This window comes from Chiroxiphia lanceolata, chromosome 5, assembly GCF_009829145.1.
Source record: "Chiroxiphia lanceolata isolate bChiLan1 chromosome 5, bChiLan1.pri, whole genome shotgun sequence".
In the NCBI taxonomy this organism is placed as follows: Eukaryota; Metazoa; Chordata; class Aves; order Passeriformes; family Pipridae; genus Chiroxiphia; species Chiroxiphia lanceolata.
In genome coordinates this window covers 65,643,577-65,931,934 of record NC_045641.1, presented here as the reverse complement: position 1 = coordinate 65,931,934, position 288,358 = coordinate 65,643,577, and the positions used below count along the sequence as shown (strand labels likewise).

The following is a 288,358-nucleotide window of genomic DNA, read 5'->3' as shown; positions in this document are numbered from 1 at the left end:
GCATGATCTTATGCAAGGCTGTGGAGTAAACCAGAATACTCAGTATTAAGTGTTTTAATTCAGAGTAGGTTGCTCTGGAACAGTTTCATCTCAGGTTAGGAACAAATCAGAAAACATTCTTAAATATTTAATCCATAATCACTCAATCCCATGTGTGGTCTTGTGCCATTTGCCACGGACGGGCTTCCTGAAGGAAATTTATCCACTGGGATGTGTGTTTGCTCTGATTAGTCAGTACAGAGAGAGGGCAGTGTCCTCCCTGGGACATTAGCTGGTTCCTCTGCAGACAACATCCCTACTGCTGCTGTTTTCTTGGCTCAAGTTGTCATATGAGACTGTCAGCCAAGAGAATAGGTCACCCTTCCCCAAGGCAGAGAGGTTGGCATGAACACTAACAGTGAGGTATCATGGTTATCTCTGTATGTGGCAAAAACTAGATGACAACCCAATAAAAGCAAGATGCAAGCAAGAAGTAATACTCTTTGCCATATGATCAGTATATTGAAGCTAATATTTTTTAAGAATGAGTTCCTAGAACTCCATCACTCTTCACTCGTTATGTACATTAAAAGCTGGCATGTATTTTAACTTTATTTTGATTAAGGACTTAATATGTATTTGGCAAAACTGTCTTTGATCTGCTCATTGACTGCATAGATTTTACAAGGAGCTTCTGGATCTACTACATTTACTAACATCTCCTTCGATAATGCAAACATCCAGCTTTTTGCAGTCATATTGGTGAATTAAATGCTAATAAGATTGATATTGGCAAAGATATCAAAAGAAAATACATGTGGAGCTCAGAAGTGATCACATATGTTTAAAATAAGACATTTTTAATGGGATATTTGGACAAATGGGAAACTGTGATTAATCTATTTACATTTAAGAAGTTTTCCAGTTTACAAGAGATTTTTAAATACCCATGCTATATCAAACCAAAAAAAATGCCACTTCAAAGACTTTGATTTTCTTTCTGTAACTAAATTGGCTACAATTAATTTCTATAAGCTTCTGCAGATAAATACTCAGATTTCTGTCAGAATAAGCCTTCACTTGGTCTGAGATGCTGCAGATTTTCAAGGTTTATAAAAACAACTGGTAAGCAAACCATTCCAACCTTCCATTCCTTTACAGTAATTTTCCTTGCAACTTCAAGGTTTTTCATCAAGTAACAGAGGCAGTGTCTAAACTGGGGGACTACAAAGATGCCTCCTGAACAGAAAATGCAACAACTGCTTATTGTTAGAAACATTGCTAGTGAAAAGGGGAAGGAACCTGCTGTTAGAAGCCAAAAGTCACAAACAATTCATACTGGTCCATAAAAGCAAAGCAGGGAGTGACCTTAAGAACGTAGTGGCAGCAGGAAAGGCTCATGGGACAGTGATGTTTGCCTCAGAGACTGAGGCAAACCATTTGAAAGGGGCAAGATGTGAAGAATCTGGCTTCTGCTTAACTTTAATAAATAGGAAGCTCTTGAGTCACAGTGGAGGAGGCTGAGAGTAGTCTGGTGGTATAAACTGTATATTTCCATCTTCTCTGAACATCTGCAAGCAGCTGGTCAGAGAGCACAGGCCCTGCTGAGAGCTGCCGTGGCTCTCCTTGCCATCCCAGCTACCTGTCGGATGGATTTTGCAGACTGAGTTGATAGAGGACTCAGATTTGGAGGGTGAGAGGTTAATAGATGCACGTGAGAATGGATTTTTTTTTAACTGAGAAAAGTGTAGTGTCGGTTTCCAAATATTGTGACTTTCCTGTATAGTCATTACAGACCCCCCTGACTTACACAAGGTTTCTGACAGATGAAACAGCAGCAGCATTGTTAGTTCAGGGCTTGCTGTGCTATGTGAACTGCATCACAGAATCACTTGTTAAGGTTGTGAAGGAGCTGATGTTATGTCAACTAGTATTATGGAGCAATCTAATACTAATTAAAAGTGTTTGTTGTTTTACAGTATTACATTTTAATTGGAATGCATAGAGCTCTCTCTTGACTACCAAAAAATTAAATAGTGATAGAATCACATTTTAGTTCCAGATAAAAACTGCCATCTCACTGTATTTTCAGTATTTTCAGCTTTGAAAATGCTATAAATTGATACAAACACCCCCATAATGGAATTTAAAGACAATAGTCTTGATGCTAAGTGAATTCCTCTCTTGTGTTCTTTGCATTTTAAGCTTGCTTTTGTAACCTATCCTGTTCAATTATTTCTGAGTTCTTAATCAAGGCTACCTAACTCCTGTGATGTATTGAATCAACCAGGAAATTGTCCATTGTTTAACAATTAACCAAGTTCATTTCTGCTTCTAGCAATAAACATTTAAGACCTTTGAACTGATATTTGCCTCTCAGCTTTTAACAATGTACATCTGTATAACAAATAAGTTAGCTACCAGAAAATTCACATTTCTTGCAGACACCTAGAAGAAAAGTAAAGAAATCACTTTATTTCAAAGGTGTTTAAAAAGAAAAAAAGGCAATGTGTTTCTTAGCCTTGAGGACTTCACTCTAAATCTGAGTGAAATCTAACTCTAAATCTAAAAATGAAATAATGTTTTATTCAAAATGGAAGATTTATCAACAAACACATGGAAATGCACTGAAAGCTTCCAACTGTGGCAACTTGGCAAAGCAACACATTTTGGCATTTTATTCTCTCTGTACATATGTTTCACTCACTTAAATGTCATTGAGAATTAGGATGCACACTTATCAAGGGAGTCTACCACTCTAGGACCAGATTTGTCTTCCTTTATCTAGCAAGTGGTCTCATTGAAGTTAGTGGGTGTAATCCTGATTCTGAAATAGTTAAGAGGAGTCAGCAAGTGCATATTTTCAATAGGGACTCTGGGCTTGCATCACACTGTTTCCTGGAGGAAAGAAAATGTTGAAGTACAGTAATCTGATATTGTGGATCCATCTTGATTTCTTGAGCTTATTTACCTAAATTCCTTTGGAGTTTCACTTGGACAGTCCTGTATTTCTCTTTGCTGTTCCCTTAGCCCAAATAGTTTATGCCATCCCCTCTGAGAACCCATTGATTGCTTGGTCTTATTTTCAACTATAAGAGTGAAAAAATGAGAGCCACAGGCTTCCTTCTTTTTTTTCTTTCTTTTTTTTTTTTTTTTTTTATTTCTTGGAAGGTTTGTAGCATTTTAATTAACCCCAAACCAGAAACCTTGCAATCTGTAACTGATGTGCATGTGTTCTGCTGCTAAAAAACAAAAATAATTTGTCATCAGCAAGATATACTAAAATAATTGTGGCATTTATCTCCTTAAAAATAATTTTATCAAGGCTTTTCATAAATACAGATACTTCAGCTCCCCATATTTGAACAGGTGAGTTTGTATTAAGCCAGAGAGTATAAAATAGGTTCTCAACTTGATGCCTGCTCTGTTAGCACCTGCTACCCAGCAGCATACAGACTGTCAGCAGCCACTAAAGGCTGATCTGCTACTTTGTTCTGCACCAGCAGACCAGTCCTTTAAGCCATATGAAATAGTGATGCAGAGGGAGAGACTCACATTTAGGAACTGCTTAAATAAAAAACAAGGTCTTTTCTGGCTTTCACTCAGTGGTGAAACAAGAATATGTCTGCATATGACTCATATAGATATTGGCACTTATTCCTCATTGCTGACAATAAATGGGAATGTAGCACACTGTTTAAACTCTCTTAGGAAAATTTAATAACCCAGCCAAAGTGCATCACTTTAGATTTGTCAGTCTCCTTCGCATCTTTATAACAAAAAGTCCTTGTAAATCTGTCTTAGTACTTTTTAAATGTGGCAGATAACACAATTGTATAAAACTGAGTTAACAAGAAATTTTACAGGCATCCTTTTTAATGCAATGAAATATCCCAACTTTTTCAGTATGACCCATCCATTCATTTTAATACAGCAATTTAATAAGTTATTCATTTTTTCCCTCTCTCTTGCAAGCAGGTAAATGGAAATGATAAGTCACTATTTGCCATTTGGATTATCAAGAAACAAGAAATTAACAATTACTAATGGCATGAGGCTGTGTTGGGGGTGTTTAGGTTAGGATATAAGGAAAAGGTTCTCCACCCAGAGGGTGGCTGGGCACTGGAATGGGCTCCTCAGGGAAGTGGTCAGAGCACAAAGCCTGACAGAGTTCAAGAAGATTTTGGACAGTGCCCTCAGGCACATGGTGTAACCCCTAGGGATGGTCATGTGTAGGGGTGGGAGCTGGACTTTGATGATCCCTGTGGGTCCCTTCTAACTCAGGATATTCTATGGTTCTCTGATTCTATGATAAAATATGATACTCCAGTCAGTGGACTTGTACAGACTATTTCAATTTTACCTGTGAATTTTATCTGTGGCCAAGGAAAAGTTTTTCCAGTGATACAATGGTGTGGTGTGGTGATCACTGGTGTGGTGATCTCTAATCAGGGGAAACAACTCACATCTAAACTAGTTATACTGAACTGCTGTACAGGCTTACCCTTATTCACACAGCATAAGGTTTTCAGGCAAAGAGTAAGCTTCATTGCTTCCATATTTTGGATTCCTCACCTTACAAATGTAAAGCTGACCTAATTGCCTTTTTTATTTATGTTACTTCAAGTGTAGGTAGACATGGGAAATAGAGATGTTAAGAATCCATAGATTATGATATTTCGATATCCATGTTGTATGAAGGGTATCCTGAATACTGTGGTCACAGCTCTGTTCTTTAACCCCAGAGTGAAGAGGTCCTGTAAGAATCAAGAGAAGGGACTCCACAGAGTAATACAATACCCATGGGAGCACAGCAATTCACAAAAATGTGTCCAAAACTATTCCCACAGGGTGATAAATTGGCACGTGTTGACTTCTAGAATGATAATGTTGATGAAAGTTTTTCTGAATTGACAGAAATCACTCTGACTTTAAGCTCCTTCTCCTTCAGTTGATACTGTAAGGTAGTATGTGACCTTTTAGGATATTTATGATGTGAACTGAACTGCCTTTAAAATCATAATCCTTCAACTGTCAGCACATCCTCGCAAAGTTCAATATATTCATAAATAATGGAAGTTAATATTCCACTACAATACTTATGTAAATTATAAAGGCAGATATATATATGGGCTGGAAATAAAAACACAATACTTTTTTCCAATAGCATTACTTCAGGTTCAGATGAGAAAATATTCCAAGAGTCACATTCAGGGTAAAATTTGTACTCCTGATGTTAGTAGCTTATCTTTTTCTTTCAAGAGAGTTCATTCTTGCGTTTTCCAGTGTGCTGATTTAGTCCTCTTGGCACTTAGCCAAATTCAAAAGTAAAGTAAAGCCTTGATGCTTCAGTAACATTTCCAGCCTCCTCTTTATCTCCATTGTATTGCAAATATTTATCCTTTGCTCTCATGCAGCCTCCTACTCGGAACAGTCTGCCAATCTTTTTAAAAGCTTAGGTCAGGAGATTCTTCTCAGCACAGCAAAGCTTTCTTGGAAACATAGGAAAGGTCATACAACAATAAGGGTAGCATCAACATTTTGGCATCAGGCCTTCATACCTAAATGGCTATGACTTCTATGAGCATAATCATTGGTTCAGTAATAAATGCTTATGGTGAGGGCTGTAATTTAACTTTCCAAAACCAGTGGTGATTTTTCTAGGGAGCTGGTGTAGGATGCAAAAGATATTGTTTCCATGTATTAGTGAGCATGTATTAACATGCTGGTTTTATCCTTTCTTTACAGAGTTGGGAACTGAGGTCCAGTAAGATTAAGAATCCCTATGAAATAAAGGATTTTGTTATCCAGAAGTAAAGGTCTGCAACTCCCAAGCACCTACCCCTCCCTAGGCTGTGCTTGGCACATACTAGTTGCCAGTATGCTGCATAGAGAATATGAGGTATTTTGCAATAACATTTAGAACTGCTACTATGCAAAAATTAGCAGTATGTCAAAAACCAGCACACTCAACAAGCCACAAGTTAGTTCCAAGCAGCAGGAAAACAGTACAGCAACCTTGCCCCTTGGAGGTGCTGGGAAATAGATTTTCTTTCCTTTCAAGAACTACTTTTTTTCTTTTTTATTTGTTCCTTCTGAAGCATTGCCTGAAGAGAAGGGGGTAGTTTCGGTCCACTTTTCTGATCCTCCTGTGGATTTTCAAGGGAGGCTTCACCTCACAGCTGCTAATCCACAGTCTTCCTGTAGTTCATGAAGAAAGAGAGAAGAGAGGGAGACAGTTATCTCTGCCAACATATTGTATGACAGAAGACCAAGACAGACAGAAAACACTGTTATCAGAGGTGTCTGCTACAGCTGGTGCAGCACAGAATATGAACCAGAGCTGGGAGGTGTTTGCTGCCCCTGAGAAAAGCCCACACATGGACAAGCTGTACTCACTCACCCCTTGCCTTGCCAACATCACTTACTCCTCCATCCCTTTACACATGAGTGAGCAGCACTGGGATTTATCTGCCCCTGGTACTTGGAAGGTTCTTGGAAGTCAGCAGAGGTTTGATTAGGAAATACCTGTATGTCAAGACGGCTCCAGACTCCTCTTGTCACAACACAATCCTTCTGCACTGCCAAAAATCCTACTCTAATGCTGAAAATTGTAAGCCAGTAAGACACACTGGCAGCCTGAATCGTCTCTAAACTCTCAAATACGTGGTGAGATATTCAGTCATTTGTAACTGCCTCAGTATCTTCTGTTGTTATGAAAAGAAACTGGAAATTCAAGTGAAGGGAAGAAAGGTCCAAATGAAAATAAATTACTTAACTAGATGTTAGAATAAGTGGAGCAAATTACTTAGCTTTCATGGCCTGTTGATCAGAGAACAACGGTGTTCAAAGTCTTTCACCAATGGTTATAGGTAGCCATGGTTTGGGGATGGACTGGTAAACTCTTTAGGTGTCCAAAATCTTAAGGAATCCTCTTTCAAAGACTATCCAGACATGTGGGGGTTTTAGCTTTTCATCCTAAAACACTCACCATTGATAGTTTTATGTAAGCTCAGAGTAGTCTGAGCATCACCCAAAAAAACCTTATAGACGAAAATGACTTCATTGCTCAGTTACATTCCCAGGCAGTGCCTATAACAGACATTTGAAAAAACAACAGCTATTTCCTATGCTAGACTCAACCAAGTACAATTTAAAAATTTATTTAAGCTTTAAATGTTCAGTTTTAGACACAGTAAAAATCTGTTCTCCTTTTGACCATTCGCACTGTTCAGACAGGGGCAAGATTTCCTGCTTGAAGATTTTCCAGGAATTGCCATTCCTTCTTACCCTTCAGATATCAACTAGTGCCTGTTTACTGTGTGTTAAACAAATTTTCTGCTCTCTGAATTTAGTCAGCAACCTAGAACATGCTCTATGAGGAAACCTATTTAAAAATCAAATTTTTAATTTTTGTAAAAAAACCCCAAGACTGGCAGAAAAAAAAAAAGAAAACTGGATACACGTGGGTATTTACCTTCGAAAGTGAATGATAAACCTGGTTAGCCCTACAATATTTTACAATACAGCAATAAAACTCTCAGGTTTGTGCTTTTCTGCAGGGGATATCAATCTCATAGCTCACATTTGAGAAGACTAACTATTCAAAGAGGTATATAAAAAACCCCTGTAACATTAACTATGTGTTCCTTATGTGTTCCATAAGGAACACAAGCAAAAAATGTGAGAAATACAAAATATTATGAGCCTTTATTCCAAGTAGAACATTAGGCTTTACTTTCTTTTTACAAAACGTTTTGCTTCTTCCTTTACCCATCTGTCAGTGCTTCAAGTTTGCTAAGGGCATCAAAACAGAAAACTTCTTTGGTGTAAATAAAATTTTAAAAAGCTCTTGGCCTTCCATTAATGCACAATTATTGTGTCTATTTCTTATAACCACATTTTCTAAGCACTGTGCCAAACAGAGCTTTCTGTTTTTCCATCTTTGCTGTCTTCTAGCAGTTCAGACAGGAGCATATATTTTCACTCCAATTCTTTGGGTGTTTCTGACACATTTTGTGCTCACTCCCTCTGAAAGTATAGCCTTATGGATACATCTGCATTGCTGAAGTTAATGCTCCAGAAAGGCTGTCTAAGCCAAAATTGGTACCTGGCCACAGGAGATGAGATCTAAAGCACTCCCAGGGCCAGCTCTGGAGAGGATTTCCTATAATTATTAGAGAAAACCTTGACATATAGAGGACTTTTCAACAATATCCAAAAAATAAAGCAGTTGCATGCAGTGTAAAAGGGTTTGGGATCTCAAGCTGTCCCATCCACCCTCTGAACTCTGGTTTTCTTTGTAAAAGAGCCCTAATGGCACCTGCCACAAAGACAGATCAGATTCCTGAGCCCTGGGAAAGGCAAATCTCAAGGCAAGCCTCCCACAAGCACTGGGACTGGATTAGTACAGACACAGGCAGTGTCACAAGTTCAAACCATTGCACAGTTTAGCCTGGAAGTGCATGCCACAATTTTTCTATACACTCTGTATAATACTGGCAGCCTCCATTGAGTCTTGTGAGAGTTAATGATTGTAACGGTCCTTGGAGCTTTAGAAACTTAAAAAGCTTTTTTGTGGAGAGGGGATGGGAGGGGATGGAGGGGAGTGAATTTGCTTTTCTCTTTGCAGAAGGGAAAACTTAAAATCTTCGCTCAGTTTTTGAAGGGTGTCTGGATGGATGCATCTCTTGAGGCAGATGTACTGGAACTAATATGTAATGACTGACTGACATTCAACCCGTGACTCTTCAGTGTTAGTTTAGCCTAGATTGCCTAAACCCTTGATTTCGCCTAACTCTGGGCATAACTCCATTAATTCTGTAAACTCTTGTTTTACTTTTAACAGTTTTCGGTGATTTTTTTATGTGTTCTTACAGTGTGGCTGCAGAGGGTTGTATTTGAAAGTTCATTGTACAATAAAAAGCCAGCATCATCTTGCTCTTAATTCCATTGCCTTCTGGATGCTTTTTTCTTTTCAGCTTCAGTGATGATTAGAATCATAGATGTTTTTATTTGATTCACCAAACTCTTTGCAACAAAAGCCTAAAGTGAAGCAGAGATATTGTGAAAAGATCTTTAGTTTTAACAACTTAAAATGTGTGAGCTTCTGTGGGTTAAATTGATATCTTACACATGTTGTACTCATCTTTCAAATCCAAACAGCATAAACACTTTGTTAGTTTCTTAGGTTTTGGTGAAAGTATCTTTAAGTATACACAACAGACAAAGAACAACCAAATATACAAACCAAAATAAAAATTATTAACAGTACATGGAAAGTTTTCTCAATTTCTTGAACAATTGTTTTCCAGAGCCTGTTTTTGCTCGCAGCTAAAGCAAGGCAGAGTGACTCCTACCACTTGCTGCTATGCTTTAACACAAGAAGGAGAGCCAGCCCATTTCTTTTGTTCTTTATTACATTCATTCTGCATCATTTTCAGATGCAGCTGAACTGTCATAGAAATCTGGTGCAAACAGCAGAATTTACTGTCCTGAGGTGGGCATTGAAAGTTATACACAGAGCCTGCCCTGCACGGCCCTAATCACTCCACACTAACTGACTTGTCTTTTATATTCTTCTATGCACTGATCTGAGGGGAGAAGTTTAATATGGTCACTGTCCAAAATGCTTAGAGCTCCAGAGTACACATCTGTTCATGGATAGCAATTAGAGAGGCTTAGGTGCACACCTTTTCATCTTTCCTGTTTGTAATCCTACATGGCATATCGAAACCTCCTTTGCAAAGTGAAAAATCAAGTTCAAAAGTCGCTTTGATGTGAAGACAAAAGGCCTGATTCTTCTTTTGGACTAGTTTAAAGTGAGTCTGTTGAAGACTGCATTGGAATTCCAAAAAATAATCTCAGTCTTAATGTATCACCTTTTTTCTATTATTTTGCTTTGCTTAGTGTCACAATTTCAAACATGTTCCCAGGCAAACAGTAAAAACAATCAGAGAAACAACTGCCACAGTGTTTCCCTCAAAAAATTACTTCAGTCTAGAAATAACTTTATTAGTTTGCACTAATTTCCTTCAATTATTTAGCCATAAACCCACATATTTAAATATAATTATCTGCTGAAAACCTCACAGTGAAATCAACATTAGTCACTAAGAGCTGCTTTTTTTTCCTAACGAATAAGTTACAGAAATTGTTATTTTAAGTGAAGGCAAAGATGACTAAATTAATTTTAATCATTTCATAATAGGGAGAAATTCTTCATCCTGCAGAAGCTTATGTAAAACAGAAACTGTTTAATTTCTCTGCAAATTGACAGAGCATCTGGTAATATCTAGAAAACCAGAGTTAGATCACACAAGACAGGAGTGCAAAATGGGCAAAGTGGGGTCACACCAGTGCTGTGGCTTTGATGTGCTTGTTGCTTCCCAGTACTCAGTAACCCCTGAAAGGAGCAGAGACTGTGGCCACTCAGCCACCACTTCACAGCCACAGTTCCCTGCTCAGGAGCCTTCAATGACTTTCAAAGGAGCACAAGGCCTGACCTAACACCTTTCCTTCAAAAAGCAAGACTTTTCTGTGCTTTACACTACTCTTACACTGTGGTTTCCCCGCTCAACACAACACTTGCCTGAAAGACCTGATCTGACAAGTATCTCCCCCAGTCCAGAAGAAAAAGTGGTTTTGCAATTGGTAATAAAGTCAAGGAAAGAAAAGCAGGAAGAAATTCTAAAAAATATATATATATATATAAAAGAAAAAGAAGGAGAACCTTTCATTAGGGTGTAGGAATTGCATATGCAAAGTAAATTCTTCGGCACCATCTGTGGACACTGGCTTGCTAATAATTTGTAAATGAAAGGAGATAGTTCTGCACAAAGAGGGGAGAATACAGACTGGGGGCTGAGGGGTGTGTGGGAGTTGTTGGTTGGTGTGAAACCAATTCTTTTGGACCTTCCATAACACATTTAACTTAGAAAGACAGAGACCATTCTCTATCTTTCTCTGTCACACTCCCACAGAGTTTATGTGGAAGTCTCATAAAGCTGAGAACTTGCTCTATAAAATAAGGGGATTTTCCAACTGTGCTCCTTTAAGCAAAACCAAAAGAACAACAAAATTTACTTATTAGAAAAACAAGCTACAGGTATATGTGAAAGCAAACAAGCTGACACAAAACTTGAACACTGTCTTTCTTCTGTGAAAGGCCAAAAGAGAGAACTGACCAAGTTCTCCTTTCCAAACAGGGAAAGAAAACTTTTTTTTTTTGTAAAATCAACAGCAAACCAGGACAGGCTGTGAAAAAAAAATCTAGAGAGACTCTCCAGTTTCAGTAACTCAGTGGCATCCAGACTATGAAATGAATAGCTGTAACTGTTAAAGCTGCTGTGTAACACATCTTCAAACAAAGGGATGTTTTGGAGCAGCTGAAAATGCTAATTGCTTTTTAGTTTAATCAAAACAAAAAATAAAGAAGAACAAGATTTCTACCTGAAGTCACAGTGTGTATTTCCCAACTTGTTAAGAAACAGAAGCAAATCTGATCTAAAAAAAGCACTGTTTTCTGCATACTCACACACTCTTACACCCAAAGAAAATACAGCAAATAAACGGAAAAAATCATGACAGCTACAAGCATCTCAGATTTAAACATCAGTGTGCCACTGGCAGTGCCTGGATTGTACAATAGGCTTATCTTGTTCAGCATTTCTAATTTTGAAATTGGGATCTAGCATTTTAATACCCACTTACATCAGAATGTTTGAGCCACATATTTAAAAGAGACACTACAAACAATGTTTGAAAACTGGAACACAGATCTTTAGCAGACCACAGCCTAATCTAATGCATTTCCTTTCTCAGTATCGTTATCAACACGGGCCTCCAAAATGTCTGTGCAAAGTAAAAACTCCTGCATGACTGCTATGTGGAAAGGACATTTTGGCTCTGAAATGTAAATAAACATTTTTATGGGTAACAGTGATGTTTCATCTCAACTCTGGTACATGTTGAGCAGCGACCTGTGTAATTAAGGCTAAATTGAGATCACATGACCGGTACCTTTTCACTTTTTCTTTTGCTGAGCTATACAAGAGCTTTATAAATATTCAGTCTTGATAAAATACCTGAATGAAAGAATCACTGAGACCATGCTACCTCTAGATAACAAAAAGTCTCGTTATGACATGCCTGAACGTTTTGTTTCGCTGACAATTTAGAGAATCTGTTGCAAAATCCTGAAAGAACAAGAGCAAATTGTATGAGTACTTAAAATGGTATTCATTGAATTTTCTATGTGTCTTAGAAAACCACTTATTGTTGCTGCCAAGCTGAGCAGGAGAAGTGCACAGTGCCAGCGGCCTAAGTAGCAAAATGTGTTTTTCTTCACACAAGAGAAGACTTGATTATTTTAAAATTCTGTACTTCTTAGAAGATAAGTGCCTGAATTACAGTCCAGTGGTGCTCTAGGAGTGTTCACAAACACTGAATGAGGTTTAACCTTCATTGACTAGCAATAGAGTTGCATCAATAAGCAGCTGAGGTTGCCAAGACTGGTTAGGCTCGTTGTGTTGACACAGCTATTGCTTTCTGCTACAGGAAAGGTCACTGTTTCAGGCAGCTGAAACCACGATTTAGCTTCCAGTGCTATCAGCCTGAAAGGGCACCTGTTTTCTGATCACAAAAAAAATGACAGTCTCTTTAACTTGAAAAGAAAAAGAGTTTTGAACTGTTTTGTAGTGTAGGGAGCTTTCCCCATGGACAGGTGTTTAAAAAGACATAAGAGTCATCCAGTACCTCACGTGGATACATCAGTAAGTATTATTACTTCCATCTTGCATTTGAGGCTTTGAGAGGAAAAGAAAGACTTGGTTGTGATTCACAAGCTGGAGTATTCATTGTGATTAAATATTTTTAATAATGAATCATCAGAATTCTGCCTACTCCTAATATTACTGTTACATTAGATGAAGTGCCTTGACACTCCCATAATTTGACCACTGTATAGGACTTAATTAGACAAGGCCCTACACTGAAAGATCTATAATTTTGTGTTGAATCAAATTACTTGCATCTGCAAAACTAGAGTACAGGTAGATTTCAGTATGACTAGCGAATCGATCACATTTTTTTTTTCTGGATTCTAAGTACAGCAGGTGGTTCCAAAACTTCCTCTAAACTCTACTAAACTTGCTCACCAAGTCATTTTTTATTTGCTCTCTGTAATGGTTAAGATATCTGTAATACAGTCAGCCCTCAAGTTTGTAGCTTTGTAAACAGCAGACACAAAAAAATGACAAGGAACACCATGTGGCCAACTGCTTGATTCTAGGATGAGTGAGTGGAAAGCAGAAGAGGGAAAATGTATTTAAACTTAATTAAAAGTCATTTGCACTTGTAAGTCAAGAATTTGAAAGTCAATTCATCCATCATCCACCTGCAAATCTTGGGGATTTTTTTTTTTCTGAACCAGTAGATAGCATTTTACTTTCAGAATAGTACCAGCTGAAAAATAGAGACATTAAAGAGTAACCTGACAGAAATGAGTCAGTAGTTACTCAATTACATTTGACCACTGGTGGCAATGTGACAGAAGTGAAAAAAAAAAGACTTAGAGAAGCAGAAGACAGTCTTTCAAATCATGTGAAAATGTTAAAGGCTCTAAATTACACAGGGCTTTGCACCCCTAAAGCTCATACTAGGCTTCTGTCTGTTTTCTTTGTAAAAAAATTTGCAGCAGAGCCTCAACCTCAGCCTTTGCAGTGATCCTGTGTCACCAGTGCCTGGGCTGCTACTCTGAACATACCAATCATCAGGACAAAAGACCCTACCCAGGTGCAGAGAGGAGGCAGTCATGGGTTCAGCAAGCTCAAAAGAAAGGAGATGAAGTTTTTCAACTTGCACTCTCTCAGACTCATTTAGTAACAACTGGCATCTGCCCAAATGATTATGTGAGTGATTATGTACCGTTCAGTACCCAAAGGGCTCGTAAGCCTTCCGAAGGGAACTGTCAGGAGTACCCACTTCCATCTGAAATTCAAACTTTGAAGATAATCCAGTACATCAGGAAGAAAGATTGCACAGTCTCTGGGTTAGCAGAGATCCTTAACCTCCAATTTTTAAAGGCTGTAGAGCCTCTTAAGTGTTCTAGCTAACAGGCAGAGTGCAACTAGAAAGATACCCGATTAAGTGAACCTAGGACTGCACCTATGTTTGCTCTGCTTGTTTACCTGCTTTTAGTAGTCTGGCTGATATCCTGGCATCAAATCTTGCTCAATAAATGCAAATGTGTGTGTTTGCATGGTTGTGAGGGAGGAGTTATTCTAACCTGCTACCTTTGCCTAGTGTTTGGAGTGCAAAGTGCAGTGAGGTGAAATAGGCAAACGCAGGTTAATCCACCTCCATGAAGGAAGCAAATCCAAGTAAAGCCAAATGTGCAGAGGCTTTTGAAGGTTCTGTGTTTACAGAAATATCACAGACATAAGCTAGTAGTATCTCTGCCAAGATGCTTAGGGCCAATGTGAGGGTTGGCACACACAAATGTTGGGTGTTAGGGATATGTCCTCTGTGGCAAACATGATCTGGAGCAACAAGCAGAGAAGTTATTTACTCCTCATGCTTTGAGCACGTCCAAACAAAACTCCCAGTTTGTTGAATGGAGTGCAGAAAGAGAAACCAAAATGCAGTTTGATGCTTATCCAGCGAAACACTTATTATATTTCCTCATACAAACATCGCTCCTAGAAATCCAGCCAGTATAGGGCACAGCAACACTTGTGTCCTGGCCTCCAGTTCTCTGGCCAACATAAAGCAGAAAGTTTTGGTAGTCTTCCAGAATATGAAACGCAATGCAGTGAGATCAGCTGTGTGTGCTGACAGGCAAAAAACTGAGTAGAAACTCCCATAACCCCATGGAGCAGCAACAGCTTCCCGGAGCTGTTCGCTGAGGGTCGGCATGACCGGTCTGAGTATCAAACATGAACAACTGGGTGAAACCTCTGGTCTTCCTGGAGAGCAGGAGCACTCCACATGTGCACTAACCCTAATTAAAAGACTTAGAGGTGCCACATGCCAGTGACAAAGCTGGTGATAGGCACATGTGGTTTTATATAATCAGACCGACGCGCTCTGTTTCGCGCACAATAACCCTCTGTACAGTGGGCTATGAGGAAAGGGGTATGGGAAGACAAGATGAAAAGAAAACAAGGAGGCCCAGTAAAGGGGCACAGTTTTCTTTATTTTGTTACTCAGTGGTATTTTAGTTTTCAGCATTAGGTATGGCTGGTCGAGTCACACGAGGAGCCGTCAGGGCAACACAACAAACCATCAGCTCACCTGCAGCCTTGACAGCTCGGGATTTTGCACTTGTGGCAAATGCTAACAAGGGATAATGAAAAAACATTATCCATCGGGAACCAATGACTGTAGAAGGTGTTCGATACACCCATGTGTAAATGGGTGTTTAAAACAGTTTTAAGCAGACAATTAAGAGTTGAAGGGAAAGGTAGAAATTCCCCAAATGGCCACACTTGGAATTGCAGTTTCGGTGGGAATACTACGCGGTTGCAAACTGCAAGAGCAAAAATTCCTTTGTCTTATTAGCATAACGTTTTCCAGATTATTTTGGTGTTTGTTTTCCTGCTCAGTGTGGAATAAGAGTCTTAAATTATGATAGTAAACCTTTTAAATGTCCTTGAAAGCACAGGGATTCAACAGCACACAAAGGGCAAAATGCATCTGCCAAACTTTCTATTTTTACCTCTTTTAAGCTATTTTAATACCACTTCACTTGGGAGAGAAAAGAGTCCCTTTTACTGTCACTAATACACTATTCTGCTCTTTTGATTCTTATGTTTTGCTTCCTAATTACCTAAATGTCATGCATGCCTAATAAATTGGATAAAGGGTATTGATTACGCCTCTAGTTTTTGTAGTTAAACCATAGAGACAATTAATCTGCATTGTATATTTAGGAAGATAATCAGTTATTAAAATTGAAAGAAGGAAGGCAAAATTAAACTGGAGAGTATTTCAGCAGATGAATCCCTATCTAGTATATTATTCACAAGAATTTCACGCAGTTGTGTTTTGAAATAGTAAGAGCTGGAAATTATTGGGAGACCTTGAGGAGATGCTGGGTTTATGTTCTACCTATTCTTGCAAATCCAGCTTGGTTTATCAAGCTTTGTAGGGTTTTGACAGCTATTAAAAAAAATCAAGACAACAAAGCAAAAAAAAATTAAAAAACACACACACTCAAATAAACGCGAAACCCAAACAAACCCCAAAACAGCGAAAAAGTGCGACATTTGGAGCAGTTGATATGAATGCATACACACTTAAATTTTCTCAAATGCAATCTGAGATAGGACAAGAGAAGGAGAAAATATAGAAAGTCATAATGTTTTATTACTGCCTTTGCTCTCTAAAATACCACATGATCGTGGCAGCAAGGAGATGGGGTTAGTCGACTTGAGCTGGGGGCTGCTGATGTTTGGGCTGCCCCGGTCAGTGCTTGGAGCCTGAGCACTACGGCCAAGATCCCAGTCGGGCCCCTCCTCCTCAACCCTGAGGGAAAGGTGCTGGTGGGGTTGTGAGGTCAGGGCTTGAAACACTTCAGGATGTGGGGTCATGCAGAGGTTTCCCCGCTGGCAGGTAGGCTGGAAGCTCTGGGCAGCCCCAGCGTGGCCAGGACGGAAGCAAGAGGAAGGGAATCTGCCCGGGGTGCTCCTGCAAGGACAGAGTGCCCCAACTGAGCTAAGTATGTGAACTCTGCCTTAAACGAGGCTAATGCTTTCCTGTCAGAGGGAGGGAGAGTGAAGATAAACATATTAAAGATGTTCACTTTACTGCAGTGCTGGCGGCTATATAAGCCAACGTTGGCTGCATAGATTAAATGCCAAAAAGCCCTTCAGCAGTGATTAGTCTGTGGCTGCACCGACTGCTGCTTCAGCTGTGATCACAATCACCTCCCTCCGACCGCGCACCACCCCTCGTCTGCTCTTCAGTTGTTTCTCATATTCTGCTTAGCTATTGCTTTGGAGGAGTTTTACAATGAGCCCTTCCATGTGGTTGTACAGAGCATACACAATTGGGCCCCGTCCCCGGCTGAGACCTCCAGGCACTAGAAGAGTCTAAATGCCAGTAGTAATTGCACACTCCTTGAGGATTCAAGTCTCTCACTGGAGAAAATATGATGGCAAGAAAAGAATGACGAAGAATTGGGCTTGTTTTCTGCCTTTCTTTTCAACGTTTCTTTAATAGCAGCATTTGCTTCTTTTCCAAGGGAATGTGACTGTTAGTGCACCGCTGCATTTCTGTTTTTCTTTTCATTCTCATGTTTTCCGATTCCCTAAAATAATCTGAAGGAACCTGTAAATCTCTAGTCTTGATAAGAAAAATGTTATGATTTAAAGTATAATTTAAAATATATATTTTCAGAGGCAAGTAGCATTCTTAATTTTCAGCCTGAATCAGTTCCTAGGACATACAACAAAATATTTGCAGTGTTCTCGTCTTTAGTATATAACAATGATTCTGAGAGAAATCATCCTTCTGGTCTTAATGTTTTCTAAAATGCTATGGGGTACTAGAAAAGGATTTTCTTCTCCAGACTCTTTTAAAAACTCTAATATTTTTTCTTCAGTTAAGGGACTATGTCTAGAATCCTTTTAAATATTAGCAAATTCTACAAGCCAGAAGGATTGCATTTTCTAATGAAAGCAATGAAAACAGCAGTAAAGGTCATTTTTTTCTTCAGGTTTTATTTAAGCAAATAGATAAAAGAGAAAGGTGATTCTGAAACTGTGAAGTTTTGTTCAAACTTACCTTTCAGTTTCCTGACTCAAGCATAAACACACAGCCAGTTCTGCTCCCGTTACTATGAAATGCTGTGTAAGGGATTCCACTTCCCTCAGGAGGAACTGAATCCAGACTCAGGGTGAACAGAGCAGCACCAGTTCTACAGACTAAGACCACTGAACAGCACACACTGGAGGGGACTTCTGGATGTCCTCTGCTCCCACCTTCCACTCAATGCAGGGTCATCCCAGTAAGTCAAGTAGCAGGCAAATTTTGAAGGCCTCGAAGGATGGAGACTCCACAGCTTCACTGGGCCCCTACTTCACTCCTTCATCACCCTTCTGGAACACTCTCTGTACACCAGACAGTCTAAAATACTGATTATTTGTTTGAGTAGCATATATTTTATCAGCTGGGTAGTACATACGTGTAAAAATCAGTATAACCAACAATTTAAGCAGATGAAAAAAAGGTTTGTAGAAGGTAACATGGCCCCTTTTGTCATATCAGTAGTGGTTTTTTTCTTCTATAAAATTCTATTCTACATTAGGACTATTTTAAATGGAAATAAATGAAAAAAGGGAAGAAGGGAAGGGAAGGGGAAGGGGAAGAGGAAGGGGAAGGGGAAGGGGAAGGGGAAGGGGAAGGGGAAGGGGAAGGGGAAGGGGAAGGGGAAGGGGAAGGGGAAGGGGAAGGGGAAGGGGAAGAAGAAGGGGAAGGGGAAGGGGGAAAATCCCATCCATGTTCATGCAAGAACTACTCTATCATTTATTTCTGGGATTAGTCTTTTTCTAACTTACCCAAAATAACTTGGTTTTAATCACTGTTGCAATCACATTTCCATTGTAAATATGAATGGGAGTGCTGAAGGGTAAGAGTCAGTAAGGCCTGAAGGGTTGTGCCTTGGGCTTAGGCATCAGAACAGCTGTATCCTGTTCCTGCCTCTCCTGCCTACTCTGCTTGTGAAGTACACCCAAGCTGTTTCATCTCCTCATGCTTTTCACCATTTCTTTTTTCTAGGGCCTGAGTCTGCAAAAAACAGAGAAGACTTGCAAGATTGGCAACTTCATTGAAAACTCTCTTGAGGGGATATTGTCTCTCTCCACAGTTCCCCACGCCTCCGACTCTGCCATGAATGTCACTGAACTTCTCAAGGCTATCCCCTAAAACTAATAATTAAGGATAAATTTGAAAGGTTCAAAACTCATATTTCAAAAAATCAGTTTCATCTCATTAATGATCCCTGCACCCCTCCTACTTCAATTAGGATTTTTGTCTCATATGTTAAAGTTCATTAACTATCATACTCCGGGATCTTGGCAGGCAGTTTAAAAATAATCATGTAGCTATTGGAGCTTTGGTTTCAGAGGATTAGACTGTGAGGTTATTGCAGAACCATCATGCTTGTGTTGCCTGACAATAACAACAAAAAAAGATAAACATTTAAACCAGGTTTTTTTTCTTCCTTCTTTTTGTTTAAATGTATTTTCATTGTCACTTTGCTGTGAAGCCAGGCAGCCAAAAATTGCCAATTACAAAATCCAGATGTCATGGAAGCTTAAGTAGCCATATTAGTTGCTTTGTGATATATACACGTACATTAAAATCAAGACACTGAAAAGTGTTACTCTGTTGTTCACCTAACTGATGTGCTACAGATATTTAGGAAAAAAAAATCATGCTTTCTACACAAGTAGGCATAATGTAAAAAGGTGGAGGACAAGAAAACATAGCAAAAACAACAGAAGATGAATTTTCCTCTTTTGAGAATAAACAATTACAGAAAATTTCAGGGCGCTCTTAAAAACCACAGCTGACATTCTTATAGCAGTGTTATGTAGTGGATTACAATTCCCATCACCAGTCTGGCTAGATTTTGACATTATTAATTTCTATCTATAGATTGCAGATAATACATTATAAAAAGAAAATCTAACAAAGGAGGTCATGATATTTGGGATTATGAAGAGAAGGAGAAAAGCATAGGTAAAGGTAGTGGGTGAAAGCAAAAGCGAACTGCTAAACTGCATTTTTTTTTGTTGCTGGGGTTTTTGTGTTTGGTTGGAGCTTTTTTGTTTAAAAATGGAATACAGACATTTTGCCCGAGTTCAGTACACAGAGATCCCCACGAGAACCACTGTTGCTCTTCTGCCAGAATATCAGATATCTCTGTGCAGCTCTTCTTCCTCCTCCCCATCAGCCTCTGTGATCTATGATTCATCCTCCAGGGAGAAAAAGTGGAAAGGGTAGAACAAGGCTTGGTAGCTAGGATGGACTACACCAGAAAAGAGATGCCATGTCAGCAATATATCCAGGAAAAACACCCTTAGCTAACTCATGTAGCTCTAAAGAAAGTGTATTGCCAGAAGGTGGGAAAATACAGTGGGTGTTCTGCCTTCCAGCAGGTCTCCAGAATACTGAGCAGGCAGAGAAGGAGGCCCTGGCTTTTCAGAGCAAGGGACACAGCTCTGGCCTTGGCCTCTCTGTGCAGGGACTTAAGGGCATCTCTAAGGATTTTCGTTCCCATGTTTCTTATCAAAAAAAGTCACAATCCGGCCATTAAATCAAAATTTAAATCACACATTTCCTCCCATGAGGACTTCTAAGCCGCCTTTATTCCTTTATGACCAAACAGCAGTGTGATGAATGGAGATATTGTGGCATGGGAATAGAGCCTGGTATCTGTCTGATGTTAGGCAGATATGAGAATCTAATGTTCTTTTGGAAGGACCACCCTTATTTATCCCACAGGATTAACGGAGTCATCTGTGGGGGAAGTGGCTGCCCCACTTACTTGACTGAGGTTTTGGAATTCAAAACTTCGCAAACAAAAAAGATACTATAAACCTGGATGAATTCAATTATTATGAACTTAGGAAGACTCCATTTTGAAGAGCATGTCATAGGATGTCATAGGAATATATTTAATCCACCACATCCTCATCCGGAGTAGGTCTTTAGTTAATAAGAGTATGCTGAGTGTCTGGCTCATGATACTACATTATATTACATTTTTCATTCCAAAGAATTGCAAATTACTTTACAAATTATATAGACAGCCTGCCTAACCACTTTAAAGCAATTGCTGACAGGGGCAAGATCAACCAATGTAAAGTACTGGTAGGGTAAATGTAGCTTGTAGAAAACTGAAGCTGTGTCAGGAGTGACCAAGGTTCAGTTTGATAACCTATGTAACACTAACAGGTTGCAGCCTAAAAAGTGACTATCGCTGCATGGTGTGATTCAGTAAACAGTGTGGAGATGACCAGAGATAATAATGATTGGAATTTTAAAGTTCCTTCTGTATATAGCCAAAAAGCATACATCTTTAAATTACCACAAGGTTTTCAAGATCTCATGTGAAAAAAAAACATGAAAAGTAAATTGTATGAGATTCACCATCGATATTCCAGAATAGTGAAAGGCTCGGTGGATCTCACAAGATTGAAGGCATTTGGGTATTTTAAACACGATGCTTAAAAGACTAAACTATTCCCTCTGGCAATGAGTTAATGTTTCAATTCCAATTCACTTTAAAAATGTCTTACTGGCATGATAAGCTAAAGGCATGTTGCCAGAGCCTAAAGAAGGTATTCCAAGTGTTTGTCAGGAGTGGATAATGCATTAGACTGCTGGTTTTTCATGTTTCAACATCACAAGGAAGCACTCTGTTCCAAACCTACTCCTACAGCCACTGGAGACCAGGGAAACAGTTCCCCAGCTCTTGGTGTGTGACCAGGCTGGATGCTGTAAGATGACTGTGAGGCGACTCTATGGTGAGATACAGGACCCCTGAGGCTGAGAAAACTGGGAGGGCAAAGCTGAGGAGTCCAGTAAACAGGACATCAATTCTAGAGCTGAAGGAGTAACTGCCTTGGATGAAATCAGCTACTAGTTTTCTGAAGGGGAGGAAACAACACAGGGACTGAAATACTGTTTTAATAGTGGAGATTTCTTTGAAATCCATCTGTTGCTGCTCAGGGGGAAAATCAGAATGCTGCAGTCTCTGACAAAAAAATCAAGTTGTTTCCTGAGAGAGGGAGGAAAAGTGGGGCTGGATTTCAAAGTTTTTTCCTGCTGTTTCCTCCTGTGAAGTGGTTCCTGCGTCTCGCCTACTCCTGCTGGCCAAAGGGGCTTGTTTCTCCAGGTGGCCAGTGCAGAACTGAGACCTGGTTATTGCTCTCCAAAGCCTGCAGCAACTACCACATTTCAGGAAAATACCAATTACAACTCCCTAGTTAAAATTAGAGATATGCTAATTCGTCCTTTAAAAATTAGCAACTTCATGCAAATTAGAAACAGATGTCTGTGTCTTCAGTCAATGCTAGTTAGTTTATGCACTTATTCTTCACACAACCTGTTTTACCATCTCCCCAGAGCCACAACCTCCTAAAACACAGCTCCACCACTGATCACAGGGCATGCAGCACTAGTGCCTTAACACCCACCTCCTCTATGCTAGGCAGCTCTCTACCTTGGCAGTGATCATTTCTGTCATTTTATTATTGTTTTCTTTAGTGGGCCACCAACCTCCGATGATTTGAAATTCCGGGCCTGAAGCCAATCCTCTGGGCTTTTTGCAATTTGCTTGTCACCGGTGTAAACCTTAAGCCACTATTGTGGACAGGTGACAAATTCTCCCTCCTCATGGTTGTAACCAGCTCTCAGTGTATGTGTTGTTAGTACAGTGTGTGCATGTAAATCAAACTTCTAGCAGCGAGGATAAACACTGACGCTGCTTGAAAATGCTTGATGGTGTGGGGTTGTGGGGTCAATGATGCAGACAGAACAAACTTTTTCTGAGTGACTTTATTACTGAAAATCCACAACCCGTGCATTTTTGTTTCAAAATGCTACATTGGTTTTAGGTAACAAATTTTAAATGGCTTTACAAAGATCCTTGCTTAACAGTATCTGCAGTGATACTTCATTACTGCCCATAATACTCCAGTGAATCACAGTACCTGCAGAAAAAATGACAACAAGTTTCCTTTGTAGAATATCTACTGCAGAGGAAAAAGTAAACTTGGTGGAAATATAAATAATAGATTCTAATAGTCACAGCTGTTCATAAATAAGGAGACATATACAAACACAGTCTAGTGAAACAGGCACATTTCTCTCCAAGGCTGACTTGCTGCATGATTTTGTAGGAAGCACTTTGTCACTTCTTGGCTCAGTCTCCAAATATGAAATATAAACTGATATGATTCTTACCACTCAGTGTAAATAAAATGCTTTGAGAACACAAATACAAATCAGTATATAAATGCTAATATATTATTTTTGATCTACATCCACATTCCGCACAGAGAGAGAAGATGGATTTTTGCTTTTTGCACATCTGTGCTACTAGTGGAAGTTTTGCAAGCCAGATTAGGTCCTTGGGGACATAAGTGCATTCCTACTTCTCTTACTGTGTTTGTACAGTTGCAAAGTGGCTTAAACTACTCAACAATTCAGCTCATGGGTGTACAAAAAATAACAGCCGTCAACCTGTTAGCTGCACGGGTTCTTCAGTGCAAAGCAAAGGAAAAATTGCACCCAAAATATGAGAAATCAGGAGATAAATGATTCATAAAACACAGAAAGAGTTTACAGCCTTATTGGGGTGGGAAGAGGCCAGTTCTGCCTGGAGAAACTGTTGGTTTATGCCAGCAGAAAATTTCTGCTAATTCTGCTTGTTAAGAAATTGTTCTCAAAATAGTAAGAGGCTTCACTTAATTAAATGTTAGCAGATCCCTGCATAATTTAAATTTCATTTTGGTCAAAAGTCATCTGAGAACCCCTGAACACTGTGTCAGGGCTGTATGCTAAATTCTGCCTTCGTTTGTATGGTTGCAGTTCCACTGAGGTCTACAGAATACTGTGTGATGATTAGGGTTGTTAAATCCATTTAACATAGAAGACGAAATATTGGGAAGCCGAATAACTTGCCCAAGGTCAGTGACACAAGGAGGAGCTGAATTACCAGAAAATGATGAGTTCTGTTTGCTTGCTGAATTCACTAGACTCATTGAAAACTTAATTTCTGCTCTGCTGACTCATGTGTAGCCACATGGGTGTGGCTGCAGGATAGGTCATAAAAGGCTTTCTAGGGACGCTGCTGAATCACGTCTTCTTGTCTGGGCCTATTCTGTGTGCACATTCAAAAAAGGATTGCCAGGACTGGCCAAGGCGATAGCAGCTGTTCAAACTGAAATACGACCCTGTTCCTGCTGCCATCAAGCACTACGGTTTTCCTATTAGTTAATAAACAGACACTCTCCTCTGAGTTTAACCACAAAAACGTCTTTCACTTAAGGACTTTCTTTTCAATAAAGATAGAAAAACAAAGTTAGAGGTGCGTATTTGCACACGCTCTGTTAAAACAAATAATTTGAAAGTTTTAATGTGCTCTCTGATTTTGAAGTGTACAACTTTTAAAATATTTTTAGAGTCTGTATGACTCAGGAGAATAGTAACAGTGTCTATGCACTTCCTTTTTTTTTTTTTCCCCCTCCTATTCCCATCCAGTCTGGGGTCATTCTCCTGCCAAGAGTTAGACAGCAAAGGACTTGGCATCAGCTCTCACTAAGACTTTTACAGGCTAATGCCCAATGCCTAGTCCTATCAAAGCTAACAGGAATGCTCATGTTGTAAAAACTCAAGCATATGCTAAACATCTAAGAGATCTGAGACCACATCAGCACTGGTTACTACTGACTAAATACAGGAAAAACATAAGTGTTAGAAGTAATCTGGAAATATAAAATTTGCAAGAAAAATCAGGCTATATTTTTGTAGTCTGTAACCCTTTGTAAATAACTGATCCATCTATATATGTATATAAATGAGTGAAATATATTGTTGACAAGTAAATGACCTATTCACAGCCATGATAGTAAGAGATGTGTAACTGGCTACGTGGTTTTCTATCCACACATTAACAGTTCTCGAGTTTTTTATCGTGGCACTGACATAAAATGTTTGAATTAAGAACAGCTTTAAGATCTAATCTTTTTTTCATTAAAGAGAACTCGGTGGCAAACATCTTAGAAGGCTTATGGTAATTTCTTCTTTGAAATTTCTGTTCAATCCTTTTGGATAGAGATTTTCTACAAAAGGTTTAGAATATGTGGTAGACAATGGCTTGATGACACTGTGCCTCTTTTTTTTTTTACAGGGTAGTTTTGATCATGTTAGAATGAATCTGTGCCCTTTGGGGAATTTCTGTAATTTTTAGTTTTGGATTTATACCATAGAAGCATCGTGCAGGTAAAAGGATTGAAGTCCATCAGGGGGTCAAGTATAAGCCGATGAGGTCAATACTGCAGCCTATGTAAGAACATGAAAGCATTTTGTTTGATATGACTGCTCTAAAGTGCAAAATATCTGTGGAAAGGCCTGGCTGGGGCCCCAGCTCTAGTCTTGACTAAGAAGGGGTTGCCACTCCTCCTCTTAGGCCTGCAGAAAACATCTGCTTAGCCTGCCCAGGAAGAAAGAAGTGTGGGACTGCTTTCAGGATCTAAGAGCAGCAGCCTTTCCCACATGAATCTCACCTCACTTGAGAGCAAAATGGCATTTGCTACATACTTGAAAATGGTGCTGGTAAAGGTCATTCTTTGCAAAAGTGCTTTCTTTTCAAAGATGACCTATACATGAAAAAAAACCCCAAAACAATTAATGAAATGGTGAGCATCACAGCAAAACCAAAATATGAACATATACCCAAACACAGGGTTGGCAGCTGTAAGTTCTTTAATTTCTGTGGTTCCTTAACATTTTGGAGCAAAGGCTGCCATGAGAATAGAAGACCCCTTCAATAAATGTCAGAGTAAACACTGCTTGTAACCCCCAAAGAAAAATCTTTCGACACTAATACGCTTTCAAAATTCAACACTACCAGATAAATAAAAAACTCTATAAGAACTTTCTATTTTTATATTTCATGAATCAGAAAGGTCACAAGCCCAATTTAAAAAAACATGCCTTGCAGGCACGAAGGGTAAAATGCTGAACATGAGATGTAGTTTATTAGAAAATATTGCACATTACTTGTCGTAGGAATGTATTCCTAACATAATAAAGCAAATCCAGGAGAGATTTCCCACCTGATTTTACCCTGTCTTACTGCACCCTTAGATGCTCATTCTTCCATTTCTTACTCGGCAATTTTGAAAGCATCTCTCTGTCACTTCCATGCTATTCTCCTGATCTTCCATGCTGAGCTGATCCATTTACTGAACTTGAAGAAGCAGAACTGCCTCCCCTAAGTTACTGAGTACATGTACCAGTGCCAGCAGGAGACAGGCAGAGAAGAACAGTAGGGTTTGAAAGAGGAGGGGAAGGAGGTCTGAAAGTAGTAAAGGACTGAAAGGAAGAATATTTGACAAGATTTGACATCTAGTAAATTTAAAAGAAAGTTAACAAAGAGAGAGTTATAGGGGGAAAAAGCATCTGTGGGTAGAGAAGGTCATTGGGTAGACATTAAGTTTTGAACATGTTAGGGCCAAGTAGAAAAACGAACTGGAGACAACAGACAAGAGTGGAAATCCGAGGAGAAGTACAAAGGATGGAGTTAAAGTATTAATAGTTGTGCATTAAAGGTCAAATCCTACAAAGTGTAGTTAGAGTTTGTTTCTTTCATTTATAATTGCTTAACATTGATGTAACTCTACTGACTTAACTATAGCAACCTTCATCATCTGACTTTGGCTGTTTTTTTTTAATAAAGCCAGCAATTCCTATTTCAAACCATCAGATCTACTGGTACTCTGAACTAGATTTTAGCCATAAGCAGGAAGTCAGGAAGTGCGAGAGAGCATTTCTTTAACAAAAAAAAAAAAAGGTATTTAGGGCAAAAGATATAGGACATCTGTTAATCTTGATTGCTCTGACTAAAGACAGAAACAGAGGGAGGGTTGAATCCCTCCATGTATTCCTATCCTATTAGTTTCATACAGTTTTCTCAACAGTAGTGAGACAGGGATAGCTGAGCATATCCATTCTTATCCATATGTGGGCAGGGCATGTAAACCCTAACTCCCCCCTTACATATAATGGCTGACTTTCAGTGAAACTTGAGAAAAATTTCAGCAGTTCTACTGGATCAAGGAGGTGATCTGACTCCAATTATTACAAAGGCAAGAGATTGTAGCCTATTGAATATAAAAAAGTGGAAAATTACCAGCCTAATAAGTAACCAAGCAACAGAGGCAAGCCATTATTGCTATGAAAACTTTAGCTTTAACATTCACTGGTTTTTACTCTAAGTTTCCAGAGTTAAGGTGACATTATCCCCAGGCTTTTGACAAGAAAGGTCCTGCTTCACTATCATCTTTTGTGATTTTCACGCCAGTCAGCAGCTTTCTCACCAGGACTCCACCAGACCCCCTTAGTCTTTCCTTTCTTAGCAGCCTAACAAGAGCTGAGCTCATTTAACATCTGTCACAGCCACCATGCTTACACACCCAAGTTAGCTTCTTTGCAGAGCAAATTATTCCGTGCAGACAGAACCAGCAGATGCCGCGTCCGGCACCCCACCTAATCTGTGAGAAGTGTCTCCAGCATCTCAGCTTGGTACTGCATGGTGTGCTGGAGATGTATTATTGCCTGCTTAGCAGCTTATGCTACTCGCATTATCTTAAAATGGGGTTATTTTGCTTCCTTACGGGAGTGCTGTAGGGATAAAGTCACACATAGCCCCGCAGCACCCGGCACGGGGAAAGAAGCCACGCAAACATCGTGTCCCTGTGTGGGTGGTGCAGCTGAGCCGGCCTCTCCGGGCACTTCCCTCTGGCCTCCCCGTACCCTGCCTGACTTGCTCCCTTCCTTCCCAGCGTGAGTCAAGCAGCGGATCAAACATGGGGGAACTAGAGAAAGAATGATTACTCCCTGTCCCCAGCCAGATTAGTGGCCATCCAACCATGTAGTTTTAGAGGAATATGCTAAGCGAGGAAAGGCAGAAATTACAAGGTGGTGAGAGGGCAAGAGTGGAGAGTGGCTTAATTAAATTAACTGAGGGAATATTTACACTTCCCGTTTCTGAGATTTGCAATTCTGTAGAATAGTCTCCCAGAGGAAGTAATGAAAACCTCATCACTGAGCCATTTTAAATGAGCTGGAATAGCTCTACACTGAGCAACACTGTGGGGGCTGTGGACTGGCTGAGGGTTTCTCTTTCTCTTTATAACTAATCAAGCACGCTCCCCTTATATCTCCATGGCATGAACTGTGGGATAATCCATATCAACTCCTAAATGTATTTGACTTTTAAAACCTGCATAGATACTTATCCAAATAAATTAATACGATTACCAACAGGATTAATGTACTGTTGTTTGTCATTCTTCTGTTTCCTGCATTCATACAATATAAATGTTAATTTAAAACTTTTGGCTCGCTTCTGAATGCATTTTGTGATGTGGATTCCCCATGCACACACATATCTGTGGAAAGCTTTCCCTATAACTTTGCATAGTACTAAATACTTCTTCTCTTGTCTAATCCTGGGAAACTTTAGGTAAAACAAGACCTTTATGGGTCACAATCCTTTGCATTCTCCTATTGTGCATCTTAATATAGACATTTCTAGGTTAAAAACTGAATATTTCAGAGGATTTGAGCTGGTATTGCACAGCCTTAGGGACAGAGCCCATCTTGGATATACCCCAAAGGGATCCTCTGCAGAAGTGATGAGAGCAGCTGCATCAGAGGTCACTATTTCATTTAATAATTACCTACATTGCCTCTAATACCTGGGGCTGCAGTTGTGGAGTACCTTTTTCAGGTGTTTGTTCTCCCATCTAGGTAGCAGTTAAGTAACAAGGTCTAAATATATAGGCTTTGCACAGTACATAAGCTTACTCACCTCAGAGTAGCTAATTCTGATGCTACTGTGCAGAATTAATTCCTTTATCTTACTATGATAATTTTCCCTTATTCATAAACATCTTAATTCTTTACCAGAAAAAGGATTAAAACTGAAATGAGAAAGAAGGGTGTAAATGAAAGAAGGCAGTGGTTAGAGGACCCATTGAAGTTTTTCCAGCTATTTCTATTAGAGACAATATTATGCTTCACTTTCTATTGGAAAATTATGTTTAAAGTTTCCATGAAAAACATCTGCTGCATTCCACCCCAGCACTGGCAGTTGTTCAGTGATAGATTAAATCACTCATTCCATATATGCTAGTAAATTTAGTCTCCCTTCTGCTGAAGTTGTTATTGACCATGGCTTATTGAAGGACTCATTTTGTAAAAGTCAATTTCTAACTTTTTCCAATTTGGCCACTCTTTGCAAGTAAATAGTTTTTTCTTTCTCTGTCATTTGCACCTTGAAAACAAAGGTTGCTTTCCAGACACACAGTGTTTTGGAAAATCAGGCCACCAGACTTTCCCAAACATAACAGAACATCTATTTTAATCCTGGCTTGTGATGATGATGCAGACAGTATTGTTCAGAACTTTTTGGTTTGTCACAAAGGTCTTATTATAACATGGGCAAAGGTAATCAGGATCCCAGCTGATTACATTTTACATTTTCTATCTTGAACTACAAGAACAGCTCACTGAATCACAGTTGCAATACAACAGGCACCAGCCATTCCCCGAGCAATGGGGCACATTTGTGCAGCTCACAAGGCAAAACTCTTTTACATATTTGAATGCTTTGGAACAAAGTGATTGAGCTATCTTAAAATTAAATATTCATTTTGCAATCCGGGTTTCATTATTGCCCTTTTGCAATGAGATAAACTGAGCTTTAAAGATCCCTAGCAAAGATGACATTGCTGAATGTCACTAGAAGCAGAAATGAAACCCCTCTGAGATCTGTGGCTTCCTTCTTCTAGACACCAGCAAGGGAATTTCAATGGGAATTCAAGAAGTTAAGGACCTAGGTCTTAGTGACATGGTCTAGACTGCAGGGCAGTTTTACTTCATGGCATGTTTTACACTCCTGGTCTGACAGTTACACTGAACTTTTCCAGAGCACTGCAGCTGCCTCCTGCCCCATCCATCCAGGTCTTACAGGTGCACACTCAGGTCTCATTTTGAGGAGGAATTTGGACATGACTGGATATGCATCTGGACTTGAGATCTGGGGAATATTTGTGGAGCTGCAGAATTTAAAGGGACTGTTGAAAAGGCAGTTAGCACAAAATCACAGGATGGGTCAGGTTGGGAGGGACCACAGTGGGTGGTCCAACTTCCTGCTCATTCAGTGTCATCCCAGAGCACATGGCACAGAATTGCATCCAGAAGGTTCTGGAATATCTCCACTGAGGGAGACTCCACACCCTCTCCGGTCAATCTGTTCCAGTGCTCGATCACTGCACAGGAAAGAAGTTCTTCCTCATGTTCAGGTGGAACTTCCTGGGCATCAGTTTCTGCCCTTTGCCTCTAGTCCTATTTCTGGGCATCCCTGAACAGAGTTTGGTCCCTTGACCCCTCCCTGTAGACTCTGACAAACACTGATGAGGTCTCTCTCAGTCGTCTTTTTTCAAGGACGAGCAGACCCAGCTCCCTCAACCTTTCCTCGTCAGAGAGATGCTCCAGTCCCTTAACCATCTTTGTCACCCTCTGGTGGACCTGCTCCAGGATCTCCAGGTCTCTCTTGTGCTGAGGAGACCAGAACTGGACACAGCATTCCACACAGGGCCTTGTTGGGTTTTGTGATTTTTGAATTCTCCTTCCATATTTCTGTATTCTGAATTATGGCTTAGTCAGAGTCAGTGTTTCTAAAATATTGACACCATTTTTGATAATTTTCTTCTATTCACCTCAACACTCAGCTTTAAACTGAGCCCTAGTAGAGTCCAACATTTAAAAGCACATTAAGTTCTTAAACCAAAAATTAATTGGTCCATTTTGTGTTTGACCACGTCAGGATTCTGAATTTACTACAATGTTGATTTTCATGTTGACACATTTTGAACTTCTGAGACATGAAGTAGTGTTTGAAAACACTTACATGCCAACTTGACTCTTGTACAATAACTGCCATTGTTTCACAAAGACCTCTCTTTACTTTAGAGTACGAAGAATCATCTGCAAAACATTACATGGATCATAACACATAAATTATTAGCATCTCTAGGCAAATTTTGCACCTGTCAATTTTTACACCACAGAAATTGCCCCTTAGATGTAGTTTACAGTCCTCCTGCTGGTACTTAAAGATTATTATGTTTGAGAAACAGAATGATTATTTCCCTCTTATGATAATTCTTTATGTTTTATAGATTTTTATACAGAATATATATACTAATGTGTAGAGTTGCAATTCTTTTGTTGTATCCAGTTCGAGCAGAGGACTGTGAAATAAAATGTCTATTTGCAACCTTTATTACAATAAAATCTTGTCTAAACTTCAAGAAATAGGCTGTCGCTGCTTATTATGATTAAAAAACAAAGTGTGAGTGAGGCCAAACAGTGTCTCTCTAAAACTACTAGGAAACTTCCAAAAAAGTGATCAGCAAATGTGTCTTAGGAATAATGTCATGTATGAAGAGAAAGTAATGAGACCTGGACATGCTATGGATTGAAAAGGAACTGATTGGAAAGTTCAATCCTTATGCCTTTCTTTTGCTTCTAATGCAAACAGTAGCTGAGCAAAGTAAAAAAAAAAACAAAACAAAGTTTGATTAGAACAAAACTTCTGCAGCACACAGATCAAGGCTTTCAGTCACCAAAAATGAAAGTAATGAAAATCAGGATGTGAACACTCACTGTGTCAGGCTTTGGGGAAATAATAGCTGTGTTTCAAATTAGAAGGCTTCACAGACCCTGTTAGAGAGTGCACAGAAACAGCCCACATAGCTCTGCCCTCGTGGTAGAGAATCCAAAACACATTGCCACCAGCAGTGCTGCATGCAGGCTTCACAAATATTTGATTATACCTCCTCTAAGAGCCTAAAAAATCTAAATGATTATTTGGGAAGATGAGTAATAGCTTGGCATGAATATTTCAAACAAGCTCTCCTAGGTATTTGTATAAAGCCACTCAAATGAAGCTGCTCATTTGTGTGTGTCTGTACATCTGGATCAGTGCATTTTCATCCCTTTTATTTGTTTCATAAGATTTGTTTCATATGTGCTGGACAAACACAAATTAGAATGACTTACTACCTGAGAATAAGCAATTAATTTACAGTATAGAGCATTAACATCCACTAAAACATTATACTTTGAGAGCAATTTGTTCATCTTCAGATTTTTTTAATTAGCTGTGCCTTTATCAAGCTCAACCCATCACCCTGGTTACTCTACCATTTGCTTAACTTTAGGCTCACATTTCCCATTAAGCATATGGCAGACAGTTTGAGGCCTTAGAACATCCCAGTCTTGGATATATCATTCTCTTCACCACATGAGAGCAGAGGTAGCTGAAAGATCACAAAAACAGCTCCAGCGGAAAAAGCCTTTAAATTTTATAAACCAAGGCCCTGAACCAGAAGTCATTACTATAACAATGCAAAGTGGAGGTAAAATATCACCTCTTCAGTGTCACAATATTTTACAACCATTTCATGCTTATGCAAAGGATTGCATATATGACAGGCAATAATGAATTAATGGATCAGCCACGTAGTCACATCAAGAGTAAAAATACAGATTTATTTAGGGCTCACTGGAGTTATAGAGCAAAATTTTAAACTACAGAGAGATTCTTTTTCCCGGAAAAGTTCTTCCTCACATTCATATCACTTTTAGGGCTCTCATCGAATTCTAATATGCCTTCAGATGGATGTGAAAAATGTTGTAATAGACAAAATTTGTAGTGCTACAGGATGTATTAGTTGCCAGCGGGATGGGAGGGTGAGACCCCAGTGAGTTGACAATCTTTCAAATAAAAGGTTAAATTTCCGCTCATTAAACTGTAGGAAAGGTAGGGTTTTGATGAGAATCTTTCCTGGATGACTGCTAATCTTTTCATTCTGCACACAGATATTCTGTTGCCTATTGTCATGGTAACAGGAAGAACTACTCTGCTCTGCTTCTGCCTTTTCTTATGCTGTTGACACCCATGCACTTTTCCCCAGGTATAATCCTGTCATTCTTCCAGTCTTATCCTGAAAGTTTTCCGTTGACCCCTACCTTTCACACTTGATAATCCACCCCTTCCCCAGAAAGGGACTTTTCTTTGTTCTCAGGGACAGGACACAGTTCTGTGAGCTATTTTTTATTGTCCTGTGCCATGGAAGGCACAGGCACCAGCTCATGTTCATGCTCCTCCTCACTGTCTGTACAGGTGTAATTGGATCCCACTGCTGGGCTCCCGAAACTCAGGTCGACATTGGAGGATGTATAATGTGTTTCAGTCATATGCATAATGACCAACACATTATTATAATGAATACTTTTAGTAGCTCTGCAGCAAGAAAGATTCAAAATTAGCATACACATTTCAAGCATGTTAAAGGTCATCCAGTCTTTTCCTTTTCTGCAAACTCTTCCCACCTGGCCAGCAAAGCACAGGGAGGGACCCAAGCACATGTCCCATGAACCAGCCTGATTGCACCTGCCTGCTGCAGCTCCCTCCCTTGTTACTTACTCTGTCTCAGCATCTTAAAGACCCTTCTTTTATTCAGACAGAAGCACAATTTGCTACTGCCTCGATGTGTAATTCTGCTAACTAGACAGACCTCTCAGAGTGAAATATTTATCCTGCTCATAATACAAACACACCAGGCGAGTGACAGCCTTTCCCAAACTATTACAAATCACCCAGGATCACCCCCACGCTTGTCACACACACTGTTCTCAAAATGGAACCACTCGCTGGCAGATTGTTCAGTCAGTTCAGCGAAGGGAGAGCGGGTGATACGAAGCCCGAGGGCTATTCTAACCTACACCAACTGGCAGTGATCCCAGAGGGAATACACCGGCTGGGGGGAGCCATATGTGCTCCAGGGACCAGCCTCAGACCTCCTCCTTTGGGAACCAAGAGGGAAAATGGTGCAGGACACAGGAATGCTGTGACTGATGAAATCAGTTGCCAGCTTGCCAGAGCCAGGTACTTTTTTAGCTCCTTTGGATAACTTACACAGCATAAAGTCTGGAATAGTCAAGGGTGTCATAGGATAGTGTGGGTTGGAAGGGACATTAAAAGGTCACCTAATCCAACCCCCTTGCAGTGAGCAGGTACATCTTCTACTAGGTCAGGTTGCTCAGAGCCCTGTCCCACCTGACCTTGAATGTTTCCAGAGATGGGGTATCTAACCATCTCCTGTGGCAAAAAGATTTCGATATAATATCGACTAAAAACCTTTGCATTCAGTTCTAGACCTTTTATTAAGACCTTGCCTTGTAATTTTTTTTTCACTGGTCTGGCAGTGTAAAAAGAATGTGAATTTCTGATGTAAAAAGCACAGCAGAAAAAGAAGCAACAACCACAAAAATGGGTGTTTCAGACTCTCCTTGCTTTTCATCAAGAAACAAAACTGGATGAGAGGGGTACTATTTATTTTCCTTTTCTGGTAATCTTTGTAGAGAAAAGGCTAGCACAGCCAAGAAGCATCTCTTGAATCATTCATTTAGCATTATTAGAAAATTTTGCTAACCTTGTATTTTACCTAGGGCTAATCTGAGTAAAACTTAGGTTAAAACCTGGATGGAGACCTCAGGCTTTGGCCCAGTGTGTTCTTTGGAAGCAAATGTAATGAATGAATGTATGAATGCATACTCAGTGCTACAGGCAATATTTATCATAGGTAATAGTAATGTTGTGTCCTTACTCCCAAAGCATTTAGTATTTGCAATAGTCCTATAGTATTGTTATTAGTTATTATTGTGTTTACAGATACAAGTTGAGATAAGACACAGCTAAACCTTTTCAAAGACACGAAACACAATCTGAATCTGTGGATTCTCGAGAAAAGTGTGAGCTCAGAAGTGACCTGGTTTTCACCTCTGCATGATCTAGGCAGTTGGCATTTCACTTGTTATGGCCCATGTAATTTGTCCATCATTATTAATAGCAGTAGGAATACAAAAAAGCTAGGAGGCTCAAAGGGCTTGTTGCCTGTGTGTAAAAATAGAGAAGGCCACTGGTGCAGTAGAATGTCAAAGTCTTTCTCAACCATGATAATCTTACAAAGCAATTGTAAGTGACATTGGACTTTGGAGATAATACAGTACTAAAAAAAATTCTACTAGTAGATTTCAATTTACTTGTATTTTCTACTGTAAGCTTTCCTTTCTCTCTGTTTTTGTAGTTTGTCTACCCAAAGTCCTTACATGCTTCTATGCAGAGCCTTTCTCAACACACAAAGAATCTATTAAATCTTCTTTGGAGAAGGTAAACATGCATGAGGAAAGATGCTGGCATTATTTTGCACTATCTCACCCAGCTTTTTGAATGCAAGTACAAAATGTGAGCAGCAGTGAATGACAGCTAGGGGTGAGTTTTTTCATATAAGAGCCCATATTTACCCCAGAGCACTTGTATCTCCAGCACAGCACAATTTCTGTGTTAGTGCAGCAACTGGCTCGTATATGAAAAGCCTGCTAGGTGTACTGTAGGTGCTGTGACAGCTAATGGCCTCAGAAACAGGCAGACAGCACAGTTCCAAAACAAATGACTAATATGAAAATAACCTCAGATGTCAAGAGTGAGAACCCCAGACTAGTGATAGGGTACAGAAAAGAGAGGTGCATAGAAACAGAAAAAGGGAATACCAGTGCACACAGAGACAGAGCTTACTGTGAAAATTGTTCAGCAAGATAAACAGAAAAAGGGGAATTTTCCCCCTCTTAAAAGCAGTTGTAGAGCAGAGAGCTGTATGCCATACACCCCTCTTATTTTTACTGGGAGCCACAAACAGGCTGCCCTGTTATATATGAACTTTAATAATCTCACTCACACAAACATGTGCACTAAACCAGAGGATTGATTGTAACTTGCTCCCAGATAAAACATGAACCTTTTGGGCCCACAGTCTGCAGTCAATTTCCAGACTCTGCTAAGGTGAAGTGAGACCTGAATAGTTTTTCTGATTCCTAAGTTATTACTGACTCAAACGTCCTGAATACAGATTAGAAGAATTACCTGATTATATTAACCTAGGGAAAGAGTTGAATAAAAAACCATGATCGTATTTCAGTGAAATGGTCTCCATTAGAGAGTAAAATCTCTCTCTCTCAAGTATTTATATGCAGCATGCAATGCTTTTTATAACCCATTTTTGGGGGACTTGAATACAATTGAATATTGTCTGAAAGATGATGAAGTCACCCAGGACTCATCTCCTAGGACAGCATTAAGCTATCCCTCCTGCCAGTCATAAACACATAACATGCCTGCATTTAATGTTTGCTCTGTTCCGTTTGAAATGTTAATCCTCTCTATGTAAATTCTAGCACACTGAAACTTAGTTCATATTAACTTCGAGTTACCTGATTTAGATACGGTAAAGGACAGCCATTTATCGCCTGCTTTTTAAAGATCAAAGAAGCTTGGCCCTAAAATATGCCCCATAACATGCAAATGAATCTTAATGTCTCTAATTAGATTATAACTTGAGGGTTCTTTCTGCTGTTGAAATAAAGTGTTACTGCATCACGGGGCTTAATACACTCCAAGGATCTGATCTTCTCGGCAAGTCACAGCCACACTTCCTGCCGTGGTCTACGACGCGCCTCCCCTCGTTGGTTTTGTTACAGAAAAATTCAAATCTTCTTTTCCAACACCTCCTCTTCAGCTCTGACACTGATGACATTGTGGAAACGCCTGGGGAGTGGAGACTCCCCCACGGTGGGTGTCTGAGTTCCTGCGGCTCCGCTGCGCGACGCGCTCAGCAACCGTGTGTGACGAGGTTTAGAGGCTCCACGTACCTGCTGATGAGTAAGAAATTAATTCACACTCCAAGATTATTCTCCACTGCTGTATCTTTTACAGGGAGATAAGTGTGTCACAGGGGTTATCTCCCTTTAAAATCCCAGCGGTGAGAAACCCTTATACTTCCCCTGAGAGGTAGAAAAGTGAGGTCGACACTACATCACATGCCTGTAAGTGACTCCGCCTGCCATGTTTCACAGTAAAATAAGAATTTGCTGTCTCCGTGATGCTATAAAGTGGGAAACAAAAATACAGGGTAGGAAAACATTTTGTTTGACTGTGAAAGAAAAGCCTTAGTCACCTGGTGAAAATATATGTATTTAAAACTAAAAAGGTGTGGTTGGCAACTGGACTAGCACTGCCAATTGCACAGGGAATACTGCAAACTCCCAAACAGAAGCTACTTGGTAAGCAGGAGGTGAGAACAGCAAACATGAAGAGATGGCTGAATGTTTGTTACAAATGCAGCCTTTCTTCCTGCTCATGAATCATTTCTTAACATCCTGATTTCTTCAAGTACACTTGTTGATATGCTACAGGCTATATCTGTGAAGCAGCATTGCCAAGGAGCAAATATCATTATGAGTTATGTGCACAAGAAATGGGAAATCTGACCCATCTCTCTCTGCTGTCTTATTATATCAAAATATTATACTGTAAGGTTGCTGGGGTTCTTGTCTGTATGTTTCTGTGTTTCTGGTGGTGGTTTTTTTCAGTTGTGGTCTCTTAAATTATTCCTCAGTAAGCACTGGAGTTTTTATTTGGGCATCTCTAGGTTAACATTAAAATCAATATAAATGTTTTTCAGCTCATTTGTGAGACTTATTTTAAGCATTTGGATTTTCTGGAAACACAGAAGTTTACAAATAAGGCAACTCTATTTTTTTTTTTTTCCACACAAACACTGGATGGCACAAGAGCAGAGAAAGGATTTTATCTATTAAAGAAATCATAAAATCATAGAATGGCCTGGGTTGGAAAGGACCTTAAATATCATCCAGTTCCCCTCTGCCACAGACAGGGACACCTTTCACTTGACCAGGTTGTTCAGAACTCCATCCAGCCTGATAACGAATAAGAATTAGGGAGAAAAAAATAAGAACCTTAAGATATGTAATTATTTTCAAGAATATTCAACCCTGGCTCACAAATATTGAGATAACAAATACTGGGGCTGCACAAACAGCAAAATAAATTGGAGATGACTATGTTTCAGCATGTTTAAAATTCAGTTGTTCGTTAAAACAAAACAAGTGGTAATTCCACGATCAGGTTTTACACTCAAATGGGTTGTTTCATTGTGTATTTTTCCAAGTCTGTTAGAAGACTTGGTTTGCATGTTCAGCACAGATTTGTAAGAATAAAAAAAGGTGCAGAATAGATTTGAGGACTTTCACTGGCAGCCTGCAAGTTTCACACCAAAATCTGAGATGTGCAAATGCCAACATTCTTGAGTAATTAGGTCAGCACCTGAGTGTTAGTGAAATACAGGCCTTTGCTGTAGGATTTGACCAGAGATTCTTTTAATGGTTGGACAAGATGAGAATGGGTGTTGTGTCGTTAGTGCAGGGCAAGGAAAAGGGTCTTCAGGTGGGGCTCGGGTGGATCCACTCTCTCTGTGGGGACACGGACAAGGACTTGGGCACTGATGAGCTTTAAGAACACTGTGCTCTGAAGAAGCTAATGAAAGGGGATGGTAGCAGAGTCCCTCAACAAAATAAAAGCTGTGAGTCTAGGAATTAGAGAGGGAAGCCAAAGGCTGTGGCCGAGGCTCCCTGGAGAAGCTATGAGTTTCCTTCATGAGCAGGAGTTGGCAGAGAATTAGAGAGCTGAACTCCCTCAGCAAATGTGACCTAATATTTGAGCTGGAATGGTCAGAAGAGGCTGGCTCATACCAGACCTAACAAAGTGGAGCTTCCCAAAAGGAAACTTTTTTCCATGTGAGTCATGCTTTTGCAAGAGCTGAGAACCTTACGGTGTCAACAGTGTGCAAGGAATGGGAAAGCAGATGGATGAGACTATGCCTGAGCCTTACATACAGATATGCAAATTTAAAGAGAACCACCCAAAAAAGTCATAAGCTTATGGTAATAAAGACATGGATTTACATGTAAAAATTCTAGGTCACTCTTCTACAAGAGCAAATCTCTCACTGAAGGAACCTTGCCTGCTCCTCACGACTAAATTAAACCAAAAATGTAGTCATCATGACAGATACAGTCAGTATTACAAGATCTGCAGGTCTAATCCACTTTCCTGTAATATGAGTGGAATTGCACTCACCTTGTATGCTGTAAGTTAGTGTAGGTCCATTTGACACTGAGCATTTTAACTTCTTGTCTTCCTAAAATCCATCATACTTGTGTCAAGATGAGAAATTACAGTGGAAAAGGCGAGCTAAGTTTAATACATAACAAAAATGGGATATAATTAGGAGACTTTTCTTTTTTGCTCTTCTACCAAAACAGATTTACTATATAATTTTGTTATGAATAATCTTCTATGACTCTATTTAATTAGCACATTTTGCTCTAAAAAGCTACACAACGTGCTTCTAACAGTATACTAAAGCAATGTTGGATCAGATGTAGCTGAAACTGGCAAAAGTATTTTTTTCTAGTATGTCAAAATAAACACAGAACACTGGATTTTTTATTCTGAGGTTAAATTGCTTTTTGATTCTAGTGTGGTAAATATTACTCAGATGATTTTTATTCTAGTGGCATGCGTAGTCTCTAATGACACTGGGCATTTGCTGATCCCAATATGGTTAGCATTTGGGTCCATTTATGTGGGTGGTGATGTGTGATAAAGATGAAACATTTGGGGTTTGTTTTCTGGATGTTCACTAAGTCATTTCCAACTCGATTTGTTTGAACCAAAGTGAAAAACTTACTTTGCAACAAACAGGCCTGAATTTATTAGACCCTTTTTTTCACATTTATGTCTTGAAAAATGAATGTTTTTAGCCCACAGGAGCCTGAGGCTTTACTTGGGAATAAATTATTTGTAATATCCTGATTTATTGCGGTGTTTTGGGGCCACATGTTTCTGCCTGGAGTGACACCAGTTATAGTTAATGGCATCTGCCCAAGGTAGTTTGATTTCACTTCTGGTCACTTGGTGCTATAAAACTTAACATGGATCTTTGACAACATCAGACACTTTCTGAAGACAGACCTTTAATTTTATGTTTGCATCACGCAGGAAACATTGCAGATAATGCATGAATATCAAAATGTTATGCTTTTTTCCACAGAAAGCTGATCTAAATAAGTTTAAGGTCTCTTAAACTGGTCTGAGTTAAGACATCCAGAGAGAGTGATTTAAATCATTACATTATCCTGAACTAGAAGATATTTGAACATGTAAGTGATCTGGTATAGCTTCAGAAAACTGTCCTAAAATGTCAGGTGAAAACTCCCTGATTTGGTCTCCAGTTTGTCGAATTTGGTCACCAGCAGGTAATTTTGGAGTAGTAGCTTTCTCAGCAGATCACAGACGAGAGACCTGGAACTGAAAAGCAAAAGGAAATAAAATATGTTCCAATTGGCACTACAGACTTGGTTTCCTTTGTACTTTAGGGGACTGTAGTTAGTCTGTTTTAGCTTTGATGTGCTATGTAATTGTTCACTCTCTATCACACGTGCTTCTGGGACCTTCTGGTTCCTGGCAAGCTTGAAAATCAGGCAATTTATTTTGGTAACTAGGTATGGACATAGGAGCCCAGATTCAGATATTCATTTTCTTTGCTGATAAATCACTGCTGGGCAGCATCCTGCCAGCAGCACAAATGCCATACTGGAAATGAAGAGCTTTTAGCCAAATCAGGACTTCACGAGTATCATGTATTGCAATATTGATTTCAATTTCTTTATGGATGTGATTCTTTCAACATTGTTGCCTGCTTTGTATATTTAGAGAAGGAAATAACTACAACATTTCCATTTCAGAAAAACAGCTTTGTGGCCTACTGTCTGCTGAAATCCATTAAGTGACTCTGCAGGGTGGAAAAAGAGGTTGCTTTTTCTCTTTAGCTTGTATTTTATAGCTCTGTGATAGAGTCTGAGTCTGCCTGTGTGGTCAAGGCCGTCCACCTGGCTGTTGTATTTTTGTCTTACATTTGTTTATATCTGCATCCCTTGTGGAAAGCACAAAGCACTTACTCTCAGAGCACCGAAACCGTAAAAATAGGCTGTTCTTTCAGAAACACTTTGTCAGTGATAGGGAGGTCATTGCCAAGATGAGAGCAAACCTGGCAGAGACTTGCTCCTCCAGCTCCACCCAGCCTTGCGCAAGCTTCCAGCCGGCTTTTTAGCCGTGCACCCCTAACTGGTTCCAGTCTGCTGCCTGATGCTGAAATTGCCGTTGTTGTTGTTGTTCTGGTAAGGTCAGCAAAGGCCTCGGGTTTTGTTTGTTGGATTTTTTTTTTTTTTCCCTTGATTCTGAGCTCTTTCCTGTTGTGGTATTGCGTAACTGGAGCCCTCGACAAAACACGTGCCCCTGAGACTGCGCTCTCTGGGAAGTGCCGGGCTCAAGGAGGAAGTTGCCAAGCTGCAGTAACAGCGTTTGTATTCTGGGTAAAAATTCCTGAAATGATTTTGGACTCCACCGCGCTGCTAAAAGCTTAAAGAGGCCTTTTTTAAAACCCCCCCCCCATACCAAACACTCAGTAAGCTGTTCAAAAGTTTGTGTCATTACTAAGACTTTCATTTCCACTGGGACACAGCGCCGGGTTGGGTTTGTTTGTGTGTTTGCAACGCTTGAAATACGTGACAGGCTTCTGGTTTTCCTCTTCATTTGTTCTTCTTAAACACAGTTGTTAAATGTTACAAAGACGCCCTGTTTTCTACAGTTCCTGAAGCACACAGTGAATAGACCTTTTTGATGAACCAATGATGCATCACCTTCATTTGAGATTCCCCACAGTTTTTGGTGCATACAGAATCTGTTACAAATAAATAAAATGAATAAATAAACAAGAAGTAACTCTTATGATTCTGTTTATAAGTCATGTATTTTAAGGCTTGAAAGACTTCTCATTTCTGCTTCGGATTTTCTAGTTTTATGTTTCCTTCTAAGTAAGGCAAGGTTGTCTTGTTAGACCTACATGTGGTATACATTTTGTTAAGCTTTTTGTTCTCTGTCAGCTTTACTAGTCAGATATTACACTAGTAATCTGGTCCCCATAAGGCTGATCCTTTCTGAAGACTAACAGAGCCCTGAAGAAATGTTTAAGGGATGTGACTGTAAACACAGGGATTGTAGTTAGCACTGATGCTTTTGCAGGAAAGCATTTGCCAGAAGTTTCTTGTGTCAGTTATTTCTGATAGGATTTTGGCTTTGGATAACCCAACAAATATGTGACGTGCTGAATTAAGCAATAACATTCCAAAAACATACTTGTATTAAGTTCTGTGATGCCTATGGAAGTAACTGGGTTTTTACTTAAGAAGTACTTATCCAGTACTTCCTGTCTTGGAAAGAACTACAGTGCCTTGATAGTGAAAAGCAATGAAGAGCTGTGACACCAAAAGAAGTGGCAAATTTTTTCAATCTTATTTTGTTCCTTTTTTTCTTATCCTGTGTAGACCTGTGAAATCCATTTATTTATAGATTCCTCTCTATCATCAGTGTAACCAAGCTATCTTTCTACATCTAACTCTTTCATTTCTGGTAATCACAGTAAAAGTAGATGATAATTTCTCGTATTTTTCTTGGAACAATTTCTTTCCTTTTTCTAGTTTCCTTAGGAACTGGCTATAAACAACTTATATATGAAGTATAATAATACAGCACATGTCCAGAACTGAATCAGGTCTCTGTCAGGTCTGCAACTGAACAGGCTTGGGTTGGGTCTTTTTGTGGGTATGGGGTTTGTTTGTTTTGCTTTGAGGGGTGATTTTGCCTTTTTGTTGTTGTTATTGGTGGTTGGTTGGTTGGTTGTATTTTTTTTCCCAGTGACAGCTACTTTAAAAGCAATTTTATCTTTTTTCCACTCACATTCAGTATTGTGGTTCTAGCATTTCCCTAGGAACTGCCAGTTAACATCTAATATAGCTTTACTGGGGGAACACAGGCTGACATTTACTGGGGGAACATACTCTTTTCAGATATATGACTGAAACATTTGTACTCTTTCGGCACAACTGTCCCTTGCACAACCATTCCAGAATCAATTTGAATGTCCAACCACTTAGATTTATCTTTTGTGCAGTACGGTGCTGTCTAACCCATTCCGTTATCTCCTGTGGCAACATGGAAGCATGTCCTGATCTCAGTCCCTTTTGAGTAGCTTCTAATATTTTTGGTTATTTGCATGTCACTCCAATGTGGTTACACACTGTTGCCTTTCTTTCCTCTTGTCACCTGTGCTGGATGCAGCCTGTAATCCCAGCCTCTTCTACAGTTTATTGTTACCTCCTCTGGGAGCATTTCTATTCTTTCAATTTTATTTTTTTTGTTGACTTCATAGCATTAATGGAAATAGCATTACTGGAAATGTTGTATATTCTGCTGGTGGCATAAACAGTGCTGCTGGTTTACATGATCTTTTCACTAGTGGTCAACAGCACTGAAGAAATTGTTCCCTGGGATAGCTGGACTAGTAAACCATTTTCTTTCACAATCACATAAACAGCGCTGAACAACTCTTGTTAAAAAAAACATCCTTTCTTCTGCTTGTTTTTTGTTGCACCAGGCAATCTTCATAAGTGGTGCTAGAAACAAAATCTGTCTATCATCAAGCAGGAATCAAGCACGTCCTTTTCCCTGCAAACTTTCTCCTTTCCTTTCGGCATGAATAAAGGGACACGCAGAAGATAACAACTGCATTGTCCCATCTCCTACCACACACATCAGGACATTTATCTGATGCTCTCGTGGCTTCTTTAAATGCAGTTTAATACACCCATGAGGGGTTTACACAACTCCTCTAGCATGGTGGCCCTGTGGCAGAGAGCTCTGCTGCTGCAGCTCGCCGGGAAACACCAGCAGTCCTTGAGCCTCTGGCATGCTCTGCTTGCTCCTGTTTTCTGTTGAGCAGGGTTGCTTCATTTTTCAGCGCTTTTGCAATCCCCTCTGCAGTTGTCTTTATTATAGGCTCTATTTAAATGCCCTTCCCCCTCCTCTTACTGAGGAATTCTGGTTTTCTTTCACTGTCATTTCCACAGATTCAGGATTACTTAATTTCTTTCAGTTTCAGAGTGCTCCCGTTTTTCTTTCAAGCTTTTCCCAGCAGCCTGATCTCACTGAGATTTTCTTACGTTCTTTCTAATTTGAGAATAGTATCCTTTTTTTTTTTCTCAGGACGTTTTTAGGAATAATAATGCATAGTGGCAAAGCTTCAAGAAGTTAATCTCTGCAACCTGCAAGTCTACCATGTGCCTTCTTGTCCTCTCTGACACCCGATATATTAAAAGGTACATGTTTAATGTTCTCAGTGGCTTGGCTGATGGAATTAACATAAGCATGCTGAAATGTCATGAGGAAAGCAAAACAAACAGAGCTTATCTGGAAAAATAAAGCAGCTGATCTACATTTACAGAGGAACACAGATTTCAGTGTGGAAAATGAAATCATCAGCTACAGAAAGCAAAATGGAAAGCCAGAAGTCAGTTGTAACGGAAGGCTCAGTACAAGAGAGGGAAGAATGGTGTCACATGGACATTAAACATAGAAAATGAGTGGGTAGGTAGAAAAAAAAAGAAGTGATAGTCAGAACAGACAGGAGGGAGGGAAGCCTCATTATTCACAGCACGAAACTGGGTCCTCTGGGGACCAGCTGGAGGAGTAGAGTTTTGCAGAAATTATCACAAGAGAGGACAGGTGCACAGCCAGCGTTGGAGAGAAGATGCAGCCTTGGGGGAAAGAGAAGAGCAGAGGACAGGTCATCCTGTCACAGCTTTTACTGTTTCTGTCTTCTTGAGAAGGAGCAGAAGTGTAAATGGAGGGGGAAAGCAGCTGAGTTAAAGGGGAATGCTGGCAAAGGCAAAGATGATGAGGAGGACGTAGGGTTCAAGACAGAATGGGAACCAGCCATTTCACAGGAAGAAAAAGGCAGTTGAGAAAGGGAGGTAAAATGAGAAAGTAAAAGCTAGTGGAGCACCAAGGCAGAAAGTAAATAGAATCACAAAATCATACAACTATTTAGATTGGAAAAGACAAGATATTTTAAACACGCAAAAATCTGTAAAAAAAGTTTGAGATGAAAATTCCTCAATGCAGAGAATGTAATTTTGGAAAACCAAAAGCATAAGGATAAAAGGAAACTACTGCAAATCAAGCTGGGTTAACCTTTGCTACAATCTGGGACAAATGGAAATAGCTGGGGGAAAAAAGAGGTGTATTAACAGCAATATTTAGGGGAGCTACAGACTGCGTGTGATCTGTGAACCACTAAGTGTTTAACGAAAGATAACCCTGTTTTCAGCTAATACAATCCTGCCACACGGGGCTTCTGCCTCCCCTGGAAAAGAGAGCTCCACAAAAAAAAAAACCAAAACAAACAAACAAAAAAAAAAAAAGTTGGAAACCATTTGAATGACAAGAGTATACGAGAATATACAGAGTATGACAGAATTACACAAGCATAAAACAATGCACAGATGAGCAACTGAGACAGTGGGTTTCTGGCTGTAACCAAGTGACCCATTGCCTTAGAGGTTGGAACACTCCCCAGTTCAGCAACTGTTGTTGGGGATATTTGGTGCCAGAAACCGGATTAGCGGAGCATTTTTAGTTTGTGTTTCACAAATTTCTTCCTCTCTTTTGTCTTTATTACTTTTACACGTATGCATGTTACCCTTTTCTTCATATTAAAGGTGCCTTTATATCACTAATCTAGCATTTTCTTCGATGCAACTTAAAAACCATACGTGTAAGCACTATCAGAGTGAAAACAACAGATGCAGTAGAGAAAAAAAAGACCAGAAGAAGTGGTAAGTAGAGAACACTATGGCGTAGAAACTAAAAAAGTTCAAAGCAGATTAAATTCTCCAGAAACGGAGGATAGTTGGAGTAGATTCAATCAAATAACACCATTTTTCTTTAAAAAGGAGACAGAACTGATGAAAAGGAAGATGAACTAAGGTACTGAAAGACCAGAAGCACCAGATTGCAAATGAGAAATCCTGTGCTATAGAGATTTGAGAAAATATTGCGCTCTTGGAAAGACTGAAATATTTGAGACGTGGCCACTGTAGAATTCAAACTAAAAAGGAAATCTTTCAAGATACTTATAATGTTTGAAAGCACTGTTGATCATGTAATTTTGAAAATCAGATCTGAGACCAGAATACTACAGGGATCAAGAGATCCTCAAAAAAAGGTTGCTAGAAGTACACAGTTTCAGCTTATTAAAGACTGTGAAAATTAAGTTGGCTGCAGAACAGAGCTAGATATGGTAACAAGTTTTGAAAGGGAAGCCAGCTGATGCTACAGAACCTCATCTCAACATAAAGAAGCAGAAGAGGTCTGAATAGTCAGAGGTGAAGTGTAAAGATGTAATCAACCAGAGTGAATTTTTAAGAAGTAATGGAAGAGACTGGAAGAAAATGCACAATTAAACTCATAAGAAGTAAAAACATTTTGCAAAAGCTTCCCATCATTGGCTACAGTTGTCTTTAAAAGAAGTACTCTATATGGGAGGTTCTTCATGGGAATTGTTCAAATGGCAGTTGTGTTTCAGGTGGGATTTGTCTCCCCTGACTGCAGCAGTTTGCAAGAGAGGTCTCTCCTTCTGCCTGGGGAAGAATCCCATCATAGTTAACAGAGTGCTAGTCAATGTAGTCAGAACAACATAAGGTGTGATTCAACTGAGCAGAGACAGGTCCCCACACCAGAATAAGAACTGCACCCTAGACTATATTGACTACATTGATGAGCCCACTGCTGCTGTAAAAAGAGGCCTTGGTAGACACCTTCATTTTGTCAGAAAAATCCAATGCCAATACTTGAAATGCAACGAGTATGAGTTTGGACACAATTTTGCAAGCCAAGTTCCAATAATATTTTGTTCAGCTATATAATTATTCAGCACAAGTAGGTAAAAATCGTGTCATGCAGTGAACAAAATATTCTTACTGTGAGTAAAATGTAAATCAGATGTAAAGGAAACAAATGTGAAAGAACAAAACTCTGTCTTACCTCCCATTGGGAGAGATAAAACTATGGAAAAACAGGAGTTCATAAAATGAAAGAGATGTGCACAGGAAAGCTGAAGTACACAAAAATACAGCAAAATAAGAATAGCATTTCTAGTAAACAGTCCAGACCAGAAAGAACATACTAACATGATAAAAGGTGAGTGCTGTTAACAACAATACAGGTGTTGAAATTGATACTACCTCATATCTAAATATACTCGAGGAAATTTTAGATCAACAAGTTAAGATGTGGCTTGGATTTGCCTATCATGCTGGGAAAATTACAGGCTAAAAATAGATCACTTTTCTTTATATTTTGCTATAACGCTATTACAGAATATCACTGCAACCCTGGTAATCTTATGTCTAATCCATAGAGACTGACACACGTATTACGCCAACCGTAGTAATTACAGAAAATGGACCGTGATTTGATTACGATGCTAAATGTCTTGCAAAAATACTATCACTTAAAGCACTTCACAGCCAAGACATCCACAACATAATGGTTTTATGGAAAATGTCATCAAGGTTGCAACAAGGGTGTCTACAAAAATCTCAAGGGTGAAACACGCTATTATTTCATCTTACTCTGAAAACAGACTCTCAGTTGCTGAAAGTTTAATGGAAATAGATTAAAATTCATTATATAATTGGTATTAAATACAAATATGCTGCAAATTCTTACCAGTCCCAATACAAAAAAAAAGAAGGGGGGGGAGGGAAATGCACATGAGAAAAGGTATGAGAAAAGACCACCTAAGTGAAAGCCCTTGCAGCCACAGGGCCCTGTATCTCACATAATGCAAACCACAGGTGAAGCTCTTCCACATATTCCACATGAAGTTCCTTCTTATTTGTTCAAGCAATAACTGAACAAAGACAATTCCTAGGAGAAACTCATCTTCTGCTTCTTTCAGAACAGAGAGAGCTTCTGCATCTCCTATGATTTGAAACAGCAGGTTTTTGAGCAATAGGACAGCAGCAGTGAAGAGAACCATGTGAAGAAAAGCAGATGCTGAAATCTACCAGATACTGCAGAGATTTATGAAACAGAAAAGCCAGCTGAGAGACAGAGAATTTGTTTGTGTTCTACTGTATAAGATTTTCTTCTGGATGATTCAAATGAGAGGGTTATTTGAAAGATGAAATCCCCTGCTTTCAGCCAGGTGTAGCTAAAGACAGCAGTTAGTGAGAGGAAAAGTGGGATACTGAGATCACTGAATTTCCCTCACAAATTCTTTCCTTCTTAGCATTATTTTAAACTAATCCTAGTAATAAACATGATTTTAAAATATCATTTTACTGTTGTGTGAAAGTCACAGACAATCATTGTCGTGGTAGGCTTGAGGGCTTCCTAAGCAAGAAGGTTGTGAAATAGTGTGAAAAGATACGAAAGAAGGTTCCAGCAAAGTAGTTCTTGATCTTGAGGCCTCAGTCTTTGTTGAGATATTGAATATGATGGGGTCTGCAAAAGAAATCTGAAGATTCCAACTATGGCATCCATCATTTCAGGTTGGAAGACTTTGCAAGAAGCTCATCATGGTATACATGACATGGACCATACAGTAAACGAGTCTCTGAAAAGAGACTTGTAACAGAAAGTGTTCTCTGTTCAAAATTGCACTGAATAGTCAATAAGATTCTGACAACATGATGCTGGTTTGGGGACCAATAAGCCTTTTTGCTTTTCTGGTGCTGCCTGCCAGGGAAAGGCAAATCTTGCATTCTGGCTTTGGAGTCTGTTTTGTATTAGTGTGACAGGATCTTTAACAGAAATTGGCATCATATAAGGATTCACCGTCCTCAAGGTAACAAAATTTGTACGCAACAGAGTTATACTTGGAAATCATTAATTGCAGCTAAAAAAAAAAATTAGTTTCTAAATGTGAACAACTGCTTCTTCTGTCAAGCACAGATTGCAAAACTTATTAAAATGTAAAATACCGCTTTGTTTCTACTGCCTGAGTGTGCACAGGCCTTGGTTCTGAATCTCACATACTGTGAGAACAATCTGTGAGGGTATCTTGTGCTGAAGGCAGGGAGGCTAATGACCCAATGCTTGTTCAGTCAGATTGATGCTTTACACTGACCCAGAAGAGGACTCCTGTGCCACTTGTACCAATGACCCCTAGAAAAACATCCAGCCTCCAGAGCTACCAGACAGGAGCCCTGAACTGTTATCAGGCTTTTTATTTAGAGCAAAGGAGAGGCTCCATTCTACCAACAGAGCTGTCTGCAGAGGCTGTGTTCAACAGTTTTTTTCCTCTTTCTTATTTCCTCTGACCTAGGCTAATTGCTTCTTTCATCTGCACAGAGATATCCTGACTCCAGAGAACGTCAATTAGTAGATTTGTTGATTTTTCTCCCCCCTCCCCTGTCACTGAGGAATGTAGCCTAAAGGAGTGGTTCCCCTCTTCTCACCCCATGTTGGATCTAGTTATCAAGTGACCTCAGGATGTGTTGGATCAGCTTGTTGACCTCATGAGAAACTAATTATTTGAGAGAATCTGTGATTTCTTTTCTACCAGATCAGCAAACTGATGTAATTCACCATGGACTGCAGTATCAGTAAAAAGGCAAGAAAAACTAATGTTGAGAGATGGGGCAAAAAGGAACCCAGTCTTCAGAAGTGGTTCCCTCATGAGAACATGTAACATAAAACTACACCTCCAGCAATGGTCCTTTTCTTGCAATATTAAATGTTATATTGTCTCATTAGTTAAACAACATAAAAATGTAAAGACACAGACTCCATGAAATAACCTCATCCAATTTGATTCATACTGACAGAACACGCAGAATCAATCAATCCTGACGAACACAATCCCGTGAAGAGGTTTTAGTTGGAGTGTCTGCACCTGGAATGGGGCAATCCCGGATGTTAGTGCAGACTGGGGAGTGAGATGCTGGAAAGCAGCGCCATGGAAAGGGACCTGGGGGTCCTGGTTGATGGCAAATTCAATAAGAGTCAGCAGTGCCCTGGCAGCCAGGAGGGCCAACTGTGTCCTGGGGGGCATCAGGCAAAGCATCGCCAGCCAGTTGAGGGAGGGGATTGTCCCACTCTGCTCTGCACTGGGGCGGCCTCACCTGCAATATTGGGCAATTTTGGGCACCACAATGTAAGAAAGACATTAAGCTTTTAGAGAACGTCCAAAGGTGGGCAACCAAGATGATGAAGGGCCTTGAGGGGAAGCAGTGTGAGGAGCAGCTGAGGGCACCTGGTGTGTTCAGCCTGGAGGAGACTGAGGGGAGACCTCATTGCAGCTACAGCTTCCTCAGGAGGGGAAGAGGAGGGGCAGATATTGATCTCTTCCCTGTGGTGACCAGTGACAGGACCCGAGGGAATGGCCTGAAGTTGTGTCAGGGGAGGTTTAGGTTGGATATCAGAAAAAAGTTCTTCACCCAGAGGGTGGTTGGGCACTGAACAGGCTTCCCAGGGCAGCGGTCACAGCACCAAGCCTGACAGAGTTCAAGAAGCATTTAGACAGTGCTTTCAGCCACATGGTGTGTTTCTTGGGGCTGTTCTGTTCAGGACCAGAAGTTGGATTTTGGTGATCCTTGTGGGTCCCTTCCAACTCAGGATATTCTATGATTCTATGACTGCAGTCCACTCCCTGCTTCAGAGGCTTCATCAGTTGCTATGCTCATGTGTCCTTTTTACTTGGCTCATCATGTTTGTTGTCACCTCATACCTGTCGGGAAAGGTGTGGATGGAATTCTCTGAGTCTTATTCAATGAATGTTCTCCCAACGCTGTTTTTAATTAATCCCGTTTAAAGGGATTCATTGTTTTGTGGGTAGGGTTCCTTTGCCCCAGGAATTTTAAATATTTTGATTATGAATACATTACTGAGCCGAAATTATTTTCTTAAAACATCAATAATCTTACTACTCCCTTAGTACTCTCTGACACTGAGAGAGTTGCTAGGAAAACTACTCTCATAGGGAGGTGAAAGAGGAAGGAAAAAAAGGCTGGATCAGAATGGGAAAAACATGGAAAAAATCTCAGTGGATGTGGGTCTTTATCCTAAGCTCCCAGTAGTGGGTAGCCAATATACTCTGCCCACACAGATTAAGAACTTGCCCCACATCCTCTATCCACTTCCCACCAGTGACAGGAGCAGCAGATAGCTCAGGCCATACATGCAGAACACAGAGAACAGTCGTGTCAGTGGTCACCTCTTCAACAGTTTGTCTTCAGCTCTTTTGGGGAAAAAAAGTGTTGGCCAGATGGGAGTACCCCGATAGATTGACTGATTTCACATTTGGAATCACTAGCTCATTTTTACAGTAAAAAAGAATGAAGTGAAAGGTACACGTGTAGCATCTTAAATTATGCATGCAGCTTTTACAGTGATATAAACTGCTTTCAAAGGAGAGTTTTGCTCCCCTTAGTGATGTGGCTTCTTTTTTTCTGAAATATTGTTCTCAAGTCTGTCTTGTAAGAGCATTCAAGCACTTATCTGACTGTAGGAAATTCAGTACCATTATTGAACTTTGCAAAAAACTCCATGTGTAATTTGTTTTGATCAAACTTTTAGACTAACTTTGAAGCAAAAGTTTTAACTGTGGAACCAACAGCACCCTTCAGAAAGACAAACTGCTGGCACCAGCCTGCACAAATGATGCAGGTGTGGTGTCCCTCATATCCTTTGGAGTTCATGAGCTCTGATCCACAAAATGGTAAAACTCTGGACTCTCACTGTGAGTTTAGGGCACATGGCTGGATTAGCATTCACTTGCAGGATTAGCATCTGCAAATACATTTTATTTGATGACTATTTAACATAGAATACTTAAGAGTCCCTGAACAATGAAGTAGAAACAAGATCTTCCATCCCTCCCTGGGTGAGCTTCCTATTCATGAGACCAGCAAGTCATGCCACCACCCTATAGCCCAATAATTATATTTGCAAAATAATGTGACTTCAAAGGAGGAGGAGGAACACTTTCAGTATCCTCCTAGAATAGTCTCAGCTTCGGAATGGTTTATACCTTGGAGCAAAAGCATTTTCCTGGGAATAGACTGACATGGTTTTAAATGCCCTTCATCCTTGAGGCTGAAGAGGTTTCCTGTGATGACTGTGCTGCCAACCTGTTTGCTATGAGTTATACAGAAACTAAACTTGTAAGTCCTTCTTAGGTGTGGCCTGAATGTGGCCAATTTATCCGGCCTCTGTGGCACTTGGGGGAATAACACCTTGCCTGAGAATTCAGCCAGGCTGGGACATATTTTAGGTACCACACTCTAGGTTTTACCAAGATGGCAGCAATTCTAAGCACGTGCAAAGCAGGAAGGAGGCTGCAAGGCAAGGGACTGGCAGAACTTAGTTGCCTGAGGAAGCTGTTTGGCAAAGCACGTGCTGGGATCAGGCGGGATTTATGCACCTAAATCCTGCCTAAATACCTAATTTATGGATCTAGGCCAATGTAAGTCTAGCCGTGCTGCATGCACTTGTCTGCTAGAGGGAAAGAAAATGATTCTGCATGGTGGAAGGTATCCACTGTTCTGGAAATCAAGAGCACTTGCTCTACTCTCTAGTGAGGCTGCATGGAGAAGTATCAGGACATGAGCATTACCACCCCAGGAGCCCATAATGCATGTGATTTCCCCCTTGCTGTTGTCAGGCAGCTTTTCGCAGCCCTTCACAGGAAGAGTCATTACTCACTTTACTCATCATCTAAGGGCTCTTGCTCTTAGGACAGAAGGGAACTGTTTATAGAATAAATTGTTTTCCCCAGCGTATCTTTCCTCTGGTAGTCTATAAATCTCAGGTGCTGTCAGTGGTGAGTGGAAATGAAGGGTATTGCTGGATAGGGAGGAATTCTTATCTTGTATCCAGTTACTTAAAAGTGACTCCAGGTCTTCTCACATGTACACTGCTCTTCATGTCTGGAATATCTTGTGTGGGGCAACTGGGATTTAAGGCTTTGACCACATGGCGTGGTGGGGACCAAACCACACAGCAACTTGTCTGTCAAATTTTATTTTTCCCAAGGTGTTGAGAACGGTAGAGAGGACAAAGCTGCTACACAGAATACTCTCAGTTGCGCATTTCACATGTTCTGTGGACAGAGGAATACCTTCAGACATCCCAGCTTTACTGCTTATTCAGAAAGTGGTTTTGCAAAGCAAGATTCTCTTAGAAACACCACGGCCACGGCACACTTTTAGTCATTTACATTTGTCATGTGTAACTTATACCGAAGGGGTGTGTGGCAACGCATAAATGCACATGCAATTGGATTATTCGCGTGAATAAAAGTATACACGCAGGCACAGAGATTCGTTTTTGCAGGCGCAAGTTTTACCTGCATTATCATCACCTCCCTAAAACACTGAAAACTCTGAAAATACCTAAAACACTGAAATCCACGCCGTATCCCGGATCTCTTTCGGAAGACGGGCACGCAGCGCAGATGGTACGATTTGCATGAAGGAAAAAGATGGCACAGTTTACACGAAGGAAAAAGATGGCATCTCCTTACGCTCGCTTATGAGGACTGAGCCTTTATGTAAAAAAAAAATAAAATAATAATAAAAAAAAAAGCCTGAAGCCCGAGGGTGTGAGAAGAGGGAGGACATTCGACAAAACTTTTAATCTCCTGTGCCGTTCGGGTCCCGAGGCGGGTCTGAGAGCGGCGGAGCCCCGCGCTCGGAGCCGGCAGCGCTGGGATGCGGAGGAGCGGGGCCCCCCCGTGCGATGGGACCCGAGCGCGGGGCTGGAGCCGCGCACCGCCCGGGCACAGACACGTCCTGACGGGGCCTCCGCTCCTCGCATCCCGAATCCCACCTTCCCTCCCTCCCTCCCTGCGGGACAGCCCCGGCCCCTCCCGGCTCTCCCTCCGTGCCCGCGCCTCCCGCCCCTCCCGGGCGCGCCCCCGCGCCCCGCGCGCCCCCGCGGCGGGAGGGGCGGGGCGGGGACGCGCGGGGCGGGGCGGGCGCTGTGCCCTCCCTTCTCTCCCTCCCCTCCCGTCCCCTCCTCTCCCCTCCTTTCCCTCCCCTCCCCAAGGTGTTGGCGGCGGCTGCGGCGGGGACGCGCTCGCTCGCTCGTGCCCGCGCCGCCCCCCCCGCGCCCGCTCCCCGCGGCTCTTCCCGGCTGCGGCGCCTCGGCCATGGCGGAGCTGAGCGCTGAGCGGCTGCGGGCGCTGCCCGGCAGCTGGAGTTACGGGATCAGCCAGGGCGGCCGCGTCTTCTTCATCAAGTGAGCGCGGGGCCGGCGCGGAGGGGAGCGGGGCCGGGCCGGGAGGGGCGTGCGGGGAGCGGAGGGGAGGGGGAGGTGGGAGAAGGGGACGGCGGGGCTGCGCCTGCCTGACTCGGTCCGTGTGTCCGTCCCCGCAGCGAGGAGGCGAAGAGCACGACCTGGCTGCACCCGCTCACCGGAGAGGCCGTGATCACCGGGCACCGCCGCAGCGCAGGTACGAGCCCTGCCCGCAGCTCTGCCCGAGCCCCCGGCCCTGCCCCGCTCCGCTCGGGGGTCTCGCCGAGCCCCGGGCGGGCTCAGCCCCCCGTCCCCCGGTCCCTCGGAGCCGCCGCAGCCCCCTGGGACAACTCGTGGTCCCGCTCTCCCCGCACTCGGCGCAGTTGTTCGCCCCGGGCTGAGCGGGGCTCACATCGCCGAGCAGCCCCTCGTGTCCGGCTCCGCTCGGCAGTTCTTTAAAGCGCCTTCCCCTGCCCACGAGTTGTCCCTCCGTGCCTGTGCAACGTATCTGTCTTCGCTCTCTCTGCGTTGCCTCGCATCACCCCTATAACGCTGTATAGTTACCATTAGAGACCGCCGTGTTCCTCTCGTGCTTCTCGCTGCCTATCCCGTCTATTCACCTGCGTAGCATCCTTTCTCAGTTTAGCACGAAACCACTCGTCTTAATCCTGTTTCCGGCAGTACCTAGATTTAACCACGATAGGTGTACTAAAAATGTAGAGTCTGATTTCACTAGTCACCCAGACACCCTCTTTTTTTCTTCCCTTCACTTCCATCTAGGCTGAGTCTGTGTGGTTTCTAAGTGACTGAGAGAGATGGAATAGGTAGGAGGAAAAGGGACTTGAAACATTAGAAATAACTTGGAGGGAGGAGGGTGGAACCAGTCTTTGCTTCTGCTGTTTTGTTCCACTCTGGAGAAGTAGCAGCAGGAGGTGCTGGAGGAGGAGGATTTACAGCAGACACTCTGGAGACCAGGAGCCAAACTCCGACTGCTGGAATTGCACACAGGCTACATATGCCACTGGGAGGTGGTGGAGTGTAGTAATAAGTGCAGTTGTTTTTATGTATGTAATCACTTGGATAATCGCAGGGAAATCTGCAAGTGAATTGGTCTATATCAGATTATTTGCTTTTTATGTTTGGTTAATACTCATGCATTAAGAAATCAGCAACAGCCTCTTAGAAAACTGCAGGCAGCCTTTCTTTTCTTTTTTCCTTTTTTTTTTTTTTGAGTTGAGAATAGTTTGAAAACCACACGTTTCTGGCCATTAGAACTCTGCAGTTTGATTTGCTGTGAAGGTCTGTTGTTTGTAAGAAGTCATTTAATGCTGGGAAATGGAACTACTGATTGCTATCAGGCTCCTTTTGCTCCTGCTTTCAGTGCTCAGATTAAAAAACTAGCCTTCATCTACAGCAATATGCATGGGGGCAGATGTGCTTTGCTCGTTCAACACTAGCATTAGCTGAGTACTAATTCTTTTTTTAAACTATTCCCACTGTCTCTTTTGGCTGATGGTGATTTTCTGCCGTTAAGTGCCTTCTAAAGGAAATGCAGTTTGCTTTTGAGTATCTGGGGTGCTATGTATGTAACATAGCAAAGTTATCATCGGGTAAATTAAACTTATTTCTGAACACAAGAGTGAGGCATGACCTTGGATATATTGACCATGATTTATTAATCAGATACCAAGGTGTCTGCAAACCAAATCTGTTTCTGTAGTTTCCCTCATTCATGTGTATGTTAATGAATCTTTCCATACAGAGATATAATCAAACAGATTAATTCTGGGGTTTGTATCTTGTTTTGCTCTGACCATTGTTTTGGAACCTAGTCAGAATATGTTCAAATGATGTCTTCTTTTAAACAATTTTTGAGTGAATAACACTTCTTTTGGAGATGTATGTTATTGTAAAGCTGCCTATTAAATAATGCTGTAAGGCATGTACTAGACGATGAGGAAAGCTTTGTCCTCCATTATGAATTGAAGTGCTTTTTATTCCTTGAGATATTCAGCGCTGAAAAGGTATTTTTTTGCAAAATTCTATAGCAGCCATAAATACTTCTACTAGAGAGACTTCCTGTTTGCTGTACTTTGCCCAGTGCCATTATCGAAAGATGCCTTGATTTTTCTTCTAGAGAAGACAGGAGTGAAGAAAAATGCCAGACAGAGCAAATAAGCAATGGGGAGGGGGAGGAAACACATAGCCCAGACTGATTTTTTTCTTTTCTTTAGAAAATGCATTCTTGCTTTTATAATTCAATGAAAGAGTGCTGTGTCTCAATCATTATTTTTATTAACTGGGGCAAACTTTTAAGGGTAATGATGCATCTAGAGGTGCATAAATGGACCCAACATCCTCAGAGCTTCCATTACATCAGGAAGCTGTTACTTGAGAAATTGGCTATTAGTGGTGGGGGGGGGGTTTTATATGTGTACTCCTAGGAGTGATAATAGAAAGGAAGAGATGTACCCACTTCCTCCACTAGATTTGCATTGAAAATTATTTTCATGTAAAATGGGATAGAGTTGTAAACACTGCAGGAACACTTGTTAGTCACAACAGTGGTGGAATTATGCTAATACAGTGCTGATGCTCTGTGGTGTAGTTGGTAGGATGCCTATTAAGGTGCTTGTGACTTGCATGTAACTCAGTAGATGGATTTTTGTTTGGATCTTTGCCTTTCAGGTAATTTGATGCTGCTGAAGTTCAAGGCAGAAGGATCTGGAGATGACCATGAGTTCTAGTTACTGGTCAGAGGAAGGAATGTTGTTAAATAAGGGCACACGTAGACCCTTGTTATTACTGGACAATGAGAAATCCAAATCAGATTTTCATTCCTGTAGCTTCTCTTGGCTTGCAGAATTAAAACTGAGACAGTATTGTGAGTCAAGTCTGAAATATTTGTTCACTGGACTAAAGGTTTCAGCATGTGGAATCAGACACACAGTATTTTAACTACCGTGGTGTTAGGGAGTAGACCAGTATGTCCAGCATCATTTCAAAAGGTAATTGGGATGTTTTGCTGCTTGTTTTCCAGACTTACCCACAGGTTGGGAGGAAGCATATACTTTTGAAGGTGCAAGATATTATGTAAAGTAAGTTAAATGTTTGTCACAATACTATAATTTTCAATTACTTTGTCTAAATGTTGCTATAATTTTGAATGTGTTCCAAACTGAACTTAAATGTTACGCTGTAAATCTAAAAGGCTTGTATTCAAGCTTGTAATAGTGTATGTAGCCCTTTGTTTACTGAATTCTGCACAGCTAAAACAATTTTTTGAGTTTTTGCGTTAATACTTCTAATTAAAGCTGGTTAAGGATGCAGATTCAAATGCAGTTTTTGCTGTGAGTGTAACTATCCAGCAAGAAATGTCCTTGCGAGTCAAGAATACCTTGAATTGGTTTGTTTGACATTTGTGTGTTTGTACTGTCCTGCTGTAAGTGCTTTCACAAAGGCAAGCTCTTACTTCATCACAGGGAGAAGAGTCTTGGTTTCAGCCCTGTTCTCTAATTACATTGTTTAAAGCCACACTGAAGGTTTAATTTGGCCGTTTTCTTTGTGGACCTCCTGCTTCTGCTTCTAGCATCGATTTTTTCATTATTCCTTTTGTTCCTGCTTTAGTATGTTTTGAGGAGCATGTTCACCGTGGTAGACTTGCTGTATGTATTGTCTTTTGAATGAGAGACATGGAAATACAGCTCTTATGCAGAAGTCTAGAGGGCGTATTGATTGGATCTATACAAACTTCTTACAAGCTTTTCCTCTCCAGATAGTTAGACCATCCTTATCTGGACAGTTTTAAAGTGGCACCCATGTATATTTGTCAGATTAATATGCTTCCTTTTCTATTATTTAAGAATTCACAGGCTTTTCTCAATGCAGTCAGGAGTTTTTACTCACTGTACTGTGTGTTTGTTTTGCTGTGTTTAAATGAATAGTGTCATCAGTGGGATAACTTAGGAGTGAAAGCTGCTATTAGTCATAGAGGTTGTAAGCTACAGCTTATAGGTTTTTTCTGTGTCTTAGTGTTGAGCAAAAGGTTGCTGCTCTGTGTAAGATGTGTTGTAGACATTGTGAGATGGACATTATGTATGTGTTGCATGGTTTATTTCAAATAAGAACATGTTTGGTTTGATCCTAATCAAAATTTAAAAAGATGTACTGAAGGATAATGCTCCCAAAAATCTATCAGAATGGGTGCTGTCCTTTCTAGCAGGGGACTGCTTGTTAATAGGTGATGGGTTTGTTTTAGTGTTCTGTTCTGCCTTATTTCAACTGGAATGCACCTGACTGAGGACAGGGATTCATAAGAATTTCACCTCCAGACTTCTCTGCAGATTATTAAATGAAGACAAGTGAAAAAGAAAGCTGTGTTTGTGTGTGTATGCAATATAAAAAAAAATTCTTGTAGACTTTGAGATGGAACTTGTTCTCATAGAATAAGCCTATGTGTTGGCTGGCTGTAGTAACTGGAAAATAGTGACTTGAGTTTTCTTGGAATAAAAGAAAGTGTGTGAACAGCTACTGTAGAGCAACTGATGCACTTATGGACAAACTTACCAAGTGGTAGATTGTTTGTGTACTCTTTTCCTTCTAAGATCTCGTGTTCTAGGTGTTACCATAACTGTTAGGATGTACATGGAGCTGATTGCTTTGCTGATAGTGAGCACTAAATAGCCCAGTTTGTATTTGAAAGTTGTGCTGCATCTTTGAAGACGTTGCACAAACACCTCTCTGTGATTTGATAGATGTAGGAGGATGGCAGGGATAGTGCTGTCAGGCCTGCTGAAAGGTTCACGTGGTCTGACCAGTTTGGCATCCTTAGCTAAATATGTGTTTGTTGTGTAGCCTCCCAGGCTGAATTTGAATTTCTGCCCAATGATAGCTTCTCCTTGTAAAGCTGTCTAGCATTCAGCCCTGCTGGTGCTAGAGAAGATGTGAGAGCTAACGTAGACAGGGTGACAACATTATAATCGCTGTCTTATAATCCCAGGCAATGTAACTCTGGGTGATATGTTGATTATAATAATTCTAGTTGTCTGAATTTAAACTACTCTGGGGCTCCCTCACGAGGGACAAACAGGGCTGTTGTGACCACCTGCTATACAAGCACCCCCACATGTGGATTTCTGACTACGCCCTGCTCATTTGTGTGTGCTGATTTGCTAAATATTAATGTTTATAATGTTGATTGCAGCGTAACAAAAACTGTGTTGTAAGTAAATATACTGAAAGCTTGTTTGTAAGTTGCAGGGAAATGAATGTTAGTAGCCTGTTATTGATGAGTTCAGCCACGTGAAACTTGGCTGTTGGATTTCTGTGATGTGTCCGCTAAAGAGAGTTAGACAAGAAGGATAGTCAAGTTTCACAATCACATAAATAATTTGACCTAACTTCTGAGGCACAGCTTCAAATATGTGGGTTGAATAGAAATGTTTAACAACCTTGCTTTATGGTAAGATCTTATGCTAGACTGTGTTTGAAAATAAAAACCTTTTGAAAATTATTCTTCTGGTTCTTTAATAATAGGTCTTCAGTGTTCCAAGTGGGTGTGTTGCTGAATCTATTACTGTGCTTTTTTTGGCTTTGATGTAGTAAACACTGTATAATCAAATTGGGATAATGTCGAGGAGATAATCGTCAGCTAAATCTTAACATTCCTTGGACTGGAATTTCAAACAAATGACTCAGTATAGAGACTGCATTGACATGTGATTATTTTAAAGGACACTGAATTTTTCTTGGGATGTGTATGCTCATTTTCAGAATAAGGAAATACTAAATGGTGACTGTTTTACGCATTTTTTTCTTCTGCTTCCATGACATTGAATTTGTTCTTGCTTTTAGATGGAAAGATACACTGAAACAGGGATAGATAAGGAGTTGTTTCCATTGCATAACATGGTTTTCTTTTGGCATAGGGTTGTATTAGTAAGTTGATGCTGGCTAGTACTTTGACCTTTTTTTTGCGGGGGTGTTTGTTGTTTGTTTTTTTTTTTTTATTAGTAGAACTCTATACTTGCTAGTGACAGAATCCTTTCCCAACGTCCTTCTCGTCCCTTCTAAATGCAAATGACAAAAGGTATCGTTTGTTGTTTGGAGTTTTAAAAAGTGTAATGTGATGATACAGTGTATGTGTTCTCATGAGATGTAGTTCCACTGTTGAGGTGTTTTGTCTCTTTGGGTGTGAGAAAGTCTGATTTTGTTTAGTTAACATTAGACATGTGCACAGAAGGCCCTTAGTTGCCTTTTGGTGGGAACTCTGTCATTAAACTTCGCTGGAGTAATGCTTGGTTTCGTATTTATACAGTAACTCCTACTGAACTTTTACCTGGAACATAGAGCTGTATGACTGTAGAATTGATACATTCAACTATAACCTTTAATACTTTATTATCAGTTAACTGTTGAGTCTTTTGTATTATGAAGTAAAGCAAGGTATGGTAAAACTCCTGAGTTGGAAAATTACGGCACAGCAAATTTGAGATTTTTCTTTTGCCCTTTCCTTCACTGGACTAGTTATTTATGCTGAGTGTCTTGAGCACTCATTGAGCTCTGAAAAGCTAAGGGCTCTATCCCCAAAACACGTCTAAGCTATATGGAAAGCTTAAGTTACTTATGTTATTTATAAGTGCACAAGGAAATGGACCTGTGGGACAATCCCATTACGATACTTGTCAACAGAGAAAATGTACCTGGTCGTCGGCTTCAGACTCCTCACCTATTAAGATCACTGAGAATTTTCAACTTCTTGTTTTTAGTACCTTGTGATGACTTCATAGGCATTGGGCACCAGAGCTCTGGTTTTGAGCACCATAAAATGACATCAGTATACCTTTCTCTCTCTCTCACTCTGTGTTTAAGAAACCTTTTCTCTGGTTAGAACCACGCAACCATCTAAATTCAGGCATTTGCTTACTTTTCTTGCCTTTTTTCTTTTTCACTGTAGTGGTTCTGAACATATCCTGGGATTTTTTTGGGTGCTTTTTTGGTTCTTTTGAAACCAGGGTTATATTATTTAGGTTATTAATCTACCAAATAAAGTTGTTCTAAAAATCAATCCAAAGATGGTATTTGTGGAATTTTGCATCAGTCTGCCTAGTTTGGCTTCTACAGAAGTACTCTTAAATAAGTGTTTTGTGGGTGCTAGAACTTGATATTTCTTAACTTTGTCGTAGGACTGATACTTTTCGGACAGTACAAAAGCTGACTGAAGACATGTTTATAACTTAAAGAAATAAGACTGTTAGAGTTTGATTTTTTAGGGTTTTGTGTTCAAGTTTGCCTTTTTTCTGTATTTATCAGAACAATTTTTGCCTGTTGCTTGCTGAAGCAAGGCATTCCAAACCCTGTCCAAAGCCGAGGTGAATTCACTGTTGTGTCAAATAGAGGTTTTGTATGCTTTTATAGAGACTTTTTATCAATGCAGGTTTGTTTATTGTAGACACGTAGCTTGAAAATTGGGAAGGCAAGAAAAATTTATTAAGTGATTAAAAGGGATAAGATCTCTTTCAGCTTTGAGCTTCTATTGTTTACTAAAATAAACCTGTGCTCATTGAGAATTCAGCTTTCGTTTGAACCTTTGTCTTTTATGTGCATTCTAAAGATCCTTTCCCATTCAGCTGAGACTTTCTCCAAAAAAATTAAAGAATAACTAGCCCTGTTTGCTGAGAAGCCCTTTCTTGAAAGAAAAAATGTAATTTGAAAAAAATAAGAATAGATCAAACTGTTTTCCTCCAAGGCTGAGAATCACATTGTTCCTCCCAGAAATTCAGTTCTTTTTTTGTTGCCTCTAACCTTTATTTTACTAAAGTAAAGGCTTAAGTTTATTCTTTTTCTTACATGGTGAGGCCTCTAGGTCAAATAATGGCATATGTTTAGATAGGTGAGCTGGGACACAACAACAAGCTATCCTGTGCCTTTTATAGTGAGCAAAGCTGTTCAGATAAGGAGAAGTTTTTGGGAAAGCCTGCAAATTTATTATCTATTTTAACATTTGCTTCTTTATTCCCCTGAAATATTTCAAGAACCAAAAACAGTGCAGTGCTGAAGCTGGGTGTGGAGGTGGAGGGATTCTAGACACAGGAAGAAACGGGTGTGGGTCAGAGGAGAGGTGGGACAGCATCCAAAAAGCTGCTTACAGGTTGGATGTGGAAGGAGGAGGTTGTAGGTACTGGTGTAAAAGGGTGGGAGTAGTTGCAGAAGGGGAAGGAGTGGAGACAACCAGGCAGAAAGGAGCAGTGACAGTGGAAACTCAGTAAAAGGAATAGGAGTGGGAGCTGATTTCCTAGGAGCAAACTTAATGGAATTTCTCCCAGAGGGAAGGGTGGCAAAAGTTCACCCTGCAAAAACAACTTGTCTGACTTGTGTGCAGGTTTGGCAGGGCCCATTATCCCTGGCTTAGGAACCTGTTTCAAAGTGAGTCTGGGAGGTAGAATATCAAATGTGAACCTTAGGAATTACTGAATTACTGTGCCTATAAAGTCTCTTTTTGACTGTGACGTCTGTGGTTGATATTTTGAGCTGTCACTTTCCTGAAGTGTGTTTCTAAATTGGGCAATACCTTAAATGCTTCAGTTTCTCTAGGATAGACTTGAAAGCATGAGAAAACTTTCACTAAGATAGACTTGAAAGCATGAGGAAACTTACTGGTTTGTTTTTTTTTTTTTTAAACCATTACCAAGTTTTTAAACACGTGTAAGAATTAATGTATGATTATTTAAAAACACAAAAATACCTATATGTAAGTTGTTACATGAAATGCTGAAATCTGTGAGAAAGACACGGAAGATACTCAAACCTTTTGATATTTGATAACAAATTAGTAAATTAGTCTCTAATTTTAGATCCTTGTTTCCAAAGTGCTAATATTTCTTCCCTGACCTGGGTCTTTATTGGTGACATAGTAATAATAGCAGATAAAGCAAATATTCTATACTTTTACCACATTGCAGTGAATTGTTACATTGTCTTTCATTTTTGCTATCCACTATGTGTGGAAGATGGTAAAAAGCACAGGAAATGCTGATCAATCAAACTTTTATGTAGGTGGTTGCTGCAATAAATATAAAATGAATAAATGCATTTTTTCCCCCAAACCTTCCGTTCCTTTGCTAAAAAAAGATAACTGATGTACCTTCTCACGAATGATTTTTGGGGCACGTACCAGTGTTTCATCTTCCAGTTGTGTCGGGGTGTTGCATGGGTTCTTTTACTTTTCCTCATCTTGGTTCCCATGTCCTGCAGCACTTGGAACTGAGGGACCCTTCCAAACACTCCTGAACTGGCAGGCAGGTGAACCTTGTGAACTTTGCCAGCAGAGAAGTCCACATGCTGTAACTCCTGTTTGGTAGAACTTATACAGGTCCAAATTCTACCTGGTGCCTGTTACATTCTGCTTTTGCTTTAAAGGAATTGCACCCTCTTCCCCCCCCCCCCCGTGGTCTGAAGGTGTTTTGTTGTGCTGCATCAAAACCAGTGTCTGTTGTGGTGTTGCGCCAAGCCTGTTTTTCCTGCATGTGTTTATGTTACTCTGGCTCTTATTACAATGAATTACACTTTCATTAGACCTGAGATACACTCGGGTTGGCAGTTCAGAGCACTCCTCAGTTCGCTTCTGTGTGAGAGGGGAAGAGAGCTCCTGCGAAGCTGGAGGCAAATGCTGGCTGGAAGCAAAGCTCCCCAGCCCTGACTGCTGGGATTTCTGCCAGCCCGGTGCCTGTATATGTGTTTTTTCCTGTGTTTCAGTAAGTAAGTACCTAAATTTAAACTCTCCTCTTTCCCTTGCCTTCTTTCTTTGGAAGGTGGAAGATAACCTTTCTGCTCGCTTCACTTGCTCTTGCGTTTGGTTGAAGGGAAGGTGATGTCGAGGGGGGGAAATGTTGCATCAGAAGCAGGAGTTTGGGGATGGGAACTTAATAGCACATAAGCACTCCAGTAAAACTCTCTGGGAAAGATTCTTCCTTCCCAATACTGGGTAGGACATGAAGATCTGCTTAAATAGTTGGTTGAGAAGTTGCATCTTTCTGCTCCGGACCTATGAAAATTGAGTTGAATACTCATTTGAAATCTGTGAAATGGGGAAAAGAAGTCTTTCAAAATGCCTGTGTGGCCTGTGATGGTCTTGGAGCTTTATATAAGCTATTAAAAAGATACTTGCTTATTCAGGAGACTCCAGAAACTTAGTTCTTCCTGGCTTTCTCCACTGTGATTTAGTAAGAACAATTATTTGTGAGGAAAGTGTACTGCCAAGCAGCCTAACCTTTAAAATCAGCTCCCTGTTTCTTCTTCTTCAGGAATCTGTTATAAATCACGTTTAATGGAAACAAATACTTGAAACTAATTTTGTGCTTTGTTAACTGGAAACGTTTCAGTGTGTCAAACCAGGTAAGAGAGGTCCTAGAAAGCAAAGGTGTTTGAAAGCAAAATACCTGGTGAAGGTTTTGATTTCAAACGCCATCTTTGAATTCCAGGATTTCCTGGAAACTTTTATCATCTTTACTACTCGTTGAGTAAGTAGGACTACTGAAAGTACATAAGACCTGCAAAAATACTGCTTTTGATTTTTTTTTTTTTTCCCCCTGAGCTGTACTACCTGCAAAATTCCGTCCTTTTGTATTTCTTTTATTCTCTGATTTTGTGTTGAATCTCGCACATTATGCAGCTGCTGACCAATGTCTCTAAGATTTTATCATTTTTGAGAATGTATTGTGGGATGAGTAAAAACAGGTGACATGATCTTTAAAGGTTTTCCATGGGCTTGGTTTATAAGAAGGACAGAAATCTCACTTTGAAATAAAATTTTGTGAGCAACAGGAGTAAACACATGGTGCTCTCAAATGCCTCTCAAATGAAGAAGAAAACCTTTTAATCTGATTGAGTGTCTAAAAGGGTAACTTGGTTTCTGGATGGCTGATATTACATGTTGGCCACTTTGTAAGGTTACTTTATTTTGTATTATTCCATGCACAAGGAAAATCCTCCAGATGAATATAAAACTCTTGGTTTGAAATCTTTCATAAGGTTTGATACAGAGGGTTGAAAAAGAAAATTGCAAACAAGAATATGCGTTTGAGCAATCAGTGTCATAACATCAAGTGTTTATTTTAATGATGAATTTTAATGAGAGGAATGATGCAAGTTAAACCTCATTAGAAATTCATATAGTCTGTTCTAATCTTAAATCTCTTATGGCACAAACTCTTATCTTCTCTGCTTAATGTGGGTATCTGTTGCTTACCTGGTCTGAAACAGTGAAGTAACACAAATGATACCAAAGTGTTTTTGTAATCAATAACATTTTAGCTTTTACTGATTGATTTGTCCTCTTTGTTGTATCTGCAGAGTTAAAAGAATTTTACCTTTGAACCAATACATTTTTACTTGGTTGAATTGAAACCTAAAAATATCTCTAATATGGTGAATTTTACTGGAGTAGGTCACTAAAGTTACCCAGGAGGTAGTTGTTAAAATTGTCCTACAATGAATTTGAAGAGTTGGGGAGCCTAAACAGTTCTGCTCATCATTGGTGGGAGTCTTGGGCCATCTGTCTGCAGTTTGTGGTCAGTAAAAAATTCTGTCTCAGGATTTCTCATCTCTTTCCACAAGTACACCTAGGGACTGCACCAGGCTGATGGACCTTGAGACAGTAGTGGTGTGTTCTGATCTCTGTCTGCTGTTTGTGTCCCTCCTTTTTCTCAACTTCAGATAAAAATGAGCTGACAATTCTGCAATCAGCCAGACCTCTTCATAAATCTTGCCTTGAAGTGGTGTGGAGATGAGACTAGAAGGAAGCTGAGTGCAAATTGCGCTAACACTGTTGGAAGAGGTGTTTTGGCTTGTATTTCCTTTTGTACTGAGCCTTGTATTTCTTTATCTGCAACTCCTGTCTGTCTGACAATTCAATTACTGAATGAAAGGGGATTTTTTTTTCTGCAAATTGAATTCAAAACTTTGCCAGGTTAAAACTTCCTCTGTAGTGATTGCCACAAATAGGGTTTAAGGAAAGTTTTTTGTTCTTAAGAGCAGATAAACTGACAACCAAACCATTGAATTTGCCTAATTTTCTAGCTGAATACATTGCACAGTACACAGTAAACAGCATAAAAGGTGATGTTTTAGAATTATTTATATGAGTCATGCCTAGTAGTGTGGTAAAGTGACTTCTGTTTAAATATAAATTTAATGACAGAGTATCCTTTTGGCCCTCATGTTGTGAGTAGTGCTTATATATTTGACATATATATATATATATATATACATAGGACACATTGTTCTTCATGCCTCTTTGAAGGACCACCACTCCAAGTTTCTTACTTGGAACATTTGCATTTTTCTTCACTTTCAAAATATAATCAGGAAAAATCTGAGCCTTTTCCTGAAGTGCTCTTTTTGTATTCTAAGCTAAACATTTTGCAATGTGCTTCAGAATAGAGCTCACTCTGTGGTTTTTGTTCAGCTTCAGGTGAGAGTGCCAAACCTGCCTAACAAGAAATTCGGGATTTCTGTTGCCTCTGATTGCTCACTTTGTGGTTTAAAACAACAAAAAGTGTTATCAAATTCAGCAGTCAATTCAAATGCCAGTGCTTTATCCTCTTCATTATAATCTTTTGTTTGGGTGCCTGCTGCTTCAAAACGTTTCTGAGCTCAGATAGGTAAGTTATTTGAAAATCTTACCATTTTGTAGCTGAAAAAGAACTAGAAGTGAGACATAAGTAGAAAACAATCTGTTGATAAAAGCAGTGATGTCCTATTAGCCTCTAAGTGGGGTTTGTTGTTTTTCACAGCTCTGGATGCTTTAAGCAAAGGCTGCATCAGGCTGAGGAGTTGGAAATACCAACATCTTGCTTTTAAATAAGAGGGGGAGGAAGTCTTTTGCAGTCGTTGCTCAATAATTGAGTTGTTTTTTTCCTTCTTGACTTTTAGTGATGCTGTTTGTAAGTCATTAGAGCAGGCAGAGACTTCTCAAACTTTTAATGGGGATTGAAGGTGCCGTCATTTTTGACAGGTGTTGCAATCATTAACTTGTACAACAGCCCTTGCATTTCCATTGTTTTGTTACTTTGCTTAAAATACTGCCTTGTGCAATTGGAAATAGGGTTTTCAGAGACATTCTGGTAACTTCAGGTTTTTATTTATTTTTTTCAAGGAGGTGAAAAAAATAATCTGGCATTGGTTCAGAACCTGTGTCTTGTAGATTCACCAGGCCTGGTATATAGGAGATTATGTTGCTGGCAGAGTGAATCTGTAAAGAGAAAACATAATTTCTCACTTGTTTGAAGATGTGTTAAGCCCTTCTAGGAAAAATTGGAATAGGATTTGCTGACTGGTTCTTGTATTCCTATGTAATTTCTTTGCAGTAGTGAGAACCTAAATTGTAATGAATGGACGTGAATAGGTTTTGGATTTAACTGCTGAATTCATCAACTGACTCTATTAGAACTGTAGTGGGAATGGTCAAAAGCACAGCTTATGGGGGATTTTATGGTTTGGGGTTTTTTCTGTCCAAATTTGACATAGTTATGTTTACCACAACAAAAAAATCAATTGCGATGCAGACAAAGCTGTAGTTGGCAGCTGTTAATTTGTTTTGATCAGAGACAAATATTTCAAGTCTTCTGATCAGTTTATTTTCCTTGAGCTGAAGTAATTTGGTTCTATAATAGTCAAAAAGCCTGTCTGCACCACTGGTTTGAAAGCAAAAAAATTTAGGGATTTATTTATATCAGAAAAACAACTATCTCCAACTCTGTCTCTTCAGTTCTTTTCTTCTGCTGTTTGACCTTCTCTTTCTCTTCCTTTTTATTTTATTTCTGTATATGTGCCCTTATTGTTCACCCTACTATTTTCACTGTTACTCTGCTTGCTTCTAGCACTGGTAGCTCAAGCAGTGTTAGACATGATCTTCCCCAGTTGGACTGCATGCCAGATTTTCCTAAGGGGAATGTAAATACTGTGAGGTCAGTTCAGTATCAAATGCCTGCAGCCTGAAATGAACTTGGCAGGATTTTCTGCTATTCAGTCAAAATTAAGACCTGCTCAAGATACACTGCTAAATAGCGAAAAGTCAAGACTTTAAATTATATATGAAGCTTTACAGATATTTTGGGGTTTTTTTTTAACTTTAATTAAGCTTACTTTTCTTCCCCTGAAGTAAAAGAGTGTGCATTAGGGAGAAGTCACTATGATTGTGGTAATTAACAGATATGTTTAAAAACCTCTTCCTATATATTGATGGATCAGATGACTTGATTTACTTCTAAAAATGATGAAGGGGTATATGTGTGTGCATGCTCACCTGCAACATATTTAATAACAGTAACACTTAAGCATTGAACTAGTGTGCTTTTCACAGCAAATACAATTTTTAGCCCATCTATTTCTCCGTGTTTGTCCTTCACTTCTCCCTTTCTCCCTGGTAAAAGAATGGTGGGGAGAAAGGACTGCAGTAAACTCCCATGGCAGAGCAAAAACAAATTGCCGTTTATGACTTTCTCCTGTACTTGACAAAAACCTGCTGGCCATTCTTTTGAGGGAGGGTTGCTCACTGTGTTTCCTTTAGATCAGTGATGCTCTTTAATTGGCCATACCATAGTTTGAATGACTTGCATCTCTGTACTGCCAGGGACTAGTACTTCTCGTTTTACAAGGAGTGGAAGTATAGATTAAGAACTGAATTGAGGGGTTTTTGCTTTGTAGTGCTGCTGCCAGTAGATTGACATACTTTAGGCCTATTTGTCTTTCAGACTGGTTTTTTTTAATGTCACCAATTAGGTGGATTCCTTTGCCAAAACTAACAGCAGTCGGGTCTTTCACAGACAACAATCTCTGAATGTTAATAGGCAAGTTGGGGGTTGAGTTGTTTTTTGGTGTTTTCCATTGGCCATGCTGTGACAAGACTGATTCACTGGCCATTTACCTCCAGGTCTCCAAGATGTCATGATAATGTCACTGTGAAATGACAACAGCAAAATATGACTTGTGGTTGGAGAATGTTTTGCTTTCTTTTTATCAAAGATGTTTTATTTTTGTGAAGAGAGAAATAGTGTTGTGGTTGTGAGATAAGTCCAAACTGCTCTACAGTGTTTTTGTTATGTTACTGGTAAAGTTTCACCAACATATCTGTGGTTTTGTTTAGGAGACTTCATGATACTCAGATGAAGAAATATTTGATTATTGAATGCTGTGCTTTGATTTTCTTAATGGTGGGTCTTGAAAATAGCTGATAGAGGTGTTGATGAAAAACTACAATGTTGAACTGAGAATAAAACAGATTTTGAAGTGGAAAGCATTTGTAGCTGTCATGTAAGCAAACTGTTAAGTTCAAATGAATACATTATGAAATGGCTCATTCTGAAGCAAAGATAAATGCATTATGGAGTGTGTAATACAATATGGAGTGGATAATCTGTCCTTCAAGAATGGTACTAAAATACAGTTCTTGAACAGTTTTATTAATACTTAGTTTTGTGCCATTGTACAGCAGTTTTTACTATACTTGAAATTATTACTTGGGAGATCAACATTACATCCCATTCTCTCTAAAAATGAAAAGCATAAACACCTGTGTGCTGGTAGGTCACTGCTTTAAATACTCAAGTGAAAATTGAGGTTGTTGACTGTGCTGTAGTAGGAACAGTTCATCTATCAATTCTGTGTTTGCTTTTAAAACTAAATGAAAAGCTATTTTTGTTACTTAATCAAAAGAATGTGTGTGTGGGTTTCCTGTAGTTGAAATGAAATGATGTAATAGTAATTTCTGAAGTCCAGTTGAAAATGATGGGAATTTCATCAGCAGAATTACAAGAAGCCTGGCACGTGACCAGCTGTGATTTGTGAGGCTGGTTGGTTTTTTTGGTTTTTACGACACCTTGCAGCAGTGCTGTTTAATTTCTTAAGTCAGGGAATAAGGATGTTGTGTAAGTACTGATATGTGGGTGCCTTCCCAATGTGGATTGACTGGGTTTTGGCTTCTGGAGCTGCCTGAGTGATTGACACCGAGTCCATTCAGCTCATCACTGCAGCACTGCTTTCCTTGGTCTGATGCTGTAACCCCAGGATTTATTTTGGGAAAGATCCAGTACTGTTGGCTGAGATGTCTACAAGGGAATGTAGGGCTTTTTATTTTTTTTTCTGTCAAGTAGAACATTGGTCTTTTTTAGAAGCTTCTTTTGAAGTATTTAATGAATCCTCTTCATGAGGTGAGATGATTAAACATAGTTTCCCTGTGCATCATTAAAACTTTTAAAAAAAAAGTGCTGATATTTGTTTTGCATTTCAGTAGGAAAGTGTGGAGGTCTGTTCTCTCAAATTTGGTTGCATTTGCTGTCTTTTGTACAGCTACATTCCCATTAAAATGCTGTTTCTTCCCGTTGCTAAATCAAAAATAACTGGTCAAGAGCCCTAAGAATAATCACAGTTTCCTCTGTGTGTCCACTGACAACTTTGGGACATTAGATATTGGAGTGTTGTCTCTCTGCAAACCACTGGAAGCTCTTATATCTATATTTAATCAATTTGGCTGTGCCCCCTTTTCTGCAGATTAAGTCTTGTTCTTTCTGCTCAGTGCAGATGGATTCTTGGAGCTCTGAGAATGAGCTCCATTGGAATACTGAGAAGAATATGGCTGCAGTGCCTGTATTCCAGGTGCACTTAAAGTTGCATCTATTAGATTTTGTCCTTTTAAATAATTAAATCCAAAATTAAAGGAATTTGTTAGCATCCTTAAAATTATGTGGAGCTTGTTGGTAAATTCTTCATATGCAGTTTTTAATAGCAGCTCTAAACCTAACTTATTTTTCTTAAATGGGAGAGATTAAACTGAACACAGCTAATTGTTTCACATCCTGATCACACCCTAGACAATAAAATCTTATATCTGAACAACTACTTGAGTATCATCATGTAAAAATTAAAGTTACAGGAAATTATATTGCTGTGGAAAAATTTGTTTGCTTTATTCCCACAGGCACTAATTATGAGTATTCTGAACTGAAACATGTACTTTTCTGCAAAGGATCCTTGTAAGGAAAACATAATCAAGAGCCACTAAAATCTCTGGTCTTTATTTTAGAGACAGATTGTGTTATTTCACTGGTTGCTTTCCAAATTATGTATTGAAATGGTAAAACCAAAAAAAAGTTGCTTGACTAAATTCCACATAATGGTGCATTCTTAGCACTCAACACTCAAGAGATGGGAAGGGAGAAAAACGTAATTTCATAATACATTTCCAACTCGGGTTTCAACTATGGGTTTAAATACGTGATTTTTTTAATTTATTTTTTTTTTAATTTTCATCCAAACCCGCTGCTTATGTTTCTTAATTTCTCAAAGCAGCTCAGCTTTTCATACTTTCAGACTGTGTTTTGTACTGCACAAAATATCTTGGAAACGTTTGTTCTCGAGTTCTCTGGTGATACTTCTTTGAGCTATTTCTGGTTGGTGTTCTCAGAATTCTTTGGACCACCGAAAGGTGTACAAGACCATTACTAGTTTGTAAGCTATACTTAGATATTTAATAAACTAATATATATTTACTTGCCCAAGGTGTAAGAGAGAAGAGTGTATAAATATTGCGTGTGGAACAATCTTTGAAGGTGTGATTTTGTTTTCAGTAATTACGTGTAGTCATCCTCCAGTGTTCCTACTTTATGCTATTATGATTCACCTGGTAGTGCAGTAATGGCCAGGGTGATAATTTGGAAAAAAACTGACTCACAGAAAGCTGAGAAGGTACAAGTCCTAAAAAAAAAAAAGATAATGGTGTCAAGATAATAGCTGATGTGCATCAGCAGCTGTAGCAATGGGAATGTTCTGTGAGTAACACCAGTAAACAGGGAGCTGCGTGGGGAGAGGCAGCATCCTTCTGAGTGGCCACCTTTCTTCAGAATAAAACTTTTAATGGAGGGGAAAAAAAAATACCCACGGGGAAGAAAGACTGCTTTGTGCTTCTGCAGCTACCTGGGAATAGAATTGATGTACAGTCCTGGCAGCTGAGGAGGGAATGATTAATACCCTACATGAAGTTAGGGCAGGAGTTTACATACAACAGCTGCTTCCTTTAAGCTGAGGAGAACAGCAATGTTTTCAAGATATGACCTATCTTGGCAGTAGATGAACTGAATAGTGTGAATTCATCAAAAGTTTATGTATCTTCGTAACCTGTTTTGAGGCAGCCAAAAGTGGTTCATGTTAAATATTTTACATGGCTCAACTCTCCCTTTTGAAGAATTTTTTTTTTACCTAACCAAAGTTAACCATCTGCTTGTAGGAGATATTTTTGCCACAAAAGCAGGTTAAAGGTTTTCTTTGTGGTACAAGATTAATAGGTGGAAGAATATGAAGTTAGAGGCCAATTAAAATATTTGCTTGTTTACCCTGTAGAAGTAGTCAGTATTAAAAAAAAAGTTCTCTAATGGCGTTCTGTAGATAATTTATTTTAGTGAATGTTTTTTCCTCTTTATAAACTTGTTAGTTTTGATTAGTTAATTGATATTTTTTTTTTTTTTTTTTTAGTTGCCTGGAGAGAGAGACTTTCCCAAACTAAAATAATAACCAAAGAAAGCACATCTGGTGTTAATACTGGTTTGTTTTTTTTTTTTAGCTGATGTAGTGTTTGTTCTTTAAGTAGTGACTTGAAAATTGAAATCCCTTTTTTTGCAGATTCTACCACTGGTTTCTTTAAAAAATAAATTTTAAAAAATGGCATAATAATCTGTTTCTTATTTAAGGGAACTTGGAACAAAATTGCCTTCTCACTTTAGATGTGCCATGGTGAATACTGAATTCAGCACTAACACACAGTACAGAGGAGACTATAAGCTCCATATTCTTTCAGACTGTCTTTGAAAGGTTTTCAAATATATCCCAATTGTTGTGAATAGTAATACAAATTTTGTGGTATTTGTTTGGGTTTTTTTGTTTCCTGGTGTGATTTGAACATCTCCTCAGGCAATCTGCAGATGATAGATGCTATTTTATCACTTCAGCTTGTGTAGCCACCAGGTCCTAAATTTTAGTGACTTTCCAGATCTGGATAAGTTGGTTGGTTTATATTTTTCCTCTTCATATCTCCTTTTGAGCCAGTATCTTAAATGAATCTTTTATTTCTCCTTTGTGAAAATAAACTTAGACCAAATGTCTCTTCATAGAATGAATGTTCTTGCAGTTTCAGCGAGGAAACTCTTACATGCATTTAAAAAAAAACTTCACATGCAACTATATAAATTTATCACCTAGCTGGTATTTCCAGAAAGTGGTGGGAACTCACCAAGAAATGATCAGCATTCCCACTGCAGGGACAGCCGAGTGGAAATGGAGCATCTATACATAGCTAACATTTTGTTGGCATGAGCTTCATGGCCAGTTCTGTCCAGAATTAGCAATGATGGATTGTTTATTGGAGGGGAACAGGAGTTGTTCCCACATTGTACCACTTGCCACAATCTCTTAGCAGTGCTTAAAGTTCCTAAACCTTTCAAGAAAGTGTTGCTTTTTGGTTTTGGTGGGGTTTTTTTTAATAATTTCATTTGGAAAGTAAAAAGGAGATAATTATTTTTCATTCTTAGATGTTCTTTTTTTTGCTTGTTTGTTTTTTTTTTTTTTTGACACGTGTCCACTACTTTTCACTGACCTTTTCATGCAAGGATTTCTGGCTCCTTTTAACAAGATTTCCTATTTGAAAGGCAGCACTACTTGCTCAAATTCAATTGACATCTTTGTGATACTAAGCTTATGAATTGACAGAATTGCATGCCCTCGGGATGGGAAGAAGTACAATCTATTGACATCTAGGTTGTATTTTATCACTTGCATTTGGGGAAAAAAAAGTGAAAGCTGTGGCCTCCATCCACAGTGCAGAGCCAGGCTTCTTAAAATCAGACTCCAGTTGAAAAAGTCACATGACTGTAAAGGCTTGACATCTGAAATAATATTGTTTCAGTTAAGCATGTCTGGAAATATGAGCACAGTTTTATGCTCAAACAATACTGGTTTAATAGGAAGAATGATGTAATAGAAATAGAGAAGATACAGAGAAGTTTGAGAAGAGTAATCAAAGATGGAAGATCTTAATTTGAGGAACATCCAGGATACCTCACTGAGGGCTGATGTGGAAAGTGGAAATCTTAAAAATTATGAATGGTAGAAGGAAAGAGTAGAGAAGGCATTTGCTTTATATTCCAGTTAAAAAACTAACAGGAGGAATTACGGATCAAGAACAATTGAGCCTTGTGCCTGATGTTCAGAAGGTCTGAAAGAAACATCCATGTCATTTAGGAAAGGGACTGAAAACACGTAGAAAGTATAGCTCAGGATGGTGTAGGCTTTAAGTTGCAGTCATGGAAGAAGAATGTGGTCACCTCTTTCGTTCAGTATCCCACTTTGGAGGCTTGTAACAGCCAGAGCAAGGTATCCCTGTGCTTCTGATGGGCTCTCCAAAGTGTTTGCTGCTAATCACAGCTGGGAACAGAGCACTGTGTTATGTGGACCTAACCCAGTTCAGCAGCTCTTAAGAACAGCTCTTAATCACCAAGTTTTAAATAGTAATTTACTAGTAGTAAGTGAGAGGAATGTTGTTTTAATTAAGGTGATGCAGATTATTAGGAATGGTTTTGCAGAGTATCTCTGGCTGGTATCTTATCACTGAAGCTTTGATGGATGCTGTGTGTGCACAAAACATTGCTGGATGGGAAAGCTTAATAGTTTGCTTATAGTAATGTTTTGGTTTTGACTTGTTTTGAAAATAAACTATGTAAACATGAAAATGCTACTGATCTTCCTACTTAAGCTTTACTACACCCAGAGATTTAATGAGAGGAACATAGAAGTTATGAAATCAGTAGATGCTGTCTGCTGGCTCAGTATTGATTTAGACTGCTGGAACTGACTTTTTGCACAAAGAGGTTTGTGTGAGGTGGTACCTGGCAAAGAGATTTTTGAAGCTGAATTGTTTTTCAGATTATAAATAGATTTGAAGTATTAAACTTGTACCAGCTTTCAGAAATCCTATGAGATCATTTTAGAGATAGCTGGAGATTAATTTAGATGATACAAGCTTAGGGAGGGTGGAGTGAGATGCTTTCAACAGTCTAAATGACTAAATGTTTACTTACTTGGAAAAAAAAATCTTCTCTTTCTTCTCCCTTTCTTCCCAAAAGACAACAGCTGTTTTATCTAAGCACATGGGCATCTGAAGGATGATTTTTCTTCACCTTTAAATCAGTACCTGGATTATTGGGAAATAACTACCTTTTCTATATTACTCTCTCAAGAAATAAATTCTTTGGAAAATATAACAGGTGGGATACAAACGTAGTAGAGCTGTAATCATAATTTATACAACTTTTTTCTCTAAAGTTATAGATTTGATTTTTTTCCTTTTTAATTTATGAATTTATTTGAGCAATAAATCTGGAAGCTTTCTTACATGCATGTCTCAACATTGGTCAGCTCCAAAAATTAATTTTCGTTTTCCTAACATGCAGCCTATAATTGATGTCAGGATTTAGAGTTACAAAGTAACAGGCATATCTGTAAAATCTAAAAGACAGTGACTTATTATTGCTTATACTAAATCACTGTAGGCTGTATACACAACTCCAAAAGGGTTGGGAGTACAAGAACTCTCTACTAGAAGGCTTTGTGAAAGGTTTAGTTTTTTGGGCTCAGTAGTATCTCATGTTTTTAAAGAAAAGACAAAGCCTGTGCTGTTGTTCCTTTTCAATTTCCATTTGGAAAAATGGAAATACAGACTTCCTGTCTGACACAAATGATGTTCTTTTACTGTTAAACTGCATTTGTGGGGATAGACTTGTAAACTATCTCAAAGGGTAGAAATGAATTCCTAAATTTGCCTCTGAAATATCTTTGAAATATGAAGAAAATGATATAAAGAGAATTTAGCTGGTAAAAACTGCTTAGTGTAACACCAGCTGGATTCCTAGTCTAGCATTTATGTGCATTTAATTTCTCATTTGGGTTGGGAGGAACAAGATTAGGAATTAGTATATAGTAATACCAGTAACCTGGCTTCTCATGTTATCTAGTAAACAAATAACAGAGAACAAGAATATTGGAAACTGATAATTTTTAGATCAAATTTGTTCATTTAGCTGCTCATCACCAGGAATTAGGTTGTAAAGCCAACACACTTCCACCAATGGTGTCGACTTTATTCCTACCAGGTATTCAGTGAAGCTTTTAAAGGCATTTGATGACTTTTTTTGCATGGATTCTCCATTTCTGAGGAAAGAATGAGAAAATAATGAAACTGAAGAATAACTGAGTTTCCAACTGTTGAAAAAATTCTTACTTTCCCAGTTTTCAGGCTCTTCAGTTTGGACCATTTTGTGACTACTACTTTATCCAAAAAGAAGTCAGTTTAAATCCTGAAAAACAATGGAAGAATTTTTTGGCAGAGAAGTCAGCAACTAGTGTCTTGGCACTATCTTCAGCTTTCTAAGCCAGGTTGCTGACAGCAAAAGCACGAACAGAACTTTGGGGGGGGGGGGAAATAAATCTCCAGTCTTCCAGAAGTAAATCTAAATGGAAAATGGAGTCCACTCTAGAGAGACTACGTCTTTCTATGCAGTTACTTTGAAATTCTTCTGTATAAAATAATAACATTTGAAAATTATTTTTACTTAAAAATAAGTTCTGTTTTCTTTACAGGCTTATTAGCTCTTATAATTCCTTGCACCTGATCTTTAATCCGTGTGAGGGCACATCCACATCAAAAATGAGAAACTATTGGGATGCAGCTTTCTAATTTTCATTCCCTACAAAAAATACTAGGACCTAATTCTTGCAGAACACTTTGTTATAGCTAAAGAAATTAGAGTACAGAAGACAATACGAGGAATTATCTTAGAAATTATGTCAAAGGCTGCATTTGTCAAAGTAGCATTTGCTTTTTGCCACTGTTGGTGTATAATTTTTGAACAGGCTTGAAGCAGTGGTAAATTGCAGCTGCTTCAAGTACTGACACTGTAAAGTATGTAATCAAAATAGGGAAAAGATGACAATGAGTGTTCTTTGGTCACTGCTGTGCAGTCATGGATGGAATCATCATAGAATGGTTTGGGTTGGAAGGGACCTTAAGATCATCTCTCTCCAACCCCCCCTACCGTGGGCAGGGACACCTTCCACTAGACCAGGTTACTCAGAGCTCCATCCAGCCTGGCCTGGAACACTTCCAGGGATGGGGCAGCCACAGCTTCTCTGGGCAATCAGTGCCAGTCCCTCACCACCCTCACAGTAAAGAATTTTTTTCCTGATGTCCAATCTAAACCTACTCTGTCAGTTTGAAGCCATTCCCCCTTGTCCTGTCACTCCAGGCCCTTGTAAATAATCTCTCATATCTTCCTTGTAGCTCCATTCAGGTACTGAAAGGCTGCAATTAGGTCACCCTGGAGCCTTCTCTTCTCCAAGCTAAACAATCCCAACTGTGGTCAAAGAATTATACAGCATGGATGTGGGTTTGCCAAGTTCAAAGTTAATGGCTCACTCCAAGGAGAAAGGTGTTCTTTATTTACTTCATTTTTTTATTGTGCCTTTAGTGCTCTTTCCCAGGATTGGTTCATCTTAGCTTAAATTGACTTGAAACTATCTATAAAAGTTACCAGTCCCACAGATTCCTTTCCCTGTAGTCCTGCAGTCCTTCCTCTCTTATGATGGCTTTTGCAATCATGCAGTCATAGTGCAAGTCTAATCAAACGAAAATGCCTGTTGTAGGAATAGTTTTCAGTCAGGTGTGAGCTGACTTGAACCTGTATCACTTTTAAGAAGAGCTTCTGCAAATACCAGCTCATCAGACAGTATCAGCTATTCAGAGAAAAGACCTTTGTTGGCATAGGCTCCATCTGCCTTAAGAGGGTTTGCTAATGCTGAAATGTTTCTCACTAAATTTCATGCTGCCTGGTACTGCTATATGGGGAAAAACCTACCAGGTAGATTTGCTTATAGTTTTTATACAATGTTTTTATGTGCATACTTAAGTAATACCAGCTCAGTATTTCCCTGCAACTCACTCGTGTTTCTATTTATACTTAGTTTTCTTTGATTAGCTAAAACAGAAAGTAGGTACTATTTCTAGAATAGGAGGCATATTGAAATAGAGATGTAAAAATATTCTTTGAAGTCGACTTGCCTCCGAAATCAGCAGAAATTTAGTATCCAGCAACATTGTTAATACTATTTATTGAATTGCCTGTCTGTTCACAGAAGTTTGAAAAAGAATGCTGTCCTGTATAGCTGAAATGGAAGGTGGGTGAAGTTTAAAAGTAACTGTGTCACAGGAATTGGTCAGAATAGTAGAATTAACTGTTCTGTTTGGCAGTGTGTGTTAAGATCTTTAACAGCTAGGACCATTTGAGATGAGTTTAAAGCTTGTGGATTACACTTGCAAGTCTAAACTTTTATGAACTTTTAAAAGTGACTTTGGGAGTGGGGGAGGTCTACTTCCTCTGCATGTTTTCTCCTGACTATCCTGTGTGTGCACCAGGATGTGCATACATCACACAGCAAGGTTTGATGTTTTTCCTCCAGTTTCTGTGTTAAAAATTCGGGTCCTCTCTTGGACTCCTAGATCACAGCTAGAGGACTGCTGAGGTTGACATAAGGAAATGAATGCCAAGCTGACAGAGCAGGTAAAGATTTTTTCTCAGACTCCAGGATAATGCGTTTAATCACCAATCTCTCGTTAATAACTATGAGAAAAGGTAGAGATTTATTTAGGTAAAATGATTTGTGTTTGAGATCTGTAAAATTCCAGCAAAACCAGAGAAGAATTGACTTAAGATTGCTAATGTCTTTCTGGTAAAGGAGGCAATGAAGGTAGAAGAGAAGAGCAGGAGGGAAGCACCAAATATAAAATAATGGCAAAATGAATGTTTACCTCTGAGGAATGTGAATCTTTAGGTTGTCTTTGGCTCATTACTATAATAAAACTAAAACCAGTCAAAAACCCAAAGAACAAAAGAAGATGACTTCAGCAGTGAGTGGTTCAGCAAGTCATCCATCACATTGGTAAAATAAGGGAAAAGACCATTTATTTATCTTGCTGGTTTGTGAGCAGTGTTTTTTCTCCTTGGATGATTTGATGTGTCTGTTGGTTTTAAAGGCAGAGAGGATATGCTGTATTTGATCCAGCTGTTATCACAGTATAGCATTAAATATGTGGACCTCTCTGCATAGAAATATGGGAGAATTTCGGACTGAATACCAGGAGTTTTGTCAGTTTTGGCAAGATGATTTAAGGAAATGGTTCTACTTTGAAAAATACTGTCAGAAACAGTTTTCTGTGCAGAACAGTGTTATTGGGAATTGACAGATGCTGCTGCTGCTGCTAACTCTGTCAGTGCTATTTGACATAGCAATATAATTTTGTCAGCAATGGTAGGGGCTTTTGCCAGCTCCTGATGATAAGGAAATGTAATTATCCTTGAGAAGGGTATAATCTGTGACCTACTTCATCTCAGTTCTTGACCAGAGAGGCCATGGGGTCTCTGTTGAAACTTGACTGCACAAGGTTCTAATTAACCTGAACTAGGTTTGAAACTGGCCCTTCTTGGAGCTCAGGGTTGGACTAAATGAGTTCCAGGGGTATTTCCCAGCCTAAATCATTGGGTGATGTTTTGTGAGTGAAACACTGGGTATTCCCTAAGATGATAATACTGTAGTAACTTGTTTTCCCATGAACATCAGCTTTTGGCTGAGATATGGAAGGATGAATACTAAGCAAAAATGTAACTACAAACACCGATCTAGTGGTCTGTTTTCTGGGCAGTGCTTGATATCACATTGAGTGGAGGTTGGTTTTTTGCTGCTTTTGTCTTTACCAATAGAGTTGTAGCTTACAGAGAGTTGTAAACGTCTCTGAAATTGCAGTTTGTTCAGTAATGATGCAAACTGGGCATCTTCGTGGATCTCGGTGCCAGTGAGAGGAGATTTTCATTTTAGTTCTCCTGAGCTAAAAAAAAATCAAGACACACTTGAATGTGGACTGTGAAGTCTTGGCTGTGTGTACCTGGGAGGGAACTGAAGCCTAAACTGAGGTGGTTGACTCAGAGTAGACTGATGTGGTGCAGTTTGGATTGGGATGGGTACTGGGAGCAATCACCATTACCAGGCTTCTCGCCAGAGCTGTGGTTTGGTTGTTTTGCAGTGTTGGAGCTCTGTGTGATGCAAAGAGAATCCTTAAAATGTGTTTAGGGGGAGAAGGCCCCTTCATATTTGAGTGGATATGAGGAAAGGTCAATAGTTGAAATACAGAATAAAAGTTGATGGAAGTGGGTTAAGGTGCCAACTCCTGAACATGGTGAGCTGAGGAGGAGAAACTTATGGTGCTTTTTCTTTGTGTAATATTTTTAGTGATTTTTTTTTATTATATTTATAGGTTTATTTTTTTTGTAGCAAGGATTATGTATACTTTCTATCAGTTTGTATATTTTGTATCAAAGTGGTAATTGCTACAATAACTACTAATAGAAATCCTCTCCACACTGCATTGAATTTGGAACTTAGAACTTCTCAGTTTATGTTAAGTGTTAAAATTTGTTATTTTATGCAATTTTTTTACTTTTACTGTTTCCATACTTTTATACGTGCATGTCCATGAAGCGTTTGATGCTAAATCACTTAAAATTGAATTGGAGGATGATTGAGTGTGACGGTTCTTGTGGATGCTATAAGCCAAAATATGGTCTGTTTTATGGTGTGTGTTTTGTCTGTTTGATGTTGTTGTTGTTGTTTGGTTGGTGGGTGTTTTTGTTTTGAATTCAGTAGTAGTCAAATATTTGCTTACAATTTTTGCAAGGAAGATACTTGCCTAAATGTTTCTGGTTTTCTGTGTGAAATTAATTGCATTAAACAATGCTAATAAGAGTATTGCTCCAAGTATGTGTTAACAGTGCAGATGTAAACCACTATTGTATATTTATTATTGGAGTTGGCAATTTGTTGATGCAGTGCATTCAAATGCACTGTTATGAAATCTCAGGTGTATATGGTTTTTTTTAGGTACTAAACATCTCTCTCCATAATATGATTGTATTATATCTATTGATATGACACTTTTTCTTTTTACTCTTTCAAAAAAGGCCTGGAAGTAAGCTGGAAACCAGCAGAATCTTATTTTTTGTGTTTCCCTTAGTTTAAATTTATATAGTGTAGCTGTGAATGTTACCTGTAAATATGGTAAAAAGAGTCAGAACTTCCATAAATTTGGGGATCCTGTTGTTACTTCTTGAATATGTCTGTTGCAGTGTGTGTTAGCAGTAAACGTGACTTAATATATGTTTCAAATATTATTTAAAACTAAACAAGTTGCCTCTGTGATGTGGGAAGAAAGGAACATGGACTTTTGTAGAAAATGTGTGTGCTGATGTACTCATCTTTATTTTTTTGTTTGTTCTAGAGAATCTGTTTTAGAAGTTTGATAACATGCACTTCTTTTGGGAAGTTTAATTTTTTTCATGCCAGTAGATCCATTTTCTAATCTTAATTCATGGGTATGTATTACTTGAAGAAATAAACTGGGGGGAGAAGTTTGGGGTTTGTAATTGTGGTCCTGCTGATGTACATGCAGGCCTGTAACTCAGTTGAGGTCACTTTTTTTGAGTTGCCTGGGTTTTATGCTCTCTCTGCAGATTTCAGGGAGTGTATCTTTCCTGTGTCAAATGCAGATGACTTCAGGGCAAAGTAGTTTTGCCTCTTTGTGTGGGAGAAAGGCAACAAGTGTAGGTACAGCTGCTCTCTGGCATCTTTGTTGTCTCATTCTTCTCTCTCAGAGTCTCTTCCCCCATGCCAGTGTATATTCACTTTGTCTTGGAGCTCTTGTCACCTGGACAAGGCCATCTGTGGCAGCTTGAGAGCTCTGTGAGGCTTACTAAAGGACTGTTGACTTACATGTTGTTGCCCTCTGTCTTGATTGTCAGCCAAGGAGGCCACGCTAAGAGATTATTAGAGGTCAAAAGTGACCGTGAAGAGATGAATTGCTACACGTATATAATGGCACTTCACTACAGTAAGTAATTTCAAGCGTGCCTGGTGTGAGTTAGAGCTCAAAGATGATTAATCTCTGCAGAGTTTTGTGGAAAGAGGAAGAAGCGTTTTATTCTGTATGGGAAAAATATTGAGAGCCTCAAAAAATTGATTTCTGTGTGAGGTGCTAGAGAATCCACTGCTTAATAGAGAAGTCTTTCCTGAGTGAATTTTCTGGAGCCTAAAGAGGTTTTCTGATTGCTTGTTTTTCATCTGTGGCACACTTTGGTAGTTCCAGAGCAAAGCTGCATTGCTGCATAGCTCTGTGCTGTGTGCTGGTATTTCCAGTTTGGTTGCTGTGCTTTCACATCTTTAACATGTCCTAAATTTTTTGACATTCCTTAGTAAAGCAGAGTGAAAGCTGCCTAACCAGATGTCTACAAAGCGTGGTGTTTTCCAGCATTCAGAAAATAGAGCAAACATGAACTTCTGGGCACCTCCTAGAGAGAATCTGTGTTGGTGAGATCATCACTGCGGTTAATTTTAGTTCATGCGTCTGGAAAAAATTTGGAGGCATAGATGGAGAAATGGTACAATGAGGAATAGACAGGAGGAAATTCCAGCTCACTTTCAGGGTGCATGGAGTGAAGTTTGTCATTTTTGTGCAAGCAACCCCAGCTGCCTGTGCCATGGTAGCAGCATCTGCTCTGAATAGTGTGGGGGGAAATAAGTGGGGAAAAAAAGACATTTGGATGATTCTTTTTGAACGCCATAGTTTCATGGGGACAAGGCAAACTACTTGTAAGAATTACAAAGGTACTGTAAGCAGCTCACTTATGGAGCAGGATATTGAGAACACCTTACCTGTTGAGTCTGCAACTATTTCACTTTGTCAAACCTGTTTCTTTCAGGAATGAATGTGAGTCATGGCTACAGTTGTCACATTATGTGAAAAGCTTTGATCGTTTATCTAACTCATGCTAATTTATTTGACAGTGGTTCTTGAAGTAAAATCAGTGTATATTTGTTGTGGGGTTTGGGGGTGTGTGTTTTTTGTGGTGGGTTATTTTTGAGTATTCAAATAGTGCTGTTCTAGTAGAAATGTTTTTATTTAGAAAAAAAAAGCTGCAGGAGTTTAGCAGAGGGCAAGGAACTACAAATGCTGTACTTAAAGGCTAGAAATGATGCATTGAGGCTTAATGGGCTCAGAACCTTCCCCCCAGAAACAGAGCTTGTAAAATGAGATTGCACACATCTGTACCTGGGGGGAGTGCTATCTCTGTTCAGAAGGAGTGATCTACTTCTGATTGCATAAGTTTGGGTTTGCTTACCTAGAAATTAGTCTTACCTTTACAACTTGATTGTTTAAGAGGGTAATCATTGCCAGGATAGTAGCTCAGAAATCTGAGAAAGATTTATTTGAGAACTTTAGACATGGATTGTTTTTTGACAAGTGGAAGCAGAAGAGAAACAGAGCTTAAGCTTCTTGTTGAAGTGACACAAATATTAAACTGTTGCCCTCGTCTTTTCTCTCACAAGGCACAACATAAGTTAGGATGAAGTGAAGTAAACACTTGTATTTTAGACTAATAATATGTTTCAAAGCATAAAGCAGGATTTGCTTGTTTTCATCTGTGGGAGAAGGAGTCCTGTTATTATGTCTGTGGCAATGTATGAAAATGCCTATTTTTTGAGCTTCAAAGAGCTATCTTCTAGTATTTTCCTCTCTTTACTTTTTTTTTTTTTAAATGTCATCTGGATGTTTAATCACTTCTCTAAATTTAAAAAAAAAAAAATCAAATGTTTTTCTTTGACACCTCTCAAAGACTGTGTCCAAAACTTCATCTGGCATCATGAAATAGCAAATGCTTGTGGGACTTCTTCCATAGGTGCTTAGCATCCCTTTTGATGAGTATTTGCCCAAACACAAGAACCTCATCTTTGGGAGCGAGAAAAATGGTCGGTTGCTTTTGTGTGATTCCTTTTACCAGAACCATGTGGAACAATGGAGGACATTCATCAACCAAGTCAGATTTATTGCTGTAAGACAATATTGTCACTATTAGAAATCACCCAGTGAAACTGTGGTGAACGTGGGATTTGTATTAGGATTATAAGTGTATTGCACAACACCGTGTGCAGGTGATTTTAACTTTCCTAATGCGGGTGATGAACTTACAGTTTACAACAATTTACAACCAGTTTAGGACCTTGTCTTTCAAGTGTAGTTAAACAGGTAATAGCAATAAAATGCTGGCTTTGCTGTTTGTGTTGCTTTGATTTAAACACAGTGTCTCTGAAGCTTTTCACTGTTTTGTTCCACTTCTCACTTAAAACACATGAGTAATGCTGGGGTGGAGGAGTCTTGGCAATGAATTATCTTACCTCCATCTATAAATGAACGAGGACTAGCACAGAAGGAAAAAGTAAACATCCTTTTTGTACACCACTGCTTAATTGGAGTGTGTTCTTCTGTACTAAACTATGAACTTTATGGTTGGTGTGGTCAACAGGAAAAACTTGTTTTATGCCTCAGGGGCAAGTAACCTGATGACTGCTGTGAAGCTCTTGTGGGTTTTCTTTTTTTCTTCTTTTTTTTTTTTTTTTTTTTTTAAATTTCTTCTCTTTAAATCATTTGGGATGACACAAACTTCAGTGCTGGTGTTGACTTTTTTTACTTTGTTGAGAAATAATGCATTGTGCCAGTGTGAAAGAAGGAACGAGTGAAAACCGTATGGATTCATAAACATAGCTTTGTATAACTGGGATTTGTAACTTTTCAGGCCAAAATACTTCAATAAATTTGGTTTAGGTTATATTAAAGTTTAATCTTTTTGGAAGAATATTCAACAGTAAGAGATAGCAAAAATCCCTCAAGGCAGGAAATAGTTTCATGAATGTCAGTGTGTATTGATTTTTAACATGGAAAATGGTGTATCACTTTCGTACCTACCGAAAAATAAGGGTAAATTTGATTTATGACATGACAGCTCATAAGTTAAAATAAATAAAACCAGCGACAACAAAATTAAAACCAGAAAAGAGCAAGTGCAGAAGGAATGTTTGACTTGATATAGTGCTTTTAAAAGTTGTTCATCCTTAAGGATTTTGAGATTTTGGAGGTGGTAGGGTCGAGCTTTTTCAAGCAGGAATATGACTCTTGGAAGATGCACGTCTTTGCATTGGCTTATGTTAGTAACAATGTTGGTGATGCAATGCTTTATTTTCCACCACATACCAGAAAGGATAGTTTGCATGTATCAGTCTGCTTTAGCTCTCTTAAGTATCTAGATGTACACATGTTAATTAGACCATTCTTAAAAAAATAAAACCCAAGCCTCTCAAAAACCTTAAACTCCCCAAAACCTCCACCCAAACGAAACTCCCACCAAGCTGTAAAATTCAAGTCTTTATTTTATTTAGGAAGTTATTTGTTGGGTGACGGAGGAGATAAAGATAAAATGTTGGGAATTAAGAATTCAAAAATTATTTACAGCAAGGTATGATAAATATGAAATCAGTTGGTACATTTTTTAGCATTTTTAATGTTTGGTGTTAAACAGTCCTTTCTGTGTCCTGCCCACAGTCCCCATTTAGGGACAGTCCCCATCTTTGGGGATTTTACCTGTAGTGGTTAAAATTCATCAGTAACAGTGAAATTATTTAACATTTGAACTTCTGAAATAATGAAGTGGAATAGTTATCAAAAGTGGTAGGTAGTTCAGAACTACTTTAAGTCAACTTTAGGATGAGAAGGTGCTGAAAGGGGCAGGTGCAACCTGAAACACTCGGTGGTTTCCTGTAGGAAACCACCTGTAGGAATCTGCTCTTAGTATGGCAGAAATAAGTGTAAAGAATCAATGTAGGGAAATAATGATTGGAAACTTGAAAAAGCTGAGTTGATGCCTTAATGAGTCTGTTTTCTGGTAGACTTCAGCATTTCATGGTGGTTTAATTTAAGAGATTTCCTCACTTAAATTCTAAGAGGTTACTTCCCCATTCTTCTACCAAAGATACTTTTGTGTCATCCTCTTAGGAAGAGCACCAGAAGAGATGTGCCTGTTATTTATAGCACATCATAAAGGAATTCCATGGCTTGCAATTCACAAATTAGCTTGGAAATTGATATCTGAGTTGCTGGTAAACATAATCATCTTGGAGGTACATGGGGATAGGATGGAAGCCCACAGAAACAAGTTGTAGCGAGTGAAAATTAAGTATTAAGAAAAAAGGACTACTGTGAGGGTAATGACATATGAGGACAGGTTGCCCACAGAGATTGTTGAATCTTCCCCCAGGAAGATTCTTCAACAGCACCAAAACCTGATCAATGTTGCCCCCACTCTGAGTGAGGAACTGGTATAAATGGTTTCTAGAGGTCCATTCCAGTCAAAATTACTCTGTGATTTAGGATTCTGCCTCCCCTGCAGCAGGCATGGAAATTTGAGGATTGAGATGGGTGGGGCAGCTGTCCTTCAGCATGTCATAGGCCTTGCATTGCCAGAGTGCATCCCTGAGCTGTCAGGTTATGGATTTCCAGGTATCCTTTGGGGAAAGAGGATGTGTGGAAGTGTATTTGGAAGTCTTCTCATAACCTCAAGTAACCCGATAGAACTAATATTTCCATTTTTTCACAAAAGTAGGCAGATATCAATTGGGTATATAAAATGTGAGAGGATTTTGCTCATTTGTATTTTATCTTTGTTAGATATCAACTGGTATCTTAATTAATTAGTTACAGATCCTTGTCAGCTCTTAATGCCAGCAGCTCTTTCATGTGAAAACACTTGAAGTGTCTTGTTTCTTCTTCTGAGAAATGTTAGGGATATAATTTTGCTTCTGCAAGAATTTCAAGTGCTAAAAATATAGTTAAAATCTTGGTAATTTTAAGACTGTCTGGTAGCTGCAATATGCACGCATGTTATGGATATGATTAACAACCACCTTCTTATCTTCCCATCTACATTAAAGAGAATCTCTTGGAAGTCTTCTGTCAGTCAAAAAGTAATTTATAAATGAAGCCAAAATACTGAAGTCGGCATCTGAGTTTTACTGCACCTTGGGGGCAAGGGGAAGAGCCCTTTTAATTTAAATCCACATCAAAGAGTTCTTTCACAAATTGTCCAGAATCAGGATGGGCACAGCTTGACATTCACACTTAGGACAATGAATAATTTGTTATCAAGGTTTGGAATTATAGGAAAAAATAAGATACAGCAGTCCTGTGGATTTTTAGTGGCTTTTAAAACCAAAAAAAAAAAAATCTTCTAAAGTTAATTTTTTTTTTCATCTTGCAGTCATGGTTATATCTTAAGAATCCCTTTTAATAAAAACTAGTTTTCAGATCGTTGGGATCGTTGTCAAATGATTTGCAGTATTTCCTTCTCTGCCCCGTTTGATGGCCCATTCATGGCCTGGAAGCGGAGCTACTAATTGGAAAAGATTTCAGAATTGGAATTGCAAACCTTGTAAAACTTCCTTACCATTTGTGTGCTAGAACAAAACACAGCCCTCTGCAAGGCTGTTTGAGATGCTCACTGCTAGAGCGTGGCTTGTAGGCAAAAACAGTAAAAGGGAGGATACAGGCAGAAAAGAAAACTTTTTTTTTAAGCAACTGTATTCTACTAAAATATCTCAAATAAAACTGTGTCTCTTGCCACTTGCTTTCCTTAAAATCTGTTTTTTTGTGTGTGAAATAATGCAACGTTTCCCCGTTTTTAAATAGCCTGACTGCTGGCATGTTTAAATTCTGCTTCCTGCCGAAGTGTGAATGAGTTATTCTGTGTGGTTGGTTTACCTCTTGGTTTTATTTTGAGACCAGCAGAACTACCATGCGAGTTTGGCCAGCTCCCTCTGTTGGAAACTGGTGGGATTTCTGTCCTGCGGTGGGCTGAGCATCTCTGTGAGCTGGAGCACTGTTATCCTGCTGTGTTTCCTGCTCAGATTGTCCCTCCAGGAAACGAAAGCCTTCAGCTCTTCACAGAGCCCCAAGAGGGGCCATTGAAAGAAGTAGTTAGTAATTTAAATTTTCCTTGTCCTGTACTCTGTTGGAGGTGTTCAACCTACGGAAGCAATTTGTAGCTACTCGGAAGTATTGGAAAACAAAACCAAACTTAACTGAAATGTGCAGTGTCCTTGGCACCAAAGGTTTTGCTTTAAAGTTCTGCTCTTGTTTCTTTCCTCTACTTGCTACTGTAGCCAATTACTGTTAAACGTGCCTGTTATGATCTTTAAATTTCACACTAGGTTTTAAAATATCCCCGTTCCTTATTTATCAGCAGGAAATACAGAATAGTCAAAATAATATAATCAGTTTCTGATGCATTTCCCTGCTTATTTTCCTGTCTGTTTAAAAGTTTTCATGTGTTGCCACTGCTCGGGATTTTAAACATTTTGTGAAGTGATGTGCCCTTTTTCAGCTAGTGAACCTTTCTGATTTAGCATACTTTTCATACTTTTTACACTTCCTTCCTTTTGCAAAATCCGATAGTCTTTGGTCTTGTAAGATGTGATTGATTGCTGCTGCTTTCTGTTCAGAAATCTAGTTTTGAAATGCCAGTGCCAATTAAGGCAGCAAAGTAATAATTCTTAATTTGTTAAATATTTTGACTTGGTGGATTTCCATTCAGGCCTACTTTTTTCTCTTCCCTGATTTTGCTTAGTGAATGGTAGTGACCTTTTCAGGCAAGAGGGTCACAGAGGATGCATTACAGTGTAATGCACTTACTGTCCAGAATCTATAAATTATATAAACACTTACTGCCTAGAATCTATAAATTTTACATAGCCTATAACTGGATGTACATACTTCGTTTAAATACTTGATGTAGAAATGGAAAACTAATCCATTATCTATTTTTATTTAAGTGCGTGAAGACTGACAACGTTAGTTTTAACTGGGACTTTTATAGCAAAAGTAACTGTTGTAGCACACTCAGCTGTAAAAATACAGAACAAAAAGATGAAATATGTCATATTTTACCTTGTGTCATTATAGAACAAATTGCTGAGATATGTGATGTGTTTTAAATATGGACCATTTTCACAGAGCAAACTGACTTTTCTTTAAAGAACTTACTTCAAACGAAGGAGTTGTATTTAAAGAGAGACGCAAACACAAACTCTGGCAACTCAGTTCCTTAAAAGATTGTGATCTGAGCCCCAGAGTACAGTGTACTGGCAGAATTGTGTAGAAAAAGGGGGCCCTTCAGGTATGAAATGGGCCCCTGGCGAAAGTTGTAGCTTCCACAGAGTGAGGTGTTGATGTGAGTTTGCAATGCCTGTTTTGTGCCAGAGTAAGCAGAATCACTGAACTGAAACGTGTTTTGGACCCTGGACACAGACTCCCTGGCCAGTTATATATTACTGGGAGACTGATCTAAGCAAGAGGAGTACACAGTTGTATTTTGCAACATGACCATGGAGCGTGTGTCACAGTAGAACGTATTTATTTGAACCTTTCAGTTTTGTAAGTGGGAAAATGATTCTGGTTTTAACTTTCTCAACACAGAAACTGGACTGAAATAAATCCATAAGGGAAACCTCTACCTTATAGTCCAAATAATGCCTTTCTACCAAAATTTTGCTTATACTGTATGCTTACCAATTATTATGTGTTTAAATTTTCCCTGTAAACATTTGGATTCAGGAACTGTTCTGATATGAGCAGTATTTTGAGCTCATCAGAAGCCCAGAACATAAGAAAGATGAGAAAAAAGTGTATTTAAAAAAAAAAAGTGTGTTTTGGTAAAGATTTAGTTGAGATACATAATCATAAGAACTGAATCTAAAGCTTCGTTATTAACTGGGGGTATTTGTCTTTTTTTCTGCACAGGAATTAGAGCAGGTCTTAAACTGCTTAAATGAGAAGAGTTCATTAGGATAGTTAATCACTCATGGAGATCTCTTTTTACCTAAAACATGCAGAGTATTTTGAAAAATATCCATCACTATGGATATTGTAATTTTTAGAAAATTTTCAGTTTTCCTGAAAAATTATTTGTTTAAAAAAACCCCACCAAAACCTTTGGTTTGTACTTTTGATCTTCATCTTCAGATGTACTGCACATGCAGATTTTAGCATTTTATTCATGGAAGATAGTTGTAAATGGAGGTATGAAGACATTCTGGAACCACACGTATATACTTTTATTTTTTTAAGCTTGGATATTTGTGCCAGGTGTTCATCTCTACTTTATATCCTCCATTATCCTACTCGTGTCCCATTCACATTCTAAGCATTTCTCCTATTTCCTTTCCTTGTGTGAGCACAGTCTCTCCTTTATGGCCCCCCATGTTTCCATATGAAAAGACTGGCAAGAATGTTAATAGTTGTTATGGCAATAAGCAATTTATGAGGGTCACCCCCACCCCCCATTATTTCAGTATTTATTCTTGCCAGTGAAACACTTTTTGTTAACTTTCTTCTTGCTTTGTTTGTTGACTGATGGAGAATCACACTTGAAAATGTCATTGTTTGAAGGGTTGGACTGTCAGTGTGTTTGGGTGTTCAGCAACTCTGGTTTGTTATAAATGGAAATGCAGAAGAAGTGATAAACTTAAAATGCATAGCAACTTCCAGTTGCCATGGTGCTTCAACTTGAAGTAATTTTCTTCAGTATTAAAATGCTTTTGGGGTATCGTCTTTGCTTTTAAGTAGTCACTATTCAAGAAGGAAATGGCCCTGGGGAGAAGTGATGAGAAACTATTTTGGAATATCTGATGTGACAACCAATGAAGAAGTGTCAAGCAAATTCCTTAGTATTCTAGAATCTGTTTGGGGCCTGGTTATTTTGGCAACGTAGGCCTTTATGGCACAACTTCAAAACACAGAAGAATGGTGGGTTACTGCAGTTCCACCCCCCAGCCCTGTGTAATTGAGTCAGTTCTTCAAGAAACAAATATGCAGTTGAGTTTGTCAAAGTACAGAGTCAGTGAACTGGATCAGTCTCTGCTGTATCCTGTCCCTGGGTGTAAGTCAGCTGCTGTGTGTTTGTCCTTCTCACAGTTCTAAATATTCACACCAGTCTGAGATGGACACCAGTGTCTGATGCACGCTGCTATGCTGCATTCACTCCTTCTGTGTTTGCACAGTTACAAGGGTTATGGCTGATTTTTTGGAAGTAATTCATTGTATCGTGATCCTCCGTGTTTGGTACAATAAATAAGACACTGTTCTGGTGTCACTTTGGGGGGTTCACACCTTGTGGTGCCTCTGTCAGGGGTCCTGGTGCTGCTTTGGGGTGTGTGTGTGGGGGGGGGTAAAACCTGGACTGGATTTTGTCTGGAGCATGGAATGGGGGAAAACCCGGACTGGATTTTGTCTGGAGCACGGAATGGGGGGGGGAAAACCTGGACTGGATTTTGTCCGGAGTATGGAATGGGGGGAAACTCCGACTGAATTTAGTCTGGAGTATGGAATGGGGGAAAACCCGGACTGGATTTCAAAACAAACAAAAAAATTAAAAAAAAAAAAAAATTAAGGGTTAGACTTGATGATCTCAGAGGTCCTTTCCAACACGGCTGATTCTGTGAGCTGCACTATGGCTCCCTGCCTTCCCAGCCCCACTGCTGTTATTTACTCTTTCTTCTGCCTGGTCTTATTGGCTTTTTTTTTATTTGTTTGTTTCAAATGGGCACCTTCCATATGTTCCTCTGAAATGAGACCCTTGTTTTTTAACAAAATAAAAATAATAAAGAGTTCTGTCAGTTACTAACCGTTTTATCTTGTTCTTGGATATGGCACAGGCTTGCAAAAGCCTCTGAAGTGGTGCATGACTTTGATACATAAGTAGTAATAACCCTCAAATGGTTGTCTAGAAACTGGCTGTAAATGAATTTGTATCGAGTTTCATTTAAAGGGTTCTAATACAGAGCATTTCTCTCTGACGCTTCAGCTTTGTCGTGTATAAAAATCAGCAAAAAATATCTCAGTAAATAACTTCAGGAAGTTGTGGGGTTTTTTCCATAAAGTGGTTTCTATTTTAAAGCCATAACATTTAATTTTTAAAATCTGGAGATAAGATCTCCTCCTTTACTGTAGTCACACAAAGTTTGCAGCTGGTGGAGTCATTCTGTGAAGTGAACAGGCTAATTAATTCAAGTTGCATAATATAAACTTCAGATTGCAGCACTGGCTTCTTTAAAGAGCTTGCATCATGTTTATTCAAATGATCAACACCACGTGAACCAAACAGGGCAGTTAATTCAGAGTGCCCAGGTTCAGAGTTAATTTGTACCTCCATACTTTGCCTGTTGCTACATAGCTCTGAAACTCAAAGTGTCTTTGCAGAAAAAAAAATACTGCAGCTTGTAAGTTAAAAGTCTTACCCCTGTGTTCAGTTAGGGTTCACTCTGAGTATTAGGGAACCATCAGTAGAGAAGTGAAGTTACTTATATTTCTAGGAGTGAAAAAAGGTTGACTTGGGTGGTTTTTTTCTTGGCTTGAAAGCAACATTCATCTTTCTTCTCTACTTAATCACTGAAAACATAACAATCTACTACTAAATACAGCATATAGATGTTTTGAATGCCATTATTTCAGGCTTCTGGCTAAGGCATAACAGGACATTAATCTTTAAAAGATGACCTCTTCAAAGCAGCATCCTGCAACTGTTCAAAAGCTACCAGAGGGGCAAAGCTGAAATTAAGTTGCAGCTTTATCCCTGCTTCACTGTTCAGTGGAGCAATGGGTGGTTATTTACTCTTGCTGGAAAGCTCCGTGTGTTCCAGCAAGATTTTACAGAGTTTCCTCTCTAAACCTCCAGCACACCGCTCCCGTGGCTGGAATGCAGCAGGGCTGTATGCCAATGTCTGGGTGAATGCCTTGCATTAGGTGAAAACGTGGCGATAAAAGACACCTCCAAGTTGGGTCGTTTGACTGGGAAATGCTTGATTTGGGAAACATTCAGAAAAGCAGTAGTGGAAACTGCCTTCTAAAGGATGCCTTTCTGACCCTGTCACGTTGCTGCAGTCGGTTGTGACGAGAACCAGAATGTTTACGTTCTGGTTCTCAGTCTAATGCTCCACCGGCTCAGGAGCTCTGTCCTCATTTCAGAGGCAAATCACATCACTTCAGACAGCAGGTCAGTTTTTGAAATGTGCCTTCAGATTAGTCTTGCTGTCTGTCAGCAGTCAGCACAACTCAAGTTGCTTTTCGCTCAATTAAGGGGACGTAACGGAGCAGTCCGGTGGCCGGAGCTGAGCGGTTAAACGTGGGATGGGTTTGCCTGCCAGCAAATTCTGCTGGAACCTCCACATCAACAACACTCAAGTCGTTATTGTAGATGGGATAGTGTTTTGAGTTAGAATTCCTGAGGGATTTAATCCTGTAGCTTCAGGCACCTCAAAAATTGTTTCGAAAGGGATGCCTGTGCTGACACTTACGCTGCAGTGTAGTGATTCCTGGGCTGGCTTTTTTTTTAAAGAGTTACACACCAAAAGAGGTTACGCTGTAGTGAAAAAGCAGAACTTGACATATTTTTGAAGTTTTCTTCACAATGCCTCAGCTGTTTTTTCATCTCAGAACTCCCTCTACCATTCCTCACTGGTAATTCTTATGTTTTTATAGTTTTGGGTGTTTCAAGCACCTTCTATTGTGCCAGCTTTCAGAAAGGGCATATGTGGCTCTTCTGTGCTGCTGCTGCTGCTGTTATGGTGAAGTTCATCATTTTAAGCACATTTAGCAACTCCTTCATTCCCAATCTGTAATTGTATATTACTTCCTGCTCAATTTCAAATGCTTCTGTGGTTTTTAACAAGATTGCTTTGTGTTTTGCAAAGCAGAACTGTAAATTAAATCATCTCACTCATGTAACTTCTCTAGATGGATACCAGATGCTTCTAAAAGGTGCTTTTACTGTTGCTCAAGTTGCTTCTCGTGATGAGAATTTTTCCTCTTGTTCCTGCTCACCATCAGGTGTCAGTGATGAGAAGCATAACCTGAAACTGGGAGACTTTGAGTTGCTACCAGAGTGACACCATCTTATGCAGTAGACTTACTTAAAGAAATGTCATCTAGGATGTTAAGTGCCTGGAGTTGGCTGTAGATGGTGTCTGGAAACTGTGGATCTCATTGTCTTAACAGCTGAGTGTGTGATACCCTCATTAGTTGAATATTCTCTACTAGACTGATCTACAGTGTTAAGTGCAGTTTGTGATTGTGTTGCTGCTTTAAAAATGCACTGAACTTTTAGTTCAGGAGGTGAGGAATCTCTTCACATCAGCATCAGAGTCATCATCAGCTTCAGGCTTCTGTTTGCATCTGCTCTTTGGATCCCTGTGGCCCTCTTGTGTAACTCTGTATAAAAAGAAGCCCATTTCCACAGTTCGTAAGTGTGTTCAAACTGGCTTTTGAAATAAAAATGATGCCTTGATGGTTGCTACCAGGACCTTCAGGCTGTCATCTTGGATTCATTCTATACGGAGAAAGACCTTGTAACTGACTTAAAATTGATTTTGTTTGTTTGGGTGGTTTTGATGTCCCACAAAAAAGATACCAAAGCTTCCTTAACGTCAGGAAAGGGGTAGGGGTGGTGTTTAGGAAGGAAATTAAAATTTATTTCTAAAGTCAGATCATGATCTCTTAAGTAGTGTATGAGGAGTAATGGTTTTAATCTATGTGAAATATAAGGCAGTTTTTGGATGTACTCCAAGAAAGAAGCTACCTTAAAAATGCAGTATTTAGTTCTAATCTTCATTTCCCTTGCAGGAAACCTGTAGAGATTGTCTGGATTCTTAATTTTTTTATATTAGGATGGTATCAAGAGGACTGAATCTGTCCTAAAAGGAAGTAAAATAAGAAGAGACAAATTGATGCAAGATTTTAAGTCTTGACACAAAAAAAGGATGTCTTAACTTGGAGAAGTTAATACAATTGTAGATATGTGAAATGGGAAGTAAAGTGAGAAGTCAGAATATGAGGAGAGTGGAGAAAACTAGAATACACATTCTTTTCTTGAGGAAGTTCTTACAGCACATATGATAAGTACTTAATATCTAGTATTGGTAGGGGAAACCTGGACAAGAAAGTCTATAAGTCTGGGAAAAGTCTTTGAAGAATCAAATAATTGATTAGTTTGGCTAAAGTAGCCCCAAAGTGTTTCAAAAGTCTGCTGTAGGCTGAACTAATTGGTAGCTTACGAACTTGATTTTTGGTCCAGAGTTTCTAGTTAGCTTTGTAACCCTGAGCTGAAGGATCCACTGCAGGGATTTGAGAGGAAGGACTGGCACTGACTGAGTTGTGTTTGGTGCCTCTATGGCTTGTTGGGGTTAAATAAAGAAATAGGTATTGTTATGTATTAGACCCGGTTAGGGGTTTTGATGCCATAGTGATGAACCAATACTTCTGTCTAGGAGCTGAAAGCACATCTGTGTGTGGGCCATTCCCAGTCCATAGTGCTCACTGCATCATTGTGGCTTGTTTGCAGTTCTCCTACTGCTGCAGGTTTTTTCATGCTTAGAAAACAGCAAGGAAGAACCTCAAAAATCACTCTATTTACCTCATTCAGGGAAAAATTAGAGCAGTGACATAAGTGGTGCAGATCTGGAAACTGTTTTGAATGTTCGTGCAGTGATTTTTGCTTTGGAAGGAAACTCTGAAGCAGATTTTTGGGGTTTCTGGGATAGAGTAAGCGTTTCTCCACAAAAGGGAAGTTAATTCCCAAGTTGTATGTACTTCAGTGATGTGTTTGCTTTGTTTCAAAGAAAGTGTTGGTATTATTCTAAGTTCAACAGGAGATTTTTGTGCATTATGCTGTTCAGTAAGCTTTCCTTGTTGCACGATCACTTTCAAGCTTATCTAATTAATTGACTTTCAAAAGCATCTTGATTTCCCTGTCAGCAGTGCAGCAGTTTTATGATAATAGTTTTCTAATTCTTATGTCTTTGCTGGAGGACAATCTTGTTAGTGTTCTTTCTTGCCAGGATTTGGTCATCCTGGATGGAATTTATAATTGAATTGGAGGTCGTTGGCTGTACAATTGATTTGTCTTATTGTGAGAGTGCTACATAGATGCATCCTCAGCTGTAGAGATGAACTAAAAATAGAGCAGAATTCCTTTACATTTAGTAAGGTGTGATGGAAGTTTCCACTATTGGATTGGTTGAAGTAGTTGTAGGTCCTGTAGTTTGTAGCTAATCCTGAGTGCTAGTCAGCCTCTCTTTCCAGAATTTATTGGATACCTGTGTTTGTATCTGTGATTGTGTGTTTGTTGTGTAATGTCTGAGGGTCATAACTGCTTAACTTTTCCCTGGTAGGGAAGGAGATGGAAAAAAACCAAACCCTAATATTGAAAATATGAAATGTGCCTCTGGAGGATGAAAAGTGCCAGTGATTTCATCCATGCTGGGAATCTTGGATTGCGAAAGCCACTTGTCCCCAGTTCTGTTTATTAGAATGGGAACCTGCATAACATGATTAGGGTGAATTAAACCCTTGTTAAGGGCAGTAGTGGATTTCAGAATATGCAGATTTCTGCTTTCTTCACCAGTCACATCAAATGTACTGTAGAAAATTGTGAAACAGTTTTAAGTTCGTGGGTGAGCTGTATTTAAGGAAGAATAATCAGGTGCACATGTGAAAACACACGCAGCAAGTGCAGACTTTGAGATACCAAAACCAGTGCCAGGCAATTGGAGAGTCAGGGAAACACAACCTGCAAGGAGAGATTATGTGGCCTACAGAAGAGAAAGCTGAAGGGGAATGTAACTCCAGAAATACATTAACAGCTACAGCAAAGTGAGAGTACTTGGTTTTCTGTGTCTCTGGTAGTTAAGCTGCAGCTGAGGAAAAACAGTCAAAAAAGAAGAATGCCCATAAGCCTTGATGGGACAGACTACAATGACAGCCTGTGCTTGTATACATTCACAATGCTAACACACCTGCAAATTGTTGTTTTGTTTATTAAACATGTGATGAAAACATTAAAATAACTAACTATAGCCTCGATTTATTAGCTGTGCATGAGCATTTTTGTTCCTACACTCAAATTAATGTGTCACTTTGGGCATGCGTTAAACTTTTGCGTTGATTGTTGAGCTGATTTTTGTTTGGTTTGGGGGGTTTTGTCTGGTTGTTTTTTTGATGTGGCACTCTACATTTTGGAAGACTTTATAAATATATATTACTTTCAGGATGGATTTGTTTGTTCTCTATAAATAATTCATCCGTTGTGTTCTGTTGCTTATTGTCTGTGTTTTTGGGTCTGTCTTTCCTCTTTCTGTATCTGAATGTAAACTTCTTTGATGAAGAGGTTTTATTCTATGCTTATATGTAAGGTAAGGTACTAGTCCTACACTTAAGTTTTGCTGTGTAGTGTAGTGTACAAATCAAAACACCACTTGGTTTCTGGGACAAGAAAGAGATCTAAGTCAAAGCTGTCAGACAGCTGGTAGCCTGTATACATTTGTAATGATATCAGAGTATCAAAGCAGCTGTTTTATGTGGTAGCTGTGTTAAGTGCTACTTACTCAGTGGTTATTAAAGACTGGAACTAGTATAATGTAACTTACTGTCTGGATTATTTAGGAATCCACTTGGCCTGCTGCAGCAAGTGTTTTTAACATTCTTTGGGGAGCTGAATTTTTTGTTTTCCTCTGTTCATCTGGTTACGCAGTTTTTATATGTAAATGCTCTCTTCTGTGGGGAAATTAGTTTTTGCCTATTGGGAGTTAATGCTGTTTTCCTATAAATACATACGTGTGTAGCAATGACTTATTTCACACTGCCTGTGAAACAAGCAGAGTCTTCTAAGTGCTTTAGTACCCAAGTGATGCTTGCTGTGATTGCTGGCAAAGTTCCTGATGGAAAGCACAGTCAGTTCACCTGAGTTACAATGTTGATCTCTCTGTGATATAATGTATCAGGGATGTTTCTGAAATTTGGGCTGACGTCTGAAGTGCCCTTCGCAATTAAACTTTGTGACAGAGTGAAAATATTCTTTTTGGGAATAATAGATTTTTTTTATTTGTTAATAAACTGGTTAACTGGGAGTGCAGGTTCTATGCTCTGACATTAATATTGATTTAACATATTTTTTAGTAAGTGAAGGGGAGAAAAACCCCGCAAGCATCAGTTTATTCTCTCATAAAGGATTATATACTCGTTTCAAAATGCTAGTGCATTCCCTAAATGCATATTTAGGGGTAGGATTTTATTGTAATCTTAACTGTTCTATTTTATTATTACACTAATACCCATGTTCCTGTGGAAAAAACATTAAGGCTGCCCTAGGGATGTTTTGTCCAAGTGGTATTATTTTATAGCTCAATTTTAATTGTCTAGTAAATGGAGAATTGTTTTTTGTTTTAATGAATGGTCATCCAGAGTGTAACCTCAAAATGGTTGTACTGAGCAGACCAAAGAGACTTGTGTGTGATGAATGTTAAGACCTTAAGGAAAGAATACAACAAAAATAGGGTAACTATGAAGAGTGTGGGTGCAGCTAAAAACTACACCAAAGCATGTTGTGGTACTTTATTCTACATATGTGTGTGGGTTTTTTGCTCTCCAGAATGCTTTGTGATCAGGAGATCCAGAATTTGTTCCATTTGTGTCTTTTGTTGAACAAAACTTGCTTTTCAGTAAAGTTACTGTTGTCATTACCACTTCTTACATCTTGAGCAATGATGAGTAGAAGTAATTCACGAGTAGAAGTAATTTTCAGTATCACTTTTCAGTACTGTTTGCCAGTTTGGCTTTCTGGTTTATCTGCACCACTTCTCATGTGTGTCTCTTCCTCGCCCTCTAAGCTTGAGTCCTGCTCAGTTGGACCTCGGCTCTTTTAGACCATTCCGTGTTTCTGATGGTCCCTTTAGGAGTCCTTCAGAACACGTTTGGAGTGGGGACAAGGCTGGATCTCCATGCCCCACTGAGTTCAGTGGCATGGGTGGCTGCTGTATCAGGTTCTCTTAACATGTTTACCTTTTTGTCTGCCACTGAGCTGATGCTTTTTGAAACCACCAGGTACCTCTCCAGACCTTTTCTGAGAGGCGGCACCTAATCCAAGCCTGATCTTCATCTGTGCTTCTCTTTCCTATAAGAATCCCTTCTCAATTATTGGACTATATTTTCCTTGTATCTCAGGCACAGGATATTATTCTCAGAAGCTCTCTTCAATCTAGTTTTGCCTGTCCTGAATAATTTTGTATCAATTGCAAATTATTCCTGTGCTCTTCACTTGCCTTTTCAGATGACTTATGAATATCTTGAGTATAATGGGTCTTGTATTCTGCATCTTCCTGCCTGTACATACAGAGGGCTCAGGTTTTGTTTCATTATGCTTCTTTAAGAGGTCTGATGGAGGACTTTAAAAAAAAAAAATCCTATTTTTACAGAAAACTGTAGGGATCTGTTTAGTATGTTTCCATTGCAGTAAATGTGCAAGTGAGGCTTTCCCCTCCGGAGGTGATGTTGATTTTTTTCAGTATACTTTATACATTAAAATATCTGTTAATTATTGTTCATTGTAATACCTGATAACCACCCAACACAGAAGCTAAACTTGAAAAAGTAGAGCATTTAATAGCAGACAGGATCACCATTTGGCATCTTCATTCCTCTGATACAAAAGTCAGTTTATATGTGAGGTATGCTAATATGTCATACTGCTATTTTTTTTTCCTTATTTCCTTATAGTAATTAAATAAATACTAATTTAACCAGGTGGTTTTATTGCAGTTTACTTACCAACCCTGTAAAATAAAGCTCCTGTACTGACATTGCTTTGAGACACTTCATAAAATTCTCTTGCCTCTAAAGAAACACTTAAGCACTTCTAACACGACTTTGGTTTCTCCAATGAGAAAAACGTGGCTGGCTGTTTTGCTGTGCTTTTGTCTGTCTTTAGTTCTCATTCTGCATCTTCAGATCAAACCTCTTCTTCGATTCTGAGAGAACTTTGTCTCTTTGGAGAAAGCCTCTGTTCGGTTTTTGTGCCATGTGCCAGAGGGGATTTTTCTTGGCCTGCTGTATTGCGGCTTTACGTTTTTCCTTTTCATGCTTGGACTGAGTTCTGCTTTTTGAAAGGTCTTTTTTTTTTTCTTGAGGGTTTTATTTGGTGGCTTTTATGTTTTGAAGATTACAACTGGATAAGAACTGGCTGCTGTGTTTACCCAGCAGCTCCTCTGCCTCTCTCCCCAGTTCCCAGCTTGCTTACTGCCGGCTGAAATGGAAAATTCTTGACTTTCTGGTAGATGGCAGCATTTACTGCCTGTTCTCCTGCCCATCCCAGTGCTCACTGGAGGAGCTGGATGGCTGGATTCAGTGAATACGTGCTCATATAGGACTAACACGTTCAAGCCAAGGCAGGGGGAGGAGGGGGAGATTTTTGCCAGCTTTTTTTTCCGACTTGGAGCAAACCAGGGGCACAATGCTGGCTGTGCCGATGTGCATTTGTCTTTTTGGAAGCATTAACGTGGCTTATGCTGAGCACCTTGGCTGAGGAGGGATTTTTCTTTTTCAGATACTTGTTGTGAGGAAGCTCTCACAGCAGACTGAGTAGCTCAGCTACTCAGCTCTGAGTAAGAGGTGATGCTGCTCTGTTCACAAGTCTAAATACTGAGTGTAGTATGCACGTACTCTAAATACAGGACATACAAAGAGCATATGTGGAAGATTAATTAAACTGAAGCAAGGCTTTGAATTTGCACAAAGAGGCTAGGATTATTCTAGAAAGAAATCTCTCATTAATATTGTCTTGCTTTAATAGCAGAGATTATTCAGGCTGTTTAAAGCATGTGGTGTTTTCAATCTTTGTTTCAAACTCTCAGTATTTTTTCCTCTTTATAACTTGCTACAAGAACACAGTCAATGTCCAGTCTGCCATTTTACTTTGGAATGGGCTTAGAAGTGGACCATGAGGATAAAAAAGCAATGTTGGAATAGCATGTGGAGTAAAATTTAATGGGACACAAATGAGGGTGGGGTGGGAAAAGCAGATATATCAAGGGTGAAGAGAGTTGCAATATTGGTTGTTTCCATTCTTCCTGTGAAAACAGGGATGCTTGGCTTCATTGGGTGGCTGTGCTTTAAACAAGTTAGTATATGTGAGGGGGAGGAAAGTGGCAAAATATTTTTGTCTGTTGCTTTTTATGTCCTTGAAATGATTGAATGTTGGGGAGGAGGAATTCAGGTAGTTCATTGCGTTATGGAAGTACTGACTTTTGTGTCCAAATCAATTCAAAGAAAATAATGAAAATGCAGTTAAAATGTCTTTATAATGTTCTTCCTGTTAACAGATGCATTTGGGTATTTTTTGCCAATCATATCAAAGACATTTTAAAATCATCAGAACACAGATGGAAAGTCTCCTAAAGAATTTGTAATTAACTGCCTGGTAAAAGCATCAGCCTTTATAGAAGAGATTTATAATACCTGTACTGCAGGTGGTAAATAATGTGTCCCTTTCCTAATGAATATCTCTAACTCACTTTTTTTGGCTACAGATCTGCTGGAACTGACCAAATCCTTACATGTCCTGAAGGCAGAGGTCTCTGGTTTAGGAGTATCTCAATATGACTAAATCAAATAATTGAGTCAGAAGAGGAAAGAGAGTGACTTTTGTAATGATAAAAGATTTCATATGTAGCATAATTCTGTTATTGCTAGAAATTTGTGACTGTATAATCCATTCTTACCCTCTCTTTCTTTCTCCCTCCCCTCTGTCCCAGTCCTGAGTAGATGGCCTGGAGGAAAGACAGAAGTATTTTTCTCTAGGAAACTTAATATTTTTATTTTCCACACTCTGAAGGCAAATTCTGTTCTTTGTATAAAAATTTATGTAAAGGATTTCTGGGGATAAACCACAACAGTCCTTTTTCAGTATATTTGAAACTTTAGATGAAGTCATGGCCAAACAAATGTGAGAATGTTTGGGGGTTGTTTTCTGAGTGCATTTACCTTGTGTCCATTCTACTTCAAAAAGCATGTTGTTGGGGTAAGACCTATCCCTGTGTCGACCCTCCTGCTCTGGCTGTTCATTTTAATAAGTGCAGACTATCTTACATTATGAACTTTGTCTTTTCAGGAGGAGCTAAATGTTTGGACGGGATTTAGTTTTTGTTTGGTGGGGGGATGTTATTCTTTTTTTAAGTTCCGTGTGTATATTAGCTTACACTGCAGATCAAGTTACTCCTTTGACATACTTCTGTGAATAAGTTATGTATGTTCCACATTAAAATATTAATGGAGGATATATTTGACTCCTTGGCACAGGAATAAGATTTTCCAGGTGATGTGAGTTGAGGTTGCAAAAGCCCTGCCAAGTACTGCAGTGCCAAAGAAGACAAGCTTGTGTGTAATTATTCTCAGATGTGCTTCATACAATTAACTATTACAGTGTACTTACCATTATGGATAAACCTGTAAGAGTCAGTTTTTCCAACTCTTTAGGTTATGCTTATATGAATTATTTAAATATGGATTGTTCTGGGGTACTGGTAAGGATTCTGGGGAAGGGAGTTGGCATCTGAGTAGAATTTCTTGATGTTTTCAACTGTGAAGAGGAACTGGGGGATGATTTTCAGAACAGACCTTTTGCCACACTAACCTTGATACATGAAGAGATGCAAACAATCTGTGCATTGTTTGAAAGCAGAAAGTTGCTGTGAGAGGACACCAGTGTAGTAGTCAGTTCATCTTTCTAAATTTGCTTCTGAACTTTAAAACCTGGGTGAGATATCTGAGGGTTAATGTTGCTTTTGTGTTAATAAAATTGAAAGCTTTGGAGAAAATACCCATTACAGGCAAACATAACTGCTGACACTTTACTTTTGAGTGTCTCTTACCAAGGCTTAAAAGAGCAGAAATGCTAGATCCTGTCTTTAAAATAAAAACGTAGGTTTTAAAATTCACATCCAGAAGGAATAAATTTGATAATCATCAAAGGTAACTTCTGTCTTCACACTCAACAGGAAATTCAAATGCCTGTCAGTCAGCTTACACAAGTCATTTCTCGAGCACACAAAAACCTGAACCAGTTTGTCTAAAGAGATTAAAAAGAAAAGGAAAAAAGTAATATGCCACAATGTAACATTAAAGAATCAAAATGCCCTGTATCTAAGAAAAACAAGCCAGCTTGATGTACTTTTGTACATCATGTTTGAAATGTAGTGTTGTGATTTCGATTGATTGTACAGTAATGGCATCAAAATATCCGTATGCATGTAATTCAGATACTTCTGTCAAGTTTTTGATAGCATTTTTTTTCAGTGTGAGCTCTCTGGATGATTCTTATGTACACTGGTTGGCAGTGGAGTGTTGGATTATTGCCTATGGAGATCAATTTTTTTTTTTTTTTTTTTTTTTTTTAAATCCCATTATAAAGCTTAAAGGAAATAGCAGTTCTAAAATCTGGGGGTAGGTGGGTGAAGGATTTGTCTGAATATTATCCTATAAGAAGTTACTAGAAGAAACCTAACCAAACAAAACCTACCAACAAAAACTAAACCATCAAAAACCCCCCACAAACAAACCATACAACTTCTATGTTTGTTAACAGGAAGCCTTTAGTAATACACCCAGTAATTGATACTATGTGTGTCTGTGTTAAATACATTTATTTAAGAACAAATATTTTAAAACATACAGCAGAATTTACTTTTTTAATATTGCTCATAGTATATTTTGGTGTTTCAGTCTGAAACCCTGGCAGTGTCTTATCCGAGCTAATTTGATCTTAAAGAAAGAAACAACACAACTGTGAACACACCTTGGATCAGAGAGAGGGGTCAGTATCTTAGTGTATGAGCACTATATTGAAACTCACTTTTTGAAAAGCAGTTTTTTCTTTGTCTATCAAACTTCCACTTCTAAACAAGTAACTGAATTTCAGACCCTGTTTTTTTGGTTGTGGGGGTTTTGATCGCAGGTTGTGTTTTGCTTGTTTGCTTTAAGAGGTGAGTGGATTATTCAGAATAGGGGAGAGATGACAGTGAATCTTTAGGCAGTGCTGTGCAACCATGTATATCCCAGAACTTCCTGCTGGGCTGGGCTGTGACTTCCAGTGAGACAAGAGCTGCAAGTATGTGCCTCAGGAGCTGCCCTCCTGTGGGTGGGCAAATTAAAAATCCCTTAATACTCAATTAATAATCCTCGATTAATAGTTGGGGGTTATTTCATGCTGCCGTCTCATTAATCCTTGCAAGTTCAAGATTTGCCAGATGTGAACACCTGTAAGACAGCCTTTGCTGAGGAAATATAACAAACTCCTATTTTTCTCTAGTGGCAGAATGCTGCCAGCCTGTTGCAGTGTGGCTGACGTGGCTCTACAGCTGAGAGCCCACTAATGCATTTTGGTCATGCTGTAATATCTCAGCATTAGAGTCTTAGCAGCTAAGACTTTACCAGTAAGGAATATTAATCCATAATTAAGGTTATTTCGTAATTACAATGCTACATGTTTATGTACCGAGTAAATTAGATCATTGTTTCAGGGGTTTTCAAATACAATTTAATTTGTGTGAAGTGCAGCATAGGATATTGCACGGAAATCTGTAGCTCTACACATAAATTCTTTAAAAGCACTTAATATCACTAAGTTGTTGGTTTTGGTTTTTTTTTTTTTTTTTGGGAGGAATTCACGTGATGAAAATGTTAAACTTCTGCTTGTCTGCAGATGGTTTCCTGAGTATTTTGTAGCTGGATGTGACGTAGGGAGGGTCCACAGGAGGGTTTGCTCTGTGTGTGTTTGAGTTCTGTATGTCAAACAAATGTAGTGAGTTGTCTACAAAATCCCTTACTGTAAAACTGCACGTTGCAGCTGTAAACTTCTTTGTGTATAATGCCTTGTAGTGGACAGAGCTGCTGTTGGGCAGAGAAACTTGTAGACAGCTTGGAATAAACACATTTTCAAAATATGTCCATTTATGCTGTTTGTGTGCTCTGGGCTTGCACTGCACTGTACCAAGATTCTGTTTTCTCAAGCATTACTGCAAGTAATTCAGTCTTTTTTTATATTTTTCTTCATTTCAACGTAAGACCGACAACAGTTTGTCATCTTTTCTTGTTTTGTTTGAAGTTATGCAATTGTTTTAGAAGTTTGCTTTGAAATCTTGAGTCACAGATGGCTTAAAAGGTGCAAAATCAGCAGCAGTGTTGAAACACAGGCAAATTTTTATTTGTTCTTCTCATCTCCTCAGTGGAGGATTAAAGTAGTCATGTTCTCGTGTAATAATCAGTGAAGAATAAAGCATTTATTCTTTTATTTTTCTGGTTTTCAAGTAGGATGTCAAAACAATTTTTTATTTTAATTTTCACTTTCAGTACTGCTTTATGATTGTTTGTATTCCAATGTGTGTGTGTGTGTATATTTCTAAATAATGCTTTAGCCTTAAGAAGAAAAAAGCCCTTCAGAGGCTGCTTAGAAGTAAAGCTGTGAATGAATTGCCTCTGGCTTGCATTGAAGTCACACATACTGGTTATCTTTCTCATTAATTTTTTGTCTTTTCTTTTTGGACTAATTGTGGTTTTGTAGTTTGGTTTCAGTGTGTAATATACCATACACTTCACCTCTCAAATTTCCTGTGGGTTTTTTTTTTTTTCCCCCCAAGTATTTTGGCTGATAATGAGTCTTTTACTTATAGGAAGTGAAATCTGCAGTGTTTACCCTTCTCTTCTAAAAGATACTGTAAATACATATTTTTTGCTTGTCAGTGTGAGTACATCTTTAAAATTAAGATGGGTGTTTTAAGAAAATAATAACTTGCAAGATATTCTTGGTGTATGTTATCTTAACTACAGTTTGACTGTAGGATTCAAAACTGAAGAAATTTTTATTAGTCATGTAAATTCAATTTAATTGTTGCTTTTTCTTGTGTTTTTGTTTTTAGTTTATTTCCTGTGAATCATGTTTTAATGGTATCCTGAGTATAAACTGTACAGTTTTTGAAGGACTTGAAATATTGAAGTAATAATGAAACTTTATCCCTGGGCTATTGTCCTGAAAACAAAAGTCAATTAAAAAAACATTTCAAGTGTTGCTCCCTCTAGTTTTTTATTGATGTATGTAGGCTTTTTCATATTGAGGAATATAAAGCCAATTAGATCAGTTAAATCTACTTTAGCAAAAAGGGAAAGCTGTAATATGATGATTTTCATTCTGTGCTGGTTTTATTTTAACTGTCACTCTGATTAGATTTGCTTTCAGCAGGGTTTGGTGGTTGCCATGTGACAGTGGAGTTCTGGGTGAGGAGAACTCTGCTGAACTGGGGGCAGCTTTTACAGAAGGAAAGCCTGGGATATTAACAGCTAATCCAGCACAGTGCTGGATCTGGTGATTCAGTTGAGAATAAAATTAAACAGCTACACTCCAGCTTGTGAATTTTGTTGTCCAAGTATAATAAATAGTATCCCTGTTTCAGGCATCTGTCTGTGAAACCCCCCTAAAAAGGCCTCTTATATCAAGCATCTGATTGAAAATTATAATTACAGACCCGTGTTGTGTAGGAAAGTTCAACTGCAAATTAGCTGTGGATCATTCAGAGTTTAATTATCCTGTTCACTGGTTTAATAATCTTTCAGTGTCTGTGGCTTGAGAATTACTGTACTCTCTCTTCCACAATCCATGCTGCATCAATTTCCAGGGAAATAGGGAACAGTCAGTAAGCTCTGGCCTGCTGGAGGGAGATGTTCATATTTGACAAGCTAGTGGGTGTCAGCTCCATGCCACCAGTTGGTGGATCTTTCCCTATCTTGTTGAAAAGGTGAAGAAGCCAGGGGAATAGAAAAAACTGTTTGAAAACATTTGTAAGTTTGAAAAAAGCCCCTTGGATTTCTAATAAACTGGGACTATAATATCATTCCTATTGAACTTCGCTTTAGCTGAGAAAAGCAGCCAAATGTAGGAGAAATTGTCTCTAGTAGTTTGATAAGTCCTCTCTTCAAGGACCCTTGAAGAGTGTATTTGCTGCTTTTCACAGCATTTGTCAGAAACTGAGCTAGCCAGAGGTGAGGGTTTGTGTTTTGTTTTTCTTTTGAGAACCCACACAGGAATTCCTGGCCAGCAGCAGTCTGTGGTTCAGCGACTTCCAGAGGCAGAGCTCATATCTATGCACTGAAGTGCACCTGAGGGGTTTCTGTATCCATCCCTGAACCCGTGCAAACTCTCCATGAGTTGATTTCAAAGCTCTGATTTCAAAGCTAAGCAGAGCTCTGTGCTGCTTTCTACATGTGTAAGGACTATTCTGCACACAAAACTTTCCGTCAGTTCTCTGTGAGATGACCAGTCCATGAAAAGGTGTCTGTTAGAATACTAAGCTTTTATTCCATTATAGAAATGGTGATTTCATTATTGAATATTGTAGAATCATAGAATGGTTTGGGTTGGAAGGGGCCTTAAAAATCATCTTGTTCCAATCCCCCTGCTGTGGACAGGGACACCTTTCACTAGACCAGGTTGCTCAGAGCCCCACCCAACCTGGCCTTGAACACTACCAGGGATGGGGCATCCACAACTTCTCTGGGCAACCTGTGCCTGTACCTCACCACCCTCATTGTAAAGAATTTCTTCCTAATATCTAATCTAAACCTACTCTCTTTCAGTTTGAAGCCATTCCCCCTTGCCCTGTCACTGCATGCTCTTGTGTAAAAGGGGACTTTTTTCATTTTGTATCATTTTACATTACCACTATTAAATCTCTCTTGCTGTTTTACTGCTTGTGATCCTAATCTTGTACAGTTCCTCTGTCATTCTTCAACTGGGCCCTTGCTGTCATCCTGAACAGCATCCTTGGTCCTGAGAATACTGGTAAAGTTTAGCTTCTGTATTCATTCCCTCGTTGAAATCAGGATGAAGACTTAATGTGAGCTCAGGCCCTGCAGATCTCACTAATTTGTGTCCTTTTGTTCTTGTGAACCCATCACCATCTGTGTGACAGCCTTCCCTCCTACCCTCTGGCAGCTTAGTTCATTTCAGCAGCTTTGATGAGTGACCTTTATTGTGGGGGTTTTTTGTTCATTTGTTTGGTTTGTGGGGTTTTTTTGTTGTTGTTAGTTTGTTTTACTACTGTAAGTCTAATAGTTCTCTGAGCTACGATGTTGGTTTGCAAAAGCCGTAGTGACTTTTCTCTGTTGCAAGAGATTTCATACCTGTTAATTCAGTTATTTAGAGTAATTCTTACTGCTTTTCCCGGTACAAACCATGGGTCTTACCTGTCCGTAGTCCTCTAGGTAACCCCAGAAGCTCTGTAAAACTTGACATAGGGTCAGGGACCTTCTAATTCTGTGGAACTGAGGCAGTTTGGATGCCTTGGACAATAGATGAGTTCTGTGGTTACAAAATACTGTCTGACTGTATCACCCTGTTCCACCAATACTTTAATTCATTGGACAGTCTGCCTTGAGTTACTTAGTTGAACAAGGGTGTCATAAGGACTTCCCCAACTGTGAGAACAAGTACAAAAAAATTACCTTCTTTACTGTGAGGGTGGTGAGGTACAGGCACAGGTTGTCCAGAGGAGTTGTGGGTGCCCCATCCCTGGAAGTGTTCAAGGTCAGGTTGGATGAGGCTCTGAGCAACCTGGTCTAGTGAAAGGTGTCCCTGTCCACGGCAGGGTGGTTGGAATGAGATGATCTTTAAGGTTCCTTTCAGCCCAAGTCATTCTGTGATTCTCATTTTTTTCTTTTTATTTATTTTTAAATTTTTTTTTGGTTGAAAAGCTTCCTGATTCTGAAGTTTGAAAAATGAGCTATCTTAGGCTTGAGTTACAGCATCTGTCTCTCCCCTTTTCACCCTCTACACATTTGCAAGTAGTTCCTCAGAGCCTGCAGTGTATTTATTTTTTGACTGGCCTGTTTGTGAGTTTTCATTCCTTTTCCCATTTGAACACTTCCAGAATTTTTCATTCTTTCAGTAAGCTTCTCTTACCTTACTATTTAGCGATGCCAATCTGTATTTTGTGTTTGTCCTCCAATCTGTCACTGCAGATATTTCATGAACTCTAATTTTTGCATGTGGAGAGACCTGGGAGGTGGGCAGAGATCTTAGTGCTTGTTTTGATTCATTCAACCAGTGCTCGTGTCTGTAGCTCTGCATTGGGTACACAGTCAGCAAGTTGTCAGAGTAGCACGTTTTTCTAAGTGGTTAATTTTAAATTCATTATATTTGTTTTATAAAGTGACAACTCTAGAGAAGATATTTTTACTACAATTCCTCCCATTAATATAAAGAAGCAGCTTAATGAGCACATGTGTAACTGCGATTCAGAATGAGTTTGAGTGTTGCAAAGCACTTTGGCTGACTGGAAAGTTAGTTTGAGAGGAGAATTCAGATATTTTCCGGATGGGATCTCAGCAGTTTTAACTCTGGCTTTATCAGTTAATAAAAGGGATTTGTGCTTTGTGACAGTTATTGAATAAGGATTTGAAAATGTCTATACGTCTTGCAGCACAAAAGAGCTGCTGAGCTTCAATGTTTCTTACACAGAAACTTGTATTTGATGGGTTGCTTCACTTGTCTTCTGTGTTGCATCAAAAGCTGAAAAATATTTTATGCTGCTTTTGTTGATGCTAAATAGAGTTGAAGAATGGGATATCAGCTGACCAGGTCTGCAGTGATGTTGACTTGTACAATTTTTGCAGTATAAAAAAATTGTAGAAAAATCAATTGCATTGAATATGAAGAATAAGTGTTCAGATTGGATTCCTGAGATGGTCAGTTTTGTAGTAGAAGTAAACATTTTCATGTATGTAGTCATTTACTAGATTTCTTTTAATGGCAATTCTGGGAAGAAACATAAAATAAAAAGGAATGACTCTAATAGGTTGAATTTTAGAAACAGTCAAAAATTTACCTTACCAAGTACAGTTCCTCTGTCAGATTGTTGTTCTCTTGCCCCTATTGAATGTGTTTCTAGAGCTAATGACTATTTTTAGAAGACAAGCAAATTTATTAAGAGAATAATGGCTGAAGGGGCATTCAGTCTACTCTGAGGATGGGTAGAGAGTTGGCAGTATCCATGTAGGTAGAGTTTGTCATCGGGCACATCTGTAGCTTGTATTTATTGAAAGGCGGTTGGTTCAGACCTGGTCTTAGTCTCAGACACTCTATAATATAAATATATATATAAACTTGTAAAACAACACTAACATTCTGGGCAGCAGTGGCAGTTTTATGTGTTCTGGCACATTGTCTGATACAATTTTCCAGATGAATCATTTATGGTCATGTATTAAAGACCAACAGACAGTCTACTTTTATAAGCTGTGAACAGCAAACATAAACCTTATTTTTTCATTTTACTTACTCAGGAGTACGAGCACAAACTATTGTATATTGAACATTTAGGGTCCCTATGTTTAGTAGGGAAATGATAATATATATGGGAACTCAGCACAAACTCAGAGATGACTATTCAAACTTATTGTGGCATGTGAAGAGTGAAAGACTATAAAAAGACAGACTTATCAGGAGATTGCAATAACTTAATAAGGAGTCTCTTATCAGCTGATGTAGTAAATGTACTTTGTGGATCCTTTAGTTCTGTCTGCTCTTTCATGCCATGTCATGTTGTGTAGTTGTAAATTTTCTGTCATGAAACCTTCAAATGAAGAGATGAGGTGAGGAGGACACGTCCACTGGAGAAGGTTCTTTGAGTCAGCAGTGGTAATTTTGGGTGGGATGTGCCCCTTTCTTTGGGTGCTCTCTAGGTTTGCTGCAGGTGCACTGACAGAGACAAACTCATGTGAAGGAAGAGACTTCTCATCTCCAGACGTTCAGAAACACAGCTACTCAGATGAACTGTGAAAACTGAGGTAGTGGCAGAGGTAAAACAAACACTGCAGATAATAAACACTGTCTTTCTATGGAATCTTTATGTCCTAGTCCTGATTTTGGTATTAAATCAGTTCCTGATACCTTTAGCCATATTACGTGTAATAATAAGTTCAGAAGTTGCTTTTCTAGTTTTGTTCCTGATTGTTCAAGGTTTCTATTCATGGGAAATATTCAACATCTGTTTAATGTGATCTCAGTGTTGAAGACACTAGGACATGGATTACCAAGGAAAATATTAAAGAAGACAGTTAAGAAAGCAAAAATAACATGTGGGATGGAAAGAAAAGCTGTAAACCAAGACAAAATTTTCAAGTGAGATGGAAGAATAACTACAAAAGAACAAAAAGCAGAGAAGTATGCTGCTTGGTATAGGAAGAGTAAAACATTACACAGTAGACACACTGAAAATATGTACCACAGACAAAACTACGAATAGAAACAAGAATCTGAATGATATTATGTAAATAAGAGAAAAATTACTCATCATTTGAACTTGGCATATGTAGTTTTTCTCTTGTGGTTGCCTAGATCCAGCTCCATACTTTTTCTCCATTCTGTTTGAAAAATGTTCTTTCCACTTGAATAGGTCAGCTGATAGATAAGATGTAAAAACATAATGGCAAACAGATTTTAAATTGCTACGCATTTCTGGAGAATGCAGCTTTATATAGAAAAGGAGGAATTCTTATGTAGCTGTGATGTAGTGTTTGAGAGGGACATCTTGAGATATTACTTCTAGGAGACCAAATCCAGGAAAGCTGCTTGTGTCATCATGCCAAAAGTGAGAAGAGAGCAGAAAGAGCTCATGTATAAGAGATATAATTGTGGAATTTTTTTTTTTTAGGATGCCAGAAAGTCTCGTGAAACTCAGCTGTATATAATTTACTGAAGAATTCATCATGTTTAGTTAAAAACATCCATTACATAAGTCATTGCTTTTAATAAAATCCTTACAAAGCCTAGTTATAAGCTTAAAAGTGCATCATACTTCATTCTGAAATAGTGGTGAGTTTGATATTGAGACTTAAAACAAACCCAAATATAATACTGAATACTTAGTAAGATGAGCTACTCTCCTGTCAGAACAGGTGATAAGGGCTGTTCGTGTGTGAACTGTTGCCAAGAAACTGTTAATAAGAAAGATGTCTGAAGTATTTACCACCTGATTTCTTGGTAAATGTATTAAAATTAAAAAACCACAAAGCACCACCACCACCCCAGTCACTGGACATGTTCTATCTCATCTTCTGTGTGTGCTGAGTTTACTGAAACCAGTTGTATTCCTGTCACACTCTGGGAGGGCTCACTGAACTCAGCCTTTTTAACACAGGAGTCTGGCACAGTTTTGGTGTTGTGTGACAACAAGACTTTGGTTTAAATATCAGTGGAGAAACTCTAGAAAAATGTTTCAGCTTCCAGGGCTGGTGTTTGATTTTGATACCAGCTTTGTCATGTTCAGAAGAAGAATTGTCTTCCAGAAGTCCTGTGTTCAGGGTACATTTTCATACTTATGTATTAATTCAATTACTTTTTTCTTTCAAGAGATGTTTATTAGATTAAATTAGCAAATTTATACTAATTTGCTACAAAACTTTCTTATCAAGTATACAGATCTCGAAACTCAAATTTATGTCATTGTAAAGGAACTCTTTCAAGTTCAACAAGAGACTTCTCTGCAAGTATTTTGGTTTTATGTGCTATTCTTAACCCCTTTGCATTTCATTATTGCAGCTACAATTTGTAGGTCGTTAAGAGACTAAAATACAGATTTGTCAAAAGAAAGAACAAAATTGTCCTGAAATTTCCTTAAGCTTCTCTGAAGTTGAGCAGTTGTCCAAGAAATGCAGAGAGGGGTTTTTTCCATTAAAATTTGTCTTCTGGGGGAGAACATACCCACAAAAATTTAACTTCAGAACAGACCTTTTGAACGTGCAAATTGCTATCTAGCTTGAAGAAAATTCTTGTAATTTTTGCTCAACTCGATGTGATTTTGGGAAGCAAAATGTTATCGACATCTTACATTTTAAAAATATGTTGTAATTCACCAGTGTGAATCTGTTCAGTTCAGAGAGCAATAACAAAGTAAATGATGAAGAGTTAAGTGATGAGAGAAGATTAGATAAAAATGTGATATGTGATTTAATACTCATTTCCTTTTTCTTTAAAGTGTTCATTAGCTGGTGAAGAAATATTGAAATTCTTATCAGAAGCAGACTTTTCATCTCCTAGTGGTAGACTAAGAAATTCATTTGAATTTTCCAACCGGGGCAGATCTTAGCAAGGGTTGGGGTTTGTATGTGTTGGTGTAAGAAAAGTAACTATCCCGAGATATTATGGGATTAAAAATCAATTGAATGCAGTTAGTGTTACATGATTATCAATAAAATTCTTTTTATAGTGCTGTAATATTATCTCTGGAATATTAAAGTGGATGTTTCAGTTTGTTCATGAAATCAGGTTCAACTGTGCTATAGCGCTGTCAAACCCAGCTTGACTTCTGGGTTTATGCCTGGAAGGACTTTTCTGAAGTCAAAATACATCCTATAATTTTGTGTGAACTCAAAGGCAAAGGGCATGGACTAATGTTAAAATAATTAGCTTAGTAAATATTTTGTTTCCATGCCAAGAGGATTTTTAAAGCATAGGAGTGCGGTGTGTAAGTGTTAGACTTCAGATCTCTATGTCTGAAGTTGCAGATTCTCATAGTAAAAATGAGCATTTTTGCATAGATAGGAAAACTTCACTTTTAAATTAGTTGTGGATATTAGTGAAGCTTGAGAATGTCTTGCTTTTCTTCCAAACGTTGTATTAACCAATATCCACCATACTAAAAACAGAGAGTCAATAGAGGATGGTAGAGTTTATTCCAAGTAGTTTTCCTATGCCCAGGTGTGGTACAGACCAGGGTGGTGCTGGGTTTTATACAGTATCTTTTAAAATATAGCATTTATAAAGGATCCTTCCTGGCTGTGCTTTCAACTTCAATGATAAACAGGAAAGCATTTATAAAAAAAGAGAAGTGCCTGGGGTGCAGCTTTTTGTCTTCTTAAAAGAGGAGAAAGACTTTTTGTGTTCATTTGTAAAAATGAATATACAATAAATATGGAAAGAGGCCTGTGAGATAGAGAAAACCAAAACATAGAAGACTTCTGTACTACTTGTGTCTGTCTGTGGGTGTATTAAGAGATATTAATCTCTAAAGGGAAAAGGTTTGAATATCTGCTTCTTTTAACAGAGGATTTTTGCATGTGAATAACCTGAGTTTTGATATCAAAATAAATGGTTTCATTACGAAGCTAAATGGTTTCCTTATGTATAAAGAGATTTTAAGTGGAGGTAAGCTGCTCTGGAACATGAATCACTTGTTAGACAGTTCTCAAGCCATCACTTGTTAGACAGTTCTCAAGCCTTCCTTCTTGCCTCCCCCACCCTAAAAAAAAAATAATAATAAAAATGCTGCCCAGAAATCAGCAGGTAGTATAATTTCTAAATTAATTTGGAGGATATTCAGCAGATTTGTTGTCTTGGTCTGATTTATGAACTCTGCTGCCGAGCATTCATATCATATGGTGTCCTGAAAAGGTCTTTCAATCCGTTACAGTGGCATCGTGTAATTACAGTGAAGCACATGATGATAGTGTTTAAGCCTTAGGATGCCCTGCGGGGAAGTAGTGCAAATAATTATCTGTGCATGAGCAGAGATTTTTAAAAAAAAAAAAAAAAAAAAAAAAAAATCAATACTGCTTGGTGGCTGAGTTTTTTTGAGTACTCCAGTTAATGATTTTAGATTTGACTTAAAGTTCTGAAATTGTTTGGAAGTAGGCCATCTCACGCTGGGGGATGAAGCATCAGGCCATTTTAAATTAGGCACTGAGCATGCTCATCTCAGGTCCCCCCTGTTTCAGATTTTGCGGCGTGTCTCGGTTCCCTGTTAGTGGAGCTGTCACTCAACTGAAGTAGAGGAGAGCACAGCGTGCCCTTTTGTCATCTTTCTATCAGTGCACATGTGATTTCTCTTGGAACTGGGAACTTGAGATGTGAGACGAGCCTTGCTGTTAGATCGCCGGTGGTTTTGGTGAGTTGATATTCATCTCTTCCCTTTCTAATGCCTTCAGATATCTCTGATAAAACTCAGCTTCGTGCTTGTCTCTACTCTCTTCTAAATGGTGTCTGTTTGAAATGTCTCTGCCGTTACTCACTTCAGTAAAATAATTCTGGTACATATGTATTAATTTCTTTACTGAAGAAGAATTGCCTTTTTAGCAGGAGTGCTGGGCTGTGCAAAAAAATGGGCATATATCTTTTTTGTTCTGACTTCAAATTAGCTGACTATTCTAAATATAGCAACAGTTCTTCAACCGCCACTTCTCAGTCAATTCTCATTATGTTCTTTTAAGCCAATTTTGGTTTAAAACTGAGCTTATTTTGTGTATCTCATATTTTAGAGGGAGTTAGTCTTGCAAAAGAGAATTTTATTTCTGTAAGACAATGCTGAAGGATATTTACAGTTACTTGGTTCCAACACAAATTGCTTAATGGGGTGACTTAGCTGTTGTCATCATTAGTTTTGCTGATATGCATGTATTTCCTTCTTTAACCAGCAAAGGAATAGAAAAAGGTATCTCCCAGTTCTTCGTTATGACTGAAATTCTGCACTTCTATAATAAGAATTTTTGAACAAATTATAATCTTTGTCATAGATAAAGTGATTGTTTGATGCAGCTTAACATTTAATTCTAAACAAGGGGAAGGCAAGATTTATGATTCAGAGTATTATCAAAGCTTAGTTCTTGCACTTGATTTAAAATTTTGTTTTCCTCCAACAGGCTCTGCAAAATATGACTTCTGAATTCTTTAATGCAAGGCATTTAACTTGTAGCAAAGCCAGTTAGCAACATATTTTTAAAACATCTAAACTAGGGTTGCAAAAAGCAGTGAGTGAATTGATAAACTCTCATACCACCCACTCCCACCACCCACCCTTAGAAAAAGTTGTTTCCTGGTTGCACTTACCTGTGAGTGAGTGAAGATGGTTTAATATCATGATAGAACTTCATGGGTGTTTTAAGGTTTCAGTAGTGACATGCTGGAGTTTATCACTAGATTGAGGTTGGAGGTCTTAACTGTGATGCATTCACATGCATTTTTGGGTTGGGAAGGCAGTTTGTTTTTACAAGCAGACGCTCTTCATCCTGTTGGGATTGCACGCATATACTTCAGTCCTCTGGATAAGAGAGTTGAATTACAATGGGGAAAAAACTGCTTGTCAGTGAATCCACTGAGCCTGACAAAAGAGATTTGTGCCAAGCATAACCCCTGTTATGATTCCAATTGACCTGGTGCCGAGGAGTAAAATCAATAAACCCATGAGCTTCATCAGCGCTGTGACAGTCCCGGCTGGAAAGGAGACAGGGTGGAGAGTGGAGTGTGTGAATCTTGAGTGCTTGAATGTGAGTTTGCTTGACCCCCTGGTGCAGAGTTCTGGGGAAAAACGGTCTGAATGGACGTAGTGGTTAAGATTTTTGTTAAAGCCTGAGGATAATGCGTTTAATTGAGGCCTTGTGGTGGCAAAGGGCTGTCATAACCCATCAGAAAACCGGCACTTCGGCTGCCAGAACAGGGTTGTGCCACTCTGAGAAATGATGAAAGAGAGACAGCCAGGGGTAACTGCAGACCTGTGTTGGGCAAAATATATCACTGTAGTGGCTTGTTATCTTCAAAGCATGCTGTTTCTAATACTAAGTTCTCACTCTTATAACCGCAGTACGTCGTTTCATGATGGTGGTGCCTTCAGGTGCCGTGAACTGTGTCTCACAGAGATGTGGAAAATGCTGTGAAGCTGCACAGATTTGCCATAGGACAATTTCTGGATAAACAGCAAACCTAGAAAACTTAAGCCCTTTTAGAAAGGTAACGAAGAGATAAGAAAGGAAAAGACTTGCATTGGTGACTGCAGAGCAGGCAGTTGGAGTGGCAGTATGAAAGAAACACTTATAAAAGATAAATACGTTCCAAAAAAAAAAAGTAGCATTTAGCTGTTTTGGCTTCATTCTTTTATCACTGTGAGCATGCAAACATGTGAGATTACTGATTTGAGTTGCTGAATAAGTTTGGTCTTAGTATGATTCTACTGAGATATCCCTTTGAAATAAGTAAAATTTAAATTGTAAAAAGTCATAATTCACAGGTTTTATAAGGGAATAGTTTTTAGTCTCAGGGAAAGCAGAAACTTGCGTCAAACATCTCAAGTTATTTTTATAACCTTGATCTCATCTATTTTACTCTTCAGAATAATATTTGTTCTTGCCTTTGAAGTAAGTGCTGACTCTGGTTAGTTTTCCAAAAAGAGGAATTCTTACATTATACTTATAAAGGTTAACTGAGATTTTACAGGTAAGATACTGCCTACTCCACAGTGCTACTCTTGTCTGTACCCATTTTGTTTAACATATAAGTCCACTTTTGGTCATGGGTAGCATGTAGAAAATAATTGCCTTGTATTTATAATCTTTATGGTGATTGTACATAAACAGGTTATTTTGAGATCTCAGAGAACCTGACAACTTTTGTTTTTGATAAAACTTTACTGTGTTAGTTTTGTTGATTTCCTTTTATTTCTAGATGTGTTGCACATATCTATTTACACACCCAGAATATGCAGAGAAGGAGGGTGAATGTGTGTAAGGGCTGCTGATTGTGCAGCTTTACTCAGAGTGCATTAAAATTGCACTGAATTGAGAACTGAAATTGAATAAAAGTACCCTTCTTGATTTTAAGGAATTATATAATCTCTTTTAGACATGCCAGCCATCAGTAGGATTTTATTTTATTTTATTGTAGATCAGTATATTGTAACTCACAATAAAATACCAGAGTGTAAGGTTTGAGTTTTTACAACTCCACTTTGTAGACTTCCCTCTCAGATTTTCAGAAGCTGTAGGTCTCTGGAAGGATCTTTGTGGGTCTCTTTGTGACTGGCAGTATAAGGCCTGTATTTCAACTGGTTCAGTTATTTATTTGTTTTTTTAAGAGGATGAAAAAATGTATTCTGTTTTTCACATGAATAAAGAGTTACTGACTTGTGTGGCACTTCTTCACTAGGAGAGCAGTAAGAATGTGGTGTAGTGGCCTTAGTCATTTTGAGGAAGCACCACTGCTGAAATAATGTTTAAATAAACTTTGCGCTTGAATTTATTTATTTTTTTAAAATATAAATGTTTGCACAGGGAAAAGAAAATCAGAAGAGGACGGGGGGTGAAGGGGAACCTCCTGTATATGTATCACTTAGGCTGCCTGCCAACTGTTTTCTGAATGATTAAAATCCTTTGGACAGTGAAGGCTCAGTCTTTTTCCATTCACGTTGTGTTCTAAATGAAAGATTTTACTCCTGCTGACAATTGCACATACTCAGTTGATGGGCCAGATGGAGAGAGCCTGTGACAATTTTTAGGCTGATGGTTGTGTCTAAAAACCTTGTCAGCGTTCTGCATCAGATCTTGACCCATTTTAGACAGTGTGCTACAGTGTGATACTTTCAAGAGAAGAATGCCATTTTTTAGTTTCCTTTTCTTGTAGAGTGGAGGAAGGAGTGGAGCTGTGTTTCACAAGCATGAGCTAAATTTACTTTGCTAAATGAAAAAGAAACTGCACACCAGTACTCATTTAAAATAATTGGCTGTAATGTCAGCATTCAGTCTGAGACTTTATGGAAAAATAAAGAAGGCATTATTAGTTCTTTCTATATGTCTCTAGTATAAGTTGAGAAACAGGCTTGTTAAAGTGAAGACCTAAAATGTTTGGAATTGGTTTATTTTTTAAAAAACTTCAGCTTTTTTTTTGTACCAAGAGAGTGGAAATGGTAAGGAGTTGGCTAAGTCCTTGCTGAATGAGCTGAGAATTGTGTCTACTTTTTCAGTACATTGAGGTTTAAAATGAGTGGTAGATAGTGCTGTGATTTTGGGCAGATTTTAGCCATGAATATGCCAGATCATTGCAATTCGATAATGGGAAAGTATTTAGTGGGAATGTCTGTTGGTAAAAATTTAGCAAATGATTTTGTATAACGTGAGTGTTTGGAACTTAAAATTTCCTACAAGATTTCCTACAAGAGTAAAATGTTCCTTTTTGTAGGTCAGAATTTCCAACCTTACCTCTTCTCCAGAAAAAAGTACGGGAATATTTCTCAAAGCAATACAAAAGTGTTAAAATTTATTCAGTTTTTTTTTAGTGCAAAAGAGCATCACTCTCCTTAGGCTTATACATACATCCATACTTTTTAAGAGAATATGGAATATTATTTTGTGCTTCAGAGAGCATCAGTATTTAAAATATTTTTAGGATATTCAGTCCTATGCACATTTCAGTATTGTGGTAGGAGACAATAGCTTTGTATTTTGAACATCTCAGTGGCTTTAGGAAAGTGGCAATTGAATTGTGTGTTCGTAAAACGAATCTGAATTTAATGGGAGTATGTGCCATACAGTGACTTTTTTGTATTTAAGCCAGTCAAAATTTTTTGCTCTTCCAAAGCACAACCATTGAGGGGACAAAAAAAAAAATTAATTATTACGTACTTCAGGCCATTTGAAGGGACTGGTATGCAATTCATATCTTGTCCAAAAACATCAAGCACCAAAAGGTTTTCATGTTCTGTACTTTCCTGTTTATGTATAAATGATTAGTTTAATGAGCAGTTCAGTGTTTTCAGTCTTTAAAGTTTGTTCCTAAATTTGTCTGTCTTTATATTTCTGATGGTCCCTTTGCATATTCTACCATGATATGTATAATAATGTGTACAGCTTTTTTTCCTCAGGGAATTGTATAGGTATCATAACATAATCAAATTAGTAGATAATCTGTCATTTACATGAAAATTAGCATATTGGCATTTAAATAAAGACCTTTTAATCTGTGAAAACATAGTGTTTGGTGACAAAAACTGAGTAACATCTTTAGTGGAATGACCTTCAGGGTTTTCACTGAACAGTATTTGTTACGGAGTCTTTTTACAGAGGTGCCTTTATGTGTGATCCATGATTAAGTTAAAAATGAAAAAGGAAAATGTCTGTATTGCATTATTTTAAATATGTTCAGAATATGATGGAGGTTTTTGAGGGGGAAAATGTATTGAGAAACAAGAAATACAAAAAGGTTTTCAGAACTGTCGTTAAAAAGCAGAAGATCAATAAAATTTTGAACAATTTTACTAAATAGAAATTTGTCTGATACTAGAGGCTGTATCTTACCTGGGAAAACTAAGTTAGATTTTTTTCTTTCTTTTTCACTATTCTGAGAAATTTTATTTCCCTCCTGGAGAAAATATCCTGAGACATCAAGGTTGTCATATCATAGCAGAGAAGGAAAAGGCATGACTTGAACAATGCAATTTTCAGTAATGCCATCTGTCTCATCCCACACTGCCCGGCGCGTTTGTTTTCTCTACGAGCAAAGAAAAGACAGATATCTTTAGTAGCCCTCACTTTGAGACTGTCAAAATAAGTACTTCAGTGCTGCCTCTGGAAGTATCTCCAGGTACTGTGTGGTTCTGGCTGCTGCTCCATGGATCATGGCAGTGCCAGTGGGAGGCAGGATTTGCACAGATGATGAGGGACTGAGGCAGTGATGTGACTCAAATAATTACAAGTGATGGGATTTCACCAGATCCTCAAAATTTTATCTGAAAATGTATCTTACAGAAACATCTGTAAGATGTTGCTGGTTACAGATGGGGCACTGGTCAGGGGAGGAGGAAAACCAGCTACTGAAGGGCTTACTTGAACTTGAATGTTTCCTAGAACCTAGTGAGTTTGATTTTTAAAGATGGTACTTGACAGGTTTAGGCTGAATTTAATTTCTAACTGCATCAATGGTCAGAATGGGATGAGAACATTCCCCACAACCTTCCATTACAGCCTTAGTATCTCACTGTTGAGTTTACTTGCTTTAATGGTGGGGAGTATTTTGTATCATGATAGCACAGATAGGAAATGGAAACAGAAGTTTACTTAACCAAGATCACAGAAAAAGTCTGGTGAAGCAGAAAGTGAAGCCAAAGGGCATATCCTTGATTCAATTAGCTTGATGCTGTGATCCCTGAATGACTGTCAGTCAAATACCTCAGGCACTGAAATGCATGTCAGTGCAAAGCTGCACCTGGCCCCACAGGAAGAAAAGCCAAATAGCCCTAGAGAAACTTCTTGCTCACATGGCTGGATTGTTTTTGAGATCTTCACTGCCAGCTCTGTGTTATCCCATTTAGAAATTCTAGCTGACCCACAATCCAGTCTATTCTGGTATCTTCACATGGCACTGCCCTGTAATATGATATGTTTAGGGTCCTTAATTCATCAGCTTCGGGGGGCCCTCAGTGCTAAGGTATTCTTGTCCTTGTTCTGTCCTGTAATGATTCTCATTCACAGGTTAGATTCAGGTTGATGATTTGATCCATTGAATGCAGTTTTTTATTTCATTAGCTTGTCTGTGTTGAAATCAAGTAAGAACAGTTTAGATTTTGTTTAAATAGGACTATTGAATATATTAATCAGTGTGAGACTTCAACAAAATTAGATTTATTTGATTTCTTCATTTAATGTTATAGTGACGCATCTATTAGAGTAGCAGTGTGTCATTTTCTGACAACTATGTTGAAGTGATACTGAGACATTCTGACTGCAGTCCCCTCCTTCATTTTCATGTAAAAATTTCTGAAAACTCTGTAAAGCTGGAACAAAGACAGAGAACTGTGCGGAAGAGTAATAGCACAGCAGTCAAGGGAATAGAAGCTAAGAAATGTCAAGAGTCGCTGCAGTGTGAGTGCATGGAGTGTGTACACACCTGTATGTGTAAGTCTGGCCTGTACTTTACACTAACCACAACCAGGTTATAGTTTCTCAAGCACTTCTACACTTTCTGATCCAGAAAGCACTTTAGCTTCCCAGACTGAATCTTCTGTTTCTTGTTACCCTCACAGTTTATTTAAAAGATTAAATTAAAATGGTAGAGCCATTTCCTTGAAAGACATTAGAAGAAGATATTCTTAATAGTTTCCAGTTGATTCTCTGCAAAGCTCTTATATCCCCGTGGCATTCAGGAAAAGTTTACCGTTTAGAACACTGGACCCTTTTTCACTGAAAGGCATTTCAGTGTCTGCAAGTAGTGCACACTGTTTCTACTTTTAACTTGTGGGACCTTTTGCACACACCAATAGCATTCTTACTGCTAAAAATGTAGACACTGTGACTGGTGACTGTATTTCCAGTTCTCTGCAGCTCTCTCATATGGAATGAACATAATTGAAGAATTAATTGAAGAATTACAGTTACAAGTAGTAATAATCAGTAAGACCTTACTGCTCTTTACCTAGAAAATAAAGTAGTTGAAGACAGTAGATTCCTCTGCTGATTCTGTTGTCATGGCAGTCCTTAATCTAGAGGCAGAAATTATAATTTATGAATGGTTTGCAGTTGGTTTAAAGTTATTGACAAATGCCTCTAGCACGTCATCTGTGTTGGAAACAAATACCAAATATGTAGAATAAAGAAGCTTGTAAGTTCTAACTTGATGGTTTTTCAGAGTGTGTCAAATCCTTTATGACACTGGAGATGGTTACCAGTAATTCTGTTCATGTTTCCTGACAGGCAGTATCCAGTAGATGTAGATCAGAATTCATTCTGCAAAGAGCTGAACTGTTTTTAATGTGAATCTTCCTATAATTATTGGGGGAAATGTTTGAAATCCGGATTATTTTTGAGATATCAAAAGGACCGGCCTAACAGTATTTCATTTGATGTACCTCAGTGGAATGCACTCAGGGAAACCATGCCAGTGAAGCCAAATAGCTGCTGTGCACTGGTATGAACACTTGCAAAATCATTAAAAGAGAGCGGGAGAAAAATTCTTACAAAGCTGCTTCTCACACTGTCATCTTAATCCTCAAGGAAAATCTGCAGAATACATCTGAAAGACAAGCATGGAAATGAAATTCAGAAATCTGTTAGATCTTAAAACTCACAAACTCACTGTTTTTAAACCACATAAATGACCGCTTCAACCAATCCTCCAGTTTTGTCACCTTCGTCTTTTGGGCGAGAAAAAAATGGAATAATAATATAAAATGAAATTATCAAATCTTGCTCCCCCTCTACTGGACTCTAACTCCTTTTCTTCTCCTTGATCTGATGAACGCACCTTGTTTCAACTGAGCATGTTGGTTTTCTGCTTTCCTGAATCGAGGAGAGCTGCTGCTTTTACTTCAAGTTTGAGCGATGGCTCTTGCTTTACGGGCTTGTAACTCATTTCCAGGGTTGTCAGGAGATGCAGTGAAAGATCACTGTGTAAACCTTGCCTCGCTGGCTTCAGTGCTGCTCGTAGTAGTGCTAATATCAAGATGTGACAGGATTGCTCCATGTGGGTAGCATTTATTTCGCTGGCTGTTGGAGTTAATCATTTTTCTCCTCAGAACAAATGAGAGACGGGAAGGTTGGCTAGAACCACTTTGTGACAGTTCAAGGGCTTTGGCTTGAAAAGCACTTGAGAAACTTGAAGTATGCAAAAATAATGAAGGTTGTTATTCTCTGATTTAGAAGTAGAGGGTTGGTGCAGGAATCCTTGACAATAAGAGGGAAAACTCCAGCATAGAAGTTCTTCCGGTGCAGTTTAAACCGTATTTATTGCAACATTGTTTGGGGGATACTCTAACCTACTAGATGGCTTCGAGTTTGTTGAAACATTGCACACTTAAATATATTTAAAAGCAGCACAACATATAGGTAATTTTCAATACCTGTGTTGGAAAGTTTTTGGATTGCATAAAACCTGGGGTAAGTATAAGAATTAAGCTTTAAGTTAACTATTAAGTTAATAAAGCACTGAGTTCAGTTCTGACCAGTGAGATTTGGTAATTGGTTTTCTTAAATATGGTATTTAAACTCTTGTGTTAATGTTTTGGACCTTCAGGGAATGGAATAAGAGTGTCTGTCTTCCATCTCAGAAGATTCAGGCTTTAGTGCTGAGCTGTGGAAGACTGTGGGTCCTTCATGTCTGGCACATGCTTGAAAATCTGTTTTACAGTGAATAAAATTCCTAGATAATGTTTTGAACTAATGTGGGTTCATTATCTCACCTCATTCAGCGCATGAAACAAAAAGGCCCTTGGGTTCTTTTCTTACCATTCCTTACTGAAGGGAGCTGGTAAGGAAACACAGGATTATTCAGTCCAAAAGTGATGTAGGACATCACTTGTCCAACCTCCTGCCCAAAGCAGGGTCAGCTCTGGGCTCAGACCAGGCTGCTGAGGATTTTGTCCTGTATGGTCCTGAGAGACCCCAAGGATGGAGATGCCACAACCTCTCTGGGCAACCTGTCCCACCACCTGACCGCCGTACACAAAGCCGTTTTTCCTCATGTCCGGTCTGAACCTCTCTGGTTTTCACTCGTGTCTGTTGTCTCTCAGCCTCTGCCAAGCTCTGTTGTGAAGAGCTTGGCTTCATTTCCTTGGTTTCCTCCTTGTAGGAACAACCAGGCTGCTGTCAGGACCCCTGAAGCCATCACATCTCCAGGCTAAACCAACTTGGCTCCCTCAGTGTCTTTTTGCAGAGCAGGTCCTCCAACTCCTGGCCCGTTGTGCTGTCCCTCTGCTGTTGGCTTCAGTGCCATTCCCAGGGCTTTCTCTGGGTTTGTGCCATCTGCCTGCCTGCTGCTGAGCTTTCTCTGGAGTGTGTGGTTTGAACAATACCCTATCCTGACCAAAAGGACAGTCCTTCTGTATTTTTGTTACTAAACTGAAGACAGGTTTGTCAAAGGGCTACCATGCCACAGTGTTGCTCATTAACAACTGCTAAAAATCAAGCATTTTCTTAAACAGAAGTTACACTTTTCTTGAAGTGTTTCAGTAATAAGTCAATATCCCTGTCAGAAGTGCTGAAATCTTACAGTGTTGATGTTTTAGTTGCACTCCCTGATACCCAGTTGCTAAATTTTGTTGTTTTGTTAAGCGGTTTCTAGATGTCACCTCACACGTGTTATGCTTTTCCATGGCTGTTGGCTGTCTCCCATTGAATTCAGATTTCTAAGACTCTCTAAGATTAGAAGTCATTTTTCATAAGTGATGTGCAAATTTTAAATATAGGTCCGTTAGCTCTTAGATGAGGCTAAATTAGATGCCACTAATACAAGCAAAAAGATATTTGAAGTAACATAATTTTGTGGTCATTCTTTGAATATAGAAAACTGCTACTTATATAAGTGTTTACTGTGTCTAAGATATATCCTCAAAGTTATACTAAATGTCAGAATTATTTTTTTAAATACTCATTTGGTTCACCTTTCAGAAAATACTGTTCTTACTATGCTCATTTCTTAAAAAAACTTTTTGAAGCTGAAGAGAAGGAAAACATCAGAAGGCTGATAAGAGCAGGCAAATAATATCTGTATCTACATGGCAGCAGCTTTTTATGACTTTTTTTAAACAGAAGATTGCTACTAATACTTCTATAAAAATATTTTTACTTCTAAAGGTGACCTTTTTTCCCTTTGTCATAAGCTGAGAAAGTGGCAGCCAAGTTTAGGATCATAGATTAATTTAAAGTCTGTTTTCATTATGAACTATTTAATATATTTACCAGTTCCTAAAATTTTTTTGCTCAAATATGGGTTCAAGATGAATGCTGATTTAGACCATTTGTTTGTATTTTGTAGAACAAACATCCTTTACATACTGGAAATTTTTGGTTTGAAGAACCTCCAAGAACAGTGTTGTATGAGCAAGTGATGCTGCTTTAGTGGCGTCCTTGTGGATTATATTTGAGTTTTTGCCACTGGGGGGAGCAGAAGACTGTCACAGGCTTCAGGGAATGGAATAAGTGTGTCTGTCTTCCATCTCAGAAGATTCAGGCTTTAGTGCTGAGCTGTGGGAGACTGTGGGTCCTTCATGTCTGGCACATGCTTGAAAATCTGTTTTACAGTGAATAAAATTCCTAGATAATCAGGTTTCGTGACTGCTCTTTTCTGAAGAGTTGCATTCTGAATTTAGACTGGATTAAACATGAAGTGTGCATTAGAAAAGCAAGGGAAGTAATTGAGGGGGGTTATAAAACAGAGGGAGAGGGACTTTTTATACAGGCAGACAGCGACAGGGCAAGGGACAATGATTTTAAACTAAAAGTAGATTTAGATTAGGTATTAGGAAGAAATCCTTTGCTCACGGGGTGGTTATGCACTGGAACAGGTTGCCCAGAGAAGCTGTGGATGCCCCATTCCTGGAAGTGTTCAAGGCCAGGTTGGATGGGGCTCTGAACAGCCTGGTCTAGTGAAAGGTGTCCCTGCCTATGGCAGGGGGATTGGAACTGGATGATCTTGCAGGTCCCTTCCAACCCAAACCATTCTGTGATTCTGTGATTATTATTAGTGTGAAGAGTAGATTGTGACTGATGTTGGTTTAAGTAGTGTGCTAAAATTCTCTGAAATGTTTTGTTACAGCTGGGCCTGATGGCAAGCTCTCTCTCAGCATCAGAGTGAGATGTGACTACATCACTTGGATTGAGGTGCAGTTTGCTTTAACAGAAGATGCTGTAGCTGAGAAATATATATTTTTTTTTATTTAATCTGTGCTTTAACCAGACATTTACTTTAATTCTGGTCTTCCAGAAATAAATCTAAAAATACTGTTTCCTTCCTCTAAAAGCACTGGAAAGGAGGAAAGGAGTTTCTTTTTATTTTAAATGCATAGAATCAAAGACTGTATATAAGCTATAAACATGTTATTCTGGAAAGGCTAGCAGCTCTAAATGCTGACTGTTTATTCCCAAGCTTATTTAAGGTTCTCTGTTAGTGTCTTTGTATGTCACTGTAATTGGGAAAAAGTGTCCCACAGGCTGTTGTGGGGCCTTACCTTCCCTGCTAAGGCTGCTGGACTGGTAATGTTCATGCTGCATGCAGTTTCTATTACGTGTCTTTAACTTGTTTGATGTTTGGGACAGAACAAGACATTCCAGTTGCAAACCAAGGTTGGGCTTTCCCTCTGGGAAGATTTGTTCTACCTGTTTCGTCAACAGCAAACAGTCAAAATTCCTACTTCAAAATTCATTAACATTTTCGTTCATGGTGTATAGAGCTTAAACTAAGCAGAGCAAACTTAAAGGAATACTGGGGTAGGTTTACAGCAAGTTTGTGGATTTAGCAGAAATATCAGAAGATGTGTCCCAGTAGGTCCTGGATCATACCAGCAACTTGGGCTAGGTGGCGGCCAGGACCAGTGATGTGTTTCCTGTGGGGTCATTTGTTGTTCCAGCTCTTCTTTTTTGTTTTGACAGATATAAGCTGCCTCAAGGTCCTTACTCCTCCTATGTTGTTATTTTTTAATATGACATTCAGTTGTGAGTTATTTTCTGACTGGTGTTTGAAGCTGCCGTGGATTCTTATTATTATAGGAACATAAACAGCTGAGGGTGCTGAGTGAGCTGACAGATGTCACCGTGAGACTGTTTTTTATCAACACGGATAACCCTGGTGACTGGAAAAGGGCAAACATTACTGTATTCAAAAGGAAAGCAAGGAAGAGAGTCCAGGGAACTAAACACTGGTCAGCTTCACCTCTTTCCCTGAGAATATTATTGAGCAAATTCTCATAGACACTATTTCTAGGCTTTTGAAAGACTCGAAGGTGATTAATTGGGAACAGCCAGCTTGGGTGTAACAAGGAAAAATCTTACCTGACCAACCTGACTACCTCCTACAATAATTGCCTCTTCATTTGAGGGGGAAAGCGGTGCCATTTACCTTCAGCAAGGCTTTTGATGTATTTTCCTTTGTATCTAAATGGGGGGGGGGTATGGATTGGATGAATGGACTACACGATAGGTGAAAAATTGATTGCACCGTCAGGCTTAAGGAGTAGGAATCAATAGTTCCAAGTTTTAAATCTCCTTGTTTACAAGGAGTCTTTCTGGGAGTTGATGCTGGGGTGAAACTATTTTAACACTCCTCAGTCAGCAGGTCAGGCAGTGAGGCAGAATGCACCATCAGCAAGTTCCTGGAGGACACCACCCTTGGGAGGAGGGTTGGGCCGGAGGGCAGGGCAGTCGTTGGCAGGGATTGGAGCCGTGAGCCAAGTGGGATGTGCTGGAGTTCAGCAAAAGCAAATGTGCAAATTGGAGGAGCAGCATCCTGGAAAACGGCCTGTGGGTCCTGGTGGACAGCAAGCTGCATTATTTGCTGGAATGGTGATGAAGGCTAACCATGTATAGAGCTGCCTTAGCTAGAATGGTGATTATTCCCATTAATTCATCACTTTGGAGATTATCTCTGGGATAATGACCCAGTGTGGGTCACATCAATATGAGAGAGAGACAAACATGAGTGAGTCCAGGACAGGGCCAAAAGATAGGGTGTACTAGAAGAGGCTTAAGGGGTTTGGTATGTTTAGCCTGAAGAGAAGACAAAAGCAAGGACATAATTGTAGTCTTTATAGAGAAGGACAGACTCTCTTCAGAACTGCACAAAGCTCAAGAGGCAATGGTCATAAATTGCAATAAGGTACATTCTGACAGATTAAAATAATAGTAGTCAAAACCCCAAATCTGTTGATCACAAAAAGGCTATGGCGTCACTATTGAAGATTTTTGGAACTCAACTGGACAAGGGCCTTTGCAACCTGATCTGATATTGAATTTATCTCTGAGCATGGGGTGGAATTTCATGACCACCAGAAGTCTTTTTCGTCTTACGTTTTTGTATGAGTCTCACTTCTGTTTAAAATCTTTTTGACTTAAGGTTTTTATATATTGTAGCATTTATACTGACTGTCCCTAAGGCAGCCTGTTGCACTAATCAGAAGCACATTCCCTAAACCAGATGTCTAAAGACCTTAGTAATAACGTGAACATAAACCCTTAAATTCTGTGGAAAATAGTGGTGAGATTGCCATGTGGTCATCTGTACACGTGTACCCAGAACAATTTTATTTTCCCCTGCTCCTTCAGCCCAGTTATGTTGTTTTGTCTTTGCATTGGTTTGGCTGAAAAAACCAAAATTTTTCTTCTTACTTGAAAATAGCAAATCACATTTAGTGGAACAGTCCATAACTCTCTGGGATAGTATGTTCAACAGTAGCAAGGACCTGTTGTCTTACTCTGATTTAGACTTTCAGGATTAGTCTCGCCTATCTTACATTTTTATGAAATTAAACTCATTAAAATGGTGATGCTTCAGTGCTGGGTGAAATCTCAGTTTGCAAGCCATTCAGAAATGTGGGGGTTTTTTCCTATGAAGTTACTATTTTCTTTTTTTTTCATCTGAAATTGGAAACTGGAAAATAGCAGAAAGTTGGTGTAATTAAATACTAAGTTTTTCTCTCATTCAAATTAACCCTTACCTTCTGATAAACTGCCATGTCTCAAAACTGGTAGTTCTCTCTTCCAGCTGCTTGGGTCTTTGTCTTCAAATGTCATGTGCTAATGCTTTATCAAATCTTAATGCTGAAATCAGTACTGGAGGCTATTAATGAAATTTAGATTCTTCTGGAAATAGCACAAGTCTTACAAAGAGAGGCTTTAATGCCATGGAACTATCAAGAGATTAATTACATCTATAAAGCTTATCATATGCTATCAATAAAAAGAGGAAAAGATTGCTACCTTAATTTCAAGCAGTGGATCAGTTTGGTAAATTTAATGTGCAAATGAGTGAGAAAAGGAAGCATAGTCTCTAATGTTGACCACTGAACTCATGACTTACGATAAAACTCCTCAATTTTCCAACTGATTTCTGGATTGTTAATCTTTGCTTCCAGTCTCCTATTGCATAGCTTTTTTGGAAACAACATTTTCTCAGGTTTTGCACTCCAGACTCCTGCTATTCTAAGTGTGACAGGTGAAATTGTTTCAAAATAGGTCACTTGCCTTAAGGGTTAGCGCTTGTGGTTTTTGAAGCCAACCTCTTTCTGACACAGAAAAGTTTTATGATCTCACCCATTAGCAAGACCAGCCTCTGAACAGGCTTGAATTCTGGCAATAGACTTCCATGCATCAGTTGATTCCTGGTTTTGCCCTTGGCTGCTTCCCTTTAACCAGTTTCTTCCCTGCCCCAATGGCAGCAGTTTCAGGGTATTTTCCAAGTCCTTATTCCTTCTATCAGAAGAATGTTTTTAATGTTTTGTGTCACCATATCTTTACTTCAAAGGCCTCTGTGTTCTTTCTGGCTTGTTGCTTTGTGCATTCCCTAGAATTTCTTGTTTTACACCATGTGGGATCGTTTTTTTAAAAGCAGTGATTGATCATTGTGAATCAATCAATCCTTGGATCCTTTTGCTGCGAGATTCTTCTCTTTATAGGTCACAGATGATTTCACTAATAAATGTACAAAAATTCAGTCCTCTCTGTACTGAAAGGCTTGCACTGTCCTCAGAGTAGTTGACTGAAGGCAGTCCTTGCCCACACAGTGCCCACATTGATTACTAAACCAGCTCTAAATTAGCATGCTCTTGGTTCAGGACTGCTGGAAATCTTGTGGGCTGTCATATTTAGAGATGTGTGACGTTAAATTGGAAAATATTCATGAAGATAATCTTTGATGTTTATGATTTTAATATGGAAGATCTCTGTGCTCTAATCTAAATTTTGGGATTTGTGGAAGACCCCAGCTGTCCCTGCAACTCTTAATTTTTACTTTGCAAACGTGGATTTAATGTGCCGCATGTTCTTCATCTCCTTTTTGCTTTATGTTTTTAAAGTGGAATGTTAGTCCCTCGTTTTTCTTTCCTATATACAAATTTCCTGCAGTACCTGTTGTGATCATTCTTTTCTGTGGTGTTAACAGTGTGTATAGCTTCACATCTTGCATTAGTGGTTTGGATGCATCCATTCTGGTATTAAAGTTCCTGATTTTAGCACACAAGAATTACTGGTTTTGCTGATTATTATTTTTTTTTCTTTTCATCCAGTTTCCTAGCCTTTGCTTCTCAATGGAATTAGGCAAATATTTTCTGAGGATTGGGTTTCCAAGTGCTTCCTGCAACTGGCATGAGGCATGCAGGATGAGAGAAAGGGTTGTGGAGCAAATGTTGGGGCAGAAAGAGGTCAAGAAAGGGAGAAAAGTGGCCTGTCTGAGGGGGCCACCGTGCTGAGTTGAGATCTTCTTGGCTGAATTAACTGGAGCCTTGAGAGATGCCTGGTGCTGTGGTGCCAGCCTTTACTCTTCCCTTCCATCTCAGGAAGTGTTTTCTGAATATTGCTGTCACAAATAAAAACTTTGCAGGTTGAAGGTAATTAGAAGAGAGTACTTAAGTAGCCTAACCAGCATCTGTCCTTTTTCACTTCCTCTGACTGTAACGTTTTGTCTCATGTGCTGTTGAAAATCTTTACTATTGGCTCCTGGTGAAACTTAATCCTGTTGTTAAACGTTTTTGCCTTCCATCATCTAGAGGTAGGGATTTTATTGGTAGGAGAGAGTCAATAGTTTGGAGCTGCAGTAACATTTCAGAAGAATGTGACATCATCCTGGTATCAGCTTTCTCAGAGACTAGCAATCCTGACAGCTAAGTTGCTCTTCCTCTGGGTCAGGGTTGTGCAGTACTCACTGGGGAGCAGCTTCCAAGAGAAAAGGGTTGTGCCTCACATCCTTATGTGTTTTTTGTTTTATGTGTGTCAAGCTTGTGGTAAAGAATTAACTTCTCCGGAGACTGGTGAGTAATTCTTACGCATTTTAACAACTGTTATTCTTTAGACATAAACCTCTTTGGAAAATGTCTCTTTTAAATGATTTATTTTTTTCTAATCCATCATTCAGTAATTCACAATATGTGCAAAGTAGAGCACAACATTTGTAGCATTCAGGTTAAGGTTTTAAATAGAAACCTAACTGTAGGTAGAAGACTTTACTGATTTGTTACTTACTGTAACTGTGTCTGACTTTCGAGATTTTTATTGAGACATGCTTGTCTGCTAAAACACGTGTCTAAGAGACTGAATGTAGCAAGAATTTGAGCTTTTTTAATTAGTTTGCAATGCTGAAATGGGAAGTACTTTCCAAATAGACACGTGTGAGTTACCTGATTCTAACATACAGCTCACACGGCCATGGTAGTAGATAACTGTGTTTCAGATGTTATTTTGGGGGTTGGATATTCTTGTGGAGGACACCAAATGGAAAACCAGGTGCATTTCCAGCCAGTTATATGTATCTGTATGTATATCATCTGCCAAGCTGGATGGTTATTTCTGTAGGAATGTCATATCTTGAGCTGCAAAATCTGTCAGCATAAAAATTATTTAGGGGAAAAAACCACCAACCAACCCACAAAACTGTATCTGGTTGTGTGTTAGGTTTTAAATAACTGAAAAACACTTCAGTTTCCACTTCATGGTAACTGTTTTCTCATCACAGAAAAAAATATAAAATACGAATCTTTTTTTCTCCTTGCTTGCACTTAAAGGTCTAAATTGTAAAAGTGCTGCAGCACTGTGACATTTGGAAATCTTGGCAGATTCCAGTTTTGAAAAGGTTTTTATTTTATAATATGCTGATAATCTTCCATATTAAAGTTAGAAAATTACAACACAATTACCTACACAGAGGTATTTAGCAAGGGAAGCCCAGGGTTTTGCTGTGTCACTTTGGGTTTTGTTTCTCTTGGTGTTTTTCTTTTAGGGATGACAAGTCTTGATGGATGAATACATGCAAAAATATCTTATTCATCTGTTTGACGATTCTGGGGACTAGTGCAACTCATCTCAGTAAAAGTTAGGTATTGATTTTCACCAGGAAATAATTCCCAGACTGAATTTAGATGGTCTGAATCAGAGCTGTAGGTGGCTACGTGGATGTAATACATTAGCTTGCAGAAACCTGTGCTTAGGATAATTTCATTAATGCATCAGCTGGCAATTTCTGTGATACAGTAGTGTGGTGATGATATACTGCAGATGCAGAATTGATATAATATTTATGATTTACATGATTTGGGAGGTGACTATTAGCATAGAAGTTCCTTTGTAGCTCTGACTCTTCATGTAGGTGGTTTGGCTCCCAACCCAGAACTAAAAGCAATGAGCTGTGGGAAATGCTCTTTAAATTCTCTTGTCATGAATAGAAGAACTATTTTCTGTGTCATTACAGTTTGCAAATAAATTCTAATGTTGAAGTTAGATAAATTTTAATGTTTCATTTTACTGAGACGTTTATTGTACCTGCTTGACTTTTTTTTCCTAAAGCTTGGTAAGTTAAATTTTATTACCAGTTTTATCACAGAGATGTTTTTGTTGGTTTTGTTTTGGTTTGGGTGGGTTTTTGTTTGTTTGTGTGTGTGTTTGTTTGTTTGTTTTAAATGTAATTTGGGCTTGGCCAAAATGGGGCAGTTACATCAGACTGTCTTCAAAGATGTTTAAAGTGCATTGTGCTTTTTGATATATATAGAAACCCTATTGAATGTGCTAGTAAATGGAAAAAAATGGAGAAACTATGCATGAAAATGAGGTGCTGGTAGCATTTTAGGTTTGGAATCATTTTGCTGTTCTGTTGACTGAAGTTCAGGATTCTGCATAAACTTCTTTTGCTGCTTTTCTTCAGCAAAAGAACCCATCCAGCTATACTTATAAGTTAATCAGGATAAAGTGCTTTAAATCCTTTCCAGAAAAAAACCCGAACAGAGAGTGGAATGAGAGGCCTTTCTTAAATATGGGTCTAAGGATGCTTATTACATGTGTTAGCTTTATCATGATTGCTGCTTTGAAACTTTCTGGTTTCATTGGTTAAGTGAATAGAACCATAGTTTTAGTGTGGTGATGGCTGGACTTTTCCAGTTACTTTTTCCAAGTATAGGAGGAACATTCTTGCTCTTAAGTTTCCTGTTCTCTTGCAGGATTAGGTTGGGGTTTTTTTAGAGGAGAAAAGGATACAGTTTAAACCTTAAAATATTTCTTGATTTAAATGTGTGGGTACCTAATACAACCTGAAGGAGGAGGAGTATATTGATGTATTTAAAGCTTTTTGTCACCAAGCCAGGTGATTGAAAGAAACTCCTGGCTTTGTTTCTAAACTGAGCCACTTTTATCAGTCTGCCTGTTTTACTGGGGGAAGGGGGTTACGTGTTCCTTCTAATATTGGAACTCTTATTTTGTCTGAATAATACAATCCCTGAAGGAACACAGACTGTGAACATTCAGTGTGATCTGTATTTTCCCTTATCCAGCTTTAGAAATAAATTTTCTTAATTAAAAGAGTGAAATCCACCACTCTGCCAGAAATTTTCTAAAGCTTAAAGTGCAGTGTTTTCTTTGAGGGCTGGAAAGAGGAAGGGGCAAACTTCTGATTTCATTTGAGCATTGAAATAGTTTGGAGCAATGATCATTCAGCAAATTCTTCACCTCAAAATACCTTCTGCCTAATGAAGAAAACTATGAACAACATTCATGGTGAGGCATTAAAGCTTGTTCACACTTGCTTTTGGGGAAGCTGATGAAAATACTGCTTGTCCTTAACATTTTTATTTGCCTCATACATTGATCTGTTTTCATCATTTAGAATGTTCTTTTTTGCAAAACACTGAAAACACTTATTTTGTGAAGACCATGTTTACTTCTATAAAATACATCCGGTGGGATCAAGCTTCTAGCTTGGCATTAAATCATTAAAAACTTAGTTATGTAGCAGTGCCGGTCATTTTCAGGGTCAAAACTCGCCAAGTAAAGAAGAAAATACATTTTATCTGAAGTTGTTCTACCAATATATGTTTTGGCTTGTGCATTTTCTGTTCCTTTAAAATGCATGAAGTAGCTGAATTGTTTGGTTTGGATGGTTTTGGCTTAATTATCACCAGGAAAAGGGCTTGGGGAGGGAGGAAACTATGGCAAGCTTGTTTTGCTGACTTGTCATTGGCAGAGCATCCCCAGTCTCCCTGCCTGAGGCAGCCAGGGATCAGGAGCACATTGTGTTAGCACATCATATAGTCAGCAGTCACTGGGAAACTTCCCAGCCCAAGGCAAGAATACAGTCAAACTCCCTACATTCATACTCCATGGAAGAGTTATTCAAGTGACACTTTGTTTTCAACTTGCAAAACTGACTTTAGTCCCCATTTTTCATGTAGAATGAGAAATTGCTGGTGAATTGTTGTCTTCCTTTTTTAAACCCAGTACCACATCCAGGGTGTTGGGTTTTTTTCCTCTTTTATAGTGATAAAGAATTGTGCTACTATAAACCTGGCTGACCAGAAACACATTTCAGAACTTGCCACGCTTTGTAGCTAGGAAAGGGAGTAAACCCAGAGAGAGGTTGGATTCCCATAGAAAGTGCTAGAAAATCGGGGTTACCAGGAGGAAACCACTCTGAAACAATTTAATGTCAGAAGGTACATAGCATGTGGAACTGTATTGAGTAGCTGGAGAGCTGTAAAAATTTTGCACTGCATAGTTACTTTATAGATCTGGAATACCCCTAGAATTGCTGGTTCTGAAAACAGTCTGTAAAGTAACAGATACTGTAAAAATATATTTCTTTACAAATCCTCTGTTTTATACTCTTGAAATGTAGCCTAAAATCTGATTTTTTTGATACAATGTGTAATCCAGAAAGAAGAAAAAAAATGAGGGAAGGAGTTTTCACTTCTGGGTTTCAGATGAATATTCCCTGCCTTGCAAATCTCTTCCTTATGTTCATGTTTTCTACTGGTAAGAGGAGAAATGAGTAATACTCCATATGGTAAACTGCAGTTAATTTCACTTGTTTGGATATGATTTTACTAGTCCTTTAGAATTGTTTCCAAAGCCAGATTCAACAGAAGAAAAACTTAGGCATCTAAGTTTCTAAAGAAGTTGATAAAAGATAGTGTTTCCACCCAACACAGATGGTGGTATTGGATTTTCTTTGCCCTTTAAAAATTATGTGAAGTGACTGACATTTGAGTGTGATGTCTGCCATCCAAGTGTCCCTCTGTCCCTGGCCTCTTGCTCTGACATGAATGAAACAAACTGATTTGGCACTTTTACATAAAGTGTTTCTTAATGAAGTTAGACTTGATCAGGATATTTTTTCATTACCATATCATTACACCCTTAGAAATGTCTAGTACAGATGAACTGCTCTGATACTGAAAACATCACTTTTGCCAGCTTGAGGCTGAAGATGTAGTTACACCAAAGCAATAGTCAGCTGTTGTCAAAAAAGCTGGTTCCCTCTCCCCTGGCTGCACCCTCTCCTGTGGTCCTGCAGGAAGGTCAGTGCCATGGAAAATGGTTCATTTTCAAGTCGTGTGAACTGGATCACCCTGTGACTGCCTGAGCCCTGGTGCCAGCACAGGAGCAAAGGGTGGAGTGGGCTGCCCATTCTGGTGGAGCTGGCCATTTTCTCAAAGCAGTTGTGAGAGTGGAGCTCCAAGTCCTGGCTCTAAGCAGGAGAAGTGGACCTGCAAACAGATCCAACCTGCTCAGGTGATGACAGCAGTCTCAGTTGCTTTGGAGGGGCCAGGCATATGGAATTCCAGTGCAGTGAGTATGTGGCACTGAACCTGAAGCCTGTGCTGCCTCTATCCCAGTTGCACGTTGTGGACTATGTTTTGTACGTAGCATCAAAATACTTCATATTACAGCTGTCCCTGCATTATGTTCATTTCAGTGGTTTCTGGGAGGTGTGTGTGTGTGTCCTTCATATCAGAAAATTCAGCTGTTGGCATTAAAGCTCAAGAAGTCGTCACTGATGCTGTTAAGATTGTATTTCTCAGTATGTCAGAGAGCAGCCTCCCACAGCTGGCCAAAGATGGCTTGCGTGTAGGCTTCGAATGGCATGCCACAATTCCAGCAGCTTGGAGCCTCCCAACAGCTTGAAAAAGCCACCTGTGAAAGAAAACAGCTCCCAGATTCTGGCTCTCACTGAGGTATGAATTTCATGCAAGAAAATGCTGGCAAGGTCATCGGAGGCATGATGTCTGTTCAACAGGAGGTGTTGTCCTGTAGCTTTTTCTGCTGCAGTTAACCTGTGGTTTAACCTTGGAAGAGACAACCTGGTGTGCCCTTTTCTGGAGTGGAATGTGTTGCTGGGTCAGCAATAGCCTTTAATAAAAATTAAGTGTTATTTCCATTGGATTGTGGGATAAGGATACAGTTGTGAGAGTCAGGATGTAAAACTAAGGGACTACTGAATTATAATTCTTTTTGCTGGATATGTTTCCTGCATAGCTGTCAAATGTGCTGACAGTTCATTTTGTAAATAAACTGCAGTTGTTCCTTTGCATTTATGAGGTAAGAGGATAATGCAGAACAATCTGTGTAGGTGTTGAAACCGAAGATGTGAAAATACAAGGGGAGGCAGCCAAGAAATACTTTTGTCAAATGAAAATCTCTTAACTTTCTAGAGCCAATGGTTTGATTAGATGAGACCAACAGGCATCAAAGTGATTGACAGTCTGCATAGAAGCAGTGGGTGGTAGATGTAAACTCTTGATGAGATGAGGTACTAAAATTTCAGCAAGTAAATTAAATAATAATATATCCAGCTCCCTAAATGTCCTTGTTCTTGTGTCACTTATTTTGGCCAATTCACCTTTTAAAATACCTAACTGTATGCATGAAGCACATTCTAAAAAGCAAGTCTTTTTCAGTGTAGTACAGTCATTTCCTAATAGATAACACTTCAAATAATTCATTTGTGTTTACCAATTATGAAATTTTTTTTATTTATTTAAAAAGGCCAAATTGCTTTAATTAGAGAGAAAGTGTTATTCTTCATCTGTTCCACTTACCTAATAAACATGGTGTTGCTGAAGTTGTCGTGAATTGTCGCTGCCTCTTCAGCAGCCTGTCTAAATTGTGGGTTTTGTCTGTTTTGTAAGAAACTTGGCATTGAGATGGGAAAAAGTAGCTAAAACATTACGTAAAGGAAATAATATTTAATCTTGTATTCAAGTTGGCTTGCTTTTTTTGCTATTTCTTAGGTAGACTGGTTCTAAAAATCAGTGGATTTTCTTGCATCCCATACTTCTTTATATGGAAGTATCCTTTTAACTGCTTTTCATTTTTAATATTCTTTTTTTAAACTAAGCTGACATTTTTGAGATAATTTTGGGGAAGATGTTTGAATGATGTAAAAAATCTCTACACAGTTAGGAATCTTCTTAAGTATTAGACAACAACATTTGATTAACACTACCATAATGGTACTAACTTTTTCTCTGTGTATTTTGAACAGAAAGATATTCCAGTATCTGGGGTCCTGCCAGTTGGGATGATGTGTATAATAAGAGATGAGAGAAAGCAAATTAAAACTGTGTTTGAAAGAGGGTTTGTTATTTGGGGTTTCAGGGTGGGGGGTGTGTTACATGAATCTGACTAATCACCTGTTACCTAACCTTGGACATTTTCTTTTTAGACCAGTCATCTAAATTGTAGAACTATAGAATCACAGAGTGGTTGGAAGGGACCTCAAGGGTCCTCAAGGGACCTCAAGTTCCCCCCTGTCATGGACAGGGACACCTTTCACTAGATCAGGTTGCTCAAAGCCCCATCCAACCTGGCCTAGAGCATTTCCAGGATTGGGGCATCCACAACTTCTCTGGGCAACCTGTGCCCGTGCCTCACCACCCTCACAGTAAAGAATTTCTTCCTGATATCTGATCTAAACCTCCTCTCTTTCAGCTTGAAGCCATTCCCCTTTGTCCTGTCACTGCATGTCCTTGTAAATAGTCTCTCTCCATGGTTTTTTAGGCTCCCTTCAGGTACTGAAAGGCTGCAATTTGGTCACCCTGGGGCCTTCTCTTTTCGAGGCTGAACAATCCCAATTCTCTCAGCCTTTCTTCATAGGGGAGGTGCTCCACTCCTCTAATAAACTTGGTGGCCTCCTTTGGACTTGCTCCAACAAGTCCATGTCCTTCCTATGCTGGGGGACCCCAGGCCTGGATGCAGCACTGCAGGTGGGGTCTCACCAGAGGAGCAGAGGGGCAGAATCCCCTCTCTCACCCTGCTGCCCTCACTGCTTTGGATGCAGCCCAGGATGTAACTGGATAGATGCTCCCACTGCTCCATTTTGTGCCTGGTAACAGAGGGAGGCACAGTGTCCAGTTCCCAGCTGTAATTTGTCTCTACCTGTTTCCATGGCACATTTCTCAGCCCTTTTCTTGTTGCATAACTGTGAGTTTCCGTTGCTTTTTGATCGTACGTATCAAGGCAAGGAATTAATGCCATAGTTTAATAAACAGCACGGAAGGACGGATTCAGTGCTGCAAAGGGCTGGTTTTGCTAATTACTGGCAGGTATTCTTAGCACCAACAATTAGGTGTGGACAGCCACTTAACTCTGACAGTCAGAGTTAAACTCAGTACAGCAGCAACGAGGCAGAGATGGATCAGACGGTGGGTCCATCTGGCCTGGCATTCCCTCCCTGAGAAGGACTTGTGTCGATGTTTAAGATGAAGTCGTGAGAGGAATTAGCACCATGTCAAAGTGTGATACTATTCAGTATTTTTTTGTGGCTAATACAGTTGTTTTTTTTCTGAAAAGCAGTGTTTGCTGAAGTCTTGAGGCCTGCCTAATTTTTAGAAATACTTGAAGCTAATAAGGTGAATAGTAGGGAATAATGAATTTAAAACCAAATCAAGGAGGGGAAATGTGGCCTCTTTGCAATCAGATCAGTTCTCAAGGTTTCTCCACAAGCCTGATTGGCTTCCAGACCTCTAGATTAAAATATATCTCCACCAGGATCTGAAGTCTGAAATATAAGCAAAACAAGCATTAGGTGTGAATGTTTGAAGAAAACAATGTAGGTACTTTTTTAAAGGTTGTGAGTATGCAGAGAAAATCCTGAGATAATTTCTTATCTACTTGTGATGTCAGACAAATCCCAAACCAATTTTATTTGTTACTTTATTTATTTCAGTCTTTTGGAGCCTTCTAAAACAACTTGCTGCTATTCTTCTAAGGCAATAACATTATTATTTTTCTGCAGTGATCAGCTCCTGAAGCTGTACCCAAATGGGCTGAGGGAAATGAGAAAGCTGAGCAAGGCTCAGCTGTGCCCTCGGACCTGGGAGATGACAGCTGACACGTTCAGTGTTCCAGTTCAGTGCCACACTTTATACCCCATGTGTCTCTGTACTTGAACTTTACGTCACAAGCAATGAATATTTTTAATAGAGTTTGTACTCTTTTGTCTGAGATGAATGCAGGCCCACACATGGTGTAAGCCTCAATTAATTATCCTCTGGGGTCTGATGCACATATTTGCATATGCTCTATCAGCGGACCACCAAGATTATTCAATTAAATCGTCATAATGGCTTTAAAAAGGCCAGTGATTAAAGCCTTAGTGATGTCTGTTCATTTATAAAATAATTATTTTTATAAATTTCAATCACTACCCTTATTTCTTGCAAAATAGGATCCATTGTGAGAGACAGCTTGAAATATAGGATGTGTCTGAATCAGTACCACAATTAGAACTGATATACAAGGGGATGCTCCAACATTTGAGCTGCTTCCTTCTGTCAAATTTTTTAAAGGAAGATTTCTAATAATATCTCAGATGAATGTATTTACTTTGCAGAAGTTTGCCTGACAGTTTTCTTATCTCAGGAGACTTAGGAGGTGTCTAGTTATGACCTAGTATTTTCTGATATAAGTGCTTGATAAGCATGCCTTTCTTTTAAAAGTTTTACTGGGTTATTAATAGAAATGTGGTTTTATTTAATAAAAATGACTGTTTACTAGAGATGTAATTGTGTAACTATGGCAACTCCCAGGTATTGGATAAGTGATCAAGAAATCATAGAAGTCATGAAACTATCTGAAGCCAGTGTAATGTTACACTTCTGTGTAACCTTGACTAAGATGAATAAGGGCTCTGCTGCATAGACAGATAATGATGTGATTCACATAATCTTAAACAAACAAACAAAAAACCCCAAAACAACCTCAGCATACACAAAACAAACAAACCAGAGTAATAATAAGGGAAAGATATCTGTAGAAATCTCCCCAAAGGTAGAAAACTTTTAAGATAAATAAGGTATATAACTATTTCCGTTAATGAATATCAGATTTTGATCCTGATGTGCTTATCTGGATTTGCAAAGCAACACAGTGTGGTTTTACCAAATGCCTCTTGAAATTCTGCTGCTGAATTTGAGCTAGTAATTGACTGAAATTATGGGGGGTATACTATTTATATATATATATATATATATATTGAATCTGTAATTCAGTAAATTAAGGAGCTTTACTTTTTTGCAGTTCTGTAGCAGGAGTTTATTGAACAACTGTGCTGTAACTTCTGCAGTCATTCTTTAAAGGCTGTCACTGCTGCAAGTAGTTTGAGACTAAACTAAACAAGGTTCTGAGTTATATTACACAAGAGTAAAAAAAACTACTAGACATCTCATACCTTTTAACGAATAAGCAAGCAGTCTTGAGTGGAGGTGATTGGCAGCTGAGTTCGAAGGAGACCAACAATGGAAGCAAAGTGGAATCTGAGTTTTGCTAGAATGCACAAAATTGGGGTTATTTGACTGGCAGGTAATTGTATACTGTTACAGAAGAGTGGAGGGTAGGGAGAGGGAGAAGGCATGATGGTGAAAGAATTGAAGTCGTTACGCAGAAGGAGTGAAGTTGAGGAAGGAACTACATGCACAGCTAATCATTCTGTGGTCCTCTGGTTTGTTAACTGGGCAAAAGGGAAAGGCAGAGACAAGGCTTTAGAGTGCTAAATACTGAAAATGGGAGACTCATGCAGTAGATGATGGACGTACATTCTTTTGTCTACTCCTTAAGCAAAAAACCCAAGCCCAACACCCAAACCCCACACGATATAATAAAAACTGGGATTAAAAAAAATTGATACATAATGTGTAGGGGACAGATCATTAATAAGAGAGGTGTAAATAGGGGACAGTTATAAAAATTTACTAAATACTAGATTTTATAAAGGGGAATTCCTGGCTCTTCTGAAACACTGTGTGTCAGGCAATGCTTCAAACTGGTTGAAAGAACTGAGGTGAGCAAGTGCTTGTAGGATTTATTGTTCTTGTTATCAAATGCACAGCTGTTTCCAAATGAAAGTTCAAGTTTTCTTGTTCTTCTGTGTCCTCTGATTACCAGATCCATTGAGACTCCTTTTGAACTTTAAGTGGAGAAGGGCCTGGGCTGAGTGACAGGACAGTCAAAGTTGTCAGTGCTTGAGAGGTGTAGAGAAATGACAGGGGTTCAGGTTGTCCAAGCCAAGTGGAAGTTTAGACATGGCAGAGCAGCTTTTCTCAGGGTGTACTAACTGGAGACATCTTGAGTTCTTTAAGCTATGGAGTTTGTAGAGAAGTCTGACCCAAATCAGACTTCGTCTGGGAATACTTTTTGACAGAAAGATTTGCTTTTTGCATAGGCCTTATATTAATGTATTTTAAAATATAAATACACATATTTATATGTGTATTTAGGTATTAAATACAGGTAGGTATTAAACTGCTTAAATTGTCTGCATTCAATTTATCTTGTAGGTATCTTTAGCATTTTTGTTTCAAAACAGAATTCTTGAAAAGCACGTTGAAATTGGGAAGAGCAACTGTTATTAAAGTAGCTTTCTCGTGTAAAATGTCTCTAAATTTCACACAGTGAAATGGAACCATAAGTCAAAATTGCCTTTTGAGTTCCTACTTGTGTTGTCTAACACTTGCTCAACTAACTGTACGTTTCACTTATGCTCCTAATAAATCATGAAGGCCAAGGCTTGCATAACTGAGCTTAGGGATATGTGGTTGAGATAATTTTCTGTCTAGTGAGCTTTGAAGACATTAAAAAGTTGGTATGTAGCTATAAAAGCGTTTGCTGAAAGTTTTTTTTTAATTTGATGCTTATAGTTGTGGAGGGTGACTAAGACAACTGAATTCTCTCTAATTTACTTGGTGTGATGAATTGCTCCTCATAGTGTGGTAGAACTGTGATCATGCAGCCAAAGTTTGTTTGTCCCTTGTAAATTCAAGCCAAGTGTATTTCTCACTCTGAAAATCTGTAATATAGTATGTGTAAGAAAATGTGAATTAGTAGTTTTTAATTAACTCATCTTAGTGAAACGTACCAGTTTATTAGTGTGATAATCTGAGTGGTCTAACTCCACCAGCAAAAAGAGCTTTCTCTTTATATTGGAACAGCTTTATTTTTTGGTATTGAACGTGGCTTCTTGCCCTCTCTTACAAGTTAGCTTTTACTACTTCTGTCCTCTCTACCTCTTCAGGGGAGACTGCAGTGTCCCTCCTGCATCAGTGAAGTGACATTTCATGCAGCATCAGCTGATCAGACACCTGCTGTCAGTCTCCCTGGAGTCACAGAGTGGGTCAGGTTGGAAGGGACCACAGTGGGTTGTCTGGTACAACCTCCCTGATCAAGCAGGAAGAGGCAGTAGCAGTCAGACTGGAAAACCCAGTGGTGCTTCTGGTCCACAAGCCACCTGCTGAGCCATGCTACTCCAGATCCCCTTCCTCCTTAGAAAAATATTGTGAGTTTTCACTTCAGAGCTGTTATGTTACTGTAGTCATTGGAAGCTTTCCAGTTAGTCATTTTTACTGCAGAGTAATACTTACAGAATTGAAAATTTTCCTCATCTACAGTGCTATTATCAAGGTACTATATTAGATTCTGTGCCCAGGGCTTAAAATGTGTGTAATGAAGTGTTACATAAATTGATGACACATGACAGGTGCATTTCACAAATTACCACGCTTCTAGTTAAAGGTGTTTGGCTTTTGGGGCCTTTACTGAGTACTCAGTATTTTATAAATTTCCAAATATGTTACCTGCAGAGTGAAGGACACCTCCCACAAAGTTTTGGGAAACCTGAAAACAGTAACTTTTTCTGACAGTAGAGTGTTTGCTTAGAAAAAACAGTCTCTTATTAAAAGCTTCTCAATCTGTAATACAGAATATACTATTTTAGCAAGTATTTCATCCTAGCATTTTGAAAGAGTTTTTAAATATTTGCCGTTGCTTACATAAACTTAGTTTTACATTGGAAATATGGCATGAGAGCATATTAATCATATTTGCCCAAGTGAGAAAAGGCTTTGTTTTTTGCATGAATATTTCCCTTGGGTTTACAATGGCCCCGTTGAAAGGAAGGTTTATAGTTTTGGGACAGTACTGCTTATTCTTCTGGAAAATAAAAATCAATAATAAATGAAAAGCTGGAGTACAGTGAGTTGTATTGAAACGTCCAGGTGCTTTTTCATTGCGGCAGCAGCAAGGATACCAAAACTACTCTAACTGTAACTGTCTTCATCATGGCTGGGCTTCGTGAACGAAGAGTTGGGAAGGGCTCTACCCACATTTGTTACAAGCACGTTGGTGGCTAAAAAGGCCATTACAAGGTAGACAAGTCCAATTGCAAAAGGCACAGCAGAAAGACTCCTTAGGTGGAATATTCTGCAAAACATGGTTCTTTCTGTGTTGTCTTTTCTTCTCAAGAGTGACCCTGCGTGCTTTCTCAAAAGAAGCAGCTGTGTTATAGATGGTGTGTCTCCAGACCTCCTGATTGGAGGCCAGAGTAGACCAGTGATGAAGATCAATATGGCCAAGGCTGAGATGTTGTTTCAGGGAATCCTTTTATCTTCTCTTCGGGGCTCCTCTCTTGCGGCAGCCGGTGGCAAGTTCACCACAGAGCAGGATCTTAGGGAGGTGATGGTTGGTCCTTCATCCTGGAGACGTGCCCTGCCCAACGCAGCTGTGTTCTCAGACACATGGCCTCAATACTTGTGACTGCTGCTTGTTCTAGAACAGATGTATTGGTCACATAATCTGACCAGTGGATGTTTAGGATTGTACAAAGGCAGCATTGATGGAAGCGTTCTAAGAGTCGCAGGTGGTGGCAGTAGATGACCCATGATTCAGATCTGTATAAGAGAGCAGACAGCACTATGGCTCTGTAAACACTGATCTTTGTACTTTTCTTCAAGTGTTTATTTCACCAAACTCTTCTATGAAGCTTTCCAAAAGCTCTCTATGCCTTTGCTAACCTGTTGTCTATCTCCCCGTCAATCTTACCATCCGAGGAGATGAGGCTGCCTAGGTAATTAAACTGCTGAACTGATTTGAGCTCTGATTGGCCAATGGTGATGTGGGGATGATGGAAGACTTCCTGAGGTGCAGGTTGATAGAGAACTTCTGTCTTCTTTAAACTGACTTCCAGCCCAAAGAGCTCAGCAGCCTCAGCAAAGCAGGATGTTAAACGCTGCAGGGCTGTTCCTGTGTGAGCGATGAGGGCGTCGTCATCAGCATAAAGCAGCTCCTGGACAAGATGGTTTAAGGTCTTAGTGTGGACTTCAGTCGCCTTAGGTTGAAAAGGCTTCCATGGGTACGATAAGGAGGGCTCAAAAGGAAAGTCTACAGAATTGACACGTTGCCTGAAAAAATAAACTCATAGTAGACCAGAAGAACGGTGGCAGCAGCAACTACAGTTTAGGTGTTACACTGTCTGCCAAGAAAATTTGTGGGATTTTGTCTGCACCTTCCCAGGCGTGTGCACACACAAAGGGTTAGAAACACTTTGTTCTTTAGCAGCACATGTGAAGTGTTACAGGTCTGTCAGCACTTTGCAACTGGCTGTCTCTTTATACCCTCTCTCGTTCGGGCTCCCTGATGTTAAGTTACTAGGCTCAGATGTTTTGTGGTGGAGCCAATGCAGCCTGGTTTCCAAACTTGCTGTTTAAAAAGCTTAATTGAAAAAAGGCTCGTAATTCTAGGGTATGATAGCACTGGCAAAAAAGTGCTTGCGTTTGCTGTTTACTGTACAGTGTGGCATTACAGATTTAGTAAAATAGAAGAGTTAGTACAGCCACAGACCACATCCTTGCTAACAGTTGTGTAGGGACTGCATTTAGTTAAATTTTTTCCCCTCTTTGTTAGATAACTCTAAGTGGCTGCATTTATTTCAATTTCTTATGCTAGAAAGCAAGTAGACATGGTAAAAATTGCTGATTTGATTCACCTTCCACCCCCCTTGCCCAGTTGAGGAATGAAGGGCTTCACAGAAGCAGAATAAAGCTGGCCTAGACTTGTCTTATGTTTATTTCCAGTTGAGCCTTACCTTTAAATATCAGTGCAAAAATTTAGCATTAATACAGAGAGGATGACTTCATTGCTCAGGTAATTTTGGTCTGTTTACCTTATCTGTAATCTTTTAAAGTATTTTGTCGTGAAGCAAATATGAAAAATGCATAAAACTGCTTCTCAGAAGAAATATCTCTGAATACATTTGTGGTATATTTCCATAATAGAGATTAGATTGTCAGCCTGTAAATCTTACCTAAGGTGTAGAATAAATGTTAGGAAGCAAATATTTGGTGTAGCATTCTTCTGAAATGTGTTCTTCAGTGTTCATTTGTCAAAAGGAAGAGTGTTTCCAAATTAAAGGTATGGAGACCTGTTAAAAGTTGTGTCCTGGTTTATGATTTGGTTTGTGTTCAGCCTTTGCTTTGATGGCCATATTGAGAATGAGCAAATGAGAAGGTCTTAGCATTTAGGAACACATAAATAAAGGCTACAAAAGAAGGGCACGAGAGGAGCTTTGAAGTGGTGTCTAGTTTTAATTCTAGTGGGAGAAAACCAGATGTGTCTTTGGGAGTTCTCGTCCAGCTCTTTCTTTTTTTTTTCTTTTGTTTTTCTTTTAAGAGGACAGGGAGCTCAACCAAATCATACAATGGAGAGACCCCAAACCAACTGTCCCCACCCTGGTACTTTGATCTTTGTTACCGCTTCTGAGTGAACTGCTCTGTTCAGAGGAAAGATGGTCTAACCCTTCATTTCTAATTGACTTACATCATCCTGTACAATTGGGTTATGTATCTCTCTTTTTGCAATTCCAACTGCAGTTATCTGAGTTTATTTCCTGTGCAATATATAAAGATGATAGTGTTTCAAAACAGCAACACTGGTCAGAATTTGGATTTTGCTGACTTTTTGAGGTAATGTGTTTTAGAACAAAATACTGGTACACAGTATTTTGGGTCAGCAGTCCTGTAAACACAAGAGAGAATGAAAACAAAGAAACCTGCTTGTGTAGGACTTTGGTTGGCAAGTGCTGCTCCTGGAATGATGCACTCAGTTGCTACTTACAAATAGAATATCTCTGAATGATATATTTGAGGGCTTTTTTTTTTTTTTTTTTTAAGTAGCCTTTGGATCATATTAAGCCAACAAAAAGATTGCTGTTGACTGTACATGCAGTGAGTAGATTAAAACTACACAACAAGGTTTTTTGAACATGTCGAGAAAATAAGTAAAATAATCCTGTCTTCTGAAGAGATTAGGGGCTCAAGTAATGGAAAGGAGAAAGAGTCGATAAGAAGGCAAATAACATAAGTCAAATTCAAGGTTACTGTCAGCTTCTAACCTGAACAAGATAAATCCTTTTGCTCTGAGGGCTTGTCCATGTGCCAGAACTAAGCTATGTGCTAAACTGATGCCAAAGCTTACAGTTTTCAGAGGAAAGGATTGGGAAGGAGAAGTTTGAAAATTCTGGAGAAAAGAGGTCAAGTAAAGTAGGTGTGTGTTAAGTTGGTGTCTTACACTGAGACAGCTAAAAATGGAACCTGTCCCCATGTGAAGCTATTTTGGTGTGGTTAGGGTTTTGTGTTGTGGGTTTTCTTATTTCTTTGTTGTTGGTTTGGTTTAGTTTGGTTTCGATTCTTCTGTCGCAGGTACCAAGCCACTACTGGAATCAAGAACAGAGTATTATCTTGGTACATGCAAGAACATACCTTGATACATGCTTTATTTTGCAGTGAAGTGCTTATCTCATGTCATCTTACTCAGTCTGTGTCGATTTTTGAAGCCTGACACATCCTGGTAGCAGGTATTAATGAGGAATAGTTTGTACCACATACCAAGTCTGGAGAATATGCTGATGAATAGTAATGAAATACACTGGGAATTTTTTCCTGTCTTTGTCTCTAGTGTTCAGCATGCCATTAGTGTGGATCCTAAAATAGTAAGGATCAGTTATGTCCCTCTGTATAAGTGTAGCAGAGTGTATGTATAGTTATCCTGTGTTCTCAAAACGTGTTGGTAGGAAAAATTGGAGAGAGAAGGAAGAGGAGTGTTGTTTCCATATACCTGTTGGAGGCTGTATCCCTGAATAAGTAAAAAGGAGCATGCTGGCTTCTAGCTGCCTGTGTCAAAGTGAATCACTCTCTTTCCACATAATAAAAGTACAGACACATAAATATGCAGAGTTGAAACTCTTGAGTTACACGTTGGAGTTTGTATAAAATTGAAATTAGAGTTCTCAGTAAAAAAATCCAGTTTATTGCTTTATTTCCCCTGAGATTTATCAATGAGATATATGTTATTATAGTGCAATGTGAAATTTTAAGTGTGTGTATGGACCCAGAAATTTATAGATAGCTGAACAGCTATCTAAATTGGATGTTGAAGATTGTGAATATCAAATTGTAGCTTGGTTCTGATAAAGCTCCCTGCACTCTGCAAGATGGAGTTTAAAACAAATGCCTTAACCTACTGTTATGTGGGAGGGTTATGACAATAATTATCAAGCTTCTCTACACCTTGTGCAAGTATTTTGAGGAGTCTTGTCAAAATATCAGCTAAATTACTGCCAAAAATGCCATAATTAGATGAGTAATGAAAAAGTTTTCAAATGGAGGTATTTAAAATCTATTCAGCCAGTTAGACATATTTACAGTCGTCACACTTAGTTGCACAAGCTGAATTTCCAGTGTTCACTCCTGAGATTTCACTTGCATCTGAGCCAAAGAGAGATAACAGGTTGTTTTTCCTTTGCACTGACTTTTTAGGAGGAATTGACTGTACAGGTCTAGAAGGAAGGTGCAGCATATCATGTCTGTGATACGTTTTTTTACCTTTTTTTATGTAATGTCAGCTACCCCATTATACGTCTCAACATCAGTGTGAGTAGTAAGGAAACCAGTATTTTATCCAAGAACATTCTGATGTTTTTGGAATACCGAATTGATATGTGACTCAAACCTGAAACAAAATATTCTTGGACAGGTTTGTGTCAGTGCTTCGTCTCCTCTCACTCGTTTTCCACCCCCTCCCTGCTTTTATTTGGCCTCTCCTGTACAGTCTTGGGATGTGGGCTCTTCGTGTGGCAGTGTGAGCCAGGTAACCTGGCACTCATACAAAACATGGGATATGTCTCCTCTGTAGCGATCCCAAGTATTGGTGGTCCCTGAGCAGAAGTCCTGATCCACTTATTTCTGCATTTCTGGATGTCAGCTGATAGCCCCCTGCCAAGGTTTAGTTGTGAACAAGACAGCACCATTTTGGCAAAGCTTGCGGAGCACCAGCTCATCTCCATGGGGGTTTTTTGGGGTTTTTTTTCAGTTTGGCGTGAGAGTTTCTGAAACGTCAGAGGGAACAAAAAGTTTTTTGGAAGTGAAGGAAAAAAGGAATAACATCAAAATAAAACAAGACCGGATACTTCCTCAGGAGGGTTTTGAAATCGAATTCTCTTCAATCTGGGTCATTTTTGCTCGAAAGGCATTGTATGACCACGGCAATTAGGAGTGGCACAGAATGTCCTCATATCAACTCTTTCTTGTCCCCTCATTGTAACTGATACATTTCTGCAACAGCAGCTTTTTTAGAAGCTAAACTTAGAATTCTACTGAATTTAGTACAAAGATAAAGTACCAGCATTTGCTGGCTCATTAGTTACGCTCTGTAGCACATTCTGTCCGTTTAGGTATATTAGTAGGTTTTTAAAATCCCAGTAGAGAAAGTGCAAAGAATTGGGCTATCTTTCTAATCTTGCACTCTAGGTTTATCTAGATTTATCCATTCATTCACCATGAAAGTAGCGTGAATTTTTTATTAGGCTTTGGTTTGGAGGCAACTTTTATTTAATAATGCTCCATAATTGCAAAATGTTATGATCCAAAGGAGGTTTTTTTAAAAGTGGGGAATGTACAGATGGTCTTGTTAAGTTGAGGTTGTTTTAAGAAGCAGGAAAGGAAGAGAGCATAACATTTGTGAGATGACTGTGCTTCATGATTTTGAAAGCCAAGGTGGTTAAATGAATAGACAATAAAAGAAGTAGGTGTTAGGGGTAAAGTGCCATTCAAAGGTTTTGTTGTTCTGCACCCCTTCTGCCATCTTGCAACTCAAACAGTTTTTTTGGTCCAAGTTCATTCTCTGTCCAAGAATATTTTTAAGAGCTGAACTTCTGATAAAAAAAGGCATAATATTATATAAGATACCTTACATGAGAAACAGTATCACCATATATTCTTTGCCAAAGTAAATGCTGTCAAATGGAATTACTTTTTTCATGATTTACAGTGCTGACTTCAGATACTGGTGGGTTTGTATTGTATACTTTTTTTTGTTTATAAATACTTTTTGAAGTGTTAAAAATAAAAGAGTTTAGTTTTGAAACATGTGGATGATATCCGAATAGCACGCCTGCGTTGTATCCTCACTACCTTTTCTTAGTCTGATTTCTGCTCATATGCTTTTTAAACACTGAACCAGGTTTAAATTTTGTCAGTGTACCTTCCCTGCTCTCTTTCCTACGTTTTGGGGCAGGAGAGTTCAGAGGGGGTTGTTGCAGTCCAGCCATCCTTGCCTGTCCTAGCCTTGTCGCTGTGCCAGCTGGCAGCTCCGTGCTCCCAGGTGTGCTCCTGGTGTAACTGGGCTGGGATCCTGCTGCTTGCATGGAGGGGGTGGAAAAGCCCCCGTCTGCAGCAGGCACAGGTTGTAACAGCCAGCTGACTGACATATCTGGTAGGCAGTAAATGACAGAATGACAGATTGCTTGGGGTTGGAAGAGACCTCTGAGATCAGGGTCACATAGAGCAGGTTGCACAGGATTGCATCCAGGCAGGTTTTAAATCTTTCCAGAGGAGACTCCACAGCCTCTCTGGGCAGCCCGTTCCAGTGCTTTGTCACCCTCACAGTAAAAGAAGTTTTTCCTAATATTCAAATGGAACTAACTCCCTGTGTTTCAGTGTGTGCCTGTCAGTGGGCACCACTGAAGAGAGTCTGGCCCCATCCTCTTAACACCTGCCCTTCAGATACATGGATGCATTGATAACATCCCCTCTCAGTCGTCTCTTCTCCAGGCTGAACAGGCCCAGCTCTCCCAGCCTTTCCTCAGAAGTCCCCTCATCATGTCTGTAGCTTGGTGCTGAACCCTCTCCAGTAATTCCTTGTCTTTTTTGAACTGAGGAGCCCAGAACCAGAGAATTCCTCCCCTTCTCTTCCTGCCCCTCAGAGGCTGGAGGACTCAAGTCCAAATATTTCTTGGAGTTCAGGCAGCAGCTGATAGTTGTTGAATTTTGGCAATTTCTTCCAAACTGTGGGAGCCGCTGTGGTCTAACAGTACCTGCAGTTCAGGGGAGCGAGATACTGCAGAGTGGGTGTTTCTGTGCTGCTGAGAGTGAAGCTCTGGGCTGTCAGGCTCCCTGACACTTGAAGGTACTCCTGGGATCACTGCAGGGGAGCAGCACTCTGAATTAAAAAGTCACCTGCAAAAGTAGGACCGTGATTGTGATTCATCAGTCTTGTTCCGGTCGTTGGATATTTGTCTGTAGTATCAGAAATTTTAAACTGGTATCTTCATGTTCTAAGGTAGAAGACAATTGCTTTACAGTAGTGATATTTTATCCTTACAGAGCAATTATGTGTGTCTCAGGTTTAATTTGTCCCTGTCTAGCTGAAATCCTGTTTATGAACACATTAAGACGTAGCTGAAGTGAATTACCTATGTTCATATATGAACTAATAAGTCTTTTACTGGCTCTGGTTTTTAAAATGCAAAACAATTACCAACCCAGTACCAATGTTTCCCATCTCTTTCCAAAGTATTAATGAAGATTCTTTAACACTTGTTCTCATTTTTTTTATTAATTTATATATATATATATATGCATTGTGTGTGTGTACACAGATGTTGTTATATGCCCTAGTGAAATATTCATAATTGTTTTCATTGTACCGATATATTCGTTGTACCGGATTTACATATTTGAGTTAGAAAATCAAAACATCATTGCCTAATACTTCTCTTTGTCTCTCTTTCACAGTCATAATGAACGAAAAGTAACCTGCAAACATCCAGTAACAGGACAGCCATCGCAGGACAACTGTATTTTTGTTGTGAACGAACAGTAAGTGCCATCTGTTTCACTCCATAAAATATATGTTCTAAAACCTGTTAATACTGAAGCAAGACTCAGTGAATTACTAATTGCAATATTTATTTCTCACAAGTCAGATCAGCATGTGTATAGTTTTACTTGATTAAATTACTTGAAAGTAGTATTAAATATTTAATGCTAATTTTTAAGATCAAAACTGTAGCCCAAATTAGTTGTGTGATAGAAATGCACCGTGTTTATGCACTGTGTGAGTTTCCACTTGTCACTTTACTTATTCTGTAGGTTTAGCAAACGACCTGTGTATTATATCATAACCAAATAAACCTCCAAGAAGCAATAAATTTTATGATCACTTGGGGACAGTCACATGCTGTTAATCTATAATGTTTTCCCTGATAGTTTCTCCTCAGCTGGTTATGTTTTTGGCCAGCTGGGACGCTTTCTGAATCACAGGATAACTGCTTGGATTTGCTGTGTCTGCGTTAGTTTTGTAGAATACCCAGCAATGCAAGGAGATACGCATGGAACTCATACCTGACCTCAGGATTTTGTGTGTGGTTGGTTTTTGGGTGTCCTGCTCACCAGCATTGCTGAAACACGTTGTACGGTGGCGAGAGCGAAAACCATGAGAACTGCAGTTTCAAAACCTGCCTCTGCTCACCAAGCGGGGCAAAGCCAGAAGGGCTCTTTGGAGGGCATTCCTTCCCATTTCCATCTCATGCTCATACCTGTCTTTTTCCCTCCCACCAACACCTTACACTAATAGAGAAATCCTGTTTTAGAGCAACGCCTTAAAATTCATCTATTATAGATTTGAGTTTAAAACACAGTGCAGGTAACTTTGCAATGACATGTGAATTGCTTTCAGATTGGAAAAGTAGGACACAGGCTGTACTAGGCTACATCTAGGGGTGCTTTTTATTAGCAGTCTGCACACACAGCATGTTCTAGTGCTATTACATATTCTATTTTCAGGACTGCTGCAGCAATGACATCTGAAGAAAAGAAGGAGCGACCAGTAAGCATGATATGTGAAGCAACTAACTATAATCTGACATCAGATTATGCTGCTCATCCAATGAGCCCTGTGGGCAGAGTAAGTCTTTATGTCCAAATAAAATTAAAATTATTCAGTTATTCCACAAGGTACTAGACAGTGCTATATATTAGTATTCCACTGAAAAAGAGAAACAGAGGATATGTCTCTTTTTCAGGGCACTTGAACCCTTTCATGTTTAATTTGGAAACTGAAGTGTCTGAAACAAATTATCACTGTAACTGTAATTTTTATCAGATAACTCCGATCTTGTTACTTGCACATACTTAAAAATTGTTCACAGAATCTGACCTTTCTAATCTGTGTGAACAGCAGAATCTTGAGTGACTGATGAGGCACCTGGGCAACCATTGTTACAGGAATTGCTCAATCACAAATAATTGACTGGATTTCTCCAGGTAAAACAGTTATAATTGTGTATAAGAAGTAGTTATAAGAGAGGTGGAAGGTGACCCTGTGGTAAACAGCAGCTGACATGATTTGCTGGCACTGGACGAGAAGTCCTCCTTTCCTGGGAAAATTCCTGGAGAAAGTTCTGGAGGTTCTTAGGGTCACCTGAATTTGTGTCTTACTTCTCCATTTGCCCAGCTTCTCAGGGGGTTAAGGTAAATGCCCAGATGTTTTTATCAACTTTTAAGTTTACTGGATAAAGCTGATGAGCTTATTGTGTGCATGTATTGCTTTTTTAGTTTTCTGAACTGAAACTAAAAGTTCAGTTCCTGAAAAGAGAGTGTGCTTGATACAAAATTAAGAAGTCCCTTAAGTTTGCTAAGACACCAAGATAACTGCTTTGGTCACTGATGACAGACAAGAGCCCTGTCATCTCTTCTACTAGTAGTTAACATTTAAACAAGGGGGAAAAAACTCTATACTTTTGCTAGTCAATGAAAATTTTAACCCTGAGAAGTGTTTTTTTGGCAGGTTAATCCAGCCTGCAAGAGAAAAATAAACTTTGGAATGTGTTTTAACTGAACAAATTCCTTAATTTCAGAAACTTGGACTGAAATAATTTATTTTCCATGTGGGAGAAAACATTGTAAGGTTTCTTTAAGTGCATTTTGGAAATATTTGTTGTTTTAGATGTCTAACGAGATAGACAGAATCCTTGACCTACATCAGAAAAGTTATTTAATGAAAAAAGTGCCTTAATCTGTTAATGTTGCTGGGGGGAAAAATAGTCACAGATGTATTGTAAACAGTAACAAAATCCATCTCAACTTTCATATGATCATGTTTAAGTCTATGCAGGAAAACCAGTTTAAACCAAAACAAACTAGAAAACCCCCAAACAACAACAGCAAAAAAATGAACTCAGAACCAGCTAAGCCCTAAAACAACCAAGCAAGCAAAAAACCCAAGATAACTTATTGCTATAGTCATAATAGTGATGTAGAATGCAATAGTTACAGAGCTAGTTCTGTTGAAATTAGTTTTCTAGGAAGCAATCTTAAGTTAAATGGAGGAAATTAATTACAATTTAGGAGCATGTGTTTTACAAGCATATTTTTCACACTCCTCTTTCAAAGGAGAAGTTGAAAATGCCCTTTAGCCTAATGTTTGTTTCATAACGTTCTAGAAGGAAATTGAGATTTCTATGGCCCAGTTACTGTGATTTCTTTACTTTCATTGATTAATGACACTTTAGCTTTCTGTGAAAATAATATTTTAAAAAAACAGATTCTTGTTGTACTTTTCATTCTTCCTGTTCCAGTTACTTAAATGGACTTAAAATATTAATATGGTTCTTGTGGCTGTATGTGTAATTACTGTAAATCACTTTTTAGATGTGAATTTGTCTGAATTATTGCCACACCATTTTAAAATTGTTGTGTTTAGGAGGTGAATACTTGTAAAGTAGAACCACAGCTGATACTAGTCAGCATTTTCTGGCAGTTATTTAAGGATAATGAGTCAAAACACTTTTAAAGATAACTGTATAGAAAGGGCCCATGGGTTGTACATGGATACAAAACTGATTTTCTTGTATGTTTTTATTCACGTCTTCTAGCAGTAGGACCTGAAATTCTTAGCTGTCTTACCAACTTTTGAGTATAATATATAGAGGTTCCATGTATTGCAGCACAATGAAAGAGGAATACAATGTTGTTGAGGACAGTAAATTACAGAGCAGAAGGATGCCTTGTGTGGTTGCTTCATGTATTTTTTAGGTGTTTCTGTTTTCAGAGATAACTCATGAACACACCTAATGTTGGAAGGTAAAGAGGAATAGAACAAAAGTTTGTGGTACAACTAAAGTTTCAGACAGATGAGGGGTACAGAAGTAAGTTCTTCCTTTTATTAATGTTAATTGATCCCAAATAGATATGGAACTTGGAGAAGTTTCTATCTTGTGGCAGAAAGACTCTGCTGCTACCCAGAGGCTAATATGAGGTGAGGCAAAGGTCAGTCTTTCCCAAGTAAAAATCTCAGTTCTAATCCTCCTTTCCCACTGTATACATGATGCTGGCCAAATAACACACTACAGCTCTGTTAAGTGCTGCTTCTTCCCTGTTAGCTTGAAGTGTATTTCTAAACTTGAAGCCCCTAGGACAGACCTCTGACTGTGAAAAAGATCTGCATAGGCCTGAAATTGCTACAGAAGTACATATTTTCACCTCTCTTTGTAAAATTAAGAAATCGATTTTGTAGTTGTCTGTTTTATTTTATTTTTTTCCCTGCTGTTAAAATCACTACCCAGACAAATATGATTATGAAATGCATTCAGGGAATCAGCTTTTTAATGTGTAAAGTCATATTACCAGTCACCCTCCACAGTTCATCTCTGCTGCTCTTCATTGCTGTCCTGATTATCAGCAGAATAAAGGGAACAATTTTCTCACAGCGAGTGGAGTGTTAGCCCAGGACAGATGCTGCAGAGCTCCTGGTGACTCTATTAAAGTCACTGTGATGTATCACCATGTTTATAAATGTTTATCAGTTTGTTTATATATATTTCATACAGTGCTCAAGCGAGTCCAGCTTTAAATGGTTAGTTTAGGTATAGCCTTACCTAGGCTGGAAATTTTGGATTAATAGTCATGAGGTTCGTTAGCAAACAGCACAGTAAACAGGGACAGTGTGAAGGGCAGTATTGGTGCTCAGGCTGAATATCTGTACTGTGTTTCCATAGTCAGACTAGTCCAGTAGTGCTCCTTGTGCATCTTCCATTTTAGTCTTACCCTAAATTAAATCCAGTTTGCTTTATTATGCAAACCAAAGCACAGTAACCATGAATGATTGGGAGATTTGCTTTAAGAGCAGCCTCCTAGTCCAAGCTAAAATGCTGAGGCAGAAACCCACTGATCTCACGGAAAACTGCAACATTGGAAGGCACTGAAATTGCCTACAAAATCCAGAAGGCAGAATCATGTTGCTTTGTGGTTTGGAAGATAATGTAAACCTTGAAGACTGGGAACATATTTTTAAACAGATTTGGAAAGTAACAGAGATATAGATTTCTATTCTCTGAGTTTACATGCAGAAAATTTCAATATTAGCAAGGACTTCAACCTATGTTTTTCAAATGTGTATGCAATAAGTTTAAGGTTAATGAATTACTTTTGTGCTAGTTCGGAAACTGGGGAAGAAGCCTCACAGAAATCCTGTGTCCTCTACCAACTAAGCAGGGAGAAAAGCATCTTGCAGAGTGATGAAGTGTGCAGCCCCAGCTGCTGACTGCTCTGTTACCCAGAGTTCAAAACCCTGCTGGTGTTTGTTTTTTCAGTTTGGGGAAAGAGTGAATAACACTAGCTGGACTTCCTGGCTTCTTTCTCAGTACTGGAACCATAAAGGGTCCCTCACTTAGGTTCTGGTTTTAGAAATATCACAGTTGCCAGGACAATGCCTTAGAAAGGATCAGATGGTACCAGATGTGACTGTGTTTGCTTGCTCTGTTAACTTCTACACCTCCAGCAAGTATTTAGTAGCTCGATTATTTATTCACTATCCTCCTTTTCTCTTTACCTTTTCTAGAAGCTGGAGCTGTGCAATGTGTCCTGTATTTTTAGTGCTATGGGGTAAAAAGTACTTGAACCCTTCAATTCTTTTTTTTCTTCCCCGTCTTCCTGTGTCCACAGTTTAAGATAATTAGATATGTGTGAGAGAATATGGAATGGCCAGGGATTCCAGGCATAACAAGAGGAGGAGGTGATGTAAAAAGTCTGAGAACTCATAATTAGTTTATATATGCACCTTCAGTATTTCAGTACTTATTGTCTCAAGGCTCAGAGTTTGTTGTGAACAGTTATTCTCTTTATGCAGTGTGAGGTAAAATAATCACGAGTCATCTAAAGTGTTCTCTGTGTTAACTAAAATTAGAAAGCACTTGTGATGCTGCATTTAATTAAAGGAAGTTTGTATTCACAGTTGGTAGAATGTAACCCATTAGAACTTTGCTGTTAGCTCAGGGAAATTGGAGTCAATATGGCTTTTTATCAGACCTACCTTAGAGAGAGCTGTCTAAATTATCTGAATTTGTTGGTAGACTTGACATTAGTAGTACTTGTGGTTCGTTGTGTTTTCAGAAGCATCTTTAATACATTAGCTATTTTTACAAGTACAGGAATTCTAGAACACTCTTGAGAGGTTTTGAACCTTTAATATCTAATATTAGAGCAGCTATGAGCATTATAAATTATTTCTGATCAAAGTGTTGGCAGAGCTCTTGTGTGATATTCCAATATCAAGTCATGCAGGTTAACTGAGAGAGATGTAGTTCACTTTATAACTGGATTGTTATAGGTTCTCTGTATATTGCTTTTTCACAGCTGGATGTCATAATTCTCTTGGCTTCTTACAACCCTTTCTCCATTTTGCAGTGGTAGAATTTTTCAGATGAAAATGTGGACGTTTTTTACTTTTATTCTTAATTTGCTTTTGAGTTGCTTGCTCTGTCGTGCTTCCCAGAGCTGAGCCAAATTGCTGTATCTTCAAGGGAAATTACAAGCACTCTTGATTGTTTTTATATTCCCTCATGATTCTTTCAAGAAAAGAGAGACAAAACATCCTTGTTTCATTGTGTTGTAGACTTTAGGCAAACACACGTAGTTTGTGTAACGTTATTCTTTTTTAGCCAAGGGATGTATCCTTCAGTTACTGGCATTGTTGACAAAAGCTGCACATAATTTTGAATTAAGTTTCCAGTTTATGATTCCACCTACTGTGGAATTCTCTCTGAAACATATATAAAACCCAGCTTAGTTCTGTGATACGTGTTGAGAGAATTTCCACAGAGAACCCCCATACCCTAATTTGCAACAAAACCTGAGTGTGTGTTTAGCATTTCTCCTTCGGGAATTTTGCATACACTCATGATTAGTCTCAGTAGCAGAGATAGGGAAGCTGGGACACAGGATTATATTGTCTCAGTTCAAATGGTGGATTTGAAGCAGAGCCATGAATACAGCTTAAAAAACTTACTTGAATTTTACTTCTTTTGCTCTATCACGTGGCATGGTCTCTGAGGCACCAGTTCTTGCAGGGTTTAAAACACAAGTAAATGTTCAGCTCGTTTAGTTTACAGCACAGACTTCTTAATGTAGGCTGAGAAGAATGGAAGTGTGAATTGGCAAAGCACTGCACGTTTCTTTATGCCTTTTCCAATTTCTTTTGGTTATTCAAGTAGAAGGATAAAATCTAAAATGGGTTGGTTTTCCTACTTCTCTTAGTCATACGTGATCATTGCAAGGCTTTAAAAGGTACAAGCAACAGCAAATATAAGCACTGGAGTTTCAGGACAAAAGTTTCAAAGTAGACCTTAGTGTAAGCAGGTGAAATAGTAAATATTCAAACTAACCAAGAGATCACAGAGCAAAAGGTTCTTGAGAAGAAAGAAAAAATAAAAAAACTAGTATGTGTTAGGAAAGGGGGAGTTATTTCTTGTTGAAATCCAGACAAGTTGTCATATATTAGGTTAGTGTTGGAAGCGAGAAAGAGCAGAATTTTCTGCCCAGGTGATGTAATTTTTCGTAATTAATAATAGTTCTGAGAGTTTACTTTTCTTTCTACAACTCAGTAGGCATTCTACCTTCCTTATAAGAAGGTCAGATATGTATTTGTTTGGATTTTTTCGTGTTTAAAAAAAAAAAAAATCTTCAAGCACTTGTCTTGGGATTTGTCTTTATATTTTCTGCAGAAGAAATGAAAGAAATGCTTAAACCAGCAGAGCCATCACAATAATTATTCATCTGAAAAAGGAATGCAGTTTGTGTTCTGCAGTCCCCCAGAGGAACACGTATAAGAAAAAGTTCTTAAAGCAAAGGAAATGTGTTATGATTTTTCAGCAGATATTGATGTCATGGTTTCTTTAACCTGTTCAATTCAATGTAGACATCACGATCTTCAAAGAAGGTTCATAATTTCGGAAAGAGATCGAACTCCATAAAGAGAAATCCTAATGCACCAGTTGTCAGACGTGGCTGGCTCTACAAACAGGTACTCTTACCTTCTTCACCCCCTTCTTTTTTTTCTGTAATGTGTGTAATGTGCAAAAGACAATCATTTCTATAAAATACAGTGATAGCAGAGTGAAGCTCCAAACTGAGAGGAACTGACTCGTGGTTTTCAATTAATTATCTACTTATTGGATGTCATTCTGATACAAATAAGGACATTGGACAAGTAAAGAACATTGATGGATTGTATGTACATAATTCTTTCTAAAATACATGGAGGACTTGAAAAATCTAGGCAGATGTTGGCAGTAAATAGCTGATTTAATTTCCGACATGTCGAGATGATGGGACAAGGATGTATGGCCCAGAATATTGGTGGGTTTTTTTGTGGTTTGTTGTTGTTGTTTGGTTTGGTTGTTTGTTTGGGGTTTTTTTTGGGGGGGGTTGTTTGTTTTGCTATATCCTTAATTTTTTTTCTAAAAGTAAGTAAATATTTTCAATAAAAAATTGGAAGTGGAGCTATTTTTTCATATATTTTGCATAGATGTGCCTATTTTCCTAAAGATAATCGTCTTAAAACCAGAGATGATTTTAGGTTTTCCTATTGAAAATAGGCATTATTGAAAATATTCCTGGTATTTAGTGACAGTGTTGCTAGCCTGCAGTAGATTAGCTGTACTGCAATACCAGACCACTTGCACTATATGGGTTTGCAGGAATTCAGAGTAGAGTAGCACAATCAAAAAAATGAACAACAAAACTGATTAGGCCATATTAGGACTATATTTTTAAAATCCACCAACAGCCCTGTAAGAACTTGTAATTTTAACTCAGCTGAGACATGTGTGTATGTAATTTTGATGTACATTGTCATTTACTGTGCCTACTCAGATAGACTGGAATGACCTGCATAGCTTTCTGGATGCTGTTGATGAGTCAGTTTTTAAAAATTACCCCCCAGATAATAAGATCTAGAAGTATCTGTTTAAGTTAAAGACTTTTCCATGTTTAGACAACCCTGTGGCCTCTACTCTGATTCAGTGTTGAGTGTGAAAAACTCTCACAAAGGTGAGAGATTTTGTTGCTTTGTTATGGGGCTATTAAACTTTTTAGATTGAAAAAAGTAGCTCTATTCCTAAAGCAGTGTTTTCTGGATATATTTTAAGATCACAGAATCACACAGTTGTCATGGTTAGAAGGCACCTCATGATCATGTAGCACAACCTCCCCTGCTCAAAGCAGGCTCAGCTATAGCAGGTTGTCCAGGACTGTATCCTCAGGGATGGACACTGCACCACGGCCTCTCTGGGAAATTTGTGGCAGTGTGTGACCAGTCTCAGAACAAACAAGTTGACCTCTGCTCAAGTGGAATTTTGTGTTTCTTAATTTGTGCCCATTGTTTCTTTTCTGGTCACTGGCAAGAGTTTGGCTCCACCTTCTTTATACACTCTTACATCAGGTATTTCTACACACTGATATATGGACTGAACAGTCCCAACTCTCTCAGCCTCTTTTCATATGGAAGATGCTCCAATCCCTTCATCACTTTGTGACCCTTTGCTGGATTCAGTGCAGTGTGTTCATGTTTCTCTTGTACCAGTGAGCCCAGCATTGAACCCATTACTCCAGCTAGACCTCCCTGGTGCTGAGTAGAGAGGAAGGATGTCCTCCCTGTGGCTGCTGACAGCTCTGTTAATGTAGTCTGGGATGCTGTTGGCCTTCTTTGCCGTGAGGGCGCGTTGCTGGCTCGTGGTGGTGCACGAGGTTATTGCTCTCCAGATGGAGGACTGAGCATTAACTTTGTTGAACTTCAAGAGATTCTTCTCTGCCCAGTTTCCCAGCCTGTTGTGGTCCCTCTGAATGACAGCACAACCATCTGGTGTTTGAGCCACCCCTCATAATTTGTGTTATCTGCAGACTTGCTGGGGGTGTGCAGCTCATTAATGAAGTTGTTGTGTAGTCTTGGCCGCAGTATCAACCCCTGGGGCGGATCACAAGGAACCGGCCACCCACTCATGGGCCTGGCTGTAAAACCAGTTTTTAATCCACCTCACTGTCATACTGCTTACTGTGTAAAATGATTTAAACAGTGTGATGTTTGGTTGGTGTCTGTAAGGAAAGGGGCTGCTCAATATTCCCATGTCGTAGTAGTAGAAAGCCAATTCAATCCAGGGTTTTATCAACAGACACGATCTTCAGAAATTTATAGTGAAAGCTTGTGCAGGTTTCTTTTTGATAGTGCAACATGTTTGTGTAATCACAGAGAATGGCAATTTTTGTTTAACTCAGGGTGTTCTGTCTCAATGCATGTGATGATACCCTTCTTCCATTTTTCTACTAATCTTTAAGTCCAGAGCCAACTCTTTTTTTGGAAGATGTTTACAGTGAACATACTTTTTCTGAATAATGTTTCTTAGGTAATGCTTGGTTTACCTTTTCTTCTTTTAGCTCATTTCCCCTACCCTGAAAGGAGAAGAGCTTGAAATATGAGGCTAAAAATTATGCTGACTTTTGCCAGGGGTGTGTGTTTGGGAGGGGGGAAGAGACCAACCCCAAAACCAAACCCACTCCACCCTACAGTTTTTCGTTATAGAATCCCTCTTGGTTGCCACAAAAACCCTATTTACTACAAGAATATTGATAATTCACACCTACTTTTCTTCTTGGAACTGATTAACATATTTATTAAATCCGATTCAGCCAGGATGTGTGTGCTGCAATGCTCAGGCTTATTTACACTGCAGTAGTGGTGGTAGTTTTTCATTCTGAGTTGTGCAGTGTAAATTGGTTATAAAAATAAAAGAAAATGAAATTGCTTTAGGAATAAACTTTATTTGGGAAAGAAATTTGCTCTAAATGTGAGTGGTAGTAGAAGTTCAGCAGAGTTTCTTAAGAAAAAAAAGGAGGATATACCCCAAGTATTACCTTGTTCTTTTAGTAATATATATATATATATATGCATATACACTTTTTTTTTTTTTTGGTTAATTGTAGATTGTAGCCTCTAGCATGCCTGGAGAAAAGGAGGCTCAGGTAGGGCCTTCTTACTCTCTACAGCTACCTGAGAGGAGATTGTAGTGAGGTGGGGGCAAATGATGGGACAAGAAGAAACAGCCTCCAGTTATGCCAGGGGAGTTTTAGTTTGGATATTAGGAAAAAAAATCCTTCACCACAGGGGTTGTCAAGCGCTGGAACAGGCTGCCCAGGGAAGTGGTTAGGTCACCAGCCCTGAAGGTATAATTAGATGTGTTGATGTGGCACTTGGGAACATGGTTTAGTGGTGGACTGGCAGTACTGGGTAACAGTTGGACCTGATGATCTAAATGGTCTTTTCCAACCTAAACAACTCCACGATTCTCTGTTACCTTCAGGCTTCCTGTGTCACTTGTATGCAGTGACAGGTCGTGATAAAAAGTCAAAGTTACTTAAAATAGCCAAGAAAATGAGCTACTGGCACAGCACCACAGTTATGTAGTACCTGGTTTGCCTTATGAACGACTGCTGTCAACAGTCTGAGAGCTCTTACCTCATCCCTTTGGTTAATACAGGATAGCACTGGAATGAAGCTGTGGAAGAAGAGGTGGTTTGTGCTCTCCGATCTGTGTCTCTTCTATTACAGAGGTGAGTTCCACTCCCGACACCTTCGTTTGCTAATTTTACTGGAAGCAGATAAATTTGGACACACCACTCAAATGTAAGAAATAAGAAGCTGCTACTTAACTTAATAGATTAACAAGGTTGTATAGCTGTCAATATCCAGGCCTGCTACTTTTATCTTTTTTTTTTTTTTCTTTCTTCCTTAATTACCAATTTCATGTAATTACTTCCTGCCTGTTCAGGGTATGCTCAAAGGGCAAACCCATTCACAGCCACCTCTGTTATTAAATTCTGGATTGTAGTTTTCTCACTGCTTCTGTTGCTAGAAACTAAGTATGTCAGTTTAAATCTGATTTTTCATGCAATTTAAGTAACTGAAAGGGATAGGGATAGTGCAGGGGAGCTGAAACTCTGCCTTTGGAATGATAAGAGGATATATACACCTTTAGGAACTCTAATCAGTGTTCATGAATACTTATAAAGTGAAATGTTGTCCAGTTCCATAAGAGTAGAAATCTCTGCTGTATTTAGAACAAAGGAATCTGTTAGTAACCTTATGTAGCTACATCAGACTTACTTTACATGGGAAAAATTATCTGCTTGTAATTCTAGTCTGGAGTTATGTGTGTTAAAAAACTGATTCCTTCCCTATTACAGATTATTAACTGTAGTGCTCCTGAGGAGATAAACAAATGGGATTTGTGCATATGGAAACATATTAAATCCTGAAATCAAGAGCGAAGAGGGTTGTAAAGCAAAATAGAGGAACATGAGCAGTTAGGGCCATCTGCAACCTTAATTGAAGGTGGAGAGTAAGAAAGGGTTTCAGCTGTAGGATGAGACTTTAGAATTGGTGGGAGTGGTGCTGATGCTGGTGATGCTGAAAGCAGTGACAGATAAATTTAAAATGGTGTTCTGTTAAAGTGCAGCATGGATCTAATCAAAGACAAATCAGGTCATGAAACATGAAAGCTCTGTAACTGCAACTCTTTGTAACTGTTTGCAACTTGTAACTGCAAAGTTAACAAATTCTGAGTTATTAAACTATAATCATTAGGCTTCATTTCTCTACCCTAAGAAATATACATAGTTTGATAAACCATTGCAGAGTCAAAATTAGGCTGTAATTTCAGTCATGGAGGCATCAACTGATAGAGTTACACTGTGTTTACTTAAATGGTCGTTATCTGTGCTTTCTGACAGGGTTTTCTTCTTTTTAACAAGTCTTTAGGTTTTCTCTTCCAAAGGTTCTAAAGACAGTTCTACTTTTTGGCTGCTGTAAGAACAGGTTAAATTGCTTAAAAGCGCAGCACAGGAAGTATCTAAAAATAAATTTAAAAAAAGCAATAAGCAAGAGAAACAACAAATAAATCCAAACAGCTCTATAATCTTACTTTTTAATTTCTACATATTAATCTGCCTAATAAGTTGAAATTCAGACAGAACAGCCTAAATAATTTACACGATAAATTTAGCTTTTAGGTACTAGAAAGTAATTAAAGCTGTTAAACTGTGATTAAACTTGTAGTGATAGTCCAAAAACTTTCACTCTATGCCCTGTGCTTTTATATTTCTGTTAATTCTGTCTCAGACATTGAAAAATAGAAATGAGAGAGCTGTGCACTTACCCCCAGATTGCAAATCGTGTTTCTGGTTGTTCGGGGCTTTTTTTGGTTTTATTAGTAAGTCTTGCTGAACGTCTGCAATTGTGTTCCAATTAACAGCTCAATTACAATCTGCAGATGAAAAGAAAATCATGTCACTGTATTTTTTCAGAGCTAAGAGAATACTTTGTTTCACGGAGGGATGAAAGACTGTCCACTTGTCCTATTGGAAGGTTATTGTTGCCACAAGTAAAAGTTCTGAGAACTGTCCAGAAGATATGCTATTTCTCTCTTGTACTGTTCATACAGAGCACACAAGTAAAGATGGGTATGGAGTGGTGCAATGTGTAGATAAAAGCAAGTCTGATTGGAAACAGATTTTGAAAATCTGGAATTGAAATGTAGCAGTATGTCTTTACCAGAGACCAAAGTCCTCCAGACCTGCAGCTGTTCAGTGGAACAAAAAATGCCTTGTGCTTTTATATGGCACTAGTGGGTGTGACTGACTCAGTAATAAGTCAAAATATAATCTAGCAGAAGGGAAGAATTTTTCCCCCAAACAGCAGTCCAAATAAAGTAAACCTCAGCATTTGCCATGTGTTCGAGGACAGAGGGGGAAAAGGGCAGATTTTTTTGTGGCTCGCAGGGGAGTAAATATTTGAGAGGGGAAGGTGAGATGGTTTCAGACATACTTATGAGTACAGTTGAGTACCTGAAAGTAGATCCACTCCATCTCTGCCTTTTAATCAAAATAATTTTATGCTCAGCTCTCCAATTAAATAACTATCCTAGAAAGCATAATTTTTACATCTAACCTGTCATGTAATACTAAAATGGCTGGGCAGAGCTTTCTAAGCCATGTAAATAATCTAAATGAAGGTTGTGGCTTTTCAAAATTTAGTGAGTGAAGGAGTACCAAGAAAGTATTTTTAAATCCACCCATAAGCAATAGCCCTTTTTTGCTGTTTAAGTACATTTTAATCGTGACAGTGTTAATTTTTCAGGCTTGAAATTTTGGAATATCTGTGTTTTCATCCTAATATCATAGATACACAGTCATTGATTTTGGGCACCGTGTTCAACTATGAGAAGTGTTTTAGGGGACAGTCCTCAAGATTCGGCTGTGAATAGAATTTCTCTACATGAAATAAAATTAAGACTGACTTTGTGAATTGCATTCAATTATTCCTTTATTAAAGTGTAATTGGATTTAAAAGCTGGTTGTGGCTTTCAATTAAAATGTCAATTTATCAGTATAACGTATTGTTCTAAAATTGTACGTAAAACAGGGTTCTGGGAAAAGGGTGTTTGTTTGGGGGGAGAATTTGTTTTTTACGAATTATCTGAAACATATGCATTCTTACAGATAGAATGTAATCGAGTGTAAACTCTGTAGGAATTACAAAGGGAATTATAATTAAGTACTGTAATGGGAATTATGTAGCATTATATGCTTGAGATCAGAAGAGGAATGTGCAAATTTTCTCAAAGGCCAACAATAATGAGAGCTTTAGAATACCTGTGGCGTCGCAGGTATTTGCGGTTTTTACAGAACAACAGATAGCAGGTGGCTACTGTTCTTGTCACTGAATTAGAGGCTTGGCTTCCATCTGCTCTTCAGTTTTGAAGTCACAGGCAGGTAGGCACTGATCCCCAGGAGAGCTGTGGGCGTAGCTGTCTGTGGCGTTTCCCATAAGGCAGGTTCCACGAGGGAGCTCACGTGCTTTACACGGGTACAGAACCGCGCGCTCAGGAGGGGTCTTTGCGCTCGTCCATCTCGGGGAGAAAGTCAGAGGTGGACGAGGTTTCACGGTGCCTGGCAGGTTTTGGGGGGCACCACACGTCCTGTGGCATGTGTTGGCTGCACAGTTGCCCTTTAGACTGCACACAGATACCTGTAACACAGCTCAGTCTGGCTCTCTGGTTCTCTGATGCCTTTTCCTCTGAGGTGAATGTCTGGTTACTGGTCTTGTGTGATTGAACACAAGAGTTTGACTGAAGTGTCTGAATACAAACATCACGTGTCAAAACACTGTTTCTCTAATCAAAGATTATGCATTCACAGATGAGAAAGAAGAGGGAATACTGGGTAGCATACTTCTGCCTAGTTTTCAGATATCTATGCTGTCTGCTGAGGACCACATTAACCGCAAATATGCCTTTAAGGTAAGGGAATCAATTTTTCCACTTGGTTTTGTATCTGAAAGCACAATAGCCTGGTGATAAGGACTCATTTTACAGTTATTATGTACAACAGGATTGACAAACAGCTTCTGAGGCTGATTTTTGCATAATACAGTAGCAGAAGCTTCAAGTATTTAGCCTGATGTAAATACAGAATTACTAAAATGGGAAAGTGGATGGATATCACTCACTAGTAGTATCTTAGATCTTTAAAGCACCACATGGTATTTTAGACCAGTATCTGCATCTGAACTTACCTTATTAATGAATGTTCTTTAGTTATTCAGATACAAAGTATCTTCACACATAAATAAAAATAAGGATTTATTAACACTTAAATCACAATATTACATGAACCATTGTTAGGAGTGTTTCACAGCTGATCTTTTAAATCATGATATAAATGACTTCACTAAATATTTTCTCCTGACTTTTTTTGTTGTTGTTTTATGAGCTCCTTTTGGCACTTCGTTTGGTCTCCTAACCAGCACATCATTTATTTACAATGGTAAGTACAACTGAAAACTTACTGTATCATTCAGGCTGCCAAAATCTATTCCAAAATCTTATTTCTAATAATTATATCAATTTACATTAATGAGTGATCAATATAGTTTTTAATATATTGAAGAAATGTAAGGCTTTTTATGTAGCCTATTAATGAAGAAACAGCTAGGATTGAAAATTACTGGCAATTATTTTGAAAATATGAGTGCAGTGACCGAGAAACATTGTAGTATTCCTTTTCATATTTTTTTCTGATAATATTATTTGCAGAAATCTTATTGTATAAAGCATTAGAGGGAGTATGCAGTAACAATATTTGCCTCTTTTCTTTTACAGAATCTTATATTTTTATTGCAATGACCATGTCATTTCCAATCAGGCAGCTCATCCAAACATGAGGACCTATTATTTCTGCACAGATACAGGGAAGGAAATGGAGCTGTGGATGAAAGCCATGATAGATGCAGCACTTGTGCAGACAGAGCCTGTGAAAAGGTAATGTGGATTGACAAAAGAGTGGAACAGTATATTGTTTTCTCTTATTTAGTTTGATTTATGTAATGAAAAGGTGTTCCTGAAAACAGAATGTAAATTGGCTGAAGTAATTTCTCCTTATATTAAAGAGCCCTTACTAATGTAACAGTGCTGGATAAAATTTTGAAGAAGTAAAAATAACCTAAGTTCTGTTCTGAATCTTGATTGTAAGGAGCTAGAAAAAACAACCCTGACTTATTCCTTTAGCCAGTGGCATCAAAAGAAGTGCAATGACAAATAGTATGTGCAGGCATGTTTGACTTCCCCTGCCCTCCCAACTGAATAGCAATAGCAGCTCAACTGGTGGTAGCCCTTGGCTGAAACCTGTCATAAGTCTCAAATTCACAACTGGATTTTCTGGCTAAATTAAATGGTTGTACCTGTGGGCAACCTGTGGGGAGCCATTCTTGTTCATCATTAAGCTGTCATCAAATTTATACTCCCCTATCTGGAGCCTTATCTTTCTGTATCCGTGTGTTGACAATGAAAAGCAAGTTATCACCAGGAGCCTTGTGCTCTCAGAAACAGAATATTGTCTGCTGCTGTCTATCCAGTGGGAATCGTTTTCTCTCGGAATGTGGTCCCTTGGGTCGACTCCATGACATCTCTAATGGAAACCTCATCAACTGGAAGTTTAAAAGCTCCTCGTTATTGATGGCACAGAAGTTATTGCTGATGGCTGCTGTCACTTGATCTATTCTCCACTCTGTTGGTTCCTGCTACCCTGGAGCTAAATGAATGTCAGAGATGCTGAGAAATTTTAAGTTTTAAAAAAAAGTGGTAAAAAAAAAAAATCAAAATCGCATAGACACAGCACCAGAGAAGCCTAGTGAATAATAAAATTAATCTGAAAAATCAGTCTTGTATTGCAGATACAGTGGAGAAATTAATAAACCAAATCAAACTCACTTAACTTCAAACAGAAATCATATATCAATTGTATAAGCACTTTGTAGAGGGAATAACACTGAAGGGGGTCATTCTGAATCTTTTTTTGAACCGCTGAAATAACCTTCATTTGATATTTGCAATACTGTGAATCTCTGCCTGGGTGTCACAGGCTGAACAGGCTTGCCAACAGCCAAACAAGTGTCAGAAAAGCAACTTATGTAACACCATCTTGTTGTTTTAATTCAGGCAAGAAACCTTAGAATGAAACAGAATTAGATGTGACCTCTTTGAAAACTTGCTTAGTAACCTTGAAATAATTACTTCAGAGAAAATACATTTCAGGACCAAGTCTCGAAGACTTTCATGTCTGTTAGCTATAATAAGGAAGAAAATCCTTCAGACATCTGTTTTGTAAGGAATCCATCTTTTGGCTATCAAACCGGTTCTTAAAATGAAATGGAGCAGGATATGATCTTATGCAGAAGAAATACTGTTCCTTCCCTGTAAAAATCTGTTGAGTATTAAGTGTTTTATTACCTCATCTCTAAGTAACCTAAAGTTTGGCATGCATGGAGCTCTAAGCATAGATGGTTTTGGTTTAGTCAAATTTAGCCATTGCTTTTGTTTCTCAATTTTGGTTTTTTTCTAGAAGTTCTAACATTGTACCGAATACAGTTTTCTAACAGACTGGATACTTGCAATACAACAGATGAGTTATTAAGAATTCTTCCTTAAATACTCATGCAAGCTGATGTTGAGCCACTCTTAAGTGCTTGTTAATATAAATACCCAGTGATAAATCAAGAGCTTTTACAGTATAGTTCTTGAAATCTAGAAATCCAGGTACTTCACTGCTTATGGTACTCTGGAAACAAACTCAACAGTCTGTTAAACCAAATGTTTTAGCTTTAAATAATTTTAGAGTTTTAATCTGTGTCTTGTTTTTCTGGGGATGTGAGTTCCTTGGAGAGAAAAAAAGATAAAAGGAATGTTTAAAACATTAAATTGGGGGAGGGAGGGTTGCCTGTTTCCCGTAAACTATTAGTTTCCACTTAGAGTTAGCCATATAAAACAGAAACAAGATACTGAGGTGAGAAAATAAAAATGGGACCATTTCTCTCAAAACTAATCTGCATTAACAGCAGAAAAACTCCCTTCTGATGTATTGCTGCAGGGAAGGACAAATACTATTTGGTCCTATTGACTTAATTGTAATTCCTCCTTTCTAAACGTTTTTAATTTACCTAGATAGTAAATTCAAGTGTAATAGTGTACTGAGAGACTTATCAAAATAATTAAACGCAAATAATGTAGGCAGTGAGGATGTTATGACTCAAAATATGATCTCAAACAACCTCTCTGCATCAGCAAAACATCTTGCTTATTCCTTGTTGTGTCACTGTGGGCCACAGTTGAATTGTGTCTGAGTACTTGCATGTGTATGTAGATGGTAATGTCCACCAACATACTGATTTAACATTTGTACCCTAAATGCCGATTTCTCTGCTCTCCCCTGTTTGAGTGTCATTTTTCTAGCCTTTCACTGCCAGCTTGTGTATTGGAGCCTTTGTTTCTTCTCAGGGATGCAGGATGTGCTAAGAAAAGATTTCTTTTTTTTCCTCCTAGTGTAGTTACTTTTCCTAAACAGCAGAAGCTAGGCTGCCAAAAAAGCACTTGTTAGCATAGTGACATCCACAGTGGGGGCTTACTGACGTCACTGTGCTTGGAAAAGATGGCTTTTTCTTTTCAAATGCCTCTGCCTGGCTTTGTTAAATCACAGTCCTCAGATCCATCTGATAATTAATTACATGCTTCCCCTCCCCCCAGCCCTTTCAGAATTACTTATTTATATAAACCAGCATTAAATGGTACTTTTTTTTGTGTTACAGTTCCGTACATATTATTCCTTTTTGGTTGCAGAAGTCTATAAATTGCATCCAGCATATGCTGAAGGACAAGTGTTCAATGCTCATTCTCTTCCTCTTCTCCCTATCCCGTCCTCAAATAACCTGCAAGTCTTTGAGAGCCAGCTATAAATATGGAGCCAAATATACATATGGATTTATTACATTTGCCTCTTAGTTTCTGGTAACTTTTTTTCCCTTTGGGATCCTTCACTGTGGAAAGAGATCCCTTGCTCACAGAGTTGACTCATTTGGTGCACCAAGTTAAAGGAGAGCCCAGAAGTCTGTTTGAACATCAGTCATTCAGGCTCTACACCATTACAAAGAATGTCAGATATAAATGTTTGGCTCTGCTGTGTATAACCATAGTAACCAGTGATATAGCACCGAGATTGCATGGAAAAACAATTCTGTGATTTGGGGGTTTCTTGGTTTTTTTTTTTAATTAAGACAGACAGTGCAAAGCAGTGTGAGACTGGGAATCAAACACTGTTCTGAGTCTTGACCACGTATATGATGAATGTCCTTAGAGATGCCACTCTCCCTCTGCACTGTGGATTTTCCATCTGTAAAATGGCAGCTGTTTCTCTACTGTAAAGCTTGAGAAAAATTTATAGGAAGTGTTATATAAAGGGGTAGGTGGTGCTATTAAGGCATGCTGCATATATTAATGCCCATGTTTAGGATTATTTGCAAACTAGTCCATACATTTATTTGTAAACTCTTGAGTTCTGGCTGAAAGCTGAAATCTTAATGCCCTTTTTTGACTTGATAATTGTGGGAAATTGAGTTTTTCATTCAGATTCCTGTTTGGGGAATTCCTTTAGTTTTTGGTAGAAACCTAGGTAGTAGAGTTTTAAGGTGGGAGTGAGGAGGTGATCTTTTTTCTTTTTCATAATCTTGAGAAGGAATCTAGGCAGAAATATTTGGGATTTGGAACAATTTAAAGTCTTGGGGACAAAAAAAAAAGTAAATTTTAAAACCCCTCACTTTTAAATTTCAGTAGGAGGTTAGCATAGCTTTTCTTTGCTGATACTTGGAAATTGTAGGAAAGGTGATATAGGTGTAGTAGTTCCACCTCCCTCACAAAAGTCTATGTAAAAACTGTTTCAGCATCGAGATCTTTTTTTCTCTAGAAATTATGGTTGGCAGAAACATTACACACTCCTTTCTTCTAGCAGAAAACATCAGATGTATCTAACATCTGCATTGAATAGTGATGTATGAGAAAAAAACACTGTGTCTAAAAATAATGCCAACACATATAGCCAAAGAGTTGTTCATGTTAGATTATGAGTATGAGTGTTTTCATTTGCAGTACATTTGACATGTGTGTACACTTCCATGTTGGCAGCTCAGGAATAATCACTGAAAGACAAGGACTGTTTTGACCTACTTATACTCACTTATAAAGTGAATTTTGGGGGACTTTTATGGCATCGTGAAGTATCAAGCAGAGATTGGGGTCGTCACAGCCATGTGAGGAAGAGGCATAGGGGGAAAAAAAATCACACTCTTGTTAGCATGCAAAGTGAACAAGCATTTTGTTTTAACTCGGGTACCGTATCCAGAGGACATCGATGTCTTGATGTTTCTGAGCAATGGGTTTGAAATGGTGCATTTGTCAAGGCAGGAGGAATCAATTTGTCTTGATTCCTTCCACGTCACAGAGCCTTCATAGCAAGAGTAGGGTGGTAATGGGAGGTGCATTTAAAATTAAGTGTCCAATATTATTAGCAGTGGGTAGTATTTTATTAGGACCATACAGTTTTCGGTCCTTTAGGTATTTGCAGGGGTTCTGTCCCAAATTAGGTGGCCTTTTGGGAATTGTCAACTTAAATAATCTGTTGGGGAAGTGTAGACTTGTTGAACATTTAAGCCTCTTGTTCAAGATGGGGTAAGCAATAATGTTTACAGGCATGTACATAGTTACTCTGCCTGGAATTAGAGCCCTTTTCAGAGGAGTGGTTCTGTCTGTGCTCTTGGTCAGCTGTGTATGTGATGGCCTTTTTACAGACACTTGAACTGGGGACAGTTACAAGGATGAATAATGCATTTGCAAAAAAGATGCAAAACTATGAAAGGTTAATTTGACATCATCCTAAAAATAAAGTGTTGCTCCTAGTTTGGTTTTATACAGAGATGTAATCTTAAAAAATTATATCTCTTCCTCTTCTTTCCTCCCATACCAAAAAATGTTGATCAAAACATTTTAAGGTGGTGGGTTTTTTTTTTCTAGTGAACTGAAAAAGTCACTCTTTGACCTGGAATTGAAGTTCAGGTCCCAGTATGGGAAAAGACACAGCTTCTTGACATTTTCAAATTTTAAAAAGAAGAACACTAATAAAACTGCACACATTGAGTACTTATGTAAATACTGTAAAGCACTAAGGGTTCTAAAAATATCATTATTCTGTGGTACAGTTCCTTAAGTCAGCAGCTATTTTCCCCCTTAAATTTAGAAAAGCCACAGTCATTTCCCACAAAGTGTGTGCCAGCCAAAGCGATAACATACCAGAGAAACCTAATTGATACCAGTGACTATGAAAAGTCATTTGCTTTCTTTAAAGGAGCCCATTATATGTTAAATTCAGCAGTATTGTGAATCACAAGCTGACTGTCAAAATCATCTGAATTTCAGTCTGTTGACATTTGGAAGCTGTAGCTCTTGGAGAGCCACTGAATATTTTCACTCCTTGAATGTCCAGCCCTCCAGGAACTGTACATCCACTTTTTCAGTCCCTGGCTTTATTTCCTGTTGTGCACATTTTCTCTAAGGGGTTAATTAAAGGGTGACTTAAAAGATTTACATCATGTAACAATTGCCTTTAAAATAGCAAAGAAAGAGAGAAGTGTAGAAGAAAAAATACACACACTCTCCAACTAGAAAAACCACAAATGAACCAACCAAAAAGCAAACCAACCAAACACTACCACCAACCCCAAAACAAAATTAAAAACAAAAGAAAAAAACAAACAAAAATCCAGCAATAACAACCACAAAAACAGAATATCCAGGAACAACAAAAATCCACAATCTATCCTTGATTATTGTGAAAATATGTCCTGATTTTTTTCTCTCAGAGTCAAGATATTGTTATAAAATGTCTGGGCAGGGATTCACTGAAATAACCCTGATAAATACCAATATATTCGCTTTTAATTTTTTATTACTATTTTTAATGAATGTTCTGTTGGTATTATAGCTTGTCATATATTCCCTTCCAGAATAGAGAAGCTAACCATTGAAAATACATCACCTCGAGAGGCAAACAGTATTTCAAACCACCGGGTGCTGATTAGGCCAGAGGCACAAAATAACCAGAAAAACAAAGAAGTGAACAAAAACGAGGAGAAGAAAGCTTTGGAAGCCGAAAAGTACGGGTTCCAGAAAGTCGGGCAAGATAAACCGTTAACAAAAATCAACAGCGTGAAGCTAAATCCTTTGGGATCCGAGTACAGGACTTTGCCCATGAGCACCATCCAGGCTGGACACTTCAGGCCAGTCCATTTGAATGGGTCTGAGAGCAAAGGTGGAGTTGTCCTGGCGGATGCTGGAGATGGAGCTCATCACAACGCGCTGCCGTCGCACGTGGAGTCCGAGCGGGTCATGCAGAGAACCAACTCGATGCTGCAGCTGGAACAGTGGATTAAAATACAGAGGGGAAAAGGACAAGAAGAGGAAACAAGAGGGTAAGCACTGTGAAGTAGTTTTATTACTTTTTTTTATTATTTTTTTTTCTGCTAGGCTTTCTAGCAGATAATACTTAACGCTTGTATCCCGGTTAGGTTCTTTGGTTTTTGGTCTGTATGACATAAATACATTATTCATTGTTCTCTGTAAGAAGTGCCTGGGTGACTGCTGGGAACAATTTTATTGAAGTTTCCTTTTATTACCATTTGAGTGAATATTATTAATTAAAGTATAATAATAGCTCAATAACTAAAAAGGGCTAGAAACCATTTTTGGGTGTTAGACATTTCTCTGTCCTAGCAGAGAGATATCATCAATCGTAGCAATTCCTTTTCCTCTTAAAATGTGTTCTTGAAATTGCCCTGTCTTCTGGCATTTATATTCACAAATTCTTATAATAATATTTTATTTAAAATTCTTATAAAATATTCCAGGGAGCTTTTAAACTTTAAACAAACTTTAGTTGAAGAGAGACAGAAGCTTTACTTAACAGTAAGACAGAAATCTAACTAACTTGATGCTTAAAGCTCCTCTTCTTATGAAATTAAGTATCTCCCAGTTATAATATTGAGTTCTAGTGCTTATTCCTGAAGTTTTAAAATTATCTGTGAATGATTGACACTATTGAATGCCATGCTGATAGCAATTTCTCTGTCTGTCAGAAGTGTAGGGACATTGCTTCCAGGCTGTCTTACAGACAAGCAGCTCTAGCAGTAAAATATAAAAGGTTTTAATATTACATTTGATAGGAAGTATGGAGATGCTATCACTGGAGAAATTTTGAAGAGCTGGAAATTAGGGAGTGAGTATAATGAGATAGATGGCAGAGCAGAGTTTAAGATAGAACAAAGTTCAGAAAATGTGTTTTGTTCAAATTTCAAAATATGGGTTAGGGGCTTTTCAGTTCTTGCAAAATCTTGAAAAATTTCCATTAGCTTGACTTCTGCTTGCCAAAGTTGGTTGAAAATTTCCTGGTTGCCTTTAGTCCTTCATTAGATATAATTAGGAATTGTTAAATGTGTTGTTTCATGAAATACCCAACGTGAGTAGTTTGATGGAGTTTGAACTGGCAGTGCAGACAGTGCCTTGCACACCCTGACATTTATTTTATTATGCATGTTTGCATAATGAGAACCAAGGAGGCTCTCTGATGCAGTTAATTTTTTTTATTGGACTGTAAAGCTTGCAACCAAACAGTAGAAATTAGAATAGCTTGGCTATTTTTCAATTGTGAACAAGTATAAAAGCCCTAAAACTGATTTCATTGTGGGAATCAAATACAAGCAAGTGCCATTAACAATATGTTACTAATTAACAATATTTTATTCTTGACTACGGGGAACACTTGTTGCCTAAATAAGGGTGGCATTGATAGCATTAAAGGGTGGGCATTCAAATGCAGTTCTACATAAAAGTTGCAAACTGAAAAAGAATTGGCCTTGAGCTACCTTTTTTGCTTTCTGTGGAAGTGACCTTGAATAATGATCCAAATTTTCTAATGTATATATATAGTGATGTCATTTAAATGTGGTTTCATTTCAATTTAAAATTTTATTTTTGTTCAGATTGCCAGAAATTTAAGTAGAATTGAAGTTAAAGAATTAGAGTAGAAATAAGCACCAGCTTATGTTAAAGCCTAAGGTTGGGGTGAGAGGTTAATAAGGCTGTTTGTAGTAAGACCTGTTCAACTCATAACTTGAATTTTTGAATAAAGTAGCCTTTATTTAAAGGGGGAAAGTTGCTGACTTTTAACAAAGCTGCTTTCCATTTCATCTATCTCTCTCATGTGTTAGAGAAATCATGGAGGACCAAACTGAGTATCTCTGGTGTCAGCCTGAAAAAAATCAGCACTTTAAGAATGCTTAAATGTCAACAAATAGGTACAATTAAATAACTATATATAAAATAGGAACTCTTAGCTGTCCTCAGTGTGGAATGAAAAAGGTTCACTATACAACTACTAATTTTTTAGAGGAATAGGCTGAGCCCGTAGTAGTTTGATTACCCAAAAACTGAGAATGATGACAATGTAGGTTTTAGTTCTTGAAGCTTTTATTTGCCATTTCCATGGATCTAGACACCATCTAGTTTTTAAGAGCCACAGGAATAGAGACAATTGCTGCCTTGGGAAAGACAAACCTTTTTTAAAACCAAAAAGAAACGTGTTTTAAATAAAAAAAATGAACACATTCCACTTCAGTTTCATTTTATTGAATCAATTTTGCACAAGTCACTTTTGAATAAATGTTTTCATCAAAAACAGTTCACTTAAGTGGTCTTTCAAATGTGAAAAAATACCCAAGAGTTGCATGGTACTGAGGTATTATGTTGTTGCTAACCCAGGATGTGAGGCTGTCTCTCACCTTGCCCATATAAGCCTCATCCTAAATAATGCACCAGGTTTCTGTCTTCAGTCTGTGCCACCCTTTGCTTAATTCACACGTGGAAGTTCTGTATTCCGGGCCAGGAGGTAGCCCTGTTCTTTAGGATGAAGGTCTGTTTTGAGGTTCCAGTCATCACAGAACTGAGCCCCTAAAGGTTTAGCAGCAAAGTTGCTTTCCCAAATAGTCCAACTTGGACACCAGAACCACTCTTGCTACCCAACAGTAAGCCTTGAGACAACCCCTAAAGATGTCTATAAGGAGTCTGTGAACAAACGTGGAAGCCTTTTTTCTGTATGGGAGCACTTCTAAGGACACATCATTTATGATGACAGATGCAGAAATATTTTGCAACCTCAAACCCAGCTGCTGCAGTCTCCCCTTGTGTGCAAGGCAGTGCTGTCTGGAGTTAGTTTTTGGATTTGACTAGAATGGTATCTTTGCAAGTATCAACAGTACATTGGTGTATCTGTTTTGATTTTATTGAACTATGCAAAACAAGGCTTAACACTGAGGGGATTGGGCTTTTTACAATTTTCATGGTTTAACGATTGAAGATGGATTCTGTTATCTTTCTAAATGTCCTAGAATATAAGTAATTGCATGTAGACTTTAAATTGCTGTCTTTAACATACTAAGAATTTCAGACAGCTGTTCTTCAGGTGGTTCAGGATATCTAAAGAAGCCAACAGGGTTACAATGCTCATTTAATTAATAAAACAAGAGAGGAGCTTTAGTGAGTGAGGTGAGTGTAACTGCCAAATATCTTCATGAAGATGTCAAGGTTCACTATACCTGTTATGGGATATAGCTACACTTATATTTTGAAAGTTAGAAGTGGAGCTCAGAAGCATCTGGTTTGTTTGTTTTTAAATATAGAGATGGAAAAAAGCCTTCTAATTAATGGTATGTTACTACAGAAATTTAGAGGTATTTAAGCAGATTTTGCAGCAAAAGTCTAGGACTTAGAATCTCTTTCCCCCTTTTTATTTTCCTGGGAGAATGGAAAGCTGCCCAGTCTATAAAATGGAGATCACACTTCATTAATTCTTGAAAAGCTTGAGAAACTGTAGCAGATTTTGTATGTAAAGCTCTTTATAGCAGTTTTCATCCCCAAAATGTAGCAGGTGACCATAAATACTCAGCTTAACTATTTTCAGTGAAAAATTGGTTTTACCGTCATCAGTTACCTTGATAGTTATTCCATAAGGATCGAATATGCTTTATGCTGGTTTACCTTTCCATTTGCTCTGCACCATTTCTTTAAATTTTTTTTTTTTGGCACTGGAGCAATTCAAAGCCATCTTCAGGTTCTGGTGCCTGGTGGTGGCAGGGATTTTAGTTGGAGTTTGTGTGGGGTGTAGCTGGAAGCTGCTGCCCTCTGATGGCTGAATCCTGCCCAGTTTGAGTTGTCTCCCAGCAAGCATCTGTCAGATGCATGATAAGTAGCAAAAGGTTTTAAGAGCACCTCATTTGCGTTTTAGATAAGGGATGAATGAATCAATGTTTATGACCCAGATTTTGACCTCTGGAAAAAAAAAAACCAAGGAGTGCTTTGTCACACTTAGGCACGCATCGATACTCGGTATGGAAAATTCTGCATTTCAACTAGTGCTGAAAGTTGCTAAATGGCTGTAGCACTCCAGAATTTTAATGTGCCAACAAATTAAAGAATAAGCCTTTGAATTCATATCTGAGTTGAAAAGCAATACAATGTTATCATCAAACAAAGAAATATTTTGCTGTTTGTTTTGCTTGAATAGCTGATACGGAATGGCTTAATCTTGACAGTTTCAATACATAATTTCTTTAGACAATTGGTGCAGTTTTTCCTTGGTCTGCTGTTAGAAGAATCACTATTTTTTTAATGTCCGTAGTAACTGCTCAAGATTTTCTTAGGGAAACAACAGGATATTTTTTCACTTTTGGAAAAGAGAACATTTCAAATGGGCTTATATGGAAACAGTGTAGAACTGTTAAAACTTGGTGTGGTGCACCATGCAATTTAAAGTCTGCATGCAATTACTTACATTCTAGGACATTTAGAAAGATAACAGAAACCATCTTCAATCATTAAACCATGAAAACTGTAAAACCCCAGTCCCCTCAGTGTTAAGCCTTGTTTTACATAATTCAATAAAATCAAAACAGATACACCTGGTTTTTAATAGATTGGAAATAATTTCATAAAAATTACTCCTTCAGTGGATGTAAAATTAAAGCTTTAAAAACTTTGACCTATCCAGCATATAGATAAGTTGGACAATATGATATAAATTTGATATACTTGACTGGTGAAAAGATGAAATACAGATTATATCAAGAGCTAATAGGAGAGAGAGGGATCCAGTTTCAACTGCTACAGTGCGTTGTCAGTACAACTGATTCTTTAATTGTTGTCTTGTCTTCCATTTTTTAAATGGTGTTTGAAGTATTAAAAAAGGACAGAGTCAGCTAGATAAACCTAACCCATACTGAAAAACTTAGCCTGGCCGTGATATTAATGCTGTGCGCTGACGAAAAGAAAATTTGTGTTTCAGCGTAATCTCTTATCAGACGTTACCAAGGAACATGCCGAGCCATCGCCCTCAAGCCTTACCCCGCTACCCAGAGGGCTACAGAACACTGCCAAGGAACAGCAAGGCACGGCCAGAGAGCCTCTGCAGCGTGGCACCCTCGGCCTACGACAGGGCCATGGGACCCGTCAGCGCCGAGGAGAAGCGGAGGTCGATGCGCGACGACACGATGTGGCAGCTCTACGAGTGGCAGCAGCGCCAGTTCTACAACAAGCAGACGACTCTGACTAGGCACAGTACCATAAGTAGCCCGAAAACTATGATTAACATTTCCGATCAGACCATGCATTCAATTCCCACCTCGCCCTCTCACGGTTCCATCGCTGGTTTCCAGGGGTATTCCCCACAGCGGACCTACCGGTCGGAAGTGTCGTCGCCGGTGCAAAGGGGGGACGTGACCATTGATCGCAGGCACAGGGCGCACCATACCAAGGTAAAAATACTTCATTTAATAGCTAAAAAGCCTTATTTATGAGGATGTTTATTAAAAAGTATGTGGTTACTGTAAAACTCGTGTTGCACTGTAGTATATTTTATTATAATGACGTTTAAGCGGAATCGCTGTTTTCATGGAGAAAGGTAGTAAAAAGGCATTTTTCTAATGTGCTAGGTGAAAACATGCTGTCCTAATATTACTGCCCATGGTATTAACATTTCTCTAAAGAAAATAAAAAGGAGTCAATGGGCAAATCATTCAGAATAGTTTGTATATGTGCGGAAGTCTTTCCCCTTTCTAACTCCAAGAGGACTCGAAATCCCAGGTTTCTTTCCACGTGCTGTTTTCTGTTCTTCAGCCACAAGTTTGGCTGCCTTGGGTTCCAGCAGAAGACAAAGTATTGGTTTTTTTTATGCCTGTGAGTTGTTAAGATCAGAGTCTAAATACACACACCCTTAGTGCCTGACTAGTGTTAACTCTGCTGGTCTTCACCACTGAGTGGGAGACATGGAGAATTGTAAACTTGGGTGCTGTATATGGCTCTGCTATATTTGTCATGCTTGTGCTATCATGGTTTTTTAATAGATTGGAAATAATTACATAAAAATTACTCCTTCAGTTGTTGTAAAATGCTCCTGAACGTTTTTATCAAAAACTTTATCTCGGTGTCTTTGTTTCTTGATGCAGGCTAAAAAAATCTGTAACTACATCTTAAAGCAATTTAAACAATTTAGAGTTGATTATTAAGTCTTGGGTTTCAAAGTTTTCAGGTCTCTGTCAACAAAGGAGTCATTTTGTTTTGACATCCTTTGTGTCTCAACTGCTTTGAAAATTTAGTAATCAGTGCCTCTCACACGTGTGACAAATATCACCATGTCAGTGCAGCAGAGCATGTGCTTACTTGTTCTTTCAGTCATGTTTTGCTTCCTGATGTTTTTTCCTTCTCAAACACTCCATGTTAGTATTTCATTGCATATTTAGTATCTTTTATGCAATAGTAATGTTTCCCTTTGGTTTTTCAAGCTGTTTGTTTTGTATTTCATTAGTTACACAACCAACTTTTGCTGTTAACTTAAAAACACAGACCTGTTTTGAAGATTGGGTGATTAGGAGACTGATCATTTGAAATTAAAGATTAAATTAAAGATTTAGACCCCATCTTCGTAGAGATCTTAGGCTTTTCAATGGCTTTCAATGGGAGGTGAAAACTAAAATTGTTGTTTGCACAGGCTATCAGTCAGGCAACATTAATTAAATAAATGATGAAAGTTGGGGTATTTCTAAAATTTAGAGGTAGACTACTTGAGTGTCCTACATAGTAGATCAACAGGGAGCATGACTGGCACAAATCATAGCAAATCTTCATGAGTGTGAAGTTGGCTTGATTTTTCTTTTTTTTTTTTTTTTTTTTTAGCATTTAAAAGTTTTTGAGTCTTTAGAAATAACTTTGGATCCTACTGTGCTATTTTTTTTTTTTTGTACAGCATGTCTTTGTACCCGACAGAAGGTCGATGCCAGCAGGTCTGAGTTTACAGCCTGTTACTCCTCAGAGCCTCCAAGGCAAAACAGTGAGTTGTTTTTTTTATTTTGTGCATCAGGGGCTTTTAAGAATAATTCTTTAAATAGCAAGAGGCAACACTGAAATCTTATTGTATTCAAAGCTTGCATTAAATGTAGCCTTTATTTTAATTATCAGAGATTTTTATAGCAAGTAAAGAAATACTCTGTGTTTCCACTGAATGCTGAGAATATCATGTAGCTGCTGAGTCAAGATTTTGTTTGAGAAATACAGATTTGTTATATTTTAATCATTGTTGATACATTGCTGAACTTCCTGGGAGAGGGTAGAATACATCACAGAACACTTATTTCTCCATTAATTATTTAGGAAAACCTAGAAGTAAAGTTTGGCTTTTTTTGCAAATCTGAAAGATACTAAAACTGCATTTTGTATAATTGGCCTTTCTGACATCTCCCATTTTAGTGTGGTAGAGCTGAAATTCTCACTGAAGGTATTTCATCAAAGTAATATTGGTGAATATGGTTCACCTTCCTTACTGAAACGTGACTCAGCCCAAATCTAAGATATTGTCCTCAGTTTATATATTTTCTTTACCACTTTTTGCCTCCATTCCATAATCTTTCTCTGTCCATGTGAAATTACTGATTTCAAGAGTTATCAATTAAGTATACAGATTTATTTTTTTTTAATTGCACCGTGGGCAGCAACTCGCAGTCAATCCTTTCCACTGCTTCAATCCCTGTTTCTTGCACTTCCCAGCACGAATCTCTGGCACCTTCAGGAATTTGTGGGTTGGCCTTGGGCAGCTGCTGCCTTACAGACGTTTCTTTGGGTTCAGGGCCCCCTCTGCTCTCCTCAGCTCTGCTGGAGCTGGGCTGATGAGGGGGGTAAGGGGCAAGAAGGTCCAAGCTTCTGCCTGTGGAAACCAGAAGTCCTGCCCCCACAGCACGAGTGTTGCAGGGGCCAGAGGAGGGAACCTGTAGGTAGCTCTGAAGAAAATTTTGTGTTGTGGTTGTTGCCAGAGTCCCAAGAGCTGTATCAAATGCTGTATCACATTGCAACTGATGCATGTGCAGCAGCATCAAACATGTTTGCAATGTTAGGAATGTCTAGAGACGAGTAGGAATTACGGTTTGATGGGCTCCTCTTTGGAAAAAGGTTTACTTGCAAACATTGGATTTTAAGTGCCATTAAATATTTTATTCCTAATGCACTAAAACTGGGCTTTTGCAGAACATACTGAGAGGAGTTTTGACCTTGAAAAAGTGGATCAATGTTTCTTTTGCTTGAAGATGCTACTTTCAGTTCTCATATTCCTAAAAATAAGATGTCTTGTGCTTTGAATTGATGTTAATTTTCAGACTGAAAGCACTGTCACTTATTTTTGGAGAGAGCTTGAAAATGCCTTGTATAGCAGTCTAGATTCTTACATTTACTCCCTGAAATTAAATATTTTAAATCCAGGTATTGAATGAGTACTGTAAGAAGAAAAACTGCCATTAGACAACTTGGGTGTGGTGTTGGTTTTCCCTCAAAGCAAATGGTTTTGCCAACTGAAGCTATGTGGAAATCCCTTGCTCCCTCTTGTGGGCTACTCTTGCCCCAGCTCACAACGGTGCCAGTACCATGCTTATTCTCAGGGATGTTTCCTCTTTATTCTAAGAAACTGGTATTCGTTTTTCAGTGTTTCAATATGTGGTTCTCTGGAGCTTTTTTCTTCACTTCTTTGCTTTGGGGAAATTCTGTGACTTTGGGAGACAGCAAGCTGGGTTTTAGGAGGTTTTTGTGTTTGGGTTTTATTTAACTTGCAGAACTTGTGAGAAAATCAAAATGCTGGGTGAATATTTAACCTCTTGTAAGATTGACTTCTGGAGAAGTGTAAGAAACAGAAGCAAACACAAACATAACAAAAAATACTTGTTAAGTGGTTTGTTTTCTTTGATCTGTGTGGAATTACCTGACAAATACCCATTTGAGTGTGACTTTATTTCCATAATATATATAATCTTAGGGTTTAAACGCTGGTCCTCATCACTTCCCAAGCGATGACTAAGCTTTATTGTACAGCTCAGTCATAAAGCAATAAAATAACTGATAGCCTCAGAGCTGTGAAAGGTGTGATGGAAAATTATTTTTTTCATGCTTGTTCAGTTTTATTTTGTGAAAGGTGATGGTTTCTGAGGCAGTTCAGTTAAGATGGATTTTTCATTATTTTTACTCTCCATTTTGACACATACATTTGAAGAATCATTTTAAAAACTAAACTTTCTTGGGGCATGTTTTGATTCTTTCACCAAGCTCAAATGGCTGTCCATGTACAGATAATGATATCCTAAGAGCTAGAATTATCTCCCCCTCCTCTTAAGCCAGTATCATCAATTTGATGTGCACGTCAGAGGAAGTGTGAGGACTGCACAGACTTTGTCCTGCAAAATCCTCCCTTATTTTTGTCCTTTATGCAGAACATTTTACTCTTACAGCATTTGCAGTATCAAATTGTTTTGAACAGTTAAAAGTTAACCTTTCATTATATATTTTAAAGTGGTCAGTTTGGGGGGGGGTGGTGGAAATGGTGTTTCTTCTGTCATATCGCTGTAGAAAGTTGTTTGGTTCTTTTTTGTAAGAAAGATACTCAGAAGCCTTATTTTATTTAAGTGTTGTTTGGGATACCAATTAACCTTTTTTCTACTCTTTGGCTTCTCACACTGCACTCCTTCAGCCAGAGGAGCTCACGCTGCTGCTAATAAAGCTGAGACGGCAGCAAGCTGAACTGAGTAGTATCCGGGAACACACACTAGCACAGCTCATGCAACTAAAACTTGAGGCCAGCAGCCCAAAGGTCAGCTATAAAGCAATGTGTGTCATGTGCCATTCTCACTAACCTGTAGTCATCCATTAATCAAAAGTTTGCTTTGTACTTGTGAAAAATTTTTCTGTGACTGTCGTGCGAGTAGAATAGAGTAACTTTGGTTCTTTGTGTATGTGATGTTCTGCTATTAACCCTTTGAGGTTTTACTTTGGGGCTTTTCCAAATGAGCCAAGTTCAAAATTGCAGGGGGATATTTTAAAATACGTTGTAGTTAAAAGGTTTTTAATCTATTGATATCACCAAAAAAAATCAGGAGTGATATATCGTGAGATGAATTTATTATTTATGCTGCCTCATATCAGATATGTTCTTCTTCATAATATGTCTGCGAACAGCAGGACTTGCTTAAAACACAGATTTATCAAAGGGTTTATAGTTGTCTGTGTAGTGGGCATTTATATGAGCTTACTATATTTTAGATGTAAATAGAAAATGTGATATAGTGCTTCATAGCCTAATTTGTGGTAAACTTCCATCACTTCTGTTTCAAGATCGAGACTTGTAACAGTTCACCAAAAAAAGCACTTTAAAAACATTATTATATTTCTGCATAAAACAGATCACTGTCTAGTTTACATCTTTTAAAGCTCTTTTCATGCATTCTGCACCTTCTGTCCCTTTCCTTTTGCCCTCTGACTGCTGCCTACTAGAATGAGATTCTTTCACATCACCTTCAAAGGAATGCTATATATTTGGATCACCAGGTGGGATTTGCAATTTTCTTGTGCGTTTGAGTTTCTTAATGCTTTTTACCTGCTTCTATCAAAGCTGGAAATATTTGGGAAGAAGGATTTTCAGTGCTTTTTATGAAGTTGGAGGATGCCCATAGCCTGGAATATCTTAATCAGTTACAAATCTGACATGTTTCTAAGGCAAAAAAACCCCCTCAATTTAAAATTTGTCAGAACACAGCAGCAACTCGCCAGTTAATTTTTCTGTTCTTCATTTCTTTCTTACAATAACACTAACTGTAGTGTTTTACCTTCTTTAACCAAAGTCATAATTTATTTCCAAGCTCATATGACACACATGCAACTTATAGAAAAAATTATACTTCTGAAAATTTCTGTTTTCCAAATTAAGGAGAGTTAGATGTTTCTGCAGGACATTAAATTAAAGAGGGAAAATGTTTTAATGTTTTAATCAGATCATAACATGGCTCATTTTCTCATATTTTTCTCAGTTAATTCTTGAAGATTTATATAAGAATAAGATTTTACTTCTTTACAATTTCTCATAACTTACAAAGCAAGGATACAATTATGTCTTCACTAACATAACTGATTGCCAAGTGAAGAACTGTGATATCACAAGCCTCTCTTTATGGCTTTGTTGCATGATCAAATGATATTTCAGTACAACTTACATGTGAGAAGTTTTTAAATGGCATTTCTTTTTGCTAGCATTTATAAAAGACAGTCATAAGTGCTTAGAGGAAAAAGAAGCAGCTAGGTGACCATTGGTTAAAAATGTAGAAATCACTGTGGCTTTTTCTTTTTCTAATAATCTGTCTTTGAATGAAACTTTTGAGCTTTACACTTAAAAAACCAACTGTTAGAACATTTATATCCTACATGTTCCTCTAATGGGATTTCAGTGAGTTATTAAAAGCCCCACCTGTTCACAGAGACATACACACTCTCACATGGACTTGGCTCACCCAGTGACTTTATTTTCCTACTATCTCTTGAAAACAAGGTGTGAATTTTGATCAATTTAATTTGATTGCAACACATTTCTAAACACCTCTGTCTTGTTTCACTTAAGGGGTTGCAGGAGGTCCAAAACAGTAGGGGAAAACTGCTTGCTATATTAGACCAAAATATTTCATCCGACTCAAATATTTCCAGTTTATAAAGATTTGGAATAAGGGGGTTGATTCTGTCTTCAATGTAATTTGTTGCCAAGAAAGGATAACAGTCAATGTGAAGTGTAAAAACCCTGTACCATGCTGTTGCTTGATTAGCCAAGCTTGTGAGTGTAATGGGCAGGATTAAATGGAGGGAATTGCCTTTGTGCAACATGCAAAGTGGTAAAAATTATTTTCCTTTTACTCGTATCAGATAAAATTTAGAAATGTGGTGTGGTAAGCATTGATTTAGGAAAGTGTCTAAATCTTATGCCATAATTACCCATACCAGAGATGCAAGGAATCACTGCACTTCTTAACACAAGAAATCATTATCGAGTCTCAAATATATTGCCTTAAAATCATGGAAGAGCAGGTTGGAATACTTGTCCCAGTTTCTGATCAGTTTTTCTTTTTTCTCTCGTTTTATAATACTGTCATCTACCTGTAGCAAATTAATCTCCCTGAGAGACTTTTTACTTTGTGTATCACTGCTTCTAGGGTGGTATCACGTATCTTTTCATTACTTTGTCCAATGTCAATTTTCCTTTATGTTGGAAAGGAAAAAAAAAATCAAAAAAATCAAAAGGCCTTTCCTCCTTGTCAGCTGCATCTTTAACCAATATGCATAATCACTTTCCCTCTTTGAATTTTAAGTGTCCACTGTAATTAGATTAGGTATTTTTACTTGTATTTAATCTCTGAAAATAGGGTCAAAACCTGCTTTGCCTAAAATGTGTGGTGGGACTCCAGTCATCTTCAACTCTCACTTTCTTGGTCACAAAGAATTCAGTGCTGTACATGACAATAAATAGTAAGTGTGTACTGAGGTTGCACAGGTGAATTTTCAGGCACACTCAAGTTCATGTGTAGGGAGGGTTACTTTTATATTGTTGCAGTAAGTTGTTGTCTGCTGGTTAGGTGGTTTTCTTATCAAAAATCAAGAATATTCCATCACCTTTTTTGAAATCATGGTTCGTTTTTGTGCTGCTGTTTCCTTTGGAGATGCTTCAAAATTTTCATGTTACACTTTCTGATGTTTTGGTATTATGCTTTCAGAATTTTTGTTGTTGTTGTTGGAGTTCAGAGATGGAGTTAAAAAAAAAGATGAAAGAGACTGGCACACATATATCCAACCATATGATTTCTTTGATGTCTTATGGCCAAAAGAATGATTGTCCAGCACCCTTTTCTTTTGAAACCACTCTGCTGGCTCAGGGTTTGTAGAGAGGTGGGAGAGGGATTCATCTGCTATTTAGGAAGTTCTGTGGACATAGCTAGCAACCCCAGGCAAACAATGATGATTTGTTTGCCAGTGTGGGATGTTATGAGCACGTATTAGCGAATTTTAAAGGATCACTTATGGTGTATTATTAAATCCAAGCCTGCCATCTCCATAATTTATTTGTACCCAGTAATTACAATAACAGTAATGAAAAGCAGGAACATAAGGGTGTTTTTCTTTTTTTTAAAATACAGGCTAGACATGCTTTTTTCTCCTTTGTAAATAAAGCCCTGACAGGAGGTCCCACTTGAATCTTTCTGTTATTATCAAGAATTCCAGCACACCAGTCTTTTAGTAAGCTTCTGAATGTTATGTTGATAGTAAAACTTTTCTTGGGCTGAAAAGCCCTTTTCCACTGAGCTCATGCAGTCTGTGTAAAACTCTCCATGCATGTTATCTGATTGATCTCAGCACTTCCCACAAAGGTTTGTCACAGTAGAAGTTTTAATAAATTTCATTTCAATTAGCCCTTTTTTCCCCCCAATTTTTTGAAATAGCTATTCATGTAAATAGTTCAAGTGTTAAGTAGTTAAAGTAATTCTGCTGGTACTTTCATTTTTAGTTTCCTTCAGTTTTCAAAGGGTGCCTAAAAAATAAACAGAACTTGAACAAGAAGTTGTCAAATAAAGGAGTCAAGGTCCCACAGCCAACATCCTTACTGTCTTGGTCATTTGCTTCTGTTTTCTCCTCTTCAGCACCTTCTTTCTGACATGCTGAAGGTGGTTCTGGGAAAAGGCAGTAAATTAAGGAAGGCTGGAACAGTACAAGCAGGTTTGGATAGAGTTGACAGATAATCCTCTATTACATCTGGTATCTTGTGTTTCAGCCTAAAATTTTATGTCCTATGTTAGCAGCATATAGGATACTACTCTTACATGTATTTTTCATCTGGAAAAGGTACACTGGCTGACACAGCCACCACTGTTCTTTTTACTGCCTTTTTTTTTTTTTCCTTTTCACTCCCCAGAGGAAGAAGGGAGGCTCAAGGACAGGGACTCTCTAGGGTGAAAAAAAGACTGCGTGGAGGCAGAATTGCTGTGAAAAGAAGACAGGAAGGAAAACTGCTTTTTCCTTCCTTTTTTTTTTTTTTTTTTTTTTTGGACAGAGTATTAAATAGCAGAGGAAAGGTGGGAGAAAAGCTTGGTCAGGTCCTATTGCCACTGTGCTGGTAGGCAGCCACTGTTCCAGCTGATTGCTACCACCAGACCAGCACATCCTGAAATGTCATCTGGGTGTAGGGTGTTACCAAACACAGAAGAGAATTCAGGAAAAGGAAGGAAGAGAAAAGTTGTCAATAGTTTGGCTTGACAGTTGAAAACACAAAATACCCACTGAGATGTTCACTCATAAATAAAGTAGCTGTTCATATAGTTCCTTTGTCAAGGAGGTGGGGTTTTATTGTTTCCAGCTGGAAAATGCTTTTATGTAGTACATCAGTAGAGAAAAAAGCAAAGATCAAGCATCACTTCTGGGGAGAAAAGAGTTATTCACTAGAAGTAGAAAATTATAAATCCAAGGCTGGTGGATTTTATTTGGATTTATGGCTGCGTTGCTGTGTGACACTTTGGTTTGCTTATGGAAATCTATTAATTCCAATTTTTGTGACTTCTTTAATTGGAGAGACTCTATGAGTATAATAATATTACATGTAGGAGCTAAAATCTGTCCTTTGTTGTACAAAAATAATATTCTTTTTTTCTGAAATGAATGAGAATGAAGGCTTGCTTCTGTTACGAACAAGCAATTATTTTACCTTGAGCTATTTATTCAGTGTGAATAGTGTCCAACTTCAGTTTGAGAGTAGACTTATGATAATGCTTGAAGAACACAACTTAGGTATTCTCTTCACCTCAGTTTAGAGCATGGGACTTGCCATTGTGTCCCATTTAACTGATTTACTTTTCCAGTTCTTGAGCACACCCTGCCTCTGTGTGCACTACCTTTTGTTTATTGGAAGATTTGAGATGCTCCCTCAAGGTCTGAATTTCTCCATAGTTGATTATCAGTAGTTTTTGAAAACATTATTTCCTAAAGGGGAAAAACACTTGCTGTATTTGACTGCTGCAAAGGCTCTTTGGTTGGCACTACTTCACCCATTACCTGGTTTTTGATTTTTGTTCCACAGGGGCTTAGGGAACTGCAGCATTTCTAGATATAAGTGGCCTTTGCAAATTGTGTTAGGTAAGAATAGTTAAGCACAAATGGTAGTAAAGGTATTGGAAGAATGCATAGCTGGAGCTGTGTGAAGGACAAAACATTACTTCAAAATGTCCTTTGAGCAAATCCACTTTGCTTATTTTCTAATGATGTCAACAATCTTTGAACAGTTCAACAGAAATTAATTCTGGCCTTGGCTGTTATTGGTCAGAAAGGAAAAATTTGAAATATTGTAAAAAAGTATTAGCTAGAGAGTATGAAGCAGTTGAAATCCTCCTAATAAAAATGCATCCAGACTCGTATCTCCTAATAAAATATCTGAGCCTCAGAGTAATTTTTCTTTTACAGTTATTTAAGTTGGCTGTAGTTTGATTGCTCGGCTTTGGACCCTATTGTTAATCTTACTGTTGAGATCTCTTTTGAGATCACCTGTTGCACCCAATCTCTGGGCAAAATTTTAATGTAAGGGGAGAACAACTTCTTGGGTCAGTTCTAGTTTTCTGTTTATGTGTGCTATAGATGATGGAGCAAAGGGTAGGGGTTGCTTGTTTAGTGTTTTTCCTGCCTTGAACAAACAGAGAGAAGCTTACCTTCTTAAGATATTCTGCATTGGCTGATTAACTCATCAGCTGATCAGACTTTACTGTGTATAAAAAACAACAACAACAACAAAAAGGTCCTCTATCTATGACAAGAAAATATGTTTCCTGTGAGGAGAAAAAAACCCTACTTCTCCAAACGTACAGGTTAGGTTTTTCCCCTAAATACATAGGAGCAAGAAGTTCCAAAAGGCATCAAAAACTCATTCTGTGGCATTTCAGTCTGCGAAACAAACCCTTGCTTTGTAATTTCATGGGGAGTGTGTATATATACACATACAGAGTGAAAGATCATAAATATTCCTTCACACACTTCCTGTGTAACCAACCGTACTCGAAACAGGTATTCCTAGAGTTTCCAACAGGTCCTAAAGTTTCCAACAAAAATAGGATTATGCATTAAGTGACTTTTGAGTTTCTTTTGGAGAAGAAAACCACCTGTTCTCATAATTTCTCCCTTAGGAAAGCCTCCTTTCTAAAACCAAAGGGCCCATACTATTTTCCGTTGCACGCTTTTCTGAAATCCTAAATGTATGCAATGTGTAATAAAGCATCTGGTTTTGACATTTGCACCCATATCAAAAATACTAATCACTATAGAAACTATCTGACCAGTTCTGAAATGGTTTCACACCTGTATATGGGGGTGGATAAATGCAACAAGCAGTGGTTCAAAGTCCCTAAGGATATAAATCAGTGCACTATATAAAGGCATTTTTTGATACATGAACATGAGCCTGAACCTCACTTCAATATTCACAGGCTGGGGATGCTTATATCTTTTTAATGTACATTGAGTTATTAAATCTATAATTTAAAAGGTTTTTGATAAAGGTTTGAGTGTTTCTATTGCAAAATCTGATAATACCTTTCATTTCAATATCGTGCGAAGCCAAACTTATCTTAAGCATTTTTATTTTTAAAAAGGGACAGCCTTGGTGAATAAATATTGCATTGGTTCTGATCATTTCTGTGGTTTTGATGTATTTGTTTGATATTATTAAACTTTCCAGATGTTGATATTACTGAATGATGGAATATATAAAAAGCATGGGTTAAAATGTAATCTGCTGCATTATTAGAAAAAAATTAAAGTAGAGGCTATATTTTACAGTGTCGTCTTTCAAATCTAGCCATGCTGTAAACTGATGTTTGCTGTATGCTCCTCCTGATTTGAAATAGATGAAAGAGAATGAACCTTTAATCACCATGGTTCACACTATGATTGAGAACTCGGCGCTAAGACCGCAACTGTACCAGCAAGTAAGGTCTTGGATAGTGAATGAAATTTGCTTTATCATCTGCGAAAATTTTCCTTAGTGACAGTTTTGGTTGTTCCTCAGATTTATTCATGACATTGGTGTTTCTCTTCTTTGCTTTGGAAAACCACGAGTCATCCATGCTTTATACAATGCTGCAATATTGTTAGCATGGCTTCTGCTGCGTTTTTGTTGTTTAGTATTAAATGTACACTTTTGAACAACTTTTTTCTGTCTAGACGATTTAATTAGTTGATGCTTTATGCAGGTGTCCCAGTAAATTCATAAACCTTCCAATAAGCTTCCAACATTTGTCTTAGCATGATTCTCTGCAATTAGTGTTCAAAGGTGCTTCTTTCTTTTTGACCACTACAAAAGCATGTGAGTGGTGTTTACCTGGTCATCTCTGGCAATTTTGTTTCGTTCTAGGAAGTGGATTTACAAGTTTTTGTTTGCACCTACCAAGCCTTTAGCCACTGAAGAAAGGAAGGATCAAAATTACTTTGATCTGGGGACTGTAAATCCAAAAGGCAGTGTCTGTTCATAAAGTCACAGCAGACTTAACCGTGCACACTTACTGAGTAACTAGTGATGGTTGTAAATGGTAAGATGGAAGAAGAACCAGAAATGTGAATGGAAATATTGTCTGTGAGTTGAGACCTGCATTAACTTATGAGCATGGCCAATCCATATCTGTTGGCACCGCAGTGTCTTAGGGATGCTGGGGCTTAACTGAATAGTCCCTGTCACATCAGGGGATGTTTAAGAAGTTTCTTGCCTCAAATACAACTAAGATGTTTTTCTTACAAGGGATATCTGACCAGTTGCATTGCATTTACATTTATGCTCTTGTGAGCCAAAATTGCATATAAAGGTTGTGTAACTTGAAGAAAAGGAGATGTTCTGCCACGTAAAACAGTCACTTATTAGTGATTAAGGTTTTGCCACGTTTCTAAAAATTTCCGCAGCTTAACCGCATGTTTCATTTTTGTTAAAAATCAACTCCACATTATAAATTTGCTTCTGATCCAGAAAAGTTGCAAAAAAAAAAAAAAAAGCTCAGCTTTCCAGAGGAAGTTGGGTTGTGAGTGACTGATTTCATCATCATCCAAGTTGTGCTTCTCTGTGCAAAACAAAATCTCTAACGTGGAAGCTGAAGGAGCTACTTGGAGAGGAATGGGAGAAGTAAGGTGCCCTCAAGCCCTAGATTAAATTTTGGAGTTTCCGTTGTATTTTTTTAAAGAAGCCTAGGGGTTGCAGGTTTTTTTAAGTGGATCAGTTTTCTCTGATAGAGTATGTAAGACAAGTTGACATACGTATAACGAACAGAGCTGGTTTAGATGTGTCAGGGTAAACTGGCTCAGGCTTCTAATATTAATATAGACACATCTGAGGTGTAACTGTGCCTGGGCTAATCTGCTCAGGTATTTAGGGATACCAGTAAATTTCCAGATGCTGCCCTGAGGAAGCTGTGCTGCACAGCACTGCCTTCACCTTATCAGCACAGCAGCTGCTTTGTCTTTGACACTGAATAAACACCTTTTTTGACGTTCTCGTCAAAGAAACACTGACTGACAGGTCGTGAAGACTGAATAACCTGTTGTCACTAGAGATGTGGTCTCTTCAGATCAGAGTGTTTGCAGCCTTGTGTGGAAAGAACCCACGTGTTGCCTAAACTGTGGAGTGGCAAGATCTTTTGCTTTCATAGATGAAGTTTCCTATATGAGATACTGCATTAACTTACTTCCAGGAGAGGATAAAAAACACACTCAAAATTTCGCTACCTAAATAGTCTTCTGATGCAAAACTAACCTGTTTAAAATTCTGGCAACTTATTTAAAGTCTAAACAGACATACAGATTTTTTATTAAAGTAAAATAAATTGGTTTAACAGTCATCGTTCCTGCTGCAGTTTTAACGAGTTGTTAAACAATTGGGAGAAGCCTCTGTGCAAGTGACTGAAACCTGTTCTGTTGTCAAGATGATAAACTAGTTTCTGATGACTGTAACATTCCTGCTGATAAAGAAAAGGGTCTTTATTTGCTTCAGTTTGTTCAGTTCAGTTTTATGACTGAGCTTATTTAGAATTAAGCAAAGGAAAGCAAGAAAAGCTTGTACTTAACTAAAAACTTAAAATGTCTTGCTTCCTGTTTGTTTGTAATGATTAATGGTTCTTCAGTGAAATAGTAAAAATATCTACTATTTCAAATGTGTTATTTATAAGACATTTTTGTTTGTGATTTGTTAGATCTTCACAGTTATTTAAATCACTTTGACTTGCATCAGTCTGCTCTACAGACTGTACTGCAAATTCACAAGTACAGGCCAGGAAGATGATTCCATATGTACAGACAAGAAAAAAAGACACTTTTTACATACTGGACCCATTTCTACCTTGTTTGGTTTTATTTCTAATAATAGGTGAGGAGCGTTAATCTTGTTTTCTAAAGCAGCATGGGCTGATTTAAAAAAGTAAAAATTTTCCTCAACTATTCTTATATGTGTGAGTTCCCTAAAGGGAGAAAAGTTAAAATCTTGAGTGCCACAAGCTAACATCCAGGTCTTTCCATGGATAATTGTTCCTAATATATTAAAACCAGAGAAAAAGTAGCCTGTGATTTTTTTGCTCCTATAAGGATGGGGAGGTGTTGTTTATGGAATATTATTATTGTTATCACAGCTACATACATTTAAACTATTACCCTTGTTAGATTTTGAGATTTTTTCAGGTTTTGTTGCGAACAGGAGATGATCGTGTTTGAGCTAAAAAATCTTCTTTTTCCAATTTGAACATGTTATATGACAACATTATTCAAAATTAGAGGAGAACCTTGCTTACTGGGGGCTAAATGCCCATTTGCCTTGCTTCCTGGTAGCAAGAAATATTTTAAAAAGAAAAGAAAAAAACCCCTCCTCTTGGAAGTCTTGACTTTAATTTAAAAAATGCCCCAAACTGTCCTGTTTTAATTTCCTAAGTGCAATATCTTGCAGAGCTGTGTAGTGTGGGTTTGGGGTGTGAAATTTCCTGCCATATATTTATTGAATCAAAGCCATTAGTGGAATCTGAAAATAGCTCATAAGGTAATGAGATAACACTGTCACTGAAATGTTTTTAATATTGACAACTTAAATAGGTTTAACCCCTCATGTCTGAAGCACATGATTTATCCACTCCTGTGATTCATCTGGTGTTGGTGTCTGATGGAGATGGGGACTGTACAGTGGGACTGTACAGTTGATAACAAATTATTTCTAACCTAAGATGAAGGTTCAATTAAGGTCCTGTCGCTTTTTCATGTGCAAGGTCCACGTTTGGCCAAACTCTGCGGGAGCAGTTTACCTCCCAAAAATGGTAAGTTCTATTTGTAGGTGTCAGGGTGCTGCTCCCTAATGTTTGGGAGCCGTGCAGTGAGTTTCCCCGTGTTGAGAGGAATGGACTTTGGTGCGGTTTAAGCAGGCAAATGTCGAGGGAAAGAAAGCCAAGTCAGCAGCAAGTCCCGTCGCTGGTTCAGTAGGTGGCACTCTTGCTCTGAAATTACTGTCCCGGCACAAGGATTTGTAGGAGCGATTTGGCGAAGAAGAGGCGTTTGTGGAACGTGACAGAAAGTACATTTTGATAACTTGGTCATTGGAGCTCTTATAATACGTTTTCCAGGGTTATGAGGTTGTTAACCTCGCTTGAGATGTGTAATTGCGTTTTGTCTGCTGCGGTTCCTCCTGTAATTCCAGTAGGATGTGATAGCATTCTGCACTTTTTGCCTTGAGTGGATTTATTGATGTGCTGTGAAAAGTGAAGCTGTCAGAGATGGATTAAGTTATTCATATTATTTTTGGAGTTTTTACCCTAGGTCCACGTAAAATGTTGCAGTAGAAATGTTGAAATGAAGTGGCTCTCCAGCAGTGCCTGTTGTGGGGAGCTGGTACTGCTGACAAAAGCAAGAAGTTGGCAGCAATTTTAAAAGTGTCATAGGATTTTAATAAGAAGAATTAGCACGTGTATAGTGTTCTTTGGAAATGTGCTTTCGTTTTCTGAGTACTTAAGATACATCCCTTTCAGGAGGTACATAGGGATAAGGATGCTGAATTGGCAAACTGTTTTAAACTCAGTTATAATTAAGGTTGAAATGCCAAAAAAAAAATAAATGTCTCTCTTTTTAAAGAAAGTATAAAAATACTGACTCAAAAAAACAGTATTACGTTTTTCCAGCCCGGCCACATAAAACGCTGAGCAGTGACTTGGGAAGCTGTATTTATCTAATAGGGGATAATCTTTCTTTTGTGAAAATCTTTCTGTTGTGAAATATAACTAGGTTTTCTCTGTAAGTTGAAGACATTTGGCCATGTTTATGAGTTTTATTTGAATATTTCCATTCCTCATTTTTCTCTCATTGTGATTAAAATCGACAGTAAAACAACAAAACTCTACCATAGTAGGAGTTTGAATAGATATCTTAATTTGTGTGACATTCATGAGGTGCAAAAGTGCTGTGGCTTTTTTCATAGTCCAACATTCATTTTCATAAAATGTCCATTTCAAAGAAAGTTATTGTGTGGTTTTAATACACTATACATACTTTTAAATTGTCACCAGGTGCATTTGCATGAGGTATGTGGACATAATATCTTGAAATGAAACACTTTAGTGTGTTGAAGATTTATTTTATGTTTGGAATGCTTGTCTCATTAACCCTTCCCTAGTCCTTTTGTTTATAAGTGTCCCCTAACATGGACTTGTGTTATTATAGTCTTTCTTGTACTGTTAACTCATTATGACCTAATTATGACAGACACATGGAAGGAAAGCATCTATGTTGGGACTCAGTGTTTTTAATTAAATTGATATGAAGGTTGATAGTGTTATGTCCATGCTTGCTGTATAGGACATTAAGTAGTTACTGTGTGTGACAGTCCATTCTAAAATGGGGAGCTACCTTTTTTTCTTGTAGAATGTTTTAAAATCTCGTTACTTGTCAGTAACAGACTTGAAAGAGTTTAGAACTTCATGTGAGGAGCTGTATGAAAGCTGTATGAGGATACCTTGCATCCTAACTGGCAGGAGAAGGCAAGTTTGCCTAAGTCCAAAGATAAAATAGAAGACCTTCTATTTTATGGCATTTCTGGTAATACTCTTGTTGGATGGGAGAGAATCCCTATGAAACAGTAGTCAGAAGGTGTTCATTGGCACTTAGTTTGCATATCTATAACAAGATATTTTACATATATGTTGTAAACTTGGGTCATTCTATTCTAGTTTCATAGTCACATCAGTATATGCTCCTTGTGGAAACACCTGACCTTAGTGGGCCTAGAATGATTAATTCCAAGTAGAATGAGCCCCTGTATTTAGAATTCACATAACAAAACTTAAATAATGATGTATAACTGTGCCTAGGTTTACTCTGGCAGTTTCATCTTCCCACATTATCCATGTTTGTTTGAGGTAGTTGCACACCTTTAAAACTCCAGTTTGCATTAGAAATGTAGCCTGTTAAGTTAATGCAACTTTCTACTGATAGTCTGCTTGACATTCCATTTACTTACCTTCATTAATATATATTGGCTAAAAATATATTGTTCAATGTGGTATGCTTGACTTTTAAGCAAAAGCTGATTTCTGTGTTAAAACTCTTAAGCTGAACAGTTGTTTCATTTTCATAGTCCAATTAAGTTGTTTTATGGCAATATTATTCTTCCTTATAGTTAACACAAGAAGAATGTAGGGGTACACTATACAAATATAGAACTGAAGAGCTGGATATTGATGTAAGTCATTTGTGTTTCTTCTTCCTTGGAAATGCTGGTATTTGTCTCTTTATTTTGATAACAATTTCCCCCTTGGCTTCTGTGTTTGAAACCCATTTCATATAGGTGATTGTCAGCAGAATTTGCATTGTTAATTTGAGGGACATGAGACTCTTTTTGTAAAAAGCTTCTAACTGCAGGAAATATTACATTGTAGGCTGAAATTTCAAGTATTACAGCTATTCAAAGGTATCTTCTAGAAAGGAATTAATTACTTTACCAGTGAAAAACTGTAGCAGTAGTTCAGTTATAAGCATGAGAGATGTAATTGCTCTGGAAATATGATAGAGACACCGAAACTGAAATTTGGCACAGGTAGTTACCATTCAGAGTATTGGGTTGTTAGTTACTAAAGAAAAGGGGGCTGGTGTAAAATAGATGGTGAAAAATACACACATAGTCATACTCTATATGCATATAGATGCACATCTAGTCATTCTTGCACAGTGCAATTAAGAGTAGACATAATGATTTAAGAGACGTTAAGAGTAAAAAAGAAAAGGCAAAGTAGCACAAACTGAACCAAAAAGGTTGTTCAGATAGAAAAGTAAACTGTTTTAAATTGGTTAGAGTGCACTGAGCAGTTACTTGCTCAAATTGGAGCTGGAGTGAGACAGTTTTAGTCATAGCCAAGCCTCGATGGGAGCTAAATCAGAGAAGGATATGGGTAGTACTAGTATGGAAACTATGGGAAACTATCACCTGAAAAACCATGGGACAGACTGTGAACATATACAATAGTCTTTATAATACTAAACAATATGTAAATTAAAGTGGTATTTAATACCTGGTATTAAGTTGTAAAGATTTAGCTGTAGAATCATAAATTGCATGTTTTGAGCTGTGCTGTTTTTCTTAAGTTATAATAACACTTATTTCATAGTTTCTTGAGAGGGTTTCTTAAGTAATTTGAAAATGTAAAACTGATGCCTTCACGATTTTAGAATTCATATTTTGTTTTAATAACACTTTATATGGATTCATGTAATGATTCGGTCAAGTTACATTTTGATTACTGAAGATGTAAATAACAAAATTCTAATTGTGATAATTTTGTGTTCTACACTAGGCTAAGCTTAGCCGTTTATGTGAACAGGATAAAGTTGTGCAAGCACTGGAGGAGAAGCTTCAACAGCTACACAAGGAGAAAGTAGGACAATTGTATTTATTACCTAAAGTGGATGTTATTTTACATGCTTATTATCAGAACATTGATAACTGAAATAAAACGAAAATCAGCCCAATGATGCAGAACATTAAAAATAATTCTTTTTATTACAATAGTACACGCTTGAGCAAGCTTTGCTATCAGCAAGTCAGGAGATAGAAATGAATGCAGATAATCCCGCAGCCATACAAAATGTAGTCTTACAGAGAGATGACTTGCAGAACGGACTCCTTAGCACTTGTCGAGAAGTATCACGAGCTACTGCAGTAAGTAACACCTTCCAAGTGTGAAATGATTACGTTCATGTCCTTAATTGGGTTGTCTGTGCTTAGTTTTTATCGCATTCCAGCAAAAATCAGTTGTCTTTTACTCGTCTGCGTTTTTGCCAAAGGCAGATGGAAAGTGATCTTTTCCCTGCATTCATTGAGTAGTCTTTTTTTTTTCCCTTGCTTTTTTTTTTTTTTGGATGGTAATTTTTTTATTGGTGTGGTAATTATCTTTATAATATGAAAATTTGATGAAGTAAATAATGCAAATAAACTACTTCGTATAGTGGCAAACAAACTCTATTCAAGTAGATAGGTGACTTATTTTAAGCAAAAGCAGCTGCTGGATGAAAAGAAGAAAAGATTATACTGTCATGGTCTCTCTTAATAGTGGGCCGTTGTATTTAAAAGATTTTTCAAGCTATGCACTTTCAAAAACTTAAAAAAAAAAAAAAAAAAGAAAGGAAGGAAAATGCTGTCTGCTGTCCTTTTCCACTTTGTGATGGTTTCTACACTGAAATGACAGGGCAAAGAGTCATTTTTCTCTACTGACATATATATCCAATAAGATATTTCACTGTCAAATTCCAGTGGTGAGCTGTGGTGAAATTGATACAATGTAGGGGCTGAAATGTTGGTTTTAATCTGAATGTTAGACTGTCTTTTAAAAGGAATTGGTTGGACAAGGAGAAGGGAACCAGGGGAAAGGAAATCCTCAAGATACGCTTTCCCTCATTAACTTTTTAATTTATGCTAAATTGAGTAAATTGCTTGATGTAGGCTGCAAAAGTGAGATGGTAAAGCTGACCTCAAAGAATAATTTTTTTTTTTATTTTTTTTTATTCCACCTTTTCCTTCTGGTGATTGTAGTTTCACTCACGTAAAACAGCGGTGTATTAGTAGGCCTGGGGCACTCACAGGCAGCTTTACAGGCAGGGTTGGATGACTTACATTTGTCCTGCATAATGCATTGCATATGCACACACATGCTGTGCACTCACACATGTGTATTCTGTGTGATAAAAGACACAAATTTGCATCCATTTTTGTGAGTTTTCTGCCTCAGTGGAGAGAACAGCTTAAGACCCACATGCCTACTGACTAAAAAGACGTGTTCTGAAGAATTTCCCCTTGCTTATCCTTTTTGTTTGTGAAAAGACAAAATGCTGTTTGTTTGAATTCCGTTTAGTATCATTAGAAAATCAAAAAGCTGTTTAAACATCGCATTCTCTAAATTATACCTTTATTTATTGCTGCTATCTATTTATGCATTACCTCCTGAAGTCTCATGCCACTGGAAAAAGAAAAAAAAAATTGTTTGTTTAGGGTTTATTTGGGTTTTTTTCTTAGTTTATTTTTTGTAACTTAAATGTGCATCTGTAATTCTTTACTTTTGTACATACTTAGGAACTGGAAAGAGCTTGGAGAGAATATGATAAATTGGAGTATGATGTAACTGTAACAAGGAACCATATGCAGGAGCAACTTGATCGGCTTGGAGAAATTCAGGTGTGGCATAGATCTTAAAGTACACTTAATTCACTTGGATTTTCTACGAGTTTGTTTAAAAACTATATCAATTAAAAAAGGTGGACATGTGGTGCATTTACTTACAAACTTGTAATTTATTTTTATACCTTGTAAGTTCTGAAGAAGTCTTCAGCTTTTCCCATTTTTTTGAAGCTATAGCACTGGTTTTCCTGTGTCTGGAAGCTTCCTTTTTCTGTTTCAGTGATGTTCATCTCCACCTGTTTTGGGGTTGCAACTGATGGTTCCTTTTCTATTGTCATACATTGGCCTCCTGTGCAAAGTTTGCTTGGATTTTCTTTGGACACAGTCGATACAATTCAGTTCTTTCAGTGAAATTTTAACTAACAGATTGCTGTCAAATTAACCAGTGCATTTTGAAATTAGTTAATCATACTTTTTATTCTGGGCAACATTTGCATGTTGCACTTTGATGGGAAAGGAGAGTGTGTCATTACTATATTTTATTTTCCTTCATTGTGAAAGGATATGCAGTGTAGTCCAAAGAAAGAAAAAGGTTTTCCCTTTTTTTTTCCACTTGCAAGATATTCTAATGTATTGCCCATATATGCTGTTTGCTCACAGACTGAGTCAGCAGGGATACAGCGTGCTCAGATTCAGAAGGAACTGTGGAGAATTCAAGATGTCATGGAGGGTTTACTTAAACATAAACAGCAAAGAAGCTCTTCAGAGGCAGGTAAACTGATTATTTTTATCTCACAGGAAATGAAATTGGATCACATGCATTTTTAAACTAAAGCTCCATCGTTGTTTTTGTATGTTTGAAAATGTTGTACAGTTACTGAGAAAAAAAGGAAAAGAAATCATCTGTTTTAATTTGATGCTTTTTGTAATTTGATAGCAACAGGTTGTAGTTCATATTTTAAAAGCTGTGTACTGAAAACATTTTTTGTCTTTGTTTTTCTATACCTCTCCCCCTTCCCTCGAACAGGCATCATGGTTTCAAGGACATTTTCATCCATTAAATATAAAAATGAGGTATGGTTTTAGCATATTTACTATTTTAGCATCACTGAATTTGTAATATAGCTATGACAAAAATAAACATCTTAAATATTTTAAGGATGGCTGAACTATGTATTCAGTATGTTTCTGTGAAAATACTGCTTTATGAACTAATTTTAAAAACTGATAGCTCCACTAGTAATTCTAACACTTTTGATTTGTTCTGTCTTTATATTCTCACTGGTATGTTTCTCTTTTCCATTTCTCACCTTTTCCTCTCCTTAGGCTGTTACTGTAGAAATATAAACCCTGATTTACGGATTTGTTTTCTACCCACCACACTTCTCATGGGGAAAAAATAGATTGCTTTATGTGTCTATTCAAATATTGAGCCGGGTTCTCAGGTGGCCAGAGCACCCACAAGAAGAGCTGAAACTGTGGGAGCTCCCAAATGTTCAAGTCCTCTGAAAATCTGGCTGGAAGTTACTGTTTTAAAGGGACATTGTCATGGTTATCTAAAGTGTATGCAAAATATATTTGGCTTACAGAACCTTCTAAAAGTCTTAATTTATGTAAAAATCTTTAAAAATATAATTAATTTAATTTTTAAAAGGATGATTTAGAGAGTTCTTGAGAGTTCATGTCCAACAGAAAGTGCAGGTGTTAGAATTATTTTTATTTTTTTTTTAAATGTGACATTGTCCCTTTAATTCCAAAATTTATAGCTGGTGTAGCCATGGTAATATATTTTTCTTTTTAAGTTATAAATAATTGTAACAGGTGTGCACATCTAAATAAGGTGACTATTCTACAATCTTTAGGAAGAGGAAGTAGTCCCACCTCGTCCTCCACTCCCTCGGTCCTATGACTTTACAGAGCATCCTCCCATAATCCCCCCTCTGCCCAGTGATAGCAGCTCCTTGCTCTGTTATAGCAGGGGCCCAGTACATCTGACAGAAGAAAAGAAGATTTACCAAGTTCAAGGATATCAGAGAAATGGATCTTACTGTGTAAGTGGCTTAAACTGCCACGTTGTTCTTGAAGCATCCTCCTTCCTCTGCGCTGTCACAGTTTTTATTTACTCATCCAGCTACTTTTGTGTTATGGTTTTATTTTTGTGTTATGGTTCTACTTTTGTGTTATGGTTCTACTTTTGTTTACTTAGTTTTATTTACGGCCCCATCATTTGCTTTTCACATTTTCCTGTCATATATTCTGTGCATATATAAAATGTCTTAAGACTTAAATTTTTGCACCTGAGTGCATTTCGGAAAATTAGATTCTTCTCCTCACTAGTTCTTAAAAAAAAACGTGGGCTCGGTTTTTGAAGCTTATACCAGTTTATTTCAGGAAGATCATTAAAAAACCCCACAACTCTGCATTCTTATGGCAGTTTTTTCCTGTGATTTCTGAATGTCTGCAAATGTTACTCAGATTGATGACAAAGAAATACTTCTGTAATAGCACTTGAACAATGGAACGCTGTCTTAAAGTGAGAGCAGAGTCACCACAGAACAACTGGTTTGAGTCTTAAGACATGAATGCTTGTACAAAAATGCCTGTTTATTTACCTCATAACTTGATGTTCCTCAGGGTCCTGATTATAGGCTTTATAAGAGCGAACCGGAGTTAACTACAGTAGCAGAAGTAGATGAATCTAATGGTGAAGAAAAAACAGAACAAATGTCAGAATCAGAATCTACTGCTAAAGGTTTGTCCCCGGGTGCGGTGTTTACAACCTTTCAGTTTTTTCACAAGGAATACAGAGCTTAACTGTGTTACAGAAGCTGCATCATGGTTTGGATCTTTGCAGCCTGTCCGTTTCCCAGTTTGATGAAACAGCTTCCACAATAAAATAATGATTTAATTATATCACGAGAAAGATTTCAGTCAATTACACCGCAGAAAAATCAAACATTACACTCACCAACAACCCTGAAATCCTTATTGACACCATGTCTAATCACATCACTCACATTCCCCACACACCATTCCCTTGAACAATTACCCATTTTATGTTCTTGCCCTTGAACAATTACTCAGTTTTTGAATCAAGCTCCCCATGTTATGTCGCTGGAACGTCCAAAAAGGCAGCACCACAGAATTTTCAGGCTCTCATAAGGCAGGGAAACAATGTCTTTTTCTTTTTTTTTAATCTTGTAATTGTTGAATTGCCTTCTGTCCTCTGATATAATAGGAATAATGATCATGACCTTGGAGTGTACAGACAATAAAGGTCTTTGCAATTGCTAAATGCTTTGGATTCTTCTCTTCATCTAGCTTCCATAAAAGCTACTAATTGCTTGGTAGAGTCTTTTACCAGGAAGTGCTTCTCAATTCTGTTTGTTAAAACACACAGAATAGTTTGTTAAAGGTGACTTCAGGAAAATGCTCAGCTTTAGCACCTCCCAAAAACCATATTAAGAGGTTTGAGAGGAAGTAACTAAATTTAGTTACTTACATCTTACTGTAAGGATTGATGTTTCCAGTGCCAGCAGGATCACTGCCTCTTGTTTTGGTAGTTTGACTCAGTGTTAACAGAGCAGGCTGGTGCAGTGGTACCAGAATTTTATCGAGAGTTATGATCATACAAGGATATTGTTTTCATCAGAATGGTAAATGGAGGCTTCTACAACTAAGGTTAGCATAGTTTGGGTATAAACAATGTGAGTGGCCCTATGACATAATTTAAGCTTGCACTTACCAGACAGTTAGTCAGTTCAGATTCACTGTGGTGTCTGCTGAGATATAACATTAAGATATATATTAACTTTCTGTTAACTTGGTGGGAAAAAATGCAAGGTTTAGCCTGAGATTTGCTAATCATCAACCACTTGTTAAGGACCTTGCCTTTCTAAAAACATGCCTAGGTTTTATTGTCCTGTGATGTACCAGATTACTCATAGTAATTTATGACAGGAGATAAAGTAATGATCAAGATAAAATAACAAAGCCTACACTGACCATGTGAAGAAACCCAATACTTTTTGAACACCTCGATCTGCTTTCTATCTTAAAGACAGAAATAATGTTATTATGTCCATTTGTAGAAAAACAGGCAGGGAAAGCAATAATACAAATTCCTCTAATATAAATAATATTTAGGGGTGGGGGACAGAATAGTTGCAGTGAGAGGCTTTCTGTATTCTTAAACTCACTTCATTCTGTTCTTTATCATATCTGTGTTTTATCATCCGGTGCACACACTTGAGCATATGAATTTTCTAACAGATATTTCTTGTTCTGGGCATTTACTCACAATAACAGTCCACCTGCAGTAGGAAAAAAATCTAACCATTTCTGATTGTTTGTCTGTTTTTAGAGTGTATATGCCTTTACAGCTATATGCTGTTTCAACAAACATTTTTATGCCTTTCTATCTTAGCAGTTTTTAAACTGAAAAGGAAACAAACTCAAAGGCAACCCATCTTCTGCATTTTTTCTTTCTTGCCGTTTTAAGAAGTCACACCTAAATGATGTAGTTGCTTTTTGAGAGTGGTTCTAAAAACTAATACATTTCAGAGGAAATTTAAAAATGTTGTTCTAGCTCATTGTGCACATTGCTGTACTAAACAATTCTCATGTCAGTCTTCCCTCTCTTTTCAAACAACAGCAAATAAGGAAAAATGTCTTAATGGGACTATGTAAAGTAATCCTTACATCTGTCTGAGACCAGAGAAGTATTTATGGCCTGTGTAGTACATAAACATGGCACAAAAAGAAAATGAACTTCTGCTATGTTTTATCCTTTTTATGTCTAAAGGAGACCCAAACTGTTGCTTTGCAGTTTTTGGTTTGAGTGATGGATTTCACTCAAGGGCATTCAGATACCTCCAGAATATTTTGTAGGCCTATCAAACAATTTGGAGAAAGAGATGAGCCTTCACTGAATCAATATATCCTCTAAAATCTGTGTGTTCTGCTTGCCATCTACTCTGGCCTTAAGTTCTTTAGGATCTCACAGACAAAAGCTTCAGACATAAGAGTGCCCACCCCCAGAACCAGAGTCTTTCCCATTTTTGGCTCCCAGACCCCTGGTCTTCTGTAGCTGTCTCCTACTCACAAGCTCACCTGGCTTGAAGATCCCTGGCATGTCTCATCATATATGGAAGGGAAAGCAAAGCATACCCACATAGAAAATGGAAAATACTTCACGGAATAAAATCTAATAAGATAGTACACTATGCAGTGCTAAAGCATGGGCCTTGACCAGACAAGCACCATGACAAGCACCCTTTTATTCCCCTTATGCAAAGCTGGCCCCCTTTTTATTCCTCTCCCTTATTCCATGCCTGTTCTTTCTCAACCACCTTGCCCCCTCTCTTTCACAGCCTTTGTTTCTTCCCAAGTAAGCAACCCACACTTAATTACTTTTTGTCTTTGATCCCACTTTTGGCTAAATTCTGTATTTTGACACTTTGCAATCTTGTAAGCCTGGCCTTAAGTGACAGCACTGGTGGGGTTACCCAAGCATCTTGCTGGCCTTGCAAGCTTGCTGGCCTCTGCTCCATAAAAAGTCCCAGTGTGGCTGTCCATGAGTTGGGAAGCTTGGCCATCTTCCCTGGAATTCTCCCTGAGCCATCTGTGAAGTTACACAGAGGACTGTCTAATAATTATCTGTTTCTCACTGTTATTTTTATGACCAGCAGTCTCTTGTACCACATGCAGTTGTTCTCCATGTTTTGTTCCATTCGTGCAACCTCAGGCCAGGGGCTCTTTTTCCTTAAAACACACATAGTTGAGGCATTAAGATCCTTGCTGTCTTTTGAGGAAGAGTTCCCAACATGTGTTTCCTAGAAAACAAATCAACAGTTTCGGCGGTGTTTTGCACAACACTTAGTATATTTTGCTTTACTGTTTTGCAGGCTCACATTTTCCTGTGGGAGTTGTACCACCCAGAACCAAATCACCAACACCAGAGTCTTCAACAATAGCATCCTATGTCACTTTGAGGAAGAACAAGAAGATAGATCTAAGAACGGTACTTTAAAATTACTTTCCAGCATGGATGGACAGTGATACGACCTTTCCAAGTTTAAATTCTGTAGTTACTCCAAAAGCTGAAGTTATCTTTTAAATTTTCTTAGCCAAAAAAACCCACTGTTATTAAAGCATCATATACTAAATTAATGGAGACATCTGTAGAAAGGATGATAATATTATAAATCTTGTGTAGGTTAAACTGCACGAAGACACTCAAACTTGGCAACAATTAAAGGATAATGATAAATCCACTGAGCTGCTGAAGTTGAGACATGAGTTGAAAGGTCTTAGATTAAATTAAAACTTTGAAGGACTTGTATTTGGCTTCTGGGGCAGTTTCACAGCCCCTGTATTACAAATACTGACTTTTATTTATTTCATTACTAAAGTGATTTGGGAGACACCTAAAGTGGCAAAAAACAAGGATACAGTAAGCAGCGTGCAGGTAATAGGCCTGAAATTTCAGATTAGAGAGTTCTGTAGTCTCTGGGCTAAAGACAGACATTTATATGTAGTAAAAGGAAAAACTTGTCGTAGTTGCAGCACAGATAGAAGAGGAGAAGTTGTAGGAAGAAGGGGAGAGGAGAGAAAAAAAACCTCACAGGATGTTAACTGGAGAAAGAACTTTTCAGTTTTCGTCAGTGAAATCGGTTACTCTGAATGTGCTGAATGCAGCTGATTAGCCCGAAGTCGATTTTTATTTGTCATACAAAGTATAGATCTACCTGTAAATCAGTGAATTTCAAGAAGAAAGTAGGTAAAGTGATGGTTGTTGTTTTGGGAAAAATATAATGCTTAGAATTACAGATTTTTAAGTGCTGATAAATTCACTTAGTTTCAGCCTGCACTTGCTGTTAAATGATGCCCAGCTGTAGTTTTTCTTGAAATAAAAAGGCAGAAATCACTGTTAGATCAACTGGTATAAATGTCCTGGATCATTAAATTTCAATTATGTTTCTGTCTCAGTCAAATAACTCGTGTTTGCCAGTTGTATAATGTCTGGTAAATTGTTTTAGCTCGAGAGGATGGCTTTGAGAGAGCATCTACCCATTCTCTTAATGTTTATCATTGATGATGGCAAAGTTATTAGTTAAAAAAGCAAATAATTCCTTCCTTTTATTTTCAAATTTGGTGTTCATTTAATAATAATCGGTTCTTGTAGTTTTTTTCACATACACAGGAGGTCTTTATTTGCTCCCTATTTTTCTGCTTTTTAATAAATCATTAGGTGATCTCTTCTGAAGTTAGAAATCGTGGGGTTTTTAAATCACATATATACATATTCTTCCATTTAAGGAAAGACCAAGAAGTGCAGTGGAGCAGCTGTGTCTTGCAGAAAGCTCACGGCCTCGAATGACTGTGGAGGAACAGATGGAAAGAATAAAAAGACACCAGCAAGCTTGCCTGAGAGAAAAGAGGAAAGGACTCAATATTATTGGCGTTTCAGACCAGTCTCCTTCACAGAGTTTGTCGTGTGTCAGAGACAATCCATTCAGATTGGCACAGGTGGGTCCCCTGTTGATAAAAAGCTTTAATGTGTCCAGTTAAAAAACCACAGAGGTGTCTGTTTGAGACTGCTTGTATAGAGCCACAGTTCTCTGCCAGACCCAAGAGGAAGGCAGAGCACAATCTTCATGCTTGCACCTAATCACAGAAGTCACTTCTTTGTCTTTTTGGAAAATAAATAGTTGAAATCTACATACATTGTGATATTTGGTAACAGGGTTTTGTCGGTTTTTTTCCTTTTTTAAATTTAGCAAACAACGTGAAATTTCAAGGTTCGTGACTAAAAGCAGTATCAAGGAGAATCATGGTTCAGTTGATGTTGAAAGTAATATATTCAAACATCTGTAACATTTTTAGGTAGGAATGTATATTTATGGTCATGGCCTCTAACTGGTGCTCTTTTGCTGTGGTTTTTGAGCTCATAAATTATACATAAAAATAGAACTTGCACTTTTGTTTTCACTCATTCTTAAACTCGCTTCTTTTACTTAACAGTTTATTCAAAGGTAAAGGGTAGGGAGAGAGAAGGAAGCTATGGGTGCTTGGCATTAACCAGGAAATGCTATCCTGAATATTTATCTGAAGAAAAATCCCAAACAAACAAACAAACAAAAAGCAAAAGCCCAACTAAATCCAGATTCAGGATAGTGGATGTTAGGCAGCCTACTGCTTTCTAACTGCTGAGAAATAGTTTTCTTTTTCAATAGCTTAATGGGGTTGGGGTTTTTTGTTTATTTGAGGTTTTAATCTTCTGGCATATTTTTTTCTTCAGACCGCACTGTTTATTGATTTGGGGTTTTTTATGTTTTGGTTTTTTTTTTTTTTTTACACTGGTAGGGAAATGCCTTCTTTTTTGTTTTGTAGGCATTTAAACATCCGATTTTCCAAAACCAGATTAAATGCATTGCAGTGTTAAACAGTCACATATTTCTGAATACGTTTTAGATTGGATGGTGGGTTTTTTTCCCCTCTGAGCATGCTAAGCTGCCTTCAGAGCTACACAAAAGTTCCTTTTCCTTCAAGAACATTGGATCCTCAGAAGACACTCGGTATCTGGGCTGACATCATGAATGCTACATATGAAGGGAGTTCCTAGAAATACTTCTGTGATTAACACTGCCTTTCTCGAGAAGAGGACGTGCAAAGCAAACCTCTGCAGACCTTGTTTTGGTAGTTTTTACAGAGGTGTTCAAGCTTTACCACTCTCCTGTGGTATCATTTCCTACCTCAGGGTGGTAGGAAGCTGCAGCCACGTCTGTCGTACGTGGGTAGCCAGCCCAGTGGGGGAAGGGGCCAAATCCTCTGTGCCAGAACTCAAAAGAATATTGTTCATGTCAGCATGTCCTTCAGCCTTCTGTGTGAAATCAGGGCTCTGTGGATGATAAGAACTTTACAGAATATGTGAGAAGATGTCTGAATTGAATATTTAGCTACAAAATCACTTCTTCTACCACAGCCTTAATTCTTCCACGATGCTATTTGGCAAAAAGCCCCGAGATGAGGTATTATGCTGTAGTAATAGTTTTTATTTTTAAAAGCATAGTTTCTGTGTCTATTGATTTTTAGAAAAGTGGTGCAAGGGCATTAACTGCTGGAAGTCTTTTCGTCTGTGGTTTGGTTATTTAAGAATTGGAGGAAAAAATGGATTTTATAAATGGCCTGCTGTGTAATTTTTAAGTGATTACCATAATACAAAAGGAAGTTGCTTCACAATTGTTATTGGGAACAGCATATGATAAGGATGCAGACTTTAATTTAGGAGAGTAAAGAGATTGATTTATGGACTGACTTACATGGTTTCCTCTTAATAGTGTGCATGTGTTAAATCACAGGAATTCAGCCTCAAGATTTACTGCTTTTATGGCTTCCATTTTTCTCAGCCCCAGTTCTTTGATAAGATGAACCTCACTTCAGTTCAGTTTGCTACTCTGACAAGATAATGTTCACAGTTCACAATCTTAAGCCACCTCTACCATCCTTCCACAAAATTTTTATATCAACTTCTCTGTGCAATGGATTTTTTTTAAGGAATAAGTAATATCCTCTACCATTATCAAATGCTATGTTGTCCTTTATTAAATCAGTTCACAGAATAGGCTTGGAGGATACCCAAGATAATTGGAGAAAGTGCACACAGGTGCACCGTGAATTTTGTGCTGAAAGCAGATTTTTATCCTTTTCCTTTTTTTTAAGCCAAGAAAAGCTGTTTTATAAAAAGAACAGTGGTTATGAATGCAAGTAAGAATGCTACTAAGCTTGTGTGTGACTGAGCTAAATATGAATAAAATTTCAGAAGATAAAGGTGACATTGAAATGCTGGAGATGAAGGGGGGGCACAGGAAGTACAGTAGTCTTACAGACAAAGGAGTGTTGGGCTGAACTGGTTTAAATGGTACAAAAATGAGAAAATTCTAAGTCCTTAACTATTTCCATTTTCCTTATTGCAGTGTGGTGCACATAAGGTTTTTTAAGTATTTTATTTTAACACAGTCAAAGAACACCACCAGACTCAGAACTGAGACAGTGACAATTTTTGTAAGAATACGTCTATATGTCAATTTTGTTCCACAGAATCGAAAAAAGGATGATACTGTATATAGTAACATGAAGGAATTAGAGAGCACCAGTAGAGAAAATAATTTGAAACAAAATAATGGAAGTCCTGGAGAAGAAATAGCGCAACTAAAGCACGATGGAGAACAAGAACATAATTCAGGTTTTACTAAAGAGGTACTGAACTGTCCCTTACTGAACTGTTCATCACCCTGTCTTGCAGTAGAAAAATATTTTTAGCCACAGGCAGCAGAGTGTGGGAAATGGAGCCAGTTCCTTCTGCTTGGAAAATAAAGATTTCTTTCTGTATATACAGTATTCTATAGAGAATCACAAGATTTTATCAGATCTGCCTGCAGCTGAGACATTGAGTTCTCTTGTGTATGGCTTTTAAATAATAATGGTTGATTTCTGTTCATTGCTTAGACTGTCCCAGTTTTTGACAATCATTTAATACACCTGAATTTTTGTTCGGTTGGCTGTAGAGCATCAAATAGTTTATAGAAAGCAGAATAAAGGTGACACAACAATTTACACATGGAAGTAGGCAATAGCTGTACTTTGTGCTGTTTGGCCACCGATTTGATTTCTGTCTTGAAATAGTTTCAAACTCACTTGGCAGTGAATTACCTTGGTGTTTCTGATGCTAAAGTGCCCTGAACGCTCAGCAAAACCAGGCTGATTGTGAGAAATAGATTACTGGAGTTGTTTTTGCATAATCACATCCTGCTTATAGTTTAATATTTTTTAAAATATTGTGTACAGGTTTTTTTCTTCTTCTGTACCTGTATTCCTCAATCATTCTTTGCTTTTTCTTTTCCTCACTCATTTTTCCTTTTGTTTTCCTATTTTATATTTAGTTTTTATAAACATATCTCTGATGGAGAATGGTAAAAAATCAAATAACTAACTTCTGTTGTTATTCTTCAAAACCACTTTCTGTTGAGAGTCTGTTCCTTTGTTAAACATGTAAATCTTTTAAAGGAAAATTATGTCATACACTTAGATTGGATATATCTAATCAGACCTTTAAGGGCAGCATTCAGCTTTATCAGCAATATATTCCAGTATCTGGAATCTCTGCTGGCACTGTAAATAGATGGATAGCATGAAAAATAGGCAGGCTGCAATCCAAAGAGTTCAGATAAGTTCTGGAAGTTATTTAGTCAAGCCCTGCCCATTGGCTCTGGTATAAGTTTCAGGATAACTCTATTAACCTGAGTGGTATTGATAAAAATTTCTTAAGTTATGTAATTCTGAGTTACTAAGTATACATGATGGCAAAATTTGTCTGTTAATAAAACTGTTTCCTGGTACTGTATTTCTTATCTGCCACTTAGTGTGTGTTACAGCTTTTTGTTTCATGATTTCAATTTTTTTATAGCTGTCAAACACTGATGATGTTTTATCAGATGCACATGTTGCATCTGACTCGAAAGAAGTGAGTAATGAAGAGAAAGCAGAAAAGAAAAATAAATTGGAAGAAACACATGATGGTGATATAAGGTAAAAATAAAACAAGATGTTCAGAGGCTATTTTAAACTTGCACATTTTATTTATTAGCTGAATGGACCAGGCAACTGCCATAAATACTGAAAAGGTAGATTTATATGTTTCTGAGTGGTTTACATATAGGGAAATCTGGTGAGAAGCTTAACTGCTGCAGGGGGTCAGTAAGAGGTGATGAGTTGGTGGGTGAAACAGTGTTTATTTTCAAGTATTGCCCCAATGATAAACGGAATATGTTCATAATCCTTGTTTGGCCTTGTTATGTATTTCATAATATCAGTTCGGGCTTTGTATCAGTTAATTATGAACACTTCAGCCAGGGCTTCCATAGCAAGCTCTTTACTGCTGGTATTCAGGAGCAAACTAAACAACTTATTTTACATCTCCTGCTTTAATTTTTACTTCAGTATTTTGAAGCATTGCAGAATTAGAGGGATATTACATCTTGGATATTTCTCTCTAAGGATCCATAAGTTCTGTGTGAGTTGCACTGCAGGTCCTAAATGAGTTCTTACATTAGGTCATAACTTTCTCACAGGACCCTTCAGCAGTAGGAAACTGCAGGAGGATGTAAGGAAAGGAATTAAATTTCGAGTGCCTTTTTTTTTTTGAAGTGTAGCTACACGAAGTAGAAGGGTTTCAAAATGCTTGCTTGATTTATACTACGTGGACTTGCAAGTTGCAACTTTTTCCTGCTAACGGGAGAAAATTAAATGATAACTCCTGTACTTAGTGGTTAACACCTGAAATTAAGTTGGAGCGAGTTCTAAACGCTGTGCTTTTTTTAACCAGCTTGCAGAGTGTGACCACAGTTACAAACCACAAACCCAAAACCAGCTCAGAAGAAAGCGAAGTAGTTAGTGTTCGAGATCAAGAAGGGATTATGTCTTCATTTGAATTAGCAGCACAGTCTTCAAAAGGAAATCAGGCAACAGCAGGTATGGAAAAAGAGTTTGGACTGAAGCACAGCTTACACAGTACATATGTAAAACTTTATTTCATTTTGGTTATGTCTTTTGATGCTCTGAAACCCTTGTGAATTGAAAGTGCTGAGCTAGTCTACATGTCAAGTGTAGAGTTTATAATGTAGAGAAGAATAGTTTCCCCACTGGACAGCTACAGAAATTCCATTTTTCTGAGGTTTTAACGTAGATTTTACAGTTGCATTTAATTTTAGGGATTTAAATAACTGTTACCAGAAATTAAGTAATACTGTAGTTGTTGGTTGGAACAAACACTTCCTTATTCATCTTGTAGAACAGCATCTCAATCTGGATATGCATAGATTTTTTTACCATTGCTCCTTGCTACTGAGTGGCCTCAGATATGCCCAAGATTGTGGAATCCTCAAGAGTTTCCAGTATATCTAGCAGACTTTGAACTAACAAGTAAAAGACCCCAGTTTGGTCATGTTTTGAGGAGTAAAAGATGAAGAAACAGAAAACACTGGTACAATGATTGGTGGTGTACTACTATTGCAAGAAGAGAAGGCTGGAATAAAGTAATATGTATTCAAAGAGGGGGAAAAAGAGAGGAGTGAATAGGGGAGGAGGCAGGAAGAAGATAGAATTTAAGACACTATTAGGATTATTTGCTGATGGGAATGGTTAAATAAGCCAAATGGTTCAATTTATGGATATAAAAGGTGATCTGGACCTTTGTAGTACAGTCAGCAATCCTTCATGTGACTTGATAATCAAAACCAGAACTCGTGTGTACATTTTGTAGTGCTCAGCAGAATAAAACAGCTTAGTTAATCTGAGTTGGGATATAAAGGTGGGTTTGGGAAAGTATCCCAATTACTTAAATTTTACTTTTTTTTTTTTCCTCTCTCTCTCTCTTTGCAACATAAATAACACATCAGCATTCGTGTGTTTGTTCTACTAGTTATTTTTAAGTCTGATAAATTAGCTTTCTTGAGAACAACTGTTCTCTCCCCTGATGTTGTGCTTTTTGTGCTGATCAGATTTTAAGTCTTTACTTGTGTAGCTTGTGTACTAAGTTCCTGCTTATGTTTACGACGGCTTGAAATGGCGATTTTCAAGCTTGTATTTGTTATGGCTTCTGTAACTGGTATTTTTTGTGTTTATTTCTTTTGCTGTATGACTCGCAGTGAAAAGTTTGCCTTCTTCACCAGAATCTTCATTGTCACCAGCTCCATCTACACAGACCCAGCTCACAGAAGGATCACATTTCATGTGTGTATAGTTACAGAGAAGTACGTCCTTTTTTTTTTCCCCCACCCCTCCTGTTCCTAATATTTTTCTAAGTACATGTACTCTGGTTATTTTCTTGAGAAACATCTGCAGGCAGTACTCAGCAAGACAAAGTTACCTGCGATGTTGAATATAAACTAACCAGAAAACAAAAATATTCGTGTATTGATTTGCTTGCAAGGAGTGTATTCTCTCTCCAAGTACAAAGAGAAAGGGCTAATTGGTTTATCAAGCTGAGTTCTCCACAACTGGCAAGATAATGGCTCTTTGAATTACATGAGAGACCTGAGCTGTTCCGAAGCAGATAGTTAAGGTATGAGCATCACTGCAGAGGTGCAAATGAATCTTGATGCTTCGGTCCTGGTAATAGGCAACTGCAGCTTGGGCTCTCAGTGCTGCAGGGAATGGTTTAACAGCCTGGAGAGGTTATAGCTTAAGACAGGGGTGACTGAGACGTGACAAGTGGAAGGGAAAAAAGAGAAGGAAGAAACATAACAATTACAAAACTTTTTTCTTCTTCTGTAGAGGAAGCCCTTGTCACAGTGGGTGATTGCTTCTAGGAGTCAAGTTAGAATGCATGAGTTGGGCTAGATTTACATGTTCCTACCTGTAGTGTTACCTGCTTAATGAATGGCAATGAAAATACAAGTATGTGTGTTTATTTATACAAGGGTTTAACGAAATTAGTAGGATACCAGTGTGAATGCCTCAGCACTTTACCAGCGTTTAAATCAGTCCACATGTCTTTGTTGTTAGGAAGTACCTGTTTAAATAAGCTTTCTACTAAAAGAATGAGCTTTGTTTCAATGGCAATGTCAAATGCCATAGCTAATGTAACTTAAAAAAGCTTTAAAATCAAGAAAGTTTTAAAACTGAGACATTTTCAGTCATTTAGCATCAGGAGATCTGAAAATGCATATTCTTAATTTACCCTCCCAGTCTCCATTGCCAAGCTTTCATCTTAACAATATTAGACTTATTAGTCATCCCAGGCACCTTTATTATATGAACTAAGAACAGAAAATTTTATACTCTTCCAAAAAAAAAAAAATAAGGAAAATTATGTTAATCTTTTTTCCTTTTGAGAGAGTGGAAAATGCCATCTTCCCATTCAGTCCTGACACTTGCTGCCTTCCTGATGGGTGTGGTCTGTCATGGTTAAATTTAGCTTGAACCTTTGTACTTTTATTCAATTTTTCTTTACAGATCTATTTTAAAAAGACAGGTGGGACTTTTTCCCTGGAAATGCTGATTTGTGTTAATGCATTTCAGTTTCACTGTATGAATATACACACATTTATCATGAATCTCCTTTTTAAACAGGGCAAACATTCCCCCAGCAACTCAGTTTTGGGTCATTGGTGAAAATGAAACTGCACTGCTGGATTCTGTCCGTGGCCACAGCACGCCTGTCTTGAAAGGGGGAGCAACCAGAAATTTGTCACCAATTGCATTGAGTTGCTTTCAGTTCTTGTCATCAGCTCAGATGATCAGATCAGCAAATCCATTTTCTTCAGGATTTATGCTAAATACGAGCCTAGCAAAAACAAAGCCCTCATTTAGTGATCTGCCTTGTAACTTACTGCCCAAGCTTTGGCTCCCTCAGCAAGGTGTGTCCCCGTGGCCAGCACTGCAGCGTTTCTGTGTCAAGGACAGTTCTGCAAAGAGGCCTTAATTGTTATGGCAAAATGGTACATCTGGGATGGCACTTGTAAAACTAACGCTCTGCTTACACATGCCTATCCATGATGAAGAAAGCATTCCAGAACTTCAAATGCATCCTTTGTGGCTGTTTAGTATTTGATTTGAGTTGGGAAAAAAGCTTTCAACTATGTGCGTATGCATTCCACACTGCTGCATTTGATGCCTCTGTTGATTGTTTCCTAGGAGTTCCAAACCAAATTCATGCCATGAGCTGGGCTTAGCATACATAGATGTATGAAGCACAGTGCTTGCTTCCAGTGTTTACTGCCCCTCACCTCCTGGGGCTCTGGTTCCAGTATTCCAAGGGCTTCCTGCTTTGCTGAGAGACCTCGCACATCTTTTAACGTGCAGGAACTCGGTGTCTCTTAGATGAGAGAAAAGGAGTCCTGTGTGGCAAAGGCAACTTCAAAGCTGTGGGATCAGCCCTGTTCACAGGCAACCAAATTTTTCAGGCAGCATCTGGAAAATGCATAGTAGATTTCAGAGAATAAAGAGGTAATACTTATATTTGGCTTTTACAGTCAATTAGTAAAATGATACTCTTGGCCCGATACCAGGGGAATTTGGCATAGGAAATTGGTGGCACAGGATATTGTAGGACTAAGGAGAAACCAGTTAACACAAGGCTGCTTTCTATTTCACAGTCCTTGCTTTGCAGAGACAAATCTGTATGTTTATCACAAACACTGTTAGATTTTAAGCACGACGTTTTCTCTGCACAATGGAGGGATAATGACGTTTTATACAGCACTTGGATTCAAAGCTCAGAAACATTTTTAGTAATGAACTGTTAAAAGGTATTTATAGAAGTCCTAGCGTCAATTACCAAAATTCAGCAAGCTCTGGGTGGAGCACTTGAACTTCAGAACACCTTTACACCTAGGCTGCCATAATGGTGTAGCATCTAAGTAATTCTCCATCCCTCTTCAAATTGTGCCTGTCATTTATTAGGGCAATTAGGATCTTTGCTGCTATTGCTGGTTTCATATGAAGAACATTTGGGGATGACCATGTATTACAGGATAAAACTCTAAGAATAAGCACACTTTTATTTGAAGTTGTGTAAATTTGAAAAAAAAAAGGTTGGTTTTGCTTCTTGCTGTCGAAATACCTTGGCATCGCTATTGTTCATCAGGAAAACAGATTTTGGAAACAACTGATTCCTAAGATACTTTGTAATGTTCTACACCTACATTGCTAGGATGAGGTCAGAAATTCTTTGCTGTGTTTAGTCCCATAAGTTGCTTTATACAATATTCTGTTGCTAAAATAGAGTAACTTAATCTATGTCTGTCTTTCAGCACTGACGGCTTCTGTTGAAACAATTCATGCCTGAGATGTATGGACCTGACCTATGAAAATATGAGAAGATATTGTACAGTATATTTTAAATCTATGAAATTCATAGTTCTGATGCTTTTGGCCACAGAGCATCGTTTTATCACTTCCTGGAAAATGTTTATTCCAAGAGAGCTTTAACTGGCCCACATGTACACTCAACAACCTTCAGATTGTTCTCCTGATACCAGCTTGCTGCTATGATTTCTGTGCACATAAAACAAAGGCTCTTTTTAATGTGCAGCCTACAGTCAGAACCTTATTTGCTATTCTCCAGAATTTAATGTTCTTTTAATTATGGATCATATAAGTTTACTTTTTTGCCTCTTTTAGATGCGTAACTCGGTTAATTTTACATATCACCACTAAAACTTGTTTTACACTTTTTGAACACTACAATTTATTGTTTTGACATTTTATTTGTAAAATTTTTATATATATATACATATAGATATATTTAAAATGTGCCATTTTTATTATTGCTTAGTAAAATATGTCCTGTTTCTGCTGTAATTATTTCTTGGTCAGGTTGCAATGTCAGCAGTTACTGCCACACTTCTGTCAACATAGACATTAATGTTAGTGGTTACTTTTTCTTGAATAAAATGGAGTGTAGGTATTTTGAGGTACTGGGCTTTTCCTTCATGGGGTTAGGGTGTGTACAGCAATAAGCAGGTTTTCAATCCAGTACTTAGTTTGTGTACAAATGTAATTATGTTCATTGTGTATATATTATACAATGAGCACATATGATGTAAGTATAAGAAGCCACTTATTATTGTTCAAAAATACGAATGTTCATATCCCATTTCTTTTATATCATATTAAATAAATGTTGATGTTCTTAAGGACTTGTATGGTTAGTGTTTCTTCCAGCAAGCAGATGTCACACTGTGTTCCACCTTTTGATGTGGGGAATGCAACAATTCCTATCTCATTGGCAACATCACCTGTCAACCAGAGTAGCAGTGACAGACTCTTAAGAGATCCCAGTCTTCCTCAACGGGAAAGAATAAGGCTGCAACACAGAACAAAAAAGACAACCTGAGACTGAGACACAAGAAATACAGGTTCAGCTCCTGACTCTCCCAGACTCGTATTGTGATATTGGAATAATCACTTAGTCATTCTGTGCCTCCATTCCCTGCCTGTTTACGTGAGAGGTAACAGCCTGTCTTAGCGGGGTGTGGTGAGCAGTAATTCAATATTTGCAAACGTTGATTGTCAAGTTCAGTTGGGGTTAAGGAGAGAAGTGTGATGATTCCTTGAGGCTTTGGCATCTGCAAGGCATCTTCCAGAAACTGAAAGAAAACCTGAAATAATTTGTCTGGTGTTGTCACACTGCAGATGTTACTGTAGCTTCTTCGCCTTCCCACCTTGCGCAGCTGTCTGAATTTGCCTGAGACAAAAAGAGGTTTAGAAAAGAGTGATGAAAAACGAAACGATTTAAAGGAAAGCTTTTGAATCTAGGAATTAAAGCTGAGGAATCTTTCACAGGTTCAGGCAACTGCTCTGTGCTTCGGTGCATGTGTGTGCCATAAGTGGTAAGGCAAGTTTCACAAGAAGGCAACTGCCAGCTCCTGTTGCGCTTTTTTTATCGTACAAATCATATCCTGATCAAGTTAATATTGCTGTTCTAGAGACTATATAATTCATTGTGCTTTTCCATAGAGGAAAGCCTGAGATTAATACACAGTTTGAAATAACTCTATCATTGCCTCCCTCCCCAAGTAGGAGTTTGTGTTCCTGGGGCTCTTCACTACAAAGACACAGAGTACACTGTCTGGCTGCCTGTTCTTCTGCCATTTTCTTAGAAAAGTGAAAAAACAGGAATCAGAATTTAGCAGCAGAGCTTGGAGAGTCACGGGGAAAGAGGTGGCTAAAGGAAAGAAAATGAATCATGATGCAGGCAGACAGCATCCATCTGAAAGTTTGTCCAAATAGCCATCTTTTTTTTTTGGAGCAGTAGCCCTAAATTAGTGCATCCTTCCTTCCAAAAAACAGTGAAGGCGAGGAATGTGATTTGTTTTTTTTTTTTTTTGCTCAACCAGCTGAGGTTTAAGTTCAGTGGCATCACTGGAACACCTGAGGCGAAGCAAATAGGACACACCCTGTTCTCTCCCTAACCCTTCTGGTGAGATCTGTTTGCTGTCAAATTTTGCAATCTTTCTGCCCTTGCTGCCAAGAATTGCAACCAACAAAGGAAAGAATGACTAAGTGATTTTTGGACATTTATAGATGTTGGCTGTGTTTAAAGCATTAAAGGTTTGGTGTATCTGCAAAGAATGTGCAGTTTGTACTGAAGCTGCGTGGAAGAATTAGCAAGTTTTGCTGGTATAATTGTTGGCAAAGATAGCAAAGGTAAATGATGCAGGAATGTAGTAATGCTCATAGACTACAATTTCACTTCCTGTGGGCACTTTCAGCAAAGACTTGGAGTTTCATTGGGTGCTTTATTTTTTGTCTTATAGAAAAAGAAAATACGGCTTTGTGTTATCACAGAGCATCTACTGTTTCTTACCTCATCAGAATAACTCATCCCAATGATCATACTCCTGAGATATAGAAATATCAGAATTCTGATATGGTCAGCTTTCAAGCATCTATTTTAAGTTTGTATCTAGGATATTTTTATATTTCTGACTGATTGCTTTATTGGCTATTGCACTGACACTTGTATATATGGAACGTGCTTTTTTTCAAAAGCAGGAGTCCTTAGGAATAATGCAACACATTCTCTACAGATGTTCATGCTTTTCAGAACCAATTACATCTATTTTTGTCTTTTGTTCACCATTTGCATTGTTCCAAGGCTACTAGAGAATGTGATTCTTTTAAGTCCCTTAATAAAGTGACATTACTCAACAGTTATAGTTGGTGTCTTGGCAGTTTTTGTATGTTGTGGACTGGCTCAAAGAGAAAGACCTCACTGGGCAGTTGAAACCCAAACCTTGTTTAAGTTATTACTGAGGGGGGGGGAAAAGTAGTCTTCATATTTCCTCATAAATAATCTGTAATAAAATTAATCCAGTAAGGTTCTATTTTCAGGAAATTGGGGGGAAAAAAATAAACGTTTCTGTCTAAATCACAGTAATTGGACAGACTGTGACAGAATTACTGCCCACCCTCTTGGATTCACTAAATGTACCAGGAATACATACATGAAAAATATTAATGAATTACACTATTAGTGGTAGATCTATTAAATTCTTTAGAACTTGGGCTGGTGGGTTAAGTTTTATCCTGGTCAAGTAAAGCAGCAGAATAAAAGATCTTTAATCGATGGTGCTGTTGGATAAGCCTTACCTCAAACCTTTCATTATATTGTAACAATAAGGTGGAGGGTTTGTTTTTCCCTTTTCTAATAAACCATAAGTAGTACTCATCCAGATCTCAGAAGCGAGTCATCATGTCTTTTCTGCACAATACTATTTGATCCCTGTGATCCCGGATTTTGCTATACTTATTTTCTGAAGTTATTCTACCTTATTTCACTTTGAGTCCTCAGTTAAAATGTTATTTTCCGTCCTTTAGAAAGTTGACATTTAAATGGCTGATAAACAAATTGCCTATACCTGGCATTAATAATATATTCGAAACAACTTAATTTAACTTTTTTAAGGATGCACGTGGAGATAACAAAGCAACATCTGGCCTTCATTTCTTCTAAAGAACATTATATATGCTTGCTATTATATCCTAGGAACTGTTTAGCTTGTCCATATGGGAACACTGAAGAAGCTGCCACAAAATAAAATGGAATATACTGGTGGCTGAAAACAAATGCCTGGCCCAAAATGAAGGCTAAAAGCAGCTGCTTTCTGAACTTGACACGCACAACTTGTTACCCAGCTGTTCCAGATGTGTCAGCATTCAAATGTTACTTGTGGAATTAAGGTTTTGGTATTTTGGTGTTTTTTTTTTTTTTTTTTTTTGCTGTTTGGCATACATTCTGTGGTATGCCAAAGAAAATGTTTTTAAGGTCTGTCTAAATATTATCTGGCTGCTGTGGTAAAACTGCAAGAAACTCTTTAATTGTAGCTATGGGTAAGTGACATCAGCACAGTGGTTGCTAATTGGCTCATGTGGCAGCCTGGCTATGGATGTGTTTAGAACACTTACTTAGGCTGGATTAGGTTCTGTTTGGGATAAAAGAAAAGCCATAAGCAAATGGTGCTGTTTCCAGTGGACTGAGGTAAGAGTATATCTGGACAAAACCAGATGTGATATCATTAACTTCTTTATTGCTGAAACCAAACCTGAAATAAGGAATTAATTTTTTGTTTTTGTCAAATTCTATCCAGACCCCTGTTCTGTGGAACGGGGAATACTTCAAAGAATTTCAGACTAAAAATGGAAACACGCTCTTGCTCTTTTGAAGGTGAAATGAGTACAAAAAAAAAAAAAAAAAAACCACCTCATCCTCATCAGTTGTCATCTGGTAGCTTTCCTGAGTCACAGTGTGAAGTGACTGGTACTGTGCAGGTCTCTCTTCTGCAACTTTAAACCTATTTCAGCCCAATTTGTAAAATGCTCTGCATTCCTTATCGTGGAGGAAAAAATTGCCTTTTCCATACCACAGCTGTCTGTCCCCTACATAAGCAGCTGAATCCAGGCCATCAGTTTCTTGCTTGGAATTGCTAAAAACTGGAGGTGCTTATCATCTTGAAAGATCAAGCTCAAAGCATATCAGGTGAGACACCCAACATTTCCTAGTAACTTGCTTGTGAATCTCTCTTATTTTCAACAACAGATGCTATTTAGGAAAAAATATTTTTTTCCAAGTGCTAGTCAGGTTGCTAGAAATCGAAAAATAAGTAGGAGGTACAAACAAATATATAAGAATTTATTCGATAAAATTGTCATTAATTGATAAGAGTACATTTCAAAGCAATTGAGGAGAAAAAAAAGCTGCAAAATTCAGCAACTCAACTCATAAATCACCTCTTTACAATATGAATTTCTGGTGGGTCTTGGCACTGATTACACATGTAGTCGACTGCTCTGTATTGTGCAACTTTCTTGGTAAATTCCCAAGTCAGCCCAGAACATGGAGGCTGTTTCAGATGTTTTAGTTTTAAATGAATGATTTTATTTATTTTTTTTTTTGTATTTTCATGCTCATCCAGCAGTCTAGGAAGCAGCTGTTAGCGGCTGTTGGGTTTATTCTTTTCATGCACTGAAATGGTCACATCCAGACAGCGGGGAAAAAAGACAACTGAACTTTCTGATGAATGTTTTCTGATGTTTGTGGCTGCTGCTGTTTTGTGTTTGGTTTCTGGCTACCTGGAGACTGCCTCAGAGGGTTTGCACATGCAAGGGCTGGTACTGCACGGAAGCCAGCTTGTGTAGGAGTGAGGACTAGATGAAGGTGTCGTTTTGTGAGCAGGGAGATTGCCTGGAACCATAAATCACCTTTGAATAACATTTCTGGGCTGTTTTCTTAGCCTGTGCCAACATACCTATAATATTTTGTAGCTACTGTTTCTAGTATATTGTGCCTGCAAATAATAAGTATTTTGAATAAAGACAAAGTGCCTGGATGATGTGATTGCTATTTACAAGGTAGCAGCTACAAATTAAAGATAACTAGCCTCTCAGCCATTTAGGAGATTGTCTTAATGAAGAGGAATTGGTTAATACTCATGTATTGCAACACTGAGAAAACCACATTTGCTTTTATAAGCTGATTCATTGCAATATTGGGGGGATAACAACTCTGAACTCACAGTGGTTTATTTTAAAACTTTTGTTTCATGCTCCTAAAGCTATTCCATTCAGTGTGATCAGCTAAATATAACCTAGCTAAGCTCTGCTTCATTTCCAACATCCCGAATTTAGGACAAGGAAGAACAGAGGTCATGACATTTTGATCATTTTTGCCTCATTAAAATCTTATGGACCCCAAGGAGCACAGCTGGGTCATGTTTGTAAAAGGTAGGACTCTAAAGCCTTGCTTTGAGCCATGCCTGTTTCACAGAAGTGCTCTGCACGAATTACCCTGTACATCCTTCCCTGGCTGGCTGGTTCCAGGCTACAGCACTTCAGTTATTTCACCTTTGAACAGAATCCCTAACTTTTACAGCATTTTCAGGCAATTAATCATAGGCAGCCTGTGAAGTCTAAGATCTCTTTACAGCTGATGGCTCCGAACTGTTAGGAGGATGACAGTATCCAGGAGTGAATCCTAGTTAAAGCTTAAGCACTCCAGACTCTCTGGGTAATTCCCAAACCCTCGGATGCTGTAACTGCATGTTTGAATGCAGCAAACCAGATTTCTATTAATTTGATTAGATGGCCTTCTCCAACAGCTGTTGAGGAGCTGTTGATTTTAAGGATGCCCAGCAAGCGGGATTTGTGTTCTGAAAAGTGCTGCTGGCAATCAATATTACTGCAAGAGGAGGCTTTCCCTCCCACAAGCCCCACAGCCCTCCCTTTCTCCTGCAGCTGTCGGTAGGCACGGACTCACTGGCTTGTGCTGTAAAAACAGTGTTATTACCTGTTGGCCTTGATGCAGAAGCAGCCAAGCTAAGCTTCCTTCCAGTATCTGCACTGGGGAGATAAGTTGTGTTAGGAGGGGAAGCAGGAGATGAAGGGCACGTATGTTATCGGTCCAAGTTCAAGTGCTCGCCCAGAAGGACCCCGGGAGAACAAAGTTAGCCCGGCTGCAGCTGCTGCTGCCGCCTTCCCACTGCAGCTTTCCTCCTTTTCCCTCTCTGCCTGTGCCTTTGTCCTCACGGCGTGGCTGCCATTGTGTGGTAGTTTTTAAGGGATGAAAGCGAAGGATTGCTGATGGGTGACATGATAGTGCTTTAAATGGGAATGCAGATCGGTCCCAATACCGCCCGATATAGTAACGAGGACAAAGCAAGTGGTGGCGGCACAATGGGCTCGGGATGATCGCCATGGCCGTGGGGGGCTGACAAAAGAAACAAATAGCAACATGAGTTTTAAAAAGAAGTCCAGAGCTGCCAAAGGTCCCGTGGGCTGAGAAACTCCGTAACTTGCAAGCTGTGCAGATGTGGCCGAACTGCAGCTGACCTGTCATCTTAGTAATATTTAGTAGCCCTTTCTCTTCTGACTTTCTGGGAATCTGGGTGCTGAGCACGCGCAGGAAATCGGGGATTACAAACTTGTCTGAACTTTTCACTGCCAGACATTAACATGCGGATGCAGCAGCTTGTATGTAAATGATGTTATCTGAGCTGGTTTATGCATGTGTTTCCAGGATAAGAAAGGAGATTATTTCATTGTGTGAACTAATTACCTGTGAAGAAAAAAATTTAGAGCCTTTTTAATGTAAATGCCAGGCTGTATTTTTATTAACCTTCATATTCAGTGATGCACTGTTGTGTATTTATTGTGCATTTTCAAATGTTAAGGACTTGATCCTTTAACCTGTATGAAAGAAGTTCTTGATGTGACTTTGCATAAACAGGTTTCTTTGCAAGGTTGTAACCACATCTTCCTTTGCCCATAAAATGAGGTTGCTTCACCAACCATAAAGTGACTTTAAGCGTCATCATATTGCCAGTTAATCGTGCACAGCAGCAATTAAAGATAAAAAGGGGACAATCATATTACATTGGAACTACAGGACAAATTACTGCAAAACGGAGAAAATATGCTCTTGTCCTAATCTGCAGTTGCAGACAACCAGGGCAACAGAATTTATGTTCACACAGCAAACCTGAGCACAGATGGGAACAGCCCTTTTTTGTTTCAGGTGGACAGATTTTATGATTCAAAGTTAAATATGCTCATCCTGCAAACATTATGATGCAGCAGAGAATCTGTGCAAGAATCTGATCTCTTGTGGTTACTACATCTCAGCTGAAATTCTGCGTGTTGCTTATTCATAGTCTAATTAGATACAGGAGGAGGGGAGCAACTTTCAAGTACTTCATGTTTTAATATTTGTGTAGCTTTTAAACCAGCATTTATTTTGTCATACTTTGTTAAGCATGATGTAAACTGGGTTGTTGAGTTTTTACTACAGAGCATAAGCTGATGAGAATATCTTGCATGTAATGGAAATGAATATACCTGCAATATGCCAAAAGAATTAGCACAGTACAGTGCAGGTGGTGGACTGAGATCCTAGGGCAATAAAAGAAACTCCCAAAATCTGACTGTATTAGTATGCAAAAGGCCTCCAAAATGTGCACTGTTATAAAAAAAATCTGAAAGACAAGTGGTTCACAAACGTTGGTCCTGCCCTTAATTTATGTTTTATCAAGGATGGTGAGGAGAATGTTTGGGTTTTTTCTCCTGTGAAGTCCCATTTTAAATTGGCTGCTTTGCTATCTCTCTACATGAAACCTGTGCTTGAGAAACTGGGATGTGAATGTGGCTGAGGCACCTTTGTGTAAGATCAGGTCCTCAAGATAGCAGGGAGAACAGAAACCATGGCCTGAAGTGGTGCCAAAGGATTTTCCTTGGAAGAAACAAGGCAGAAGTAGGTCATCTCTCTCTACTGGGCTGATACCTTAATGCTTTTCAGTGCCTGAGTTACACTTCTATAATACATACCTCTTTGTTGTACCTCTTATGCACTAGCACAACCTAAATCAAATACTTTTCTCAACTTAGAGTCCCCAGTTTTATGTGAAGATACATAGGCATGAATTATAAGATTCACCACGTTTAAAATTAGGTCTTTTTGACCTTGCTGTAAAAAGTTTCCTATGTTTCCAGGCTTTAAATAGCTGAATTCAACTTTTCACCAAGAGAAAACAAATCCTTATCATTGCCAAACACAGACAGAAATTCAGCTGTAAAGATGATGGTTCTGATAAATTATCCAGTTAAATGCAATATAAAGCAAACTGCTGCTAAGAATATTTAGTACCCCACTTCCTTACTGTAATTTAAGTACTATAGTTGGTGGTTTTGGTGCACTGAACTGTCTAGAAAAACTAGTGGATAGTATTTGTTTCTTGAATACAGTTTACATGTGTCACTAGGCAAAAATCATTAAGCACATAATGTTCATCTTGACTGAAAAAAAGCAGTTTTAAAAGACTGAATAGACTCAAAAGCATCATGTCATTAAAAGCCAGGCCCACCTCTATTGAGAACATTCCATGTGTATGTATTACAGCAGCTTTCACTGGAAGACAACTCTACCTCAGAGCAATCCTGGGAAAGAGAGTCTATTATGCATATCCTGACCATGGATAAATTGCTGCTGAACAACATGATAAAATGCTTTGCTCACTCCTATCCAGTCTGTTGTTCAGAGAATCTGGGAGCAACTGAGCTGGGACTGGAATTCATGAGAGGGGAATCGCTGCTTTGCCTATTAGAAGACATGCAGCATGTCTGTAGGGCACATCATCGGGGCATTAAGCTAATTTAGGTTTTACATCTCCCAGTTCTGCAATGTATTCTTGGCTTCCTGAGAGAGTGAACCTCTGAACTACTTAAATTCTGAATTATGGAGGGGTCACAGTGCAACTTAGACTCTCCTGTGTGGTACGTGCCGGGTCCCCACCTCCCAGCAGCCATCCACCATAAGCCAACGATCTCAGGATTTGCTAAGAACTCCTCAGAACTCCTTAGTTCTCCAGCTCTCAGGCTGAGTTTGACAGTCAGGCCCCACTGAGGTCAATGTGAATTTTGCAATCAGTACCAGAGAGGCTGAACTTTCAGACAAGGCTCGTAGAATTCACCTGAGAGCACACATCTCTGATTATCTGATTTGCAAAAAAGGGGGCTGTTGTGAGATTGGGTGTAAAGAGCTCAGTCTCAGTTTTCATTCCAGTAGTGATAATCAGTGGGAGCATAATGCAAGTTTCCAGTTGTCCATATTTCCAGCTGCCTCAAATAAACAGCATCAGAACTCCATCAATATGTGCACAGCCAAAAAGACCTCTCTTTCTCTTTCCTTGTTTACATCATGAGGGTTTCACCTATGCAGCAATCGTTTTCAGTCATTTCTGTAAAATAAAACTTCACTGTGAATGGAATAGTCTTGTAGGTCTCCCAAAACTGGTGCTTGTGGTGATTCCAGTGGGGCAGTTGGCACAGATGGCAAGTTGCCTGACTGCAGTGTGAAGGATGATGCATTTACTTGGGTTGGAATGGCCAGAGATGAACAGGTAAGATCCCACCTTTGTCAAGCGTGTGACCCCAAGGAGCTGATACTGCCACAGAAATTCTCTCAGCCTCTTGCCCCAAAGCTGCCATGAAAACTTCACAGTGTGGGCCATCATCCCAAACATCACAGTCAGAATGCTGGCCCGTAACACTGAGGCAAAAGGAATGGCAGTCGTTACATCCAAGGAGTTGGACAGCAAAATTAGTTTTTAATTGATTAGGTTTTCCATAGGTTACTGTTGCCTTCTGCATGACATATTTATGGTAAAAGAGAGTACAAGAAGGCTGGGTGCTGCCCTTGTTAAACCAAGGGGATAAACAGAAGGTATCCGGAGCATTGAAGGGGGAGGAGGGGTTCAGGAGAGATCCATTTTTGCCAGATTGTAACTATTGCAGCTTCAGAGGACAAGAGTGGGGAAGTCTGCAGAGTGAAGCCACGGAGATTTGACAAGCAGGCATTCCCCTGGCTCTGTTGTCAGCATGCAGACAGGCAGCACAGTTCCTTTGGCACAGAATTGCTGCAGTGAGCTGATGAAGATCTTTTCAGTCCCAGGGCTTCCCAGTGCTGTCATGACAACAGCTACTTTCCCGGTCCTGCTGAAACCCCCTTTCACATTCAGTGAATGCCAGGCACAGAAAAGTAGGTTGTTCTCATCAGTCTCCCTCTCTCTCTCCCTGATTTGATTGACTGAGAATAGGGAGGGGCGCTGTACTTCTACAAGCTTGGCTTATTTTCCACGAGCATGATGGATCCTTCATCCTAAGGGAGAGGTTTGAAGAGTTATGAATGGCAAACAGTGTTTTAATAGCTCAGAAGACAAATACGCTATCTGTAATAAACATTTGTCGTTAGTGGCAAATGACAATGATGTTATCCTGCTGGTTTTGTAATTGTTAAATTAGTTTTGATTACTCTGAATATGACTTCTGCTGTTCAGTGAATACCCTAATAATGGCAATTCAAGTTTTTGGCTGCAAATCTAATTTTTGGCTGCAAATCTGAACTTTTCTGAAATTCACACGTTTGCTTGTGCTCAACCCTACCTAATAATAACTTCCATTTAAATAAACTAATTCAGTATACCTCTAGCTGTTTGATAAACTTTCCATGACCTGGATTTTTCTTGTAACTTAAGCAGAGCAGTGGGGAGAGAAGATGAATTGTCCAGCTCTTAGGGGTTTGGGAAATCTGGACTTTGACACCCGTTCCATGACAGTATCTTGCCCAAGGCTGGCCAGACTGTGTGATAAATGCTTCTCTTAAGGATAACCTCTCTCCCTTAAGTCCGTAGCCTGCCAAGATCTGGCAATCATGGGAAATACATAATCTCTCTTGCTTGTCATTTCTAATCTCATGGGATGTAGCAGGACCCTAAATTTGTCATACAGGCTACCATGGCATTTCTGAATGCAGTCCTTAGTCTTTCAGGCTGCATCTAAACCTGCCTGCAGTGACTCAGTGCTTGGTCCCAGTCACACAGTTCAGCTGAGGTGCTGTGGCTCCCACCCAGGGCTCCCTTCCCATCTTTATTAATCACGGTGCAAGACACAAGTGGTGTGAACATGGTTTTTATCCTCATGTGGAGCTGGGGCAAAGCCAGGGTATATGGTTAAATCTGGGAACCCAGAAAAATGCTTACTGTTTTTGCAGATTCGGCAATGCCTGTGTCTTTGTGTAATGTGGGAATAATATCTCAACTCTGCAGAATCACAGAATAGTTGGGGTTGGAAGGCACCTCTGGAGATCACTGAGTCCAACTCCCCTGCTCAAAGCAGTGTCAGCTAGAGCAGGCTGCCCAGGACCATGTCTAGGTATGTTTTCAATATCTTAATTAATAGTGATGCCACAACCTCTCTGGGCAACCTCTTCCACCGCTTGAGAGTGAAAAAGGGTTTTTAAAATTTTTTCAATAGAATTTTCTCACTCTCAGTTGGTGTCCATTGACTGTTGCCCTTCACCAGATACCACTGAGTTGGGCTCCATCTTCTTCACTTCCCCTCTCAGGTATTTATACCTTGCTAAGATCCCCCTGAGCCCTCACTTCTCCAGGCTGAACAGTCCCAGCTCCCTCAGCCTCTCCTCATCTGACATGCTCCACTCCCTTAATTATCTCCAGGGCCCCTTGCTGGGCCCACCACAGCATGTTCTGGGAAGCTGAGAACTGTGGTTGGAAGGACACATGTTCACAAGAGCTTGATCTTGGAAAGACAAGTGATTCTTTCAAGAAAAAGAAAAAAGGCAGGCATGAAAAAAAGCATAAACTTTATAGCTAGATTTCTTCAAGGGGAAATTTCATTTAAATTTTATGAAACATTACTTTTAAAAAAATCTAAAATTGTTCTATGGAAAACTCATATTCTAGTTATGACCACAAATTGAAGAAGGGGAGTTTTAAAGTAATCCTAGAACGTGCAAAAGCTGTTGTAAACTTGTACTCTTTCCAAGCTGTCATTTGTATTTAATTAGCATTCAATTAATTATGCATTTCTATTTGGTTGTAAAGGTTACACACCGGTTTTGCAACATGCAAGATCTTGATTACTTTTATGGTTAAGAAAAGAGTCTCCATGTGTGCAAAGAAAGCCTCTGCTCCCGACTTCACATCTACATTTTTAGAAAAAAAAAAAAAAGGGATTTACTGCCTAGTGTACTTGTGCAGAATCCCCCCCTCCTTCTGTTGGGATGACGTCCCCCTGGTTTTATTGTAAGGCTCTGTGGCAACTGACCTGCAGAAAATATAGGGACATACTGGAGGCAACCCTGTGTATGTGCTCAGGCACACACACCTTCATTTAAGGCTGGAATCCAGCTCTGTTTTGCATAAGAATGTTGAAAATACAAATTCTCCAAATTAATGGCGTGTAAAGACTCTATAATCTTGAAGAAAATGTGTTAATTATCTCTGGTTAAAACTAATCTACATTACACCATTTAAAAACGCTGATTTTTCTGAGACTTGGGAATTTTGGCTGTCTTTTATTGAAAAGGAGGAAACTCTGCCAAATAAAAAATGTACCCAAGGAGGTATGGGATACTTTGCAAGGAAAAGATAATTTATATAGTTTTTTAATCATAATATAAAATATTGGCAGTATTAATGACAGAAAAAATATGCTCTATTTTCTTGTACAGTACTGCATATATTATCTGTTCATACCATGTATTGCATCAATTATTTAAATTTTTCAATGTGGCATTTGGAAAACTTTCTGAATAGTTTCAAAGAAAAGCACAACCCATTTTTAGCACATGCTTATGCAAGTCCCCGGGACTCACAAAAATTGAGAGGCACGGGGTGACAGGATTAATATTCAGATACACAAGTGCAGAAGTACTGCAAGTAGCTTTTGCTTCTGAAGCAAATTCTGAGTTTGTTCTCAGTGGTATCCATAATAACTAATAGCTTATCACAGCTAAATAGTCCCTACTTGAAATTCTGTGCTTAAGTTTCAGTTTTTGCAACAGGCTGTGGAGCACATCAATGAGCCACATCACGAGGCCTTCTCACGCCTTGAACTCACAGCTCTGTATCTTCCACTTACAAGAGATCTTCATGCTTGTTTTGCTCTTCGTGTTTTCCTTCAATAGAATTTGACAGCAAATTGAACATCAATTAGCGTGCGTTTTAGAGAAGAGGTTTTATGCACTTGTAAGGTATTTGATTCCTTTCAATTGCATCAGAGGATCTGTGGAACATGGGCTTCCTCTCCCTGTTTGTGTTTATAGATGGCTTTAAGCAGAGATGCCCTCATCTCCACTGGGCTGGCACATTGTTACCAAAATACAAATGCAGACATAATGGATGTTAGGATGCGCTTTTGGATAAGCTCCAGAATGACAGAATGGAGTTTTGCATTCCTGAACTAAGTCCTGGTCCTTTGTGTCATCTTAATAATTTTTTAAATTTTTCTGTTCTTTTTGTCCTCGTCCCCAGAGTGGGCACAGTGACATTTAACTGAGCTGTCTGGAGTTTCCTGAAGTTTCATGACCTAACAGCAACAGAATGCCATTTGATTTTTTTTTTTCCTCCTAGTTACCACAAAAAGCAGTTCCTTGGTCTAGCTCATGGCATGAATTTCAGAGACAGCTGTGCTGGCACAACAGAAGAGGCAGCGTGTCACCGTGAGAGCTGTAACAAAGCAGGAGCAGGGCAGAGGGGGAAGAAGGTCCCGAGCAGCATCCAGAATTCACTTTGCTGCTAAGTGCTTTGCAAAGCCAGTGCACGGCCCCAGCGAGGGCTCATCGCCTCACCGGGAGAGAAGAGGGACCGAGCTCAACATTCATTCCCTTCTTTTGGTTTGACCCAACCTAAGCATGGCTTAGGTTTCTTACAGTGGTGGTACCCAAGCAAACAGTATAGGGCAAGATTAAAGGCAGCCTTGAAAAGAAAAGAGCGTGGAAGCTGAGTTTAAAGGGGGAATTAACTGGGTGCTCCAGGAGAGGGTGGGGTCAGAATTGCAGCGTGAGGCAGTTTCAGTCCGGTCTGAAGGGAAGGGTGAGAACCCAGCGCTGGGCGCCTACTTGAAGCAATGAGAGAGTGCAGCCTCTTCCTCCAGACCTTGAATTTGGATGGGCAAGGGTGGGGCAGAAAGAAGGGAAGGGTGCAGTTTACAGAGGCTGCTGAGCAGGCAGAATACTGTGAGCAAGGTGAGTCATGAGGTTCAGGCAGCAGGAATTTCCTGCAGTGCTTAAGACGTGCATGTGGAGGCAGGGGCTGGAGAAGGGAGCTCAGTGACCAAAGGCTTAGTTTTACAGAATCTCCCCTGGTATCCAAGCAAGTGCAGGACAGGATGTCACCTCTACTGTACCTTAGGCCTGTTTATTTTTTCTTCTCTCTTTATAGGCCTTTCTTGCTGTTTTGAAGTGCATACTATACATCATAGTAGTGTGCCAATCAAAGTTAGGGCAAAAACCTCAAGAAAACTGCCTTACACATACAAAATCTTCTGGTGATCTCACCTAACTGTCCTTGAAGAAAACCCCACAAAACAGCAAAATTGTTGTGACTTAAGAAAAGACGAAACTACTTCCTTGGAGTTTGTTATTGATTCTGCTGTCAGTGTGAATGCCCTGCACCCTGGTGTTCCTGAGGTAAGAGAATAAAATCTCAATTTCTTCTCCCTGCTTGCTGTGTCTGCAGCTTGGTTGTTCTTGCACTGGTGGGTGATGGTTCTGCTTGGAATCTTTTCCTGTGAACGGTTTTCTTCTGGTTTATCTACTGACTTTTTTTTTTTTTTAATTTTGTACTTTGTTGATTCCTCAACACAAATATCTGAGCTTTAAAGCATCGTTCCTGTTGTAAGATGATCATACCAAGCTAGACTGAGTATATCAGAAACTCTTTGTGTGAACAACAGAGTAACATTCATCCACAAAGCTCAAGTGGACGTTTGGGTTTTTTTTCCAAAGGGTTTCCTAACAGCAGGTCTCCTGCTTTGAGCTTTTATCAGACCATTCAAATGCAAATTATATAGATGCTTTTGCAAGTTCTAGACTCACCTGTTCTCTGACAGATCTCCTCATTCAAGAGTTTTGAAAAATGATAAAAACCTTGGCAAAAAAAAAAAGAAGGTTTAGCTTTGGTAGGTTTGTACAGAGAAAGCTCAGTAACCAGCAATCATTGCTGCTTTCACTTGATTAGGACCTTACAGCACTCAAGGACCTGAACACAAAATTATGTGATTTTGAAAACCTGAGAGCAGGACATCAAGATATTATCATAGAGTATTTCTTAGCTGACTGCCTGCTGCAGCAGTGACCTCTTTGGTACTGATCTCTTGCTTAAATGCCAAGGGGTTTCCATTAGGCAGTGGAAATGTCCTGAGGTTTCCTTGCCTGACCCTCTCTGAATACACAAATTACCTAATGAGCTGGCGTCCCTACCGCCCTGCTTAGGAGAGCGGGAAGTGGGAGGTCCGAATCGCCCTGCTCGGCTCTCGGTCCGCGAACACGGGGAGCCTCTGCGTGCACACACCGCCTTAAGAAACCGAGAGAGACGTGGGAGGGCGGGGGGGGGTGGGAAAGGGCAACGATCGGCTTGTGAGCACACAGTGGAGTGAATCCGGGCAAGTTACACTAGGGTACATTGAGTTCTTTGTGATAACTTCCCCCCCTTTCATCTCATAGTTTGTGGAAGGCGTCTTTTACCCAAGTCCTTTATGTATTTTTCATTACTTGATACCTCTCTGATTCTGCCCCTCGCTACAGCAGAGAACTCCAGAAGGGCATCAGTGGGTAGAAGAGACATAGGAATTATTTCAGCCACTGCCGTTTTCTTACTGAATCAAAGGGGGTCGTTTGTTTTCGAAACGTGACGCTTCGTGTTCGATTAGAGCAGTGACAGCAACACCCCCTGGGAGCCCCGCACCTTCCTCGGCCAGGAGCGAAGCACAGCACACGCTGTTCCCGGGAGGAAAGGCAAGCCAGGATGTAGAAGCTCAGGATTTGGTGACTATTTTGGTGGAGTTAGTAGACCTGCTTTCCATATCTTACACAGACGAAACAGCATTACAGCTGTTCTTGCCCTTTTTTCCCCCTCTATTTTTTTAAAAGCATTCTAAACCACTTCCACTTTCCAGCTGAGGGTGGCTTCTAGAAATCTGAGAAACTTAACATTTTTTTGCTGTTGCCGGTTTCCAAAGTTTGTTTATGCTCCTCTGCAGGTTAAAGATGTCATTGGTTTGATTTAGAAGATCAACCCAATCGCGTCCCTTTGTTGCTCTTTCGGAGTGCTGTGGCATCTATTTTGATGCTGCTGCGCCACGGGTTGTTCTCGTTGCTGAAAACAACTACTACGTGTGCTGATGGGCTGGGAGTCATCTCCAGCTATGCAAATCCAGGTCGCAGGAGCACCTTTTCCAGATCTTAATCCCACACGGTTAACTTCTCCTGGAATCTAGGATCTCTGGGGATAAGCCAGAGATGCCTGCTGGAACTTGAATTGGTCATGTTCTTCCCAGCGTGCAGAAGGCACGATGTTTTTCTGGACTGAGCTGTGGTTCTGTGTTTTGTAGTTTGTTTTTAAACTGAACTACCACAGCTTCATGATTTTGGTTTTAAATGCGGCAAGCTCTGTAAGAGTTGGGTAAGGACTGACAGATGAATGACATTTACAATTCACGTGGAATAGCATTTTATGCTTTTCAATTGCCCTCTTCATCTCTCCAATAATTTGTCAAATTACCTGATTTTATCTCTGTGATCAGATTCTACTCATCTTCCTGTTCTGCTGCAAATCCCCATCCTATAAACTTTTTCTAATCACTTCCACATGACACTTTATGAAACGCTTTCTTGATGCCTGTGTACACAAAGCTCTTGTCAAAAGGTCTGTCACATTTGTCTGGCATGATCTATCTTTTGTAAACTTTATCCTATTTTACATTATTATTATTAAAATTAATTTTCAAACTCTGTCCTAAAGTCTTGCACGTGACTGACAGGCATTCTGTTGAGCTATCCTTCACCTTTCCCCTTCTACACACACACTGATGGTTTCCTCCTTTTCACATGGCACAATTCCCAACTCGACAACTTTACTAACCCAGTATCTCCAGAAGTGAGTTTAGGTTGGAGAGGAAAAAAATTAACAAATTTCCACAGCTTTAGTACATTAAACTCTATGGCTTTAACTTTGTTTAAATGAAGTAATTCAATCACTTAGATTGGATATTAAGAAGAAATTCTTTACTGTGAGGGTGGTGAGGCACAGGTTGCCCAGAGAAGCTGTGGATGCCCCATCCCTGGAAGTGTTCAAGGCCAGGTTGGACGGGGCTTGGAGCGACCTGGTCTAGTGGAAGGTGTCCGTGCCCATAGCGGGGCGGCTGGAATTCCATGACTCTGTGATGTTTCGCCTTCCCTTTGGTCACACAGCCTGTGCCCGGTACCCAGCGAGCCCCTGCTCTGCCAGGGGATGTTTTGGGGCCAGTGCGTCCCAGTTTATTCTCTCCCCTCACGGCGCCGCCGCTTTCCCCATTCCCGTTCATCAGTATCACGGAAACCCTTTTCCTGGCTCCTCTGTGCCTCAGCCAGCGCATTCCCCTTGGCCAACCCTCCGGTAGTTTCCCACCGTGAGCCTGCAGCTCCGGTTCTCGGTTTCCGGAGAGTTCCCTGTTCCCTCTTTCCCCCTCACTGCCGTGAGGGGACCGCGGGGCTCCGCAATGGCGGGGCCGGCACTTCCACGGGGCTTCTCCCGGACCCTCTGCCCCCTCCCTCCGGCAGCCTGAGCCCGCCCAGCTCCCGGGAACTGCAGCCGGGAATGCTCATGCCCTGCTGTGGGACGCTATGGGGTTTGTCCTGGAGTGCGACCGGGAGCGCCTCGTCCAGCGGGATTCCCGCTTCCCCCTGGGGCGGTCAATGGGGATGACGCGATTCCAGCGGGTGGCCGGGGTCCCTGAGGGTTCGCTCCGGGATCCCTTGGAGACTGAGGCCGGGATCCCTGGGGGTTTCAAGCCAAGATCCCTGAGGATTCAGGCCGGGATGCCCGGGGGTTTCAGGCTGGGATCCCCGGGGGATTCAAGTACGGATCCTTGGGCTATTCCAGCCGAGATCCCTGGGAATTCAAGCCGGGATCCCTGGGGTATTCCAGCCGAGATCCCCGGGGATTCCAGCCGAGATCCCTGGCGATGCCAGCCAGGATCCCTGAAGATTCCAGCCCCGTGTGTTCCCTCCGCCACTCAGCCCCCCCTCCCCCGTGCCGGGGGCGGCGGCCGCCGCTCCGCCCTCCGCGCGTTGTTTGTCCCCGGGCGCGCTCCGTAGCGCGTGCGGCAGCGGCGGCACGAGCCGGGCCCCGCCCCCTCCCTGCCCCGCCCCGCCCCTCCCCGGTCGTTGCGGGTGCGCGAGGGAAGGCGCGGGCGCGCGCACCGGGGGCCGCGCGCGGGCGCGCACACGGGGCTCTCGCGCGCGCACACGCCCCCGCCGCGCGCGGAGCGACTCGCAGGCGCCATGGCGGCCGCTCGCTGCAGCGACATGGCGGAGCCGCCGCGGCGCCTTCCCGGGCAGGCGGCGCCCGGCGCCGGGGAGGAGGAGGCGGAGACGGCCGTGGAGGTGCCGGTGGAGGTGGCTGCGGCCGCCGCCGGCGCGGCCGGGTCCTCGTCCTCGCCGCCGCCCTCGTCGTCGGCCGCGGCGGAGCCGGAGCCGCTGCTGCTGCTGAACGGCGAGGCGGAGAGCATGTCGGAGCCCAGCCCGGAGAGCGCCAGCCAGGCCGGGGACGGGGAGGACGAGGACGAGGAGGAGGAGGAGGAAGAGGAGGAGGAGGAGGAGGAGGAGGAGGGCGGCGAGGAGGAGGAGAGCAGCCTGGTGGGCAGCAGCAGCAGCAGCACGAGCAGCGGCTGCTGCAGCGACGAGACCCGCTCGCCGAGCCCCGGCGGCGGCAGCGAGGCCGACGCCAAGGAGGAGCCCAAGGGCCCCCGGGGCAGCCAGGGGGACGGGCCGGGCCGCGGCGGCGGCGGCTCCAGCTCCTCCAGCAGCGTGTCCAGCGGCGGCGACGAGGGGTACGGCACCGGCCCCGGCACGGGCGGCGGCAGCAGCTGCGGCAGCGCCACGTCGGGCGGGCGGCGGGGCAGCCTGGAGATGTCCTCGGACGGGGAGCCCCTCAGCCGCATGGACTCGGAGGACAGGTCAGTGCCCGGCGCCCTTCCCCTCCCGCGGGGGTGTCGCGGCAGCCACAGGTTTCTCCGGCCAAGTTGTGCCGGGCCCCCGCCCCTGCTCCCCGGGCCCCCTCCCGGCACAGCCCGGCCCTGCCCGGGGAGGAGGGGGCGCTCCCCCGGCCCCGAGAGCCCCGGGCGGCCCCGCCGGGCGCTGCCTCCTCCAGCCGCCTCTTCCCTGCGGGTCTTTCTCAGCCGGTGCTTTCGGGGTTCCTCAGGGCTGTGTCCTGGCGTATGTGGGGTGTGCAGAGGCTTCGGAATGGGAAATGCGTTCTGTGGATGCGGTTCTACCTGTGCCCGCAACAGGGGCTCTGCTCTAGAGGCAGAAAGCCGATGGTCACATCTTAAACCGTAAGGGGGGAAAAAAAATCTAGTTTGCTAAAATAAAAAGGAGACCAGCCCTTCTGTATTACGTGTGCACAAGTAATAGTCACGCACAGCACTAAGCGAGGCTTGGGAGGCTCAAAGTCGTCTTTGGGCGAGTTCTGAAATAGTGAATGTAAAGATTAGTTCTTGAGGTTTTTTTGTGTTAAAGCTACACATCTCATTTTACCCAGATTTTACCTTGAATTCTTGTGGAAAGGCACCACCAAATTCTTACACATGGTCGGATATTCCACCTTTCAGGTCTGTTTCAACCTCCTAAGTCAAGCATTTCAAAGAACATGGCTTGTGTAATAGCTTTCTTGGGTGTTGTGTGCAACAGTTTAATTGAAAAGCTGAAAATAGGATGGAACATAGACATAAGAACAGCCTTACAGTGCTGTACGTCCGTTTACTAATTAGTCCCTTCAAATAGTTGAAGAAACTTGTACAATTTTTTCGTTTGTTTAGCAAAAAAAAAAGTATCAGACTTCCCTGCTAGAGTTACACTTAAGTAACAATTACAGTTTTGTTTGTACTTTCTTCAGATAATTTCATTTTTAAGTGTGAAGAATTATGTGGTTTGGTCCAGAAACGTACTTTGAATATATGTCAGATCAAAATCTCTGTAACTACACAAATACCCATATTTCAGAAATGGGGCATGACTAGATCTGACCTCGAGGCTTAAAACCAACCAAACAAAACCCCGTGTGAGTCAGTTCCCCAAAATCGTGCAGTTGACCTAAAAGTCTGATGAAGACAGAAATAAATTCAGTTCTTCGGTTTCCATCTGACTTTTGAGACTCGTTGAAGTCACGTTTTCTTTCTTCCAAACTTGTGCAAGATGGAAAGGGGGTGTGGATGTTGGGGTTTGTTTGTTGTTGTTCAGAAGCTGAGATTAGACTTCTGGAAAAACAACAGGTACATAAAGGCATTTTAAGACAGTATTTGAAGATAGTAGTTTCTCGTTTTTCGTGGAATTAAAGTCTGACTCTCACCCTGATCTTATCCAAGCGTGTGTCAGTTTGTGGGTTGAGGAAATAACGGAAATAACTCGGAGGGGTTTTCTGGAAGTAGTGTCACTGTGCCTTGTGCACTCCGAGCTGCTGTGCTACTTTCTTTCTCTGTCATTGTTCTCGTGGTTCTCTTGCTGTAGTCACACCGTTAAATCCATGTGAGTGCCCTTCGTTCCTCTTTCCCTGCACAGTCCACAGGGACTCAGTTGCAGGAGTGGGACTCGTGTTTAGTGGTTTAAATGAGGACTGTGCCTTGGTTTTAATCTTTGCAAAGTTTTGTCTTGAACTCGGGGTGCTTAGAGGGCATTTTGTGTTGTAATTTCAAAGCCTGCTTGTGAAGTTGGTTAGGAAAAGAGCAATGCTACCAAGAGTGCCATTTGTTATTCCTGGGGATGGAAAATTTCCTTTGGTGTGCACTCTTTGCTGCAGCGTGTTAGAATGCTTTATTATTTTTGTCTCATGTAGTCCAGCAAGTCTCTTGCTTGACATAGTGATCCAAATGATTGCTGCTGCTTGGAAGGCAGCCACAGCATAATCCTGTGCCTTTCAGATGATCAGACAGAGTGTTGTAAAAGGTAAGGGATGTGCTGAAGAGCTTAAGAGTATGTGAGTTGGGATGGTGAAATATCAGAGAAGATCTGGGGACAGTTTAGTCTTAAAACTGGAGGTACAGGTTTATGATAATAGATATTGAAATCCTGAAACAATTCATCATTCATTGATTTGGTCACCTCTGCATTAAAATGGAAGTTCTGTAACTATTAAGAGAATGATATTTTATCTGTTAAGTGATGTTTTATAAGAAATAATTTATTATTCAGTACTTCATGACCTTTGCTGACTACCTGTGTCTCTGAAGTCCCGAGGAACTCGGTGTCATGAATCTCAGAGTGTTGTATAGTAAGATTACCTGGAGGAGGAAAGAGAGAGAAAAGGAAAGAGGTGGAACTGCCAGGCTTGACTTTGCAGTCCGTGGGTTTAGCAGGAGGAAGCTGGTGGAAGGGTGTACTTGCTAAAGACTCTCCTGTTGTAGGCAGGTTTGGTAGCACTGAGATCATGCCCCTGGGCTTGGGATTTTTTTTTCTTGTTTCCTCTTTAGAAAATTTGAATGAATAAGTGGGTGTGGTAAGAGGGCCTGAATTCCATGAGTGATCAAATTCCCATTTCCCTATGTATGATCTTTGTCATTCTCCACAGTGTGTTATCTCTGATTTTTGGCTTAGTGGTATCAAGTAGAAAATACAAACAAAACAGCTGAAGAGGAAAATCTTGCATATGATCAAAATCTAACTTCTGTTCAGCAACTTCTATTATTAACATTTTAATGTATTTTAAGAGTATCTGCTAGTAGAATAAATAATTTGAGGCATTACTGTAGGAAATTTGTAAGTATTTATAAGAACATGAGAAACAAATATGATGGTGAACGACAACACCCTGAAATTTAGAGTGAATTTTAACATTCCATTTCCATGCACACAGACTTTGTGCTTTTTAAAAACATGCTTATCTTCCCTCTCAAAAAAACCCCAGAAACAAAAAATCAGAACCCAGAGCGATACCTGGGATAAATAACCAGGTGGCATTTTCAGCTCAGCGGGAGGGTTCAGTGCAGTAACTCCAGGACTGGTAGGTACCTCGTTGAGCTGTAGCCATGCCGGTTTTTTTTCCCTGGGAATTGTGCTAAGTTCCCACTACCGTGCAGAAGTTTGTGTAGGACTTTCTGAGCAAACTGGCTGAGTCATAATAGTCTGCATTCAAGTCTAGTTATCCTCTGGATTTACAGTTAGAACAAAGGCTATTATCAGCATGTGAATGCTGGTCATTTACTTGTGCCTTTGCCTAATTTGAGACATGTGCTGAAAAGGATGGATGTGTCCCTCCAGGGTCCTTTGGAGCTGCTAGTCTTACTGCAATGCTGAGAAACGTTTGATAGGACTTTTAAAGGAAGAAATAATGGATCGGTTAACTTGTAAACACAGTATTTGAGTTTCTCATTGGGCCACAGGTACTGAAGCTGGACCTAAGCAGATGCAGGATTTGGGTATAAATCAGCTGAGGTGAATGCAGTGGAGATGCATCTGCAGCTCACTGATGTGTTATTGCTGAACTGGGATATTTTCTTACACTTAGTATTAGATTACTGAAATAATTGAATTCTTGTTTCCCGGAAGGTTTATTATGGAAGTATATTTAAATCTGAAATAATATAATCAGATTTTGTTCGATTTAGAGACCAGTGGTAGATCTTGCAATTTTAAGAAGTTGTTGATCAGAAATATAAGTAGTAAAGCTTTATGAAGGGTTTTTGTTCACCCTTGTACGTTTGTCTTGTGTCTTTGTACTCTCACCTGGAAGTTATCCCTGGTTTTCTGTTCTTGCATCGTCTTTACCCTCCTTAGCAGTTTATCCTTTGCTCCCTCCTCTTACTGACTGGGCAAGGAGCACTGGAAAAGAACGTTTTAGCTGCAGGTGTTGGCTGTTTTCCTCACTGATACCTAAGTGCTGGTTAGGTAGGCCAAGTGTAACAGGTTGTCTTTGGATCTTATGTAGTGATCTTTCCCTCAGATACAGCACTAATTAATGTCCATCTTTGTCACAGAGTGGGCAGTTTTCATGTAACTTATAAGGCTTTATTTTCTTTTCTTGTTTGTGTTGGTTTTGGTTTTTTGGTTTGGTTTGGTTTTTTTTTTTTTGTTTTTTGTTTTTTTGGGTGGGGGGGCTTTTTTCATATTTGTTATTCACCAACACAACCAGTTATTGTGGGGGACTGACTCAAGGAATACCCAGTAATACTCAAGGAAAATTTGAGTTATCTTAACCACATTAGACTTGCAGAATACTTCTAGAAATGTTATTATTCTGTTCCTATTTAATAGAAGGATAGTTTTGAAACGAGACATTTCAGAAAGGTTTTTCAGTAATAAACCTTTTTATGCTTCAGATTGTCAAGTTTGCTAACTTTACTGAGTGAAATGGGGCTGTGTGTAACTAACAACTTGAAAAATAAGAAATCTAGACGTAAAAAATGCAGGATCTGGTCTGAATCTTTTTAATCTGGTTTAAAATGGAGGCCTTCTCAACCTTTAAGATGTGTGCTGTTTTAAAATGTTAGTTGTTTCAAGTTTTAATTATAGTCTTTATCTAACTCTTGAAGTCTTAAAAGGGAAGAATTTTCGAGACTGACTCAGCAGTGGCATGTGAGTTGCATGAGTGATGTTTATATGAAGGCAGAATAGTAAATTCGTAATATAATCAGGAAGGCATGTGGTACTAATAGGTGTGCTTCATGTATCCATGTGACCAGATTAAAAAGTGCTTCAGGCCTCTCTGTGCTGCACAGTCTCGCTTGTTCCTATCCAGGAAGTGAAGAATCATTCATTAGCACTTGTGGCAAGGTGGTTAAGTCGTTAGATTTTTTTTTTTTTAGACTGTGTGTAGAAAAAATGACATATTGCCATGTCAGAGTGAGCTGTATAGAAGTTCACCCGAGTGAGTTTCCAAAATTCTGCTGAAAAATGATATTTTCAGCATTTCTAACTGCATGTATTGCTGTAGTTGTTTGCTTTCAAATTGCAAAATAAACCCCTTGTTTCTGTAATGGTTATGTTCAGGCCTTTCTGGCACTGGAGAAAATAGCTTTTGATGGGAAGACAAAACAGCCCAGATATTTTGTATGGCGAGTATCTTTATTGCTAAAGCTGTTGGTTGGTATAATTGAGTGGTTAACATGAGGTCTTTTTGTGAACTAGATGAAAGAGCTTGGTATAATGAGCTGTTATAGTTATTGTAGTAAGATGTAAATATACTTCATAGAATTCGAGAAAAACGTTTTCCTGTTCAGTGGAAGAGAGAAATGGTTTTGCTTTTATGTTGGGTTTGTGCATCCACTCAGGTCTGTGTGCATTTTGTGTAAGTTTGTGACATCATTAAGACTGGTAACTTCTAAATACAAGGTTTGATTGGTGGATTTTTTTCAGGGAATTTCCTGGGCTGTAGTGGAAAAAACCTGTCTGGGTATTCTTTCTTTTTCCCTTTTTTACTTTTCAGAGGAGTTAAACAGGGTGTTATGTGCAGCCCGAGCAGCCTTTTGGCAGAGATGTGACATCAGGCATTTGTGGAACTGGTCACAGATAAAACTAACTCTCTTGGGTGATGCAGTGGAAATGTTCTACCATACCACTCTTTCCACAGCTTTCCAGTATCTTTAAGATATTTACATATTGTTTGGAGAGTAGCAGCAGGGGAATGAGCAGCATGGAGAGTGAGCATGGAAGAAGTATGGAAGCAGGACCCATTGAACTGAGGGAGTTGTAGAGCAGTCTGCTGTTTGGGTGGGAAAGTGAGTACATGGATTAGAAGGGAGCAGATGGAGCTGTTGAGATGGGAATAGAAGTTTCTGGCAAGGGGATGATGTGAGGTACACACAGAAAAGTTCTGCTGTGATAGGGAATGAGATATGTCTGATAGCCTGAGGAGAAAACGAGAACTTGACCCAAAGGAAGTGAAAAATTGGTCCCTCCTGTAAAGGAGCCAAGTAATTGCAGGGAATCCTTGAAACAGGTGGGAATGTAATCTCCAGTTGTGCAGGAGAAGGGAACAGAAGAGAGTAAGGAACTTCTTTGTATGAACAGTGAGTTTTACCCACTCTTCCAGCTACTGTTAAAAAAATACAGTGGCATAACTTGCAGAAACACAAAAGTCTTAGTTTTGTAAGATTTTTTTTTTTTTTTGAGTTAGAGGTTTCTTTGGTTATCTATCCGTGTAAGTGGTTACTTTTTATAGCTTTATATGTATTGTGTACAGAGTTCATTTAGAATATGAACGTGTTCAGATAAATTTGCATTGGGAAATGAAATACAAATATTCCATGTTATGCTTGCTATTTATCACTGGTTTTGTGTTATGCTAAGGAAGTGATTACAGTTCTCACGTTGTGGTTTTGCAGCGTTAAAAGGCAACAAATAATTGGGGAAAAAATATGAAGCCTCTCACTTGCATTACTGATGTACTTTTTTCCCTTAACGATGGTAACATGCAAAAGAGAAAAGAACTGGGATTTCTTTTCCCATACCTAATTTTCTTCTCTGTACTAGAATTTAAGTTCTTAAATAAATTTTGCTGAACTTCAGTTGCTAATGCTTAACGGATACTTTCTTTAATAGAGGCTTACTTAAGGTGTATGCCAAGATATTTGGTAGTGACAGAAAAGCAAAAGACTTGTTGTAATCTAGAAAGTCCTGTTGTCATCCTGCTGCACTGTGGGGGGGTGGTGTAATTCAAATAGTTTATGTAGGGTCAGAGGAAGAAAAATGCACCTAAGTTGTTTGCATTGAGAATCTTGCAAAAAACCAAGATTATTGGCATGTATAGTGGTATTATAATTTATTAAATATGCCTAAATAATAACACAAAGAATATTCATTAATGTTGTTCCACGCAACATCTTACACAAATTACTAGTTCCCCTGTAAAATTGCTGTAAAACCCTTATTTTGGTCGTTATAGTTTATTGTGTGCTGTAATACCAACTTAGATTCCAAGTGAAAAAAAAGTCTTAGAGATGCAAAGAAAATATTTTCAATATATGCAGAGCAAAGAGAGAAATGTAAATTTTTGTTTTCCTTTGAAGTAAAACTACTTTTGGCCTGTCTTTAAGTAGACTTTCCTAGGCTAACTTGCATACTAAGTTATAGATTAGACAACTGATAGAAATGGAAGGTAATTCAGTGTCCAGCAGAACAGGAATCAGACCTTAATTTATGACCTTTCTATTATGAATTGAGCCAATTAGTGGAGTTTTACTTTGTGGGCTTCTCTGCTTTTGATGCCTGGTTAATACTTGAAGTAGCAACTATTCACTGGGGTATAAATAGGCAAAGCTGCTACTTTATACAATGCTATCCTAGCTGTTTTCCTGGTATTTTCCTAGCTGCTACCCTAGTAGTTTTATTCTATATTAAGTTGAGGCTAACGTGATGATGACTAACACTGGAGGGGTTTTTTAGGTCTCTTCTGTGTGTTTTACATCTCTCTGTGGTCATTTGATCTTCTGCTAGTTTTCTGTGTTGTGTGTTCTGGGGGTAAGGGAAGGTACCCTGAGGTTGGGAGAATGGCAGGGTAATAGTTACAGCGGTGTCAAGGAAATTTCCCCCACACCTGGAGGCTGTTACCTTCCAGTGCTGATTAGGCTGCTTCAGACTGATTAGAGTTCTTGGAATGGGAAGGAAGCACTGTTAAAAAAACCCCAAATTATTTCTGGTGGTTCTTTGAGTGAATGTGTTTCTTCTCTGCTTTTCTTAAGCTGTGCTAGTAGACGTAGTCTTTTATCATTTTCAGTTATGAACCACTTGTTGCTGTTCCCAGATTTTTCAGGGAGATGATGAAGTTGAAGGTAACATGGTTCCCAGAAATGAGAGTCAGTTTTATTTGTATCTTTGAGGCAGAATTGCTTACAGTTTCTTGATTTGTGTAATCCTTTTTCACATGTAGTCTTTGTGCTGTCATATCACAAGGCACGTATGTTTAACTTGCTCTATTTTCTCACTTCTCCATAGATATTTTGGCATTCCAAGTTTTTTTTATTGCATTGCCTGTTCCTCTGTGTGCCACAAATTCTGTGATAACCTGGGTTTGTGTTATGTAAGTGTGATGAGCCCAAATATTGTAGGGCTAGCAATCTAAATAATCAAAGTAAGTGATCCAGAAGAGTGGAAAAAGCTCTAGAGGTGGTGAATCATAACACACTTTCTCAGTCTTGTTTTGTTTCCTGTGCATGTTTGTTATTTTAAGTTCCTTCGATTTCTCTATCTCAAAGAGCCTTCCTATCTTCCTTGGTCTAATATTATCAGTCTGAGTGCAGTTTGTTGCCTTTTCTACGTATTTATACTTTATCTAGACATGGCTTTACTCTAAAATAAGTTGCTGCTTCAAAAAGAATTTCAAAACAAGTTTTTAATGTTACCACTTGTCACACTGTGTAAAGTTCTGTCCCTCGACTGCTTTATTTTCCACTGTGTTGATTTCTTAGTAGTCATATAACAATATGTATATTCAATAGTTTTGCAGTTTTTAAGATTGATTTATAAATACTTTTTGAGCCTTGTTCCTTTTGAGAAGTTTCTGTTAGAATAACTTAGTACGTGTAAAGAATAGATTTGATAGGTTTGATTTCCAAAAAAAAAAAAAAAAAAATCATGAGTGATTCAGAAGCACAACTGCTTCCAAGTGAGTGGGTGCTCTCTTCAGTCATACAGTCCTGGAAATCATAGTCTTTTTTCTTGATGTAGAAAGTTGCTTTAGTGTAGCTTTTACTTACCTAAAGGTATCAAAAGCTTAAAGGTGCTTCTGGAAAGTGTTAGACCACCAAACGTGTCTGTTTTCCTTTCCTATCCCTCTGGACATTTTAGTATTCTCTCTCTTACTTCCGAGGTTGATTCTCCCTCATGTTCACTAAATAAATTGTCTGGTTTTGCCTGTCCTATTTTGCCTCCCTTTCCTCTGAAGAGCCACAGTCAGTTGTGTGGTCTGTCTGCTTTTGGGGTCTTTGTGGGTGTGATGTGCAAGAGCAGATGTGAACAGAAGGTACTGCCTTCAAAACACAGTGGTGGACTTTCACTTCACGTAGTTCTGGCTTTTTCTTTTGATCCAGGTATTCTAATTTCTTGTTGCCATGTGAATTATCTTTCTGTTTGGCAGCCATTTAGTGTGCTGCAATCTGTTTTTGTTCTGGGTTCGTTTTGGTGGTAGTTTACCTGTATACACTGTTTTTTCTCTTACTGGTTGTAGGTTTTCCTGAATTCAGAAACTGATCGTTATCAGTTATTATTTTGGATGCTTTCTATTTAAATTAAAAGCAAATGTTTTTTTTTCAGCAGAATCATAAAAAAAGAAGCCTTAGAAATACAGGTTGTTGAAGTTACTTTCTGTCTGCTTTGAAGATTCTCTCTGGGTTGGTTGCTAGTTAGATGAAAAGAAACAGTAAGAGCTTTAAAGCATTATGGCATTTCCATACCACAGTCAAAACTACATCCATTAAAATTAGACAAACTATTTTGCTTGTGAAACATAAATGTTTGGTTTGGGGAATTAAATTGATAAATCATTGAAATTTAGTAGCAGGAGTTTATCTCTTACCAGTCTAGATGCATGATAAAATACCACATTTACCAAATATGGGCAGAGGAACAAAATAAGATCGGGCAAATGTCAAACTTTTCTGTTCCGTTGTTGGCTCATGGTGGTTGCTCATGTTTTATTAACTCTCTTTTTCTTAGGATCTATTTTAATCTCACTTTTAAATTGGCATGATCATTTGGAGAGCATGAAGCAGATATTAATTTAAATCTACTTGGACACCGGTGTACAGTTGCCTTGAGCACTGCATTTCATTGCATCCTGGTACCCCAGTGCAGGTGTTCTGAGAGTAACTTCACGAAGAGATTGGCATTAAAGTTTGCTCAATACTCATTGAAGGACAGCAGAAGTTAAACCTTAGTCCAAAAACCATAGGAATTCCTTCTGCTTTCATTTAGGAGCCAGTAGAGCAGTTTCTGTTACTAATCTGTTGTATCTGTAGCTCCCATGTTTAGAAGTGATGGAGATAGTATAAGAGAGAGAAATAAAATCCCTGGGACAGGTGGAGGAGCTTCCTGTCAATGATGGGAGCTCAGGGCTGATAATTTGATCATTTTCAAGCTTTATCTTTGCTTGACCATTGATTGCATTAGAAGTAGTGATTGTAAATTTTTTCATTTGGTGGCATCAAAAAGCTGTAAAACCACAAGTGGGCTGTTGTTTTTGTGGAACTTGTCCGTTGGCCAGAGCTGCACACCACACTTTTCTACTCCTTGTTTTGGAAAGGAGTAGAGTAATGGGAAACTTGTGAAGTTTTTGTTTTCACTCCAGAATTTTCTTAGTGAAATGAAATAATGAAGTGCTAGGGGATGTCACGAGGCGTGTCATCATCATCATCATCATTATTATTATTATTGCTATTATTATTATTTTCTTTCAGCACTTCTGTTTTGACTTGGTATTTGAATGATTGCATTTGGTGCTGTTTGTTTTCTTTTGGGATTAGTACCTAGTTGGGTTTTAGTTTTCCGGGTGGAAAAAGCTTTTCTGTTGATTTCTAGGCTTAAACCCTTGAAGTTGCTGTAAGATGTGACTGTCATTTGTAGTGTTCCTGCTATTCTGAGGTTGTTTGATGTGAGTGTTACAGTTCAGTTTTCTTTCCTAAGTTTCCCTCGTTTGGTTTGGACCAGTGTAGCTGAAGCTCCACGTGGTCACTGACCACTAAAAAGGAAAGAAACTAGCAGGGTATTTATTTTTGTTTGGTTGGTTTGTTTATTTGTTTGTTTTCAATCCCTAAGATGTTTACTTACTTCCAGTGGGGTTTGTAGTGTTTGGATTCGGGGACAATCTGCCGATTTGATGTTTTATGACTGGATTATCGTTGTGTATTTCAGAAGAAAGGGTTCTCCAGGCTTGGAGTGGTGTGGTGTGCAGCGGGGTTGGTGGTTGGTTTTAGCCACCCTGCAAGGCGTGTTCCCTGAAATTTCTGCTCCTTTTTAATTTGATGCTTTGTAAAATGAGGTTGTTCCTTACAGGATCGGTCACAATCATTTCCCTTGGTGTTGGCTGAATTCAGCCGGGTCCTTTGGTTACCTCCTGAGCTGAACATCTGGGGACTGGGAGCTCGGCACTGTCGGTGGAGGTGCTGTAACCCTGAAATGAGCTCCTGTTGATCAGACTGAAGTGGTGCTTGTTGACCCTCAAGGGCACGGTATAAGGCCCATCTGTTAGGGCTGAATTTTGCCTGAGGGAAGGTTACTTCAGTTAAGGTCTACAGGGAGTATGTTTAGCAGACATTAAAAGTATAATAGCAAATTGATTGGGCTTTTGTGCATGTGTTCGGTGCCTGGCTCTACTATTGCTTCAAGTGGACAGTTGCTAATGGGAATTCATGGAAAATAAAAATGAAATCATGTTGCTGTTCTTTTGGGGTTTTTTGTTGATATTCCTTTTAGACTCTTACTGTCTGTTGTTCTGAACGATAACAAAAAAAAGAGAAAGAAAAAATTTTGGTGATTCCATTCATTAAATTCAATAGAAGGGATTACTTGCAGCAGTGAGGAAAATGATCTCCTCAGAGAGCCAAGTGTGTGTCAGGAATTATGTGCAAAATACCATTTTATTTAATGCATTAAGTCACAGGCTCGTTATATTTTCATTCATATTTGACTGTACACAAAAATTAGTACCCAGATGTGCACATGGTAAAATATGTAGTTTAAAATTTGTGCATTTTAAATTTGGAATAATTTCGATTTTCTTTTATTCCTTATAGAAAATATCCATATTTATGCAGTTCCAGCAGTGGCTTAGTTTTGTTCAGATTCTGAAAGGAAAAAAATAATCCAGAATTTAAAGTGCTTGAAAAACTTCTGTTTTCTATAAAGTGAAAACGACTGGCTGTTATTTTTTGTTTCGGGGTTGTTTTTTAAATAGAGTTCGAACTAAATTTAGCTGGCTAGACACATTTGCTTCACATGCACATGTAGCTTGTGTAGGTACTAGTCTTTCAACATGAAGGTGGTGCTAAAAAAGTCTTAATCAGCTTGATAATGAAGATGTGTTATTTCTAGCCACAGGTAAAATAAGTACAGGTAAAAATAAGACCTGAAAGAGTGCCTCTGAGGTAATGATTCCTCTATTTAAAGCTTGCATGGTTTTGCTTAGTGAACACACTTTAAATGTCAGCATCGTTTCAAAGCTGTTGATCTCGTGGTAGAGGGAAAATTTGTAGAAGGAGGGGAAAAAAGTCTGACCCTTCTGAGAAGATTCTGTGTTTTCAGTTCTACCTTGCTGCGTTTGGCAGACACTGCCAGTGTTTGCAGACTTGGTAAAATGAGGTGTGGGTTTAGGAAGGTGTTTCAGAAAGGCAGTCAGTTCTTGCCTCTAGAGCTGTGATTTTTACTTCAAGTTGATTCAGGTGCTCACATTAGGATGAAAACAGGGACGACATAAGCTCGAAGACTATGTTGTGCTTGCTGTAACAGTTTTAAATTTTAGTAATTAGTCAGTCTTTTGAATGGTGCTTCTTAAAAACTGCTATTGTGTGTGCAGGCTCTCTCCAGCAGTGACTGTTTTTGATGCTCTATTGTTTGGGATGACCCCTGAGCTGAACTCTCTGAAACTCAAATGTCTAACGTTCTTCATCAGGCTATGGTCTGTAGATCCATTACAATGGAACTGGAGCCTGCTTACAGCTTGGGAGCAAACCCAGACCTGTCTGTCACTGGCAATAGGGGAATGCCACAAGCGCTTAAGTTCTGCTCGTGTCATTCGGATTTGATAGCGGCCGTCAGGATTTAAACAGATCTCCTGGCTGCCAGAAAAGGGCTTAGAAAAAGGCAGAAAAACTTGCTTTAACTTACTTAGATAAAAATCTGTTTCGGTTTGGTTTATTTCTTTGTTTTATTACCAGTGTTCAGGGTTTTTTTTGTCTTTGTTTCATTTGCCAGTAGTTTGCCCAGGATGTCTGTGTTTGTCTTACTGTGTTTTGTTTTCTCCTCTTTGATGCACATTATTACTTTCCCACTTGTAGGCTTAGTGGATTTCAGATGAGAAAGCAGGACATAATTTCCATTACTACCTTCCCTTTTTAAAGGAATTTTTCTGTCTCTTATATCATCCCGAGATTGGACTGAAAAGCCCCATTCATAGATTGAAAGATACAGGCACTGTTTTCTGTCCAGCCCTTCTTGGGCTAAGTCGATGCTTTCAGTGAGGAAAAGTCTCAAGTGGAGTAGTTAATATGGTGGAGTATGTGCACACCCCATGTGTCCTACCCTCACACCCTTTCTGAAATGACGAGAAACAAAGAAGTGGGTGAATCGCAGCTCTGACACGCACAGTGTTGCAGTTCAGTCTTCAGACACTCAGCAGCAGCCACAGCTCTGACTGTAAAACTTATCTTTCTGCTTCATCTCGAAATGGCAGGTCAAGAGACCTCCCAAGGCAGTGTCTTTGATGCTATATATACTGCAAACTTTTCTCTGAAAAGCTTCCTGATATTTTCTCACTGTATGAGAGACGAGAGAAAACTGCACACGCTTGAGCTGGGCAAGGTACTCGAGTTTCACAGATTGTCTTTGCAGCCTTTGCCTCTTCAGGGGGACAGAACTCGCTGAGTGAGACAGACAGAAATTAATTCTAGGTTCTCAGCACTGTGAGGTGCCTGATCACCTGAAATATGCTGGCTCTGGAGGCACAGAGGAGGAAACAAAAAATGTATTTTAGATTTTTATTTAACGGGTTGTTTCTAGAGAAGGAATGTGCCAGGGCAGTGAGTTTCTTACATTTTGGCAGTGTCTATCTAGAGAACCCTCTGAAAACACTGGTCTGTTTTTGTGTGACTCCTGGCTATTTTGTTTCATAAGCAGTTTAGCTGTTTCTCTAGTAGATCCTGTTACTGCAGTATTCATCTGTGCTCTTTAATGCCCTACACAGAGGTCTTCAAACTAGAAGAAAGGAGGGCATTTTGTCTTAAATAAAATACTGAACTGTTTCTGCACCACTGTATTTGAATTCTATTTTCCTCCCTTTTTAGACAAGATCTTGAATAGGTTATAGAATCATAGTCCAGTGTAGCACTTCATCCTCAATTTCCAAGAAATTCCGTGTGCTACTACTTGGTTTAAGTGTTACAACCAACTTTTTTTTAATTCCAGTTCCTCTGGTACAAAATTTTGATGCTGTTATGCAGCTCTAATCTGTTAGCCCTCAGCAAACACTTAGAAAGCTGATTTATTTCTAGTAGTTTAAATGTTTGCTGGGTTTGGTTCTAATAGCCTAAGTGTTATTGGTTTCTCATGTCATTAATAACCCTACTTATTGGGATAGCTTTTTCTGAGTCAGTATTATTAGTTGACTTTTACATATTTTTATCCCAAAACAAGAGGAATTTTCTACAGGTAGGACAGAATATAAAAAAAAAGAAACCCTAAAATCTTAATATTTGCATTTTTTAGGCTGTAAAATCAGAGTGCTGTGATTTTGTGTCAAGATATGTTGCACTGTATTTGCAGTGTGAAATAAACTCTCACACGGGTTTATCAATTTGAGGTTTTTTCATCTCAGAGGAATTAAACAGATTTCATGCCTGTGAACTGGAGAAACCACACACAAACCACACACACCTTCTCCCCCCAACCCTAGATTTTTTCCTGGAACTTGTTCAGCCTTACATTCTCTTACTGCTTCCCTGCTTAAAACCAGACTGTAAAACCAGGGCTGTGCTGAACCCCCCTTGCAGTCTGTCCTTGTGGTCACCAGCACTGTTCATCCTCTCAGTAGGAAGTCTGGGGGGTGTGTGGGAAACGTACTGATGCTGTCTGTGGATGTGGAAACTCCTACTGACTGTAAACAGCTTGGAAGTTTGAACTCCTACTGATAAGAGTGTTTATGAAGCTGCCCTTGGGTACCTTGAGCCGTGAGAAAGGCAGGGTCACTCATCCACCTGAACTGGTCTGAGGCAGCTGTTGCAGGAGTGCTGCTGCAGTACTTTGCCATCCTTGGCTAAGCAGCTTCCTGTTGGGGCCACTGATCCGTGTAACATCACTGTCTGTGACAGAAGTGGCTGGGTGCTGTTTTGTGTGTGCCCAAACCTACTTCCAAGTGCTGATTTTGAGAGAACTGTATTGGGATAGCTTGAACTGAGGGTAGAGATGTGTGCCTGTGTGTGAAAATTAACTGTTTAATAACTACTTATTCAGTTTTTCTATCATCCTGTAGGTAAACTTTGCTTTCACGGTGCAGTTTTACAGATTTTATTTTTGGGGATAATTTTTGGCCTAGGCATCAGCTGAGCAAGGAGGAGATATCAGTCCCATAGTTGCATCTATTGTGAGCCTGGCATGGTGGAAAAATTGGGATTGCTTGCAACATGTTTTGTATTTAAAGCTTCTGACAATTTCCTGCAGGGATCCTAAAATGCTGTTGCCAGTAGCTGTAGTTAGTGGCTGTTAATGCTCTTGGGGCTGGTAGGTTCAGCTCAGGGCTAGTTGAATTTTTTTAAGCTTCCATTGAATATAAAGTAAGGTATTTGGGAAAGGCAGTAATATAAAAAACACCCAAAACTGTATCTATGGTTGGCTGCCATTTCTTTACTTGCTAATCACAGACTGGGAGATTGTATGTCACAAAAGGAATCAAGACTCCTGGGTAGGGAGTCACCTACCTGGGGGGAGGAATCATGGAAAACTGTGTGTGTTCAGGGTGTAGAAAAAGGAAGAAAATAAGAATAATGGGTGCATGTGTACAGCAAGTAGCCCATGACTTTCATGGGTAGAAGCTTCTACCCACTTCTTTCATGGTGCCTTCTAAATTGTTAGGTGATTTTTGAAACTGGGAGGGGGGGAGGTGGAAAAAGGCAGGTGGTGTTCGTGTAACATTTAGGAAGTATGTATTTGATATACCTTTGTTAAAGTGAAAAGCCTGTTGAAAAGGTCTCTAAAGCTTTCTTTTTAACTTGGAAAACAAAGGCCTAAGAATAATTGGTCAGTTTTAATAATAGGTGGAGGCTAATGGGTTGGAAGAAGATTTTTAAGGGGTCTGTGTTTGGGATGTGGTATTTGGCATTTTCATAAATGTTACCTTGCTGGTACCTCTGATAAGAGTTTGCTTATGAAACCAAATTACTCAGGGTAGTTAAAACTAAAGCTTAACTGGGAACATTGCTAAAGAGAATCTGGTGTTTTCACTGAGGCAAGACTTTTTTTTTTTTTTTTTAATTGAAAAATGCAGTGGAATCCACATGGTGGGTGAGAAGGGAAAATCTAAAAAAGACAAATATCTGTGATTTCAAAATATATCACAGAAAAAAGCTACTAGCACAGTAGTGATTAAAAAAGATACAGATAATTTGAGAAGTCACTAGTAGAGACTTCTAGAGCAAAAGAACAAATGTACCAGTTATATCTTCTGATTTTGAATAAAGGTGTAGTTTTTCTTTCATCCATCTCAGAATGTGTAATAGAACAATACTGAATATGTAAACAGTGGTGGTCAAAAATATGGAACAGCACCTACACCTTAAAAGCAGAATGATTTAACATAGAAATGATGTACAAGAGTTGGGGAAGAAAAGGGATATGGTAAATGATAGAAAATCATAAATATTATGTAGATCTGAATAGAAGATGACTATTTTCTTTTTTTTAAAGGTAACGTAATTAGATTTTTTTTTTCCTTGTGCTTTGCTCAGAAGAATATTTAAAGACATTTATGCAAAAATTACTGCTGCATAGTGGGCTGTATTAGCAAAAGTGTATGTATATGGTCAGGGGAAGGGATTCTTAACTCTACTTGGCACTGTTAAGACTGTGGATTACTGGGACTCATCCCAGTTACTCACATACTGGAGAGTCTCCAAGGTGGTTTGGATGCTGAAGCAAATGCAATACATGGAGAGGCTGAGAGTGGGTTTCTTGAGTTTTAGGATAAAGGAGGGCAGGATTGTTGCTGTGTTCAGTGGTTTGGTAGGGAGGTTTAACAGTGGAGGAGGCAGAGTCATCTCAACCCTGCAGCTGCCAAGGATGAGAGGCCACAGACAGAAGTTACAACACTGGAAATTCTGATGAGATGTTGGGAAATTTTCTCCCTCCCGCACAGCAAGGTTAGTCAGACATTGAGAAAATTGTTCAGAAAGGTAGCAGAAATTCCAGCCTTTGAAAACACCCATTAACAGCTCCACTGGACAAGACCAAAGCAATCTGATCTCACTTGCTGCTGTTTAAGGAGATTTGACCACCTGGTCTTTTGAGGTCCTGCCAAAGATGAGCTGCTCTGTAATGCTGTGGCTTTGCAGAAGACAAAACATAAAGATCCTAAAAGGCACTGAGCAGGTTACCAAGATAAAAAAAAGGTGTATCAGTACCTATTTAATGAGGAAGAACATTTTGTCTCCGTGCTTTTTTTTCTTATATATGTGGAAAGAGCACACTCTCTGCAACCTTTTTCTGATCATTTGATGTTTTCTCTGTATCTGCCGAGGTAGAGAGCTGGAGGGCTGATGAAAATGACCCCTGCTGGCCAAGGATTCCCTCTGCTGCCCTTGACTTCTCTGGAAAGTTTAAAAAACCTCGAAACAAAAAGCATTAGTTTAGGCAATGCATGTGAAAGACACTATACCGGGACAATGTGGGAGTACCTTAAACCTGTAAAACTTGAGTTTTGTGTTCTTTTTAAGCATCTAGTGCTGGTGGGGGATGCTGGTCTTTTTCCTTTTCTTCTCTCCTGGGAAATAAATATAACGAATGTAGCTTAAAAATTACTTTGTTAATCACCTAAGAGCTAATTTTCTGACAAGTCAGTGAAGGGGAGAAGTTTCCATTCCTCCCTTTTGTTCCCAGCGTACAGAAGTTACACTGTCAAGTGATAGTAGCTGTTTCCTAACTGTAAATAAATAGTAAGTTTGTTAAGTTGTTTTTTTTTTTTTGACCTGTCTAAATATATATCTGAAACAGAAGAGCTACAGTTTTTATTTGTTCTGTTAACGTGCAACAAATACCAACTTGGGTTCGGTTCTGTTCTTGTTTTGTCCTGCAGTATAAGCAGCACTATCATGGACGTAGACAGCACAATTTCCAGCGGGCGTTCCACCCCGGTTATGATGAACGGCCAAGGAGTTCCTGCCTCCTCTGCCAAAAGCATTGCCTATAACTGCTGCTGGGATCACTGCCACGCCTGCTTCAGCTCCAGCCCGGATCTGGCCGATCACATTCGCTCCATACACGTGGATGGGCAGCGAGGAGGGGTTGGTGTTTCTTTTCCCTCTTTCTTATTTGCCGGTGTTTTGCTCTCGAATGACGGTAGCAAATTCTGTGTTTCAATATCCCACTTTCTGACTGGTGGCAACTAAGGTTGGGCCTTGCTCAGTTTTGTATTTGGCGTTCAGCTGTTCTCCTTTGCACAGTTTGCTTGATTTGTTATTCGTGTTTTTAACTGAATGCCTAACTTTAAGGATATAGTAAGTTCTTTTGAATAAATTATTTGAGACTATCAGGTTTTTGATAGTGTGTTAACTTCTCAGCATCCTGAAGCTGCTGGTGTGTCTTTAAGTGCTTATACTTTCTTAAAACTATTAGTGTACGTGTTGCTGCCTGTGAACTCAGGTGAAGTCACATCTTAATTACTGTTACAAATGGAGTCTCACTAGAGGTAAAACACATCCAGAATGTATAATTGGGAAGACATAAGACTGACTCAAGAGTGCAAAGTCTTACCAAAACAGCCCTGTGCCTAATATTGATGGCAAGTTAACCTTCAGTATAATTACATCTAATTTTTTTTTTTTAAATTGAGGTGCATATATAAACATCTAAGTTTCACTCTAATCCCTGGTCAAATGATAATTGGTCTCAATTTTAATGTTTCAAAACATCTTCCAGTAGAGTAATTTAATTTCAACTGTGTGCTTAACTACCTGCCCCTCCCCAGCCTCCCAAATTACCTTTGATGCCTGGAATATATCATGTAAACTACCTTTACATCAAACACAAGCAATCTGCCTGCTTTAAGTGCTGTATGTGGCAGCTCTTCAATTTTTGAGGGAGACAATATTAGTTCTTAAACTAGGATAGTCATTGTCTTTTGACTTTTTGTCCTGTCACTTCTCCAGAAGGAAAACGTTAGGCTGTTACACCACTTTTGAATGAATAAGAAACTTAAATAAAATGCTAATTTGCATTACTTTAAATAATTTACATGTAAAAGTGTCACTGACAGCCAGGACTCTGGTTGTATTCAGCTAATGATTTTTGATACGTTTGAACTTTTCAGCTTCATATTTGATGGCTTTTTTTCAGCCCAAGCTCTAAGCAGAATCGGCTTTTTAGCCACTCGTGAGATGATGTCTGAGTTCTGTTCGTAGGTTTATAAAAACCTTACGTGAATTTCGGATGAAACCATTAAATGGATGAGATGTATTGGTATCCTGTGGGCTTTCATGTAACTGCATCTCTGGGAACCTTTGTTTTCCCATCCAAGACCCCTTTACATTTCTTGAAAAGGGACTGGAAGATTTTGCAGGTTTTGGTTTGATTTTTTTTTTTTTTTTTGAGGGATTTTTTTGTGTGCATTGTGTTTCTGGTCACATTCCATGTAACAAGGTTTGTGGGTAATTTTGTATAGAAAAGATTAGCCAGTATTTGTCTTTTTGAAAGAGTTGGCTGTTGGAAGCAGGAAGTGTCTAATATCTGTTGCATTCGGTTCACACTTTTTAATCCTCCTACTGGAGATGGTTTATTTTTTGAAAAGTTCCAACTGGGTGCTGTGGAAGAGGGATGGATCCTGGTGGTTTCTTTTCAGGGATTTGTCTGCCACCTGCCGGTGAGGTGTTTAAGTGTGTTAGAAATTGTGTTCTTGTGGCTTTGGTTGGATTTCAGGTATTAACTACAGTGACTGTAAATTTAAAGAAAAGGGGAGGATTAGGAATTTGAGAACAGAAAGGAATGTGATAAACATCTTTGAATGGTAAAATGTATATTTTTGAGCTAATACTGAGATAATGGCTCCAGTCCAAATTAGGTTCATCCATGAAAAGCCCAGAAAACTTTTTGACAGAATAGTTTTACTTCCAAAAGATTTTTTTTTTTCCCCCCAAAAAAAAGGCTGGATTCAGCCTTTTGACAGGAGTTTCCAGTAAGCCTTGTCTGGACTTCTGGTGGGTGGTTGTAAAACCAAGTCCCTGTATTTTGGAGGGATTGCATTTCCACAGTCTGTAACTTCACACCTTTACCAAGTGCCCTGCAGTTGCTGGTGGAATTATTGGGACAGTTCTGGAGCTGTTGCAGAGGCAGGGACCTTGGAAATTCCAATTCTGTTGCTTTGGGGGAATCTCAGAACTGAGGAGTGGCAGCCATCAAAGCTTTAGGGGGCTGGGCCTTGTGTCAGTAGGTCTGGCTCAACCATACAGACATTCAGGGTTTTCCAGCTTTGTATTAGTAAAGCTGGGCCATCTATCTATTATACAGCAAGTATGTAGCACTCCTGTGGCTGCTCTTTTGTTTTGAAAATACAATCTTTTGAAGATTGAAGGTTTTTATTCTCCAAATGAGAACAAGAAACTCAAATCCAATTAGTTTCCTGCAGTTCTGAAAACCTGTATTGTGGACAGTGCTGTTTCTGGGGACTGTATTTTGCTGTGACAAATTAGGGCTTTACCTCCCTTCACACACAGACCTGTTGAGGAAATTCTAATGAAAGGCAAGTTCACTGAGCTTTTTTATTCCCTCAGTTATAGATAAACACAATGAGAGGAGAGAGAAAAGCAGCATGAGTAAGTTCTGCTCCTATTAATGCACTATTGTGCATGTGACTGGTCTGTACATTGGAATCACAAAACACCCATGCATTTTGAATCCTATGAAAAATGGTAACTTTGTTCATCAGGAATTGAATATAAGGTCCTAACTAGAGGTATTCCATAATACAAAACTCAACTCTGGTATACAAACAACTGTATTGCAATTAAGAGTTTTTATGTTTTCATGCTTAAAGAATGAAATTATTAGTTGTTTATAAGAGTAAATAATTTTATTTCTGTATCTACTACCCAAAAAATGTAGACTTTTCATTTAAAAATGTTCTGACTCAGTATCTGGTGGATACAGAGACTGAATGCAAACACAAACTCTTCGCAGTGGATCCTGTGGCTTCAGTTGTGTTTATCTGCAGGAGCATCTGTGTTTTGATATTTTATTCCAGTGACCTGCTTTTGTGGAATACTTGTGGTTGTAATTATTTTTCTCTGGTGAGATATGAGAAGTATGTTGAAAAGAAATGGTTATTGCTCAAAATCCTTTGATGGATGTATTGTGAAATATGGCGAAAAAAACCAGGCTTTTTTGCTAATCTGTCTTTTTATTTACTATTTTGTTTGACTTTCCTAAACTTACCACATTTTTACTCTATTAGGTGTTTGTTTGCTTGTGGAAAGGTTGCAAAGTATATAATACACCTTCAACAAGTCAAAGCTGGTTGCAGAGGCATATGCTGACACACAGTGGGGACAAACCTTTCAAGGTAAGGTTCACTGTGAGATACAACATCTCTTGTTTTAAGAGAAATTCCATTTAATTTTCCTGATGCAATGTGTCAATTGAAAAATACCATCACAGGAGGATTTCTTAAAAAGCATCCAATGAGCTGAGCCTTCATCTTTGCAATAGTAGTGCCCAAAGGTCTCGTTCTTTCCTGGAAACAGGTGAAGATGCTGTTATTGCTTCTCTATCCCTGTTTCTTTTAATCTCTAAATGGCAAGGAAGTGTAAAACTAAATAGTGCTTAAGTTCAGGGGGTTTGTGCATTTTTCAGTTGAGCTGCTGACACTCTGAGATGTTTTGTATCATATTTTACACTTCCACAGTAAACTTTGGATCATGGCTGCTGGTGCCCATTCTGTGCTTGAGTAAGAGCTGGTTTTGTTAAATTCAGTTGAAACGCTGTCAGTGATTATTTATGGCGAACTTCTCTGAAAATAATAAGGAAGTCAGGAATGCAGGGCCGTTGAGCTGACTGTATTTCCTGCATAGTATTTTCTAACTTTCTCTTTCTTTCTCCCCCTAACCTGTACCTGCAATTCTAGGTATAGTAGTGTTTATCATTCCCATATCCACCAATCCGTTATTAATGAGTTGCTTCATCCTCTTATGGATACAGTTGGGGCAGTTCATAGCTGTCAATCCTGGATCACTTGATGGTAAGTCCCACCCACACTACTTCAGACTGAAGTTCTCCTTCCATGTAGGATATGAAAATGAACTAGGTTTGTTTTTTTTTAAAGTTTAGGTAGCATTTTTTTGCCTTCTTCTCCCCCACCCCCAGTCCATGAACTTTTAGTTGTTGTTTCTCCGCTTCCTTTCCTCTCTTTTCTCTCAGGTAATATCTTCTGCGTTTTTTAAAATTCTATTTTAAGGCAGCTTTATTACTAAAAATACTTTTCTGTTACAGTGGTGTCTTCCAGAAGTTACTTGTTCTATATGGCTTTTAACGGTAGTTATGACAGAAAACAAAACTAAACTCAAAACCTAGAAAGTGAAAATAGTGCATTTCATTGCACATGAAAAAGGTTTTTATTTAACAAAGGTTAGACTTTTTTTCCATGCTGAACTACATAGCTGAGTCTGAAAATTTCTGACCCAGAGAGTGAATAGGAAAATTGGTTTTGAGGTGGTTATACCCTTTGTTCAAAGGAGTGAGATTGGCATGCTCTTGGAAGCATAGCACAAGGATCTTAGACCCCTGAAAGTTTGCAGATGTGGCTGTTACAGGAACTAATCTTAATCTTAAATGCTAATCCTGGAATAAAAAAAAAAGAAAAAAGCAACCACCAGTTAGTTACCGGGGAAACCTCAGGTTTTCTCATTTTTGGGATTAAATATTTTAGATACCTTAAAGTGTAATGGCAAGCTTTGGTCTTGAATGAAAGCCATTTGATAGGTTAATTTGTATTGTTATTTGGTCTAGATCAAAGAAACTCAGTTTTAGAGATGTTGGATTGAAGAAGTGGGCGTAGCTCAGAAACACCAGGAATACTCTTTCTGTCAGGGTTACCTGGCAAACTTGGTATCCTAGTTTTTGAGTAGGCTGGTTGCAGCTAGAGCCCTAAAATTTACAGTAATTACTTCTAATAGTATCTGTTGTTTCACCAGCTGATTTTCTGTGCTTTCTGGTCATAGTCGGGAGAGAACAGAACAGGCGAGGATTGCAGCAGTTACAGCAGTTAATCATCGTGGCTCAATGTGTGTCACTTCAGCCGGTTTTTTTCCTACTGTTGTCTTGAGTCCCTCTTTTTTATCCCTGTATTTCTCAATCTGTTCCTGGGAGCTTTGAATGGAGGATAATTGTGGTCTCAGTAGAATTTTGTAACATCTTTTGTTCCCCTGTCACTTATGCCGAGTACGGGCTTCAGGGCTCACATGAGGTAGCCAAGTACGTAAGTGTCTGTGATGGCAACCTATTAATTAACAAGCCCCCTTTCCTCACTTGCTTCTTTCTTTTACTATCTTTTGAAATCTACTCTCTGATACAAAAAAAACACTCAAAGTGTTGGATATTAATCTTGATCAGTCCAAGAACAGCCTTTATTTATGGTTTTGTGGCAGTCAATCAAAAATGGAGCAAATGTTTCCGTTTGCATTTAGCTGTTCTCACAAATCTTAATTGCTCACCTTTTTAGGGGAAGCCAAATTTTTTCAAGTAATAGTTGGTTTAAGGACCTCTTGTTCTTGATGATTATTGCAGACAAAATATCTCCCAAAACCTAAATTGCAAATGAAATTTCAGTTGCCTCATTAGAATGTACTTGAGTCCTGGCATAAAAAGGAAATACTGTGTCATTTTAGAAAACTTGGAGAAAATACCTAGTTGTTCAGTGTTTGATTTTAAAAAAATAAATAAATGAATGTTGGGATTTTTGAGGAAAGCTGTAAAAGGCAGTGATGGTGATAGTACAGTTTGATGCTGTTATCTGAAGACCTGATGTTCAGGACGTTTTAAAGAAAAGCAAAGAATATTAGCTAGGAAAGTGACAACTAAAAGCATGGAAAATTTAATTTTGTAAAGGTAAAAGTACTCTATAATCATGTAATGACCAGAAGAAAATAATAAATATATGGCAGGTTGATATATTCTCATATTTCTAGTGAAAATAAGAGACAAAAGTATTTTCTTAAGTTGAAAAGCAATTGGGAACTGTCTGAGACGTAACACTCTCCTTGGCAGTAGAACTAATCTGTTGAAGGATATATCCCTGTCCTGTCACTCCTTTGCTTGCAAGTGGACTCATTTTGTGTAGTTGCACACTTTGGGTTTAATTATCTAATTTTGTGATCCACATGGTGTTGTCCTTTGACTCTATTCAGCTGTAAACAAGCTGCAGTGCTTTCATCTTAAAATGCCCTTGTGGCTTTATGTGCCCTTGCCACACATTCCTATAAACCTGGTGACTGTGTAGTTCATTTGTCACAGAAATAAACCCACTTCTAAATTGCAAAGGAAAAAGGTTTCATATTTTCATAAATTTATCCTGGTTTTTTCTGTTTCTGTGGTTTAGTGAATCCCCCTCAGCATCAGGTTTGCAGTACCTATGTCACAGAAAAGGTAAAATTTGAGACCTTTGTTATTCTAGCTCCATTTTTATGTGGGGCAGTATCCTAGCAGTGTATGTCCAGCTCATCTCTGAGTCATCTGCTGAACTAAAGGGAAAAGAAAATAAAGGTACCCTGGATCTTTAGGCAGAATTTAGGACCTCATGTCCCCCTTTAGCTGCCATATTGCTTTTCTGTTTATTCTCTCCGATTTTTTTCTAAGTTTTTAATGCTGATGGTCTTAGGTTTCATGTAGAACAAGTGGATGGGCTTTTTGCCTGTTTTTTTAAGACCATCATCACTAAGTTTTGTTACTGATAAAGTTTTTTTCCTGGGGCACCTATCAGTCCTTCCATAAAAGAAAAAGTGTCCATTAAATGAGAGAGACTTAACATTGCAGTTAGCTCTCAGGATGTAGTCAAATGTGATTTCTGCAAAGCATGTACTTTTTAATCCTAATTTTGTTAAGAACCACTTCCTAGATTTGTTTTTCTTGTGAAGAGCAACAAACAAGCAAACTCGTCTCACAGAATGTGTTTCTGATTGAGAACTTACCAGCCTTCTTTGGGCCACTGTTAAGTATTTTTAAAGTTATGCTGCTCCTCTAAATACCTGAGCTTCATTGGTCTTGTACTGCTGGAAATTTTCTCTTTGCTTATTACAGTGTGATTTTAGCCAGCTTTTTTTTTTTTTCTTTTTAATATTTTTTTTGTCATTATAGACATTAATTTAATGTGAGTATTCCCTCCAGAGACCTCCAGTATGTTCATTTTTGTTTATGGTTTTACAAGCAGAGTTGAGAGAGGAAAACCTCAACATTATTCTTTTTTAGACCTCTTATTACATAATTTTTTGTGGCTTTTTAGAAGCTGGTGGAATGTTGTGGAGTATCATCAGCATGTGGTCCTGTTGAGGGTGACAGGTGGATTACAGGAATAATCTGAGTTGGAAAACTGATGCCAGTGACTGTCTTTGGCAAATAGAGAAACAGTGAATGAAGAAATTTTCTCTTATTTGTCCTAAACTTCGCTGTTACAAATAATAAGTATTTGAATACTTAAGGAGTTGTGACAACCTGCATTTTCCAGCATGGTTTTTGGGACTCAGGGGAAAAAACACTTTATGGAAGTATTACTCAATATTGAAAGTTACTTTAAGACACATCAAATAAACCCTTAAAAACATAGCCTAGGTGACCAAATACAAGGTGTTAGGCACAGTGAAAAGACAAATGGGAGATGAGCACAAAACAGTGGAGATTTTATGCAAAATAATTACATGTTGGTTAGCATTATGGTTGGACTTGATGACCTTAAGGGTCTTTCCCAACCTAAATGTGTTTGTGATTCTTTAAGGCTGCATGTGGGTAAGCTGCCAGCTGCTTTCACATATGGATTCCAGTGGATATGCTCTCTCTTCATGTTTAAGAGCAGTCATGCAAGGTTTGCTCACGTGGGGTGATTGCTCTCAGTGACACTGAATGGCAGAGCACAGGTTCATTGGAGGCTTTCATCCTTTGCTTAAAAGGGGGGAAGAAAGTGATAATAAAAATGAAGTTTGGTGCTCATTCTGCCACCTGTAACTTCTGGAATTCATTAAGGGGTGACTGTGTTTGATATGACTTCATAGAGCAACAGTTGTTGAAATGTAGAAAACACAGCCAAGCATCTTCAGTCCTCACTGGAGATTCATGTCTGTCACTCTCTTGACAGAATATCTTCCATCCATTAGAGCATTGCAGATGCAGATATAAAATGTAAAGGCATTTTGCCTGAACACTCAGATGTTGAGACAATAAGAAAGTTTATCCAGATGTCTAAACTATTACTGTTAGATTTACTAGAAAAATTACACATTGAATGGTCCAAGTAGGAGATTTGGTTATTTTGAATTTAGAACAAAATCCTGTATTGCTAGACATTTTTACATCCTGTTTGTTAAAGTCCCTGGTCATTACTGCCCATTAATAATGGTGGGTATGGGTACACTGGAGAAATTAAACTTCTTACGTGTTTACTTATTTTCTCTTGAAGTAACATATCCACCAATCCGGACCCAATCTGTCGTATTTCAAATCGACTGTGAAATTTTGAAATTTAGGTTTTGGGGGAAAAATGAAAAGATTTGGTTTAAAGTTGTGCATAATAGTTGAGTTTGATTTATTAGAAGCCCTCTAGAGCTGTATAATTATCTGGTGGGAAGCTGATTTGGTGTGACTTACCGTCCAGAGATCCTGAAGTGACAGCCTGAACTGCTCCTTTATCTTTGGAGAGAAGAGACTTTACCCATTAGTAACGGATTGCTGGATATATTATTTTAGAGAAAAAAAAAGAAAAAAGCAGGTAAGATTTTTTTTTTTCTCCTCTTCTACTATTTCCTGTCTACTGCAAAGGCATTCTGTGTCATCTTTGATCTGTCAGCTGTTGATTATTTGATGACATGGTCAGGTAGTCTCAAAGTACGCTGTATCTGTATGTAATCATTTCTGCAAATATTTGTATTGTAGTTGTAGACTATTAATAGGCTGTCTGGAAAAAGATAATTCCTAACTGCAAGTTGCAGATATTGAGGATTTAAGGATGTTGGTTTGGGTATTTTGGAAGTAAAATTTGGGTAGAACAAGAAGAGTAAGTGGTAGCTTCTGGAGATAACCCATGTAGAGTATCTGTGATTATTTTCTTTGTACACGACTAGAAAAAAGGCAAGTTATGATATCATGAGTCAAACTGCAGTTTGTTATAAAACAATGTTTCCCATCTGGCAAGAAGTTCAATTGTGTTTTAAAAAGTTTTAGAAATGGACCTGACACAAAGCTTGTGCTTTTTTCCAGAAGGTGCTACCTTTTGATGCTGTACTTTAATAAACATGGAGTATAGTAATGCATGCACTGTACCAGGACTTTAGGTTATTTTTGACCTATAGCAGGCATTGGTAAAGCTGATATTTTAATATCTCAGTGTGACTGAACTTCAGGGTATGGGGTTTTTTTGACCTAATTTTTCTTTTTTTCTGAAAATATTTGTATGATCAGAAAGAGCTGGAATCTGAAGGCAGGAGCACATCAGTGAAAGTTAATCCTAAATTTAGATTTAGTGGCTGAGTTTAGTTTCATGAAGCTACTTTTATGGGCAGAACAGCTATTTCAGGGACATAAAAACTAGAGAACAAAAGATTTCTTGAACTAATGCACGCATGCATTTTACATGTATCTGTTGATTGTGAGTTCAGTCACCTTTAATACAACTGAGTGGTTCAGGTTCAAGGTCAGGTTGGATGGAGTTTAGCAACCTAATCTAGTAGATGATGTCCTTACCCACAGAAGAGGGGTTGGGTCCCTTCCAACCCAAACCATCCTATGATTCTGTAAGTGTAAATTTGAATCTTCAGCATTAATTTGAAGTGATGAAAATTGTGTTGAGGTTACTGTAGTGTAAATGAGATCAGGCTCCGGAGTGTTCTGAATTTCACAGATGTGCTGGGATTTCTTACATTGTAAGTCACTACAATATAAGTAGACAATATTAGTGTTATTTGATCATGGGAAATTATAGGGCAAGGTAAAAAGGTATAGAAAACTTTCCCTCTAAGTATTTTTCCCTTTAAAAAAAAGTCCTTTACTGTCTTGCAATCTATGTTCATATTTTTAGTCCTGTAGCAAGTATTAAGTTTTTGGGGACAGTACAGTTCTTTCTTTTCATGAACACTGTATTTTATGATTATCATGGAGAACCATTTCCTAGGTTGAGGCAGAAACAGACTTTTCAATTCTGCAGCCAGAATTTTGTTGGAAACCACCACAGTGGGGTTTTAGGGACAAAAAACGGGACATGTGGAGTTTTACAGCCATTTTCTTGTCTTCTCAATCAAATGTGCAGGTTACTGTAATCTTGCAGATTCGTCCTTAGTCTTCAGAGATGACTTAGCACTGTGTATGTTCATATTTGCAGCATAACTTATTCCCAAATTCCTGTTGGAGCTGCCTCATCAGTTTGCTGTGCAGGGAAGTGCTAGAGAAGAGAGACACAGGCGAAAGAGCTGAGAAAGGGAAGGGAGGGAAGGAGCAGAACAGATGGGGAAGAAGGAGAACTTTCCAATGGTTTAGAGTGGTGATAGGTTTTTTGCTAGTGGCTGATCAAGTCATTTGCCCCACTGCTGTTGTTTGGATCAGAAGAAAAATCAGTCATATGGATACACAATTAATGGCAGCCAGTGATGGAATGTGTGTCTTAAAATCACTTTGCTATTACACTTGTAAGCTCAGAGCACAAGAAGAAAAGGGTTGTCCCTCCCTCTCCAGCGGTATAATTTGAATACTTATTTTGCAAATGAAATAATTGTAAATATAAACTAAATCCTTACAAAAATGCCATTAATTATTGTAGCCAGTACTAGCTTAGTTGCAACTATTTTCTAGTTTCTGTGTTTTTGCTTAATTATTGGTGGATCTTTCCTTATTTTTCTGTTTGAGAAAGAGAGGACATTCTCTTTAAATAAGAACTTTCTTAAATGCTTCTGAAGTAATAATAGAATCCCAAAATAAATTTATAAATAATTGTTAATACTACTTTCAATCTCTGAAGTTAAAGTTTTAGACAGAAGTGTAAACCAGCTGCTCACTGACTTTGTGTAGCATTTACAAAGAGCGTTGAGCTGTTTCCAATTTAATGTGGGTAGGGATGTTTTTTTTTTTTACTTCTGCCTTGTCACAAGAAAGGAGGATGTTCAAATGCAGAAAATTGGAGAGGTGTTGAGAAACAGAATAACAGTGCAGTATTTTGAAAGATAAGGGAATGCTGGCTTATGAAAAGCGAAGGTCTTCAGAAGCATTTATTTTCTGTACAAAGATTTTGCCAGTGCATTGTTTGAGATTGGTTTTATGCTATACAATATTTCAGAATATGATATAGCATGGAAAAATATTATGCCACGGAATAATTATTGGGAGTTAAAAACTTCAAACAAATTTGCTTCAGAATACGTTTGTTTCTGGTTTTAAGAATTGCATGGTCAGTAAGAACTTATCTTCCCTTTGATATGTTGGAAATTGAGCCAGAAAAGTCAAACAGAGATCTGTCAAACTCCTGTGCACAAGCACCTGATGCAGTTTTCTGCTGTTTTCTCACTAGTGTGTAGTTGGTGGGTGCAATGCCAGCTTTGCATCTCAGGGAGGACTTGCCCGTCATGTGCCCACACACTTCAGCCAGCAGAACTCTTCGAAAGTTGCCAGCCAGCCAAAGGCCAAAGAGGAATCTCCATCTAAAGCTGGAATGAATAAAAGAAGGAAATTAAAGAACAAGAGACGACGATCACTACGTAAGTATTTCGCAGAGGCTCTTGAAAGTTTCGCCTGGGATTGGAAGTTCCTCTCCAATGTGGTGTTTTCTCTGCATATGTGGATCTGGTAGGATTGGCATTCCTTGTGGTGAGAAGAAAACAGTTCCAGATTCTGTTTGTGTTCCTTTTCAGGGTAAATATCTTCATGTTCAGGAGAAAAGATCGGTTTCCCGTGAGAAACAGTTGGAGTTCACAGTTGAAAAAGCTTTTCATTTCAGAGTCACTCTCTGTTTACTGACTATTACTGTTGGAAAATGTTCTGTTTAGTGTTGATGAGATCTGAAGTTCAGTATTGCAGACAGAGATTGCAGATTCATATAAATTAGAGATAAATGCATGTTATATAAACTCTTTTTTGAGCACAACATTTCATTATGTTAATGACAGTTTTATGAGCATAACTAAGATCTAATTTTGGGCAGAATTGACTTGCTATGTTTTTTTTAATCTGTCTCCACACAGTTGATGTTCATTAATTTTATATGAACCAATGTGCTGAGAGGTGTAATTTGTCATTTAAAGTGAGAACTGTTACCTATAGCAAGTAATAATCACTTACTCAGTGCCTTTTCTAGTCCATGTAGATCTAGATGTTTGATTCTTGAGTTGTCCTAGTATTAGACTAATAACAATGTCACATTTATATAGAGGTTCTAATGTACAGGAATGGTTAGGAAAGACTAGGCAATTGTTAAAATATTTTACTTTGTTTTACAGTTGCTTTGGATGCAACTCTCCAGTACCAAACTGATTTTAAACTGTTACTATGACACCTGCATCTTAGAGATGTAAAAAAGATTTAGATTTTTTTCTGCTGGTATGTCAGCAGCTGAAGAAAAAACTTGTTACCTGTGGTGCAGAGTCCATCTTACAGCTTTGGAGAGTAGCACAAGATACCTTTTTTATGCACCTGTTAAATCTCATACTGTCCACAGTGTTACTTTGCCAGAATTTTTCTGTGGCAGAACACTTAACTGTATTCATCTTTCTCTTCCTGTGAAGAAACACAGTTACCAAGTATTCAAGTGGTACTGCAACAATGGATGCACTTACTAGTGGTCTTAAGTGATACTCTTTATCACATGATTGGGATTTATTCTTATCTTAATACCTCACCTGTGTCTTAAGGAACTGAAACTTATGAAGCAGTGGTCATGTTTCTGCCTTGAATGCAGAGAAGCCTGTCCTGGAAAGATAGTGTCACCTAGAGTTCTGAAAAGTTTATTTCCTGAGTCACTATTAACTTCTCTTTTGAATTTCTTTTTTTTTTTTTTGAAGGGGGAATGCTTGGGTATTCATAAAATATATATGAGCAAATTATATTGTGAAACACATCTTAGAAGCATAGACTTCAAGAATTCCTCTAATTTTCATTTAACAACCAAAGAAATTAGCAAACTGTTTCTGTTCTTTTCAGAATCTGTTTTTAAAAGGCTTTCCCTTTCACTCTAACAATCTGTGTAAACGAGAAGGTTCAAGAAGGGAAGGCTGGTCAGTGAAGGGTTATGGGCTCACTTTTTACATCTTAGATGTAATGAGAGAGACACCTGCTTGAAACAGTTGCAGGTTCCTAAAGGAATATTGTGATTTGTTGACTGTGTGACTCAAACAAAATACATGTCTAAGACTGATCACTTCAGAATTTTCACTTTTAGAGGTTCCTGAGTTGCATCTAGGCTTGTTTCTCCGTATTGATTTTGTTAGGTGGCTGATTTAATGCATCTTAATTCAGTTCCCCCCCCCCCCCAATATATGCAGAAGTAGTTTTTCAGGTTGTCATTTTATTAGTACTTGATGAACATTATCGACTTACAGGTTTCAAATCAAAGCTTTGTAATTAAAGCTTCAAATTACCTGTTAAGGTGTTGTAGTTGTAATAAGAACTTCCTGCAGAATTCTTGAATGAATCTATGGCAATAAAAAAAATGGAAGTAGTAAATATTAGTAGGGATTGTTAAAGACTGGACTGTAGTATTTGAATGATCTGCTTTCTCGATCAAGTGTTGCACAGGAAGAAAAATGACAGCTGCTTGAGCAATTTCTTGTCTTCCTGCCTCTGGAGACAAATGCAATGCTGGCTGTAGACTTTTGCCTTAAGGCAGAAATCATCTCTAACTCAGTTGGGAACTGACTGCTGTAATGTATTTCTCCAGAGGGTATGTGACCCAGAAATGTATCCAAAGTTGATGGCATTTTCTGAAAATGCAAAGTATTGGCAGCTTTTCTTTAAAACTTCGTGTGGATTATTGTTGATGAGGCGAATGAGACAAAGGGCTGATGAAGTTTTGCTCATCCTTTTGTTTCTTAGTTTTAGTTCAAGAATGAGGTGTGCAGCTTTGTGAGTTCTGTCTCTACAAGAAGAAGGAGGGAAAGCAAACACCCTCATCTAAGAAGTCAAAGTAACACAATAACAGCATTGAGTATTTTCAGTCTAGAGTATATTTAGATATTTTTAAGTGCCTAAAAGCAGAGGTGTTTAACGTAAGTACAGGTTCTCTGCAGGTTGAGTTACAAGAAGTTAATGCCACAGGTGTAAAACAAGATGCCATTTGATAGTGCACAGTCTTTTACAATCACTTGGAGACAATAATTTCAGAGAAAATTGCACTTTTACACCACAGAACAATTTGTGTCCTGAAGAAATGCTGTCAGCGTGTTCTTTCTACCTCCTCATGATTTGATTAGACCCTGGATTTTCACAAGGTGTAAGCAGCTTACTAAATATTTATTGGCAATCAGTTGCCAGTATATGCTGCTATTGAAGCATCCTCATGTATAAATTCTTAATAGTTTAAATACAGCAGATTTATACATTTGCTTCCTCTGGTTTATATCTGAAGGTTAACATCCTTCTGTGAGGCAATGTATAAATAAAAAAGGAGACTTAACTGTGGCTATATGTGATGAAAATATGTTCCATAAAGAAAATTCTTACTGTTACTTGATTTTCTTTTTTTTTTTTTAACATCTTGCCGTTCTTAAACTCTTTTGCATTTCTTTTGTCCTTTCTGTAAACAATACATGTTCTTATAAGTCTGGAAATTAGCACTTCTGTGATAAAAACTTGTTTTACTGGAGACATCCTTATAGCTGGTTACATTAGTGGTGCTGTAAAGATCTGATTTGTCTTAGAAATTTTGATTTTTTTTTTTTGGAATAATTTAGGATTACAGTCAGTAGATTGCTTTCTCATCTGGATAGCCTTATACCTGTTCCCTGATCTGTGTAGTCTGGTGATATTTGGAGGTATAGAACCAAATATACTGAAAATATGTATCTCTAAAATAGGTCACAGTGTTGCTATTCTGAAGCTACCTTGAAGAATACAGGACTGTCACTTGCTTTTCCATTAGCAAAGGTGACACTATGGTTAATAAAAAGCGTAATACAGTTCTCTGGAGGAATGTAAGAGAGATAAGGAAGGTTACTGTTCATAGAATTTACAGTAAAACTACCTTAGTTACATAATGCTTGCATTTTCATTTAGTAGGTTCCTGGTATGATGATGTTAATTTATTTGACTTAAATAAGTCAAGCAGGATTGGCAGGAAGGGAGATACTTAAATCTGTTCCTTCAAAATTATTTTCAGAGTAAAGATATATATAGAAGATAAAGCACTAACGTTCAGTAAGGAGTAATATAAGGGGTAAATAAAACTACTCAAATGCCTTGGAAAAATTGTCCCCTTTCTTCTGCATCTGTTGAGTATTATCCAGTGGTAAATCCTGAAGAAGTTTGTTGTATGAAACGAAAAGAAAAAATTTGGTTGTTTTTTATTTTTTTAGCTTCTTTCCATCTTCCCTTCCTTCCTCCCTCATATTTATTTATAAAATATTTATATGCTTGCATCACTGACCACCTGCAGCATGAGCTGCAGTTCCACATTACCACTTAGAGCGAGAAAACATTTCAGTGAGATGATTGCCTAATTGGCAGTATCCAACTGAGATGGAGTGGGGACAGAACATAATGTACAGATGAATGCTTAACAACAATTAGTCCCACGAGTGGGACTAATGCAAATGCTAGCTTTAAGTAGCAAATGCAAGCTTTAAGTGGAATTTGTAGTTCATTTTGAAATAATGGATAGATGGATATAGAAGTTGTTTTGAATTAAGGCAGCAGAACTTTGAATCACTGTGCAGATTTCAGGGTAATACATATTTGATGATGTAATATCAAGTCCTATTCGTAGTTTTAATTTCAGTGTGTTATTTAGCAACTACTACTCTCAAGGCTTGAAAATGGGAATGCTACTAATGTAATTTTACTACTGTATTATATGGTAATTTTAATTTTTTTTGCAAATTATTTTTAACACTTTGCAAATATGTGCCCTGTAGCAATTATTTTTTAGTTAAAGTACTTTTAGTGTGGAGTTGATAGACCTTCTTTACACTCCAGATCAAAATTCTTTTTAGTGTTTGAGAAAAACTTAACTATAGAAGTCCTTTTCTAAAAGGAAAAGGTCCTTATTAGTTTCTGCTGGTTATAGACTAGTTGTAAAAATATTGTATGGATGTTAATTGTGCTTTACTCATTATAAATTGAAGTGTGGTGTGGGATGCACTTGGTTCTTCTTGGCTAGAAAATGTTTACTGATTGTCAAAGAACACTGAATGACACCTTGTACATGGAAAGAAATGTGTAGTAGTGTGGAGTTCTTCACCTGACTATTCAGCATTATTGAAACTGAAATGAAACCAGCCGAGTATAGTTACATTTTTCAAAACAGCTGTTTGATCCACAGGGTGTGTGTTTTGACCAAACCTGAATTGTGCTTCTCTTGGAGTAATTTCTTCCTCTCAGTTGATGTTTGCAACTCTCTGACAAGGTAGCACTGTTGCCATAATGATAAATTATTTACTAATGACACTTCAGACTTGTTTACGTGCTTGATTCTGTTTGTGTGCTTTGAATGTGTTGAACACTGAGGATCTCTTTTCCTTTTTTTTCCAGCAAGACCTCATGACTTCTTCGATGCACAAACACTGGATGCTATAAGACATCGAGCCATCTGCTTTAATCTCTCAGCACATATAGAAAGTTTAGGAAAAGGCCACAGTGTTGTATTTCATAGTACTGTAAGTATACCTATTATGCATTCTATTTGTTTACCTGTGTGTCTGAAAAATCTAACCCTTCAGAAAGATTTCTGGTTTCCTCTTATTGCTGTAGGCATTGAATCAGAAACAAGTAATAGCGGGTATTTTATATTGTTGATTTGTCCATTGCTGTTGGTAAATTAACTTTTAAAAAGCAGTGTTGGTAGTTGTTGTAGCTCACAAACTGAAAGGCTTGCTGTCTGATACTCTTGGGGAAATATCTAACAGCAGGTACGTGTTACAGAAAAATGTCTAAATAAGAAAGCAGTTCAGATGGCATTTCCTTAGTTGTGAGTGACAGTGCTAATATATCACAAGGAATATTTTGACTGTAGTTGAATATTTAAAGATGCTGATCTGAAATTTATGTTTATTTCCTTGTTTTTCCCCAGTTTAAAGGATACAATCCTGAATAAATGTCTTCTTGTACCCATTTTTTTTTCTTTTAATAAACTTACACCAGGATGTCAGTGAATTGCTAGAAGGAGGCAAGTACCTCCCCAAGGTGGAGAACTGGCCTTTAGTCCTGTTTCCATATCCTATTTTGTGAATTTCAGTTGTATTTGAACAGGAAAGACATCCTTTTTCCAGAGAAAAAGTAGGGAATTGGAGTATAGGGGTCAGAAGTTCAAAAAACTGTATAACCTCAGGTTTTGTTAACCAAACTGGGAGATGTAGGCACATAAAAGGTAGAGGACTCAGCTGAAGAAAAGAAGTAAGAGATGGGATGAAATGAGAAGGGATAGTTTTCGAGTTGGCAGACTAATGCAAGATGAACTGCAGTCCAAGGAAGGAATGCTGACTGACATGTCCTCAGCTCCAGTTTAATCTTAACATGATTCAAAGTCTGGAACTCTGTCTCTTTCCATAAATAAAAGATGATTTTGTATGCACGAAACTTATTTCATACTGTTCTACGAGACTGATGATTGTTATAAATATCTGTGGCCTGTATTAGAAATTTTTTCCAAATGATTACTCCTGAACTTTATGTGCAACTGAGCAGCAGCTGCAAGTGGAGATTTGCAGGTGGTTTAGCTGTTACTGTATTTAAATCTCATTCTAGTGTTCTGGGCAAAAGTGGATCTTAAAATGCTGTGAGAAAGGCAGATTCTCTTCCAATTCACAGCATGCTTTAATCTGAAAGGTTATCCAGACAGACTACTCAGTTGTGGGAGCTCAGCTCTGTCTTTTGGAATAATTCATAAGGAGGTGGAATTAGAGGGAGGAACGAGCTCTAAAATTGCCTCAGATGAACTTGAAGGAAGTGCTGAAAATCCTTTTAGCTTATCCGTGCGTGCGTCACTCGAGATGGTGGGAGGTTGATTAGGTCTGAAATCGCTCAGACCTCAGTTGGGGAGAGGTTGTACCAGTGGGGGAACTGCTCCAAGCTCCCAGCCCTCTTTTGCTGCCGCAGTTGTGTGGGCTTGTGCTGAACATCAGCTTTATTGATGAGACACAACCTAAAACTGGCTTTAAAAAGAAAAGGCAGACTAGAAGCAGTCCTAGGGATGTGCACTGTTACACTGAGCTGATGATAGCTCAGATGCAAACACATTTTGCATCACTTACAGGCATTAGGGCGTTGAATTTGGGTGGTGCCTGGCTTAAATAGCATAATAAGTTTGTGTGACCCACCTTAAGATGAAGAAGAAATGTGTGACTATCATGGGCATTAATTTGAAAGGTGAGAAATATGAAGATAAAATTGCCTTGTTGTCTGAAAAGGGACGTGAATGATGTAGGTTTATTTTTTTATGCATTGTAAAAATAATGCCAACACAATACAGTATGTACAGGACAGATATAATATAAATAATTTCTAAGCAGCTGCCATAGATACCCTTCATGTCCTATGAAAAGGCACATCCTTTTATTGATATATACTTTTTTTAACCCACCCTTTTCTTCGTAGATATAGAAAGCTTTAGAATGCAGTCATTAATAAAACCTTTTTCAAGAAATGTGTTTGCCATCCAGAGTTCTCCTTTTACTTGATTCTGGTTTTTTTTTTCTGCTTTTTTTTTAAATTGGAGTCAAGTTTTTGTGCTCTAATTCTTTGAATTGTTAGATGGAAAAAGTCAAGCATTTCTATTTAACCTAAAGACCAGATATTACACTGATTAAAAAATGCAGTTTATATATTACCCTGTTGTGCCTCCCCCACCTTTGACATGGCTTGAATTAATTCTGTAAAATATTTGAATACTAAACTGTTCTCTGGTTGTAGCTTTTTTACCTATTTCAGTCCAGTGAAGTGATGTATTGAAACATGTGTTTTGAAATGTTAAAACTTTGTAACACAGTAAATGGAGTGAGATACACAGCAATTTATACGGTGAAATTGTTTTCTTTTTCCAGAAGAGGTCAGCAGAACTCCATTTCTAATTTGAGACAACTCTGATGCACATTTCCTTTAAATTTCCATTTTGTTTCTGGGACAGTGCATGCAATGTAGAGAATGTAGGGAGAACGTTTTCAAATAAAGCTGCAGTGAGCATACATTGCCTGGCTGAACTGTGGTTTTAAGTGAAAAATTTAAATGGACTTAAGTTCTTTGCAGAACAATTTCAGGTCTTCAGAACATATTTATTACAGACATATGATTTTACTCCCATTTCTGCTGTAACTTTTGCAGACTTGACCATAAATCTCCGATTACGAGCTTCAAAATAGCAAATAATTTTTTTTAATTTCTTTCTTGCAAACATTTTTGCAATTTTGCATTTGTTTGCACCATAGCTGTGTTTCTGTTTTATGCTGGCTGAAGATGGGAGTCTAACCTCGGGCTCCTACACTTAATTCTCTGGAGAGTACCTTATGTACTGGGCTACTGTGAACTGGTATGAGAAATCCTGAGAAAGGAGTTCTTGCTTCTTGTCTGTGACCTAGTGATATCTACACTTTATATAGAATTAATACAACTTGGAGCAAGTAAAACAGCCTCCCTTTTGTAAATGTGCAGTTGAACGTGAAGAACAACAGTTTTTGAGCCAAAAATAGGGAATTTGGTTTTAATTATGATTTATGTAATTATTATAGGTAATAGCTAAAAGAAAAGAAGACTCTGGAAAAATAAAACTCTTGCTTCATTGGACACCTGAGGACATGTGAGTATATTGCTAGTGATATGCTAGGATTTAAATGGGGAAGGATTTACAGTGGGATAAATGAACTGTCTGTCACTATATTATTTTGTGCTGTTGAGTATTTAAATTCAAGTTAATATTTTAAACATGCTTTTCAAAAAGTAACTTAGAAAATTTAAAATTAATAAGCAATGTTCCATTGATTTTTTTTTACTTTAATTTTCAAGTCTTTGGGCTCTAATACGAGTTCAGGTAAATTTGAATCTATATTTTTAATACATTTTGTCACTATGCACTATGCAGCCATATACATAAGAAAACTTACCACTGAGGCAACTTTGTTTTACACACTGATTCGTCATGATGAAAATAAAAATATAAAAATACTGTCAGGTACTGAAAAATGTGCAATTATCATTGTCACAGTAGAACTCCATGAGTCTTTGCCTGGGTACCACAATTCAGCAGTAAAATAACCACAGCTGGCCCCTTAAGGTGTCCATGTCATATTGCTGCTTCTTTGGATTTTCCCACTGAAGCTTGGAATGCTTTTCCAGCACGTTTGACTGCTTTTTTTTCCTCTTTCTTTTCAAAGTTTTGCTTTGTTCCAAATGAGTAGTAGGATGAAGGTACGGCCCTTGGGTAGTCTTGGGATGTATGAAGTAGTACATATCCTCTAGAAATAATTTATCTACCTTGAAATTGCTGAGTTCTCATCTTTCTTCTAACACTTACAGAACAAAGAGACCTTTTTGATTTGGTGATGCTTTCAGGTGATTGAGTGGGATGGTGATAAAGCTGTGGCATAACAGTAATTTACCTTTGCTTTGGTGGTTTAAATCACCTTTGTAGTGTCCCAAATTAGTTGTGTGCAGTGGTGTGAACTTGGCAGCGTGAGTCTGTTATAACTTGTATTTGTAGAGGACTGGAGTTGCTGATAAATTATCTGCAGCAATGGTTGACATCTTGGTGGAATTTTGAAGTGTCTGCATCTTTGCTGCTCACTGCAGCACTTGTAGACTGCAAGTTTCAGTTCAGCTTGGGAGACAATAACTAAAATATTCTAGTAAAGAAACATAGATTTTTGATTGCCTTTAGGGCAGCTGGCAGTACTATGTGTAACAGCATTCTGAAGTTATTATTTTTAAAATGTTACAGATAAGGACAGTTAATTGCATTTTAAGATAAAAACCATTAAAAAGTGTAGTAACACCGGGAACGTGAAAAATAAATAAAAATAGCAGTTTTTACGTTTTTATACAGTCAAATGAATTTTTTGCTCTCGCAGATGAATTCAGTATTAAGAATCTCTGCATTGGAGAAGACAAGTTGTTCAGAAGTGTTAAGACATCCCTGATAGAATAGAGATTTGGTTGGTCAGGTCAAAGGAATAATGTTTCATATTGCTGTTTCTTGCATCTTGGTTGGGTTAGGGAGAGGGTATATTCCATCACTAAACGATGCAGTGTTGGATTACTGAGTGTACAGTAGATTGAATTTCATCTTGATTACTACAGTTAAGAACAGCAAATGCCAAGGTGTCTGGGCACATGCCATCAGTCTGTTTTTGTACAGTCTGTGCACTCACACTGTAGAGGAGTGCAGTGCACTCGTGGGGATGACTTTCCATCAGCCTGAATTTCAGATGGATCTGGTAGTAATGATTTAACTTCTTCTGAGCAACTGTTAAAGTGCTTAAGGTTACGTGTACATTAAGTATTTTTTCAGGAAAAATAAAAGCTAGTCTTTAACCGGTTTCCTATATGAGGGAAAAACTTTTAATTTCTTGTATTTTTTTTTAGAGCAGGAATTTAGTCTTGGTGCCAATACTTCTTAGCTTACTGAGTTACTGTCTTTACCTATATTTCAAATAGTCTTTGCATGTGAGAAGTTTTTTTTTATTTGCTATTTGTTTCATTTTGCATCTTCAGCATATAGTTTCTACTGAAAACGTCTCCCAGATGTTGTTTGTCCAAAAACTGATTTTGGCGTTATTTGAAAAAGTTTTATGATGGTTTTCCACCTTTTATGATCCATAAGCCTTAATGGATATATGGATTGCCTCCTGGGTTGTTCCTCCCCCACTTATTTTCTTTTTCTTTTTTTCTTCTGCCTTTATCTGAAAAGTTTTGTTGGAGAAGCTCCTTTTCCTGCTGGGATAGAAATTCTTGGTTTCGTTTCATGTTTTGAACAGCTTGACCAGAAAATTGAATTTGAGTTACAGCTCACTTTCATGGCTGCAAAATGAAGATTCAGTAAAATAAATTGCAAAAGTCTGTAGGACTGCATTTGTCTTTGGTCAGAGAAAGGGCTTTTACATTTAGCTGGTTTCAAGTGTTGGGTTTCTCAATTTGAAATTTATTCCAAAGGCTTAGATTGTAATTACAAACGTAAACTTTTCCCCCAACCTAAAATTAATCTTTGGCTTCTAGGACACATAAAAAATAATAATAATTAAAAAAACCCAAACAAAAACAAAACACCAAAACCCCAAAGAAAACAAAACCCCGGAAAACCCCAAATGACTTCCTGGGCTAAAAAGAATCACAGGGGGTTGTTGGGGTTTGGGTGGGGATTTTTTGTTTGTGGGCTTTTTGTGCTTTTTTGGGAGTTGCCTTTCTTTTTCTTTTCTTTTTGCCTGTTTGGTTTTTTTTTTTTTTTTCCCCAGTAGTGGAAACAAAAGGGATGCCTTGTTTGTTCTGCACAGCCCTGACAAGAAAGCAGGTTTTCAGTAAGACAGTGATGAGCTCTGCAAGCCCAGTGCTTCTCTCAATAAGGTGTACCTGAAAACCTCAGCAGGACCCTAAGAGCCCAATGTACCTCTAATAAAAGAAGCAGCAGTGCAATAAGCCACTCTGAATTAGGCATGTTTGGACTCAAGTAATTAAAGGGCAAAATGGAGATAATTGTGTGTGTTATCTCCAGCCCTCTCCACAAGTTTCACTGCAAGTGGCACTGAAACAACAATTCAATTTAATGTGTAAAGACCAAGTTTTGTCTCACAATGAGAACTGTTACATAGCCAAAATATTTTGTGGATTTCCTCAGAAGATAGTAAAATGATTAACTTCAACAAAGTTGGAGGATTTTGAAGTTGAAACCTTTGAACTTGGAGCAAGTAAATCAGTGTAAGGCAAAGCTTAGTGTGTGCTTTATATTCTGTCCTTTACTTACTTTTCTTAACAGTATCAAAGAACTTTATGCCCAGTGAAATAAAGTATTTTCAAAGATGCAGTTGTTTTTCCTGCTACCCATTTTCACATTAAGTTGTTACAATGGAATAGGTAGTGCCATTATCATTGTGTGTATGTTTAGCATTCTTCTGGAATATTCTAAATTCTGTCTCACACTGAGAACTTAAAAAACTTTGAAGTGTAACATGTAAAGGCTGGCTGTGTTTCCTCATTCCAGTGAAGATGGTTGTTAACCAGGGAAATGTGGAGATTACTTAAAAAAAACTTCATATGTACTAGTTTACCACATAATTTTATGGTAAGAAAAACAGTTGATCTTTTTTGAATATTTTTATTTTATTTATTTATTCATAGTCTGCCTGATGTGTGGGTAAATGAAAGTGAACGACATCAGTTAAAAACTAAAGTAGTTCATTTATCAAAACTACCAAAAGATACTGCCTTGCTTCTGGACCCAAACATATACAGGTAACATCTTAATTTTGAAACTTTCTTTACTCGAATGTAATCTTAAGCCTCACTTAACTTTTTGACGTTGGAAAATCAGGATTCCTAATGTACTATACACCAGACCAGGGAGCCTTGATACTGTAAACGTCCAGGAGTTAAGTTCTGAGGTCTTAAGTTATTTCAGAATTACTTCTTGAACTGAACTCTAGTTACTGAGAAACGGGGAATGTGTGTATTTACCAAGTGTATTTTACTTTTTTGTGCTTGGTGTACAGAAATTCTAGTAAAGGAGGTACATACAGTGGAATCCTGAAAGATCCCTTCTGTTAAGATCACATACTGGTTTGTATACCAATTTTTTTAAAGTCCAAATTTATCTTTCCATATTTTATATTCAACTGTAATACATGCAGTATTACCTTGAAATTTGTACTTGTATTCAAGTACTGTTATTTTTTAATATGAGATTCTTTATATGGGGACAGAAGGGGACAGTACATGTTACCTTTAAGCTACTTTCACATTTGTGGTTTTGGGCCTTCAGATTGGCTTCTAATCCATCTGATTTCTAATAATTTCCTGATTTTTCCCTCCCCCTCTTTATTAGTGCACTCACATAATTGTCAGTACCCACAGTTCTGTGTGTGTGTACAGTTTTTAAAGGTAATCTGAAATGCTTAATTCATTCTTAAATTTTGAATGTCCAAAGATACATATTTATGGGCTTATGTTAAAAGTTCATGAAAATGGGTCATGAAAAATAAAAAGCTTTTTCTACCATAACAGAAGTTCAGTGTTCTGATGTTTCTTCCTTAACATCCAGTGACTGAGTGTCTAAAGCAGTAAATAGAACACTAATCTAAGGTCTTGTAATGCAATAAGCCTTTCAGTTCACCTTTAATATTCAGTGTATTTCACTAATCAAATTAATGAAATCTTGGTTTACAATATGAAAGTAAATCATACTATATCTGCTATTTTTGTAAATGTAAGTATTTAAAATACTTACCTTTACACATGAATTATTGATGTAGATCATAAAAATGTTATGAAGAAATTGGATTCTCTGTTTTAAAACTGCTTAACACAGTGACTGTTTTATAATCTAATTGAGATGTTAATTTTATATTGTTTACCTTTGCAGAACTTAATAGATTAGTTTGCCTTGAAAAGGAAAAAAATAATCTTTTAAACTTAAAATGTGATCTCTGGGATTAAGTCCTTGAAGAAAAATGACTAAACCTTTCTATCTCTCCCACATAAAATTAAGATCCCCACACAAAGTGTTGTGCTCGATTTTTAACAGTATGGATCAATGTGTTAGTGAAATGAGATTTTGGGACCAACTGAGGAAGATGAAAGACATAAAATTGGAAGACCAAAACTTTGCAAGGGGAAAAGGTAGTTAAAGGAATTCAGTGACAGAGAGTCATATCGTGCTAAAATGATGACTTTAATAGAAAGTTTGAAATAAATACCTGAAATTGTACACTGATACGGGATCATCAGAAATTACCTTCAGTATTAATCAAATTAAATGAAAGTAGATTTTATATAGTCATGATTTCATAGTATATTCTAGCTGGCTGAAATTCACATCTCAGGGTTTTAATGTAAATCTATACCATCTTCTTTTACAGAACAATGCCCCAGAAGAGATTGAAGAGGTAAAAACCAAGCAAGTGGGGACACCTGCAGTCTTAGTCACTGACAATGGATTTAGAGATAAAGTTGCACATTAGTCAAATCCCATCCTTTTTTTTTTTTTTTTAGATAAATATTTATGCTTAGTGTAAACATTCTGTGAATGAAGTTGATGCTTCCGTGGAATATATATTAATATATTACTGTATATCCACATTTTCATGGAATGGTACAGTGGGAGACTGAGCAAACACTCTTCTGGCAACTTAGTGGAACAACTAAAAGGCTTTGCATGCTTGCTTCTTTAAGCTGCTTTTTTCTTTAGTGGATACAGTAGTCTATATTGATGAAAAGAAAAAGTAACCATCACCATTTACTCACAATTCCCAGGAGAACTGTTAACAAGCTACTGGGCTTCTTGTCCATGTTAACTGAATATAACACGTGCCAGACAATAGAACAGCTACCAAGGGATTATCCTCTTGCCCTCTGAGTATGGTGGATAGTAATCATTTGTCATTTGTAACCTTGTGTCCTTTTGCAGATCCCTAAAATATGTTGGATTATGATGTTTAAACAAATGTTGATGGAATGCTTGTCTTTTCCAGTCAACTCTGAATACATATAGTACGGTTTAAAGATGTTAAGAGTGTTGCAGTATGTCTGACCCCCTTTTCAGGAGTAGTGTAGTATGTTAATAAGATCTGCTTTTATGTGATCCGTATCAATGGACGGGTTTTGAGAAACCTCTGCGTAAGCAAATAGTGTTACTGGTGATTTATTTTGCTTTTTTGACCCTTTAGGATCCCCATTCACTTGTAAAGTATACTTTATTTGGCCTAATGTTTTCTAGATGTAAAGAAAATGGTATTTTTTAAAAAAAAAGTAATCTAGAAATTCAATCCTTTATGCACCAAAGTTGGCTTTGAAAAGGAAAGTAAAATCATTTTCTTGCTTAATAAGCAAGAAGCCGTGGATTTTTTTTAACTGACAAATAGAGATGCGTCTAACCTGTTAGTCTTTGTATGGAGACAAAAATGTTGCATATAGATAATAGGACATTGCTTGTAAATATTTCAGCAGATTTGTAATATATTTTTATATTATGAAATGTACTGTAGATGTTTTTCTAGAGGCATGAAAGTTAAAATGTATATATTACGGTAGAAATAATATTGAAGGATATTGTAATTCACTAGTGCTGCCAGAAGAATTGTTTTAAAAAAGCACCTTCCTTAACAGTAAAATAAACCTTCTTTTACATACCTAAGGGACTATATACTACTGTTAATATCTGTTGTAAGAACAAAAAGACATTGAACATCCTTCCCAGAAATCTTAGAGGGATGAATAGTACCCATAATTAATTCATGGCGCTCCTTTCTAATAGTGAACACAAAATTAGTTTTTTCCTTGCTGTTGGAAGGAACTAATATGTAAAATTTGTATGGATATATGCAGTCAAACTGCAGAGTTAGTCCTCCTTGTTGGGGAGGAGTTTACTACAGTGAAACTATTAACCAGCAGTTTTTACACTAAATTTTTATTAAATAGATTAAAACTTAAAGTAACCCTTTGGTTGCAGAAGTGAGCATATCCTAATGTAATACAAATGCATTCTGCATTGGTACTGACACGAGTCTTGCTTAGCTCCAGTGGGTTAAAAATGTTACTTATATACACAAAAAAATAATCTTATCAGACGATATGAAGTGCAGATTAAAAGCACCACTAATATAAGATGTTCTGGAATGGTTGTTTAACAAGGGTATTATTCATAAAATCTGTAGTGATGTGACTTTATTTTTGAAAAAAAATGCAGTGTTTTGGTTTTTTATTTTTTTGCTTGAGCACTTCACCTACTGCTTTTTCTGTACCTATAAAGTAATCCGTAATCTTTGTTTCTTTTTTTTGAATTTGTTATAAAATTGCCAAATAGAAGTGTTTCAGATATAGTTTGTATTTGTATTTTTTTAATTTTATTGCTTCATGAGTTTCTTGTAAGTCATTTATAATTGACAGATGATTGTAGACCTTGCCTGAGTATTTTTTCTAATAAAACAAAACAAACAAACCTCATTAGCTTCAAAATTGTAACATTTCAATGAAGTTTAAATACAAAAACAACGCTCTCTCCTCTGTAAGTTGTAACACATGTACCTTTACAAAATGGGGAATTCGTGGATTCAAGTCATGTGTTGTTCCTGTAAACTTTGACTTTTCTTGGATTTGAGAAAACTGTTATCTGGTGTTCTCATGGTACAGTTTCTAGTTTGGAAGGAAAAATCAATTTAAATTCAAAACATCTGTGAAGAAATGGATACATTGGAATTAAACTTTCCACAGCAGTGAAAAGGTGAGTGGACTTCAGACTGTTTTTCACCTTGAAGTTACCAACGTGAGTTGCTAAAACTGTTTCTGCCTGTCTGTATTCTACAAATTCTGGAATTACTTGGTGGTGTTTTGTTTCAAATGACAGTCATGTCTCTCAAAAGCTCTGCTGCAGTTTTTGTCTGTGTCCCTGGAGGATTTCACTGTTGCTGGAGTACCCGGTACATGGAACTAGCACAGAATGCTGGGGGGCATTGATCACTTTGTGCTGAAAATAATCTTATCATTGTTACTCTTGGCAAGTGTTAATGATAAAATTGGCCTCTCCCCTTTTAAGTAATTCCATCTGCTTTGTTTTGGGATGTAACATAAAGAGGTTTCTTCCTGTCTTTCTCAAGAACATTTTTTTTTTTAGATAGATTTTCCAAATATCTACAGATTGCATTCCCTCCCAACTGGAGTGTTTATTTGCTTTGTAGAGAAATATCAGCTCTCTGAAAGTCTCGCTTTTCAGGAGTTGCAGTGCACACAGATACTGGCTTCTAAAATCATCAGTCCTTTTGGAATGTGTTGGCTTGAATTTTACAGTTTTCTAAAGCTGAATATTAGGATTTTTGAGTGAGGAGTGCTGTTTTGGGATCAAAGACCATCTCTGCCTTTTGCTAAAGTGGTTGGAAATTCTTGTCTGGGAAAACTTCCTAACATTTGGGCACAGCACACAGCTGATTGTTTGATAGTTGGATCTTACTCTGTTTACTAAAGCACTTTAATAGAGCAGAAACAGATCAGTTCTTTTCTAATACTTATGTTGCATATAATTTTCTCAAGTTGCTGTGGATTTTTTTCAGAATTTGGACAAATGGTCACACTATATTTTTCTTGACTTCTGTAGTCCATTAAGTAATTATATCCGTAGTTTCCAATTTAAAGTACACATTAATTCTGGACTAGCTTCATTTGGGAACACGTGTGTTAATTGTGTTCAAATCCGCTTTGTTTTCAATTATAGAAATTCAAGTGGTGGACTTCTGTTCCTCTCAGCTTTTCAGTGCAGCATATGAATTCATTATTGCAGAAAACTGGTCTTATGTAATACTTCAGTCTGATATTGATGATTTATTCTCAGTTAATGCTTTCCTGCCTTGACATTTTAAACTTGTGAATGAACCTATCATAAGTATTTCTGTTGTCACACTAATGTGTGATGACTAAAACAGAAGAAGAAAATCATATAACAGGAAAGTTTAAAGAAGCAGCCAAATCTGTGGCTTCTTTCAGTCATTTTCTGTAAGTTGTTAGATAGACACTCTGTGAATGGCTCCCATATGGACAGGGCTATGAATGAAAAATGACAGTTTGATCCCTAAAACAAGATATTCTTAACAAAACATCTCAACAGCAGAGACAGTCTTAACATCACATGAATTTTCTCAGTCAAGTAAAGGTACACTTAAGGTCTGTTATCCTGCTGTTTGCCTACTCCAAGCTCTAGTAAATTCTCTTGCTTCAACTTTCAATAAAAATTTCTGCATTATGTGGTAGTGGAGGGGAACCCCACCAGCACTACTGTAAAATGTCAAGAATATCCATTTGTTCCTGCATTTTTTAACAAGGATCTTTTTTTTTTTTTTTAATTATGTGTTCTTGTAATTATATAATGGAAATTGAAACTAAAAGAATGAATTCTGATAATATTACAACTCTAAACTCCTAGTGATTTTAATGAGAAGGATCAGGTATAAATACTAGAGATTAATCTCTTAAAATGTATTTATGAGAAGAATTATTACAGTGTTAAGGGGCTTCACTATTGTAGTCTCTATTGTAATTTCTTTTTTTTTTTTCCTAAGTAAGGATGATCCTAAATCTGACCAAAAATAAAACCTCATAGTCCTGGAAGATTTAAGATTCTTCAGCCATCTAGTCTGTCACATTTCCCTGAATATAGCTGACAAACTAGAAAAACCAAGCAGATTTATATCTTCTGCCAAATCTCAGGTTATCTCCCAGAGGGGAGAAAAACCATGCTAATGTTTTATGTTTAAAGCAGAACACTGCTTCTGGGAGACAGGAGCTGTGAATTTACTTTTTCCAGATAAGAAACTGGTGATGAGCTTAGACCAGCATTGCAAACTGTATTTTTGGCTTTTAACTGGCAGTGACAATTCTGAGTATTTATTTTCCTACTGTGTTACAGCAGCTGTCTTTACAGTGAAAAATTCTCCCAGACTGTGTCCACGTATCTTAATTTTTATACTACAGAATGCAGCACTGTGTGCAGTAATTGGAGGTTGTATTTTTTTTGTAGTTGCCTCTTAAGGGTTGTAATCCTTCAAATTCAGCCAACTTGCCTGTGAACTGTCCAGTACTTCCTGTGCTAATCCATTTTCACTCTGTCATACGACGCAGTGATACAAGTGTCAGTGTGGACCAAAGTAAAGTTCCAGGTGTACCTGTGTTTCTTGCATGCCCTAATTCCTGAAAACTTGTATTGCAACCTCAAAGTAGTTCTATTTGTAATTTATTAAATTATTTAAGAATATTTACCAATTCAAGTATCTAGCAGCTTACTGGCCCTTTCAGGGATGAGAGTATCTGTGCACTTCAATCTCTTTAATTCTTTCCTAGAGAAGAGTTAAAATCAAGATGTCTTTGATGTCACAATGCAACTTACAGTGAAGTAAGGAAATGTAGTTCTAAGTGTGAAGAGAATAAAACTGTGTTGATTTTATACCAAAAGTGGGCTTTTAGTTGACAGCCAGCTATGGATAAATTCAACTCTTCCAGTTGTACTTGAAGATTAATATGCTGTCTTTGTTTTTACTAATTCTGAAAATGGCCCTTTGAACTTTTTAAAATCCTCCACGGTAGTTAAGTGACAAATACTCTAAGTAATATGATAAATCTGTTTAATTCATCCCAAATGAGAGATAATTGCTGATAGCATCCCATGGGGTTGGCTTGCATACAGGAGATTTGAGTACTGTCTACTGGATGCTGTTCAAAACTGTTGTCTAATTTTAATATCTTTTTTTCTTGGTATTTTGCCTGTGTTTGCAGTCTCAGTGGAGGGAGGATGTGATATCCCCTCGTGTTTAGTGTGAAGAACTGCTGCTGATTTGAGTAGTAGCCTTCTGACCAACCAAGGGAAGACTTTGAGAAAAAGGCAGTCAAATAGGACAGAGAAGGGAGGGGAAATTGTAGCAATGGTAAAAGAATATAAAAAATAAGAATGAAGCTGATCACCACCCACTGACCGATGCCCAGCCCGTCCCTGAGCAGTGGGGCTGCCACCTCTTGCCCAAGTTCTCCCAGTTTTGGTGTTCAGCATGATTTTCTGTGATGTGGGACATCCTTTTGGTCACTTGGGGTCAGCTGTCCTGTCTGTGTCCCCTCCCAACATCTCGTGCACCCCCAGCCCACTCACTGACCTGGCAGCATGAGGAGCTAAGTCCTTGACTCAGTGTAAGCACTGCTCAGCTACAACTAAAACATCAGTGTGTTATCAGCATGATTGTCATCCTAAATCCAAACCAGCTCTGGACCAGCTACTAGGAAGAAAATTAACTCTATTCCAGACAAAACCAGGACATATTAGAACTTCAGTGTCCCTGTGCAGACTCAGAGATCTCCTTTTTCTCAGTGTCATGGCTCAGTCATGTTTTCTGGCTGGTTTCAGCCATGTCGTGTCTAAGCTCACGTGTCTCAGTAGGATTTGTACAGGCATATGGAATCTGACCAATGGCTTGATGACTTCCTGAGGACTCCATTGCAGATCTTTGACTCTGTTCAAATCTGTTGTCTGAAACCCAGATTGTGAAATCAGGGGGAACTGAACATGATGTTGTTCGTGATTCATTTAAGCCAAAATGCTCAACATGAGCCACTTAAACTTGTCTAGGCACTGAAATATATGTTTGCATTTACATAATTCCAAGGCCAAAAAATTAGTAAATATGTTGTTTTGGGAGCAAAGCCTTGGAATGTGAGATTAAAACTAACCTGAAGTTCTAAAAGGCATTTTTAAACAGTTCTAAATGCTTTGCAGCTTTTACTTTATAGGGAATATGAGGCAGGGGCTCGGACCCTGCTTGCTTTTTCTTTCTTCATGTCATAAATATTCTCTCCTAGAGCATGGAAAATAAGTCAATTACACTTAAAACTGTTTATGGCAGAGCAGATGTGTGCATACAGCAACTGTAGCTGAAGCCCAAGTATTTAATTAGCAGTTGCCTGCAGCTGGATTCTTTCTTTTTAAATAAGCGGGGAGGTGGGGAAGCATAAAAGGATGTCAGGAGACATTCTGCTGACAGAGAGTAAGTTCATGTGTAATTACTTATTGAAAATCTTGCTCTGCCTCCCTACTTGGAGCCATCACATGGTGGTGCTGCCATTTCATCGTGCCATGCAGTCATCCCTGAATTCCTCACTGCCCTGGTACCTGCGCTGCCTCATTCCAGTAACATCTGATTGGGTTGTATGGCTTTAAGAAAGGAGGATCGTAGGGATTTATTTTAATGTTTTAATAATCTTGTGCTTATCTGTTAGTTTTCTTGCAGCTGTGCCCTCCGTGGTTGTTGAGAGTTTGCCTGTGATTTGAAGGCTGAAGATTTCTGTTACAGTCAGAGCCGAGGGTCTGGAAGTAGCTTCCTCATGGGTAGAACCATATGGATTTGCTTGCTGACACATTGCACACACAGTCTCTCAAGCTGTAACATAGCCTGCATTGGTCACATCTGTGGTGACAGTTTTTTGCATGTTTTACTTCTCACTGACTAATTATTAATAGCTTTTGAAATGAACAGATTAGGATAAATGATGAATTTATGCTGGAAGAAATTTCCAAGAGCTGGTTTTGGGGTAAAAGATGTCTTAAACTGCATTTCTTGTTGTTCAGAAGTGAATTATTGTGGAGGAAAGGTGCAAATTAAAAGTTTTGTCTTGTCTAATGCCTCATCTGGGTAATCTGCTGCAAGCTGTACAAACTGCTCATAGTAGCTACTATGTATCTATCTAGATACTGTGTATCTATCACCTTGGACTCCTCCTCCCTTTTTTTCTTTCTTTTTTTTTTTTTCCTTGGCTAATATATTTGTAAATTTTAATCTTGGAAGATATTGCTTCACTGAGTAACCATTGCATGCATTCCACTGGGAGCTGATTTCAGCAGTAGAGGATATGAAGGTATTTTAAGCTGGAAGATGGTAAGTAAATATCAAGACATGCAACCACACACTGTGCAGTTTACAGAAAGTACAGATGATGTTCCTGTCCCACCCCATTGTCCTCAAAGATGCTCCAATCCCACACGTCACAGTACATTTCCATTGTGTGTGTTTTAGGATCAAATTTAATTCCATAACAATCTGTAACCAAAAGGTGGCAGCAATCTACCACATTATGACTGCAGAAATCTAATGTATTGCTCAGTAGTGATATTACTTAAGGTGTTAAGTTGCTTTTCTCAACCAGCCTTCTTATGTGCAGTTTGTTGCCTTTGTTGATACAAGATGGATTAAAGTATTAACATTTTAACAGCTCTGGTTGGTCTGTATCTCTCAGATATTGCAGAGGAGTATAGAAACTGCCTTATTTTTTAATAAAGCTGACTACTGAGAGGAAAAATACTTCAAAGTGTTTTGTTATCCCACTACAGAAAATGTTGAACATTATGAAATTTTGTAAAATGTGGCTGGGTAATTACAGTGCCTGGTCACTTCTGTGATTACCTTTCCTTTGCCAGTGATGCCCAGGATTACACTTTTGACCACCTGATCATTTTCCTAAAGGAGCATGACAGGAAGTTTGTTTACGGAGTTCTGTATTTTTTGGTCCAAGTAAGTTGCATATAAAATTTAATTGTTTAGGTAATCAAATTATTGGTGGTGGGGTTTTTTTTTTCCCTTCCCCAAGTAAAAAATCAGGCAGTTCCAGGAGGGTTTAAAAACAAACTAACCCAAACCAAAGAACTTTTAAGCTCCTATCAATTGCAAAACCTTTCAGTTTACTGTTCACTTTAGGATATTACTAAATATGCTGTTAGAATCAGGACCATACTTTCTTTTGTATGGGAGTAGTCCTTTCAGAGGAAAGTGAAATTTTTGTTCATAAAATGAGTAACCACATACAAGGCAGGATTAAAGTAAACTTCCTAAGTTCAGAGCTGCATTTGCCCTCAGAATTGTCCAGCAGCACTGAAATGATGGCAGCAAGGTGTACCAAACCTCCTCTACTGGTATTTGAAGAACTTCTCTGAAGAAAACCCTTTTTCCAAAAGATGGTGTTAGTTGCTTTGCTTCCTACTGTATTTCTTCAATGGTGTGAGATGT

At 38.6% G+C, this 288,358-nt stretch overlaps 2 protein-coding genes across 14 annotated transcripts; both read left to right on the top strand.

The window, feature by feature from the left end:
* Positions 1-53,817: 53,817 nt before the first annotated feature.
* Positions 53,818-219,469, top strand: PLEKHA5 (pleckstrin homology domain containing A5). 11 transcript variants are annotated; one of them, XM_032687703.1, is made up of 30 exons: positions 53,818-53,914; positions 54,052-54,128; positions 56,952-57,009; positions 151,688-151,771; positions 152,738-152,858; positions 159,147-159,251; positions 162,760-162,832; positions 166,478-166,578; positions 167,483-167,598; positions 173,661-174,125; positions 179,048-179,516; positions 181,004-181,087; positions 183,761-183,880; positions 184,561-184,614; positions 190,983-191,063; positions 196,760-196,822; positions 197,931-198,011; positions 198,146-198,295; positions 199,703-199,804; positions 200,408-200,519; positions 200,775-200,821; positions 201,610-201,798; positions 202,382-202,499; positions 205,654-205,769; positions 207,068-207,277; positions 209,849-210,007; positions 211,215-211,336; positions 212,133-212,278; positions 213,454-213,558; positions 216,562-219,469. In XM_032687703.1, the coding sequence occupies exons 1-29, from the start codon at positions 53,826-53,828 to the stop codon at positions 213,546-213,548; spliced, it is 3,807 nt and encodes a 1,268-aa protein (XP_032543594.1). In that variant the 5' UTR covers positions 53,818-53,825; the 3' UTR covers positions 213,549-213,558; positions 216,562-219,469. The 11 variants fall into 11 exon arrangements, with proteins under 11 accessions (XP_032543594.1, XP_032543597.1, XP_032543595.1 ...); XM_032687706.1 differs by lacking the exon at positions 201,610-201,798; XM_032687704.1 differs by lacking the exon at positions 213,454-213,558.
* A 16,174-nt stretch (positions 219,470-235,643) lies between these two features.
* On the top strand, positions 235,644-281,777 carry AEBP2 (AE binding protein 2). Of its 3 annotated transcripts, XM_032688853.1 has the most exons (9): positions 235,644-236,317; positions 254,341-254,548; positions 257,710-257,817; positions 266,008-266,194; positions 271,176-271,300; positions 274,364-274,431; positions 277,959-278,072; positions 278,330-278,396; positions 279,695-281,777. In XM_032688853.1, the coding sequence occupies exons 1-8, from the start codon at positions 235,644-235,646 to the stop codon at positions 278,382-278,384; spliced, it is 1,539 nt and encodes a 512-aa protein (XP_032544744.1). In that variant the 3' UTR covers positions 278,385-278,396; positions 279,695-281,777. The 3 variants fall into 3 exon arrangements, with proteins under 3 accessions (XP_032544744.1, XP_032544745.1, XP_032544746.1); XM_032688854.1 differs by lacking the exon at positions 278,330-278,396; XM_032688855.1 differs by lacking the exon at positions 277,959-278,072 and having other exon boundaries at positions 235,645-236,317.
* Positions 281,778-288,358: the final 6,581 nt, after the last annotated feature.

What these genes read in the sequence shown, in the direction of transcription:
- PLEKHA5 (XM_032687703.1), top strand. Translation starts at nt 53,826, where the DNA reads ATGGCGGAGCTGAGCGCTGAGCGGCTGCGGGCGCTGCCCGGCAGCTGG. An exon ending in CTATATATTTGGATCACCAG is followed by an intron (nt 184,615 to 190,982) that starts GTGGGATTTGCA and finishes GATTTGAAATAG; the next exon opens with ATGAAAGAGAATGAACCTTT. An exon ending in AGGAAATCAGGCAACAGCAG is followed by an intron (nt 212,279 to 213,453) that starts GTATGGAAAAAG and finishes TATGACTCGCAG; the next exon opens with TGAAAAGTTTGCCTTCTTCA.
- AEBP2 (XM_032688853.1), top strand. Translation starts at nt 235,644, where the DNA reads ATGGCGGCCGCTCGCTGCAGCGACATGGCGGAGCCGCCGCGGCGCCTT. An exon ending in CGCATGGACTCGGAGGACAG is followed by an intron (nt 236,318 to 254,340) that starts GTCAGTGCCCGG and finishes TTTGTCCTGCAG; the next exon opens with TATAAGCAGCACTATCATGG. An exon ending in GTGGGGACAAACCTTTCAAG is followed by an intron (nt 257,818 to 266,007) that starts GTAAGGTTCACT and finishes TTTTCTCACTAG; the next exon opens with TGTGTAGTTGGTGGGTGCAA.